The sequence below is a fragment of the Brugia malayi genome (genome assembly GCF_000002995.4).
Source record: "Brugia malayi strain FR3 genome assembly, contig: Bm_v4_Chr1_scaffold_001, whole genome shotgun sequence".
Classification (NCBI taxonomy): Eukaryota; Metazoa; Nematoda; class Chromadorea; order Rhabditida; family Onchocercidae; genus Brugia; species Brugia malayi.
The window spans coordinates 11,543,344-11,818,059 of NW_025062475.1; the positions used below are offsets into that span (position 1 = coordinate 11,543,344).

At 26.3% G+C, this 274,716-nt stretch overlaps 38 protein-coding genes and 1 non-coding gene across 52 annotated transcripts; 16 read left to right on the top strand and 23 right to left on the bottom strand.

Annotated features, from left to right (window-relative positions):
* Positions 1-4,296: 4,296 nt before the first annotated feature.
* On the top strand, positions 4,297-12,074 carry Bma-rbf-1 (C2 domain containing protein; the record flags this gene model as incomplete). 2 transcript variants are annotated; one of them, XM_043077523.1, is made up of 17 exons in its annotated part: positions 4,297-4,448; positions 4,679-4,814; positions 5,214-5,309; positions 5,807-5,994; positions 6,370-6,647; positions 7,033-7,158; positions 7,416-7,673; positions 7,754-7,965; positions 8,315-8,360; positions 8,594-8,779; positions 9,454-9,533; positions 9,740-9,814; positions 9,961-10,194; positions 10,351-10,502; positions 10,902-10,983; positions 11,303-11,399; positions 11,959-12,074. In XM_043077523.1, the coding sequence occupies 17 exons, from the start codon at positions 4,297-4,299 to the stop codon at positions 12,072-12,074; spliced, it is 2,514 nt and encodes an 837-aa protein (XP_042933457.1). The 2 variants fall into 2 exon arrangements, with proteins under 2 accessions (XP_042933457.1, XP_042933458.1); XM_043077524.1 differs by having other exon boundaries at positions 5,214-5,306.
* Positions 12,075-12,854: 780 nt separating this feature from the next.
* Positions 12,855-16,184, bottom strand: Bm10039 (Uncharacterized protein; the record flags this gene model as incomplete). Its single annotated transcript, XM_043077525.1, has 10 exons — positions 12,855-12,972; positions 13,209-13,291; positions 13,613-13,735; positions 13,992-14,051; positions 14,418-14,533; positions 14,604-14,796; positions 15,190-15,268; positions 15,599-15,684; positions 15,913-16,003; positions 16,105-16,184. The coding sequence occupies 10 exons, from the start codon at positions 16,182-16,184 to the stop codon at positions 12,855-12,857; spliced, it is 1,029 nt and encodes a 342-aa protein (XP_042933459.1).
* Positions 16,185-16,644: 460 nt separating this feature from the next.
* Bma-coq-5 (Ubiquinone biosynthesis methyltransferase ZK652.9, putative) lies at positions 16,645-19,291 on the bottom strand (the record flags this gene model as incomplete). 2 transcript variants are annotated; one of them, XM_001896689.1, is made up of 7 exons in its annotated part: positions 16,645-16,758; positions 16,960-17,157; positions 17,357-17,466; positions 17,885-17,979; positions 18,257-18,363; positions 18,663-18,745; positions 19,147-19,291. In XM_001896689.1, 7 exons carry the CDS (start codon positions 19,289-19,291, stop codon positions 16,645-16,647), a joined length of 852 nt encoding a protein of 283 aa, XP_001896724.1. The 2 variants fall into 2 exon arrangements, with proteins under 2 accessions (XP_001896724.1, XP_042933460.1); XM_043077526.1 differs by lacking the exon at positions 19,147-19,291 and having other exon boundaries at positions 18,663-18,704.
* A 512-nt stretch (positions 19,292-19,803) lies between these two features.
* Positions 19,804-22,631, top strand: Bm10038 (Uncharacterized protein; the record flags this gene model as incomplete). Its single annotated transcript, XM_001896690.2, has 7 exons — positions 19,804-19,823; positions 20,127-20,192; positions 20,391-20,501; positions 20,878-21,016; positions 21,521-21,682; positions 21,838-21,975; positions 22,461-22,631. 7 exons carry the CDS (start codon positions 19,804-19,806, stop codon positions 22,629-22,631), a joined length of 807 nt encoding a protein of 268 aa, XP_001896725.2.
* Positions 22,632-24,923: 2,292 nt separating this feature from the next.
* On the top strand, positions 24,924-32,490 carry Bma-cyld-1 (Uncharacterized protein; the record flags this gene model as incomplete). 3 transcript variants are annotated; one of them, XM_043077527.1, is made up of 16 exons in its annotated part: positions 24,924-24,965; positions 26,037-26,233; positions 26,372-26,629; positions 26,798-26,986; positions 27,237-27,375; positions 28,072-28,438; positions 28,733-28,842; positions 28,989-29,178; positions 29,285-29,459; positions 29,665-29,757; positions 29,886-30,047; positions 30,301-30,445; positions 31,073-31,178; positions 31,442-31,527; positions 31,717-31,995; positions 32,284-32,490. In XM_043077527.1, 16 exons carry the CDS (start codon positions 24,924-24,926, stop codon positions 32,488-32,490), a joined length of 2,745 nt encoding a protein of 914 aa, XP_042933461.1. The 3 variants fall into 3 exon arrangements, with proteins under 3 accessions (XP_042933461.1, XP_042933462.1, XP_042933463.1); XM_043077529.1 differs by lacking the exons at positions 24,924-24,965; positions 26,037-26,233; positions 26,372-26,629; ... (8 more) ...; positions 31,717-31,995; positions 32,284-32,490 and having other exon boundaries at positions 28,989-29,033; XM_043077528.1 differs by lacking the exons at positions 24,924-24,965; positions 26,037-26,233; positions 26,372-26,629; ... (9 more) ...; positions 31,717-31,995; positions 32,284-32,490 and having other exon boundaries at positions 27,235-27,375; positions 28,072-28,206.
* A 1,930-nt stretch (positions 32,491-34,420) lies between these two features.
* On the bottom strand, positions 34,421-36,014 carry Bm10037 (Uncharacterized protein; the record flags this gene model as incomplete). The annotated part of the gene is made up of 5 exons (XM_043077530.1): positions 34,421-34,516; positions 34,697-34,842; positions 35,097-35,157; positions 35,359-35,457; positions 35,901-36,014. The coding sequence occupies 5 exons, from the start codon at positions 36,012-36,014 to the stop codon at positions 34,421-34,423; spliced, it is 516 nt and encodes a 171-aa protein (XP_042933464.1).
* Positions 36,015-38,222: 2,208 nt separating this feature from the next.
* Bma-rom-1 (Rhomboid family protein) lies at positions 38,223-41,121 on the top strand (the record flags this gene model as incomplete). Its single annotated transcript, XM_001896693.1, has 9 exons — positions 38,223-38,273; positions 38,498-38,575; positions 38,674-38,766; positions 38,872-39,033; positions 39,317-39,474; positions 39,594-39,706; positions 39,975-40,075; positions 40,366-40,554; positions 40,933-41,121. The coding sequence occupies 9 exons, from the start codon at positions 38,223-38,225 to the stop codon at positions 41,119-41,121; spliced, it is 1,134 nt and encodes a 377-aa protein (XP_001896728.1).
* Positions 41,122-41,985: 864 nt separating this feature from the next.
* On the bottom strand, positions 41,986-42,934 carry Bm2783 (putative 13.5 kDa protein C45G9.7 in chromosome III, putative; the record flags this gene model as incomplete). Its single annotated transcript, XM_001896694.2, has 4 exons — positions 41,986-42,093; positions 42,359-42,436; positions 42,547-42,624; positions 42,836-42,934. The coding sequence occupies 4 exons, from the start codon at positions 42,932-42,934 to the stop codon at positions 41,986-41,988; spliced, it is 363 nt and encodes a 120-aa protein (XP_001896729.1).
* Positions 42,935-44,075: 1,141 nt separating this feature from the next.
* Bm10036 (Uncharacterized protein) lies at positions 44,076-44,948 on the bottom strand (the record flags this gene model as incomplete). Its single annotated transcript, XM_043077531.1, has 3 exons — positions 44,076-44,234; positions 44,416-44,541; positions 44,835-44,948. The coding sequence occupies 3 exons, from the start codon at positions 44,946-44,948 to the stop codon at positions 44,076-44,078; spliced, it is 399 nt and encodes a 132-aa protein (XP_042933465.1).
* A 1,255-nt stretch (positions 44,949-46,203) lies between these two features.
* Positions 46,204-63,250, top strand: Bma-abt-4 (Uncharacterized protein; the record flags this gene model as incomplete). Its single annotated transcript, XM_043077532.1, has 34 exons — positions 46,204-46,356; positions 46,593-46,703; positions 46,944-47,117; positions 47,734-47,860; positions 48,334-48,411; positions 48,766-48,966; positions 49,317-49,411; positions 49,697-49,843; positions 50,294-50,510; positions 50,760-50,939; positions 51,508-51,689; positions 51,997-52,191; positions 52,601-52,718; positions 52,964-53,118; positions 53,640-53,789; positions 54,214-54,294; positions 54,499-54,628; positions 54,824-54,995; positions 55,423-55,521; positions 55,631-55,716; positions 56,251-56,378; positions 56,759-56,922; positions 57,473-57,575; positions 57,936-58,017; positions 58,123-58,223; positions 58,428-58,601; positions 58,912-59,028; positions 59,101-59,254; positions 60,327-60,551; positions 61,003-61,187; positions 61,771-61,963; positions 62,333-62,445; positions 62,701-62,888; positions 63,241-63,250. The coding sequence occupies 34 exons, from the start codon at positions 46,204-46,206 to the stop codon at positions 63,248-63,250; spliced, it is 4,788 nt and encodes a 1,595-aa protein (XP_042933466.1).
* Positions 63,251-63,516: 266 nt separating this feature from the next.
* On the top strand, positions 63,517-65,992 carry Bm7089 (6-phosphofructokinase, putative; the record flags this gene model as incomplete). The annotated part of the gene is made up of 2 exons (XM_043077533.1): positions 63,517-64,224; positions 64,346-65,992. 2 exons carry the CDS (start codon positions 63,517-63,519, stop codon positions 65,990-65,992), a joined length of 2,355 nt encoding a protein of 784 aa, XP_042933467.1.
* A 1,331-nt stretch (positions 65,993-67,323) lies between these two features.
* Positions 67,324-68,735, top strand: Bm10034 (Uncharacterized protein; the record flags this gene model as incomplete). The annotated part of the gene is made up of 5 exons (XM_043077534.1): positions 67,324-67,473; positions 67,551-67,684; positions 68,014-68,116; positions 68,273-68,413; positions 68,679-68,735. 5 exons carry the CDS (start codon positions 67,324-67,326, stop codon positions 68,733-68,735), a joined length of 585 nt encoding a protein of 194 aa, XP_042933468.1.
* A 2,927-nt stretch (positions 68,736-71,662) lies between these two features.
* On the top strand, positions 71,663-74,248 carry Bm10178 (Cuticle collagen sqt-1, putative; the record flags this gene model as incomplete). Its single annotated transcript, XM_043077535.1, has 7 exons — positions 71,663-71,806; positions 72,034-72,217; positions 72,683-72,733; positions 72,931-73,025; positions 73,259-73,450; positions 73,585-73,809; positions 74,081-74,248. 7 exons carry the CDS (start codon positions 71,663-71,665, stop codon positions 74,246-74,248), a joined length of 1,059 nt encoding a protein of 352 aa, XP_042933469.1.
* Positions 74,249-74,439: 191 nt separating this feature from the next.
* Positions 74,440-77,557, bottom strand: Bm885 (conserved hypothetical protein,hypothetical protein; the record flags this gene model as incomplete). The annotated part of the gene is made up of 8 exons (XM_043077536.1): positions 74,440-74,540; positions 74,701-74,774; positions 74,919-75,103; positions 75,325-75,477; positions 75,929-76,014; positions 76,572-76,648; positions 77,060-77,160; positions 77,510-77,557. 8 exons carry the CDS (start codon positions 77,555-77,557, stop codon positions 74,440-74,442), a joined length of 825 nt encoding a protein of 274 aa, XP_042933470.1.
* Positions 77,558-78,910: 1,353 nt separating this feature from the next.
* Positions 78,911-90,512, bottom strand: Bma-chc-1 (putative clathrin heavy chain, putative; the record flags this gene model as incomplete). Its single annotated transcript, XM_001895728.2, has 30 exons — positions 78,911-79,086; positions 79,261-79,336; positions 79,675-79,896; positions 79,988-80,268; positions 80,430-80,562; positions 80,664-80,813; positions 81,001-81,168; positions 81,373-81,480; positions 81,780-82,102; positions 82,287-82,479; positions 82,760-82,943; positions 83,112-83,257; positions 83,617-83,739; positions 83,903-84,137; positions 84,261-84,403; positions 84,503-84,721; positions 84,983-85,234; positions 85,392-85,556; positions 85,698-85,835; positions 86,075-86,263; positions 86,419-86,553; positions 86,736-86,894; positions 87,024-87,221; positions 87,509-87,682; positions 88,478-88,591; positions 88,938-89,099; positions 89,340-89,458; positions 89,653-89,802; positions 89,912-90,119; positions 90,471-90,512. 30 exons carry the CDS (start codon positions 90,510-90,512, stop codon positions 78,911-78,913), a joined length of 5,085 nt encoding a protein of 1,694 aa, XP_001895763.1.
* Positions 90,513-95,283: 4,771 nt separating this feature from the next.
* On the bottom strand, positions 95,284-97,052 carry Bm6357 (flavodoxin family protein; the record flags this gene model as incomplete). 2 transcript variants are annotated; one of them, XM_001895729.1, is made up of 6 exons in its annotated part: positions 95,284-95,326; positions 95,517-95,694; positions 95,938-96,025; positions 96,124-96,309; positions 96,571-96,750; positions 96,888-97,052. In XM_001895729.1, the coding sequence occupies 6 exons, from the start codon at positions 97,050-97,052 to the stop codon at positions 95,284-95,286; spliced, it is 840 nt and encodes a 279-aa protein (XP_001895764.1). The 2 variants fall into 2 exon arrangements, with proteins under 2 accessions (XP_001895764.1, XP_042933471.1); XM_043077537.1 differs by having other exon boundaries at positions 96,888-97,010.
* Positions 97,053-97,975: 923 nt separating this feature from the next.
* Bm11278 (Uncharacterized protein) lies at positions 97,976-102,749 on the bottom strand (the record flags this gene model as incomplete). Of its 2 annotated transcripts, XM_043077538.1 has the most annotated exons (12): positions 97,976-98,158; positions 98,753-98,878; positions 99,219-99,401; positions 99,506-99,572; positions 99,669-99,787; positions 99,908-100,042; positions 100,262-100,444; positions 100,528-100,623; positions 101,030-101,173; positions 101,313-101,505; positions 102,011-102,153; positions 102,540-102,749. In XM_043077538.1, the coding sequence occupies 12 exons, from the start codon at positions 102,747-102,749 to the stop codon at positions 97,976-97,978; spliced, it is 1,782 nt and encodes a 593-aa protein (XP_042933472.1). The 2 variants fall into 2 exon arrangements, with proteins under 2 accessions (XP_042933472.1, XP_042933473.1); XM_043077539.1 differs by lacking the exon at positions 97,976-98,158 and having other exon boundaries at positions 98,705-98,878.
* A 705-nt stretch (positions 102,750-103,454) lies between these two features.
* On the bottom strand, positions 103,455-109,078 carry Bm6359 (the record flags this gene model as incomplete). 2 transcript variants are annotated; one of them, XM_043077540.1, is made up of 17 exons in its annotated part: positions 103,455-103,584; positions 103,719-103,825; positions 103,990-104,078; positions 104,410-104,512; positions 104,805-104,896; positions 105,280-105,437; positions 105,618-105,846; positions 106,019-106,182; positions 106,397-106,589; positions 106,956-107,111; positions 107,206-107,311; positions 107,426-107,536; positions 107,649-107,880; positions 108,155-108,296; positions 108,445-108,513; positions 108,703-108,825; positions 108,961-109,078. In XM_043077540.1, 17 exons carry the CDS (start codon positions 109,076-109,078, stop codon positions 103,455-103,457), a joined length of 2,322 nt encoding a protein of 773 aa, XP_042933474.1. The 2 variants fall into 2 exon arrangements, with proteins under 2 accessions (XP_042933474.1, XP_001895766.2); XM_001895731.2 differs by having other exon boundaries at positions 105,998-106,182.
* A 465-nt stretch (positions 109,079-109,543) lies between these two features.
* Positions 109,544-113,310, bottom strand: Bma-mre-11 (double-strand break repair protein mre-11, putative; the record flags this gene model as incomplete). Its single annotated transcript, XM_043077541.1, has 12 exons — positions 109,544-109,642; positions 109,800-110,012; positions 110,408-110,572; positions 110,674-110,805; positions 110,921-111,138; positions 111,214-111,255; positions 111,472-111,654; positions 111,876-112,050; positions 112,247-112,315; positions 112,522-112,685; positions 112,967-113,102; positions 113,245-113,310. The coding sequence occupies 12 exons, from the start codon at positions 113,308-113,310 to the stop codon at positions 109,544-109,546; spliced, it is 1,662 nt and encodes a 553-aa protein (XP_042933475.1).
* Positions 113,311-114,687: 1,377 nt separating this feature from the next.
* Bm7328 (putative salt tolerance protein) lies at positions 114,688-117,653 on the bottom strand (the record flags this gene model as incomplete). The annotated part of the gene is made up of 8 exons (XM_001902554.2): positions 114,688-114,693; positions 115,034-115,136; positions 115,332-115,495; positions 115,752-115,889; positions 116,100-116,276; positions 117,005-117,117; positions 117,210-117,375; positions 117,468-117,653. 8 exons carry the CDS (start codon positions 117,651-117,653, stop codon positions 114,688-114,690), a joined length of 1,053 nt encoding a protein of 350 aa, XP_001902589.2.
* Positions 117,654-119,653: 2,000 nt separating this feature from the next.
* Positions 119,654-124,988, bottom strand: Bm10177 (Conserved hypothetical protein, putative; the record flags this gene model as incomplete). Of its 2 annotated transcripts, none has more annotated exons than XM_043077543.1 (14): positions 119,654-119,892; positions 120,154-120,313; positions 120,465-120,598; positions 120,956-121,094; positions 121,218-121,304; positions 121,506-121,628; positions 121,881-122,012; positions 122,169-122,279; positions 122,682-122,780; positions 122,918-123,087; positions 123,615-123,789; positions 124,026-124,151; positions 124,341-124,466; positions 124,848-124,988. In XM_043077543.1, 14 exons carry the CDS (start codon positions 124,986-124,988, stop codon positions 119,654-119,656), a joined length of 1,962 nt encoding a protein of 653 aa, XP_042933477.1. The 2 variants fall into 2 exon arrangements, with proteins under 2 accessions (XP_042933477.1, XP_042933476.1); XM_043077542.1 differs by having other exon boundaries at positions 121,218-121,335; positions 121,456-121,628.
* An 8,245-nt stretch (positions 124,989-133,233) lies between these two features.
* On the top strand, positions 133,234-152,462 carry Bm7461 (the record flags this gene model as incomplete). 4 transcript variants are annotated; one of them, XM_043077544.1, is made up of 28 exons in its annotated part: positions 133,234-133,299; positions 138,980-139,082; positions 139,531-139,700; positions 141,265-141,392; positions 141,714-141,875; positions 142,111-142,258; positions 142,331-142,417; positions 142,565-142,626; positions 143,648-143,795; positions 143,959-144,076; positions 144,185-144,381; positions 144,590-144,756; positions 144,973-145,104; positions 145,191-145,305; positions 146,748-146,855; positions 146,934-147,062; positions 147,290-147,444; positions 147,680-147,706; positions 148,524-148,695; positions 148,836-149,015; positions 149,139-149,278; positions 149,375-149,525; positions 149,977-150,134; positions 150,226-150,384; positions 150,962-151,121; positions 151,344-151,472; positions 151,715-151,900; positions 152,013-152,462. In XM_043077544.1, the coding sequence occupies 28 exons, from the start codon at positions 133,234-133,236 to the stop codon at positions 152,460-152,462; spliced, it is 4,107 nt and encodes a 1,368-aa protein (XP_042933478.1). The 4 variants fall into 4 exon arrangements, with proteins under 4 accessions (XP_042933478.1, XP_042933479.1, XP_042933480.1 ...); XM_043077546.1 differs by lacking the exon at positions 133,234-133,299 and adding an exon at positions 138,346-138,411; XM_043077545.1 differs by lacking the exon at positions 147,680-147,706.
* Positions 139,526-139,819, bottom strand: Bm10176 (pfAARP2 protein, putative; the record flags this gene model as incomplete). The annotated part of the gene is made up of 1 exon (XM_001891668.1): positions 139,526-139,819. One exon carries the CDS (start codon positions 139,817-139,819, stop codon positions 139,526-139,528), a length of 294 nt encoding a protein of 97 aa, XP_001891703.1.
* Positions 152,463-181,093: 28,631 nt separating the features above from the next.
* Bm13196 (Uncharacterized protein) lies at positions 181,094-181,234 on the top strand (the record flags this gene model as incomplete). Its single annotated transcript, XM_043077548.1, has 1 exon — positions 181,094-181,234. The coding sequence occupies one exon, from the start codon at positions 181,094-181,096 to the stop codon at positions 181,232-181,234; it is 141 nt and encodes a 46-aa protein (XP_042933482.1).
* Positions 181,235-183,805: 2,571 nt separating this feature from the next.
* Positions 183,806-191,114, top strand: Bma-msi-1 (RNA binding protein, putative; the record flags this gene model as incomplete). The annotated part of the gene is made up of 11 exons (XM_043077549.1): positions 183,806-183,894; positions 184,628-184,668; positions 185,420-185,501; positions 185,664-185,748; positions 186,207-186,248; positions 189,075-189,167; positions 189,367-189,415; positions 189,622-189,734; positions 190,291-190,372; positions 190,495-190,557; positions 190,846-191,114. 11 exons carry the CDS (start codon positions 183,806-183,808, stop codon positions 191,112-191,114), a joined length of 1,008 nt encoding a protein of 335 aa, XP_042933483.1.
* A 6,222-nt stretch (positions 191,115-197,336) lies between these two features.
* Positions 197,337-202,166, top strand: Bm9757 (Uncharacterized protein; the record flags this gene model as incomplete). Its single annotated transcript, XM_001894623.2, has 15 exons — positions 197,337-197,403; positions 197,525-197,581; positions 197,690-197,816; positions 198,412-198,487; positions 198,552-198,662; positions 198,735-198,831; positions 199,139-199,254; positions 199,635-199,727; positions 200,106-200,234; positions 200,336-200,443; positions 200,691-200,867; positions 200,999-201,104; positions 201,390-201,472; positions 201,579-201,690; positions 201,994-202,166. 15 exons carry the CDS (start codon positions 197,337-197,339, stop codon positions 202,164-202,166), a joined length of 1,632 nt encoding a protein of 543 aa, XP_001894658.2.
* A 2,873-nt stretch (positions 202,167-205,039) lies between these two features.
* Bm9756 (Uncharacterized protein) lies at positions 205,040-205,833 on the bottom strand (the record flags this gene model as incomplete). The annotated part of the gene is made up of 3 exons (XM_001894624.2): positions 205,040-205,115; positions 205,315-205,488; positions 205,733-205,833. The coding sequence occupies 3 exons, from the start codon at positions 205,831-205,833 to the stop codon at positions 205,040-205,042; spliced, it is 351 nt and encodes a 116-aa protein (XP_001894659.2).
* A 1,114-nt stretch (positions 205,834-206,947) lies between these two features.
* Bma-oxi-1 (ubiquitin-protein ligase UBE3B, putative) lies at positions 206,948-213,881 on the bottom strand (the record flags this gene model as incomplete). Its single annotated transcript, XM_043077550.1, has 22 exons — positions 206,948-207,139; positions 207,245-207,337; positions 207,580-207,715; positions 207,892-208,050; positions 208,201-208,454; positions 208,586-208,693; positions 208,785-208,883; positions 209,005-209,164; positions 209,626-209,742; positions 209,836-209,953; positions 210,066-210,184; positions 210,458-210,629; positions 210,783-210,935; positions 211,046-211,218; positions 211,332-211,474; positions 211,603-211,749; positions 211,815-211,911; positions 212,005-212,087; positions 212,259-212,441; positions 212,781-212,942; positions 213,285-213,414; positions 213,742-213,881. 22 exons carry the CDS (start codon positions 213,879-213,881, stop codon positions 206,948-206,950), a joined length of 3,138 nt encoding a protein of 1,045 aa, XP_042933484.1.
* Bm16762 lies at positions 207,765-207,840 on the bottom strand. The gene has a single exon (XR_006228085.1). It is a non-coding gene; the product is annotated as a small nucleolar RNA Bm16762 (small nucleolar RNA).
* Positions 213,882-214,771: 890 nt separating the features above from the next.
* Positions 214,772-216,124, bottom strand: Bm6452 (uncharacterized protein; the record flags this gene model as incomplete). 2 transcript variants are annotated; one of them, XM_001894626.2, is made up of 4 exons in its annotated part: positions 214,772-214,800; positions 215,229-215,285; positions 215,620-215,736; positions 216,004-216,124. In XM_001894626.2, the coding sequence occupies 4 exons, from the start codon at positions 216,122-216,124 to the stop codon at positions 214,772-214,774; spliced, it is 324 nt and encodes a 107-aa protein (XP_001894661.2). The 2 variants fall into 2 exon arrangements, with proteins under 2 accessions (XP_001894661.2, XP_042933485.1); XM_043077551.1 differs by having other exon boundaries at positions 216,004-216,088.
* Positions 216,125-216,931: 807 nt separating this feature from the next.
* On the top strand, positions 216,932-217,757 carry Bma-snr-6 (small nuclear ribonucleoprotein E, putative; the record flags this gene model as incomplete). Its single annotated transcript, XM_001894627.1, has 2 exons — positions 216,932-217,070; positions 217,627-217,757. 2 exons carry the CDS (start codon positions 216,932-216,934, stop codon positions 217,755-217,757), a joined length of 270 nt encoding a protein of 89 aa, XP_001894662.1.
* Positions 217,758-218,796: 1,039 nt separating this feature from the next.
* Positions 218,797-221,073, top strand: Bma-hpo-4 (GPI-anchor transamidase, putative; the record flags this gene model as incomplete). Its single annotated transcript, XM_001894628.2, has 7 exons — positions 218,797-219,014; positions 219,462-219,520; positions 219,605-219,681; positions 219,779-219,987; positions 220,210-220,341; positions 220,507-220,675; positions 220,933-221,073. 7 exons carry the CDS (start codon positions 218,797-218,799, stop codon positions 221,071-221,073), a joined length of 1,005 nt encoding a protein of 334 aa, XP_001894663.1.
* Positions 221,074-221,452: 379 nt separating this feature from the next.
* Positions 221,453-223,416, bottom strand: Bm3129 (Uncharacterized protein; the record flags this gene model as incomplete). The annotated part of the gene is made up of 6 exons (XM_043077552.1): positions 221,453-221,602; positions 221,892-222,032; positions 222,145-222,283; positions 222,374-222,477; positions 222,668-222,795; positions 223,347-223,416. 6 exons carry the CDS (start codon positions 223,414-223,416, stop codon positions 221,453-221,455), a joined length of 732 nt encoding a protein of 243 aa, XP_042933486.1.
* Positions 223,417-234,690: 11,274 nt separating this feature from the next.
* Bm17409 (Uncharacterized protein) lies at positions 234,691-236,172 on the bottom strand (the record flags this gene model as incomplete). The annotated part of the gene is made up of 6 exons (XM_043077553.1): positions 234,691-234,698; positions 234,827-235,024; positions 235,124-235,201; positions 235,360-235,538; positions 235,658-235,962; positions 236,083-236,172. The coding sequence occupies 6 exons, from the start codon at positions 236,170-236,172 to the stop codon at positions 234,691-234,693; spliced, it is 858 nt and encodes a 285-aa protein (XP_042933487.1).
* A 3,180-nt stretch (positions 236,173-239,352) lies between these two features.
* Bm6400 (Uncharacterized protein) lies at positions 239,353-242,126 on the top strand (the record flags this gene model as incomplete). The annotated part of the gene is made up of 5 exons (XM_043077554.1): positions 239,353-239,393; positions 239,913-240,060; positions 240,953-241,066; positions 241,484-241,579; positions 241,941-242,126. 5 exons carry the CDS (start codon positions 239,353-239,355, stop codon positions 242,124-242,126), a joined length of 585 nt encoding a protein of 194 aa, XP_042933488.1.
* Positions 242,127-242,294: 168 nt separating this feature from the next.
* Positions 242,295-243,745, bottom strand: Bm2747 (Uncharacterized protein; the record flags this gene model as incomplete). The annotated part of the gene is made up of 4 exons (XM_043077555.1): positions 242,295-242,444; positions 242,665-242,714; positions 243,101-243,323; positions 243,626-243,745. 4 exons carry the CDS (start codon positions 243,743-243,745, stop codon positions 242,295-242,297), a joined length of 543 nt encoding a protein of 180 aa, XP_042933489.1.
* A 2,761-nt stretch (positions 243,746-246,506) lies between these two features.
* Positions 246,507-248,994, bottom strand: Bma-upp-1 (Uncharacterized protein; the record flags this gene model as incomplete). The annotated part of the gene is made up of 6 exons (XM_001893463.2): positions 246,507-246,646; positions 246,824-246,970; positions 247,267-247,384; positions 247,491-247,694; positions 248,062-248,205; positions 248,869-248,994. 6 exons carry the CDS (start codon positions 248,992-248,994, stop codon positions 246,507-246,509), a joined length of 879 nt encoding a protein of 292 aa, XP_001893498.2.
* A 3,147-nt stretch (positions 248,995-252,141) lies between these two features.
* Positions 252,142-261,742, bottom strand: Bma-sql-1 (the record flags this gene model as incomplete). Of its 2 annotated transcripts, none has more annotated exons than XM_043077556.1 (26): positions 252,142-252,237; positions 252,997-253,158; positions 253,352-253,534; positions 253,633-253,749; positions 253,898-254,110; positions 254,434-254,632; positions 254,744-254,931; positions 255,232-255,339; positions 255,411-255,479; positions 255,538-255,693; positions 255,903-256,007; positions 256,082-256,186; positions 256,336-256,491; positions 256,814-257,026; positions 257,133-257,286; positions 257,392-257,516; positions 257,739-257,899; positions 258,381-258,496; positions 258,625-258,819; positions 258,902-259,009; positions 259,315-259,481; positions 259,661-259,780; positions 260,193-260,315; positions 260,481-260,666; positions 260,927-261,115; positions 261,635-261,742. In XM_043077556.1, 26 exons carry the CDS (start codon positions 261,740-261,742, stop codon positions 252,142-252,144), a joined length of 3,822 nt encoding a protein of 1,273 aa, XP_042933490.1. The 2 variants fall into 2 exon arrangements, with proteins under 2 accessions (XP_042933490.1, XP_042933491.1); XM_043077557.1 differs by lacking the exon at positions 252,142-252,237 and adding an exon at positions 252,722-252,805.
* A 1,359-nt stretch (positions 261,743-263,101) lies between these two features.
* Bm6843 (Uncharacterized protein) lies at positions 263,102-266,123 on the top strand (the record flags this gene model as incomplete). The annotated part of the gene is made up of 9 exons (XM_043077558.1): positions 263,102-263,295; positions 263,457-263,554; positions 263,748-263,832; positions 264,026-264,167; positions 264,487-264,642; positions 264,841-264,962; positions 265,074-265,181; positions 265,369-265,464; positions 266,048-266,123. 9 exons carry the CDS (start codon positions 263,102-263,104, stop codon positions 266,121-266,123), a joined length of 1,077 nt encoding a protein of 358 aa, XP_042933492.1.
* Between the last annotated feature and the right edge of the window lie 8,593 nt (positions 266,124-274,716).

The following is a 274,716-nucleotide window of genomic DNA, read 5'->3' on the forward strand; positions in this document are numbered from 1 at the left end:
TTATTATTGTTATCGTTATTGTTATCATTATTTGCTTAAATGAATAACAATAAATTATATTTACTCTATTATCTGTCATACTAATGTTAGCACATCCTCCATGTTTGCAGCAGCAACTTATCACATTTTAAACTAAACTTTAAAATTTTTTGCATAATAATCGAGGAGAGAAAGAGAGAGAGAGTGAGTGAGAGAGAAACAGAGAGAGAGAGAGAGAGCGAAAGAATTTTAAAGTTTAGAAAGAATTGAAAGTAATTTCACTCATTTGAATTTCTTAATATCATTATTACTTCCCAATCATAATAAAAGCAAAATTTATGCATAAAAATTGCTAACATTTACATGCAATTTCGCAAAATGCTTAGAATTTTAAAATGCTAAAAATAGAAAAGAAAAAAAAAAAGAGAAAAAGCATTTATGTTTTGTTACATTTTTAGAATTAATTTTGAAAGTTTTAATGGAAATGCTAATAATGAATTAGAAATTGCAATGGATAATAATATAAAATAGAAATTGCTATGAATAATAAATCTTTTTCTCCAAATAATGCATAAATATAAATTGCTAAAAAAAAAAAAAAATTATTTCAATTATTAATGAAATTGCAATTTTATTACATATTGATAATTATAATTTAAGAAAAAAATTTTAACTCATACTTGTTCTTAAGAAGAAATAAAGAGAAAATATTCAATCCTTTTTTTTTTGTTTTTGTTTTTCCTTGAATTTTTGTTTATTTGAAGTGCAAACATTTTAAAAAAAATTTTTTTTTTTTATAAATATATGACTACTACTAATTGCTTTTTTTTTTTTTTTTTTGAATTGTTTTAAATAATAGCTATAGCATACTTTTCAAGGAAAAATCTTTAATTCTAATAAGTACACAACGATGCATAAGCATTCTAATTATTTCAGATATATGAGAAAACGAAAAATGAAAATGAAAAAATTTTTAAGTTAAAATTTAGAAGAGAGAGAGAGAGAGAGAGAGCAGAAAAAAGAAAATTTCCTTGTAAAGAATGAGGTCAATGAAAAGCAAAAATTTTTCACACTCTTTAATTTTTTTATTTTTCCTCTTAGCAAATTCTTTTCTTCGTTTTTTTTTCTTTTAAAAAAAGATTTTTTGGTAAAGAGGATTAAGGATGAAAGAGAGAAAAATGTTTTTCAATCTTTTTCCAACAAAAATTTCTCTTAAATTTCCATCATTAGTAAATGATTAGAGAAGGAAAATATCTCATTTCATAACTTTTCGCTCTTTTTCCTTATCTAATTACCATCATAAATAATAATTAAAATTGGAAATGGGATAATGATTTGTATATTTGTATTGATTATCACTAATCTAAACTCTTACAATTTCAATCTTTTTAATATTTACTATAATTATCACAAATAAACAAATACCATTTAATTGCAATCGATATATTATATTTGCTTTTATGGTTCATCAAAATTTTCACTCTTGAAATTATCATAATTGCAATTTCATCGTTCTTTTTTTTTTGCTTAATCATACTTTATATCTCTTCTCCCTCTCTCTCTCTCTCTCTTTCTTTCTTCCCTCTGGTCAAATTATGTTCCTTTTGTTAAATTGAAAAATCTTAACTTTTTGATTAAGGACTGAAAATAATTCGAAATAGACGACAATTTATGTAAACATTAGCATATCAAGAGGACATTTAAAAAAAATGTCCATATTTCAAATTTCAGAATTCCAAAAAAAAAAAACTGATTTTTCACTTTGGTACTCTATCATGATCCAACAAAATCTTTTTGGTTAATATGCAGAAAAAAAAAAATCGAATAATGAATTATTGAAATTTTAAATTTTTCAAAAAAAAAAAAAAAAATATAAAGAAAAGAATATATTTCAGTTTTATAAAAGTAATTATATCATAATTGATTAATTCAATAAATTAAAAAAAATTACGCATCTAACACACATCTATCTATCATTAAATGACTAATTATCATAACAATGATAAAAAATGATAATATCTATGATTGAAAATATGCAAAATAAAATATTAGTAAATATATTATAATCTAATTATAATAATAATTAGAGTGAATAAGAATTGATTATAAAAATAATTCATTTTACTTTTTAATTAGAATGTACAGCACTGCAAATATAAATTCAAATTAATCAAATAATTAGTGATCTTATGTAAATTTGTTTCTTATATGTAATAAAATTATTTATTTGGCAAACTTTTTTTTTTGAAATTTGTTTAAAATCTTAGTAAAAAAGAAGAAAAAATGAAATACTTATTTTTTCCTTTGTTTTTCTGTTAATTTGCATAAATACATTTAAATAAATTAAAATAAATGATAAACAATTTATGCTCTTCTCAAACAAACTTTTTTCTTCTTTCCTTTTTAATCTAATTTATAATTTCCACATCGGAATTATATAAATTGACATTTGTTTTTAAAAAAGAAAGTTTGATAATAAATAAACAATAGAAAAAAACAAAAATGAAGAAAAAAGTAAATAAAAAAGTTTGAATTTTTTAATTCAAAAATGCATTAAATGCCATCTTTTTCTAAAAATAACTTTACATTTGATTTTTTTTTTTTGTCTTTTTTCTTCAAAAATTATTAAAATTGTCAAAAGATGTTATTATTAAAAATTATTTTATTATTATTTTAATTGAAAATTATTTTTTTGTTAATATTATAATTAAAAATTATTATTTTTATTAACTAAGTTTGAATAAAATTATTAAATTAAGTAATTCAAATCATTAAAATTATCTTCTTTAAAAAAATTATTTAGCCTAATTATTGATAATAAATGCGTCACTTATGTTAACTTATTTAATCGTTTAAAAGTTTCTTTTTAATTATTTTTCTCTAAAAAATTTTTAATTATATCTTAAAAATTTAATTATATCAATTATAATACTATAAAAGAATAAAATTGAAAATAACATTCAAATTTCAAAAAAGCTACATTTTGCAAAAATTTTTCAATTTTTTTTGCATTTTTGCAACAAATATTATCAATTTTAAATCATATGGATAATTTTGAAATAAAAACAAAAATTTTTTTTATTTTTTTTTGAAGAGAAAAATAAAAAATATATAATTTTTAATAATAATAATAAAACAATTTTTAATAATAATAATAATTTTTGACAATTTTATAATTTTAATAATTTATAAACTTTTGATAAACCATAATTTTCTATAATTAGTAAACTTTCGATAGATAATAATTAATAATTTATAATAACTTTGTTGATAATTTTTAATAATAATAGTAATAATAATAAGATAATGATAATGACAATACTAGTGAAATAGTAACGATAATGATAATAATAATAATAATAAATAATAATAATACTTATCCAACTATTTCATTAAAAATTATTGGAAAACTTTCGAAAACATTACTTTTATATTTGTTTTCTTCGTTATTGTTGTTTCTCTTTCAAATTTACAAGAAACTTATCCATTAAAATTTCAAGAAGTATTTCCCGGGCAATGTTTGTAGACTTAATGAATGATTGGGAAATTGGTGGAACACAGAACAAATGGGTTTGCCCAAGTGATAGGCATCTACAGTTGAGAGCTCAGTAAGTTTAAGTTAATTTTTTTTAAACCTATATGAACGGATTTACACAAAATGCTACGATCTGTTTTTTTGGTAAGACGGATGTTTAATTATTTAAAAAATGATATTAATTTGGGTAAAAGTAATTTAGAAATAGAATTGGTAAGGAGTAAATAGAAGAGTGTTAAAAATATTTAATTTAAAAATTTAAAAATTTCTAAAAAAAAAATTTAGAAAATTAATAATATATCATTTTCTCAGAAATTTTAATTGAAAAGTTTAATTTGACAAGAATATTAATATATCACACACACACACACATTTCATTCATTTACAATTTACATTTTCTGCTATTTCATTTTTGAGTGCATTTTTTAATTTTTAATCATTTAAAAATAGGTTTCATTTTTTTTTTCCTTTCTAACATAAAAAGGATTCAATTTCATTAACAAAGATTTATTTCTTCGTGAAATCAACAAAACAATGTTATTACTTCATTTAAAATTTTCAATTCTTTCATTTTACTATCAGAATAAGCTTAAATATTTTACAACTTTTTTTTTTTTCGCATTATATAAAAAATTTTTTTTTGAAAAAAGGAACACTTGCAAATTTGTATTTTTTGAACAAAAATTTTTGTATATTATTTAAAATTTATTATATTTTTGAAATAATTTAACAGTTTGAAAGATGAAAATTTTTAAAATTGTAAATAATTAATTAAAATTTTTATGTTGAAAAGCGGTTGGAGTGTTCGTACAGCTAATGCACGATCACCAACAAATGCAAAAAAGAATGGAATAACAGATTCGGAGAAGAAGCATATCACGGACGTCTTAGCACGAGCTGAAGAAAGACGATTACGTGAACAGCAAAGGATAGGGTACGTCAAATTTATCACTTCATTTGATATTTGCATAAATTTTGAGAAATTAGAAATCAAAAATTTGAAATGTTAAAAAATTTTTTTGGTAAAATTTGAAAGAAAAAGGAAAGGAATTTTTTTTTTTTTTTTTTAATTGATTTGATTATTGTTTGAAATAATTAATATTTATTCTAATATAATAAATATTTTTTAAGAATTATATAAAAATTTATTGAATTTATTTGTAGTCGTATGATTGATAGATTAGAAAAGTTAAAAGCCCGAGCAACGGGTAATGGTATTACTCAATGTTACCTATGTTCCACAGATTTCGGTTTACTTGGACCAAGAAGTTATGCTGCTATGTGCTTGCAATGTCGACGGGTAAATCATTTTGAAAGAAAAAAATATTATCATTTTAATTTTTAAATATTTCATAGTTTATTTGTTTGTTCTATTAGTTTTGGAAGTAAAATTAAAAATTAATTCATTTTAAAAAAAAAAAGGGAAGAAAAAGTAAAATAAAAATTTTACTTTCTCTCATATTTTATTTCATTCTCCCTTTTGTCTTCTTTCTTCTATTTTTAAAAAATATTATTTATTTCATTAAATCATTTTTTTATTTTTAATTTCTTTCTTTCTTTTTCGTTTTTTCGCCATTTCAATTGACTTATTATTACTTTTAATTTTTTATTAAATTATTTTTATTTTTATTTTTTTTATTTTTTGTTTATTAGTGTTAATTAATTAATTATCTTTAAAATTTATTGAATAATTTTTCAGTATGTATGTCAAAAAAATTGTGGAGTGGATGGATATGATTACGTACGACGTGAAAATATCTTTCTATGCAAAATATGCAGCGAGTACCGTGAGGTAGTAAGTACTGCAATATACTTCGGTAAACTAATCTAGAAATCACTTTTGTTTTTTTTATTTCAATTATTTTCATTTTTAATTTATAATATTTACTGTCATTCTAATATTTTTGCTTTTTTTTTTTTTATTTTTTTTATTTGATTTTAATTTATTATTTGTTCCATAAAAATTTTATTTGGTTTATTTAATTTTCTTCTTCTTTCTTTCTCTTTTGCTTTTATTTTCTAATTTCTTTTTCAAAATTTTTCTATAATTTTATTAAAAAATTTTCATTTTCAAATAAAAATATTATGCTATCATTTCATTTCATTTTTTTTTTTGTTTGCATAAATTTGTTAAATAAAATATTTTGATATTTAAGAAAAAAAAAGTTGATTTTTTTAAATGTAATATTTATTTTAGTTAAATTTTGATAATAAATAAATGAATAAATTTAATAATAAATAATTTATTGATTAAAAAAATTTCTTTTTCTTTTTTTTCGCTTTCTCTTTAAGATGTGGAAGAAATCTGGTGCATGGTTTTATAAAGAAATACCGGAATATATTAAGCCAATAGAGGATCCGGAATTACATTCACCATTACACCATCCGAAAACTTCCTGGCAGCATTATACGAAACCGGAAACATCAAATTTAGCATTTTTATCTAAGAAACCACAACAAACACGAAAAGAACAATACAGGTGAATAAAAAAAACAAAAAAAAAAAAAATAAGAAACTTTTTTTTAATTGATTAGAATTTTCCATTTCTTTTAAAACTATTCATATGCAATTATTTTTTTTTTTTTAATTTTTGAAATTTAAAAATTATTAAATTAGAAATTATAAATTATATTTGGTCATTTTAATATTATTTATTTACAATAATGTCAATTATTCTATGCTTACTTAATCTATAAAACTTATTTTCATAATTATGCACAACTCTTTTCTCCTTTTTTTTTTTTTTTTGATTTATAAATTAATAAATTAAAATTTTTTTTTTCTAAAATTTTATTAGAAGGAAGGAAAATTAAAATATCATAAATTTTATGCTATTTGATTATTTATTTATCAGTTCAACAATATTTCATCGTAGTCGAATAAATCCATCATGGTTACTACATCGAAAAGTACGCCTATCATTGAGTAATGGTTACGGGTCGGAAGATGAAAATGCCGATAATTCAGCATCTGAAGAAACGCGAACATTCTTGAATGAAAATTTTCAAATGATACCATCAAATGTCGCCTCAAATCATCATAGCAGAATTTCAAAACGAAAAGAAGGACAAGATGTGACATCAATTATTCATAGATTTGCAACTAGTGATCGAAAAAGAATTACTAATAATGGTACAAATAATACTTTGTTTTTTTTTTTTTTTATTAGAAATTTTAATTGAAACTATTTTTATTTTTAATAATTTTGAATTTTAAAGAAATCTTTAGTGTATATATTCTCAGTATTTCAACTTTTGATTTTTTTTTTTTTTTTGAATTCTTTTTTTTTCACTTTTTTCTCTTTTTTTTCCGACAATAATTTATTTTGTTAGTTACTTTAGTTAAAAGTTTTGTTTCTAAAAATTTTAATTCTAAAATTAATAAATAAATTTCATTTGAGATTATTAATTCGCTAAGATTTTTCTCTCAAAATTGTTTGTTAACTTAACCATTATAATATATTTATCGATTGTAATATCGATTAATTTTTGAAATATTTTAATTAATTAATTTGAAGAGATAAATGAATCACATCATGCAACGCCATCAACATCACCAAGACATTCACCAGTATCATCATATGGTGATGACTTATCACAGAATCAATCATCAATTCTAGCATCAGAATCAATCGATTCTGGAGGTATCAATCAATAATAATCAACTAATTAATTAATTAACAATTTTCCAATGAAATATCTAATAATTGTTTGATTTATTTACTATAACTTATTCAGGATTGATCTATTTAGAATTAACCTGAATTATTCCTCTCTTTTTTTCTGTCCAAAGAATGAAATATTTACAAAAGTTGAATGAATCGTTTAAATTAATTGCTAAACGATTTCTCTAAAATTATTTAGCAACTGAAATTTCCCAAAAATTGGGGTCTCATTTCAGTTGTACCAAGTGATCATTCAGTGCGATTATCAAAAATTCCCGCTTCAGCTAATCTGATAAATCCGAATGGAATGCTAATAATGGATAACACTGATAAAGAAAATGGCAAACATATCAAACATTCAAGCTGTCCTCAAGCAGTAGCATCAATTGACATTCACAAAATATTTCCATCAACCGAATTGCATACAATTTTGGATCAACAATTTCCCTCACAAACATATGGAAAAAAATACTTCAATCCAACACAACAAACAAGTAAAAAATTTTAAAAAAAAATCTTTTTCTAATAAATAATTTTGTTAAATGATTCATTGATATAAAAGTATTATCAATAGGATCCGATAAATATTGTCAACCGGATCAATTTTTGGCATTTTCTTCAAGTCCGGCAAGTCCATCCGGAACAATGCTAATGACAGATTTACAATCGAAACAGCAAATTTTGAATCAAGAATTTACTGCCAGTTCTGCATCATCCATTTCATCAGCTCAAAAATCAATTATGTCACTTGAAAGTCTTCCAACAAATCTGGAACAAATTAAAACGGTTAATATTTCAATTTTTTGTTTTTTTATTTTTAATAAAATTTCAAATCATTTTGAGCAAATTTTTCATGCTTACAATTCAGAATGTAAATTTTGAAAAGGAAATGACAATAATTTGGTATTAAAAATTTCTTCAGTAAAACAAAATATAAGCTAATATCATGCATTTTTTTTTTTTAAAAAAAAAAAAACAATTTTTTAATTAAATATAAATATGCAATGAGTTAATTCAATTATTAGTCTGTTCTAATTAGCTAATTTAGAATTTGGAATTTCTTTTAAACCAAACTGTGGCCACAAATATTATTCAAAAAGTAAACGTTTAAATGCTAATCGTTGTTAAAATTTAGAAAGAAACAATAGCTTTTGGCAAATTTTCTTCGGATGATCGTAAAAGTAAGTTTATTCTTTGTTTTACTTCCTTAAATGTTATACAAATTGTTAACAAATTTATTAAATATTAATATTCACTTTGCGCTATTTCAAAAAAAAAAAAAAAAGTGAAACATTCATTTTCATTGCATTAAGAAAATTGAAAAGTTTCCAAATTTTATGCATAATTTAAAAAAAGAATTTAATTGGAAATAATTGATAAATCATTTTGTTCCATCTTATAATGTCAATTTAAGTGGATGTACAAATGTGGCAGAACAAAACTGAAATTCCAATGCAACTACCAATGAAAGGTCTGTCAACTACCAGATCAGCAATTTGTTTACAGTCGTCGGTTGCTACCGAACCGATCTTAAGGAATCAGACAGTACGTCATGCTATTTCCGGCAACGATATTATTGATTTACAGAATTCTGATTCCGGTAAATGTTATTTGCTCTTTTCTATCATTCTATTTACAATAAAATTCTTATCATTATCATCAGATATTACTATAGTTGCACATACTAGAAATTATAAGTTTGTTTTTTTTATTTTTTGAAAATTCGTTTTTTTTTTTTAATGAAAATTATTTAGAAAACATATTTCATTTCAAATACATAATTTTCTTTTTTAGTTTTGCACTTATACAATGAATTTATTGGCAAAAATATTTCACTTTTTTTTTCTTTAAATTTATTAAAAGATGAAAATAAAACTATATTTGAGTGTTTCTCTATTACTGGTAAAAAAATTTAGAGCGAGAAGAAAGCTTTAAATGAAAATTTTGAAATTTCAAGTAGTTTTATTATTTCGCAAATGAAAGTTTATTTTTGATAAACAACAATTGAGTTAATATGATGTAAAGATTTCGAAAACAAAGAAACATGTGATAGCTTTATAATCTATTGCACTAATTAATTTATTTAATTAATTAATTATGGTATTCAATTTCAAATTTACCTATAGCAAATCGTTACTTGTGTAGTTGTGCTATTAGCAAGTGGCAAATAATACAATAAGGAAGTAAACAAGTGGCTGATAATTGTAAAAATTAAATTTCAAAATTTAAATAAATTTTTATCTTACGGAAAAAAAACGTCAAAAACTTCTTTAGGTATGCGTGGAACAATTCAATTTACGCTTCGGTATTCTGCGCAACAAATGAAACTCTGTGTTCGACTTACCGGTGCTAAAGTAAAATTTATTAAATCGCTGATCATTAATTTGAAATGTCATATTATGTACACTTTCTACATACTTTCTTAATATAAAAGAATTTTTTAGAATTTTAATTTCAATTTAAAATTAAAGAACTTACATTAAATTAAAATTAAAACGATTTTATTTCTAAGTCATCTAAATTGAAGCATACAATTATTTGTGTAAATAAATTCTTGCAGAATTTGCGTGCAATGGATAAAAATGGTCTTTCTGATCCTTATGTTAAATTGTATTTAATTCCTGGAGCTTCTAAAGTAATACATTTTTATAAATAAATTTTATTAGCTTACATTTCAATTATTAATTATACTTTGCTAATTTGTTTTATATTTTTGCTTTTTTACATATAAAATTAACTATGTTTAATAAAAATTAAATTTCTTTTTTAAAATTTTTTTAGGCAACAAAAATGGTTAGTAAAACGATTGAAAAAACATTAAATCCATTTTGGAACGAAGAATTTACATATTATGGTGTTACGGATGAAGATCAATTAAATAAATCACTGCGATTATTGGTACTCGATCGTGATCGGATAGGTTCTGACTTCTTAGGAGAAGTTCATGTTCCACTGAAGAATCTCAAAAATGAGGAGGAAAAATTTTACAACTTATGCTTGGAGCATGCAATATTGGTAGTTAAAGAAAAAAAAAGATTATTTTTTATTTTTATTATTTGAAAAAATTTTTAATTTAAAAAATAAAAAAAAATTTTACAAATTTAAAATTTTAATTTAATTATTACTTAAAAAATAAATTGAACATTAATTTTAATAAAGCTTAAAAATCAGGCAAAAGATGTAAATGTTAGCAATGAACGTGGAAAAATTTGCTTAAGTTTATTGTATAACGTACAACAAGGCTCACTTCACGTCACGATTAAACGTTGCGCTGAGCTTTTAGGCATGGATAAAACTGGTTTCTCTGATCCGTACGTGAAAGTGTACGTATTCATTTGTTTCATTTATTAATAATTGTATGAATTGAATGGTTCGTTAATGAAATTTGAATTTTTTTCAATCACAAAATTTGCAAAATTCTTTTTTCTTTTTTGAGCCATTAAATTTGAATGATTTTACATTTTCATCGCATAAATAGCTATTGGTTTTATTTGCTTTTAATCCTTCTTGTTTTTTTTTTTTTTTTTCATTCTCTTCTTTTAAACAACAAAAAAAATTTTTAATTAAAAAAAAATTGATAAAAGTTTATTCTAGCTTAAATATGATAATTCAAGATTGTGAATTTAAAGACTGTAAATTAATTTATTTCTTATGTTATTTAAATTTTTAAACTTTAAACTTTAAATTTCCATTTTCTTGACTTTAAATTATTTCATTTTCAGCTCATTACTTCCTCTTACCAATAAAGCTCATAGACAAAAAACATCAACAAAAAAACGAACGTTAAATCCGGAATACAATGAGGTCAGTCATATCATACAATTAAGATTAGCTTATCATATCAATTATTTTAAGTATAATTATTCATTTGATACAAAATGAGTTATTATCGTATAGTTTTCAAACAATTTCAATTTTAGTTTCATAACAAAATTTTATAAATATTCTTCATATTCTTAATTTATTACTTACTGATTCGTTGTTTAATTATTAATTTATTTTCGAATAGTAGGTGTCATTTTTAAATTATTAGTAGCAGAATTTTTATTTTAGAAAACCGTCATTTTTCAAAAAAAGTTTTTTTTTTTTTTAGAAAAAAATGCTAATATTTTTTTTTTTCCAGAAGCTAACATTTGTGATACCTTTCAAAGATTTACCGAAAAAGACACTTCAAATTGATGTTTTTGATAAAGACGTTGGAATGCATGATGATTACATTGGTAAATATAATTCTTTTTAAAATTTAAATCTTTTTTTAAACGCTTACTTTTGAGTCATATTTCATTAGTCCTATTCTTATTAATGGCATATAATAGTAATAATATTTATATTGCAATTGAAAATGATAAATATGTTTAGCAAATTTTATTTAAGTCAAAAAAAAGAATTCCAAAAAAGAAATTCTAAAGAAATTCCAAAAAAATAAATAGAAGTTGTCGAGAGAGAGAGAGAGAGGGAGAGAGTGGAAGAGACAAAGAGAATGAAACTTTTTATTGTTATAAAATTTATTGATATCAAGACCAATTGATTTTGTTAGAAAAATGTAAACAAAATAATATCAATTCCTTTCATTGTCATTAAAAGAATATAAATTAAGTAAAAAAAAAAAGAAAATCATTAGCAGCGTTAATTAAATTTAGCAATTAGAAGTTAAATGTATTACACTTAATTTTTATTCCTTAAAATTTACAATAAAAATTAGAAAATAAACAAAACAAATACAACGCATACAACATGCAATTTCTTCATACAAATTAAACTATCATTTTTCATTCACAGGAAGTATCCTATTGTCAACATCTGCTAAAGGTGAACGTCAAAAGCAATGGAATAGTTGTATTCAAAATCCTGGCTATGAATTCGAACGATGGCATAAATTAGAAGTCATTGAATGAAAATTCAATTCTCTTTTTGGTATATAAAATTAAACAATGTAATTATCATTTTTTTTTTTTCTTTTTGTTCTGCTCAATTGGAAATTTGCGTGTATACTAATTACGCAGTCATTTTGAGATATTTTCTGCCCATTTCCGGTATATCATTTGTCTCCATATCATTTGTATCATAGAAATACGCCAATCATTATATTCATTATTATCTTGATGTGTTGCAGTGATTATGCAATACTAGAAATGATAAATTTATATTAAAATTCCCTTGAAATAATCAAATTAAATGTAAAAATCAGAAATAAATATCAAGTTTTCCTCATTATGTTTTACATAGTTCTCAATACAAGAATAGAAATTCCCTTATAGAATTATGTTGACTTTTAAAAGTAGGAAAGCCCGGATAGCAGGCCAATAATTACCAATACTGAGAAAAAAAATTTTTTTTTTCCAGCGAAACACTAATAGGACAAATAGTTAACTATAGATTTGCTAAATTTATGTGTAATACAAGTCGAATTATTAAATATTAATTATTCCCCTACCCCTCAGCGTATATATGAAAAGATAAAATATTTAACAAATATTAACATTTTCACTTTCATATAATACTTTACTGAAAATTAAAAATAGAAAAAATAGGAGAAAAAAACAAGTGACAAAATAAAACTACACCATTCTTTCAATGAAAAAAAAAAATTTTTTTAATTTGATAAAATTACCTCCTAAAAATATCAGAAACATAGCTATATATAATAAGACAAGAACAAACATTAGCAGCAATTGCTAACTCAACTGCTCAGTTTTCTCTGGTGTAGGATTGGAATCACATTCTAACCTAAATGTGGGTACTTTAACAAGGAACGATGTTCGGTCTTCTTCTCGTTCCATCGTAAAATTCCCCCTAAAACACGACAAATGTCTTGAGAATTCACACAATGCTATTTTATTTATGTTAATAGCAGTATTTTGTTAACAGATGAATCTATAATCAATTACAGATATTATTTACTCGTATGTGGTTATTCTCCATTTAGAGTTATCTCTACTGCACAGCATTCAACTTAATTAACAAACAGATTTTACTTGAATTATCACTTATGAATGATTTAACCATTCCAATATAAAAAAATAACAAACCATGCGTATGACCCTTTATCCACTACCACACCAACCATACCGCTATACTGAAATGCCGGCTCTTCTGGTGTTAATCGCGGATTCTGATAAAAAAAAAGGAAATATGCTAAATCTCAATTTATTGAATATTTGAAAAACTTAACCTTTTTTTTCCTGGCAGATAATGCCATTACTGTATCTTAAATCTGATGTTAAATTTGATAGATATCTATACATGCGGATTTCTTAATGTTAATCTCCTAACCACCAAGTCTACTATATACTTCTCAAAAGTCTCTCATTTTTAATATAAGTATCTCTATCTATACATATCAATTTCCAGACACAGATGTCACCTTTATTATTTAGACCATTTCTAAGGCTACCAATAAAACATATAATAATAATAACAAAAACAGACGTACTCCACCAGCAATGCTTGGTATTTTCTGTTGTTGCATATTACTTAAACTGTAAACTTTCATTTCTCTCGAACGAATAATTATGTGGCAAGGTTTCAGATTTTCCAGACGTATCACATAACGCCACTGAAATAGAAAAAATGTTAAGTAGAGTAAAAAGATGAATAATAACAAAGAACAAAGTAAAAATTAAACCAAAACTTAATTTTCTAAATTGTATTAGATATTAAGAATCAATCATTCATTCATTCATTCATAAAACAGTCTTTCGCAAATTAATTCATTCTTCATATACACTAAAAATTTATTCTCCAGAACATTTTGATTAAAAACGCTAAATTTTTAATCCATTGCATGATAATAGATATTAATAGAAATGAACCCAGTGCTTTTGTTGTCCGTTAACCGTATTTAATCCAAGATAAAATGTTATTACAGTCACCTGAAAAAGACAAAAAGAATTTGTGCTGAGCAATGAAAATTTCAAAATTAAAACTGATATAATTGCAACAGACATACGCAATGTTCAGTGGCAACCAACCCATCAAATTAACTTTACGATGATGATCTATAGATGAAACAATAGATTTTGAGTGAGAAAGTTTTGGAATTAATTGCAATGTTTTTAATACATATGGAACAGTCCATCTTGCAAGAAAAAATGGATGAAGAAAAAATAAAGTTAAAAATTTTCACTCAACACAATAAAATATTAAAATCTAGAAAAAGAAAAAAAAAAAAAAAAAAACAAATTTGATTGCATAAAATCTCAGTATAATTTGGAAGAAACATCAAAAAACAGTTTTACCCGTATCCCATCTGTTGTTTCACGATAAGCAGAATGAGGTTTGAGTTGATTCAATATGCAATTTGAATGTTGACCTATCAGAAAGTTTGGTTCTTTACGTATGCCAAATATGAGTTCTAAAAAAAAGAAATATAATCTACAAATGAAGATTAAAAGTAGAATTAAAAAATAATTAAAAGTGGTTACCATTATCCTCCACTGCTGTACATTCAAAAAGACCACCAAATAGGTTATGAGCGATAGGTCGTGTGATATGTGTTCTGTACGGTACAATTTCATCATGAGGAACACAATCCATTCCAAACACAACAGTCAGAACTTTCTCACCATGAATCGTGCCTGCATCTTCCAAATATGAAGTAATGTCCACTGGAAAATGCTGAAATACAAAACTAATGAAAAAAAAAAAAGTCACTAAATTTATTTCGTCAAATTGAAAATAATAAAGAAGGATCGACTTCATCTCTAAAAGTTCTCATTGTGTGGTACTATCTATTAGTATTGGTATCGGAAATGAAAAATATTCCAATTTCTAAAATGTAAATGTATGAAATGGTGAAAAGCTGAACGAAAAGTTATCAGTTTGTGAAAATATAAAATATTTAGGTCAAAAATTTCTTCAACTTTTTTCAAGTAAACAAGGACTACAAATAATATAAATTACTATTTCTCCCAATTGTTCTTAGAAGTTTTGTCATTATGCCAGCTAATACAATTAACTTGAATGAGCACACATTAAATGTACAAGTGTTAAAATAAATTTCAAACATACCATATTTTTCCAGTCACCACAGTGAATAAGCACTTGATAAAACAATGATTTGTGCGTTATTACCACAGGATCATCATTACTGAAAACAAAAATAAGCTAGATGTTGAAAAATTATTTAAAAGAAATCTGCATCAAAGGTTTTTAGTAATTTATAATTTCCAAACAAAAATTCTGTACGAATTTTAAATGTGACTAAAGTACATATAAAATGTTGATTTCAACAAAAGTTGACCTTTACAAATGGCTTATGAATTGATTGAAAAAGTAATAGAGATAATGAAAAGAACTGAAACCAGGAGAAAAAACTTGGAATGTGAGGCGAATTATATAAAATACATGAAAAAAATAAATAAATAAATAAACAATAAACTGCAAATAACCATTCGCTTGAAAAGTCGGAAAAATTTACCTTGGATTAAGCAGCTTTTCTTCGATAGGACATGGAAAGGAACATAGAACAATACCTCTATAGGGAAAGAGTTTATGAATAAACAGCTGCAAAAACACGGCTTAACAACTCATCAGAAGCATACTGTACAATAAAATTTTAAACAAAAATTAGTGCCAAATTTGTTCAAAATCATTTCAAAATATAATTTGAGATCCGGGTCTTACTTTGCATTTCATATCCTAAACGGCTCAAAGGAGTAGCACTGCACTCATATTAACGAGCCGATACACATTAGAACTAATGTCACCAAGATGAAAAACTTAAAACCCTACTTGGCCCGGCATATATGGTTCATCATGAGTTTGAACAACTGTTAACCGACCCAAATCCTTCAAGAAGACATTACCGCTTCCTTCTCGTAATCTAAAAATTGTTTCCTACTATCAATTTCACTGAAAATACATTTGAAACAAAACTTATAATCACAAATAGAGATCATCAAAATTGGGAGAAGCATACTATACCTTGCTGTGGCTGATGCAAAAAACGATCGAATTGGTGCAATCCAAAACATAAGACCCCGATGGGTCAGTAATCCAGTCATTCTACCGTATCAGTTCAGGCATGAGATTAGCGTATATGCCTTTCTCATTTTTTAGGTCTGCAATAGCTTTAAAACATTAACATTTCAATTCAAATATTAGGCTTCCCAAAACTAGCATCAGAAGAATGCATGTTTTCACTAAGCCTGCGAAAATATTCCTAATCAATATTGATATATTTAGTCAAATCCAAAATTATTCCACAAATAATGCAGCCAAATTCCCAAATTTACTTAAACAGATGATAAACTGAATCCTGAAATTCCAACCACAAAATGAAATTTGTTCAAATGAGAGCAAAAGCAAATAGCTGGAAATAAAGAGTGAAGTATACAAATATGAGCACTGCAGATCACATTTAGAATTTTCTTTTATCCATATAGAATATAGCAAAGTATACATAAGAGAAATAAAGGTGGAACAGTGAAGAATAAAGAAAGACTAAGAAATGGTAAAAGGCCGTTACTGATCGCTAGCACGCTTCACGCCGGTATGGATGGCACAAATACCGCATGAAAGATTTCTATAATTCGCATTCTTGAAACCAACCTCCTCAATCATCCGCTTATATTCATCCTAAAACTTTTTTTCTAAAGAATCAAATATTAGCAGCAGCAGTAGTGAAAAAAACAAGCATTGAAATATGTTTTGGGAGTTCACTGTAGAATGATTTTAACATACGATCTAATATCTGAAAATCAACGAGTTTTGAAAATTTTCTTTGGAAAAAACCTTTGAAAAAATTAAAAATTCTTATTTTTAATATCTGCCACTTACCTGATCCGGAAATCTTCGTATGCTTTCTACTAAATAGCGATAACTGTGAAAGTCACCAGCAATAATTTGTCCCATAATAGGAATAATTTGGAAGCTGTAAAAATCGTAGAACTGCTTTAACAACGGATTTATATGGCTGAATTCCAGACAAGCAAATTTGCCTCCAGGTCGAAGAACACGATATGCTTCCCTGAGTACCTAAAAGTTGATTAGGATTTCATTACTGAGTATGCTAACACCACCAGTATTATTTTCAGCCGTTTATATTTTACTGCACAGTACGTTTAAAGTATTTGAAATTAAGTATTGCAATGTACTTCATGCAAGCATGAATATACGATCTATTCGATTAATAAAGATTATAATTCCAATAAGAAACCGATATCTGCAAATATACCTTATCAATGTTCGTGCAGTTCCTTATCCCAAAAGCTATCGTATAGACATCGAATGAATTTTCATCAAATGGCAATGCTTCCGCATCCCCGCGTACCCATTTTAATCGAGCTGCACAATTTTACTGTGTCACAGTTTTGAACATTTTTAGACTATTGAGAATTCAAATATTTCTGGTCAACGCAATTCAAACTGAAGTCAATAAGAAGCTTTATAAAATGTGACCTTATTACAGGTACGAGCTATAAAGAAAAACAATGACAAAGTGGACAAGACATATGTTTTTGAAGCCAAAATTATAAGAAAAACTGCTTTCAAAAACTAAAACAAAAATGATTCAAAAAGAAAAAAAATTGCAATTTACTAGTCAGTGATATTCAAACAATTACAATCATTAACCGTAAAAAATCACACATATGTTTTAACAACTAATAACGACAAATCATTTAAACAGATCTAGTTACAGATTCTGTTTAAACCGGAAAAAATCCTACATTACCACTCACTCTATAAAGAAGTAATAAGAAACCTTTCAAAACTGATGGATCATCTATTGCACGTTGTTGACCAACTTTGAGCATGTTTTCATTGATGTCACAAACAGTCACTGAACCTTTGCCTTTTCTGAAATAACGGGCAAATACTTCCTGACAATGATCTGTGCATTGATCTGTTATGGGCAAAGTAAGAGTGAGAAGAAAACATTTTCCAATACATTTATATATCAAAACAATACTATATTAATGTATATATGTATATCATAACGTTGAAATGTGTAATGAAGCATCTAAAACTAAATAATCCTCTGGATGAAATGATAGAGAACAGTGAAATATATATCTGGAACTATTAAGCATCAAATTTCAAATTTATACTACAATATATGAGAAAAACGTAGTACTTGGATTGTATATCCCGTACAGCACGAAAAGCAATATCACCAGTGCCTCCTGCAACGTCTATCATAGCGGTATTTGCCGTAAGTCCTAGATATGCAACAAAATGATCCTGCAAAGTCTCTCATTTTGTAGCTAACACTGGAATGATTGTAACTCTTATAGTTAAAGTCTACATTACTATCAGAAACATTCACATAAAGTGTACTTTATAGAATTCATCTATTTCTCTTTTCTTTTCACTCTCAAATCGGACAATCAAGTAAAGTTAGAATGTGGTAGTAACTGAACACGTAATCATTGGAAAATTATCTTAAAAAATGAATAAAAATAATAATGGAATAAAAATTAACAAAAATAATAATAGAAAAGATGGAATTAGAGGAAACAAGAAATAAAAAGAAAAGCAACCTTCCATAGCCGATGAATGCCCAGCGACATCGCATCATTCATCAAATCATACTTGTCGGCAACGCTCGCGAATACAGCATGTACTGAAAAGCAGGTCATTAATAATATTCGCATTAGCATCATCAACACAGTCGAGAGTAAAAAACAAGGTTTTTAAAAGAAAGAATCAAGATTTCGTTAAGTAAAAATGAATAATATAGGCAGAAGAGAAATAAGACCCTATTTTCACGCTGTTTCTCACTGCCTATTTCATTAAATATTTCAGGCCAGATGGATTAGCTCACCATTCAATTTTTAAAATACTCAGTAAACTAAATTGTTCTATTACAAATCATCTAAAAAACCAAATGACTAAGTAAACTTCTGAAGCACGACAATCACACATACATAAATATATTACTCCATCATTAAACATATCTCCTTGTTAAAAATGAAATCAAATCACAACAATTAAGTGGACTTTAAACACTATAAAATGTCATACCTTTCTTACTTTTCTCCTTTTCATCAACTTCTTGAAAACCAAAATGTGTGGTAGCAAAACGAACAGTAATTTCGTTCGGTGATTTCAGATTATGCAGGATAGTTTTCCTAGATAAAAGACTTAACCACCAAAATCTTCCATTCATCCTGCAAATATCATTATAATATACTATATCCAATAATGAAAATTGTTTCGAAATTTCGAAAAATCAAATCCCAATCATTTAATCAAATATCAATGCTCATTCTATTCTCTCATCAAATAAGCTTTATAGTCATTCCTAATATTATCTTATCATATCAGTATCATCCTTATCATCCATCTGACATTTTCCAGGGACTATTCGAAACTATATAGTATGTCATAAATGCTACCACTCATTGCTGCTTTATTACTCTCATCATTATTTTCAAACACTACAATATTTCTCAATCTTTGAATCTCTTCAAAAAACATAATTTCTCTCACAAATACCTGAGAAAAATTGAAAAAATGAGAGCGAAATACTACAAACATTAAATTCAAAAGCAAACAACTTAAAAGTAAACAACTAAATTTGCAACCGACTGATCAATTGCGTATGTATTCCACGGGCCGTATTGGATAACCTTACGCTTCCTTTTCTTTTTTTCAGTTTTACTCAATTAATATTAATTAATGAATTGCATTTCACCTAAGTAAGCTTTTCAATGCCATTTGTATTCTTTACACTAAATTATTTATCAAATTGAGTGAATAAATAAAGCAAATAAAAATTGGATATGCTATTACAATAAAAAATGAGTAAGAAAGTAAAGAGAAGTTACAAATTTCATTTGAAACATTGAAATGAAATAAATTATCATTCAGATGTATCATTTAACTAATCACAAATATATGAATATAATTATTTTTTCATAACATATGGTAGTGCGAAATTTTACTATTTCTATGTTCAAGTGTATAAATAGTCCGAAATTTTAAAACAAAAGTATTTGCAGGTTTATGCAAGAAAGCATAAGAAGATTTTATGAGCAATTACGGAATACTGAATTATTATCACCTGGGTTAGTTTTAATTACATTAAATATTTACATTTAAAATAATCACTTTAAATGATTCAAAATAATTTATTGAAATCATCTAAATTGGTTTTTCATTTTTAATGATTGTAATTAATCAATTAATTAATTTTTAATGGTTATGATTATAGGAATATTTGTGAGTTAGTTTTTTGATTTGAATAATTTACAGTGATATTTTAGTGGTGTACTGCATCATCCTACTGGGTCTACCACTGAACCAAAGATACCATTTGGTGATTTGCTAAAGAAGCCATTATCATTATCACTCAAAGGGCAGGATGACCGTTCTAGGTTTGTAAAAAAACTTTTTTTAATTAAAAAATGTTGATATACTAATGATCGGTTTGTAAAAATTTAGAACAAAAGTTCTTTCGAGCATTTATTACGTTGATCATTGTTGCTGAGGAATATAGTGCAGCTAGTAATTGAGCATCTCCGAATCCTTTACAAAATATAGTTGGGTTTTAAAAGATGAGAAGGGCGAAAAATAAACTTAAGAATTTCTTTCTCTTAAGTATATAGTTAATAAAGTGTATATTTGTATATATTATTTTTTCAATGTTTCTTTAAAGCCTTAAAAAAGTTTTGAATCTTCAGAAAATTATTACATTTGACTTGTTAGATTAATAAATTTGATGTGACTAAATGTTACTTTGTTTCATTTGAGGATTCTTCCAAAAGTAATGACAAGCGATACTACTGATCATTATGTTTTATCTGCATCGTTAATCACGTCTTTATTGCTTGAAAATTGTGACGGTAGTATGTATGATCGAAGGAGGAAACAATTTTCTACTAAAATTAAGGTTTTTTTTTTCTTTTTTAATTGCAGTATTTGTTTAAAAATATAATAGCTTTTCTTAATATATATTGGATTGCTTATTAGTTTAGCACTTTAAATTACCCTTGATGTCCGAGTTTTTTTTTTCTGAATGAAGTTGTACAATTTTCAGAAAACTGTAGTAGTTTGTATTCCTAATTACTATTATCTAGATCCCTAATAGTGAAGTTTACTTATTTGTTCAACATATACGGACTTTGTTTTTCTAGTGTTTGACAAAAATTAATTTGGATAAATAATTTCCAATCCATATTTACTGGTAAGCAAATATAGACTGGAAAATTTTTCGATTCGTTATTAAGAATGCAGAAGTTTTGTTTGTTCTTTATACAGAAAAAATACTTTGCAATATTTCAAGTTCGTACATATTGAACAATACTGTAGAGAACACTTATAAGATATTTAAGTCAATCCTTTATTTCTTGTTTGTACTTTCTTACTTTTCACTGATTTAGATGTTTTTCTTAAGGTGGAAAGGGGCCATTTATTACGATCCGCGACAGAAAGTGATTTGGTGATGCAACGTTTCAATGATATACATAACGAAGTAAAAAATTCAACTGCTAATGATACTTTATTTATGAAGTGTCTTGAATTCGGTGATGTTTATCTACGGGTATCCACGGCAAAGGTTGTTAACTTTTCGTTAACTTTTCACTAATTTTACTTTTTCTATTTTTTATAATGGACTTCTGAACAAAGATCTTTGCTGCATTACATCACGTGAATTTAAGCTTCATATTTTGGTTGTATTTTAATACTATTACATTTTTTTATGTTTCTCAGGTTGCTTTGCTGACAGATTTTGAAACTTCATTGTTGAAAGCAGTTAATGATGTCGAAATTCGATTTCGTTTTCATCAGTATACTGATTTGTTCAATTTTGTAAGCCAGCTAAGCTTGGGAGATCGTGTATTAGTGCAGGTTTGCATTTCTAGTTGTTGAAGTACTTTTGTAATGAAGATTATTTTCATAGACTTATCTAGACAATCTATCACCTGGTATGAACAAAGACTAGACAGTAACTTACTTTTTAAAAGTTTTAATGGATGATTTGTTGTTTCTGATATCTAGAGAATAGATGACCTCAAGTATCGATAGTATGATAAGAAGGTGAATTGAATAGACTGATATGAAGACTTGTTTCGTTGATAAGGCGATGGCAAGAGAATGATCAGCTTGCTACTTTATTGCCAGAAACCTGTTATGCTAGTTAAGAGCAGGTAGTTTTATTAACTTAAGGAAAGTTTGGTTAGCTATTTTAAAGAATGTTGTATTTTAGATATAAAATGAAGTTTCTGAAATTTCTGTAAAATTAATTCCATTCTTTGAAATTATTAATTGTTAAAATTTCTGGAAGTTACGAATCCCAATTCATTTCTTTCCATTTAATAAAAAAAAATTTTCAGCTCAAACCCGAAACCGGTGAAAAACGAACCATTGAAAGATGTTTCAAGCCAGGTTGGGTAGAATGGTTTGGCGAACCTATTCCTAATAGTGGATTTCTATTTGGTATACGTCTTGATGTAAGGATGTTACTTTTTTCATTTTTATATTGGTATACGGTGTATGAAAAATGATGTTTGATATGCTGGAAACACTACCTTCTACCTAACTAAGAAAAATATATATAAGAAAAATATCATTACCTAAATGGAGCTGAGGTAGATCTGTATTCAATCTATTAGGGCAGCAGAGGAAAATTGAAATTGTGGATTGTTAACGTCGAATTATCTTTCTTTTTTTCTCATTTGATTCAAATTTTTGTGATTTAAGAGATAAGCTAGTGTTAATGGAATAATAGCGATTACTATTTTTAGGTTACATTTCTGAAAATTAAATGTGTGAATGAGAGCGTGAAAAGAAAAATTAATAGAAATAGAAATTAATAGAAGAATGATGAAAGGACGAATGAAGGTTTTACTCAACCCAAAAAATTAAAAGCAATTTCACTTAGTACCATTTTGGTCCATTAAAATGAGTTGTGTGATTATGACATATGAGATTCGCAAAAAATTATGGCTTTTAGAAAAGAAAAAAAAAAAAAAAACTTGATTTATACAGTGGAATAGATTGAGTGTTTTAAATGTGTAATGTGTTTGTATCTTTTCAACACTGTGAATATGTGCTAAATTAAGTATCGTGTTGGTAAAAACGACAATAAAGTGCTTGTTAAGTTTGAAGTTAAAATAATTTTTACAATGTTTTGCTTTTTTCTGTTTTCCTTAAAAACATAATGAACATCATACTTTTTGTGGGATTTCAAAAACCCGCTTTTCAATGCGTTTCTTACTTTCAATGATTTTATTTCATTTTTACTTTCTTTTCTATTTTTTTTTTTTGTAAAAAATCAGTGATTCATTTGCATGACGTTGATCTATACTAGTTCAGTCAGGTGTACAAGTTCAGTCTTAAACTAGTTTTTAGTTTCCTAGGGAAGCATAAAGAATTTGAAAATTTATTTCCCCGCTTCTTTTTTTCCTCTTTTTCTATGTCTGTTTCTTTTCGTAAACATTGATTCATCATTGTAATATGAGCTTGAAAAGCAGTTGGAGAATATGGAATTGTGAAATTCGGTTTTGCCTTGGTCGCGATTAGGTATTATTAATAATCATTGGCAAGTAAATTTAAGTTTAATTCTAAATCAACCATTTAATTAGTCCTTTTTATACTGTGTATTGATTTTATTGTTTTGTATAGAGATAAATAAATTCCAAATGAATCAAATTTGGATACGGTGCATTTCAGTCGTAAATTAAAATGATCATCGGGAAGAACTAGATCTAATTTTCACTCCTAAAGAAACATCAAAAATTTTTAATCAGGGTAGCTTATCTCTCATGCCAACAAGTTTTGAAAAGACTAATAATCCAAAATAGAATAATCGCCACAAACCATCTACCTACCGATTAGATACCGATGAATCGGATTGCTTGGGTTAACTTATTTAAATTTTATGGAGAATTTATTGTTTTATAATTCCTAATTTACTTTACTATACTTTATTATTTTTATTATTATATCATTTGTCATTATTACAATACAACTTATTTTATTATACTTTATTATATCTTACTCTATTGTAGCATTTTCAAATTTTGAATTAGTTCTTAACTTCCAACTTTCCAATCTTTCGATTGTCGCTGTTAAGTTTTTTAATCCAAAATTAAATTTAAAGCATATAAAAATTATTAACAAGTTTTGGTTCAATCATGATGCAGTTATTTTATCTCTGATTTATTTGCTTTCTTTTTTTCTTTTTTCAATTATCACAGGAAAATTTCTTTTTTACTCCTTTTATTCGAATTTAAAATGAAATTTTTGGGAATTTTTGCATTCTCTTTTTAAAGCTTTTTGGTAATCGTTTATATGACTGCCTTTCATACAGTGGTGCATATCTCTTTTGTATTAAAATCTTTGTACATTTTTCCCTCTTTCTTCTCATTTTATCTTTTCAACAAATGACACATGAATGCATTTTTTTTTTTTTTTCACCATTTATTTTCTACCATTTCATCTTTTTAGGAGAGAAATCATTTATAAATTTGATTTTAATATTTCCATTCCTTTTCCCATCTTTCCATATTTCTATGCTTTGATCCAATAAAAATCATTTTTTTTTTTCTAGTTTAAAAAATTTGTTTTATTTTTATTTTTGGTCATAAATGAAGAATTATCTTTTTTTTTTTTTAAAAAAAAAAAAGAAAACGCAAAAAAAGAGGATGAAAAATGAATGAATGACATTATGGAATGTGTTGTACCAATGGTGAGACATTGTGATGAAGTAATTAATTGATAATCGAAGTTACCCAAAACTCATTTCCCATCTTTTGTTTACTTCATCAAAGAAGAATCAGCTGTTGCTGCTGTTAATGGTTAATTGTGGTAGGGTGTTAAAAGTGATTGATTTAGTGGTAAATAAAAGTGAAGTGAAATGAAATGAAGTTGTGTTCGTCATATTTACACTAAAATTGAATGAACAATTAGTTTTCATATTATGAAAAATACTGCCAAGGATTAGTGATCACAATATACAGTCGATGTGAATGAAGAAAAAAAAATTTCTTTTTTTTCTCTCTCTCTCCCTCTCTTCAATTTGATATTCTCAAATATTTTTCTGTGTGTTTTTTTCCCTCATAATTTTTAAAATTTCCATAAAAAATGTAGTATTGTTTTATTCACTAAAAAAAATGAACTGTGAATCATCTGTTGTCATAAGGTTTTAGTTCATCAATTTTTTCAACTTCTCTTTTTTTCATCTGAATTTAAAAATTCTATTTCTAAATAATCCTTATTTAAAAGATCACTTTTAATGCATTTGCACTGAATCAATCATTTTTCATTGCATATGTGTTTCCTGATTGATTTTCCGATGCCAAACAGCTTGTTACCAGTTTAGTTTAGTTGAGGGCAGACCAAAGATACTAGATAACTTCCGTTCACTCTATCCCTATCATCCCAAATCCTTTTCTATGTTTACGCTGTGTTATTAGTTTTTTTTTTCCCAATTTAATGTCTTTCGTTGTTTTTCCGGAAATGATTCATTGAATTTTTTTCATACCAATGAAATCGACTAATTTTTGCTTATTTTTCATTCTCAGATAGCTTATATTTTGAAAAAATTGCTAGACTATTTTTTTTTTTTTTTGTTTTTCTTTACTATATAATCTTATCCTTCTTCATTCTCTTAACTTAAGATATCATCATAAATGCTGAATAAGTTGCATCAATTAACTTTAATTCTTTTATGCTTTAGTTATGCTTGTTGATGTAATAGAACAACAATTGCGAAAGCATTGAAAATTATAGGTTAAAAAAGAAAACTGATTATATAGGAAATAAAATGAGATTAACTTATTTGATAAGTTTCTTTGAGCTGCAATTAAGTAAAATGAAGTTTTTGATAGCTGACATGGAGGAAAAGAAATCTTGGCTCGATTTAAAAAATAAAATACATTAATTTAACTTGCAATCGTATTTTGCAGAGTGCTGTTGGAGATATGGATGGATTTTTCAATGGTCAGCGACTATTTTCTGCTCCTCATAATGGAGCTGTCCTGGTAAGTGGCGATCGTCTGAGAAATCCAAGAAATATAAGTATTTTGGATGAAGATCCAACATTCTCCGTTTATGGCTTTCCATCGCATTTGGATCGATATTCTGATGATTATTCGCCGTTACGGCAAGTTTATCGAAATTCTTTGTTACTTGATATTTTTATAAATTTTATTTGCCTAACAAGTAATTTATTTATACAAATAAGTTTGAATATTGTGGTGATATTTTTTGTATAGCAAAATAAAATTTTACTCTCATTCAGACACAGAGAACGCGAGGCTATTGGTATCCCTATGTCAACATCATCAATTCAAAATGAAGGCACTATTATTCCCATAACTCGTCTCGAAAGCAATAACAGTAGCAGTAATAATTCTTTCAATCGTCCAGTGATTCGAGAAGTTCCTATCCGAATTGTATCAGCAACAAATAGTCATAGCCAAACACCAAGACCAAGCTGTCCAGCATCGTCTACTTCATTGGCCGTTGGCAGATTTCCGGTGGATGATACGGATGATAAGTTTGTATCCTTTTCTTTCGATGAGCAATTGATTGAAACTTCAGTGGCTCGATCATTTGATCATGCAATTAAAGTGATAGTAATGACGAAAGCGATAGAAATTTCTATTGGAAAATTAGTTGTGTCTTTACTTTCTTAAAAATTCTTGAATTCATCAACCTGTTTTAGTTGTATGAGCTTGGATGTTAATCAAGGCTATCAAATGCAAGAAAGAGCTGATATCAACTCGAAAGTTTCATTATCGAAAAAGCCTGTTTATGATAATGTGTCATCAAGGCTACCATTTTTGAAGGACTCGTCTCATAGTTTATCAGTGATTAGACCAGCAAAGCTTCAGGTGGCTACGGAAACAGTAAGGTAGATTATATACTATTTTCGAAGCTATCAATGTTTTAAGTATATATTGGCCAAAAAAAGAAAAAGTTGACGAGACGAAAAACTTATACGTATTGTAATTTTCTGGAACAGTTAGAAATGTAAAGTAACTACGAATTTGTTCAGCTAAGCAACTTTTGAAATAATTTCAAGATTTTTTTTAAGTTTAGTAGGGTTACTCAAGTACTGCTCAAGTAGTCCTAAAAACAAACGAATCTAAGTTTGAATTAAGGTTAAAATTAAATGATGGAGAATTAATGGAGGGTGATCGTGTAGTCTGGTTCGATGCATTAGGTATACCACGTCGAGGGACAGCTCGATGGATTGGTTATCTTCGTGGACATACGAATGTTTACGTTGGAGTTGATTTTGTTAGTTCATTTTATTTTGTCGGTTAATTTTCCTAATATTATAACCTTCAATCATAATTTCATCTTTGCATTTTTCGAGGTGAAAAATTAACTAACAAGTTTTTTGTGCTACTCTGCCGTAATGTTTTCTAGAAAATGGAGGATATTTTCGAAAAATTCGTCCAAAGGTTATTATACAGATGAATAATTTATTTCTCTGAAATGCAAAAAAAAAAAAACTGGTGATTCTGAGAGTTGCGTCAAAAGTGCAACATATATATATATATATATAGGTTACATCTGTTTTTCTGTGTCTGTTTCTCTGCTCATTCTGTTTCATGTTTTTTTTTTTTTTTTTTTTTTTTAATTCATATTCTCGTAAACTCTTTGTGTGTATTTTTTCGTCAATTGTTTTTAGTTCAGCGCATTATCTTTTCGATGAATTTTTTCTTTATTTTTATTATCAACGAATTCTTGTTAATTCGAAATTTTTAAATTATATTTTTTTTCCCATTCGTATTTCTTTTTTTCCAAATAATATATGATAGAAAGACAATAAAGACTCTAAAAATTGACTATGTAAATTGAGGGAAATATAGCAAAAAGTATTAGTAATAGAAATAGAATAAATTACCCTAAATAACTGTTCATTCTAATGAAATAATAATAAATATTTGATTCATTTCTGAAGGACATAATGAGTTTGCGATATTATAGGATGAAGCAATAGGTGGTGGAACAGGATATTTTGAATGTGTTGAGTTGTTCCGTTCTGCACCAAATCATGCAGGTCTACTGCCAATATCGGTATGCATGAAAGAAGCAGATATGAATGATGAGGAAAATAATACTTCGGATATTGGAAACATTGGACTAAGACAATCTTTATCTGAACCACAACAACAACAACAACAGCAGCAACAGCAACAACAACCACAACAACAACAGCAACAACAACAACAACAACAATCGTCATTGTCGGCACCGGTTCGAATTTATGAGAATAAATCTTCTTCACAGCCAGAATTATTGGTTAATGAAAAACAAAACGAGGAAACATCCAAGTTACCGCAATTTACTGTAGGTAAGGTTGTTTGCGACAGGTTCTCTTCTTTATCTTTTTGCTTCCTTTTTAGATTTGTTTTTAAGTATGCTGTAATAAAATGCATAATTTGTAACTGTATTGTGTAGATATACTCAAAAGAAGTGCACATATTAATCAATTCAAATTAGTCCGATATTTCATATCTAGTTCAGCCAATTCAGTAGATAGGCAAGTCTAAAATCATTAGATTTTTACACATACCAGCTTTTACAGAACCATCAGAAGTAGTAAGAATTAGAGGATTATCATAACTTAGTAGTGTCATTTTTCTAGGATCATGCGTTGAAGTATTTTATCGGAACGAGTTGCGCTGTGGTGTTGTTAAATGGATCGATAATAATAATGAGTTAATTCAAAGCAAGCGTTTAGTTGCTGTTGAAATTGTGAGTAATTTGTACAACGTAAATTGAAATTGGGATTTTTTTAAAATTTTCAATATCCTAAGAAGTGTAAATTGCTATTTCATATTGCTCTGAAATATTACTCTCGTTTTGTTCATTGTAGTTGTGCTAATTCTTTTCTTTCGAAGGAAGGAGATTTACCATACGATTGGCGCATGGTGGATAAAATGCAACTTGAAGATGCTCGTAAAGCTGGTGTTTTTGCAAGTGCTGTTCCGGATTCAATAGCTTTAGTGCCATATTATGCACTTCGATCTGATGATCGTTTCGCTTTATCGGACATTTCTGAAGGCAATAATAACTATGAAACAAAAACAAGTAAACATAAGTTCTACAAAGTTTCATTATTTTTATAATATAAAATTTTCAAGAAATAAAGCATCCAGAAAGTTAAAATGCAGTTGATTTTTTTTTTTTTATTCAGTGGTGTCATCAAATTTCGGAAGTTTGGATAGTGGTATTGAAGTCCGACCGTGTTTACCGGTAAAAAATATCGACAATTTGCTTGGACGCATGAAAGGTATTCAAGGTTTCCGGAATAGTTGCTATCTCGACACAACGCTTTATGCTATGTTTTCGCAGTGTTCAGCATTTGATAGGTAATTTTTAATATTAATTATAAATAATATTGAAGAAATGATGCACTGCAATACCCTCGTCCATTTTCTGATTTATAAATCTTCTTAACTGCAGGAAAGTCTGAAGAAAAAGTTTTATCGCTTTCATTATATAAATGTCACTCTTTTTCTGTAATACTGTCCGTAAAGAAATTGAGTTTTTCGACAAATTTACGGATTTATTCAGCATATTGGAAAGCAGACGTGAAACTGAGGCGGATTCAGTTCATACAGAAGTCACCGATATTTTGAAAACTGAAATTGTTTATCCACTGCGAAGGTTTGTTATTTGATTAGATTACTTCTTTTTCATTCCAGTATTTCATATTTTATATTTTTAATATTTTTTTTATTTTTTTTCAAAATTAAAGTCTTTATTAAGATTATGTTATATTGAGCTTAACTTAGGTTTCATTTTGTTCGAGCCGATCATGTGTTAAAATTACGACGATTATTGGAGGTACTGTTGCCTAAAATGAAAGGTTTAACAACTGACGAAAAAGATCCTGAAGAGTTACTGAATGCCTTGTTCAATACAGTATTGCGGGTTGAACCGTTCCTTGTAATGAGGTATCACTTCTCATATTTTCGTGGACTAGAAATAATACAATTTTAAATGATTAATAGCTATTAAATTTGTTCTGAAATTTGAATTCTTTTTTTTTTTTTTTTTTAGAATTGATACTTTTGTGATATTGACAGTTTTCCTACAGAAACTTATCCACTAACCGATTTCGTTCTAGGATCTATAATTTTTTTTTAACCTAATGCAAAAATTTGTATCTCTTAAATCTTCCATCTACTGAATTGGATAATCATTTAGGAACACGACAGATGGCAAAACAAATCCGGCATATATATGTCCATTAATAACAGAAGATCTATGGAGCGAAAAACAGCGTCGATTAATTAGTGTGCAAACACTTCTCGAAAGATCACTTTTTGCATCTAATATTCAGTTTGCATGTGTAAGTTTCTTTTTAATAATTAATAATAGTAATTCGTTTCTTACTTAACTCATGATTTTTATTAGTATTGGATTTAGAGTATTACTTTCTACTTCACATGATAATAATTATTTCCTCAGAAAGAATTGCATTACTTTACTAACTTCTAAATTCTTTTCTATTTAACCCAAGCATATGATATCTGAAATTCGGTCTAGTGGCTGATGAAAGATGGTCCATACATTATTCATAATAATATTTTTCCCTTTTTGTAGCTTTTTTATTCCCTGTCCACCAAATTTTTTTTTGTTGGTATTGTAGCACATCTGAATTTCAATTTCAGTTCAGTTCAGAGCTACTTGGTAGGTCGTGCAAATGATGTTTCCATCCCCACCTTTACGAGGAAAATTTTACATTTGACATTAATAATTATTAAAATTATTGAAAACTCGGCCATTGGATGATAATACGAGAATCATTGTCTTAAATGTTTGTTTCGGTATTGATGGAGAGAGCATGTCAAATGACTGAACATTTTCGGTGATTTTGGTGACAGTGTGAGAATCACGCATTTTCTGTTGAAAATTATTGGATAATGAGCCTATTTAGATGTTTTTTTTTTCTTTTTATTGCTTGTGTTTATTTCAGGAACCGAAAATTTTGATCCTTCAGTTACCACGATATGGGCAACAGAAAGTTTTTGACAAAATATTTCCACCTCAGGAAATGGATATCACTCATCTTATTCATGAAGGTAAACTGTTTTGATGTTTGAAATGATTTTTTTTTTTGATTTAATTGATCGAAATACTGTTTTCTTAAATTTCTATCTTTTATAGTCTTCTCTTATCAAATTTTTTCTACTTTATATTTCAATATTTTCAGCTTTACAGGTATTGCTCGAAGTTACATAGATAATCAAATCAAAAAGCATCATTCTCAAACGTTTTTTTTTTTTAATGAAAATGGTACTTTTAATTAGGTAGAAGTGTAACTCATTATGAAATGCATTTATAGGTAAACGACCCTGTGTAAATTGTGGCAAACGTGCCGATATGATGTGTCCTGAATGCTTCTTGACAAGAGAGGTCTTCATTGGTGAGGTGAGCTTATTTTTCACAATTTGGAATTCTTTCGAAAATTTTTGTGTGTTATAGCCAAGATTTATCAGGATTTTGGTAGAAATGAATACTAATTTTATTTTCATGTATGTTTTATATATTTTCGAATTCTTTACACTGTTTGAAATTAATTTTATGATTTCACTTTCTATTGGATTAATTGTATTTCAGGTAACATATTGTGGTATATGTTATGAACAAACCCACAATGGTTTAGATCATCAACCACAACAGTTATCCATTAGCAGTAATTCGTTTTCGATTTCATCATCTTTGTCACTATCTCGACGAACGCAGGTACCACAAAAGAAGCTTCAACTTGCATCTGTTCTTTGCATTGAAACTTCTCATTATGTAGCGTTCGTGCATGCTCTTTACACTAACAAATGGGTATTTTTCGATTCGATGGCTGATCGAGTGGGTCTTTCGGATGGCTATAATGTCCCACAGGTTCTTTCATTTTTAATTCCTTTCACAGATGTAAGCGAAATCTCAATCGTTAACAGTTAGACAGATTAAAGTAAGTATGTGTCTTGAACGATTATATTAATCAATTTATCAAAAGTGCTTCCATCCATTATAGAGAGATTAAATTGAATTGAGTCTTATCATTGTTGTTTTATTGTTTATTAGTTATAACTTTTAAATTTTAGCGAAAATAATCACAATTATTAAACGTTTGAACACATCAAATGTTTATTTTTCGACGTATTTGGACATATTTTTTTGGGCATTCAGGTGAAATTGTGTGAAAAAATGTCAAATTGGTTGAGTGATGCTGGTTGGTGTCGAGTTCGTGATTGTGTTAACCGAGAAGGACATTTGCCGAATGATGTTGAAAACGATTCGGATTTGATGCGATTATTGAGTGACTGTTATATTTGCTTCTATACGGATGAAGAGAACAAAAATGAAGGTCTCAGTTTGTCACGTTTTTTCTCCTGAATTTCTATTGTTTTTCGTTCTAAATGAGTGTGTAATTTGTATTCAAGTTGGAAAGAACTTAAATCTTTCTCAGAAGAAGTCAGACTGAGAATTTATAATCATTATTGAGTCTGAATCTAAGACATTATAAATTCTCAAGGAAGGTTTGAAAAATCCACATTCCTTTGAAAGAATCTAGGATTGCTCATATTTAGTCCCAAAAAAATCTCCTTTCTTCTTTTTAACCTTCTGAAACTTTTACCTCGAAGGAAATTTTAGAAGCTGTATCTCATTTATAATGCCCAGTATTGCCAGGTAATGTAATTCGTATTTTATAAGTGATTGTTAATTTTTCACGCTGTAATTATTTACCAAAAAATTGTACTACTAGTTGTAAATATATTATACATATCATTTATACGTGTTTACTCTTGTAAAAATATTTTGTCAAAAAACAAACGTGAATTACGTAGGATGGCGTATCTGCTTTTGTCGTATCTCATTTATTAGTTTAACTACAAATATTTTGCTTGTCAAAACATATCATTGCTAAATGATTGCAATTGTTGACATTGCATTTGATCACCTTAATATTTTCTTCCATATCAATGTCACAGAGCGAATGGTTTTCACACAGACACTGCTTTACCTTTTCAGTATTTGACATCTAATTTTAGTTGACTCATATTATCTGATAATCATACAGTTCACTCATGACAATCGCAAACTTCTCACCCACTTTATGACTTCACAGAGACTTCCAAACATCAACAAGTTATTAGTTTTTGGTATCAAATAAGCAAATGCTATTAAAATGGACTGATTCGTTGTTTTGTGGAGTAGCATGAAAAGTGAAGAGCGATTATGAGAAGAATGAAATTCTCTTGATTGATAGTAATGACCAGAAAATAGATTCAATTTCTTTGGAAATTCATATTTACACTGGAAACATTCCGATATTGCAATGAGAATCAATCGATGAGATATGGCACTCTAGCAATGGAACAAAAGACTAATAAGTTTTGAGACAATTTAATTATATAATGCAATTTCTTTACCACAGCATTGAAGTTGTCCACTTAGGTTTCTATTTTGTCTCTTTCTGCATGAATTCGTAAAAAGAAAGCATCTCAAAGGCTAAGAAATATAAACAACGAATATTTCAATGTTTTATTACTGTGCAAATTCTACAGAAGTCTCGATATATCATTATCATTTAAATTCGCAATATTAAATCATCATTCAGCTTAATTCAAATATTACATAGTTCTAGAAATTCCGTTCAGCAATGATGCTTTTGCAAAGAATTATAGTAGTTATGCAATTGACTAAACCGCTCCTAATTAATAGTCTATCACAGAGACCATCATTCTGCAGCCCGGTGGACAAATCAATGAAGATTTCAAAAATTCTACATTTATAGAAAGCAAAAAAAGAAAGACAGATATATTGTAGTCGCAATCATTGTTCTAAGTAACAATGTATCTTCAGTAGTATTTTTAAATCAATAAGTAATCTGAAATATAAGTTAAAAGGAGTTTGAACATAATGTCCGTACTCACATATTTGAATTGAATCGTTTTTTTACAAATTTTTCCATAAAAAGCTTCGTTAGGGATATATAGACCAGAATATGGGAAAAATCTCAATTAAGCCAAAAATACATCAACCATTTTCCACTGAGTTATGCAAAATATTTTTCGAGAATATACATGCAAGTTTTTCATCAAACTGAACAAAAACAGAACTTCGCTATACAACTGTCAGTTCATTCTACATCATATTCGATTTCGAATATGATGAATGAAAAAACTACGCTATGTAGTCTCATAGCACAGATATGTGGAAACTGTTAACAGAAATTGAATAATATTTTCTTAAACAAGGGACAAAAATATAAATAGCTACGAAAGATGATCACTTATAATCTACACATAAACTATAGATTAATTTATGGTAGCGGGTGAACAGGATGGTTATAAAGTAATGCTTCTTGCATCATTGCTCGAGCTTTATCTTCAGTTTCTTTGTACATATTTCGTTTCTTCTGAAAAAAAAAAAAATGTTTGTTTAGATCAAAAAGTAGCATTACTAATTTCCACTAGTGCTATATTTTCTTTCACTTTGAATGAATCTATAAAAAAAGTGTCTAGAAATTTCAGTAACAATTTAGTTTAAAAAATATCAAATTGTTTGCAGTCCCAGCAGACCAATGTTTTTTCCAGACAAAAGCATGAGCAAATAAGATATTGCTTGCCTCAATTTCAGCTTCTAGTTTATCTCTCAAGCAAATCAAATTCTGCTCATTATTAAACATAACTGGTTGCAAATGGCCGGCAATATCATCAGATGGAATGCCACTTGGTCGCCATCCTGAAATCATGATTTTTATTTAATTCTTCATAAATGTTACAAAGAGACACGAAAGAAATAAAGAATATGCAATTCAGATAAGCTATATTCAGTTAAAATTACCGACTTATAAGCTTTTCTCTATTAATTATATTTCGGACAGGCGTCTTAATCATGTCTGAGAACAGATATCAAAACATAGATCTCAAAGAAAGCATTTATTTTCTTAAAAAAATCATCTTCACCTACTGATTAATACATATAGAAATCATTACCTATATCTTCCTTTGATGATTCTTTAATAAGATTTTTCAGTTTGATCATTCCTTCAAGGACCTAGATAACATATGTAAATTAGGTGTGAAATTACAGGAATTATAATTGTTAACATGAAATCGCAATATAAATGATAGAATTATTCGAGCATTATTTCAGAAAGAGGATCATGAATCTAGATGCTAATATTTTATAGTTTTGATAGACCTTATTCTGATTTTACTAGTATTTTGAAAAGCAAGTTTATCGTATTAGACTTACCTCATCGTTATGAATCACCTGACTAACACCATTTAACACCGATTCCTGTAGTTGATCTTTTGCAGTTGCCAAGATTTCTTCCATTTTGTCAGGAGTAATCTGCAATTGTTAAAGATAATAAAAGTATTACAAAAAGAATAAAATGAAAATTTTTTAAAATGACTTTAAAAAAAAGATAATAAATATAGCTAAAATGTGAATGCTTCAGATTAATCTAGGGCTAATTTTATCGTTTATTATTCCATGACAAAAAGAGAGAAAAATTGATTAGTAAACTGGAAATATAAACTATATAATGGCAGTACTTATAATATTTTATTTTTTATTAAAAATAGTTGAGATTAGTTCAAAACCGAAAGCAACGGTTCATGAAATTTATACAATAAACAATAAATTTTTGGCTTTAAAAGAAATACCAACATGCAACTGGGATATTTTTTAAGGGATAAAGTTATTTTTAATGGGATTTTTAAGGGGATAAAAATTAATCTTTTCTATTTTTATATCTAATATTTTTTTTTTAAAAAAAAAAAGAGAGAAACCGTTTTCTTTGTCGTCCTATGAATAACCTTTATACATTTGTCCGTTGCAATCGCTTCTGCTACTAGTTTCTTTAAAACTCCATTTACTGCAGCATATAACGATTCAGTAGACATAATAAAGAAAAAATTATCCTGAAAGAGAAAAAAATATTTTACTAGAAATTTTATAAAAATACCGCAACAAATTTAGCGTCTATCTAAAAATACATAATATCAACAAGAAATATTATGAAATAATAATTATGTGATAGCTGTAAGTGGCATCAACGTGATATACGTGAGAAATTTTTAGTAGTATGCAAGTGGCATCAACGTGATATATGTGAGAAATATTTTAGTTAGCATGTAAGTGGCATCAACGTGATATACGTGAGAAATATTTCAGTAGCATGCAAGTGGCATCAACGTGATATACGTGAGAAATGTTTCAGTAGCATGCAAGTGGCATCAACGTGATATACGTGAGAAATATTTCAGTAGCATGCAAGTGGCATCAACGTGATATACGTAAGAAATATTTCAGTAGCATGCAAGTGGCATCAACGTGATATACGTGAGAAATATTTCAGTAGCATGCAAGTGGCATCAACGTGATATACGTGAGAAATATTTCAGTAGCATGCAAGTGGCATCAACGTGATATACGTGAGAAATATTTCAGTAGCATGCAAGTGGCATCAACGTGATATACGTGAGAAACATGAAACATTTTAGTATTCATTACGTAATGTCACAGCGCGTTAAGCAAAATTTGCTGAGGAAATATATTATACATGTGACATTAACACATGAAATGGTACATGCGCATTTGGTCAATTTAGAAACAAATAAATTCAAATTATTACTAAGCGCGCTTTTTCTGATGTATTGCAGCGGAAAGGTATCAGCGGGAGAGAGGATGACAGGGAAGGACTAGTGGGTGGGTATTACTGGAAAGGTCAAAAGGTTAATGATAAATGGGTATGATATTAAGAGGTAAAGTGATTTAGTGAGTCAAAAAAAGAAGGAGCAATGCTAAAAGTGATGAAAAATGAAAGAAAGTTATTCTAAAATGAAGAGAGGGAAAAGAATGATAAGAAAGGATATTATCACAGTGAGGTGATAAGGAAGGGAAAATTTTTATAAAAGCTTACATCTAATATTGAAAACGAGTTTTTCTTTACCATTACTATCATTGTCATTATTATCATAGAAATATTATTATTGATGCTAATTCGAAGCGATGGAATAAATTATAAGAATAACAATATTAGATTTACTTCCTCAATGCTAATTTTTATGTAAATTATATAAGATAAATATCACATATTAGTTTAAAATAGTATTTTGAATTGAAATTTCAGCGAATCATTTTGATATCCTTTCTTATCTAATTACATCATCAAAATTTAATCAGAAATTCATACAAAAAAAGTATAACAACAATCTAATATTTCTATTCATTATTAGTAATAACTTCAATTTTTAATTATTTGATTGATTTGCATAATACAAATTCATTTGCATTTTTTTATTTACGTGATACTTATACATAATCTTTTATTTTGCATTTGTATAATTCCATTTAATTAACGCAATAGACGTGTATAATCCCATTTAATTGTATAATTGCATTTGTATAATTCCATTTAATTAACGCAAAACGCTTATTTACGTTTATGTTTACGTAATATTTGCTTCGTATTTATTTTTGCAATTACTTAGGCATTGTATTGGTGAGAGAATGCTGAAAATGGCATTGTGTGATGGATGGATGGATGAATGAATTTACTTAACACTCATTGATTCCATGATGAGAAGAGTAAGGACGATGAAACAATGACAGTTGTAGAATATGGAAGGATGCGACAAATAGCAGAGACGATAGAATGACAAATTGATATGGGATAAAGCATGAAGTAAGCTAAAGAGTATACATAACTGCAATTATTTCTCTTTCTTTTTTTTTCTCTCTCTCCCTCTCTTTCTCTCCTCTTTGTTTCTCTCTTAATTCTCATTTCTCTTTCTCTTTCTGTGTGCATTTTTCTCGACTGATAAAGTTAATATGAAGTTATTCTTGTCACTTGTCACTAAGCTAAAGAAAGACACAGCAAAAGAAGGAAAACGAAAAAACTTGCTTTTGTCACTTCTCTTCAACACTTTTCCTCATTATTTATTATGTGTACAACAACGAAGCATTGCTCGTTCTATCTTTACTATCACTATTATTATCATTATTAATAGTAATAATAATAATAATAATATTATTATTATTATTTTGCTGTTATTATTATCATTATTATTATAAGTTTTATCAACACTGCATACTTATGTTACATTCAAATGGCCAATAAACGATCAGCGCAAGAAGTTATTGCACAAGAATTTGATAAGGTTTGTGACTTTTTTTACTTTATTTTAATGTTTCCTGTTAATTATTTGAATGAGATTTTTTGATGAGAATTAGGCAAATTTGCGAAATAGAAGCTTCTTCATATTTTTTAAAATGAAGTTTTTTTTCTTTTAAATACTGTTAACTTTACGAAAAAAATTTTTTGTGTGAAAGTTGTGGTCAATCATAAAATGGACAGAACAAATAATTTATTTATTGATTACAGCTTGACAGTGATGGTGATGGAATGATATCGCTGAACGAGATTCATCATTTGTTAAACGATAACTTTAATAGAAATCAAGTGAGTCTATTGTTATATGTTAGGTGCTTCAGTTATTATAAATGAAGCATCTAAGATATGAAAGCAATCTTATAAAATCACTATTATCTTTTCCACAGATTGAGTTAACTGGCCAACAAATTCGTCTACTTCTAAAAGAAGCTGATAGAAATCGCGATAATGTTCTTGATTTCAGTGAATTCTCACAGTTGGTTTGTTCTTCCTTATAATTGGCATTAGAAAGAAAAAACTCAAGAGTAGATCTCAAGAATAGGGTAAAGTTTGAAATAATGTATGTATATTATGTGAAAAAACAGGTAACATCAGCAGATGCACAGAAGAAAAAACTAAAAGTATTAATGTATTCGGTAGCTGATACAATTATTGCCAAGACTGATCGACCGATTGTGCATACTTATATTGATGAATACAATTGCATGCCTCCACCAATATTTGTATTATGTATCTCGATTTTACAGGTAATAATTTTATCATTAGAAAGACCTATTTCTGGGAGGAATAATTCATTCAAAGCTAGCTTATAAGTGAATGAAAATACTAAGGACGAAACAGTGTGGGTGGGTGCAAGAAAATGATGATACTTAAAGTTTTTCAAACTGACAGTTGTCAGTGTTTAGTTAAAAATGTACTGAAATGCGACACCGGTAAACTTTTGAAAAGTGTTACATTTAATATACAAAATAGCTACTATATTGTTATTTCCTGCAAAAGGTTTTTTTCTTGTTATGGTGAAGATTGCAGGTATCTACCTTTGTATATTATATGTATGGACGACAAGAGAATCCTTTTACTTATTGCGCTGGTTGTTGGGTTGATGGAACAATTGGACCATTTTTATTTGCACCATCTCTTCGTTATCAGGCTTGGCGATTCTTTAGCTACCAATTTATGCATCAAGGGTTTCAATTTTACTTTAATTTAGTAATGTTGATGTAAATAAAGAAACAGTGATTCTGAAAACGAGGTTCAAATTTCTTCAGTCATCAAATTCTAATGTCCACAAAAATGTTGATTTCAGGATTCTTCATCTATTACCTAATGTTATTTTCCAATTAGTAATTGGTGTACCACTGGAACTGGTCCATAAAATGTGGCGGATAGCAATTATCTATTTGTTGGCTGTTTGCTTAGGTAAAGCTCATCGATTCAGTGTCCTCTAAGTGATTTGACCATATATACGCATTCGTCGAATTATTACGTTTAATTCAATTGCTAATTAAGCTGTTGGTATTTCAAAAATTTGGTATTAGTGGCTTAATTTTATAAGACCAGTAAGTGAATCTGATGGGTGTTTTTCCTTTTCACAGCTTCTTTTAAATGCATTCTACAGTGGACTTAATTGTCTTTGATTTATTTTTAAATCGAATATGTTTTCATTAAATTAATTTTAATAATATAGGGGCACTATTGCAATATGCACTTGACCCATCCGTATATTTGGTTGGTTGTTCTGCTGGTGTTTATGCTTTACTGGGTGCTCATCTTTCAAATGTTATAGTCGTAAGTTCTTTTCTTACTTATTTCTGCGATCTTTATTTTAAGAAATTTCACAAGTTTTTTTTTTTTTCTTTTTTTTTTAATGGAAATCTAGCTGCGAAAAGTAAGTCAGAAGAGTCAGAAGAGTTGTAAATATAAGACTAATAATTTAGCTTGTATTTGATATTATTTATATCTCATGTCGTAGAAATGTATGTTGTGACATCAGGTAAAGCGAGCAGAAAATCCTAGCTATTCCTAAGGACATTCACTTTCAAAGTATATTAGAAATTCTTCAGTTAATTTGATTACAGAATTGGGCCGAAATGCCATTTCGGTTGGTTAGACTATTTATCATTTCTGCATACGTTTTTACTGATACAGCATCGACTGTTTATCGTCGTTTTCAAGTGAATGAATGCGATCGCGTATCGTACACTGCTCATATTGCTGGCGTTGTTACTGGTGTACTTATGGGTGTCGTCATTTTACATAATCTTAAGGTAAATGGCATAGTTTTATAAGAACAATAATTTAAATGTTGTAAACAAAATTGATTTATCCCATATTACAGATGACTATATTTTGATTTAATGTCTTTATCATAGCATCTTTCCTTCTTCATATTTATGCTTATAATTTAATTTGTACATCGGTTTGTTCAGATACATTTATTATAGAAAGGTAGAGAAGACAGCATTTAAAAAGTTAATATTCTATTTTTTTTCTGTAAAATAATATAAGTGCTAAATAAATGACAAATAATTTATCCCTTTACCTCTACTGCTTTTAACATTTTAACCTAATTAAACCAAATATATAATATAATAGATCTATCTGGACAAGTACAACTTGCTGCCGCTAATCTTTTTTTTATTCAGGTCTTATACTGGGAGCGAATACTTATGACCGTGTCACTTATATTATTTGGTACTATCTTTTTGTTACTAACAGCAATGGTTATTTTTGTGAGTCCGTTTTCGAAACCAATTTGGGATACAATACACTGCAAAAATGAACCAAATTTACTCGACAGTGATGACTTTTATACAGATTTTAAGGATTACTGATAAACGAGACACGAGATAACAGTAATGATATATATATATATATATATATATATATATATATATATATATATACAATGAAAGATCATTATGCTACTATAATATATAAAAGGCATATAAGTATTAGCGAATTTCTGATAATCTTATCTGCACCGGTAGAATGCTTGTGTGAAGTTTTTGAACGTATCTTATCTTTATCGCATTTTTCATACTAGTGGAAAAGAAAACTGAAAGATAGGCAGTGAAGAATCTACTTAAAAAATTCATTCCAACAAACATATATTATTTGTTTGGCAAATAATGATGACCAACTAATGACCAGCCAATCGAAAAATCAGAAAGTGATAAAACGTGTGCACGAACAGTTTGTTTTCTTAAACAAATAAAAATAGCGCTATGGAATAAATTGTCCTCATCTATTTTAACAAATGAAAGTAAGAAATTTAGAAGGAATGTTAGTATATAAAGAATAGCGAAATATTTCTGCATAGATTAAAAGTCAGACAGCGCTATTAAAACATTCCAATAATTGGAATGTTTTAACGCCACATGCTGACTTTTAATTTATTTCATTTTATTTTTTTTGAGAAAGTTCAATCTGTAAACATAACTATTTATTGTTTGAAATAGTAGTAACTATTTGTCCATTATCTGGTTCTTTTTCGAATAATTTTTTATTTCGTCTTTCAACTGTCATCCTAGCAGTCACTGTTTAAATATTTTTTCTGAACTGATGAAGGGAGTGAAATTCTGAAGGAAGCTTAAAATAAAGATGAAGCATAACAGACTTTAGACTTAATGGGAACCATAAATTCCAATTGAAGAACTGAAAAAGAAAAACTACTGTGATTGTATTCCTTATAAAATTCAACCAGAAACATCTTTTCTAGCAACAAGCATATGAAGCACTGGATATTTCTTAATATATTTTACAGCTTTTTCGTGAGTTACCATTGTAAAATCGTTACCATTTACCTAAAACACGTAGTAACACGTAGTACATTCATAAAGATTGTAATAGCTAGTAGTGAAGAGTACATTTTTACATTTCAATATGAAATTGTTAGTTTACAAATGAATAATATTTGATAAATAACATTAAGAAATTTTGTTGACAGTTCGAGTTATGATATGCAATGGTAATAATGAAGGCAGTGATCTGTATAATTAAGATGAATAATTTATTAGAATATCAGAATATTTCAATTAATGCCGATATATATTATTAAAAAGTACTTACTCTAAGTATTTTGTCATGTTGACGAAGTCCAGCACGTTCTGCTGGTGAATCAGGCTCAATTTGCGTGATGTAAATTCCCTACAAAAGAATAACAATTTTAATAATAAATTAACACTTTTATATGACATGAAAAATGAATGCAAATTTTCATTAAACTATAATAACAAGTAAGTGCTGAAGATAGTTACACTATCTGGATATGGATAATGTGCTCGGCTTGGATCCTGATCGATACCGCCACCAATTTTAAAACCTACACGAAGAACCTAAAAGCGCAAATGTGCATAATTGAAGTTCAAATCAGAATCAAAAATCGTTTATCTTTGATATAATCTGGCAGGAATTTCATTTATTCATTTAATTTGTGAAAAGAAAAAAATTTTTTTCAAAGAATAAGTAAACTATATAAATTGTGAGAGTAAAAAAAATTAGCACTACAAATTATAATTACAGAAAGTAAGAATTTAAGTAACTGACCTGTTGTCCATTCTCATCCACAAATTGTTCCTTATGAAGCTCTACAGCAATACTTAAGCATTCAATTGGTAAGCCAGCTACATGTCCATATGCGCTCATCTTATCATTTACCTATATAATAATCATATCATAGATTCATTTTATATTCAAGATAATGAACGTTAATCATTACTTTTAACTTTCATATGCATTATACAGTTTACAATTGAATGTTATCATTTCTCTTTTTTTTTAAAACTTCATAACTGATTAAAATAGTACTTCAACAAAACTTTCAAATATTTCTCAATGGAATAATCAATAACTATGTCAACAAACAGCTTAAAATATCAGTAAACAATCATACAGTATGAAGTTTTAGTCTATAAACATGACAATCAGTAGCGTTCATCTCTATTGATTATGATAATAATAGTGAGGATGATGATGATGATGATAATGATGACACATAATTATCAGTTTACATCATAATAAATCAATCAATACGTAACTTGAAACATTCACCCATGCATTTGAGAATATCGTCAATATAATGTGAAGGTCACATTCGATGATTCATAATATTATCATATCTTTTCCTCTTCTCACTTAGAGCTACTGATAAATATGATAAGATTGACTGTATGTCATAAGAACTACTCTATTCTTTATCCAAATACTTATCATTTACTCAATTAACAATAAAATAAATTTCATTACATTCAAACTTTCATTACTAACAATCACTTATATTTTACGCCTTCTCAATTTCTATACCACATCTATACATTCTCTAATATCTTCACAACGCATATCTCTCTAATATCTCCCCATCAGTTATACCATTTCCTATCACTCTCAATCACTAGTTAACACATCATTATATGATCTATCCGCGTATCAGTTTACAAACTTCAACAACATTTGCCATAATGACACAATGTCTGGTCGTCTCTCACAGCAACCCTATATTTTATCTACCATCGTTTCCCATTTCTCTTCTGGCGATACAGTATCTCGTCTTATCTCATTTTCAGTAATGCGTGAAATGATAGTGATATTTTTAAGTTAACGAAAAGTTCACACGTTTACACGTAAGTCTCTTTTTTTTTTTTTTCGTCGAATTATGCAAGTTTAATTGATTATTAAAAAAGCTTAGACAATTTTTATTGTGTGAAAGAATATTTGCGAGAATAACAATAATTTGTTTAAAATAAATTTTGCTAAATGAATAAATTTGTTGTTTTATTGTCAATCAAAATTAATTTGCTTTAACAATAAGCTCTTCACCGATATATCCATAATTGATAAATTTTGATGGAAATTTCCATAGTAATTTCCATGTAAGCGAATCACTATGAAATATTTCCAAAGCGATATATCGTCGTTTAATGCTACCTTCTTTATATTCTTTCACAATCTAAAAATTTTATTTTATTTTGTTTTTTTTTTTTTTTTTTCATTTTTAAAAATAACAAAAGAAAAACAAAAAGAAGAAAAACTAAATGATTAAATAGATAGATTGATGGCAAATATAAATACATTTATTATTTTTCAAAAATTGTTCATCCATTTTATCTGAAATATTTTTGAAATATTACCTCATTTAATGGTATTTTCATACAATTAGCAATTGTTGCTACAATAGGAGCGGAAATTTCACAATAGCTAATGCTATCTAAAGCTGTGGGTAAAATTTTTGCGACATTATTTAGCTCTGTGATACCCTAAAATATTAATTTTAATTAAATATCATAAAAATATAATTTAGAACATTTTAGTGATTAAAAGAAAATTACAATATTAGTTCTCTTTTTCTTTTCTTTTCCTTGTTTTTTTTTGTTATTTAAATTTAATAATTTATTAAAAATGAAACTTCAAATTACATTATTTTGAATTATGTTAAATTTTATTAAATCGGTACTTGAATTAGAAAAACTTTTTGATAATTATTTTACAATTCAAATATCTTTTCAGACAAATTTTAAACATTGAATTAAAAACTAGTAAAATGTCTAACTTCTTTTCGAATTATTCTTATCGTTATAAGAATAACTATAATTGCAATTGTAGATAATATCATATTTGCAATTACCGCAATAATCTGAGCTCGTACAATTATTCCATCTAACATTTTCAGCAATAAAAAAAAAAAAAAAAAAAAAAACGGAAGGAAAAAAATGATGAAAAAAGCGATGAAAAAAATGCAAAAAAACCTGACAGAATATTTATAAATTACAGAATGTAAATGTAAATTAATTTCAAAAATAATCAATATAAATTAAAATTATTATGTGTAAAATTTGCATATTTTATTATTGCTGAGAGAGTTAATTTGACTCATTTAATATGCTTACATCACTTTTTCTTTTCTTTTTACTTTTTCATTTTACATACTAAAATGAACAAATTATAGCATTAAAATTATATTTCATCTTTTTTTTCTTTTTTATAAATAATTTATTTTTAGTAGAATTTTTTCACTTATATTCTTATTATTTTTTAATAGCATATTTCATTTTATATAGGACTAATCGTTTAAATTATTGCAGAAAATTTTTAAAACTTTTTAATTGCTAATTTAGTTTATAATTAAATTCTTTTATTTTGCATTATAAAGATAATAAGGAAGTATTTTTTTATTTATTTTTCCCTTTTTTTTTTTTTTTTTTGGGATGGAGAGTGGGTATAGTTCAAATTTTACAGATAACATTAATACAAGCTAACAAATCATCTTTTCGTTTTGTAATCTTTTCAAAAAAACGAAAAAAAAAAAGAAAAAAATTTTTTTAATCAGTGATAATCATTCACATACTGATAAAATTTTTATGTGATATATTATTCATTGCATTTTATTATTGTTGAATCAAAATTAACGATCCATTACTTTCATTCCTTTCTTTCATTTTCTTTTTTTTTTCTTTTCTAGACAGAAATATCATCTATAGTTATCAGTTTAACAGTTAAATGCTATCGAATCGGCGAGATGCAATAATTTTTTTTTTTTTTTTTTGTTTTTTGATTTTAGTTAAATATTTTGAAATGCTGTGAAAAAAAAAAGGAAGAAACTATTGTTAATTATTTCTAAATACTAAATTTTGTTAAATTTGAAAAGAATGCGAATTAATTAGTATAAGCTGCTGTCCATACATTGTCATTATTGTTTTTTTTTTTTTTTGTTATAATCAAAATTAATTTTAATTTAAAAGAAAGCAAGCAAAGGAAAGGACTAAAAAAGAACAAAATGAAATTTAAGCGATAGATTGTTTTTTATACTTTTGAACTTTGAAAAAAAAAAAATTTTAAAAATTTACATTCTATTTTTGCTCTTTTTGTTTTTAAGGAAAAGATTAAATTTTTGCTAACTTAACTAATATTGGACTAATTAAATGACGCTTAAAAAAGTTAATGGACGAATGTCTCAATTAAAATTACTGATGTGGAAAAATTTCCTTCAACAAATTCGATCGCCAATATTTACTACATTAGAATTTATTGTTCCACTATTATTAATTGGTATTACATTTGGCTTAATGATTGCGGTTAGTTTTGCAATTTTATTCTTTTTCATAAATTTTTTATTTTACGACAAACAAAAATTAAATAACAAAGTTGTAAATGAATTTTTTTGAAATTTTTCATCAATTTCAATTTTTTTTTTTTTTTATAAATTGTCAATTAATTAAAGTCATTCATGCATAATTTCCATTGTTATGATGACTCATTCATTTTATCATCATAATTAATAATTTTGATCGACGAAATATTTTTTTTTTAGCTACGACATAAATATGAACTTTCACATCCATCAACAACATATAAACCATGGATAATTCAGGGATCAATTATTGATTTAATTATACCACCTGATTTCTCACAAATATTTGTTGTAAGCTTGATTACAATAATAATTTTAAATTTATCTTAAAATAAACAATGTAATATCTTTTAATGCTTAATATAATTAATAAAATTAAAGAAATATGAAAGAAAAAAAAACGAAAAACAAGCGCAAAACAAAAAGGAAATTCAAAAAGGAAATTTCCAAATGAAATTTTTGAAATGCTTTATTAATTAAATTTCTTTCTTTTTTTTTTAAAAAAAAAATTTAAAAAAAAAAAAATTTCAGGATACTATTGTTGATACACAATATATAATAAGTGGTAAAACAATTAATGATGATTGTATATTTTTGAATATAACAAGACAGTCAAATGATAGTAATATTCTAGCAAATATTGATTTGGAAATTGTTTACACACCAACTAATCCTGCGATTGATGAAATTATGCAAATTATTCAGGTTAGAATGTTTTATTTTTTATCATATTCAATTGGATGAGAAATTATTTCTGTTTAACAAATCATTGAATAAATTCCATTTGCTATTAATTATAAATGGCTATATTTGGTGATAAGATCTTTAATGATAAGCTATATTTAGTGATAAAATCACTTTAGATGAGCTGTATTTAGTGATAAAATCATTTTGGATGAGCTGTATTTAGTGATAAAATCATTTTGGATGAACTGTATTTAGTGATAAAATCATTTTGGATGAACTGTATTTAGTGATAAAATCATTTTGGATGAGCTGCATTTAGTGATAAAATCATATTGGATGAGCTGTATTTAGTGATAAAATCATTTTGGATGAGCTGTATTTAGTGATAAAATCATTTTGGATGAGCTGTATTTAGTGATAAAATCATTTTGGATGAGCTGTATTTAGTGATAAAATCATTTTGGATGAGCTGTATTTAGTGATAAAATCATTTTGGATGAGCTGTATTTAGTGATAAAATCATTTTGGATGAGCTGTATTTAGTGATAAAATCATTTTGGCTTTTTTTTCTGTTAAAAAAAGAAGGAAGAAAAAAATTTATTATATTATTAAATTGAATTAATTCCTGGTGCAGGAACGATATACCACTTCGAATATAGTTGAACAATTAGAAAATGATGTATTATTTGGAGAGCTTGATATCATGAAAAAAATTGATCCAAATATGATGATTAAAATATCTTCTACAACAAAACTTACACGTAACTTTTAAAAATATTTTTAAATTAGAAATTCTATTTGTAAGATTCATTTCTAATATTTCATTTGTGTGTTATTCTTGGAAGTTTTTTTTTTAAAAAAAAAAGTAAAAACAGTTTTTGTTGTTAAATTAATTTCATTTATTGAGATAAATAAATTGAAAAATTATTTTGATTCTCTTTTATTAATTAATTAAAATTAGACAATTTACCAAATTAATAGATGGATATTTAGCAAATAGATGAAATAAAATGATTTAATGATTAATTTTATAAAAATTTAGTGTTAAAAACTTGAATTCTAAAAGTAAAACATGAAATTGAAATTAATAACATAAATTTGATTTTTTGTTTCATTTACTCTTTTTTTCTCTTTCTCTTTGTCTTCAACATTTTTTACATTAGTCATATCTAATAAAAAATTAATTAATTAATTAATTTATTTTTTGTTTTGAATTTCTTTTCTAAATTTATAGCTAAAAAAAATGAGGAAGAATTGGTAAAGTATATTATGAGTTCATTGTCAGAAGTACGATGCAACAATCCGATCATTGGTACAATCATTTCAATCATTAACAAATTACCGTATTCATCTAAATTTTTTATTTCATATTTAAAAAAAAGATTTTCTTTCTTCTTTTTCTTTCAATATTTAACATATCTTTTCAATTTAATTTTAAATAAACTTTTGTTTCACCTAAAATTTATAAATTACTAATGTTTACATTTCAAATTTATTGATATTTTTTGAATTTAAAAAAAAAAAAAAATTTAATGATCAAGATTATACTAATTTTTATTGATTAAAAGTAATTCATTTGAAAGTTTAAAAATTTTTTAAGCAAAAATCTAAAACTTTTGTCATTTGAAAAAGTTAATCAGTAAATTAAACATAAAATTTAAAACAGGTGGTATTGTTTTTGATGAAAATTTTGCTAATTCTGTCAATTCAACTGATACAATTAGTTATTCAATTCGATTATCAAATACCAAACGTCGCTATCAGCCATTATTAAGTACTTTATTACCATGGAATACTGAAATTAAATTCGCTGTACCAATTCGTATTGGACCATTGCATAAATTCAATCCAAGTGGTGGAAATCCTGGTGAATAAATTTTTATTCATGCAAATTATTGCAAAATAATTATTGTAAATAATTAAGTAATTAAAAACTATGAATTATGGTAGAAATTATAATATTTAATTAATTACTTTCATATGAGTAATACAGTAGTAGCAACTCATCGACTTCAATTTTATAAAAATTCGTTTAACTTTCTAAAGTTTTTTTTTTTTTTTTTTTTTTTAATGATTATTAAACTTTTTTGAATTTTTTTTTTAAAATTTAATAATAATTGTTTATATATTAAAAAAAAAATTATGCATAATTGACAACAAAAATGCAAACAATCACAAAATATTAGTATAATCATTAATCATTTAAAAAAGTTTTAGGTTATTGGCAAGAAGGTTTTTTAACATTACAAAAAGCAATTGATGTTGCAATTCAGCAATATTTATCAAATGCAACCAATAATTCTATCTTAATGGTAATTTATTAAATTTTTAATTATATCATTAATTATTATAATTATTAAACTCACATTATAAATTCATGAAAAAAATTTTTTTATGAAAAATAATTATTTCATTTTAAAATTTTCAAAAATTTTTCTTATCAAATTTTTGATAAATAATATTCTAAATTTATTTCATTTACATTCAATTTCAATAATTGCAATTATGATTTGCAATAATTTTCAAATTTAATTCAAACTTTTATTATTTAAAATTTTTTTAAATTAAATTTTAAAATTATTCACTGCTCTTTTTAGCTTCAACGCTTCCCTTATCCATCTTATAAAAATGTTATCATTGAACTTGGCGTCTACTTCTTATCAACTGTTGTCGTATTTTCCTTCCTAATTAATGTTGTTTATATTACACGAACAATTGTAACTGAGAAAGAAACTCAAATGAAGGTTCTTTTTTTTTTTTAATTAAAATTAAAATTAGAATTAATTCTAGTAATTTGCAAATAAAAAAGGACAAAATCTAACATCCATAATTATAATTATTATTGTTAAATTAAGCATAAATTTGCAATTATTAAACTGTCAATTTATTAAAAAGTAAATATAAATTGAAAGAATATCCTAAAATTAAATTTAATTATAAATGTAAAATGACAAAAACAGACATTCCATTATGCATTGATAATTGTAGCTAATTTGATTTTAGGATCTTTCATTAGCGTAAGTTATTTTCAGGTACTTTTCAAACCCAAATTAAATTTAATTAACTTTTATATTTTAATGAGAAGCTGAAATATATTAAAATTATTGTCATACATATTAATTTAGAGTTAAGATAGATCAACAAAAAAAAAAAAGGAAAATTTTTTGTTTTTCATTAAATTATCATTTTTACAGTCTTATATGAAAGTGATGGGCTTATCACAATGGATTCTATGGCTTTCCCATTTTATAAGTAATCTTATCAAATTATCAATAAATGTGATTATCTTATCCGCACTTTACTACGTTGTTACACCAAAAAGTGATCCTACTATAGCATTTGTCCTATTCATGCTTTACGCTTTTAACGTAATATACGTGGCATTCGCTGCTTCAGCTTTTCTTCATTCCGGTAAACCGTTTTTTTTTATTTATTTAAAAAATAACCTATTAAAAATTTTGTTTTTCAGAAAACAATAAAATTTCAGAAAAAAAAGAAAAAGTTAAAATTTAATCATTTTTTTTAAAAATGTTTATAAATATTTCACTGAATGTTTCACGTTTTTTTTTTTTTTTTTTTAATATAAAATTTTTATAACACTTCTAAATTTAATTTTTTTCCAACAATTTAACAATTAATTAATTAATTAATAATAATTAGGTGCTGCTGCAATGCAAATTATACCATTTATATGGGTTGTATTGTATGGATGGCATTTACTCTTTAATATTAAAGATTTAATTTCACCTTTCTCACCTTCTATTCGTTTACTAAATGCATTAAATCCAGATATTGCTCTTACCTATGCATTAGGTTTTATGTGTCAACATGAAACACTCGGTTTGTTCTTCTTTTTTTTTTAAATTCTTGATAATAAGAAATTAATTATTAGATTAATTAATCATAAATTTTTTCCTAGCAAACATAAATTAATTAATTGAGAATTGTTTATTGCTATTCTTTTTAAAGTATTCATTAATTAATGATAATAAATTAAACATTTTCCACTTTGTATTTCTTGCACACATTGAATTTTAATAAAATTTCATTTTATTTTAATAATTTGTCGAAGCAAAACTATTCGTTATATTGTTAATGAAAAATACATTAATCTATTGAAGTGATTACTTATTTGTTAATTATTCAAAATTGTGACAGACAAATAATATATTACTAATCAATTTTACATGACAAAATGAAATTTTAAAAATATTAATTTAAATGTTAAAGTTAAACTTTTTTCTCTCACGATTAACCTATAACAATTTACAAATGACGTGAAATTTATTATATAGAAATTTAAGAATAATTATACATCAATTTGCAAATGATACTTCTTTACACTAATTTGAAGGAATATACTTAATTTATCATTTTAAAATTTTCATAAATTTTCCTTTTCAATTAGGTTCGGGAGCATCATGGTCTCAGTTATTTGTCAATCCAACACCAGATGAACCTCTAACATTAGGCCATTTCCTTGTAATGCTTATCATTGATGCTACTATCTTTGCTATCATAACTTGGTATGTTGAAGCGGTAAATCCTGGTTTTGATGGAGTACCACAGAAACCGTATTTCTTCTTGCAAGTGAATACTTTCTCATTACTTTAAAACTATTATAAACAAATTTTAGCCACCCTTTAATAATGCTTGATAGGTATCATTTCTACCTATTGATAAGACCTAATCATTTACTGATAATAGATTTGTGGTTACATTATTATCTTTTAAAGTTTTACTTCATCCTAAAATACAAACTAGTGCAGGAGACAAAAGTAGCAAAAATTAACATTCTCATATGGTCCAATTTTTTTGCAACTTATTTTATATTTGCATTGGAAATTAAGTTAGCCTAATTTTATGAAAATAATTTAACGGATTAATTGTTATACAGCGATCTTATTGGTTCGGAAAGAATAAAATTGAAAATTTGAATACAAATATTCAAACTAACTTCAATGATTCACCAAACGTTGATTCGTCATTTATTGAAATTGCACCAAAAACTTTGCGTGCTGCTGTGGAAATTATCGATTTGTGCAAAACTTATGAAAAACCATTTTTACAACGATTACTTTATTGTAATTTTGTAAGTTTTTACTAGGCTTTTTATATAATTGCGCCCAAACTGATTAATTCATTTTGAATTTTTAAACTGAATCGTTCTAGGCGCAATTATAGCAAACTTAAAAAGTTTCAAAAAATAACAGAAAATTGTAAAAAATAAAAAAAAAAAAAACACAAATTGAAGAATTCAAAAATGAACTAATTTTGAGAATTTTTTTTTTCTAACTTTTAATTAATCATTTCATTGCTTTATTGTTTAAGCTATCAATTTTTTTCTATCCATTAAATTTTTCAAATTTAATTATAAGTTATTGGATAAAATTAAGTTGAATTTAATCTAATTAATTGCTTTTCTTATTCTAATTTTTTAATCTTTATTTGTTAATTTAAATTAACGAATTATTTTTAAATTACAATAAATTGAATTGTAGACAAAAAAGAAAACAAAAGCTGTGAATCATTTGTATACAAAAATTTATTCTGGCCAAATAACAGTTTTACTGGGACAAAATGGTGCCGGTAAAAGTACTATATTTTCAATTCTTACAGGTAAATTAATATTATTAACAAAATTTAATATTACATTTTAAGCAAATATTTTTTGAAAATTTTGAAAAATTATTTTTTAAAATTATACACAAATTAAATTTTTTTAAATGTATCAAAAATTTGGCATATTTTTTCTCTTTGAACAAATTTTTAGAAATGAATCAATCAAAATAATTTATACAATTGAAATATTTTAAATTAACTTTTTTTTTTTTTTTTTTTAAAAAAAAAATTCATTAATTTAGGTGTACGACAGCCAAGTAGTGGTACCGCTTATATTGAAGGCTATGATATTCGCAAAGAACTATCAGAAATTCAAACTCGACTTGGATTTTGTCCACAATATAATATTATTTTTGATTGTTTAACGGTTATGGAACATCTGCAATTCTTTTGCAAGGTATTTTTCAATGTAAAATTGTAGAAATTATTTTATCAATATTTGATAATGATATGATAATGATTATTTTATTATCAATATTGATTATTATATGGAATCATTTTACTAATATTTGATAATGATGACAAAGGTACTAAAATATTGAAATAACTTTAGCAGTAAGTTAATTTAATTGAAAAAAAAACAAAATGATTTGGATGAGTTTTTTTTTTTTTTTTTTTCTTTAAGCAATTTTCACGAAATAAATTTTTTTATGAAACAAGTTGAAAAAAAAAAAACTTTAATTTATACTTACTTAACAAATAGAATCCTTAATTATCGTTGAGATTGATTACATTTAATATTTTTCTTTTTTGTTTTGTTTTGAAATGAAAAAATGACACATTTATAGGAAAAAGAAATTAATTTTCACTTAGTTTTTATTTAAATACTTAAAAGTTAAGTGCATAAATTAATTGAAAATTAGTATGAAAAGATTAGCAATTAATGAATGTTATTTGTAAATTTATTGTGAATTGCAGTTGAAAGGACGTTGTTGGCAAATGAAAGAAGCAAATGACATTTTGAAAAGACTAAAGATTGATCATAAAGCAAATGTTTATGGACATTATCTATCTGGTGGCCAAAAGCGTAAATTGTCATTGGCAATTGCGCTTATTGGTTGTTCTGAGGTCAATAAACTTAAAGCACTTTCAATGTTCAAAAGCAAATAAGTTTAACGCACTTTCAAAGTCCAAAGAAAGTAAATTTAAAGCACTTTTGAAGTTCAAAGTAAAAGTTCAAAATTGAAGCACTTTCAAAGTTCAAAAAATAACGATTTTATTAATTTGATTTTTTTTTTTTTTTTTCATTAATCATAAAATGGCGATAACAAGAATATGTAAACAATATATCTTGGATGATGAAAAGAAATAATTATTTAAATTTTAGGTTAAAATAAACCTATAAAAAGTTTTAATTTAAGAGATATGAAGCGAATTTAAAATTATTAAATCTGAAATAATTAAGTACTAAAATTGCATTTCATAATGATATTAGAATAAATTCTCTGCTCTCCAAAAGTAACATTCATTCTTATTTCTTTAACATTATTAGGTTATCTTGTTAGATGAGCCAACTTCCGGAATGGATCCGGATTCACGCCGTGAAACTTGGTCATTACTTCAGGATGAAAAAGTTTGAAATTTTTTCTCATTGAAAAACTAAATAAAAATAAACTTTTCAAATATATTAATTATATTTTAAAATGTATTGAATACTAGATATGATTTTTACTTTTTTTTCTACACTAACAATAAAAATTTTTATATTTTTTTTAAAATTTTCAAAAATTATTCAAATAATTTTAAATTAATAATTTTTTCTTATTTTTAATTATAGAAGAGGCGTACAATACTACTTACAACACATTATATGGATGAAGCGGATATTTTAGGTGATCGAATAATAATAATTGCTTATGGTGAATTGCAATGCATTGGTTCAGGATTATTTTTAAAAAAAAAATTTGGTAATTTTTTTTCTATTTTTCTCAATATTTTTTTTTTTCAAATTCATAAATTAAATATAATAATACTTTCTTTTATTAATTATAAAATTAGTCAAATAAATTTTTGTAGAAAAAAAAAAATTTTTTTTCTGAATGATAATTTAAAAATAAAATTAATAATTGAATTTCAAAAAAAAAAAAAAAAAAGACATTCAGCTGGTGAATATCGATTAACAATATTATACAATGAAAATAAAAAAGTCGATGAACATGCTAAAATAGTTTTGAAAACATTAGCATTACTTCGAGAATTTATTCCCGATGTAATCATTCATTCATCAAATGGTCTTGAAGTGACATTTTTGTTGCCAGCAGATCAACGATATATGTAAATTTTTACAATTCATTCATTTGTTTAGCTTTTTTTTTCTTTTTTAAATTAAATAATAAAATTTAAATGAAAAAATAATATGAATTAATTTAATTAATATTCACTTTAATCCAAATTTTTATTGTAATTTTTATTATTCTTTTATAATTAATGCTTAAATTGATTAGAATTTTTCATTAAAGTATCATAAAAAAATTAGTTTAAAAAGAATTATTGCTACTTTATTGTCTTTGTTAATTAAATGTCTTTCAGTGCAATGAAATTTTATTAGATTACATTTGTAATTATTATTATTATTTTTTTTACATTAAAAGTATTTAATTTATATAACATGAAATTCATACAGTACTAGAATTGATTTCAAATTTAGCAATTTTTCTTTTTAATATCAAATGATAAAAATAAAAATTTAATATTTTTATAGCTTTCCAAATTTGTTTCAACAATTAGAAGAAAATACAAATTTACTTGAAATTAGTACATTTGGTGTATCGGTGGCTACAATGGAAGAAGTTTTTTTGAGGTAATTTCATTTATTAGTTGAAATAATTTATTGCAAAAAAACTTAATTCATTTTAATTTAAAGGATTTTAATTTAAAATTTTTTTTTTTTGTTCATGCGACATTTTTAGGGTATGTCAACGTGCTGCCGAAAAATTGCTATCTGTACAAGACAGCGATATTCCGGAAGATAAAAAACATCACTTTGATGTTTCAGGTACAAATTTGAATTTGAAATTTCCACTTAGATTTTTACTAATGTTTTCAATAATTTATTTATAAAATATCGTACTTTATGTATATTTTTAACAGTCACTTTGAAGTTTCCGATACCAATTTGAATTTAAAATTTTTACTTATATTTTTACTAATATTTTCAATTTTTTTTTTTTGTAAAATATCATATTTCTTTTTTATGTTTTTTTAAAAATCACTTTGAAGTTTCCGGTATCAATTTGAATATAAAATTTTCACTTATATTTTTATTAATATTTTCAATTTTTTTCTTTAATAAAAAATCAAAAATGAATTTTGTGTAATTTTAAAAAGTAATACTAAAATTTCACTGTAAAATATTATAATTATAATGATATAACAATTAGATGTATGTTTATTTCTTAGCTAATATTGATTATCAGTTGTAATTTATCACATTCAATTAAATTTATCACAAAAATGTTTCACTCAATGATTTATTACTAATTTAAAAAAGAAAAAAAAAAAACTAAACAATTAGTAATATTTGTTTTAGAGCTCAAATATGAAACTCATTTACAAGGTTATTCATATTATCGACAGCATTTTCGCGCAATGTTTCACAAACGTTTTGCATATTTCTTCCGGAAACGAACATTTTTCCTACTTGAATTATTGTTTCCCGTAAAATTTAACAGTAATTTTAACAAAATACTTCATATATTTCGAATTAAATATTATAAGTTTAAATTATATTAAAATTTCTTTTAATGATAACATAAAATTCTTTTTTTTTTTTTTTTTTTTTTTTTTAATTTTTATTTGTAAACAGACAAGGATTGTCGTATTCTATAATTATGATTTTATAAATTTTATAAACATAACTTATACTCCAAATTTTATATTCATATTCTTTAATCATGATTTTATAAAATTGAAAATTTTAATTATTAAAAAATTTTAATTATTGATAATTATTGATAAAAATGTAAACTGTTTTTCGTTTTCCAAATTTAAAAATGAAAAATATTCATTTCTCTAAAACAATAAAACCTAATTTATAGGCTATTTGTATGTTACTTATCATGGAGGCCTGTATGATGATACCAGTACCAAAAGAGCAACCTAAGCTTCCCATTAATTTTCAACCATATTATAGTGGCGCAACTGACGCTAACATCAACGTTAGAAATATAAAAGCAGCGTATTTTCAACGAAATCTTTCCGAGTAATATTAACATTTATTGTTGTCATTTAATTAATTAATTAAACATATAATAGCATTGTGTATTAATTAGTATTAGCTAATATTATAAGCCATAGATTTTTAAATTAAATAATTAAATAATTTAGCAAATGTACATACTAAACATGCATATATAAATATTAATAAATACGATCAATATGATTACTTATTATTAATAAAATCAATATGATTACTTATTATTAATAAAAAAAAAAAATTATGTATATATATATTTTGTATGATTACTTATTATTAATAAAAAAAATATATTACTTATTATTAATAAAAAAAATCAATATGATTACTTATTATTAATAAAAAAAAAAAAAAAAAAAATTATGTATATATTTTGCAATAGATTTTAAATTTTAAAAAAGTTAATAACCTTGAATCTTATCAATTAATCATTCTATCAATAATATTCAAGCATATACTTCCCTATTGTTACTATAGCTTAACCTAATTTTAATTTTTTTCAAAAAAAAAAAAAAATGAATAAATGAATAAATTGTAAAGAAAATGGAAATTTTAGAGTAATACAAGAAGCAGCCGCTCTAAATGTTATGCATAAATATCCGTTTCAATTAACTATCACTGATGATATCAACAAAGAATTGATTGAAAGTTTGGATCAAGTAATTTGCAATTCAAATATTATATAATTATTAACAAATTAAATTACTGATTAAATGATTATCTATGAATCTTTTTTTTCAGTGAATAGATTAATTATCAATGAACTTTTTTTTTTCCATTTAAATTTCAGGAATTAAACTGATAATGATTTATTCTAAGTCAAATTTATTTGAATTCAAACATATATTAATGTTTAAAATAGATTCACTACCAATACAGTAATTTTCTTTATTTTCGTCTTAAATTCATTTTTTAAAAAAAAAAAAGATAAAAAAGCGATAATATTAGATAGAATTTCTTGTCCTCTATTAATTTATCGTATTAATTATTCAAATTAATTATGTCACATTAATTAATAGCAAAAAGATCGTGGCTTTGGCTTACATAATCCAGTTGCATATAATTATTATAACAATTTATTTGCTCACGATTGGTTCATCGGTAAGTTATAATTTATTGTTTACTTTAATTATTATTTTATAATTAATGAAATTAATGAATTTATAAAATAATTCAAAAAAAAAAAATTTTTTTTTTCCTTTTCAGCAATGTTTAATAATTATGCATTACATTCTCCGCCATTAGCAGTTAATCTCGCTGATATAGCAATTTTAAGTAAAAGTATTCAACGTAATATCTCCATACAGGTAAATTTTTCTTTTCTTTTTTTTTTTTTCTAATTAATTGACAATTTTAATATGTCCGATGAAATAAATTCAATTATAATTAAAATAAATATTTTATTTTAGTCCAAAATTTTTTATTCAATAAAATGATTTAAAACTAATTTCATTACGAATTAGAAATTGCAGGAAAAATTAATTACTATTATATTTTGTTTTTTTAAACAGGTCAGCAATCATCCATTACCTCCAGCAGCTACAGATACACTCAAAAGTCAAGATGTCATCAATCAAGCAGCGTTGACAATCGGTTTTGCAGCTATTATGTCACTAAGCGCCGTGGTTGCAAGTTTTATCAACTTTATCATTTATGAGAGAACCACGAAATCCAAGCACATGCAGGTATTGCATTAATTTCTTGAAATTCACAAAAAATGAAATATTTTCAGGAATAAACATTTGCTGTGATAAGAATAGGAGAAAGTAATGAAAATTAATTTATTTGATATTATTTATTCCTTTATTTCTAAACATACTAAACAATTCCAAATAATTTTATTTAAAATTATTGTCTAATTCAATATTATATTTTCAGCTTAGAACAATTTGCTAAAAAAAAAAAAAAAAAAAAAAAAAATCAGCAATTGATATTAATTTCTGAATTTATCACAAAAAAAAAAAAAAAAAAAGAATTTAATTATTTTTTTTATAGATAATGTATGGATTACGACATTGGACATATTGGTTGACAGCATTTCTATGGGATATCACAGTTTTTCTCATACCTGCAACACTTTGCATTGCTGTCTTTTTTATAGCTGATATAAAAGTTAGTTAAATTAGTTCAATTTCATATTTTAATATTAATTCAATTTTTTAGAAATATTTTTCAAACATTTAGGAATTTACAACTCGCAGTACGGTGACACTAACAGTATATGTGATTATGTTACTATATGCCTGGGCTGAATTACCATTTATTTATTGGTGTTCAACGATGTTCAAGTCACCAACAAATGGCAATGCTACCATATGTGTTTATAATTTTGTCACAGGTTTTTGTTTATTTCTTTGAAAAAATTATCAATTTTAGTGAAATTATTCATTTTTAGTAATTTATCATTTTCCTTTTAAAAATGTATAATTTAAATTGTCTTATCTAATTTAAAATTTCTCTTTATAATTATCGATTGATTTTATCAATTAATCATTGATCGAAAAATATTCAAAGCAATTAGAAAACTTTTTTTAGCGGTATCAAATGATTATTTAGTAGTAGTAATGCTTGTCACATTAGCAATGATTACCTGTTATCAATCGTTCACATTAGCAATGATTACCTGTTATCAATCGTTCACATTAGCAATGATTACCTGTTATCAATCCTTCATATTAGCAATGACTATCTGTTATCAGTCGTTCATATTAGCAATGATTATCTGTTATCAATCGTTCACATTAGCAATGATTATCTGTTATCAATCCTTCATATTAGCAATGATTATCTGTTATCAATCGTTCATATTAGCAATGATTATCTGTTATCAATCGTTCACATTAGCAATGATTACCTGTTATCAATCGTTCACATTAGCAATGATTATCTGTTATCAATCCTTCATATTAGCAATGATTATCTGTTATCAATCGTTCATATTAGCAATGATTATCTGTTATCAATCGTTCATATTAGCAATGATTACCTGTTATCAATCGTTCACATTAGCAATGATTATCTGTTATCAATCCTTCATATTAGCAATGATTATCTGTTATCAATCGTTCACATTAGCAATGATTATCTGTTATCAATCCTTCATATTAGCAATGATTATCTGTTATCAATCGTTCATATTAGCAATGATTATCTGTTATCAATCGTTCACATTAGCAATGATTATCTGTTATCAATCGTTCATATTAGCAATGATTACCTGTTATCAATCGTTCACATTAGCAATGATTACCTGTTATCAATCGTTCATATTAGCAATGACTATCTGTTATCAGTCGTTCATATTAGCATCGTTATTTATTTAAGTAGTGTTTATCACATCAAATATGAATGATTTCTTTTAATTTTCTGTACTTAATTTCATTTCCTTATCTTATCAATCTCTCAAACAGGTATGATCGGTGCGGTTGCTGTTTCGATTGTTGAAAAAGCAAGTAGCAAAGATACGGCGAATACACTTTCAATCATTTTGTCATTATTATTTCCCACTTATAATTTAAGTCTGTGCTTTTCGAAAGCTTACACAAACGAGCATACGCATGCAGCATGCAAAATAGTGGATTGCTCAATTGATGAAATTCGTAAGATTGCAAAGGAATGTTGTGGTAATAGCGATGGTTAATTTTTTTTTCTTTTCCAAATAATAATTTTATAATTATATTAATTTACGATGGATTAAAAATTTAGAAAAAGAAAAGGAAAGAAGGAATGAAGGATTTATGGAGTGGAAAATTAAACGATATTAATTAATTAATTTATTTGTGTGGTTATGTTGGTAAGGCCTACATAATGATTAATGAGATGGCATTATTTAAATAAATCTTCAAATTATAAAAAAGAAAAGATTAAATGATAAAACTATGATATAGTGATTATCAAAAATTTATTTATGCTATTTTGACAGAGATTATTTGGAGATTATAGCACTAATTAATGATTAAACAAACAATAATATAGTAATGATCTGCAAGAGTTAACTTTATTTTTGTTTTTAAATATAAATTTCCAATTAATTAATTATTTTATAATATTTTTGAGACTAAAAAATTTGCAATTTTTTTTTTTTAGAACGACTTTATGTTGATAATATGTTGATAAGTACGGGTAAAATGGGAATGGCATTAATGATTGTTTTTTTAATTCTTCATTCAATCATTTTTTGGCTTGCCATTGCTGCATCTGAAATTAATTTTATTGGAATTATTAAACGATTGTTGTTGAACAGAGATGGTAAAATAAGTATTACTAATAAGGTTAGTGGTTAATTACCTTACTAATTGTAATTAAAAATCAGGAAAGTATATTATTTGCTTATAATATAATATGATTTTCTTTTAATTAATCTTTCTTTTTTTTAATACTACAAAATTTTGAATTTTTTTTTTATCTTTGTTTTTTTTCAAGTTAATAAATATCTCGCATACTTAATTATATTTTATTTTTCTTCAAAAAAAAAAAAAAAAAATGAAATAAAATAAAAGGATCGAAATAAATTATGAATGGAATCGATTTGTTTTTTCTCAATTAATGATTTTCTGTCGTACTAAAGAAGTGATAAAATCCCTAAACGTTTATTAGTAAATTAATAAATAAAAAATTTAGGTACGAAATATTTTATATTTAAAAATGACAAAATTATTGTGAAGAAATTTGTATAATTTCATTTAATTTTTCTTTCTTTTCAATTACAATAATTTCATTATTAATGCATTTTTTAAATTATAATGAAAATTTAGAATTTTTTTCTTGAAATAAATAAATGATAAATAAGTTATTTTCTTCAAATTTTTTTCAATTTTTTGTTTGTTTGTTTTTTTTTTTTTTTTTTTTTAACAGATAGCTAATACGGAAATTTTTCAAACGTGTAATGAAGATATGGATGTTATGATGGAAAGAGAAAAAATACGTGAAATGAAAAATAATGATGCGTCAGTGATCGTACGTAATCTTGAAAAATGGTATGGAAATGTGAACGCTGTTAATAAAATTAATTTTCATGTTGCAAAAGGAGAATGCTTCGGCTTGTTAGGTTTGCATTGTATAAATTTTATTTATTTTTTTTCAAATAAAGTTTTCAAATTAAAATATTAAATTAATAGTATTAATAAACATTGAAAGTATTTATTCAAATAAATCAATATTGATATGAAGTGTGTAATTTTGAATGAAATTTTATATTTTATATATATATTTATTCTTTCTTTCTATCTAAAAAATAAAAAAATAAAAAATAATTCAAACTTTTCTCCATTCATTTTGAATATTAAAAGCATAAATATTTGATATATATAATATTTTTTGTATAAGACTTACTACTTTGATATGAATATTAATTAAATTCAATTCAATTAAATGTTTGATACTTCAAAAAAAAAAAAAAAGAAAATTTTATTTTCAGGTATAAATGGAGCTGGTAAGACGACAACATTTCAGATGTTAACTGGTGAAAGTAAAAGTTGTGCTGGTGATGCATATATTTATGGTTTTAATATTCAAACTGAATGGAGAAAAGTTTGAATTATTATTTATTTTTTATACTAAATAATAAATTATATGAAAGTAAAATATGTATTAAATTATTTATTTCCTCATTATTAAATTCTGAAATACATCATTTAATTTAAGTTTAATCTTTTCATTGTTTTCTTACAAAGAAATAAAATTATCTTTCAGTTATAAAATTTTTTTTTTTCTCACAAAAAAATAAATAAAATTATTTTTAATTGTAATTTTTCCTTCTTTTCTTTTTTTTTTTTTTTTTTAAAGGCATATGATCACATTGGATACTGTCCACAATTTGATGCACTTATTGGTGAAATGACTGGCCAAGAAACGTTACAGATGTTTGCACGATTGCGTGGTGTCAAAGAATGTGACATCATGCGAATTACTGATACAATGATTGATGCTGTCGCACTTAACAAATACAAAAATAATTTAATTAAAACATACAGGTTAGTTTTACTTATCACTTTCTTAGTTATAATAAAATTTTAAGTATCATTCAATATAATCTTTAATTAGTACTATCATATCCTTTTCTCTTATCATCATTATCATATCCTTATTATATCGTAATAATCTTAACTTTATTCAACTTTATTGTACAATTTACAATTTCTTAATGGTTTATGCAAAATTTTTGTAATTTCCTACAATTCGACTTGACTACGAATAATAGAAAATAAACGAAATGTACAATAAGTAAATTTATTAACTTCAAAAAGAAAAATTAATAACTTCTATATTCTGATGCTGAAATTAAATTATGCATAATCGGAGGTACTGAATTAGCATACATTTTAGGATAATTTGAATAATTTTTAAAGTGTGAAAATTTGTCATTAACTATGATTTACATATTTAGTTTTGTTTTTTTAATTTTAAAAAATTAAGTTTCAAAAATTCAAAAATTACTAAAATAGCTAGATAAATAATATATATATTCTTTATTTTAGATATAAGCTATATAAAGCATTACTTTTGAATTTTTAATCTGTAGACTATTTTAACTTGTGAATTGTTGTGACACAATTATTAAGCTCTCATTTGTCATTAACGATAGGTGACAATTAGAAATTGATGAGTGAGATTGAAGAAGTGATAAACGAATTACCTGATGTTGCTGCAACTGATGTTAATTCTGAGATAGAATTTCAAATTAAAGCAATTAATGGTCATGAAGGATCAGTTATTACGAAAGGTAAATACAAAGGTCAAATTATGGGTTTGTTTACTAGCGGTGGTGATGCACCAGGTATGAATAGTGCGGTACGCGCAATCGTTCGAGTTGGTCTTTACTTGGGTGCACGAGTATTCTGCATTCATGAAGGTTATCAAGGTATGGTTGATGGTGGTAAATTTATTCGAGAAGCTAACTGGAATACAGTTTCGGATATTATTCAAAAAGGTGGTACAATAATTGGTTCAGCACGTTGCAAAGATTTTCGTGAACGAGCAGGACGTTTAAAAGCAGCGGAAAATTTAATCCGGCATGGTATCACATCATTGGTATGTATTGGTGGTGATGGTTCATTAACAGGTGCTAATACATTTCGAAATGAATGGTCTGGATTAGTTAAAGAATTATTAAATGCAAAATTAATTAGCAAAGAAGATGCTGAAAAATGTAAAGCAATTCGAATTGTTGGAATTGTTGGCTCAATTGATAATGATTTTTGTGGCACTGATATGACAATTGGAACAGATACTGCATTACATCGAATTACAGAAGCTGTTGATTCAGTTCGTTCAACTGCTCACAGTCATCAACGATGTTTTGTAATTGAGGTAATTTTTTCTAATATTTTTTTTTTTTTTTTTAGAAAGAGGAATTAACAGCAATTAGATTTTATAATTAAATAATTAAATTTTTTAAATCTAAACTTTTTTTTTTCTTTCTTTCTTTTAGGTTATGGGACGTAATTGTGGTTATTTAGCATTAGCTGCATCATTAGCATTGGATGCTGATTTTTGTTTCATTCCGGAATGGCCACCACCACCTCATTGGAAAAGTATTTTATGCAAAAAATTAAAACAAATGCGCGATGATGGCAATCGTGTTAATATTGTAATTGTTGCTGAAGGCGCAATTGATCATAATGGTACAGCAATAACATCAACAATGATTCGAGATGTAATCAAGAAGAAAATGAAATATGATACACGGATAACAATTCTTGGACATATTCAACGTGGTGGTAGTCCATCGGTATTTGATCGTTTGTTAGGTTGTCGAATGGGCGCAGAAGCGACAATAGCACTTATGGAAATGAATGCTGAATCAGAGCCATGTGTTGTCTCAATTGATGGTAATCAAATGGTACGTATACCATTGATGAAATGTGTGGAACGTACAAAAGCTGTTAAAACGGCAATGGATATAAAAGACTGGGCAATGGCATTAAAGTTACGTGGACGTAGTTTTCGACGTAACGTTGAAATGTATCGAACATTATCAAAAATTCGTAAACATGAGCCAATATCAGAGGGTTTTAATATTGCTATAATGAATGTTGGCTCACCTTGTGCTGGCTGTAATGCAGCTGTGATGAGTTGTGTACGAACAGCAATTCTACATGGTTGTACACCTTACTGTATTTATAATTCGAATGAAGGCCTAGCATCAGGACAATTTCAAAAAATGGAATGGAATGATGTGACATTATGGTCAGCTGAAGGTGGCTCATTCCTTGGCTCACAACCAATTCTTCCAACCACTGACACATTACCATTAATGGCAAAAAATTTACTACATTTTAACATTCATAGTTTAATTATAATTGGTGGTTTTAATGCATATCAAACATGCTTAATATTTGCACAAAATCGTCAACATTTTCCACCATTTCGTATTCCAATGTGTGTTTTACCAACAACAATTAATAATAATGTCCCAGGGACAGGTTTTACACTTGGCGCTGATACATCATTAAATGAAATTTGTAAAATGATTGATAAAATTAAGCAATCAGCAACTGGTACTAAACGACGAGTATTTATTATTGAAACAATGGGAAATTATTGTGGCTATTTAGCAACATTATCAGCATTAGCTAGTGGTGCTGATGCTGCATACATTTATGAAGAAGCATTTAATGTCCACGAATTAATCAATGATATTAATATTATTGCGGAAAAGATGAAAACTGGCGCACAACGTTATCTCATTGTACGTAATGAAAAAGCATCTGATAATTATACATCGGAATTTATACGACAATTATTTACCGAAGAAGGTAAAGGTATTTTTACAACACGTACAAATATATTAGGACATACACAACAAGGTGGCAATCCATCACCATTTGATCGACTTTTTGCTGCTAAAATGGGTGCACGAGCAGTGGTACATCTTCTTGGACAAATGAAAGAATATAAAAAGACAAATGTTTATCATTCGGGTACAGCAACATTACAAGGATTAATTGGTAAATATGTTTGCTTAACACCGGTGGAAGAATTAATGAATGATGTTGATTTTGCTCATCGTTTACCGATGGAACAATGGTGGATGAAATTACGACCATTACTACGTATACTAGCAAAACATGACTAGAAAAATTTAATTAATTTCAAATTTATCAAAAAAGGAAAGAAAAAAAAAATGGAAAAGAAAAAACGAAGAAGAAATGGAATATTTTAATTTATTTATGTCAAAGACAGAATGAAATAATTATGAATGATTGATTATTTTATAATAAGTCTATTTACTAAATAAAAAAAAAAAACTAATAAAATAATGGATGTATTTGAGAAATGTCAATTATAATTTAATGCGAATGAAATACATATTACTATCATCCATCTTTTTTTTCTCTATCATTTAACTTTTATTTATTTATTTTTCCTTATGAGAAAATGCCACTTCTTTTATTATTTATTATTAAAGTTGAAGCTAATATGAATATATGCATTGGAAAGTTTTTTTTTGATTTTTTTAATTATAAAAATTTTTTAAATATAGAAATTTCAAGTATTTTTGGATTAATTATGGTAAATTTTATGTGTTAGATTTGACAACTAACATAGATGACGAACGATTCGTTTTACTAATTGAAATAATGAAATATTGATAAGAGAGAAAATATTGTGTATTTTATAACTAAAAGGAAATAATACTTAAATTAGTGTATTGCTTATATTTAAATGCATGATAATGATAATCAGCAATGATTGCTAATTTTGTTTTATATGTAATTGAGGCATTCTCGCAAGATACAATGATATTTAAATATCTATATTTAAATATATATTAAATATATAATCAATGAATTTTTTTTTTAAAAAACTTCAAACATTTCTTTTCTTTTTTGAAAAATATATTTAATATTTCTTTCAACATTCGATAACATTTCAAACTCTTTTTTTTTTGTCTTAAAAAAAACGTTTTTAGTCATTTTTGACATCATTTGAGATAAATTTCATTTCTTAACATTTTCACTGTCAAAATTTTAATTAGCAAAAAAGGGAAATAAAAAAGAGACTAACAATTTGAAATTTCATTGGTGGCAATAAACGGCGCTTAAGTCTTGGTGTTGCTCTGCTAACATTACCTGATGTTCTACTATTGGATGAGCCAACAACTGGAGTTGATCCAAAAGCAAGTCGTATCATTTGGAATATTTTATCAAAAGTAAGTTCAAATGTCAACAATTGATTATGAAAAATAACGAATGTTTTGATGAAAATAATAAAATTTCATTAAATTAATTCATTCCATCTCTTTTTTCATTAAACAATTTAGTATTTATTAAATTTATTTTTGTTCTTTTTTATTTTTGATAAATAAATTTTTTATTAAACAATCTAAAATTTATTGTTACAGTATAAAAACAAGAAAAGCATGTTTTCTGTAAAATTTACTTTTTCATTTGTTATATGCATATTATGCATATATTTTATCTAAGTGAAATATTTAGTGATAGTGATAATGATAGTGTTACTGATGATGATAGCGTTAGTCACAATAACAATGGCGATAATGATAATGTTAGTCATAATGATAGTGGTAATGATGGTGATAACGATAATGATAATGTTAGTGTTAGTGATAATAATAATGATGATAATGATAGCGATAGTATTAGTGATAATGATAATGATAATTATTGAAGATCAGAGAAAGTGATACTGCCTTAGTGCTTACATCACATAGTATGGAGGAATGTGATGCGCTTTGTACACAAATTGCAATTATGACAAACGGTGAATTCCGATGTCTTGGCAGTACGCAGCATATTAAGTCAAAGTTAGCTAAAATTTATTCATTAATTAAATTAATTTAATTAATTAAACGTATGGTACATTAAGCAAATTAATTAAGTGTATAGCAAATTAATTCATTGATTAAAGTTAATTAAATTTATCACTTATAATCAACAAATTTCAACAATTACACGTTAATAACTTATTCAATTTTTATCAGTAAAATTTATCGAATGCTTGAAATTATAATTGTGGAATAACTATCAAAATAGTACTTAAATGATTCATTTTTTTTTTTAAAAAAAAAATCTAATTTTATACGATTAATAATCAGTATAGTAAAATTTATCAAATTTAATTAATTATTTACAGATATGGTAGTGGATATAGCTTAGCAATACGATTATACACAACTAATCAAATTGAATCAGCAAAAGAATTGATAACAAAAATGTTTCCTAATGCTCGATTAATGGTTATTGAAAATTTTTTTATTTCATAAGAAACAAAAATCATAATAATTTTAAGATTTTCTTTCATTTCTTTTTTTTTTTTTTTTTTTTTTTTTTCATTTGAGAAAATATCAAATAAATGTTTGCTATTGAAAAAATTATTTGATAAGTAATTTTAGGATGAGCATATATTACATTTAAATTATGAATTAATGATAGAGAAAGGACAGAAATGGTCAATGCTCTTTGAAAAAGTGGGAAAGCTAGCAGAATTAATAGATGCAGCAGATTATTCAATCAGTCAAACAACGCTTGATCAGGTAATTAGCACATTTTGCATCTTAGAAAGTTAAGTTACGAATTTATCATCCAGTTGATAATTGATAATTGAATGATAATTTCAAGTGTGTATAAAACATTTTTTGAATAAAAACTTTTTTTTTTCTGATAAATGAATCGATAATCTTTCCATAACTAATAATACTAATATTTTGTTTTGTTATATTTCGATTAATAAATGATAAAAAAAAATAAATATTTTCTATCAATATGCAAAATAAATGTAAATTATAATAATATTTTCAGATATTTCTCGATTTTTCACGAAATGCAAGAACTGATATTGTTAAATCTCATTTCTGAAAAACGATTAAATGCTAGCAAATATTAATCGGAACTGATAATCTTTTATCATTTTTGTCTTTCAAATTTGTTATAATCTTCATCTTTCATAAACTATTTCCATTTTTTTTAAACAATAAAATTAACTCAAATTTGAATTTAATTGTCAAATGCTTCTCTTTGATGAAAATCTTGCCATAAAGATGTTACAATGTATCATATTTAACAAATTAAATAAAAATTAAATCTTGATTGATCAAATTAGAAATAATTTAAACAAATTAATATAACTAAATGAAATATCATTTATAGCTCAAAAAGATTAAATGAGAGACGCAAAATTTTCCTAAAAAGTGATCATTTATCTATCGAATTGTGCAATGTCAATTGCTATAAAAGCATTTTGATAACTTTTCTAAATTTTATTTTTGTAAATAAATAAAATGTTTGATTCTTTTTTTTTTTTTTTTTTTTTTTCATCAATTCATTTTGCTAGAAAACGAGAATAAGAAAATACACTAACAATTGTATAAATAAAAAATTATTTTTGAATCATTTTAGTGCGTAAATAAAATTTTCAATTAGAATTCAAAAACAATAATAAATGTAATCCATTATTTTGTAAAATTTGATTGAAAAACTTTTAACTTGAATTACGCAAGATTTAAATGATAATTTTATATAATGTAACGATGATAATATGAATGAAATGACTAATAAACGAATTAAAATTTGATAAAGAAAAAGAAAAAAAAAAACATCAAAACTAATAGAATTCACTAGAAGAGTAAAAAATAACAAATAAAAATGAAACATTGAAATTAAAAAAAAGAAAAAAACAATAAAATTACCTGAATGACTAATTTAATGATTGCTTTATTAGTAATTGCTGTCATTCAAAAGTGTCAACTTGTCAACTCTAATATGTTGATAAATGGCAAATGACTGATTAATTAATCGGTCGATGATTATATTAATCTCTTTTTAATACTTCAAAAGTTAAAATCTATGTTTGAAATCCGTTACTATTTTTCAACAAATAAATTTAATAAAGTGAAAAAAGAAATGGAAAGGTCAAATTCTAACTCAAAAAATAAATAATTCAATTATGCGAAAATCAGCAACAATAATTAATGAATTTAAAGATTCACTGTTAACTAAAATTAATCTTTTTTTCTGATAATGAGATTTAAATCAAACTTAATTTGAAGAAAATTTGAAAAAAAATTATTTCATGTAAATTTATTATTTATTTTGATTTGTTTATTGGTATAGAAATTGGAACAAATTAAACTCACGTTACCACGTCTATTCACTTTTTTTTAGTCGTAAATTTACGTGAAACATAAATTCTATTCTATGATTGCTTTATGGAATAATCTGTTTAATCAATTCAATAATACTATCAGAGTCAAAAAAAAAAATGTTTAATTGAAATTTCACTTAATATTTTGTCACTTAATTACTAAATAATGCAATTATATGATTATATATTCAATAGTTACATTGTTTTTTTTAATCTAATTTTAACTTTCTACGAAAAAATTTATTCTAAAATATTTTTTTGCGAAAAAATTTTAGCATTCAAAATTTTTCATTCGAAATCTATCTGAAAAATCAATTCATCATATTTTTGAAAAAGATTTAAATCTCAGAATGCCTTCCTTTGAATTAATCTTAAAAAGAAATAAAATTTTCTAGTTTTTTTTTTTTTTTTTGGTAAGAATTGATTACATTGATTCTGACGTGTAATTGTAATTTGAAAATTGAGCTTTCATTTTTCTCCTACCAATTTTACAATTTTTTTTCTTCAAACAAAATTTTTATAAATTACAAAAAAAAAAAAAAAGATTAATTAACAATCTTAAAATAACATTGCTTAGATTTTATGATATATAAATTAATGCATTCAATTTATTTATTTGATCATTTTATCTCTGACTATGATAAACTGATAAGAGAGATGAATCAGTTTATCACCATGTTAAATTGTGTTAAACTAAAAGATAGAAACTACTGTTAACCTATTCATCCACCCAATGACCCATATTTATTTTATCATTGTTACATAATGCAATTATTATATATGAATGGTCAATTGACCTCACTCTATCATTTTCTGTCCTATTTCGTTTAAATTTTGAAAATCTGCCGAAATGTCCAATTATTTTTTTCTTTTTTATTATAATTATTTTAAAAATGAAATAAGAGAAATTTCTGATAAATTTTTATTTAAAAGTAGCAAATATGATTTTTTTGTATGAAAAATTATTAATTATAAAATAGGTTAATTTATACTAGCAATTGTGATAATGATAATGATAATAATAATAATAATAATAATAATAATAATAATAATAATAATTGTAACAATTTCTTTCTTTTTTCTTTTATTTTTTATTTTTACTTTCCACACTTTCTAAACTTATTATTGGATGATTAATGAAATTTATGAAATTCCAATCCAATTTTATTTTCTAATTAGCTAAACAACTGATATGTTTATTGAATTACTGATAATATTTAATACATAATGCAAAATGAAAATGTTTGATAATGTTATAAACAAAAATGATTAATAAAAAAATTTTAAAAGAAAGTAGCAACAATATCGTGTCTGAAATTTAAAAAAAAAAGTTTAAAATTCAAAATGAATATTAATCATACTTTGATTGATAATTTATTATTTTAATAATGCAATTGTTAAACATTTAAGTGGGCTGAAATTCACCTCTTCAATTTTAATTTCTTTCTTATAATTTCTCATTTTATTCTCTTCTAAAATGATTAATCTGTTATGCTTTAAAATCTATGATAAATGATTATGGTACGTATATTATTGCTAAATGTTTATGATAAGTGATTATGATATGATATGATATCATATCATATCACTTATTATTTCTTATACTATTTCATACAGTATTTCTCGCATTTACTGATATAAGATGCCAAAAACGAAAGATATTTTAATTGGAACATGCGGCATTGGTGCTGCTACATTATTTTGTCTAATTATTGCCATTGCGCATATTACCAGTGAAATACAAATGATAGAAAATGAATTTGATATCGAGATTAAAGCATTCCAGGTGATAATAATTGATAACCATCATTGTAACTTTTTAGTATAACATAAAAATATGACCTTTTTTGTCAAAAGTGAAGATGATAAGGTGATATAATTCGCAATGAATTAAATTCCATAGATAATAGATTCATTAAAATTCCTAAAATAAATTTTGCGAAAAAAAAAAATCTTTTATAATTACTTTTTAATTCATTTAAATTATTAGTTTAATTCACATTTTATTTTAAGCTAAAAGCAATTGATCTTTGGAGAGATATGATATCAATGAATATCACTCATCGTCAACGTCGTCAGTATCCTGTTCCTAAAAGTCCGGATGTTATTGATCAGTCATTAAGAAAAGGTCCAGAATTAACAAACAGAATTAACACTTATTCCGGACCACCTGCTTCTTATGGCAGAGAAGCACAAAGTAGTGATAATGATTTGTTTAAATTTAAAAAAAAAAATTTGAAGCTAACAAGAGAGAGTATTAGTAGTGTCATAAATGTATAAATGGTGTTAAAAATTAGATATGTTATACAAAATCATATATTCATAGTTTTTGCTTTCAGAAAATATAATAAATGAATTTTTATCAATTATCACATTATCATTCTGATAGCACTAAGTGAATTCCTAGGTGATCAAATTTCAAAAGTATTATTTATGAAATTTGCATTAAAAATCTAGGAAAATGACTATATCACACCTAAATATTCTTTGCACTACTATTAAATTTGATAATTCCAATTTGCAGTTTATTAACTAAATTTTTGAAAAAAAAAAAAAACTAAATTTTTTTTTTTCAACTAAATTTGAAAAAATTTCGAATGATTTCATTTATGATTTCTGAAATATTCTCTACTAATATATTATCAATGAATGAATGTTACAGGTACGAATGTATACACGGAACAATTAGGCGTAGATACGTCAGTTACTCGCGGTTACTTTTCCTTTCATAAATAAAACTGCAAGAAAATTTTAAATAAATTTGCATTCAAAAAAAAACAAAAATTGTTTTGACGAAAAGAACAATTTTTTTTTTCATTTTGTTCATTGTATAATACAAATAATTATTCATTCGCTCATTTTATTGCATTTCCATTTCAATGTTAGTAAAATTTTTTTAATATATTTTAGAAGAAAATGTTCAGAAAGAAAATTTATGTCCAGCTGGACCACCAGGACCGCCCGGTCCAAATGGTATGGATGGATTAGATGGTTTGGATGGAATGGTATTTCCTTTTTTTTTTTTTTATTTTTCAATTATTCAATTTATTTCGTCTTTTTTTTTTTCAATTCATCAAAAAGAATGACCGATTTACAAAAGTAAACACACATATATCACTAAAAAAAAAAAAAAAAAAAATAGAAAAATTTCGTAGCGGTTAAAAATTTAGACTAATTTTATAGCATTTTTAATAGATAATTTTAAAAAAAAAAGTTAAAAGTGAGATGGAAAATTTAGGATGCGCCGCATGGCGCAGATATGAAAGATGTGTATGGACAGTTGCAACAGTACGAGACATGTTTTTATTGTCCACCTGGTCCAATAGGTCAGCCAGGTCAACCAGGTCGTCCTGGACCTCGAGGAATGCGTGGATCACGTGGTCCAAGCGGTGCAAATGGTCGCGACGGTCAACCAGGTCTTCCAGGACAGGTTAAAATTAACTTTTCAATTGTCTAATATTCTTCCCTCTAAATCTCTTCCTGCCATTGCTTTTTCTAGTCTCCTAAACTTCAAAAATCTTTCAAAAATCTGCCATTGCATTTAGGTTAGATTTAAATTTATAGATGGGCGCAGATGGGGCACCTGGACCAGAAGGTGAAGAAGGACGACAAGGAGAACCAGGTACGGATGCAGAAAAAGTTGTGGGAGTTCCAGGTGCAAAAGGAATTCAGGGTCCAGAAGGTCCACCTGGTGAGGAAGGTGATATAGGTGAACCTGGTCTACCAGGTCTTGAAGGACCACCGGGAGAACGTGGAGCTGCTGGTGAAAAAGGAGATGATGGCGAGCAGGTAATGCATAATTAACCCATTAATTAATTAAACTAATTAAATAAATAAAGCATAATCAAATATCTGTCTTTTTTTATGATTATTTCAAGCATTAAAATATAGGTTTGAATTAAATTTTACTTTCATTTATACCAGATTTACATTAAATTAATGAAAGTAAAAATTCGCAAAAAAAACAAAAGTTTCAAAAAAAGAAAAAAAAACATTTAAATATCAAAATAAATGAAATTAGATATTTTAGTTAAATTTATTTAATATAATTTTTTTATAGGGTGAGCAAGGTGATCACGGTGAAGAAGGAATGCCAGGAAGTGATGCAGAATACTGTCCATGTCCAAGTAGAAGTATAGCTGTCAACAATAATCGACCAAAACAGAATGGTAGAATTAATGAAGAATTATCACCTCCGACAGAATATAAACAATTTATTACACTATGATTATATTCAAATTAATTAAATTAAATTTGAAAATAATTCAATTAAAGTCAATTTGATCCATTTTTTAATTCACAATTTTCTTCGACTATTATAAAACAAGCATACACTAAGAAAGCAAATTTTTAATGTTAACAATTAAATTAATACAAATGTAAAATTAAAAAGATTATAGCTTTGAATCATATCTGTTATCATTTATAATGATAATACCTCCAACGCTTATCTTCATTTGATAATATTCGATTATGTTCAGCCAAATGATCAGCTGTTAAATGTAGCTGTTTGCTATTTTCTAAATTTAAAATATTTCAACTAAAATCATTTGTAATAATTTATGCGAATTTTTCCAAAAAAAAAAAAAGATATCATTTGATAAAGAGATAGTTTAGATTGTTTCTGAGCAAAAATCAAACTGAAATATATTATTTTTTAATCAAAATTAAATTTTCAACCTTTCGATAACGATGAAGTACAAATATATGAATTGTGTAGCAAATGATAATTTCTATCCTTTTGTTTCATCATCCTAAAATATCAGTTCATTTATAAATAGTGCTAAATTTTATATTATTTAAATGAAATTTAAAACTGAATTTATTGCTCTTTTCTTTTTGGAAATAGAATATTTTCATAGTAATGATTAAATCATTTACATATATTTATAATACACCTTTTTTGTGAGGTAAATTCCTTGGATAATTCAACATTCCAATCATTTTTCCATGTTGGTATTTTGCTATTAGCTTTATTTATCAGCAAATTTCTGCCATAATTCACATTTTCCAAATGGTTAATTGATTCCAAACTTTTTTTAATGCGAAAGAAAAACAGCAAAACAATTACAACACATATACTCTGCAATTATTTTTCATTACTTATAAGTTTATTTGCATTTTTTATTTATTGATTACTACTGTATACTTAATTAATAATTACTAATTAATGCCTATATTTTTGCTAAATGCTAAACATTTTTCACTTTTTTGAATGATAATTATTCCTCAAATGAATGAATGAATGAATGATTGATTGATTGATTGATTGATTCTCTTTAAAGTATTACTAATACTTCTTACATTGATCGGTAAGGAAAGGATAAATTCGGTGACAGACATAATCAGTTGTGTGTCAAAGATGTCACCTGACCACCATATTATTGCATAAATTGTAGACAAAATAATTAGAGGTAATACGGTAAAGAACCATGGCAATATAAAATTAATTCGCTTCTGAAAATGATAGGCTGTTTGTTAAAATAAATTTTTTTTTATTAGTATCAGTATTTCTGCGTACTTTGCAAAATTAAAAATCTAATTATCATATCACAGTACACTGATCCTTGATTCACTAACATTCTGAATCACAACTACTCAAATATTTGATGATAATGATAATATGATTAAATTTCATTTCCTCAAAAGAAACAAATCATATCATTTTACCATATTCTTATCATTTTAATTCACTGATAAGCTAAACTATTTGTACGATGTTGCTAAATTGGAAAAAAATATTCTGCAATGATACTAGAAATTGAATGAAGTAATCGATATTCAAATTGATTTTTTTCTCAGAAAAGAAAATTTGACAAATTACCTTTAGAAATATAAACTGAAATTATTATATTAAAATTATTTTTGAAAAAAAAAATTTTAATTTTAAAATCATTAAAATGATTACCGTAGTAACTCCATAGAATAGCATAACTGAGAGAATTAAATGTAACAAAGCAGTAATTAATGATACAATTGCAAGTGCAAATAATGCTAAAATATTATAAAATAAAATAAATATTTACTTCCATTACTCTCTGTAATTTGTAATTAATTCAAAGAAATATTAATTAATTAAGTATAAATATTAATTAGTAATTTATCTTATTTGGAAGATATTATAGATAACAAATTATGATCTAATACAATAACAAAAGTAGAAATGATCCATTATCTTTTTAAGCATAAATAATTCATCATACTTAAGTCACATTGAGTTTTTCATTGAAAATTTTTAAAGGAAAAAAATAAATTAAAATAATTTTCAAATATATAAAATATTTGCAAATATTTTGACCAATGCATACAAATAATATTTTCAATTTAGACTAATTACAACAAATAATTAAATTTTATTCTAATTTATCAAATTAAATTTCACATTTAAAATAAAATATAAATGAAAATTAAAAGCGTTAATAAATAAAAATTTTTTTTTGCTTGAAAATAATTTTAAAAGATTCATTCATTAAATATTTCGGAAAAAAAAAAACAAAACAAATAAACAATATAGAATTGCTTTTATGAATTTTTAAAAAGAAGAAATTAACCATTTATACGACGTCTTTCGGGAGTTTCTGTTAAAATACCATACAATCCAGGAAAGCGAGCTTGAAAATTATCAGTGCTAAAAAAAGATGCAATTAATTTAAATTTATTTCTTTCAAAAAAATATTTTTTTCTCAAAAAAAAAAAAAAATTAAAAAATATATTAAAAAAATTAGCCAAATAGAAAGCTCAAAATGCTATATTCTTACTTAACACTGAAAAAATCTACGTACAGTATTAGTAATAATCAAAATCTTTTAAGATTAAATAAAATGAATAATTATAAATGATAATACATGTATTAATTAATTAATTAATTTAGGAAAAAAAATAAGTGTATTAATTAATTAATTTAGGAAATTATAAACAAGAAAAAAATTTCATTCTAAATAATATTTATTTATAAGTTTTCCAATTAAAAATAAAAAAACAAAACAAATGTTTGATATAAAAATAATGAAAAATAAAACTATTAGAATTAAGCATATACGTTCCATCGATGGGAATTTGTCGATTTTCAAATTCCCATTGTCGATTTTTAACATATTTCGTTTGCCATGCAAATATAACAATTTGAAGAATGGAATAAATCTGCAAATATTATTCATTTTGAAATGTAAATCATTTATTTACAAATAACTTTTCTATTTTCTTTTCATATAACTTTCTGATAATACTGATAATTTTTTTGTCTGATAATTTAATTCTGATAATTTGAAGACAATAATTTTATGTTAGTTAAATGAAATTAATTAATTATGGTAATTTTGAATAAATCTTTTCCATTACCATTTTCTAACAATAGAATATTTATTATCTTCATTATTTATTACATAAAATATATGATTTTGCTTGTTTTCTTTATCAATAAATTGATTTAGTTAGGATAAAATAGTAATTAAATAATGGAATTATTATTTGATAATGATGTAAAGCTTACAATGTTCCATAAAGCGATGAAAATTGTTGAATTATGCAAACAATCCATTTGATTAGTCAGTCGATCAATCAATCAATAGTGATTGTTGACATTAAAAATGATTTATTTATATTTATAAATAAACCTGACGAAATTATCTATCACATGCAAACTTGTACATTCAATTAATTTATTGAGTTAATTAATCATTAGGGCAAAAAGACTTCAACTTTGTAAACAAATTTGGCAGTATATACCAAACATTGGATACTCTATGTAAATATTGTATCTAATATGAAAAATTATCTAAAAAGAGAGAAAAACAGAGAGAGAGAGAGAGGGAGAGGGAGAGCAAAAAAGTAAACATATAATGAAATTTCTCAGGTGAGAATGCTTATTTTGCTTCATTTCATTTCAATATTATTATTCCTTTGCTTCAATATCTTTTACATATATTATCTATATTTCCGATTCTTTTCACTTCCACTCTTCTTATTCATAAACTATTATTTCTATTTGCGTTTTGCTAAAATAATCTCGAAAAGTTTTTCAAATGAAACAGTTATGCACAAATGCGAATAAAGTTCTAACAACAACATTCGAACTTTTTTTTTTTGAAATTTGATAGACTAACAAGATGAGTGAGGAAAAAAACCGGAGTAATTACTATGTGTTAAGAGAGTTTATAGTTGGAATAATTTTGAGATTGCTGCAATTTTACTCAAAAAATTTAATGGAAAATTTTTATTGTGAATATATAGAAGAAAGATGAATGAACAAAACAATAGATTGAATATTTGTTTTACAAAAAAGAATAGGGCACTGTGAATACATATAAAGAAAAAAAGAAAAGAAAAACCGATACTTATATACTTAAATTTTGATGTTTCACATAACACAGTGCTGCTGCTGATCACTAACTAGTACATGTGCATTATATAATACAAACAAGCATTGCAGGTAAAAAAAAAAAAAAAAGGGAGAAAAAGTAATAAATGATTACAATTTTCACATGTTATTCCTATATAGGCTCTCTATGGATAAAAATGGATAAAAATTTTGAGAAGTAATAATAATTATCCCCTCTCACTGTTCTTTTTTTATTCATTTACTCATGATATTTAAACATTTTGAAAGAATTTTCAAAATTTTCATCATTCATTTATTACAAAATTAAAAGATAAAAAAATCGAAAAGATCCATTATTTTCTTGAAGAATTCTTTCACAAGAAATTTACTCCAATATTTCCATTATTTTCTAATATCCCTTCCCAATAAATGATCATAACAAGAAATAATAAATAAAGAGTGAAATAAAATTGTCTTTTAACAACAAGAACCGATGTGTGTTACTTCTATAAAATCGATTTGAGAACAAAGAAACGAATCAATGCTTTAAATGTGAAAGAAGAATATCAGTGACTACATGGCATATGAACCACTACTTGGATACATCGGTGTTCCATAAGCATTCGTTGCTGGTACAGTAGCACCGTAAGGAGTGCTAGATACTGTTACACCACCGTATGCTGCAGACATTTGTGGTACTGAACTTATCGGTGCACCACCAGGAAATGTCAACATTAACTGTGGTTCCACTGTAACAATATTTTATTGACTAGAAATTTAGCACTTACCAATATTAATAATGACAAAATTCGATAATCGCTATAAACAAAATTCTAATAAGTTTCAGTAATAATTACAAACTCCAGTAATGACAAAATATTTCAAAAAATAAGAAGTTGGTAACTCGAATATAAAGCACTAACTCATGCTTCCATTTGGTTGCTGATTTCCTTGAATCTCTTCTTTTCTTTCTGCTTCAGCTCTTTCCAACTTTCCAATCTAAAAATACATCACTCTTTAAAAATAGTGCTCAGAAAAGTATTGAATTTTAATCAGTAAACACTCAAGTTATATGGTTATCGCTTATTAAATCGTCTTGCTAATATCTCCTATCCTATGTAAGTAGTGGTAAACAAAATAAAAGTAATTTAAACTGAAAAGAAAAAAATGAATTTCTAGTCTAGAAGGACCAAGGTCACCATTATCTCAAATTGTCCTCCAACTAACTATGAGTAAAGATATCAAGATGAGTAATGTCAATGGACAGTGATAATTAGTATCATTGACAAATATCAACACAGTAATGATATAATAAAGCATTTGTAAAGAATGCATACCCTGCTATGATAATCGCGCATTACTTGAATCATATAAGGCATCGCAAAGTCCATAATTTTATGTTTCCACGCTAATTCCAATATAACATCCGGGTGCAACAAGTCATACATTTGATAAAGTGAAGCTGCAAAACAATCGTGTAATTTATTTTCGAGAAAATATGCTAATAATTCTTCCGCTATTTCAGGTTGTCGCGATTCCGCAGCATATTCCATTGCATCCTGAAATGTTAAATTTTTAAGATGTTTTAAAAACATCAACCTAATATCATCAAGATTGAAAAGTTTAATTCAGACAGCTGAAAGCACTTACTTTGTACAATTTGTCCTTCTTGCATAGCTCAACGCTTTGTTTCCACCTATTGTTTCCCCTATATAAATACGCAGATATACGTCTAAATTCAAGCAATTCGTGTTTTTCAAGTTGTTGTGCCAAGGTAATATTATCAAAGTTGTCATAAGCATCAATAGAAGAGCGAAGACCAGTATAATCTTCTTCATCAATGAGCACTTGATTTAAAGCCTCGTTCACTGATTTGTTATTTTGTGTTTGCACTTGACGTAAATATGGTTTCACGAGAGGCAGCTGATTCACTGAAAGTAAACCAACATACAACGAATCAAAATATTAACACACGAATATTATTGATAATGCTATTTCTGATATCACTGATAGTAAAATCAGCTATTAACAAAAACAACATAATATCTAATCAATCAGAAGCCTTCAAAAAAAAAAAAAAAAGAAAACGAACACTTAGCAAAGAATGATACAGTTCGCGAATGATCAAGTCGTGGTGTTAATACAAGAAGTAGATCATTCAATAGCATAGGTTTATAATCCAAATAGAATTGCATCGCCTTATAATACAGTTCAATATTCGCCACCTATAAAAATGATTACAGTAACTTCTTTTTCTAAAAAAATAATTTAAATTTTATAAAAAAAATATAATAACAGAAATAAAAATGTATCTCGCATTAACTACCTTAGTGATCACTTCCTTGAAGTGCTGCTCTCGCCATGCTTCCACTGGATGTTGCATCATCGTTTGAGCCGCATTATCGTATTCTTCATATTTATCATAAAGAAAGACAAGCTCAGACCATAAATGAGCTTGTTCTGCAGCACGCAGAACCTGTAATACAATAAAAATTTTCCCATAGAAAAAAAAAAAACTTCGATTAACGAAGGCACATATGAAAAAAACATTGAGACTAATCAAATTCATTTGGTGACAAAAAAAACTTCATGTTTCTAATTGATCACTAAAGTAAATTGAGTTCAAAACAACAAGACCAGAAATAAGGGAAATACAAATTCACCTTCGGAATATTTACTCGACTCCAAAACAGCTCAAGATGCTCACGCATTTTCTCAGCTTTATATTTACTGTAAAGGATTGCTAATTCAGTAAACATCCCCATATGTGCTCTTTCCAAACCTAGTGCTGCCTCTAGCAGACCAATTAATTCTTCGAAGTATCCTCGATCCTGGAAAAATTTAACTTATAACACGTTTAAGAAACAAGAAAACACTTTTTAAATAACTGCTTTTCTCTTTTTCTTTTTTAATTATTCAATCCAAATGAGACAGGAAAACTTAAACAAAAGTTAAGATATACCTGAAATTCCAAAACACGTGAAATACAGTAAAAGAACTAAAAAAGGAAAAAAAAAACCTAAACAAATGCAAACCTGATAGTAATTAATTAATTCCTCGAGTTCATCTGCATGTACGACAATATGAAGACCGCACATCTGTGCCAAACGAAATTCTTCATTATCAACACAAGCAAAACAAACCTGAATAGCAATTTAATACTCCTAAATTTTATAAAACAAAGACAAGTGATCAATATTATATTCTTGTTCTGTCTTATTTTCTACATTTTTGCCAAATTCACTACATTACTATCAATTAAGCATTACCAATGTGATTTAAATTAATTTAACTGAAATGCAACCAATCTTTTCTGCCCCAAATATACATAGTTTGTTTTCTTATCATCAACAAGCACACACAGCACATGTCTTGATAGTTATCTCTAATGCCATAATTAAGAATAATGTATAAAAACACCGAACATAATATATGAACTTACTTGCTTCCATGTCTTCGTTGAATTTGCTTTTCGAGCAGCATCAACTGCACCTTGAAATTCATTAAGCCGAACAAGTGTGACTGATAATTTTGCAAAATTCGATATATTGTTATGAAGAATTTTGGCTGCTTCATACATTCCACTGTCAAAACATCGATCACCTATTTGTTGAATTTGAGCATGATTAGGTCCCGAAATGAATTCCTCCAAGTCAGCAAGACGATTTGTTTTTGCGTAAGCATAGACAAGTTCTGTTTCTATGTATGATTCTCTCGATTTTTTTCGTGCCATTTGCAAATATCGAACCAAATCCTCCCAGTTTCCTGAAACAGTACGTAAATGGTGTAACATTCATGGATTAATTGAACTATCCCATAACTAAGAGACTATCAAAAAGTGCTAATATTACATTAAAGTGATTAAATTAACAAACACAAATATTAAAGTGATAATATTAAATTAATAAATATTTAAATCAAAAATCTACATAAAGAAATGAATGCCAACCAGTTTCTGAACATTTGCTCACAACTTCCATATATGCAGTGGGATCATCGGCTTTAATGAATGAATCTACAGCTTCTTTTACTAAACCCTCTTTCAACTGCGCTTTCGCCAATGACGCCCAAACGCCAGGTTCATTACATCGTTCCGCAAATTCATAAGCACGATCCAAATTGGACACATTATCAATCAAAACCTGCATTGGAATAAATTTTTGCTATAAACCAATGCCTAGTTTGATGATTTATTTTGCATAAAAAGACACATATAATCTTCATCACGCTCACTAAAAATAATAAGCTGAAAATGCATTCTTGTTGACAATGGTTGCATAATTAGCTATATATGATTAAAATAATAACCTGCTTCAAATATACGCAAATGTCGTATTTTACATATAAATTCGAAAGAACATAAAATATGATAGAGAAGACGAATGAGTGTAAATGTTAAAACAGCGAGAAAACAAAGCTAACATTGATTGCTGCAGTATTGACATCAAATTTTTTGAAAATGGCAAATGCTTCTTCATATAACTGGTTGGAAACAGCAATATTGGCGATGTCCGGTGCATCGTAATTGTCCAACTTCTGGATGTATTCCATGACACGTGTACGGTCTGCTTTAATTGCTGTCAAAATGAGTAAATTTTGAAGGTTCCTGTAATATCATTCTAATAATTACTCAGCCAAACACATTGGAACCCATCAATCATAAATAAATTAAACAGTTCACAAATTACTAAAAAAAAAAAAAAAAAATCACATTTCAAATAGAAGTTTAAAATAGCTACTAGTTTGAACTTATCACCATTGCAACAAGAATTACCTATGCTCTGAAAAGACAGAGTTGTCAAGGACAATTTTTTCCAATAACTCAATTAGCTCATTCGGCAAATCAGCAGCCATAAAAGCTTTTACCGTTGCTGAAATATCTTCTGGATCTTGAGTTTCCGAAAGAGCCGTTTGAACTACCTGAAAAATATGTTACTAAACGTTTTCAAGCAAATCAAAACTTTTTTTTCAAATTCTTATATTAAGTAATATCTACTCTAATCTTTCCACCAATATTAGACACCTTTCTAACTTCTCGTTCTGATTCCTACATCTTCTTTTGAATAGATATTACTTAATACTTTATTAAGTAATACTTTAATACTTTATATCATGAACTCAATTTCCTTCAAATCGCATATATGTGCAATACACTCACACGCATACACACATAAACAAACTAATGTCAAGCATAAAATCAGGAGGAAATTTTTAAATTTTTATATAAAGAAGTTCCGAATCACACTAAATATATCCATATGTAAAAATAAAAACTGAACCTGATCAATTAATTGCCTTCTATGTTGATTGTCTTCAGCCAATACCTGAGCCCAAAGTGGAAAGTCACGCCGCTTAACTAGGTATCGCGCTAAATTTTTAAAAAGCGAATTTTCGTTACACACCTGAAATTAAACTCCTGATATTGCTGATGAAATTTAAAACACAACTTCGTAAATAAAGTAGAATTGTATGGTTATAAAAAACCTACATACAATAAAAGAGCTTGCTTCTCCAGCATATTGCACTAACAACCATAATATTAACTTATAAAAGATTGCAACATACATTAACAAGTTCAGCATCACATTGGCCACGTTCATATGCAAGACATGCAAAGTGTGGGTCTCTTTTTTCACAATATTTTCCAACAATTCGCGAATCATAATATGGATTTTCACGAAGAAATCGTTCAGGATTATTATTGGCATCAATATAGATTTTAGCAAGAGCATTGTGCGTTGCTGGATCAACAGTTCCCTCCTGAACACGCATCTCTAGCCATGGTGCTAATAGTTTCAATCTAAAAACTGACACCATAAACTTAATAATATAATAGTGGGTCACCGTGTGCTTTCTATCATTCTTTAATTATCACTATGATATCTCTTAAATATTTTGTTAATTAAAAAACCAAAGCAGAAACCTGTTCCTCTTTTCGACTTCGTCAACTAGTTCGTCAATATCAAATTTTCCTCTTGTATTGATGATGAGTTGTTTGATTGCATCTTCCGAGCAATCTACATCCAGCAAACCACCAACAACAATAGGTAGTCGTGCCGGATTTACCTAAATAAACAGAGATTTATACAAAAAAAATAGACAAAAAGTACAACAACCATATGTTCAACTTCTTAAATTTAATGACATGAACGAATAAAAGATAACCTTCTGTACGAACACCTCAATGTATTTCTGCAGATTGTTTCGATAAAGATAAAGGACAAGATCGTGCACCATATCATGTCGATCGCATACAATGATCAGAGGCAATTGGTCCGTTAATTTAGCCTCTTTTAAATAATTTTTAACTCGTTCTGCTTCATAGCAGTTTGATTCACGACAAATTCTTTCTACTTCTTTGATTTGTCCAGTTCTAGTAGCAGCCTGTAATAAAACTTGATATTTCCGTTCTACTTCAGATACATTTAACAATATTAGTATTAATGATGGAGAACTCTTATAATTTCATTACAATTACTTGAAAACATATTTCCTACATTTTCTAATTAATACCAACTGCATTTATGTATGTTAACCATACATGCATGTATATATGTGATCTGATCATTTTCAAGATTTGCTAATCATGCTGTGCAATCAATCATCTTAGATTGTGGAATTACTAACTTCTTGATGATAACATACCTGGATGTATTTAAAATGAACTTCAGGATCTTGCGAAAAATTGACAATAGAGCCTAAAAAGTAAAACAGTCCTTCGTAGCTTTTGAACGACTCAAATAGATCAATGAGCGCATGGGTAGTAAGCTGTTCATGGTATTTAGTAGCTATCTGAACAACAATTTGCAAGTTCTGCCGCATGTTTGTTTGTAGCATCGCTTTCAAACATTCCAGTGAATCCTCCACTGACAACTGCCCAAAGTAATTCACTAGCCACTGCAATTCGTGCACAATTTTGGAGGAGCAATGCAAAAAAGTTTAATTTTTTTAGTCATTAAAAGTATTTTTTAAGCACATATAATTGGCAACTAAGCCACTTTCCTAATCCAGCATAAAAAATTATATAATTCATGTGAAGAAATAAAAAACAAACATCAGGTTTAAGATGTTGGGTATGGACAACGGTTCTTTTGATATCGTAAAGGTCAGTGAAGTGCTCCAAAGCTCGTTGCAATAAACCTGCTTTTTCACACAACTGTCCAATCGTTGCACGATCGTAATGATGAAACATCTGATTACCTAATATTGCATCTGCTACCTGGAAATCAAATGAGTAATCTCAAAATCACATAATAATTAAATCCTTCATCATGATCCATAGTCCTTTTAGAAAGACGAAAGATTGAAATCTTGGAGATAATCAAACAATTCGTCCAGCTCTTCCAATTTATATACTAACCTGTGGAGCATAAAGAAGATTCATTTCAAGCAATTTTGTTTGAAGATGTCCCTCCGACTCCTTATCACTTTTCAGTACTTCAAGCAAGAACGATGTACATGGTTGTACTGCTTGTACTTCCTCGAAACATCCAACTATCTGTAACTCAGATTATCATCCTACCATATGTCAAAAGTCTATTAAACAACTCGTAGTTAAGTAAAACAAACTAAGACATAGGTGCAAATAAATAACATTTTTTTAACCTATTATTTTTGGGAGATAGAAATGCCAATTTCATTTCAAATTACATAACTGCACGTGATGACTTTTCGAAAATTTTTTTCATCATTGAATTTAGGAATGATTGCTTTCAAATTAAACTGTTATGAAGTTACCTGGTTAATATCAGCTAGTGGCTCATTTTCGCCTTCAGATACAAGCATTTGTGCAAATTTAGCTCCCATCTCTGGATTTGAACGTAATACTTGTCGAAGTTGGAACAAGTAGTCAGGTTCGAAGTTCACTTTTTTAGCATACAAAATAATTTTATCGAACTGTCCTGTTTCAGCGAAGCATTGTACAACCTGTTCAATAAGCTTTCATTTATTCGCTACTAATATTCTACCAAAGTATTAACAATTATTTCATTTCGAATGTAGTGAACTTTTCGTCATCACTTTCTTTAAAAACAAATATAGTTTATCAGTCAAATATAACCTATAAATATAAACAAACAAACCTTATGAGGTACGTTACCACGAAGATAAACAGACAGTGCAACGTTGACATCATGTGGACGAACCAGATCCCCCAATTCTTCAGTGCATTCCAACTTTCCCTCAGTAAGCCATTTCTCCAACAATTGCTTCCTTCCCTGTAAATTGAATTACGAAATTGATTTTCAACATTTCAACATATATATATATTTGATCAAGTAAAACTTCTATATAAATTTTTTGGGCTGTTTGCAACGCCTTTCACAAATTTCCCAGTCGAGAATAAAAAGAAATTTTTTCTTTTCTAAATTGCCTAAGTATCAAAACGAAAAAACGCAACCTGTGCTAGCACCGGTCGGCACAGCTCCAACGTTTCATACTTATTCAGTTGCCCCTGATCAAGTAATATCCCAAAATACTGGAGTAGAGGACTTGGTCCACCGCCTGTATGTGGACACTGTTGGAACTTCTGAATTGTTTGCGGTGTCCTTAAAATGCCCTGCAATAGCAATCATTTCTATTGGTTGTGAATGAATAAAATACTTTTATGGGAATGATACAGCATAACACTGACTAATCCACCTGTTATACACAGTCAAAAAAAAAAAAAAAAAAAAGGGCCAATTACTTGAGGAGCAGTTGCAGCAACTTTTGCAGCTTCAGCATAATTTCCATTACCGAAAAGTAGATTGAATTTACGAACAAATAATTCCTCAGCTCCTGGAAGATCGCAACGTACTGCTAATTTCAATGCAAGCTCCGGATTTTGCAATGTTTGTGTCACGTAAGGGATCATATTTTGCTCATCAATACTTACTGAGAGAACCTAAAAATGTACAATGTGAATCTTTGTTTCAAAATATAGAAAACTATGATAGTACAATGTTTAAAATCATCATCAATAAACGCCTCTGTAACTACGAGTATTAAATCATTAAAAAAATAGTGGTATTAGTAAGACTGTCTTGGTATAAGAGTGGGCGCTCATATATCAAGCAAAGTGTGTCTATGTCGATTCATTTCAACTACACAATTTAAATTAACCATCTGTTGATCGGTCGAGCTGACAACATTTACGGAAATAAATAACTTGGTTACAGGTAAAAATAATACCTGTCCCTTCCGATTTACGCCAATTATTCCTTCGGTAGCAGTATATTCAGCAGTGACGAAGATAGTTTCTGATGAGATTCGATTCATATAAATGCATACTGCTGTCTCGATATCATATAAATGCACATAGCCATATTTCGTCACCAAATATATGATACCATGCTTTGATGAAGCCTATAATTTCATTACCTTTTTTGAATCTTTGGGTTTACAAATTGATCAATCGCATATAATTTAATGAACGAAGCCAAATACTACCACATTTTGAAGTTAGAGATAACAAGTTTTACTCCATTGAATTTCTTTTACGAGAAAAATTCGAAGCAATGAAAAGTCTGTTCTCATCTCCACAGCGACAAAAAAGTTTCCAATTGCAATTCAATCCCAAGAAATGAGAATGTTAAATACAGAAATAGTGTTAAATATAATCTAGAAGTTAAATCGATACCTAAAACAACAGAAGATTATCTTTTTTCTTTTCCCCTCTCTCATCTATATTTTTCCCCCCTTCTCAGTCTACTTCTAATATCTTGAAACTATTCAAATTTCAACAAATGTAAAGATATTCTGAAAATTATCGGTTACCATAAATGCTGGTGATAAAATGACTATGTAATAATCAGTATTTCAAAAAAACTAAAAAAGCAAATCCAAATGTTAAAGAAATTGTATGTTTTTCTTTGCTCAATTGGTAATTTTTATGCTTAAAATATTTTTCGCCTCATTACGCATAACATAACAAAAGTGATCCGAACTTTTGTATATATTGTTGGTACATTTGGATAAAAACAGTCTAAAGCCTCATACTGAATTGCACGAAGTCATTAAAGATCAGCAAAAATCAGCGATTTTACCAAATGAATGTTTTTTTTTTTTTTCTGTAAAAGATTATAATACAATATTCGGATTCCTGTTACCAAACAAACCTATATTTTCTTTACTTCAGATTACAAAATAACTAGTACATACCTGCATTGCAACCGGGAAATCAGTAGCAGCTTCAGCTGGATAATATACTTCCACCTGTTTCTTTTGAAAGGGTTGATTACCAGCTGGTGGGCTACCTATCTCGATAACATGAAGCTGAAATAACAAACATCGATTTATAACTGAAGCATTAGAATAAGCTAATAATAGATGTTACAAGTTACTACAAGAAACCAATATATAATAAGAACACGCATTAATTACTACTGATTACGAGATGAAAAGTTTGTATATCGTGAAGTATGTCGCATTTGGCGGAAGACATACCATTAAGAAATTTGATGGCATGCACTATAAAACGCATATATAATTTACCTTCCCTTGACTGAACAACTTTTTCAAAAATAGAAAAAGCTGTGCCTACGGGAGGATTATACAATTTAAAAAGTTTTTCCAAAGTCATTTATTCCGTTAAGACTCAATAAATAACAAAAACAGTTACCTTTCCACCTTGGATAGTTCGAACAGAGAAGCAGAATAAATTACTAGGATGTGGATTTCCTTCAGTTTTAAAGCTCACAAAGCATGCTGCATGACCTTCAATTGGTTGTGATACTTTCCTCTCTGTACTATACAACTGCATTGCACCAACCACACGATTATCCTGCAATTTAATGACAATTTATATCTTACTTGAAATTTCGATAACAGTAAATCGCTCAAATTCGAAATTGCAGAGTAATTTAAAAAAAAAAATTTTTGTTTAACGATCTTATAATATCCACTTATCATTTTTCTACGAAATGAGACAGGGAGAATTATGACATACAAATTTATTTATAATATTACATTGCAACTAATACCCTTAATAATATAAATGATAATAAAGATCCAGAAGGAATACCTTAGCAGCAATTCCAATCACCAACAACCATTTACATTCTGCGTCTGCTCGATAATTAATTATTTGAAATCCACTCAATGTTGAATGTCTTTCGAACATTTTTACTGGAGGTGAATCACCTGTAAATTAAACTACACGATATACAGAATGAATTTAGGAACAAACTAATGGAAATTTGCATGCAATGACTTTCATAGTTTTTTCAAAAATCCGTACGTGATTAATTGAATATTTAGCTTGTATTAATTATCATCAGTGGAAGTATTTCCAAATGACTTTGTTGAAGGCAGGAGAAAATAAAAGTTAGAGTAACCTTGTAGTGACCAATGATATGCTGCAGTTTCTGATACTAATGCAATCGTATTAACATTGACCCATTTCCAAAAGATCACATCTTCTGGCATATTGTAGGCTTTCATTTTAGTTTTCAGTTCGATGTTGAAAATTTGAAGGGTACGGGACGCTGAACAAATATGTCGTTATTTTAATAAAAAAGATAAAAGGAGAAAAATTTCTTCCTGTAATATAAAGGATTTAAGCGATAAGAACACCTTTATCACAATAAAACTTACACTTTAAAGCTAGAACTTTTGTTGCAGGATTCATTATTACCGAATCTGCAGTGATTGGTCGACGAAGAGGATTGTTGACATCATTCATATCAACAATAACAACCTGAGCATTCTCACCAACTTTTTCTCTTACAACAATAAATTTGTCCGATTCCATTGTTAACGTTGCGAATCCGATATTTGCCGCATTTATACCCAAACTTTGTAACTGAAAAAAGTTGCCCTTAAAATCAAATAATAAAACAGTATATGAATATTTTTCACGCGTAGTATTATATCATATTAAATAATCTTACTTTATTAAATTTACAATTAAGTTTCTACATTTTTCCATTAAAAAATCTAAATTCCAAAATATAGTCATTTACACTTATCATCAAGAAAAGATGAACCAATGTATTATAAATTTCATCACAAAGAAAAACTAAATGAATCAAACATGCATATAAAAATTTCGTTCGTTTAATTTGGTAGTGGCAAATATGACATAATATTTTTTATCAAAAGGTAATGATAAGGTTGTGAAAAAAAAAAAAACTATCTGATTAGATAAACTTACCAAAATATGCTCTTGAAATTTGATCGGTAAGAGTGAAGACATTGTTGCTGACTGGAAAGTAGTGGTGAAAATAAAAGCACAAAATGTACACCAAACAAACTAAAATTTTATAAGTTTTCTTTTTTTAATCAATTAAATAATTAATAAGAAAAGAGAACGGAAAACCGTAAGGCAAATTGTTCAAAGCAAAAAGGACGAATAATAGTAATTATATGAAACGAACATATATAAATTGATGAAAATGTCATCCCAAAGTGCTAATCTTTCTTTTCGCACTCGAAAATGCATTTCCGATTTATTACTTTCTATTCATAACTTGTTCTCAATTTCAAACAGTAAAATATAAGTAAATGAAAAACTGGAAAAAGAAAAGGCCATGAAAGAGCAATATAAACATTAATTATGAATAAATCAGACAAAATTGTAATTCAATAAGATTTGTAATTAATCTATAATTCACTGATTGTTGATAATTTTATAAAGAATCTAAACATCATCAATGAATTAGATGTAAGCTACATTTTGAGATATTTATGTAATATCAATAATGATAAATAACTAATCCAACTACAAAACGCTGGACATAAATTTGTGAAACTTTACGAATTAACATTCGCAAATAATTATAAAGTAAAAAAAAAAAAAATCAATTAATTCTTAACTGGATAAGAGAAAGCTGTATGGTAAATTTTATGATTATCATATAAATCACATTCATCAAATGTATCATTTATGCTACAACATACATTCTTCACATTAACCATCATTTCTTAAGCTTATAAATTAGCTAATTTCTTAAGCTAATAAATTAGATGAAATGAATATTAAGCATATTTTGCGCCAAACACATTCATAAATCAATTCTTAATTACCAATTAAAGAAGAGATAAATTAACCCATATAATTTTCATTACTGACAATTATTCATTGATGATATACTGGGAAAGATACATTTCGAATACGAAATCATTCTAAGATTTAACGATTTCAGCAATTGTACAAACTCCTTTTTATTTTTATGCAATATTTTTTTTAACAATTATTTTGATTTGAAATTTTAACTTACATTTTATTTCAATTATCACTAGCAAATACCGTGCTTCAGCTCATATAAAACATTTTGTAAAAAAAAAAATAAAAAATATAAAATGACAGTTTGACAACAAATAGAATTTGCTGCACATTACAACTAATTATTGTTAAAAAAGGAGTAATGATAATGATAAATTAACAATCAATCATATTATCACTCAATTATATACTTTTATAGTTAGTAGTGAAAGAAGACATTAGTTAAGTTCATTGAACTCATCAATCTATCAAGTAAACTAAAATATGAATTATCATTCATTTAATGCAGCCATTTCTAAAATTTCACACACGAACTATCAAATCAAGTAAAAAGTTTAAATTGAATATTTTTGAATTCAAAAAAATCGCATTATTTTACTATTAATATTAATGAAGAAACTTCTCATTACACTATTAATCTGAAAAAAATAATAAAAAATAAAACAAAATAATTCTTGAAAAAAAAAGTGATGATAAAATATTTGTATTTAACAAAATTAGTCTCATGAATCCGAAATGGAAAAGGTTCAGAGAAGCATATCTAACAATCATAAACATCAAATAAATGTTTACTTCTGTCTGTCATAAACGTCCATCCCATAACTTATACAATCATGAATCATATTCACTTTCATTCGTTAGTTCAGTAAACAAAAAAAGAGAGAGAGAGGGAGAGAGAGGGAGAGAGTAAGCAAAAGATGAGACAATAAAATGAAATAAAAACTAAACTATGTAATGTTCGATTGCAAAACACTACTAAGCAATATATGTTAACAGTGATACTGTTTAAAATGTAACAAAAAAAAAGTGTTAAAATCATCATTTCCTATTAAGTATTATTTGTGGAATGAATCTGTTTCAAATAGAGGAACAATAATAGTATCAATAGAGACGATAATACTGATAACATATGATAATGATAAGGGAAGTGCGGACTAATATATCAATCAAAATAGCGCTTACAAAGCCAAAAAAAAAGGATAAAAAAAAACATACACAAACACACTGATCAACAATGATTACATTTTTCACATTTTTATATATCAGAAATGAAATTGAATTGGCAACCAGTTCATATGGCTGAAATAATTACCCTATAAATTGTCACCAAATGTATTCGAATTATTTAACTTATAACATGTCATCAACTAATTAACCTATTAGTTGAATATTTTAAATGTTTAATTTGCATGCAACACCGATAAATAAATTGTTTTGCATGAATAAATCTTGAAAATTTTGATCCATAAATGGATGAAAAATAATGAATTATATGAACTCAAATTTCTTCTGCTTCACATTAAATCAAATTTAGCTCACAATATGCCATCAATAAAGTGAAACGAAGAGAACAAAAAAAAAAAAAAAAAAAAAGCAAATGTTAAAATATGATGACAAGAAAGGATAAGTCCCAAACGAGAGAATCATAATGCAATAGGCATTTGCGCTCCATCTAAATATTGAATTTTCTTTATGTCATTTTTAAAAGTACTATCAATCGATTACATTCAGTAATGGTAACGGAAAATTTTTGAAATGCACTACAAAAAAAAAAAAAAAAAAAAAAGATTAGCAGAACTAATTATCACAAAAAGTTGGCACAAAAAAAACAAAATAAATAAATAAAATGCATAAAATATAACCTGCCAAAAAAAAGGGAAACATTTCCCGATAAAAAAACTAATCAATCAACAGTTGACATCAATGATTTGAAACATTTACTTATTATGACTATTAAAAGTGTCAGAAATGATCCACCTTAATGTTATAATATTGACAAGAATAAATATATGAAAGAGGTTAAAGGTCAACATGTCTATATGTATTACATCTGATATAATTTATTCATTTTTATTTATTGATAATGTAACTCCTACACGTTAAACATGATCGATATGAGAGAAAAGAAAAAAGAAAAAGAACGTAAAGCATAGAGTAAACAAAGTTCAAAGTTTTTACAAAGTTTAATGATACTAAATTAACACTTAAATAATATCAAATACTCAATGATAAAAACTAGTTATACTTTATTGATACTACTGATATCAAATCATCAATGATAAAAACTAGTTATACTTTTATCGACACTAATGATATCAAATCATCAGTGATAAAAGTTCACGTCTTATCAATAATCACGGTAACAGTACTAGCCTGAAAATTATCTCTTCAAAATAAAATAAAATTGACAAAGATACAACCAACCAATATCAACATTACTATGCATGTATGTATGTATGTACGTATGTGTGTGTGTGTGTATGTATGTGTATGTGTATGTGTATGTAACCAACGTCCTTCAAATCCATCCATATCAGTCAGTTAGTCGGTCCATAACTTGTCAACATTTTCTCTCCTTTCTCCTCTCTCTCTCTCTCCCTCTCTCCCTACATGTCCTCCAGTCTTCTCTCTCTCTCTCTGTATTTACACTTGTATCTATAGTAACGTAAACCATTGCGCCTGATTTGTCGAAATAGAGGTGACGTCAACAAATGCATGTATGTGTGTGTGTGTGTGTGTTGTATGTACGACATATGTATGTATGTATGTCGTATACATTGGTCAAATTAGGACAACATTATGTGCAAATTTAAAAATGTCTTTAGCCTAAGCATAAAGGGAATGGTCATTGTGTAATAGTCGTACATAAATTTAGTAAAATGACTTAAATACTAATAAAGACAGTAATGAATTCATTTCTTTTAAATCTTTCACAGTTTAAATTACTAATTGAAAACATTATCAAATGATAAATTAAACTAAATAATATCAATTTTGTTACTTGAATAAAAGATTAGTTGAATACATGTATTATCTTTTTCACTTGTATAATCATTGATGAACAATAAATCACTATCCTTAAATGATATTTTTGTCAACAATCACTCTGCATAGATGGATATATGTGATGACGGACAGTTGATAATATTTTTACCGTTTTTTTTTCTAAAAAAGAAAAAAACAAGAAAGAAATAATTTATGCAAAATTAATTTCAATGAGAAAAAAACCTGTTCAGTGATTTATGCAAAACTAATTTCAATGAAAAAAAGAAAAATATTTCTCATATACGAGAAAAATCAATCTGAACATATAGATACGATGAATATTTTAATTTTATACAATAACCCGTTAGCAACTCTTCTTTACGCCTCGCTGTTTTTTGTTCTTTTTGCAAAATGATGTAAAAATAAGAGGAAAAGACGAGTGAATCTTGTTATCGAGTTATTTTTTTACATGATATAGTTGAGATTGAGAAATAAGAGTACCCATTAATATAGCTTCTTCTTCCTTTCAAAATAATTTGATTTTTTTTTCCTACAAACAAAAATAATAATACAACAATTATTACATAATAATTAAAGCAATAAAGATTGTACAATGGTATTGTAATTGTCATGTGATAATAAGCTCTTCAGAAAAGAATAAAAGAGAGATCAGTAAACTTTGATTATAAAAAGGAAAAAAAAACAAAGACAAAAAAGAACAAACCAAGATAACAGATAGAAATTCTTATAAGATGTTATAAAATTGGAAAAAATGACAAACTTATAACAGAAAATACCATGACAACATGTATAAAAAGACAAATATTGAGCAAACAAAACAATGATAGAACAATATATATATATACCTATATTTGAATGCGATTGGTCATTTTACAGTTAGTAATCCTTCACGAACGAAATCACGTTCTTCTGCTTTTATTTTTAGTTACATTTCCATATTCATCGAAGATGTCCTTTAGTCATCTCCATCAGCATCATCTGATTCGTAGAGATAGTCTCTGCAAAAATTCAATTAATATCATATAAATGAAGGAACAACAGATAAGAGAGGAGAGGAGAGAAAAGAGAGAAAGGAATCTTCTATGAATAGTATTTCATAAACTTGTAGATGAGAAGATAGAATTAAACCAATATCCAGTAACTCAAGTGAATAAACAAATTAATGAAATATATATATGAAAAGCCTACACATGATTAGAAAGAAATTTCTGTCCATCAGCATCATTATCATCCGTATCACTGTTACTACTGCTACTTTCATTATTGTAGTACCAAAAACTTCGTGAACATTTCGTATTTTTTGTTTCGTACTTATCCAGTGCTTTCGCTATACGAGATGCCCAAATTGCTGCTTGCTTCTCTAATCCTAATTAAATGAACATTTTGTTGCATTAGCAAGCTTTACACATTGCATAATATTATTAATATTAATAAATGTTAGTAATAACAACAAAAATAATAGTAAAGGTAATCGTATATGTTAGAAATAATTCTAGTAGACAGCAGGATAAAATAACAATAGTAAAAATAGGAAAAAAATTATGAGCGAAGAAATTTCCTATCCTAAATTCTAATCTCACCATTTCTCGCAAGTAAAGAAATTGCTTACCTGTATTCGAGTGACTACAAATATAACACAATGGACAAAGAGCAACAGCTCCGATGGAATTTAATCGCCTTGTTAAAGCTCTCGCGACCTGCAATTTATTATAAACTAAAATACAGTTATTAATATAACGAAACTAAAAGTATATAAAATTTATAAAGTATACAAAAATAAGAAAGAATGACAAACTCGATAATATTGTTTGTGACCGCTACGTGAATCACCAATACCAAGAACAGCGAAATGCATTTGTCGGCATGGTAAATTGGTCGCTTTTTGATCGAATGCAAGATCTTCTAGAAATTCCAAAAACCATTCAGTACTCTCCGTCTCATTTCCATCAAGTGTACAGTCCATCAGGAATAAACCAACACCCTGTAGAATGATTGAACAATTTTAGTTGTTATAGATTTCATTTATAATTTTTTTTTTCTTGTCATAATGCCAATAACAACTAATTATTTAATTGTTTCGTATTGTTGAAATCGAGAATTCAAATATTTGTATAATATAGCTATGTGTTAAACAATTCTTAATTGCACTAATGCAATTATTTATAAATTAATAAGTTACCTTCAAAAGATTGCAACAGTTATAAAAAGAAAAAACGAATATAGTGAAAAACTGACAACTTACCCTGTATTTCATGAAAGCTGCCGTTTCAATATCAGCTAAATTAACCACTGGTAATCCTTCGTACTCCAAATGTGCACCAATATAATGAGCCAATTCTTCAACATTTCCTCGTCCTTCAGCATAAAATATTGTCACCACTTTACTCTCTAACTCTTCTTCTCGTTTCCGCAGTTCACGCTTCTATAAAATTTATTACAACAAAGAATTTCTAACGTAAATTTTAATTACGTATGAGAAGATAAAGAATATCCAAATAGAAAGTTTACAACTAATATAACATCAAATACAATTTCATATTTATTAATGAAAGAAGTTACCTCAACATATTCAGTGTATAATTTATGAGCATACTGATAAAGCATATATACACAACCGGGCATAAAAATACCAACCGCTGCAGTAACATATAGTAATACATCATCACGTTCAGCTGCTCGCATAAAATTAGCTAACGAAGATCCACGAGCTGAATGCGTTGACATTACTTTGCTGTAAACAAAGTAAATAACTGCTATAAATATAACAAAATTACTCGATAAAATGAAGAACGATTAAGACTACTGTATATTATTCATGATAATATTAAAGAAAAGATATTAATTTTTTTTTCGATATTATTGACAAAAGCAAAATCGATAATTATCAATCTTTATGAGCAAAAAATGAGATACCGGTAATAGTAAACAGGTTTTAAAAATAAAAAACACTCCAAAACTGAATTTGATCTTTTTATTTTATTACTGCTATTTGAAAGTAAGCACATATGTAATTATATCTCTTATTATCATACAGTAGCACCACTGATTGAAAGAGATTACGAATCATCTAAATGTAAAATAATCGAACAAACAAAGATGAAAAATGACCACAATTATTATATATAATTATATATATATATATAAATTATACATAAATAACAACTACCCTGGCTAAATTTGAGAACATGTTTGAATCATTATGCCTATCCAGAAATACAGATCTCAATATTACAAACAACAATTTAACATGAAAATAAATCTTTTAGTCATAAGATGCAGCGATCATAACATACGATACAAATCAGTTATCAGTACAAGATTTCCAATCATTACAAAGTATTATCTAATTTTGACGTAACTTCCTATGCAACTGGTACTCGTCTATCAGAATTTATAACAAAAGTCAAATAAAAATAATCAATTTGAATTAATCAAAGAATCGAAAATAATCAATAAATTGTCATGAATATCAACCAAGACAGGAAAATATAAAATAAACAAACAATAGGAATAATTTCTAATCACAGTATTAGTCATACAATTGATTCGATTCTCCTACAAATTTCCTATAACTCTCCTGTAAAATTAGACGGCAATTGTTCATTAAAACAGGAAAAGCAGAAACATTTCCAAATAATACTCACAAACTAAATCATGGAAAAAAGAAATGGTCGTGCACAATGAAAGAGATCTAAATCGGGATCTAACGAACGCCCTAAACCTTCCAAAACTATAACTGCTAGTATAACTGTCGTAAATGTTGGATCCAGTGCAACTTCATGACGACTTACGATTGAGAATAATTCATTTAACATTTCGGATATATTCAGCTATAAATCACATTTAATGAAACTTATTTTCCTTGAGCAAACTTGAACACTTTAACAAAGTTGCAAAAATTTTCTAATTTAAAACAATTAATTTTACTAAAATGCATCGTTATCAACTAGGTAAAAAAAAAGTCAATTAAAAGTTGCACATATTGACATATATATATATATATATATTATATATATATATATATATATATATATATATATATATATATATATTAAAACGATGTTTTGATTCAGAATTTCAAATAAATCAGTAACTTCGTTACTTTTTTGAAGGCTTGGAAAAAAAAAAAAAAAAACAAAAATTTTATTCTAATTCTAACTGAACTCTAAAAAGCTCACCATATGGTGAATAGTATGTCGAGAAGACATAACTGTTTATTATTAACCAGCGGACTAATCTGAGCAATCTACAGATTGACGTCTAGATGAATGAAATGTAATAATTCAATGATTTGCATAGCAAACCTTGTTTACGGAATCTATTTCATCTTTTCCAATCTTTTCCATCGTATAATCACAACACTACCTGTAGACAAGCTATACTAAGGAAATAGATGACCGTGATAGACTTAACAAATAGCATACCCTTCTCAAATTGTTTTTGGAACGTGCTATTTGAACGATTTGATCCACTTCAGCATAAAATTGTTGCGGATTTTTGCAATGCTGCTTTGGGGAATGTAGCAGTAATAATTCACCAACATCACGACCCTGCAATCCACATATCTTCTACCTTAAATTATTTCAGCTCACATACATCAAATTTTTTTTATTTCGATGCTTAGAAGTACACATAAAGTTTTCTTTATTTTATCGATAAGTTAAACAACGATTTAATGATGAACTGTTTTATTTTTATTCCAGTTCAGGTATTTTAATTAAGGTAGAGGTAGTCATCTACCAAAAAAACGAGTAAAATTTAAAGTATCATTATAAGGGAATGATTAACAGTGCCGGCAGATTTAACAATAAGAAAGATCAACATTAATAGTACTTTACCTGTGTTCTTCATAATATCAAATATAATCTAATAATTATTAGATTTACTAACTCTTTTGTCAACAACTGCTCGAAAAAGAAGGCGAAGTTTCTGCAAATTCTCTTGTGTTTCTTCAAGAGCAATGCCTGTATCTAATATAACCAACATGGGTTCGCCAGACTCATCAAGATCGCAATCGTCATATGAAATTCGGATACCATCTTTCATACTAACAAAACTGTTTAGTATTTCTTTCTGAAAATAAAATAAACATAATATGTCTGACAGATCTCAAAAGATGTCTTATTTGCTCCCAAATGCAAAACTAGATATGTGAGAACGAAATGAAACAAACAAACCAATCTGTCAATAGAAATTCGAAAAAAATTAAACCATTTGGTTGACCGATAATCATCGTTATCAAACCTAAACAGTTTTAAAGGCATGAATTTGGTAAAATGATTTAAAGTGGGTTTATTTTAATCCTTCCATACTGTTTAGAGCAAGTCTGTATAAATAAACCTTAAAAGTATATTCCCAGGATGAAGATCGCCATGCACGAAATTATCCACAAAAATCATTTTCAACAATGCTCTAACTCCAATCAGTGCAACTTTCTTCTTCAATTCATTTTGCTTCATCTGCAAATGATGACAATTTGATTTGAGCGGTTTTTTAATTCACAAAAGTACTGTTTATCTTATGCGACTAGATTCATTCTGGAAATGGGAAAAAGTAGTATATATGAGCTGTTCATTTACCATTTGTTCATCGGTAACTAATTTATTGATATACAGCCCACTTTCAAATGTTTCCATGATGACATCTTTAGAATAACATATGACTTCAGGAAATCGTACCCTTGTTTTTTTAGGATCGAAATTATCACCAAACCTCTGCAAATGAACCAAATGAAGATTTTTAATTAAGTTTGCAGAAGCAGGAAACTTTAGAAGAGTTAACTACAAATGAACTATATAACGACTATCGTATTCTTGTAGGAAACATCTCTCAAGAAATATATGATGTCAGACTAACAAAAAATATTCGAGAATATGAATTTGTTAACAAATGTTTTTACATTGACTGGTTTCAATAATAAAAAAAAAACTTGCTTTTAAAGCTCTTGCTTCGTTTCTCAAATCCACTTGTAACTCAAGCACTTCTCTGAACTGATTTAAACAAGATACCGGATTTATATATGATAGTCGAGGCATAATGATTTCTATTAAACGGACAGCACATTGCATTATTGACAGATCAATATCAATGCTTTCCCGGATTCCATCTTTTGCAGTCTAATCGAAATAATTTCAGGAATGAATAATGTGCCTGTCGCTTAAGGAAATTCAAACAGGTGTTTTCAAATTAGAATACTTACTTTTATGGCGATTTCAACATGTCGGTCCTTCGTAAACGGTAAATGAATACCTGTAGTCTCCTGGAAAGCCCATACATCAAGGATACCTTTATACACCTGAAAAAATGAAATTCAAGAGAAATGTAAATTGAAGGGCCATTAGTACAATTACTGAACTCAATGCCACTTCAATCACAATCAGAAAAAGATGTCACAAATGTCATAACGCAAAATTTTGTTTTCCAGTGTCCTAAAAGTATCTCATATGCGGTAATGCATTGATGAGAACTAGAATACTTAAACTTCCTGATGCAGTTAAATATCTGTTAGTCTTGGATACAATTAAACTATTGCATAGTAAGCGAAGTATAAGCTAACTATCTCTAAACCTAACTATCTTTAAAATTTGTCTCAAATTTAATATCAACTTTCTTTCGTTCCCGTTTTTCTTTCCTTTCTTTCTCCCTGGCGCTTAATTATGCGATTATTTTCTTAGCAAATATATAATTAATTGTTTTCATACCTCAGCAATACATCCGGAACCAATAGGATCAGTTTCTACTGATACAACGAAATCTTTCCACCGAGAATCACCAAATAACTGATCGAGTGCATGCTGAGAACGATACCATGGACGACTTGTCGTCTTTGTGTGCAGAACTGACATCTTCATAGATGAAATATTGTTACATTTTACGATGATCAAAGTAAACATTAGCAAACAGATTTATTCTGAGAACTGAGAAAGAGCTAAAATGGAAATTTATTTTCTCCTGTGATATGAAATATTTCCTATAATAACTTACTCTGTCACAAAAACTCTTTGTAAAGATATCACGCCGCGTACTTGCCCATTGACCTAATTTGATAAAAGTCGGACCACTTCGCTGCACCATCCACAACAGCCATCTCCACCACAGTTCTCCAAAACCACTCCAAAAATACGCAATTGGAGAAGTAATCAACAATGGAGTGAAGAATAATGATAAAGATACTATCCTGAAAAGACAACATCTGATAAGAAAGTAATTCCTGACAGCTATTCCTGACAGGAATAAGTGGTAAGCTTACTTCCCTTCTTCAATTAGTTCAATTAGAATATAAAGTACATATTTTTATCAACTATGAGAGATCATAACAAACTTAAAGGCGCATCACTTAATGCCTGATGCACTATAAAGACCAATAAAGATTGAACTGAACAAAATATGAGTTCAATCTTTCCAGCAGTGCTAAGCGATATTAATTCTATTAATGAATTTTCACTATTTATCATCAAAAAAATAAAAGACTTCTCGATTAATAATTATCATTTATTCTTTTTGTTATAATATGGTAAATCTAATCAAAAAACACTCCGCATTCAAGTATTCAAAACAAGTTAGAATTAAATGATAACGATAAATTAAATGAAAACGAAATGAAAACAAATATAACAGAAACTATTTTACAAATAATGAATGATTCATTTTTGAATCTTCTCATGATAAAAGATAAGCGAAACCTTAGAATTATTTTGATTACACGTAGAGTTGTTCTATACAAATATATAACCATACGTATACCAAGACAGCCATGATCGTTTGATATTGCTTCAATAGGCGATGAAGTAACCAGCCATGGATTCTCTTCCTTTACTATTTTCACCTATATTTATAAATCTAACAAATTAAATTAGATAACTGCTACTACTAATATGGTACTATATTAATCCAATTTTACGGAAAATCATTTTATACTGAATCCGCTATACACTTATAAAATTTTGCTGGAATCTGATTCATTATATAACTTTGAAATTAAAGATTAATTCCTAACAAATAGATTAACTGATCCATTAAATGGAATCATTAAGATGTTAAGAAAAAATGAATAGCAAAAAGCAACTAAAAAACTTCGACAAGCTTAAAATCATGTCATTAGGAAATTGTTGGAATAATCTAAGTGCTATAATAGTATCATCGGCCATTTATAATAATATCCCTTAATTACATTCAAAATACTACTAAAAACTTCCAATGATTAACACTCACCAGTTGATCCTTACAATGGACATTTTTTATGATCGGTTTGCTTAACAAACCACCACAAAACATTAATATAGAATGTAATTTTCGTTTTCTTCGTGTCGCTTGTACACGGAATATATTATTTCGTAGGCAAAACATCCAGAAGTGTTGTTGATACTTGATTAATGTGAAACATTTCAGAATTCGCTTTGTAGCATCCAACGATCCTAACATCTTTTTTCTTTCTTTAAATTTGTTAAAAAAAATTTCAAGAATTTTAACATTTATGAAATATACATACGACTATGTTTGTGAAGTATTTGTTACCATTGAAAATGTATTGTACTGAACAATTGAATGTTGTAATAACATTTTTAGTATATCTTCGAATTATTTATCAACTGATATTTTTTAAGTATTTTTCAACTTATTACACTGTACGAAAGTTAAATTTACTGTAATTTAATTTAACATAATTCAGTTTAATTCACCTATGGCTATACATCCAATTACAAATTATATGACAGAAATTGAATAAAAGAACAAACAATAATATATTGATAACTTTAGTCAATTATATTCCAAGCTTTCAACAGTTGTACAACAAGAAATAGAATTATGGAATCTCTGCAGAGCACCCATTAAGAATGATATTGTTTAGGAAAGTGAGCTTCATATCAATATAGATACAATATGCAAATAGATGTAGAGAGCTTTTTTTTGTCATTGTTAGAGGACACTTAGAAATGCAATGATGACGATTTAAAAAGAAAGTTAATGCCTAACCTAAACTATTGCATTATATGTGAGCTAAACATAAAAAGAAACAATATCATAATTCAATCATCATATAATATCAAGACTGATTAGGTATGAAATATATCCTTAAATTGAGCATCTTTGTTAATGTAAAAAAAGGACACTGAAAGGTGCAAGTTATTAAACACAGGAATGACCACATCCAGTTGGGCATTTTTTGTTTGAAGCAAACCATTCTGCGTAATGATGAGGATGACCACCATGTGTACATCCACGACACCAACTCCAAATGCCGTGAACTGGCAAAGAACTGAAATATGCGCTGTTAAACATAACCCATAACTTCAACTGCATTAATCGATTCTCTTTACCATCCTCATGAAAGCGAATTCCGACGGTGCTAGTTTAAATATCCTGGAAAATACGGGAAACAAAAAACAGTACCAAAGCGAACAGTTGAAATTGAATTTTTTAAGACATTTCTTGCAATACGGTGACGATGTGACAGATACTGTCTTGCATTTGGCACACAGCAACTTGATCGAAGTACTCTGAAAAACTTATTTTAAAAAAATTGGTAAGCCAGAACAAGACCAAAATCAAAAATAAATGACTTCAGTTATTTTCAATACGCACTGATTTAAGAGAAAATAATTTCTTTAATGCAGGGTGATGGGACAAGAAATTCTCTTAGCTTAAAACACTCAACAAATACCTCGTTGCTCAGATTATTAACAGCTGCAATCCAACATAATTTAATCACTTCTGCGGCTGTATTCCACAATTCATAGCATTCAAGCATATCTATAGAGTACATTTTATCATCTCAATCATAGCGCTTATTTACTTTCCCCTACTTAGATCAGGAGAAAATTATTAAAAATCTTAAACTAATCGTTCCAGAAAATACAATAATTTTGGATCTAATTATCGTTTTCTTTAATTTCGAGCAAATTCCAGAAATAAGAAGCGTACTTTCATAGCCGTCATTATTTATATACCTTCATTTCTCTCATACACAACAAAAATTTTCTCGAAACGAGTGTCTTATACCTACATTAATACTAACATAAACAACATCATACGTGTAAGTTATTAATGACAGTAAAAAAAAATTTTCAAATGCTGTACTTACCAATATAATCCAAGAACCAAAGCTTCTGGGTACCTAAATCGATGAATTCCTTCGATTTTTCCCCCAATACTAACAGTACAGATACGCATGTTTGTACATCACCCTACAATAATAATAATACAGTACATCGTTTTCGCACTGAAATTGCTTCCCATTTCACATATCGTATTAATATTACGATGTATAAATTATATTTTATAATTGTATTATATCTATTATGAAATATTAAAGTCGATTGAGAATTAGACTGACATTCTTATAACGCAACACACAAACTTAACTACGGAGCATGTCATATTCTATAACTGATGCATATAAGCTAAATGAGAGTTCAATATACTTAGATTACTGAAAGGTTAAACCAAATTTGCGATAAAATGTAATTGAGAATTTACCAAATCGGAGTAAAAATTGAACATTGAACATAATAACGGAAGTGGATCCCATGAAGGAGTACGGGCAAGTTCCGCTTTGATTCTCAAATTTCCTCAAAAAAAAAAGAAAGAAATAACACTAAAATTCATTTTAATTCGATTGTTGGAAATTTCGTAATGTTAGTATATATTATTTTCGGATGCTCCAGTTATTTCAGTAATTTCGATAGCTGATTTCTTTTTCATCTTGATAAGTAACTATATACAATTGTTATTCCCGCATAATGGTAGCAACAGTATTTTATAATAAGAAATAAGATGAGTTATTAAGTCTTACAGTTCTTATAAATAAATCTTACAAGTCAACAAGTTATAGTAAACTTTTCAGTGGAAATAAACACTTTTTCTAAACATCTATAATTCACATGTCAATCTTTTGTATCACTTTATAATTAAGAACCATGAAAGAAAAAGCATCAACGCAAATAAAAGGTACCAATCTGACATCGTTTCAGTTCGCTTGTGTGATTTGGCATTCTGTCATCAAGATGTTCCTCGGAACTCGGAGAGCAACTCGTTTCACCTGCTTCAAATTCTTCATAAGGTCGAGGTGAAAAAGCTTCCATTTTCAGATTTGTTGGAGCTTTGAAATCACTACAAAGAAATCATTTCAGAGAACTACAATTTATTCCGTAAAACTAGAAACATAACTGATAATATTTACAAGGATCTCGTTTCCTTAATGAAACATTAGATGCTTAAGATTATTTAATTACAGTTAAAAGTAAATAATAAAAAGTGTGGAGGAATTTTTTTTAAAGCTTAATTACTAACTATGAAAGTGTGCAATCGGAAAGATCAGTATTCAGTCCATCAAGATTCAGTTCATTATCACCAAAAAAGAAATCTGATGAAAAAGAGGCCATTTGTGGAACTACGCCAGAAAATATCGATTCTGTGACATCCTGGCCATCCACGTTTCGTACCACTCCACCGGATGACAAACTTGACGGAAAACGAGAACGTGCTGCCGCATCGCTCACATTAGCGCCATTATCTTTAGCTTAACAAAACTTTGCTTAAGTCTAAGATCTAATGAAATTCTTTCGTTTGCTGTCTTTTTGAAATCAAAACCCCGAAAAACAGAAAAATTGCTTTCAAAACAATAAATACATAATGCAGCTCTCATTCCCGAATATTTTATCAGCACTTACTATCTGTATTTTCATGATTACCGGAAAAAGTTTCCCCACTTGATGGTGTTTCAAAAAATGAAGTAAATGTACAGATAAGACCGACAATACGCCACGTATGAGCAATATCATATTTCTTTATATCTTCAGCTATACGACTGTTGTGAAAACATAATGATGAGGCGTCCTCACCATATAGTTTGTATCTAAACAAATGCACAAGTATGATTGCCATAGAACACAGACAGGATTAATCGCAAAGTTGCAAATTTCAAAGATCAAAAAAGAAAAATGTATGATGTGGCGAATATAATCATTACTAGCTGTGAATTGTTTAAACAAAGTAAAGAGAATTTTTTTTTTTTAAAAATGCTGGAAAGCAAAATGTACAGAAAAAACTTGACTTTGAAACCAACTAACTTTTTAGCTAAAGTAACAAAGTGCTGCGGTGAAACCTGAACATTTGTTTCAGTTGGTTCACAACAAATCAAATAACTGGGAATGCTCGATTGGAACGGATCATACTTCCGTCTCTTTGGTGCAAATGCTTCTCCTTTGCGCACCTTCTCTCGCTCAACTAGTGATTCGTTTTTTAAATTCAGTTGACTGCTTACTGAAATGTTGCGAAATTACTCAACGAATAATGCAACCTATCGTGCCACCTCAACTTCTGATTTTAAGCTTTAAAACTAGTATGAAAAACTATCTTATGAAAAAGGTAATTAAAAATGATCTGTTGGTTTTTTTTTTAATTGTTTTCTACCAATTCATTTAAGAATATTTCATTCTTTTTTCTTTTCGTTTCTATAAAACTCACTGAATTCAAATATATTGCCTACTTCTCGTCACCTCAGTCGGACAAAAGTAATATTCTAGATTTCCGGAATGTAAAATGATGCTTGCAACTCTAAAGGTATTGCTATTTTTTGTAATATTTTTGGCAAAAAAAAAAAAACATACACATTTGAGGAATTATTACCTGCAACAGCTACAGTACCAGCAGGTGATATGTCAACTGCGACGTCACTTACGTGATTCATTGGATGATGAGCATTTTCTACAAAATGCATTACCAATAAGCCATCTTTGCCGGCCGATAGAAATATTTCTGAATCATCCTCTTTCCAAGCCAAATCTAGAAAATTGCATGTCTGAATACTTCTTCATCAGCTGTAAAAAATGATGAACAAAAGCAATGTAATTCATGATGGGAAGCTTTAAAAACATACCAGAGCATATATCACGATGCTCATCAAAACTAGCAAAAGGCAAGAATGGCCTTCGTATATCCCAAACATGTATGTTTATATCGCTTACTACAGAACAGCTGGCTACCTAAAAGTTATCTGATGACCACATCTAGTATTACCAAATTAATGTTATTAATAATCTCTTAGATTTTACATAATAATCAAACGATAAAAAATATCATAAATTCTATTAAACAACCTGGTACTTATGCATTGGTCTCCAGTAGACACGAGAAACAGATGCTGTAGCTTCTACCGAATACATAGATGAATTTAATTGACTTTCAGAACGATCGAACCATTTCCAGACCTTGAATTTTATGAATAATTCTCGAAATGTATCTATCAACTTATGCAAATATATTTAGTTCAGAATTTTATTTATTCAAAAATGAACTCTTCTTCTTTATAGAAGATCATACCCTTATAAATTTATCTCTGCCGGCTGTAGCAATCAGATTCTGATCATCATAACTTGGATTCAGTGCAACACTAGATGGTCCATGATGTGCCACAAACTGATATAGTGGTCGGTCATTTTTACGCAAATCCCAAAAACGCACAGAACCGCCATCATCTGCAGCTACAAATATATCGTAATGGCTAGGGTGGATACCGAATTGCATATCACGGACAGGATCACATGAACCGCTCCTGAAAACTAATTAATTAAGATTTAATTTAAAGTGAATCATATGGCAGCGAAATCATGAATGTTCTTCCAAATCTTTTAAAACTTAACAAATTAATGTTATTAATAATCTCTTGGATTTTACATAATAATCAAACAATAAAAAATATCATAAATTCTATTAAGCAACCTGGTACTTATGCAATGGTGTCCAGTAACAAAATACCATTATGAAAGCGGGTTTATAGTAGTAAAATTAGCGCACTGTTACTAGAGAGTAACAGTTCAACGACTTACATAAATTTTTTAACTGGTTCCGGTACTCGAAAATCATACTGAATAACTGCTGCATCTTTCGCTCCACTGATCAATGTATTCTGATCAGTCTGATGAAAACATACTTTGGTCGCTGAACGAGTATGCGCCTTGTAGGTACGGTCTACAAGTATTCATCACTGAAGTTATATAAAAAGTGTCGTAACTATTTTCCAAAAAAATAATATTTAAAATTTACTCGTACTCTTCAAAATCAAGCCCTTTTACACTACTTCACTTATTAAATCAAGAAATAGGGCAAGAAATGATACGCAAAGCAGCCTTATCGACATTCCATAGGACTACAGCTCCATTGGTTGACGTTGTAGCTATCATATTATCTAAAAAAAATATCTTTAAAAAAGGACTTAATATTCTAAAATAAGTTAATTTCAAAATTGGAAAAAAGGAGGTATTTGTAATTGTTGAAATTTAAAATTAAGCAGCAGGAAGTCACCATTCACCACTTTCCCTATTCTGTTGTATAATTTAAAAAATTGTATTTTCGGCCAGAAATGAATGGGATAAACCGATTATATGACTCCATGCAACATGACTTGCTGAATACATCAAATTCAACCGCCGACTGCGCACTGAACGAAAATTAGCAACAAAATTGAATCCATTCTCTTCGATTGCAAAAATTTTCAACACTAAAATATCATAAATGTTTGGAATATTTTCTTTCTACGCTGTTATAGCAAGACATAACAGAAGTGATATTTCATCAAATATTCAATACAGTATAATCAAATGAAAATTAAACTGAAGAAGAAAAGAAAACAAACATCCTTTACTGCCAGCAGCCGCTACTCGTGTAAAATATCTGTTTGGAGCAATGGAATCAATTTGTTCTTGCAAATCGATTATTACATTTTGACGATGACTTTCCTTCCCCAAATGCATCGGTGTTTCCTGTAAATTCTCACCTATAACAAGCAACCTGCCCCTCTTGCTTGAGCGACCCCAAAATCGCAAAACTCAAGAATTCGCACCTGAATACTTCACTAATATATTTTAGCTTCCATGTTCAGTGCGTGCATAGTTTTAAATAGTTGACAAGATTGTACATAGTCAGTAAGGTGAAAAAAAAAGAGCATTCTAAAATGATTACAATAGCATTCACAATTTTTCCCTTACAAAATGACCTTCCCTTTTGTTAAAAAAGTAAAACAATATGGAACTTTTATTCTAATAAAGCAATCAATCCAATTTTTTGGGAAATCAATCAAATATTTCATCAAATATGCAACAAACTACACTGATAAATACAACACTTGAAAATTCTAAATAAAAGATTTATTACCAAATATACCCATACACATTCGGCATTAATTCTTAATAACAAAGTAATAAATACATCGTTTACTATCACTTCGTACTTCTCAGTTCTTGAATATTAACATCCCGAATCTTTTTGATATCCGAATTTATTAATTTCTCAAACTGCTCCAAAAACTGATGACTTGGCTGCAAAAATAAACGAAGGATAATAATTGCAACAATGCATAAAATAGGATCTTCGATTCACTTCAGAAATGTTAATCATTTTAAACATGAAATTCGAGCAGTTTCATTTCTGAAACGTTATTTAATTCAAAAGTAACAAATTACCGACAATACTTACAATTTTATTGAAGGAAAGAAAGTCGTCGTATGAAACTTTACAAAGAGCATCAATCAACTTCTTTTTTTTAATATGTAAATTTTCAATAAGCGGCTTATTTTTCACTCGTTTTCCATCTTCCTGTTCAACTTGAAATTTTACAATATCGTTCAATGTTTCAACATCGAGTACCATCAGTGTATCATTATCCTGTTCAGCAAGATGAGTGCTGACCTGAAATATACTTTTGCAAAAAATTTTAATGGAACATTTCTCCTTCAGAATCCATGTAAATATTCGAAGGATATAATCGCATGAAAGGACAAGCAGTTAAAACCTGTTATAAATATAACGTTGAAAGTGAGAGGTGGGAAGGATCTTATTAATAATAAAATATAATACAATTATGCTATATCCTCGAAATCAGCAAAATTATATCTCCGAAAAAACTTGGATGATAAAATCGCTTAATAATAGAAATATGCAAAGCATTCTAAAGCATATTGCTTACAGTAAAATCACCGATGTTTCATAGGCACAATAATGTTTATCAGTCTCAGGTAAAACCGAAGATTTGCAATGGGCAGTAGTCTCCATTCCTTAATTACTTATTCGAAAAGAAGCCTTACAATTTCCTCAACCGTTGCTGCTCTTTCTACATTTGTGAAAGTCTTGAAACCACCTTCTCTTTTCTTGTCTTCTTTTTTTGATTTCATTACTCTAACAGTTATCATATCTGATGGATTTGCTACTCGCTTCGCATATGCAGCACCAAACTGTCGACAATTTAATTTCTAAAGTGGTAGATCATTTCGTAAGAAAAACACGACAAATCTTTAATGTAGATAACCAACTCTTCAAAGTTATTAGATCAATAATCTTCCAAATAGCTCACCATAATATCAGCCCATGATTCTGGATAGATTACTCTAAGGCGTAATAACGGAGGATAAGCTTGCCTAGCTGTTTTTGTCTTCTCAGCTTCTGCCAACATTTTCTCAACTTCTTCCACTATCACTTTTTCGTCCTCAAAATTTCAACAGCAAATTCATTCAAAGCACAAATATCATTAGAAAAAATGAAAATACGAAGAAATGTCTTTTAAACTATACAATTTACAAATAAAAGCAAAATAAACGAACAGGCATATTTTTTGATCGGCTACTTTTTGAAGCAGTTAAGGGTGGCTTAACAGCAATTGCTAAGTCAGCAAAAAGCACTTGTCGAGGTGTTTCTAGAGCTATTTTTTGAGAAAAGAATTTACGTCCACTAATTGTTACAAGAGCAATATGCTTCGGTTTGGCTTCCTCCGGTGAAAGTGCTGTAGCCACAGTACTACCTGGCTGTATTATATAGAAACCTGGAATCATAATACTAAAGATGAAAAAACGTAATTTGAAAAACTAAAAGTCCAAACAAATTTATTAATTCTTACCATCACCGAAGACATTGACGCCACTTTCATAATACTGTGGATCTACAAAAATTATCATATTGCGTACATAGTAACCAACATTAGCGTAAAGAATTAAACGAATACAATAAGTAATTTTATGTTTCAAGTTACTATCGCCAAAAATATGACAATATTTTTGAGAACTTTAATCGCTTACATTCACAATCACCCAATGAATATGTAAAAATGATTTCACAAGACAATAGCTTGTAACTGAAATGAATTTAAACAACTTACCAATTTTACATTCATGCTCATGCCCCCAAATAATGAGATCAAAAAATGAAGGAATAAAATTTTCAGGTAAATGTCCGCCTGTTGATCGTTCACGTGTTCGCACCGGTCGATTTTGATGTAAAACAAGTATATTGAACCATGACTCTGCATCTTCTTTTGGGCGTAGAAATCGAATTTCCTCTTCTAAACAATATTCCAGAATTTACGGGATGTAATTTAATATCGAACACTAGATCGCTGTTAGTTACACTTATCTTTATTCAAAAATAGAAATACACAAAATGAACTTGATACTCCATAATCCAAATAACAACTCATCTATTTTGGAAACTGAAAATTAAGATGATTTTAAGAAAACATCTAATGAGCGTCAGAAAAATGATACATGAGATTTTAAATGAAACCTCTGAATGCTCTACACAAGCGATCATCCCGCTGACTGCCAATACCATACAGTGCTAATTTCGTTTTTCCTTTCATCAAAAGTACCGGTGAAACAACAAACTGATCAATTTCTTCAAATTTACCAAATAAGTTGAGAAGGCCTGATTCGTGTAACACGTCCAGTGCAGTTAGACCCTTTAAATTCACTTGCATTAAAATTCAAATTACTCTAAACGATTTAAATATCTCCAGACCAATTCCATATCGGTGAGTGTCATTAACAACTTAACGTTCGGTGACTAGCTCAAGATACATATGCTAGGAAATCAAGAGCATCTCGTGAGCTATTAGACAGAATAAAATAAATTAAATTATCATTTTTAATTCTAACCTTTCCAGTAAGATCATCATGGTTTCCGTGTATTGTGAATATCGGTAAACCAACGTTAATGTTCTTATCCTAAAATGCATAAAAGAAAAAAAAAAATTTCACATAACAAAATTACTACATTATTCTTACAGACATATTTTTTAGCACGTGTAATTTTCTGGTATATATCATTATAAAACAATAATAACCAGAAAATAATTAGCGTCGATAAGATGAAAACTATGAGATGTCAGTAAATATATCAGAAAATGAGCATAATTTGAAAATAGTAATACCTCGTAATTTACATTACTGAAAGCACTGTGAGCAAAATTTACAGCGGGATCACTTAGAAAGCGTAGAGCTACCGGACGATCGTTCAGGCAATATTGACGAAGTAATCGTGTTACGCGGTGTTGCATTTCACGAGATGGATTATTTTCATGGTACAGGTCACCTCCTAAAATCGACTTCATTACAGCTCAACAAAAAAGTGGTCAGTTTTAATCGTCTTTTGACTTAAATATTAGTGGATCGGAGCATCTGGTCTTAGTTCATCATAAGTCTAACATGCTGAAATTTTTGTAATATCTTAGTATTGTTTGGTCCTTACTCATCACAGTAAGATTACTTAATGGTCGTATATCACAAGATTGCTAAGTAAAACTTTACAATTTAATATCTTCTACATCTTATGCAAAGAATTTGCAAATCAAACTAAAACTAAAAGGTCAAAGATACCCAGTAAGACAAAATCAACTTCTTCTCTGCTAGCAATTTGTAGAACTTCTTCAAACGTTCTTATCGAGTCTTCATTACGACCCAAAATTTTCTCCGCAAATCCTATATGTAAATCGGTAGCAACCAATATTCGCACCTTTAAAATATAATTATATTATAGAATATAAGAGACACTTTTCTTTTTCTTTGTTTTCCTTATTAATCACCATGAGGAATTACGATAATAAACTATTTAGGATGAAAATATGATAAACAATAAAATTATGCAGCTAACTAACATGGTCACTTTGTGGTGTTTCTTCAATTTGAGACGATTCCACAAATATATCGCCAGGCTGTGTCATTATTTCAGTAGAAAAATCATTAAAAATTAATGGCGCTTTTCAACCTCAAAAGTATTAGACTGCCGGTTTCATAAATATGCAATTACTACCATCGTTCTCCAAACGCTGTAATAATACCAGCACCATCGATAACAAAAAAAGGAAATTTTTAGTTGAAACTTCAAAAGTAAAAATTTTTGAAAGTCAACTGACAGAATCAGACAACTAGTAAGGCATATGCATTAAATAATGCATGGGGCAAACACCTGAAATTCATAAAAGATAATTGCCCAATGATTAGAAGTATGATTAAATTGACAAGTATTACAACAGTAAACTCGATCATGATAAAAAAAATCCTCTTAAAATCACACAGTAATATAAGGCTTTATTAATTTTGTTTCTTCATATTTTAGTTTTTCAACTCTTATAACAAATTTCAGGTGTTTGCTCCAACATTTTCACACAACAGTATCCGCAATCTACTAATAATATGAGAAAAATCAATTCCCCTCCCAATAGAATAACCGAATTTTCCCTCGAATGATTGAAGCTGATAACAATTATCCCTTGAAAAAGGACTTCGACTGGCTTGATGAAAACCGGTGTTCAACCTGCAACACAACCACTTTTGAGAAGAAACATTTATGTAGCATGTAAACTCAATAAGAACCAGGAACAAAATCACTTTTTTTCTGCATGCAAAACATTTCAGATTATTATTCAGTACAGATAACAGAAATAATTATGCTGTCAATTTCGCAAAGGATAGTTCATATTTTAAAACGATAAATCTCATTTAATCTTTCAATAACGGCAAGTAATTGAGAGGTCATTCACTACTGAAAGAGTGAAAAGCGAAAAAGATTGAGTTAAAAAGAAATTCATTATAGATTCCCACAGACTTGACTCAAACATTAAAAAAAAATAAACAACTTCAAAGTCAACATAAATACTAATCTCAATCCATGTGTGCTTTTCCTACATGTTCTTCCGAATTACGGAAAATAATCTTTCCATTTTTATTCAGATGTACAAAAAAAAAAAAACGATAAGAGTTGACAAACATTATGTTATAGATAACAAAAAATACTTTCAATTCGTTAGAAGAAAAAAGTAACAAACGTATTTAACAGTTCGGATGATTGGAGAGAATACGGAAATACAAGTACGATCCTCCAAATCAGACAAGAACAAACGAAACATTCGCTTTGTAGATATCAAAAACAACAATTTTGTTATAGCAATTATAAAACATTGATACACGCATAGCTATAAGATGTCAGCAAGAAAGCCAAATAAGCATTTCAAATACCGAAGAGAAATAGTAGCATTGTAGTATTGTTTCATCCTTCTTATCGGATGCATCCCTCTATATCCCTCTACACGTGTCCATTTTCATCGCTGAAAATGTTTACAATTCTGAAGATTTAAGACCAATCAACTGGACGCCATACGATAGCTCAGATATTTTTCTCTGCTATAATTTTACCTACCCATACCGGGAAAATTATGAAAGCATTTCTCATTATGTACTGTTCGACTTTTGAGAAGTCCTTCCAATCTCAAAGTATTTGAGAACTTTGTAAACAGCAAAAAATTCTAGTATAATGTATTAAAAACCTCATTTTTTTTCGGATGCATATCACATATGTTCACTGCATAATATAGCGTTAAACTTAGTATTTTGAACACCAATCAAGATTTGTTATATCCTAAAATATAAAAGTTAGCAAAAGGTTACTCTATGCCGATCCCGATCGTCTCTTCTATCTCGATGTCGATCTGAATGACGGTCGTAGCGTCGATCATCATCTCGCCGTGTACGTGGGGAACGATGTCGATGCCTGTAATTATATCATTACTAGAATGGTTATTTTGATCTTTATCTAATATGATTTCGCCGTATTTTGTTATTTTAGACCTTACAAAGAAAGTTTAGTACCCTGTATATCATGCCTTTTGAAAAAAAGAAATGCATACTGTAACGGAAAAATGGAACATTTTAAATTAAAGGCACCAAAAAATGATGACAGACATACCCACGATCTCTGTCATCCCGTCTTCGATCTCGATCCTTATCTCTATCTCTCTCCCTGTCACGATCCCTCTCTCTTTCTCGATCTCTTTCATTCCGTCGTTCCCTGTCATCTCGTTCTTTCCTCTCACGATCTTTCCTTTCCTTGTCTTCACGCTCTATCTTTCCCTAAATTAGTGATAAATTACAGAAAAATTTAGCACTAACAAAATTTGCATAGTAATATAATTATAATATTATCTGATCTCAAAAGTTAAAACTAATTTTTTCAAATAGACCGTAATGGAGTTAGAAACACAAATAGGGTATCATCACAGAACCCAATTCTACATAAATACAAGCAGGAAAAATGAAGACATTAACCACCACTATTCCTACCAATCATTTCAGATAATTTCCTGCAAAATTTCCTTTTGTGGCAAACCTTTCGTTTTTCTTCCCGTTTTCGATCCATTTCTTCGATTGTCGCCCGAATCCTTGCATATGCCATATGCTGTTTACCGGCATAATGGTCATCTATTCGTTGTTGCACATCATTTACAAGCATAAAACATCCACAAACCTTGAATAAATTTTATTTTCAAAATAAATTTTGTAAAATCTTAGTTTCTGCACAACATTAGAAAGAGTGATACCACTTCTATTTCTCTCTTACTGTTCTTAATAAATTTCTCGAAAAAATTAATCTCTCCAACTTAAACATTATGACCGTAGAAAGATACGGCATCAAATGTCAAATGTAAAACAGCTTTTACGAAACAGCGGAAACAACCTGGCAAACTTCCATTGGTTTTGAAAGCTGATTAGCGAGATCTTCAATATGGCTTGTAGGATTCGCCGACTGTGCCAGCAAACGATCCAAAGCTGCACGCTCTTGCTTGAATTTATCTGCTTGTCGTACTTGCTCTTTCGCTTCATCCACTTTACCCAGTGCCCCCAAGGCTTCGGCCTTTAATATTAAAAACAAACCAGTTAGTACGTTTACTATAATGTTAAGTGGTAGCATTAGCAGTGAAGCGAACGCGTTAACACAATAAAAATGATATGATGGGAAACCTGAGGTATACACGATTTGGCGTTTTGGCTCCAAAGCACGGAATTTGCTCACAAGTGTAGGAAGCCTAAAGAAAAAATTCCTTTTTAAAGGCATTTTAAACGCTTTTTCGCACCTAGAAAGACCTCCAGTATGCAGGAAACAGCAAAAATGGACTTCCACCAGTGAGATGATCGATTAGAGGAAGGCTATGCGAGCAAACTGGTATTTAATTTTTGTAAAAAGAGGCAAAGAGCGAAAAAAAATGGAAGAAAATGATGGTTGTAAGGCAAAGAATCTACCATTCAAAAATCAGAGAATAAATTTACAAGTTTCATGCAAAGACACTTTTAAAAGAACCGAGCAATTTATTGACTAATACGAAATAATGAATGTATGGATAGAGCAAACATGAAGAATAACAAATGGCAGCCGTTTTCGATATAAAATTCTAAACAAATTTTTAGAAAAAAGAGATTTTGAAATAAACCATTGAATGTATTATTGTTGTTCATGATTATGAATGATTAAGTGTTAGCGGAAAAGTATCGATATGAAAAGTTAAGCCTGATTTTGATATATAGAGCTACTTTTACACTTTTACTGCGTCAACGGCTGCCGATAGAGAGGACGGAAAAAATTACTTTTTCCATACAGTCGTTGATTTTGGCAGACAGATTGGATTGTTGCTCAGAAATAAGTTCCTTTTGCCTGCGTTGTGCATCTGTTTCACCCTCACCGCCTTCTTTTGAAGCATCTATAACAGATAATTCGAAATATTGTCCCTTTAAAATTCAAATTTTAAAACTTGTCGCAAACTTTTAAGCTGTAAATTTTACGAAAACAAACCTTTGATAACTGGTTGTGTCATAGCAAGACGACGTTCATTCTTTTCAATTTTTCGACGTACTTCATCGTCCAGACGACGGATTTTATTCAAAAACTCTTCCTCATACCCTAATTTCTCGAAACGACTGCTTTCACGATATTTTAGTCGTAGAGCTGGATCATGAATCTATAAACGAGGATACTGGTAGTGTTGATGTTCGGATTTTTTTTTTTTTTTTGAATTGTAGAATGTTCAATGCTTGATTGATTTAGAATAACCTTTGGACAGAAACCGAGATCAGCTTTCGTATTCCTGAACATTTCATTTGGACAGAATGCAACTAAAAAATTCTTGCACACATCAGGTTCGTCGAAATCCGGCTCATCCGTATCACCAATATCCGCATTTCGTTTTACACCCATCAGTTCGTTTAGCATTTGCGCCATCTGTTCTGTGGCCGACATCTTGCTTGCAAGACTATAACAGTAACATAATTCAAATCTAGTTTATATGCGAAGTCTTGGTCAAACACAAGAAATTTTTATGCCTCTTGTCAATAAACCTTTAACCCAGTAATATGTCTTCGTACATAAATCATCTTATCGATTATCTTCACTTAAGAGCAATCGAAAACTAAAAACATGGAATTTCTTGACAATCAGAATCCATTTCACAATATTTCTTTTACGAATACCATAGAAGCTTACGTACTTCAGGTCATTAGTCAATGCGAATAGCAAATCAGAAATGTAGTAAAATACATTACCATCTTATAACAAAAAAGAAGAAATGACCATGAAATTCATACGGTTCACAGTATTTACACGATTCTTTTTAAGGTAATACATTATCCATATTACATATGTAGATAGTTGCATTACCGACATCCTTCACAGAATGCTACTACATTTCGCGGAGAATTTGATACAGAAAAATTTATTCACATCTTTTTCATTCTTGTCCTCTTTCCTGAACTCGGCAAGCATACAAAAAATAATAAAAAAGAGGAGAAAACAAACAAACACACACAAATCTACAGTTTCATTTAAATTTAATTTAAAAACGAAATAGCAATAAATTTTACATTCATTACAATATTCTTACTTGCCTCCTACATCCATAACAATCATCTACTGATGGATGAATGAAGATGAGCTTACATTAATCAAGTAGAAAAAAACTGAAATTCCAAAAATATTTCATAATTCAACCATGTAGGAAGAAGCAATCAACAAACTTTATAACAAGGGAAAAATGAGAGAGGAAGAGAGAGAGAGAGGGAATTTTCAACAAAATTGCTTCCTAATTATATTTCTATATACAATTAAAACAACTACCAAGCATTTTTTTAAAAATAGCAGTCTGTTAGAATCTTCTTATTCATTCATGCTTCCTACCACTGTCTAAATATAAGATTAATAACCATTCAGGCTATTAAAATCTACGTATAGGAATAAAACAACATACTGATCGATTCCAGTTAATGCCCAACTGTAAAGGAATGATTCCAATATTATAAAAAGCTAATTACAAAACATACCTCATCGCAAACTTTGAAAGATAAGAATAAGAAATTGGAGAAAAATAAAAATTTACAAAACAGCAAAGTCGAAATTTACAATCATTAACAGATAGATTAAATAAATAATATACAAACGATAAAGTTTACCGTTCACCGTTCTGAATCATGAGGATGATTACTTTGTAAGCAAAGACGATAGCGATATTTAGAATACCTGCTTGCGGAGTGTAATTATGTATAAAGTTTACAATATGTACACCGAATAATAACAGAAGCAAATCATATATGAACAATAAAGTTAATACAAATTTTATATTACAACTGATGATCCGTCAATTACTATATATGTGCTACTACTACCAACACAGAGTGGATTTATCCCATTTTCATCAACCATTGTCTAAATCAAATGAATTTCGAAAAGCTCAGGAAGAGAAAACTCTTACTTAATTCTTCTCATTCAAGCAACTGTTTAAGCTTCCTTACTCATTTAATTATTTTGGTATTTTCAAAGTGTCATCATCACCATAAATAAATAAATAAGTTTTCTTTTTTTTTTTAGATCATCAGATCGTTAATTTCAAAACCGTTGTAGAAGGAGAACTGCAGTTTAGCGTTGTGCTAACAAATTACAGCTGATGTTTTAGAAAGTGTCATCATCAGCAGCAAAAACAACAGATATCAACACAGATCAAATTAAATTTACATTTTTCTAACGCAAATTTATACAGCATTAAATGCTGAATTAAATATTTATATATAAATATGTTAGGGATATGAGGTATTATAATTTGCAAGCTGACAGCGACACTTTTTAGATGATTTAGAAAAAACAAAGATTAAATTCAACCACCACTCTACGCCATCTAACTCGACCACTGCAATATAAACAATAAATAGGGAAGAAAACTGTATACAATATATCCATATAGAAGCGAATCATCATGATAGCGGTAAAGTGCTATGCGTAGGAGCTTGATTTGATAAGGGAGTTATATTATCTTGAATTACTTTTTCTGTATCGAGAGTTGGAAGGTATCGAACATTTGGAGGTGCAGAACAAGCTTGTGCATATTCGTCCATTGAAGCATGGAAGCCATTAGAACCCAATGAACCATCTTTGATAAGTAGTGCTGCAGGTGCTACTCCACAATCTTGTGTATATGCGGGTACTGGAACATCTGAAAATAATACATCACACATGCTATAACTAATTATTAAACATCTTGCAATAATTGCTGTCTGAAAAATTATTGCTTAAATACATTTGGCATGAAAATAAAAAGCTGAGAAACCAGAACAGCAGAAAACTTATTTTGTCATAAAAAACCACAAAAACCAGTCACAAAAATGATCAATACGCTATAGCTGTTATATAACTCGATTTTTAGGTATCAAATAGCAAGACAACTGGAAATTCAAAGCTAAAATAAAAAACTAACTTTGCAAATTTTTTGGTTGTAGGGAACTCTCAAATTTTAGATTAGTGGCATAAGACATGAATAATGTATTGGCACGTTCGTATGCACAGCCAGAAGTGATACGACCATCCGGTTCCATATCCCACATATCTTCAGCAGTCTTCCATAAAACACCACCAATCTAAAATTGCACGAATAAAATCACCAAAGCATTTTAATCTTGGATGACCAAAATTAAGGTGAAGTTGAAAAAGCACAGATGGAAAGAAATTATATAGAGAGAATAGAATACCTGTTCTATTAGATTTATCGATAAAATTCAAAAAACAAACGTTATGTTCCATGACTGCAGCACGAATACTTGGTCGTTTTTTCTCCACAGCAACAACTCGTCTCATATCATGCAATGTTGGCTGCACTCCAGCTTCTGCTTCATACGGTCGTTCATATTCTCCAACTATGTCATCTAAAATATTATCAAAGGATCAAGCATGTACAATGATGATGTGACATACAAGAAACTCTGTGCAATTCATTTCAAACAGAAGGATTTTAGAAACAAAAGAAGCCAAAAGAATTGTCAGGTGCACGATGATGTGGTTTTTTAAATGTAATGACTAAATAAACGGAAATATACACCAGCCAATAATAAACAAAATCAATTTCATTAATTCAGTCACATGACAAATGTTCGAAAATAATTATTAGTAGAAATCAAATACCAACAAAGGCTTGAATATCTGACAGTTTTTCTTTTCACATTTTAAAGTTCAATCAGTGGTTTTAAACAAGAGCGACATAGCATAAATCTTTTAAAGCTTACCTTTATCCATTGATGTTCGCGATAAAATTTCCCATAAAACGAGAGCAGCAGCATACACATCGATCTGACGAAAAGCAAACGCTGTAAATTCGGTAGCACCTTCTAATACTTCCGGTGACATGTAACGTCGCGTTCCTACCTGCAAATTCAATAGCCAAAAGTTTCTATTTCACAAAAATATCAGTGAATCTATAAGCTAAGGAAAGAAAAACTATTACAAAATCTGTTTGCAAAACAGATCATTTATAATAATATTGCTCACTTGTCCATGATTCTCATCTGATGGCATTTGACCGTTTTCACACTTTAACGCTAGACCAAAATCAGCGATTACCGAAGTTAAGTCAAACTTCAAAAGTACATTTCGCGATTTAAAATCTCTGAAACCCAATAAATTTATAAAATCAGACGGAAAAAGAAAAAAAAAAAGATTTTTCAATGTTCTGACAGAAGCTATAATTTTTTTTAAACTTCTGGATTAAGAATCATGAAAGGCGGACAAAAAACAAATTTGACAATTTATAATGGTAACATGCAAATGAAGATAAACTTGCCGGTGCACAACACAAGGTTTTAGCTCGCCATCGATCATTTTTTCTTCATGTAGGAAAGACAACCCTCTCAACATTGAAGCTATTACTTTCAACGATTCTTGTAGGGTCAAAATGCGAAACTGGAAAATAGTGAAGTGAAAAAACGTTCACAAATTTCAAGCAATTGGATGGCAAAAATTCTTTACAAAAAAAAACAAAGATTAAAATAAGGAAGCTAAATGCTATATTAAAAAATCCAAATAACTTTTAAACAGCGACTGAAATATGACCATTAAGCATAACAAATTTATAGAAGTTATCCAACTGAGAACTAAGATAATGAAATCTAATAAAAATATAGGATTAAAGAAATATTAAAAAATTCAGCCTACATGAAGAAAGTCGAACAGTGAACCGTTATCGTGGAATTCTGTAATCAGCCAGAAATCATTTCCATGAACCTCCGCACCCAAATACCGCAATATATTTTTATGTCTTCGAAGAGAAGATATAGCGTAAATTTCCTGCAAGACAATTGGAGATGAAATTTCGGCAAAAAGATTTAAGTTAAGGTCTCTTTTTTACTTTTGTTTAGCATTAATTTCAATTTTTGAGAAGAAAAGATTTTACAGTGTTTCAAAGAATAACATAAAAAAGAAGAAAGAATAAGACACTCGAACCTGTTCAACGATCCAACTATTCACATCAACAGATGGAAAAACTTTTACTGCAACAGTTTCATTCTCTAGCACACCACGAAATACTTGACCAAATCGACCGCGAGCCACCAACTGCATACGATATACAGTTAGATTAGAACAGGAAAAACTCTTTCATACTAGCACTCAAAGTAAGAAATCCCGAAGAAACCCTTTCGTCTTATCATCTTTCTTCACTAACTACTACTGGTAGAGTTTAAGAACATCTATAGACATCTACGTAATAATCTCAATTAGCACATAAAGTATAAACAAATGACAGGATTTCTGTCCTGGAAAAGTTCTTACTTGTACTACAATATTCTAAGAAATCAAGACTTACAGATACAATGCATCTAAAATAAGATTTCTCTGCTATTATAACCTGAGATACCTTGAGTACACAAAATATTAATCACACCCATTCAGTACATCAGTCTTCATTAGACAAGAGACAATTGAAAGTGCTCAAACAAAATAAGAAAGAAAACGCACCTCAAGATTAGTAATATTTTTTAGGTTATCATCTTTTCTGGCTCCAATCAAAGGCAGTTTCGCATCACCAACGATGGGCATTGAAAATGCATCGGCAGCCTGAAGCAAAAAACAAATAATTTGAGCAAGCAATAGTTTTTGTTCAATATACTCAATACACTCCAATACAATGCTTAGTTAACATTAAAACAGAAATAAAAAAAAAAAAAAAAAAAAGAAGCATAATTAATTACAACCTTCTCTTTATAATGTCGACTGTTTCTGTATTCTCGATAACTGTAGTAGCAAAATAAAGCCAGAGCACAAATAGAAAAAAAACCAAGAATGATAATAGCAAACATTCTGCTTCCTGCACCAAAGAATGCTGGATCTTCTATTTCCATTGGCTCTACAGTAGTTGGTGGTGCTAAAACAAACTTCCTTTTTCAAATCATTTATACTTTCCTTTTTCCTCTTTTTTTATCATTTCTTATTATTTTTTATTATCTACATTTTTTTTTTTCCCAAAACTCTGATTAATAAACGGATCAATGGAAGTGGTGTTTCCTGAAAGAGAAAAATTGTTATTTCAAGATCAAATAATCGAAATCCTCCCCTCCCTCCCTTCCCCCTTCACAAGCAGTTGAACAGATCAAATATGACGAGAAAGACTAAAATATGCATTTTAAATAACATATTGAAATGATCAAATACAAATGCAATGAATTTGAATTCCCTATAACTATCCACTCCCCTGTAACATTATATCATGCATTATTTATGACAACACCGTAATTCGGAAGTGATAAACAACTTGAACAAAATATATTGCGACGGTTGTAAAATATTCATTCAAATATGAATGTAGAAAAATTGGAAATAGGTAAATCATTTGATTACCTATATAATTTAATGTCTCCACATTAAATGGTATGTAATAATATGTAAACTTACAAGTGGCTACGCGTTGTGGAGGAAATTGCACACGTCGATTACAATAGTGAGTGCTGCAACAACAGAACAATGCAGCGTTACCATGTCCAGTCGGTCGTTCGTCAGCAATACATTGGCTATTGTCGCAGTTACCCAAATTACCATCATGCATCCAACACCCTTTCAAAGTTACCTGCTATAAAAAAAAGTAATTTATATTTATTATTTATATAGCTAAAAATCTAATTAGCAATTTGAAGTTTTAAACATTTACTGTTATCATTAAATTTCTATGTTTTCATTGAAGCAATAAAAGTTCCAAAACATCAAAAAATTTCTCTTTGAATTTCAAAGATAGATGGAACAAATGTAAAATAAAAAATGTATAAGAAAATTTCCTGAGATAAGAAAAAAAATGAATACAAAAGTTACCCGTGTTAACGAGTTATTTACCAAAGCAGCCATGCAACCTAAGCGATGATCGTTTACAGAAGCATAACACATTTTCACAGTCGGACAACTCCGTTCCATTGGATCACACGAACTAACATCATAAAACTGGAAACTTCTTTGTGGAGCAATTTTTTTAAAATACATTTCTGCCAAATGGTTGTATGTAAACTACATCATAATGGACTGAAATTTCATGAAAATACCTAGACTGGAAAATAAAAAACAGAGAAACCTAACAAAATTAAATTGTTGCTATAGAATTAATAGTTGTTTTTGCACATGTTTAAAACTTACATCACAGTAAATGAATGGGCGAGATTTATTGTCTAGATTATAATTAAGGCCTTCAATGCCATGCTTCTTCAGAAAAACCGGTTTCGCTGGAAGTTTTATTCCTGCTCCACCAGATGAATCTTTCAACTGCAAATAATAAACATCATAAATAAAAATAGTCTGTGAAATAACTTATCCGATTACTGCTGGAAATAACTACCAAATAAAACATTACAATAACTTCAAATCAATTTCAACTTTAAGGACTGTATTTAGCAGCCATGATTTTGAGGAAGTCAAATGTCATAACCATAGGACAATGCCAGCATAGACGACGAAAAATATGACCTTAAGTATGCTACTCACTGATAGTGAACATACGGTCAATATATTGTTAAGAATACACGATAGTATCATGAAAGCCCATTACTTACGCAGAAGCTAGTAGTGGTTTTGATTTGAACCCAATCAATTACACCTATTAAGCAATCATTTTGCAAAATTAGAAAAAAAAAAAGCAAAACTTACATTGATTGTATCATCATTAAGAATATCACCAAGAGAATTATGTTTCAGCGCAGTAAAACAATGGGTGGAAATCAGTAAGGAGGAAGCAATAAATATGACAGTAAACATCATTTTACCATCATTTTCGTTTTTTATTGCCATCTGAAATTAGACAATACAAATTATAACTGCAAAATGAGGAAGCAATAAGCATGTCATTTCTTGACTTTTGCAAGTTTGCATCACACGACATAGGCGTGAGTCAAGAATTGAATTTGGTAAATGAATCATAAGCAATTTGGTGAATGAATCATAAGCATCCGATCATTTTGTATAATGCATTTTTTAATAATGACATGAATGTTGGAAAAAGCATTTTGCATGAACATTCTTATGGAAACTTATGATACCTCATCAAATCATACCATTAAATCCATCGAAATAAATGTGTCGCAAGAATCTAAAATATTGTACACATGAAAAAAAGCCCATAAAATAACGAAAAGTTTCGATAAAAGGAACAAAGTTTTAGGAAAAGGTAAAAATGCTAAAAGACAAGCAAAAAAGACAAGAAAATAAACATCTTTTACACGTCTAATCAAACTTTATCAAAATCAATAGCAACACTCTCCTTATCACTTTAATTCACATAAATTATGAAACTTATTTGTAACCAAACTATATTTTAATACTAGAACCAATCATAAAATATAGTTATCAATCTGAATGGTTTGTTACAAAATTAAAAATTAAGTTAGAACGAACATTTGTCTATCTCTTTCCTTTTTTGATAAATTATGTATCGATTTACCCTTAAACGCTACACTGCATATCATGTACTACGAGCAAACTATTTCAAATAAATTGATCATTTTATTTGCTTTTAGTGTGAAGAGTGAGCTGCAATTCAGCAACACTATTTTGCTCAGACCGAGAAGTATAAAAATTGAATGTTCCAATGTTTAATTTGATCCTCTAGAAGTGATTAAATATCCTACTAATAAATATAGAAAACTTTTCTTTTTAACATAAGAACGTGCTTTGTAAAAAAAAAAAAAAAAAAAAAAAAAGAAATTAACAAAAAGATAGCAAAATGAAATTATTTAAATGTTGTAAAGAAAAAAGTACAATGACTAACCTAAAAAACAAAAAGTTACAAATGATAAGTAATAAGTTACAACTTTCCATATTTACACAGGTAAATGGGCAGGCAATAGCTATAGCAAAAGTGCACATTTTATGAACTTAGACATTCCACCACTGGGTGTATATAACCGGAATTAAACACAAACGCATATATAAACATACATCAGAAATGAAAGAATGCACAACAAATAACCAGAAACTAATCCTAATACACTTTCTTTTTTCATCAAAAAATTGAGAATAGAAAGTGTAAGAAAAATTATTTGTCGTCACGAATGAGGACATTAATTCTAAAACAGTGAATGATTAATATATTACACCGGAAACACCACCTGCCTTCTCCTGTCAGCACGTTAGACAAATATCACAAAATCATTCTTTAATATAACATTTTTTTAATATTTCACTTGTCAGTTTTACATAAAATCCTAAAAGTTTCAAGACCAAAAACCAATAAATATATCATCACGCTAACAATGAAGCTATGATATCGTCTTTATCAACCATACTGCATGAATTCAATCAAAATACAGACGTACAAGCATAAATCAAAAAAAAGTGACATGCACATTTATGTATACAAAATATGATAATAAATATGCTCTCATACATAAATTAATATAGGTACATGACTTTTTTTCCAAGCAAAACTAATTTCAGGAAAGCAAAAATTATTTCAAGAAAGTTATTTAATTATCATTCTTTTTAATCCTCTCATTGCATTTAATCAGTCAAAATTATTAAATGCAAAACATTTTTATTAGGCATTTGTTTTAATAAACAAAATTGCTAACCATGAAGTTTCATTTACCGAGATATATCCTAAATTATTGGTTTAATTGTATGATAGGATATGATGGTACTGTGACTTCTATAGAAGATGAAGAGAATTTTAAAATTTAGAAAGTACAAAACGATTACTCCTGTTACATTCCCATTCAGTGATATCGTTTGCAACATCTAGAATGCGACTTCTGTATAAGGGAGGAGAAGGAAGGAAGGGAGGCGAGTAAAAACTGATACGGAATAAAATCAACCGGATAGTACCATTATTTGCTAATTATAACAAAAAAAAATAAGACAATTTTGCGGAATAGGTTGCAGCGAGTGGTATAATGAGGGCACACACAGATAGGGAGCTCCAAGCTTGTTCCTTCCCGAAAATAAAACAAATGAAGGTTACTGGAAGCTTTTTGATCAATTTCAACACATATACATACATACACACATACATACATACATATATACATACACACACATACATATATACACATACATACATACATCTAATACGTTACATGCAACTAGGCATATACTAACCGGAAACAAATCAGTTTCTGTCTTTTTCAGTACAGATAGGTAAAGCGATCATCTACTGCTATCATCTACTTAGAAAAAATCTTCATTTTAACCATTAGCTCTTCTCAAAAATACAAAAATTTAAGAGTGTAAAGAACACAAAACAAAATAAACAATAACAATATCGACATTACTAACCTGCGGAATTATTTATATCGGGATTATCTCGCCTGTTAAACACTCGTTTTAAGGCTTAATCATTCTCGTGAATTAAATATTATAAAATCGTGAATAAAATTAAATAAATCCAAAATCTTCCCATGGAATAAAAAGAATGGCATCATTCTAAAAATAGTCGAGATTAAAGATGAAATGTGAGAAAAAGGCAATAACATTGAATGTACTGCAAACGCACTGGAAAATTAGCTAAGGTTTGTTTGAAAGGCTAAATTTCGCTATTTTCACTAGTTGCAAATAAAATTATATACAAACCGTTAAATCGCATAGTTGCACAAGTGCATTCTGTAAGAAGATAAACGTAACAGTAATTACTGAAGATGATAGTACATGAAAACTTCACTTTCTCTTCTACCTCCTTGTTGTCAAGTGGCTTGAAGTAGCTTCACCAATTAAACTATTCAACAAAATGGCGGCTTACTTCACATGGATTACTTGATTTCGACTTTTTTTCATTAGTAATTAGTTGATTATTATGAATGTCTAGTGAATGTATTCAAATATAGTTTTTGTCATAATGTTATTGGCAGTACAACCATCCAACCAATTCGATACCTGAAATGAAGAAGTAAAACTAACAAATAAACATTAATTTTTCGTTCATTCCATTCCAACGATAATGTTTCATATTTCACACATTTCATGTCAAGCTATTTTAAGAAAGTTTTCGAGAAAAAAAAAAATTTCGTTTCAAAAAATTTTAACAAATGAGGAATTTAACAGAGAAAAATGTTAAAAACTGTCAATAATTCAAACTTTTCCACATGCACATCTACGTCACTTTCTTGTTATTATTTCACGTTACTTACAGCAACACTGTCAATTTAGCAACTACAAAACGAATGAATTTCTCTTCCACAAGCAAAAAGTTAACACTTTGCAGAACTATTATTGTAACATATATACTTATAGACGAAAAGATCCAAAATAATAATAATAACATAGGAAAATAAAATAAAATCTAGAAATTAGCCTATAATGAGAACAAAATTACAACCTAATCCTATCATCAGTATCATTAGTTGACATCATGATGAATGTATGTATGTGCGTATGTGTGTCTGTGTATGTCTGTGTGTTTTATGATGACATCTAATGATACAGCAACAAATAAAGATGTAATTAACATTTTTCAAAAGAGTAAACTATTAAAGGATAAAAATGAATTATTTCATTGTTTATTATTAGATCATAAAAGAAAAACGATCGATGAGGAAAAGAATTTATAGCTTATTATACCTCAATAAATTGAAGAAATGAACTGAACTGATAATGATAAACACAACTGATAAGCAAAACTAGTATTTCACAGTAGCATTTCTTCACCTTATGCAAAACAATATAATTAAATAAAGTCAAACAATTACGAGAAAAAAAAAGAAATAATTGCGAGTGCAGAAGAAGAAGAAGAAAAGTGACAGAAGTGATTAAGTATGAGAGAAGAGGATGAGATAAATGATAAGTGATGAACAAATAGTGAAGAGTTTAAATGGCAAATGATTAGAAGTGATGATAACATTAAAATAATCAAGGATTTACTGATAAGATGAAGCAAAGAAAAAAAAGAAAAGAAGGACAAAAGTAATTGTTGCAAGTGAAGCTATTGATAAAGAAGTGTTAAAGTAAGAGTGCAATAATCGAAAGTGATAAGATAATTGATAAGCAAGGGAGGGAGAAAGAAAGAGGGAACGAATGAAATGTTAGTTGAAATAGGTAAGATTGTCACAAATGCAATGACACTAATATGAATGGAGGAAGTTCAAGAATAAAAAGCTTACTAACCTCCTCTCTTTCCTCTCTTTCTCCTCCTCCCTCTCTCTCTCCTCTCTTTCCTCTCCTCCCTCTCTCTCCTCCCTTTAACTCTCCCTCAATCTCATTCATTTCATTTCACTTCACCAAAAATCAATATCTAGTTTTGTCATACACATCATATCATGTCACACACATACACATACATACATACACACACACACACACACACACACACACACACACACACACACACACACACACACACACACACACACACACACACACACACACATACACACATACACATACATACACACACATACACACACATACATACACACACACACACACACACACACACACACACACACACACACACACACACACACACACACACACACACACACACACACACACACACACACACACACATACATACATATATCATCATATCACTTCTGTCTCTCTCTCTCTTTCAAAGAGAAATTTCATTTCAACAACTGTTAAACTAACTGCTTACTAAACAATTTATCAGAATGGATGACGTCACCCACCTGAATGAATCACACTCTCATATTGCCATTATATTCCTTTCATCTAAACTAAACTCATTTAATCCATTTAACAATGATTGATAATTTGTTGACCTTTGGTCATCACAAAAACAAACAAACAAAAATCGATCGTTTATTATCGATTGATAAGGTTACATCCATTCTATTATCATAAAAAGAATGAAAAGTTTAATAATGATTTGTTATGGTCATTGGTCATTGCTGTGCTGTAGCATTGACCATTACTTTAAAATAACCATAATTAAGAAATTTTAAACTTTCATCTTTTTAAAACTATCCCTAGCATATATAATTAGCGAGATAATTAAAGTAGGAATTATTTATTAATTATTAATTCGATTTATTAACTATTAATTTCATTTATTAAGTTATTTATGTGTTAATTTTCATTATCACTTCTTATCACTGTCAAAATTTTAATCATCACTAATCTGTGCTAGTAACAGTGATAATAGCTTATCCATGTTAACAGATGTTTAATTTATTAACTAGTTTGAACAGTTGCAAATTGTAAAGAGTTTTAATAAAACAAATTGACTAACAATCCTTTTTCAATTTCATTTATCAAAAAAAAAAAAAAAAAAGTTAACTGTTAAATTTTGACTTTATTATTTCTATCAAATCTTTCTCATATATTCTTATCCAGAAATTGATTCAATTATATTCTAATTCATAAAATGAATTTCTATAAAGAAATTAAATTATTAAATTAGAAAGGAGTTAGAAGTGATGAAAATAGCTTTGGTAATAGAAATAAAAGTTTGAATGAATGAAAGTGTGTCTGATTAATTCTGATGATAAGCTGATAATAATGATTAAATGAAATACGATATATTCTATTGATCTCCTTATCAGATTACTTTTTTTTTCTAAAATATTTGTGTGGACAAATAGATAAAGTCGATCATATAATAATCATTGCTGATTGTAACTCTGAAGCAAAAGTAATAAAAAGTAATACTTACGTTTGCTTCAAAACCTTTAAAGTACAATTTATTGTCCTGGGAAAAAATTAAAATTTGAATTAAAAAAAAGAAGCATAAGATAAAATTGTTACATTTTAAAATAAACGATAAACGAAATATTTTCATAATGTTTACAGTATATCCGTGATAGATGTCCACTTATTGTTATCATTAAATGATATGATTAGTAGATGTAAATGGTACTTTGCTGATAATTTTCCTTATCAGATAACAATTAGAAGGTGAATAGATCATTTGATGAATTATTTCTTAAAAAAGAGAAAACGATCCATTCTGATGATTTTAATAAATTGATAAATACAATTATCATAAATTAATAAAATACTAAATTATAAAAATAGATGAACAAAGAGGGATTAAAGTTAAAAAGAATGATAATGATATTCAAGATATATATAATCTTACTGAGAATTTCTTTTTCTGACCTTTCTTTTTTTTTTTGCCGAATTCCAAAATAGTAATTTAAAATTAAACAATATGAATGATACAATGATAAAATTACATCAATAATTTGTCACATTTACTACTAATAAGCAAAATGACGACAATAGCGCTTCGAAATTTCCATATTCCTTCACTGATAAATAATCTCAATGAATCCAATGATATTTTCCTAAGATATTTGAATTTCATATCATAAAAAAAAAAAAAAAAAAGAAATGTAAAGAAAGTAATTAATTTGTCATCCGAAGGATTATATGCGATGATAAAATTATTTTAATTTAATTTAGCTAAAGCTGAAAATGAGAATAAAATAATTTCCACTTTTTATTGTGAAATTGTAATTAATTTTACAATTTGTGTTATTTAATGCAATCATCAAATTGCATAAATGCAATTAAATGTTTATTTTTCAAAATTCAATTTAATCTACAAACTTAATTGTATTTATGTAAAGTTTATAATTGTTGTATTTGAATTAAAACTTTAAAACACTACAAATTAATGAATAGAATGCATTTAAATGTTAATAATTAGCTTTGTTTTGTTTTTTTGTTTCATCTTATCATAAGATTAAAATTCTGTAAAATTAAAATGTTAATGATTAGCTCTGTAAAATGTAAAATTCTTTGAAATTCTATTTTCGAACACATACGGAGAATACGAGAGAGAGAGAAAAGACGAGAGAGATAGGAAAAAAGAAAGAAAGTTCCAAAGTTCATTGAAAATTTGTAAAATGTTTAAAATTTTTTAATTTCTAACTCAAATTTTAAGTTAATTTATTTTCAAATACTTTCCTTCTTGTAAAATTATTTCTGAATGATATTTTTATCATTTTCAATTGTTCAAAGTATCGCACTTATCAATTCAATGGTTATTAATCTGCAAATTTAAATGCTTACAAAAAACAAAATTTTGCATAATCCTTATTTAATTTCCAAGACTCTCTCACTATTATTATACTTATCCATAATAATGCTAAAAAATTACGATTCAAACTGAAATTCAGAAATTGCAATTAATCATTTGCAAATTAATAACCCTTGGAACTTTCATAAATTATGCCTTCCAAAAACAAAAAAAAAAAAAAAATCTTACTGTTTCAAATTAAGTAACAAGTAACAAACTATTAAAACTTTTTACAAGCATAGTTAAACATAGAAAACATTACAAACACAGAAATTTTAGACTACAAAATGAAGCATTCCAAAAGCTTTTAATTGTTTTTTTGAAAACCATTTGTTTACAAAATAATGTTGAAAAACGATAGCTAAGCAATGCGAATATTTCGAACTTTTTTTTCATTTTTTTTTAGCGAAGAAATTGTGAAAAAAATAATAAACAATAATGAGATGAACTTTTGAAAAGTCATCAATTGCAATTATTTTCTCGCTTCACTATTTCATTCTTAATTATCTGTTTTTATAATTAATTAAATGAAATTACTTTTACAATTTACATTCGTATCTAATGGATAATGAAATTACAGCAAATGTTAAATGATAAAATTTATTTAATGGTTAAATTTAAAATAAGATATGATATTACCATCACATTTGCTTAATGAATTACTTAACGTACACTTTTTTTCTTTTTCAATTTATAAATTTCTTACAATCGTTTAATTTGGATGCTTCTGAAATGTTTCCAATTAATCTGTGACAGTGATAACAAGAATGTGACACTGTCACACCCATTTCAGTGATAATTTCAGAAGATCTGAAGTTAGAGTAATAAAAAATATCAGAAGTAAAGATCTTTTATTTGAATTTGTGGCATACCAAAACATTAAAATAATCTTGCAACTCCTTTTTAACGATGTCATTCAGATGCTAATTGTAAAGTGAAGCGCATTCTGCACGGCGCTTTTTGTCTCTTTTATTATACTGTTCTATTTTCATTTCAGATATGCATTTTCAGAAGTTTCACTCCTCTGCTTTTTAATTTCCGCCAAAGAATTTCATTTTCAATATGCTTCCGACGATAGCATTTTTTATTGATTCAATTCTGCTCTCCGCTAATTTTATTACGGAGCACGTACGTTCTTTCTTATTATTTCATTTTTTAGTTCTTTTTCTTTAGACGAAGAAAGTTATTTTCATTGGAACTTAGAATTTGACTTCAGGAAAGCATACAAAATAGCCAGAAAATAGCATAATTTCCTGAAGAAAGAATTGAATGATAGCTTTACTTGACGTACGTGTACCTCGGGACTGGCATACGTCTAAATCAAATATCATTCTCGTCAAGCACTGAAAGCTGTAGATTCCGTGTGTTTCTGTTGAAATTTTACAGCGATAGCTGTTTTTCTATAAATTCCATTGAATCAGCTATGTTAATTGTTTAATAAATTATCTCTCATATAGTTATATTAATTTTGTAGAAATACAACTTTGAAAGGAAAAAATTATTTTGGAAATTTAATTTAAAAAATTCAGATTAGATTAGTGTGCACACAGATTTATTATAGGTAATTGTATAAACTGGGAGTAACCTGGGAAAAAGTGTGTGTATGGGAAATGGCCAAATCCATTCTTCAAATTATGCGACACAATTTTCAATTAATAATCGATGTATATCACAAAATAATTTACGTCACTTTTTTTTTTCAGGCACCAAAGAACTTTGGTGCAATAATCTTTGTAATATTGATTGCTTGTATGCTTAATGCCCATTTTGATATTAAAAAATTTCACAACTTATTTGCATAACATTACAATAATGCTAAAAAATTATTGATTAAAAACCATTGAAGCAATAAAATTTGGGTCAAAACTATGAAAAGAACAAATTCAAATGTAATATAAAATTTGTCAACCATTGCTTTATCACTCATTTCGATCACAATGACACTTCTCATTGCCTCCATTTAAACAACACTCAAAATAATAACATCTTTTCCTTTTCTCCTTGAATTTATTTCAATTATTCAAATCGCTAATTTAAGCTAATTTTTTAGCTTATAAGATAATATTCTTACGTATTCCTAATATTTTTATGTGTTCCTATAAAGCTTCTAAATGTGACAATATTATTGATGATATGATTCGAAATGTTTGACTTCTAAAGGTTGATAACACTGCTCTCTTACTCCTGCATATGTCCCATAGAAACGTTTACCATGACGTGTCCACGTAACATATTATTTTACCATGACGTGTCCACGTAACATATTATTTTACCATGACGTGTCCACGTAACATATTATCGGTAAAAGTTTTGCTTGACATAAAGAGATATATGACGTGATGAATTCAACTTCCGACAGCTGTTACACGCAATATCTGCGATATATCATATGAGGTGATGTTAAATGAACTTGTTTTCATAGAACAATAAGCGCTTCCTTCCTTCGATAGAGTGTTTAGCTGAGCATTCCGAAGAGATTTTAAATAATCAAATGCTTTTTCTCTCTCTCTCTCTCTTCCCCTCTCTTTTTTCTCTTTCTCACTATCACTCCATCTTTCATATGTACTGATAATAATTCTTATTTTTCCTATTAACAAATTAATAATATTAATCACTGAATGTTTTTGCTTGATAGTTACTGAAGCGTTTTTTTTTTTTTTTTCTATTTGAATTACCTAGTTTGTTCGATTTCATTTGAATTCTTTTTTGAAACATTTTTTGAAAGATGAAATTAATTAACTATGTTTAGTCTATAATTTCATTCAGTTATCTTTCTCCTTCTTCTTCTTCTTCTTCTCCTTCCTCACTCATTTCTTATTATCTGAAAAATAAATTCCATAAAGGAACACTAAGCTAAAAGAAACACGTAAGAATGATTAGGAATACAGAAATAACCTTACTTTATCATTAATCATTTATACTTTTATTATTTGAACATAATTTGAAATCTTTTTTTTTTTTGTTCCTTTTTTGAATTAGGCATAAAATGTTTGGAAATTTTTCAAAAAAATCAAACTTTCAAATATTTTAGCATTGAATATCATGAAGACATCCGTTTACCTTTTGCTTTTCCTTCATCGATTATATTATAACATTGCTGAAAAAGAATTGCCAACGAATGCAAATAATAGGCCTAGAATGGATGAAACTTTTCAAAGCCTAACAACAGTAAAAAGGGCCCATCTCATTTATATTGCCTAGTTGAATGACAAATCGAGACTAGACTAGTAGAGGATTGAATGTCTCTTCTTGCTAGCCAAAAATATACACATACGAAATATTTTTACACACTTCAATGCTCATCTCCCTTTCCTCTCTCCCTCCTTCTTCCCTCTCTCTGTCCTCTCTTTCACCGTCCAGATTTTTGCTTCATATGTCTGTTAGCTTTTCTCATTTTATTAAGATCTTTCGTTCAAATGAGGTTTTCAGGAGTACTACCATTAAGTGTAATAATCCAACATATTCAACTTGCGGTAAAAAAAGTCACTCGTTTTTTTTTCTCTCCCTCTCTCTCTCCCTCCTCTTTTCCATATTACTGAAATTTCATTAGAAATTTGATAGCACGAAAAATGTAAATTTTATGAGAATAATTCCCAATCAATTTTATTCCTTTTTTTTTTCGAAATTATTGTCATGTGAAGATTTATAATGTTGAAACTTGAAACTTTTATCAGGAAACATCATTTAGAAGTGATAAGAATTACGAGAGATGTTATTTATTACAATGATTCATATTGTACTAATATTGTAAACGAATAGATTAAATGAAAAATTACTATGTGACAGCGTTAGATCTGAAACAAATAACCGGATAACCGGATAGTGGCCGAAAACTATTCCAGAAACTGGAACAGAAATGACTATACCTCTCTCCTTCCTCCTTTTTTGGCGACATATGAGCACATCCAAGTTAATCATATTCTGTTATCATTTCAGTTGTGATTGAGAATAAGAAACGAAAGGAGTATGATAATTCGAGAGGGAACTAGTGTGTTTATAGATTGTTGAAATATTATAGTATCAGAGATTGAGAAATTATGTAGAGAATAGGTGTTATTCAAATGAACAGACAAGTGATGAAAAAAGAGTTGTGAAAGAACAGAGGAATGTATGGAGTGGTAAAGATTGAAAGTAATGAGCAGGTAAACATTTTACCGATTGATTCAATGATAGTACAAATCTTGCGGGATTACTCCAAAAAAGGTTAATCAAATTTTTTGTTTTTTTGTTTTTAAAAGCTTTACAAAAATGTATTTTCTTTTTAATTGCTGTTAATTCTTGTTTGTTTATTTATTTATTTATTTATTTATTTATTATATCCCTCATAATTCTTTAATTTATTAATTAGAGTGGCAAATTTTAAAGTTTTGTCGCAAAAACTTATTAAAAGGAAAGAAACGAGGAATTGAAATTTAACTGAGAATTCATTCATTTCTTACATTTCACTGTTTCATCAAATATTTTTATTATTAAAGCTTAAATTGAGACTGAAATTATTGAGTGGCATTTAAATAAAAATTTAATTTTTGATTGAATAATAAGACGAATAATAAGTTAGATAGAAAAAATGTGATAATATCAAAAATTCATTTCCTGATAACTTTATGAGAAATTGGCAGTTTTTTTTTTTAATTTCTTATTATTAGCTAAGTTATCAAATTCAAAGTTTAAATTTTATTCATATTGCTTATATTAGAATGGTAAGCATTTATTGCAGTATTTCTTGTAATTATAGAATTTTCCTCAAAGTTAAGTATTATTAAACTATCCGCGCCATTATTTAAATTTAAAATTATTAGAATTCGAAATTAAAAAAAAAAAAAAAATTTCAGTTTCTTCCTCAAAGAAATGTAATTAAAACTGTATGCTATGAGCAATGATCATCTCAAATATAATATTGGGATAAAATTAAATGACATTAAATTATTGGTGATATTTAGAGAATAGTGTGGAAGTGACAAAGTGACACAAATGGAATTGAATAATGCTCACATTTTATTTGGATTGATTATGTTCAAAAACGAAAAAAAAATGCTTATATTTATTAATGTAATAATGGATTACTGTTTATACATTATGTACAATTCAAAATGATTTTAAAAAAATGGAATTTGCAACAATTATTTCATTTAATATTTTGCTCTCAATTTATTACAAATTTATTAAACTATACTATAATATGTAAGTTATTTAATATTTAATGGTTATGCAATTATTAAATTGTTTGGTGAGTTAATTTCTTTATGAAATTTATCTATTTTTGCTTTTTGTTAGTACACGGTCGTTTTATTTTTGTCATTTATTGTTACATTATTATTGTTATTCATAGCTCATTGTTCATTTTAACAATGTTAAATGACATTTCTTTCTTTCCTATAATTAATTAAATATTTTTATGTTTAGTTACATTGGAGAATATGATGATAAAACTTAAATGTGCAAGAAATTATTAGTCTCATTTTTAACAAACATATTTCTTTTTCAAAAACTTAGTCAAATTAATTAAAGCATTAGATCTTCTGAGACATTTTTCTGATCCAAATTTTTTCTAAAAAATGGTTTTACCGTTTGACTGTAAGTATTTTATATTTAATCCAAAAAAAAAAAATTGAAAGTTTATTTATCTTCATCAGAGTAATACCTTGAACAATAATTTTTCAAATTTTCGAATTCGAAAATTTTCACCGTCTAGGTTTGAGATAATATATAATATAGAAATATATATTGTCTCTTATAGAAAGTTACATTAATATTAAGACCTGCTTAATGAATTACTTAACGTACACTTTTTTTCTTTTTCAATTTATAAATTTCTTACAATCGTTTAATTTGGATGCTTCTGAAATGTTTCCAATTAATCTGTGACAGTGATAACAAGAATGTGACACTGTCACACCCATTTCAGTGATAATTTCAGAAGATCTGAAGTTAGAGTAATAAAAAATATCAGAAGTAAAGATCTTTTATTTGAATTTGTGGCATACCAAAACATTAAAATAATCTTGCAACTCCTTTTTAACGATGTCATTCAGATGCTAATTGTAAAGTGAAGCGCATTCTGCACGGCGCTTTTTGTCTCTTTTATTATACTGTTCTATTTTCATTTCAGATATGCATTTTCAGAAGTTTCACTCCTCTGCTTTTTAATTTCCGCCAAAGAATTTCATTTTCAATATGCTTCCGACGATAGCATTTTTTATTGATTCAATTCTGCTCTCCGCTAATTTTATTACGGAGCACGTACGTTCTTTCTTATTATTTCATTTTTTAGTTCTTTTTCTTTAGACGAAGAAAGTTATTTTCATTGGAACTTAGAATTTGACTTCAGGAAAGCATACAAAATAGCCAGAAAATAGCATAATTTCCTGAAGAAAGAATTGAATGATAGCTTTACTTGACGTACGTGTACCTCGGGACTGGCATACGTCTAAATCAAATATCATTCTCGTCAAGCACTGAAAGCTGTAGATTCCGTGTGTTTCTGTTGAAATTTTACAGCGATAGCTGTTTTTCTATAAATTCCATTGAATCAGCTATGTTAATTGTTTAATAAATTATCTCTCATATAGTTATATTAATTTTGTAGAAATACAACTTTGAAAGGAAAAAATTATTTTGGAAATTTAATTTAAAAAATTCAGATTAGATTAGTGTGCACACAGATTTATTATAGGTAATTGTATAAACTGGGAGTAACCTGGGAAAAAGTGTGTGTATGGGAAATGGCGAAATCCATTCTTCAAATTATGCGACACAATTTTCAATTAATAATCGATGTATAACACAGAATAATTTACTTCACTTTCAGGCATTGTTCTTTGGTGCAATAATCTTTGCAATATTGATTGCTTGTAAGCTTAATGCCCACTTTGCCAAACCTGTCAGTACTGAAGATACCAGCGACAGCGAAAGTAATTTTTTAGTACTTAAACATAACTCACATCGAGTAATACATTATTAAAGTGATTCTTTATAAAAAAACGTTCCATGTTTTTTGCTTTTTTTAATTGAAATTGAATCATTTCTTTCTTTTGAACATTTAAACAATTACGCTAAAAGTTTCATTGTATATTTTTTCTATGATTTGAATTTGAAATATTTCATTTTTATCATTTTTACTAATTTTGTTGAATTGAAGAAAGGAATTATTTAATTGGCCATTAATAATTTAACTTTTTCATCTTATCAATGGAAACTTTATGACAAATATGAGAAATGAATTTGTTAGGAATGATTTGTCTAATCTCATTTAATGCTTAGAATGGTAACCTGATGCTTATTTGATTCAAGGTATACTGCTTCGAGTAGAATGTGTTAAAAGAAAGAAAAACTAGTCAGTAATGTTTATTAATTGTTAAGGTGATCGCTGTGATGTTTCACCAATTCCTGAAAAAGAAGAAGAAAATAGCGATTTAGATCGTTCAAACAATCGAACTTCCTTGGGATTAGTGCGCTGTCGACGTTTGGAAAAAGATAGGCGAACGGTGGATTGGGTTCGAGATGCTCGAAAAATTTGTCGCAAATTAATGGTAGTGTCATCATCATTATCATCACCATTATCATCAGCAGCATCGTCATCATCATTGTCATCATCGTCATCATCATCGCCATCGTCATCATTCATCATCATCATCAGTGACATCATCATGATGCTTCAACCTCAGCTAAATTCCATTTCAATTCTTCTTCCCTAGATTCAGTATCGTTCATTCGTGTGTCGTGTTTCCACTTTTCATCCTCATTTTTCACCTTCCATTTTTACATGGATCATTCACGCTGCACGAGTCAATTTCGGAAGTTGCAATCAGTTCCACGTGCGTAAAGTTCGAGAATGAGACACATTTATCCTTCTCATATTTGAAAGATGAATATGAAGTCGTTATATATTAGATCTTCATTAATTGATTGAACTGTTAGGATTTTCAATGGAATATGGATTCAACATAAAGTTTCTTCGATGAATAATTTAGAAGTCATCTGAAGCAGAACTACGTTGTAACTTTTTTACGTTGATGGACAATTTAGGCCCTAGATTAGTAACATTTAAAACGCTGAAATTATGTTGGTATCATAGTTTTACATAAAATATGTATTGACAGTATTTTTTTATGAACAGTATAAGTTTTTGCAGTTTGTACAGCGGATACCGCCCGGCTGTGCGGTTCTAAGGAAATGCGCAGTGTGGTTTTGCGGTGAGCCTGTTTTTTTTTTTTTTTTTCTTTTTTTTAAAATTTGCAATTGTTCATGGGTTCGGAGTGGTTTTTTAAAAGTTTCTCTGTTCGTAATTAACAAAGTGCGAGTGAAATCAGCGAGTTGACAAAGTGTTTTATGATTGACAACGAAGGAGGAAATCAATAGTTTGTGCCCGATAGTTGAAAAAGTAACAAGTAAATAATGCTTACTGTGTAAGGACTTTCTTGGAATGTACTGTAAGATTTTGAGAATTCCATTGGTCTTTGTTGAATTTAAACTCCGATTTTAATACTTTTGATCAAAAGGGCATCATAATATCTAATACTGTTTTTGTTTGGGTCGCTTATCTGGATATTGTTTCACCAGTAAATTTAAGTTTGATTATTTGATAATGCTGAAATAATCATAAAATGGCTTTGAGCTTAATTTCAAGAATAATCAAGGAAAACCTGCAGAATTTAGAAGAGTGCAAAGACATTACCGGGCCGGAAGGAATCTTTTGCCTACGCGATAAGTAATGATTAATAAAAGAAGCACAATTAATAAAATGCTCAAGAGTTTCAAAAAAAAAAAAATCTGCTGTTCGGTCTATTTTCCCTTCGAGAAATCTTTGGTTCTTCCCAACTATTCTTCGAAATTGCTCTTTTCCTATTTCCTTTTTTCATTATTTTTTTTTAAATAAAAAAAATGAAAAAACTAATAATAAATAAGTAAAATAAAATGACAAGAAAAAAAAAAAAATTTATCTTTTTTATAGTGTAATAATACAATAGAAACACTACATGCAAGTTGCATGCATGTAATAATTTGAATCATTTTATGTAATGCTATGTTTATATTAATTTAAAGATTAATTTAAACAGTGATTTAAAAAGTTTCTCTCCTTTTTTTTTTTTTCAGTTTCAAAAATCATATTATCTATCATTATCATCGGATAGTAGCGAACATCTTCTTTTCTCACGAAGAACACCAATAAGGCGTCGACATTCCAATGTTGGTCCATTTCAGCTTGCTCGTGCTGCCAAAGAGTTTGTTATTGTTCCATTTTCATCGTATTTGTAAATTGTAATTGAGATTATTTCTATAATTGTGTCTCCTCATCTTCCTCATTTAATTCTTATAGCTCATTATTTTTATTAAAACTTTATTATTATTATTATTTTTTAGATAATATATGGAAGAGAATTCATGTTGACCAAAGATTTTAACTGAAATTGGCAATTAAAAAAAAAAAAAAAAAAACTATGATTTTGTTCAGTAAAAATATGTTTGTTACTAATGATTAAAATTAGAAAATATATTTTTGTTTGTCAGTAATGAAATGAAATTTATGCTTTCTAACATTTTAGCTTTATTGTTCATGGTAGTAGCGCAAAATTCCAGCGACAGCTTTCGGAAATGACAAAAAGGAAATTACCTAAACCACCATCTCAATTTTTTGAGCCCTCAGAAGTTCCAATTATTCCACAAAATGAGAAACCAGAAGTATATTATATTTTACACAATATCAAGTAAATCTTGTACTTTTTTTTTTCATATCGAAAAGTCTATTATGAAAGAGTGCTTCCATATTTGATAATAATATTTGATAAATTTTAGTTACCAAATTATTAAAAAGAAATAAATAAATATTATTGTACAGTAACTGTATTGATTGAAATTGAAAGCTTTGAACTAAGAGGTTTTTTCATTTTTTTAATTCATTATTTGTGCATTAATAACTAAATATTTTTTTTATTTTTTCAGAATGTTAGAATTACCGTCGGAATGGTATGCACAATGGAAAGGTTTGATCGTAGAAGAATACAAGGAAAATGATTATCTGATCAGACCTGGCGATAAAGATAATCACATTGTTGTTGTTTTAGAAGGGGTCATTGCTGTCTTTATAACGGTACATTTCTAAAAACAATATTCGACTTTACAATTACAATTTGAATTATGAATTAAAATTCGTATTTTATAGCATACTGAAGGAAAAGAACTTATGGTTCGGAAAATTACAGTTGGTGATAGCTTCTTCAGTCTTCTATCAATTTTGGATGTTTTAATGGTATAATTTGTTAATCGTCCTTATACAAAAATTATGTTACCTTTGTCTTGTTATAGTTCGAAATGACATGAAAATTTTAATGTATTTTCTTATTATGTTAATTGTCTTTCCAGTTTTGCTAAATTTTTTTGCTAAAATTGATTTCAGAACCATGAAATAATTTTCCGGAATATATCAGTAAGAGCTTTGACGAAATGCCGAATTGCCAGGTATGTTTTTCTACTTACTATTATTGTCAGAGATTTTTTTCTGATAACTATGCAGAAAATATAATAATGGAATAAAAAATATAAGAAGAATGGAAAAAGTACTAAACTCTCTGAATTAATATAATTAATATAATCGTTATTGTTACTACATATTATATTAAATTTTAATAAAATATGTCTATACAGACAATAGCAAACTTATGTAATGGTATAAAAAGGTAAAACAAATTGCTGTTTGCTATTATATTTCTATTGCAGTTAACTCTTTTTTATTCGCATTCGTATATTAATTTTGTTTTTCATCTCTCACTGCTAAATTAATGATTTGGTTGTTGTTAATTTGTGAAATAACAAATCTCGATAGTTGTTGAACTATGATGGAATTAATAAGCTGATTAATATGTTTGAAGCAAAATTCAAAACAATATCTGCAGAAAAATCATTTCAACTAAAAATGAGGTTGGAGTGAAAACTGTTAAATTCTTTTAGTTCATTTTTTTTATAGTTACTTTTATTTAAGAAAAATATATTAAATAAGTCGTAACATAAAATTTGGCATCTTATTTTCTATTTGGATTTTATTTTTTGTTTTATTTACTTTGCTTTCCTGTTACAGCACAACTACACTAACTTTTATCGGAATTTGTCTCTCTTAAGGGTTTTACAAATTTTCAATTTTGGAATGAATAATTTTTGATTATTCTATAACTTTTCAGTGATCTCATAGATATATTTTGATTTTTCATTTTTCTATCTATCCGAAAAGAAGAGATTCAAAAAATAAGATTTCCTAGTTATAAAAGCACAAATTTCCATCCAAAATATGATTGCCATCATTGTTTTTTTTTTTTTTTTTTGTAGAACTAAAAATTCAAACTTTTCGGAAGTGCATGGAAGCACTATGTAAAACAGTGCCTGTCAATAAATTTGTTTAAATAAAGGAAAAATTCCGATGTGTCTTTTTTTTAATTTTTCGGATGAATCAGAATCGTTTGTTATAACGCATAAAAATTCATTATAGATGTAGCACGAATAGTTTTCGGGATTCATTCATTAAGAATCCTGAATTTTGGGTTCGACCAATTCAAATTGTCTTAACACGATTGCTACATGTTACTTTAACAACACTTCATCAATATCTCGGTTTAAGTATCGAATTAGTGAAAAAGGTCAACTCAATAATATCTTTTCTATTTTTTTTTTTTCTATGCTAATCCAATTAATTTGTTTAAAAAGCATTTATTTCTAAATTGTGCAAAACATTTTCATTTATTAATTATTCTGTCCATTTAATATAGTCAGAAATATTTCACGTCGTTTAACTCATTTCAGCGTCCTGATGAAAAGCGTAATATGGATGAGCGTCATCGACATCTATCTGGAATTACTTCCTCAAATCGTCTGCAAGGCAAAATACGATCACGTACTCATCGTCTAAATAGCATTGATGGTACATTGTTATTATTTTCATTCAGAATTTTATTTTAATTTTCAATTTCTTTCAAGTACATTAACATAGATTCTGCATATCAGTTACAAGATTCATTTTCTTTTGAAGATTCGAAGGAATATTTGGCGACAGCACAGCGATGGTTTGCTGAAGTACTTCATCTAGGTGTTAGTCCTGAAGCGATAGCAATTTTGGCAGGTCGTGTAACCATTGAAAATGTCCCCGAGAAACATCTTATTGTAGAGCAAAATTCTGAAGATGAATTATTAATTATGGTTCTCAGTGGTTTTCTAAGTATTTCACAGGTTTTTTTTTTTTTTAAACAGCTCAAATATGCAAATTTAGCATGTTTTGTGCTTTTTTTATGTTAAAACTTATAATCAATTTAAGTTTAATTTCTCTGAAGTTAACTGTTGGTTATTAGATAAAATGATTTTGAACAGTACTGAAATGGTTGGAAGTGAAATCAATATTTCAACCATTTCATAACTCTTAGAAAAAATTTGATTTGAGGAGCCAATTGATGGAGAAGATGAGAATATAGATGAAGAGCAGTTTTTCATATATCCACGCGAACTTATCGGCGGATTACAATTACTTACCGGTGAACCATGGTTTGTTACGGTTCGATCTCATACGTGTGCAATATACGCAACTATTTCGAAAAAAGATTTCTTTGAGTTGGTTTCTGTCCTACTCTTTTAACTTTACAAAAATAATATCTAAAAAGGTAGTTGATTTTAATTTTATCAAATCATTTTTAATTTGACTTTCTTCACTATTTCATTTTTCAAAAAAATCATTAAGAAATTAAACAACGAATCGACGAAGTAATAACATTGTCGCTTATTTTTTTTGCTAGTAATTGCTTTTTTTTTTCTATAATTAATATTAAGATTGGTTGATATCCATCCGGAAATTGTATTGCCAGTCGCACATTCAGTTATTCGACGACTAAGTTCTTTCGTTCGACATGTAGATTTTGCAGTTGATTGGGTCCTGCTTGATTCCGGACAGGCTGTATACAGGTGACTACTCTTTTCAGAACTTAATATTATTAAAAGAAATAATTCAAAAGTAATCAGTTGGTTGCATCAGAATCAATCTCTTTTAGAAGTGGTGATGTAGCTGACTCAATATTTGTCCTTTTAAGTGGACGACTTCGATCTGTAGAAAACAAAAAAGTAATCGAAGAGTTTGGACGAGGTGATGTTTTGGGAATGATTGAGGTAATATTTTCATCATTATTTTAGCATGCTTATTTCTGTTTAGGTCATATGTACTCTTATAAAACTTTTATTTACCTGTTTATTGCTCTGATAACCCTAGAATCTTTCTATAGCTATTTTCTTATCATATTTCATTGATTAAAAAGTGGTTGCCTGGATTTTTGCATCATTGAACCTTACCTTTATATTGGGGAAATATTTTGAAATTATTTTAATTTATAGTTATCCCTTGTGTTATTTTTATACTTTGGACTAAAGAAATGATGAATGATGATGATAAACAAAAAGCAAAATGGAGTCAGTTCATTTATTTATTTATTTATTTTTTTTTTTTGTATCTAAAATTGATTTGTGAAATAACAAATGCAATTTGCAATATTAATGCATTAGCTCAAGAACTGCAAAAATACATACATGTAGGGCTATAATAATTTAAGAAGTTTGGTAAAGCGAATATCTTTAAAATAAAGAGAAGTTGGGGTATTACTGAAACAGTTCTTTTTTTTCAACTGCATATGAAAATGTTGAAGAACTTCGATTCATACTACCTATGTATCGTCAGTATTTCAAGCAAATTAAAAAGATGGCAAAACTCGACAAATAAATATCTCATAAGCTAATCAATCAATAAACAAAAAAAGATGCTATTTTGAATTATCATAGTTATAACATGCTGCAAAAAGTGGAAAGGACCATCTTAGTGGTTAGACATTAGTGGCAAAAAATTTCAAAATGCTTTCTGAAGTCGAGCTTTCACAAAAAAAAGAAAAAAAAATCCTAAATCTGAAAAGGATATTAAACAAATAGATGAGATTAAATAAAAACTGTAATGTAGCTTACATTAATCAACAGAAAAAAACTCAATTTCCATTATACCTCAAACATACTTAAAAAAAATCAACACTTGAAAAATTGAATGCACTAAGTTGTGCGTTTTTACTATCCATCATTTGATGTTTTGCCGAAAATACTTTACAAAATTTTCTAAATGCGAATTTTAAATTACAATTAAATTTAAGCATAATTAAGATAGTAATGTATAGTTTATAACAATTAACATATTTTTATCAACGAGAAATGAATTCGTTTCTTCTTGTAGCACAGAAATTTATGTTTCGCAGTTCGATTTTCATTTTTTCAAGAGTTTATAAAATCTAGAACTGTACTCTTTTGTGTTATAAGAATAGAAAATTTATTTCTGGCTAACAAAAATAATATCCGTTTCAGATTAGTTATATCTGTACCCTATTATTGAAAAACCTGATTACTTTGTTCCAGCATATTATCTATACTGAAATGTAAAACGAAACTTAGAATTCTTAAAAAATTGCACTCTTCGTCATCAAGCTGTTGACTGTTACGATTTTCCGAAATCTTTTTCAAATATTGCAAGTTTTTAAGGTTTTTTTTTTTTTTTTTTTTTAAGTTTCTTTATTTTCCAGGTTCTGCAGCGAGTACCGCGAGCCACTACTGTCCTTGCAATTCGTTTTTCACAATTAGCACGACTTCCTGAAGGCCTTTTGAATTTTATTAAAATAAAGTTCCCACAGGTGATTATTCTAATTTTTCTGTATTCTATATTAGTAGTGCATAAACTAGATTAAATTTGATTAAATTCATTATTATAGGTTGGATTTCGTCTTGTCCATTTGCTGGGTCAGTATTATACTTCATCGATACAAAGTACATCTACATTTAGATGCGGGTACAAGGATGGCCTTTCAATGACAACAGGCGACCCACAGAGTCATATTAAAGTAAGCATATAACTTCTGGAACTTTGAATCAATGATTTACTTCAGTCTTTCAAGTTGGATCATTACTTACAACCTTTGAGACTAAGGTTTTTCAAGTAATAGCATGTAAAGTTTTGAATGATAAGACATAACTTAAAATAGGTGCTGACATTACGGGCTCATGTATCTAAAAGTTTACTTTACTGGTGAATTTATAAGTGAAGGCTTAAGATTTGAAACCTTTGCAGAATTTGCATACTATTGCTGTGGTAGCTGCAACACCCGACGTGCCATTAACTGCATTTACTTGTGAGCTATATCACGCCCTTACAGCAAATTTGCGAGTTCTGCGATTGAGCAGTCAGAAAATAGCCGAACTACTGGATGTTAGTGTGCTAGAAAAGTAAGCTATGATTTGGAATTTGTATTGATCGAAGAACTAAACTTAGTACTGATATTTGATGTGAGACTACTGGTAAAATAGACCATTTGTGATAATTGTTGATAGAACAGACCATTTTCAGATAATCGATTTTTTTTTTTTTTTTTTGTTCGTTCGATATATTTCCATGTTTTTCCAAATTGCATTTTTCTATACTTAAATTTATATGTAAAAAGTGATGCAAATTCTTATTTAGGATTTTAACGGATCAAACCTACGACGGGTAATTTTAATATTTTCGTTTTATTTTTTTCTGTACTGCAGATCTACTTAGATGAATTAAAGTTAGAAAAAAATTGAAGTTCATGTCCGGTTCACAAATCTGTTCCTGTCGTAACTAAATGCCACTAAATGTCGGGATAATTCTGGCGCTTCTATTCCTTTTTTCCGCTTTCATGCTTTTCTACTTTTCCGGAACAGTGGTTTCAATTCATCCTAGAACTGCCAAATTGTATTTTTGTAAATGCTGATAGAATTAATTAAGATTGTATAAGTTTTTTTCCTATCTTCTTCAAAAAGGTTGAAACTTACAGAGTGATGCATCACATTTGTGGACTTGTAGTCGTTTTATTTAATCTACTAATTATTAATTTTTTAAATAAATTGGTTTTTCAATTGCATGCACTTTCTTTTTTTTTTTCTGATGTGGTGATTTTATTTGGGGATTTTTTTTCTTTGTGTACAGCATGAAGCAATTTGTTCAAATTTAAACATTCATCAAATAAGTTGAAAATTCTTGATGTGTGTTGTGTAAACAATTAAAGTCATATAGGAAAATACTTCGGATATTGAGCTAGTGTTACATACTGTAAAATGATCTGATATAATAACTTTAGTCTTGTGTTGCCATCACTTAATCCTAAGTAGCTTTTTTATTATAAATTTTTGGATTAGCACATAATATAGTCTAGATGTTTTATTTTTTAGAAATGCACCCATCATAAGATAGTTTAGAAGTTTTATTTTCAAGAATGCATCCATTGATTAAATGGAGTTTTCATTTTTAATATTAATTTATTGATGAAATAATTTTATTACAGGCAAGCAGATTTTCGCCTTATGCATTGGCTTAATTTGCAAGAAGATACCTATCCGTTAATTATCTATGAATGTGACACAAGCGCTACAAGTTGGACACGACGTTGTCTTCGTCAAGCAGATGCAATATTATTCGTTGCTAATGGTGAACAGAAACCATTTCAACAATCATTGGTTAGTTGTTGGTTTAACTTTTGTCCATGTAGAAATTTCAAGAAAGCAGTTTTAAGATTATTCTAAATTCATCACTCATTTATTATTTGAGATAATTCTAAATAATCTTATAAGAGAATGAATATGAATTAGTATTTCAGATGGATGATTATTTGAATATGAATGAAGATGGTATTCGAACAAACAAGGAATTGATCCTTCTCTGGGATGAAAAAACTGTAGAACCACAAGGAACTATTGAATGGTTGAAAGGGAGTTGGTTTTCGGGTCATCATCATATCCGCATTCATAAACGGATGGTACAGTGGGATTTGAAGAAGGTCAGATTTAATTTCAGAAAGTACAAATTAAATATGAAAGTGAAAGCAATAGCAAATAGCAAGATTATATAGTTGCACCTACTATCATTATGTTTGTTGAAGTTTCATTTTCGCATCTTTCAGGTATCTGAATCCGACATTGTATCCTTTTATGAGCAAAACATTTATGGTGGAAAGGTTGACAGTGGGTCAGATTTTTCAAGACTAGCTCGAATACTGACTGGAAATGCAATTGGTGTTGTGCTCGGTGGAGGTGGTGCAAGGTTACCTTTTTTGTAATTAGAATATATGTTAACAACAAATAATATAATTTCATTTTCGACTAAAAAAAGATATGTATTTTTTCTAAATATCTTCAGAGGTGCATCTCATGTTGGTGTTCTGCGTGCAATACAGGAACACGGTATTCCAATTGACATGATAGGAGGAACATCAATTGGATCTATGATCGGTGGCTTATACGCTCAAGAGGTTGAAGATTTAGAACAGAGAGCAAAAAGTTGGTTCATGGTTAGTTACATTCATTTCAAAGAAAAAAAAAAAAATATCTTTGAAAAATCCATTTTTATGTAGCACAAATGTAATATTATTTATTGTTAACAGATTAGTTGAGTAAACAATTGCATACACAAATATGCAATGTAAATTTAGAATGATAACTTACTCTGTTGCAACAACATTCTTTTTTTTTTTTTTTTGATATTCGTTGTATTATTAGATCAGTTTAATATTTTATTGATTTACACATAATTTGAATTAAATTATATTTATTTATGCATGGATTAAAGTTTCATGTGAAATTTAGTGCTTCAATTTTATCATTCTTAATATTAAAATATTTGACTTATCTTCAGTTATAGTACAATGAAATTGTTTCAGTTTTGTATGTTTGAGACAAGTAAAAATGTTATGTCTCAAGAAAATTTTATCGGAAAATTGCTGCAACACTATTAATTTACAGATGATGGCTTCTATCTGGCCAAAAATATGGGATTTAACATATGCCCATTCGGCGATGTTTACTGGTGCTGGTTTTAATCATGGTCTTCAGGATTTATTCTCGGATTCATTAATTGAAGATTTGTGGATACCTTACTTTTGCATAAGCACTGACATAAGGTTAATAAAATTTTGTAATACTGTTAATAATTCCTATTTGATAGCCCAATTTCAACTTTTAGAATCCTAAAATTTAACTTATTTCTTTTAGTAATTCGGAAATGCGGATACATCGAACTGGTCCATTATGGGCTTATTGTCGAGCATCAATGTCTTTGGCAGGTTATCTTCCTCCATTGTGTGATCCAATAGATGGTCATTTGTTGTTAGATGGTGGTTATGTCAACAATTTACCAGCAGATGTTATGCAGTATGTCCAATTTTTAATTAAATGGAATTTAAATGTGTCTCTGCTTAATAAATTGAATAAGAGAACTATATAAAATGCTAGAAATCTTTAAAAAATTGACCAAAAAAAAGTTTTTCACATGATTATTGCTAATGTGTGGAGTAAAATGATTGAGTTGTCCTTTAAGTTGTGAGAAAAAAACTTATTTCCTTTCTTTAAGCAATCTTAAAAATTGGATACTTTGTATATTTACTTTTGTTCAAAAGTAAATTTCCAATAAAAAAAAAAGTGAAATGAAAACGAAATGAAAAAAATTTAGACAATTTCTTATCACTATAATTAAATGCACCACATTTTTCATATCTCATCATGACAAGATTAAATCAATTTATAGAGTGCATTTCAAAACTAAAAAGGAAAGAGAAAATGAAATGTAAAATGTATTAAGAATTTTGCTGTCGTAAAAAATTACAGAATATGAAAGTTTCAATCGGAAAATATTATCTGCTGGGTGGGAATAGGCTCCAAAATACTTATAATAAATAAATTTTTAGATTTCCAAAACTTTTTGCTAGGTTTTTTTAATAATTGAATTCAGATCTATGGGTGCTAAAATAGTAATCGCGGTAGATGTTGGTTCTGCTGCCGAAACGAATTTATACAACTACGGTGATTCATTGAGCGGATTTTGGGTATTGCTGAAAAAGTTAAATCCATTTGCTGAACCAATCAAAGTTTTGAATATGGAAGAAATACAAGTACTGCTTAGACGCTTCCAAATTTCATATTTATTTTTTTTTTTTTTAAAAGTTTTCTGTTATAAGTTCACTACTGTATTTGATTACCATACTTCTTATATGGATTTAATTTTCAAAAAGAGAACTTTTTTGAACTAAAAAAATAAAAATTATGTTATTTCTTTAAATGATATTTTAACGTATCACATTTGTCCTTAAATAACAAAAGTTCAAATCATTAAGAGTCGTCTGGCGTATGTCTCTTGTATGCAACAGCTACAGTCAGTGAAGAATGCAGGATATTGTCAGTATGTACGACCACCTATCGAAGAATTTAAAACCTTAGATTTTTATAGATACGATGAAATACGAGTAAGTCCTTCTCTTTGCATAACTATTATTTCGAGTTTCGGGTTTAACTTATTATCCAGCAAAGAGTTTTTGAGGTAATTTGACTTTACTATTATTATCAATATTATTATCATTAATTACTATTTTGTTATTATTGATTACTATTGTTGTTGTTGTTACTATTATTATCACTGTATTATTAAATTGTTATTACTATATTATTTAAGTTAAGGAAGTCTTAGTGATTCGGTAAAATTTTGTAGGATCTCGGCTATAAACATGGCGTAAAGCAGTTCGGAGAATTAGTGAAGACAAATGAAGATTTGAAAAATGTTATCGATGCTGAGAAATTACGTTCACTGAAACGACGTTATTGGCGTCGGGAACCTTCAAAATTAGCTATGTATGACCGTGGCCGTGCTTCATCATTCACTAATCTTGCCGCTCAGGTCTAAAAACTTTAAATTTTTCTAAAATTGATATTTTTTTCTTCGATTTGTAACAGTAAAGGCTAGTTTTTTTGGTTCATTTTCTACGTGATATAAAATGGCAATTCTTCAGGTGTCAAGAGTTCCAAAAGTACGCGAAAAGAATAGCTTAAATGATGATGAAGTTGCGGAAGATGAACTATCTGATGTTTGGTGGGATGAGGAGGAGGAAGAGCAAGAACCAGATGTGCACTCACAACCAGCCTATAATTCTGAGGATGTTGAATCTATTGAGGCAGGTTACATCAGTGAACCCTGCACTACTTATCAGAGTAAATACACATTCAGTAGTGAAGATGAAGTAAGCACTGATAATAATCGAAAACGAAAGACCACTTTATCTGAAGTGAATCAAAATGGTGAAGAGAAGATTGAAATGCAAAAGGTGCCATCAGAAAAAGGACCTACGGTACGATTTGGATTGTCAAAATCACTATCTGATGATAAGCTGCAAGAAAGTCAAGATATGGTGCTTAATTCTGATCGATCTGCAACGAAAATTGATAATAACGCAATGCAATAAACCAGTAAATTTTTCATTTCTTCTATTGTAACTAATTTTTTTTTTCTTTTCCTAGGGAACAAAATGTTGTTGCTTTAATATCAAAAATGCCATTTGAAGTTTTAACTTCATTTATCATATCTTTAGTTTAATCTTTTTTTTTCTTTATAATTTAACATCTTCCACAATAATTCATTTTATTAATGATTTTGCACTTTCTTCCAAAATTTAATAATATTTCTTTTTTAAAATTTTCTCTTCTTTTATTATATTTTTGTTATTTATTTACTATTTTTGATAATATTTGCTTATGTAAATTTTACATTCCTAGTAAAATAGAGTTTTTTTTGTTAGCTGTTGCATATTTTTAGGTACTAATAAGATGAAAAGCATATTTTTTTCAGTTCTGTAGCTCATAGTAGAACATTACTAAAAATTTTATTCGTTTGCTTATACTTTTAATTCGTCAGGTTCTTCCAACTGCTAATCAGTACAAAAATCAATGAACGCCGAATATGATCAGATGAATCTTGATGAAAATTTGATGCTTCTTCTTCTTCTGGATGGATTTTTTTACTTGAAATGAAATCAGTGTATTTCATAGATATTTTTATTATCATCCTATTTATTGTACAAATACACTCCATCCTTTTTTTATTCATTATTCTTAGAAATGATTTACATCTTAATTTATTTGCCATTTTAAATTTTGTTTTATTCATTCAAAAATCTATTTTATCATTTAAAAATCAATTTTTTAGTTTGCAACCCTTTTTTTCTATGTTTTTGAAAACTGATATAGAAAAAAAAAAAAAAAAAAAAAAAACGAAAGAAATGAAAATTGATTCATTTAACTGAAACTGAAAAATGATATTATTTATTGCGATATAAAATTTTGCAGTAAATATAAAATAGCAATACGGTGCAATATCACTTTTGAGAGTAAGTATAGGTTTAAATGTATTAAACACTTTATCATTTATCTTTCTAGGAAATAGCATATGTTAATTGTAAAGCAATGAATTAGCCTATCGTTCTGATATATACTTTATAAGTTCATTCATCAATTGGATTAGTTAAGATAATTTGTGAGCAGTTTTCCAAATAGTTTATCATTGATATGAATTAAAAGAGATTCATCAAAATCTGAAATAAAAAAAGAAATTTTTTTTTTTTTTTTAGAAGTTCCAATTTACTATAAAAACAGTTTTCCCATTTATATTTGGACAAAACATAGCTAATTTGAGTTTCTATTTATTGCTAGTTTTAATTGTAGCAATGAGTTTTTTGCTATTATAATATTGTTCAATTTTATGATCTTAGCAAATTATTTATTTCCACTTTTTCTTTTTTTTTTTTTTTTTTTTTTTTTTTTTTTTGTTGTTTTATTTTATTACCTTACAAAACAATCTTACTAGATCTCTAAACATATACATATATTATTTATGTTTTATTACATATCCGATAACAAATTGTATAATTAAATTAAATTCAAGGTAAGCCCTGTTTGCAGCTATTTTAAAATTATATTTCAAATATTAGCATAAAATTGCAATGGTCAACTTTATAGCATATTCTATCCCTTGAAACATTGTGCTTTTTCTTTTTTTAATTTAGCAAATTTTATTAGCTCTTATATTGGTTTATTTATATTTATGAATAAGATTATATCTTCCTTATTTGAATCTTATAACTTATCTAACTAAAGTACGGGTAGTAATATAGTGTTGAATTAATGAATGTTGTTAACATTTTTATTTATTGACATTTAATGAAGGAAAATAAAATGATTACTCTACTTTACTCTCTACTCTACATGCTATGCTACTATTTACATTATGCATCATTAAAATTTCACATCCTATTTAAAAATGAAAGATAATATTTTAGCAAAATTACTTTAATGAAATATGATTAAATTATTTTATTAGAATCATTGAAATAAGTTAGCATCAATGTTGTATTAAAATATCTAATCTTTTTTTTTTTTCTTTGTTTTCAATATAATAATTGATATTCTTATCAAAATGAAGAAAAAAATTATCAAATTAAATTTTTGGATAAATGATTAAATGATGAAGAAATTAGTGATTGCTAGTTAAATCATACATTCGAATTGAATTTTTTAAAATATTCCAAAAAAAAAAAATGTCTTTTTTTTTTGCCTTTCTTTCTTTGCATTCCTCTCAATCATTTGTATATTTTTTGATTTTCATGAGAAATTTCCATTTTAAATTTCCAGAACACTTTTCAATTGATTTTATTACAATGAAATCAATTTGATGAAATATTTGAAGCGAACTAAAATTAAATTTACTTTGATAAATTACCGTAATCTTTTCCTCCTATATTAAATAATTTAATAGCAATAAAAATTAGTCAGTCATTGATAAGTGGCAAGGAATTTACCATTTAAATATTTACTATTTTATTAGAATGAAAAAAAAATAAAAAAATAAAAAAAGATTGCATATTCATAAGTTTTACATCTGAAATGCTATTAGTTCTTTCTTCCTTTTTTTTTTTTATTTCGCATGAGAGAGCAATTTTACACTTTTTATTCATTTATTTTTGTTCATTTATTCCTTTTATTTATTTATTTAGTCCTTTTATTTATTTATTTGTTTATTTATTTATTCAGTCCTTTTATTTATTTATTTATTTGTTTATTTATTTGTCTGTCTGTTGCTATTTGCTTATTCGTTTGCCTTTTTAATTAATTAAAAAAAAAGAAAAGAAAGAAAAAGATTGATCAAAAAATTTCATTGCAAATGAATACAAATAATGATGAAAAACAATTTAAATGAAATTTCTTTTAAAAATGATTTCGTTTTTTTTTTTTTTTTTTTTTTTTTTTTTTTTTTTTTTGTTAAATTTATTTGCGTCATTATTGCTATCAATTCAATCGCGGAGAACGATGGAAATATAAAAAAGGTAAGGTTAAAATATCATCGCTTTTAAATATTTTATTTATGATTTATTTTTAACTACTTATAATCAATTTATTTTTTAAACATTTCATTTATAATTGTTTTTTTTTTTTTAATTATTTCATTTATAATTTTTTTTTTAAAATTATTTCATTTACAATCTATTTTTAAAACATTTCATTTTATAATTGTTTTTTTGAATATTTCATTTATGACTTATTTTTTGATTATTTCATTTACAATTTATTTTTAACTTTTTTTATTTATTATCTATTAGGATTTGCTTATCTCTTAAAAGAAAAAAATAATAAAAATATATTTGTGTTCGTAAATAAATTTTGTTAAGCAATGGATGATAATAAATCATTTCTCCTAGGCTATCATTAATGTCGTTGCTAGGCTATTTCATTACTTATATTTATTGCTAGCCATATAATCATGGCTAATCGACGACTGTTATTACGTACGTACGTACGTGTGCAGTAAAATGTTACTACTTATCAATAATTTGGTTTTTTTTTTTTTTAGTCTGAATAAAAGATAATTTGATAATTACCATATAGATTAAATAAAGTATTATTAATAATGCAAACATTTTTATAAACTTTTTTTTTTTTTCAAATTCATTTAATTTCATTAATTAATTCGAATTTTACTAAAATTGTAATTTTTACGATCAATTGATTATTTTCTATAATGTTTTGTTAATTTTATCTTCTAATTTCTAAATGTTATTGCGTTTTCGATCTAAATTTCAAAATTTTTCAAAATTAATTTAAAAATTGCTCGAAATTTAACATTTACAGTTTAATTAATTGATTGCGTAAATTTAAATATTCCAAATTATACTAAAATTTTCTTAGATAATTTATACACTTTTATTGAAAGCGTTGTAACATTGTCTTCCTTTGTTTTTTCTATGATAATCTGCATAAATTTAATATTTCATTATTATTAATTTGTAACAAAACGATGAATAAAAATTAAAGACAAAAAAAAAAAAAAGAGTAAACATGAATAGTATTCATTTTAATATATAATAAGAAATTAATTAAAACAAAATTTGATTCATTTCTAGGGTAAAAACGAAAATAAAATTAAAAGACATAACTTTTTTTTTTTTTAAAAAAAAAAAACAAAAATGAGCAATAATTTTAGAATTAATTTAAAATGTTCAAAGTTCTTTTCTATTCGTTTTTTTTTTTTTCTTTGTTGTAATCATTAAATGACAAAAGTGATAAAATTTACTGTTTATTTGTTTGTTTTTGTTTTTGTTTTTCTTTTTTTTTAACAGATTTGAATTATAAATTTGTAAATGACTTTGATAAATTTAAATTGTAAATCGTTTTTTTTCTCTTTTTCTTTCCTTCATTTTCTTTCTTTTTTTTTTTTTTTTCATTCCTTTTTGCTTGAATAAAATAGCTTAAACAAATTGAATGCAAAATATAATAATTTTTATTTCCTAAATATTCTGCGCTTTTACTAAATTCAATTGCTAAATTTCATTTTAATCATTTCATCCACTCTTCGTTATATTCTATTCATTTCAGTAAAAAAAAAAAAAAAAAAAAAAAAATGAGAAAAAAGGAAAAAAAAAAGTGAAATGGCTAAAAATTATTTTAAAATTAAAAAATAAGTTTGATTCAGGCAAATGAAAAAAAAAAAAGAAGAAATGAATATAAAAAAGTTAGAAATTAAATTAAGCAGGAAAAAAAAAGAATATTATTTAACAGGTATTTCAGAATTTTGAATAATTTTATGATTGTTGCAAAATGAAAAAAAAAAAAATACTTAAAAAAAGTTAAAAAGTTATTATCAATTGAAATTTGATAATTTGTTTTTATTTTTCTTTTTACCAACTAAAAAAAAAAAAAGAAAAAACCAAAATAATATATTTATAATAATCAAATAATATTACATAATTAACAAATTTTCTCATTTTTTGTAAAATAATTTTAATTGAAATATTCTTATCATTGCGGTAAATATCGTATTGAAATTGAATAATTACCTAAATAAAGAAGTGAAAATTTTGATTAAATAAATTTTATTGCATATATTAGTTGAATTTGAACATTTTGATCGACGGATCAATGAACCAATCAATCAATCAATCAATCAATCAATTAGTCAACGATTTTGAAATCATCCACAAATTTTAGTTTTACTTTTTGATGAATAATCAATCGATATAATTGATACAAAAGATTGAAATTGGGAAGATGAAAATGAAATGTACTTTTTAATAAAATACTTCACAAAAAAAAAAAGATTTTTTTGCCCTACTAAACATTTTTCTTAAAAATTTATATTGCAATATTAGTTGAATTTGAACATATCAATCAGTCAACCAATCGATCAACCAACCAATCAATCAATCAATCAATTAATCAACTAATTAATCAATCAATCAATTAATCAACTCAACGTTTTTGTCAGATAATCCCTTCGTTTTTAGTTTTCTTTTTTTAATAAGACAAAAAGTTTGAATAGTTTATTTTCACTTAAAATTAGAGAAATATCATTCTAAAAATTAGCACATACGATAATTTAATGGTGAACTTGAATAATTTTACAGAAATATTTGAAAAAAAAAAAGTTTATTAAATAATTTTTTATTCCTTTTCTTTTTAGCTAATTTTTTTATTGAATAATTTTTTTTTTCTTTTTCTTATAGCTAATTTTATCCATTAATACATTTTTTTTTTTGAAAGAAAATCTAATTGTTTTAAAGCAATTAAATTATATTTAATGGAAAATTATTCAATTTATTTACAAACATATGAAAATTGAATAAATTTTGATCATTTTACTTTCTTATATAACTCAAAATATTTTTGTCTTAAAGAATAAACAAACAATATTTCAACTATTAGTAAAGTTGAACAGTTAAATCGTTTTTTCTCATTTTTTTTTTTTAAAAAGAATTTCAAAAATTTGAAATATGTCAAAATTCATTAAGCAATAACCAAGACAATAACTGAATGAATATTATCTGTTTTTTCTTTCTTTAAAGAAAGAAAAAACATCTTGTAAATGCGATATGAGATGAGAAAAAGCATGACGACATTTGCGCCAGTGCTCAATAATCATTTATAAGCTATGGAAAATTTATAATATAAATAATATATATGCTTATTTCATTTCAAAATGATAATTTAAATTTGAAAATGTTATCATTAAATTTATAATTTACTCAATTTGTAAGATTTTTTCGACAAATTGATAAGATGCATTTATGGGATGAATTGATATCATTTAGTGGAAACATTTTATGAAAGAAGCAATGATGTGAGGAAGGAAGAAGAAAAGTGCGCCACGTTCTTTCCACGTGTCCAACTCACTTACAGACGTGACACGTTTTATGGGAGAAAGTAAGGCTAAGGATGGATGACGTCTCCATCTTATCCTATCCTTTCCTTAAGACATATTTCACATCCAACTACGTGTATGTGTGTATGTGTGTGCGTGTGTGTGTGTGTATGTGTATGTGTGTGCGTGTGTGTATGTGTATGTGTGTATGTGTGTGCGTGTGTGTGTGTGTGTGTGTGTGTGTATGTGTGTATGTGTGTACATATAAATGAATGAATGAAACGGAACAAATGAATCGAGTGACTGAGTGAATAAGTAAATGAATGAGTTAGAGATTCTTCTCCTATTGCAGTATACTCTTTGCCTTTTTGGTTATATTTCAAAATGCTTAGCTACCCTGAATCACACATACATACATACACGTACATGCATGTATGTATGTGCACACATACATACACACATACATACATACACATACTTCGAGATTTTCTATCTAAGCTTTACAATTTTCTCATTTATAAGCTAAATTCTTCCCTTTCAATCTTTCATTCTAACCCTAAGCCTAAACTTTTTCTTTATTTTCTTCCTTTTAGATTATGCAAAATTCTTCATTCATTCCTCTTTCTCTAACTGTCAACTTGTCAACTTGTCAACTTATCCTTATCAGATAATTTCTCTTCACTTACCACTTACCTCTATTTCAAAAATCTATCAATGTTGTTTTGATGTTTTTAAAATGAAGAAATTCTTTCTTGCAACTAATTCAAGAATAACAATCTTATCCTATCATCATTACCATTACCGCCATCATTACCATTACCGCCATCTATCTCTCATAAATATACTCAAGGGTATATGCTTTCATATGTTTACGTTTCTTTCTTCTATCCTTCTTACTTTAGCTTCTTTAATATTTTCAAATTATTTCATTCTATTTTTTCTTTCTTTCTTTCTTTCTCTCTTTCTTTTCTTTCTTTTTTCTCATTCAATCATTTATTTATCCATAAAATTTTAATCGAAGAAATACATTCTCTTCCTTTTTATTTCTAGAAATTTATACTTGCAAATTCTTAACATTTGTTTAGAAAGATAGGAAAGTAAAAAATTAATTTTAATTTTTATGTGAAACAATAATATGGCGCAAATGGTTACTCTTTCTCGTAGTGAAATGTATGTATGTTCGATAATAGATATTTATATTAATTAAATCTTATTTTTCTTTCTAATATTCATTCGATTTGTTTGTAAATAATAAACAGTACAATGCATTTGTGACTTGATAAGCGCTTTTGTTATTTGATGACAAAAGCGCTTATCAATCGTATCAATTTAAAGAAAAAAAAAAAAGAGAAAAAAGTTATTTTGATTATAAATCTAATCAGGCGAAATAAATACTGGAATAGTTCACATAAATTAGAACTAAAAATTTTTCATCAAAAACAAATATTAGCGCTGAATAAAACCCAAAATAAAATAATGAGGGATACTAGATAATTACACTATTAAAGCTAATAATAATTGCTACTACAACAATTGCTGCTACAATAATTTGTAGCGAAAATAACGAATTTTCTTTTAAGTGTAAGTATTAATTGCTGATTAAAAATAAAAAATTGCTCATAATCTGATCAATTTTGTAATTGTTTAAGTATTTATTATTTTGTAGATTATAAATCGAACAAATAATTCATTTGAAATTATCATTTTTTAAAACATTTCACCGATAGCAGTAAGTATAAATTTATTTCTTATAATATCTTATGGATGAAACCATTCATTTGCATAATTGAATTTTAAATTTCATCAAATTTGTTTCAATGAAGTACGATTGGTTAACTGATAAAGAGAAAGATAAGATAAGATAAATGTTCCCGCTCTTATTTATTTATATCACCAATGATAATAATGATAAACAATTATCATATTTTATTTCTTGTGACACAAAATTGAAATTAATCTTTTTCGAAAAAAAAAAAAGAAGAAATAATAATAAAAAAAAGGAAGCGATTTAGAAATATATTAATTTCAATAAAAATTATTTCGTTTTAATTTAATTTAATTTTTTTTTCTTTGTTTATTAGATTAATAATAAATTAATTTGATTATTTATTTGTAAGCTAATTAATACATTACAAATGATATAATTTAGCTAATTTTTTTCTCTCTTTTTTTTTTTCTTTTCTATTTTTCTTTCCAATATTTAACTTTGAAATATCTATCATTCATTATTTGATCATATATTCATTTCTATTATTGTAAATCATTTGACAAATATGTATTTAAATATTTTTGAAATGTATTTATTCTTTCAAATAATTTTTATTCCATTAAATGTATAATACTATTATTTTTCTTTTCTAACTAAAAATATCCATCAAATTAAAATTTTTTCATTCAATATTGCATCATTTTCTTTTCCTAACTTTTTGAATTGATAGAAATAAAAATTTTTCTATTCTAACTTTTTCGTTTTTTTTTTTTAATTTTAATTTTTTTTTTTTAAAAATGTCACACACATATACATAATATATATATATATATATTATTTATTTTTTCTATAATTTTTTATGTTTTCTTTCTTCAACGAATTTTTTTAAATTTATCTTTTGTGTTTCACTTTTTCATTAAAATTTTAATCTTTGTTAAAAATTTCCTCACAAGGTATTAACCTTTTTATCATTTTTCATCCATTTATCTTTCTTTTTTTTTTTTTAAAAAAAAAAAATAAATCACAAAATGTCTTATTTACTTAATAATAATACTTTGTTTCCTTTTTTCATCAATTTTTTTTCTTTTTTTTTTTGCAATTTTATTTTTCAAATAATTATGTATAATTATCGGTTCAAAGCTTAAAGCTTTCAATCTTTTACCCTCTCTCTCTCTCTCTCTCTCTCTTTCTCCTTTATTTCATTCTCTGATTATAATTCTAATCTTTTTCATATAATAATTGTAAATTTGATTAACTAAGAAAGAGAGAGAGAGAGAAGGAAAGAGGAAAAAGAGAGAGAGAGAGAGAGAAAGGTACACTAAGTTTTTCATAAATATAAAATTTAAGTTAAACCAATTTTTTTTTTTTTTTGTTGTTAGTTTATTTATTCAATGAAAAAAAAAAGTTTTTTTTTTTTTTTGAATGAAATATGAATGCATAAAGTATATTTATTATAAATATTCACAACTTTAATTTTCTTTTTCTCTTTCTTTTCATTTTTATTTTGCGTAAACAACCATTCAACAACATTTTGTCAAAAAAAAAGAGAGAAATAATAAGATTCCATTTACTAACTCTTTTATCAACATATTGACATACTTTTTCTTTAGAACTTTATACTTTATCTTTTACCTTACTTTTACTTACTTTCTTTTTAGTAAAGTAAAGGTGAAAAAAAAAAAAAAAGAGAAAAAAACAGAACAAAATTGTTTACATTTATTAAATCTTAAAAAATATCGCTTTCATTGCTTTATTTATTATTAAAAATCAAAATTTTTGTAGTAATTCTTTCCAAAATATCTTTAATTTGATTTTGAATTTTTAAAATTAAGCATTTAATAGAAATGATATTTTATGATTGAATGAAGTATGATGCCTGAAGTTGACTATTTCATTTCCATTTTGTTTTTACACTTTTTTTTAAAAAAAAAAAAAAAAAAAACTGAAAATTAAATGTTTAACTGAAATTGAATATTTAACTAATGAAACTCAGAAAGTTAAATATTTTAACAATGAAATTTGAAAACGAATTGAAATTGAAAATATGCTTTAAAAAAAATACAAAATTTGAAATTGAAAATATGCTTTAAAAAAAAAAAAAAATAGAAAAACAATAATGCATTCATATTTACTACTGCCAATAGGATAGTAAAACTTTTGAAAAATATAAGATATGAAAAGAATAAAAATAAAACTTAGACATTATACTTGGCCCTAATAATTTATAGAATAAGCCTATTTCCTTATTATTATTATTATTATTTTATAAGATTAAATAACAAATTTTATTCAAAAATATGGCAAAAAAAAAAAAAAAAACTTTGCTTTAACATTAAAAAATATTGATAAAACATTATTTGCTTGGGTCGAATAAGCAACTAATTTTGGCCAAATAATCTATAATTTTTCCTTTTCTTCCATCTTTCAACAATATTTTTTTGCTGTATTAGACTTAAAGTATAAATGTAATTTGTATAGATCCTATTTCTAATATAATTCTAAATTTAAAATTGCTAAACTAAAATCGAACAGAAAGTGTACTAAATTTAATTCTTTAAAAAAAATTAAAAAAAAAGCAAAAATTTTGCTCATTATATTTGCTTTTAGTAATTATTCTTTAATTTTCTATATGATAACAAAAATAAAATGAAAAAATATAGAATTTGAGAATTAGAAAAGTTTGTTTGTACTTTTAACTTTTTACAGTTTAAAATTTTTGTTTTCCCTTTTTTTTTGCACTGCCATTCTTATTAACTCTTTTTAAAATATGCCGCATTATTCTTACACGAAATTGTTATCACTTCAATTGTTATCATTAATTGACAATAATGAATCAATGATAATAATAATAATAATAAAATATCAATTGAGAGTTATAATTATTATGATAGCCATTTATAATGTTGTAAAAAAAAAAAAAAATGATGCTAAATATCAGTGATAGTAGCAATGATAATAAATAACACTGATAATGACGAGAATGATGACGTTAATTTGATCGAGAATTGATCGAGATACTTTTGAATTTGAAAATGTTTAAAGAAATGAAGGAAACAAGAAGAAAAAAAAAAAGTAACACCTGTTATCTATTCGGTTAAATTTCACTTTTCTTCAATAATTTTAAACTTTTAACATAATCTTCACATCCTTTCTTATTCTAACATTACTCTGTTTTATCACTGATAATTTTTTTGTTTTTGTTTTAAACAAAACGAAATAAAATATACATATATGTCAGTGAAAAAAAAAAAAAAAAAAAAGGAAAACTATGTTATCAGTATTTCATTGCTTATCATTTCTTTACAATATTATCACTTCAGATAAACTGATAATCTATCTTTTTCTTTTTATGCATATCTTTTATCAAATATTTGCTAAGCAATAATTGTATTCCATTCATTAATATTATTTGTCATTTCAATTTTTAAATTTTTTTGTTGCTTAAAATTTGATTTATACCTAAAATTTCACATCAATAAGATTTACCTTATGAAGTATTTAATTAATTTCCAGCATATTTCTTTAGTTTTTGTTATTAAATTACTTTTTTGATCTTTTTTTATAAAATTTCTTATGCTCCTTGACTTACTAACTTTACTACCTGTGATAATCATATTTCTCTCTCTCTCTCTCTCTCTCTCGTTTTTTTGCTTTTTTGTTCGACTTTTTAAACTGTTCAATTTATAATTTTGTGGTTTTATTTGATTTTATTTCAGTCATTGATTGCTATTCAAACAACGTAATTTTTTCTCAATGCAAAAATTTTAAACATTTACCCTTTGACCCCGCATAAACCATGTTGATTTACCCTTTGACCCTGTGTAAGCCATGTTAGAAATAGAAAAACATGTTAGCATTTAATGTTTACTCATATAAAATTAAAGTAAAGTTTATTAGCTTTTCTTAAAACTTTCTCGCATTGCTTGAAGAATTTATCGAAACATTTATGAAAACTAATTTATTTACGAAAACTTTTATTGAAGTTTACATTTAATTACCACTAAAACTAACTAATTTTTCCTAATTAAAGTTTTAAATGATAAGCAATAAATTTTGTTTTCTTTCTTTTTTAAAAACACATTTCTTTTTTTTTTTTTGGAATAAATTTTGATATTTATTAGTTTATTTAATTGATTTATTAATTAGTAATAATAGCAATAATAATGATAATAATGATAATAATAATAATAATAATAATAATAGCTAATGTTTGATAAAGTACAGCAATGTGAATTGATAAATTTGATGAAAATTTCAATGCTTCTTTTTAAAGTATTTTTTAAAAGGTAACAAAAGAGGAAAGATGGAAATGAAAAAGAAAGAAAAGGAGAGAAAAGGAAGGAAAGAGAGAGAGAAACGAGTTTGTGGTGTACCACAAATCATTCTCGAATATGAGTGCCTCAATAATGATTGATTATCGTTCGTTATTGTTAGTGTGAGAAAAGTTAATAAAATACAATGAAATAGAAATTGAAAAAGAATGAAAAAATGATTAATTTCAAAAAAAAAAAAAAAAAACAATTCATTAAGTGTATAAATTAATTATTAAATACATTTTAAATTCCATTTTTAATTCAATTCAAAATTTTCATCATTATTTTCCTCTCTTCTCGTCTTTTTTCTCTTCAATTTCTCTCTCTCTCTCTCTCACTTATTCATTTCTTTTTTTTTTTTAATTTTATTTTATTATTATTTCATAAATTTAGCTATTTTTAAACTATGTATATGTTTAGGAAATGTATAAAATAAGCATTTTTATGTGTTAAATTTTAAATTGAAAGATGAAAAAATTTTAGTGAAAATGAAATAGCAACAAAGAAAATAAGAGAGAATAAATAAATTTCCATAGATTAATTAATTAATATTTGCTAACAATAATTGATAGATAAGTAATAGTAATAATATAATAAGCAAAATTAATTACAACTATAATATTATTATAATGTATTAATTTCTTGCAAACAATTTGAATAGATACTTTCAGTGATAAAAGCAATCTCAGATTGATATATAAATGTATTTATTTATGATTAACAGAGAGAAATATTATTCAATGATATTATTTCAAAGTAATATATTTTTCCTTTTTTTTTTAAATATTTTTCTTTTTTTCATTAAAATAATTAAACGCAAATTTTTTGTTATTGAATGGAAAAAATTTAAATATTTCAAGCTTCTTATATTTGCTTACCCTTTCAATCCAACCATATTTAAAACATTTCGTGAAAACACTTCCGGTAATTACATTCTCACTTTTTTTTATTTTCATTCATCTCTCTCTCTCCCTCTCTCTCTCTCTTCCTTCTCCCTCTCTTTCCCTCTCTCTCTCTCTCTCTCTTCCTTCTTATCATTTCATCCTACATATTAGCATTACGGAAAATTGTCCATATCATTTATATTGATGATTTAGAGATGTTATTTCCATATTTATGTTTCTTCGGAAATGAATTTTCTTCGCTTTTAACTTTTTCTTTTTTTTTTAAAAAAAAAATTTCAATAAGTAAACTTATACCAATCAATCAAAAATTTTAATTTAATTAAAAATTCATTTATATGAATAAATAAATAAAATATACATTAATTGATATAAATGCATAGATGATATTGTTATCAAATTGAAATAATTTTATCAATCAATCAATCGTTTATTATTTTAAATTCTTTTTGAGATTTTTTTGAAAAATAATTGTAAAATTATTTTTAAAAAATTAGAAAAAACAAAGTTATTCAACTATCATCCCAATAATTATATCCTTATCATATCAATACTTTATCATACAGCTTTAGCTCTTTTCTTATCACATATCATTGGTCTTCGAAACATTTATAATTATTATTGATTAATTAATTAATTATTGCTGTTGGTGTTATCACTAATAATAGTAATAATTTGTTAAAGGAATCATATAATAATACTAATTATTGTTATCACTGTGACATTACATTGCTGATTATTTGCTATCGATAGCGTACATTTGTAATTGTTGCATTTTAATAAGTAATATAATTACTTACTTTTACTTTCCAGTAACACATTTATTTCATTTACTATTTATTATTATTATTAATGATTATTACTGATTAATTAATTATTATTATTATTGTTGCTGGTGTTATCACTAATAATGATAATGATAATAATAATAATAAATGATAATAAGTGATAGTCATTCATTTTCACGGTTAAATTTCATTATCAAATGAGAATATTGATGGGAAAAAAAAAAAAAAATGAAAACTTTAAGCAAATATTACTAATTATTGATTGTTAGCACATTTCACTATTTCTGTATTTCTATTTGAAATGAAAAATTTTTGTTTTTGTTAGTAATTGCAACCTTTTAAAATTTTCCATCATTTTCATTTCTTTTTTTTTTTTTTTCACCAAATCATTATTTCATTTCAAATCATTTCCAAAATTTAATTTTAGTCATATTTTTAATTAGTTACATTAAAAAAAAAAAATAATAAATAAATTGATGGTTAGTTTTTTATTAAAAAAAAAAAAAAAGCATTTTTATTTTCATCAGTTTATTATTCGCTGCTTTTTTTTTTTTTTTTTTTTTAAAAAAAAAATTTTTTTATCCGATAATTATTTTGATCATAATTATCAGTTGGTAGTAATGGTAGTAGGTGATAGTTTACTCAGATAATTCGTAATATTTTGCTAAAACTTTATTGAGAATTAGCCAAGTAATTAATGGCCAATAATATGGCCATTAAATGTTAGCCAAGTAATATACAATATTTTATCATTATGTTAATAAAATTTTAATACTTATTAATTCATTTTCGTTTTCTTTTTTTTTTTAACAAAATAATTATTTTTTTTTTATTTTGTTAACTAAATTTCAATTTCAATTTTTTTTTTTGCTTTAAAAAATTTTTTGTTGACAACAATTAAACCAAAACATTGTTAACATGAATATATCATGCAAATTGTGGAAAAGTTCTCTTTCCATTTTCTTTCATTTTTCATTTTTTATTTTTTTTTTTTTACTTTTATTTTCTTCTGTTTGTCAAATCATTTCAAAAGAAAATAATATGGTACAGCTGTTTGGAGCAAACATTTCTTCAAATTCTATCGAAGCAAAGAGGTAATTGATTTAGAAAGCAAAAATCATTAAAACTATTAAATATCATAAAGTAGAATTGTTTGTTAAATATCTTTTTTCTTTCTTTTTTTTTTTTTTGTTTTTGTTAAAATTTTATAAAAATTTTAACTCAAATATATAAATGAATAATAATTTATGTTGTTTGTATGTGAAATGTTTACTTTATGGTCTAATTTGATTAAGTTAAATCTAAGTTTACATTTCTCTAACAAATCCATTTTAATTTATTTTTTCTTTTTTCAATGAATATAACAAAGAAAGAGAAACAAACAAAGAGAGAGAGAGAGGAGAGAGAGAGAGGAAGAGAGAGAAAAAAATCAGTTAATTAATTTCAATAGTTAATTAATAAATTCTTCAAGCAAATCATATTATTAATATAATTAAATAAAGTTCTCTGTGTCATAGTTAGTAATGAATTTGAATTAATTTTTTAACATTTATCGATTAATAGCAATAGTAAAAGTTATGTGAAAGAATAAATGAAATTCAAAATAACATAATTAAATTTCAAGTTTTATGAGCAAATTACTCATTAATAGTTTTTCTTTTTTTTTTAATGTTTCACATTTCAAAACATAAAAAATTACATCGTTAATGATTAAAATTTGAATATATTTTGAAGTTTACAATTACACTAATAATTATTATTTACTAATTGATATAAATTTATGTTTTGTATTTTTTTTTTCAAAATAAAATTTCAAAAAAAAAAAAAAATTATTAAAAAATTATCAATAAAATTTCAAAATATTTTTTCAACTTGCGCCTTTTTTTCTTTTTCCCACTCTTTTTTTGCTTTTTTCTTCATTGTAAACTAAAAATTAAGATAAAATTTATTTTAGAAATAATTAGTTGAGAATACTTGCCATACATATGTCTAAATAAATAAATAAATATATATAGGGTAGGGTAGGTTAGGGTAGGATAGGGTAGGGTAGGGTAGGGTAGGCTTTCAGGATATTTTCTAAAAAGTTTAATTAACATTTTCTCTGAAGCACTTTTTAAGAAATGATTGATTTGACTTGACTAAATGCGTTTGTTTGTTTGTATTATTATGTTATCATATATATAAATATTTAGCTTTAAAGCTTAACTGAAAAGAATTCAAATGTTAAAATTAAATTATTTTTTGAAGCGTAAATTTGGGCAAATTTTTAAACTAATCACTCAACAAATTGATTAGTGATAAATCTTATCAGTTATGCTATTATATTCAATAAAAATGGTTATTATTATTATTATTATTATATAATATTTATTTAATAAGTGAAGTTTATTTTGTTAAAATACCATAAATATATGATAACGAAATAAAAAAAAAAAAACTGTTATATTTATTTATTTTTTACTAATTCATTTTCAATTTTGTTTTTTTTTTGTTTCTAAAAAATTTGCTAATTAATTTTCGGTTTGTTTTTAAAAAATTTATTAATTAATTTTCAGTTTGTTTTTAAAAAAGATGAGAAAACAAAATGGAAATGAAATAATCAACTTCAAGTACCATAATTCTTTCACTCAATCACAAATAATATTCAACTTCGAGTTCCATTATCTTTATTACTAAAGATTATAATCTATTTTCTTATTTATTTTGATCACAAAATTAAAAGATTAGAAATTGAAATCGAAATATAAAAATTTTTACAATCAGTTGAAAAAACAAGTGCTACAATATAATAATACTTTAATTCAAGCTTATTTCTTCTGTCTGAAACTGTTTATAATTTAATTAATTAATTAGTTACACAAATGTATAAATTAATTTGCAATTAATTTTCATCTACTATTTAGATGTTCAATTTTTATAATTCAATGATCGATCAATTCGTTACAACTAAATATTAATTAGTTACATACTGAAAGAGAAGAAGAGAGCTATAGTTAATAGATGTGATAAAAAGATAAGAAGAATGATAAAATCTTTTTTACAAAAAATTTCTTATCATCAAATAAATTGATGCAACAAAATGAGGAGTCATTTTTTACTTTTCAAATTTAATCATATTCTAAATTAATAATTGCTATTTTAATTAAGTATTAATTACTCTTTGAAAAACAAAAAATAAAAAACAGCCAAACAAACAAAGCAAACCAATGTAATCATTCGATAATACAACAATTAAATAATAATATAATTGAATAAAATTAAAATAAAATATAGAAAATGTCATAAATTAGTTAAACTAATTGTTAATCTACCATTTTTTATTTGTATGTTTACTATTATTTATTTGTATATATATATTTACTATTTATTTTCAATACAAATTTAATAATTTCTTTATGTTGAAATTTTATCGCTTATTATTACAATCGGTGTTTGAAATAAATTTTTTTGAAATTATTTGAAATTATTTTTACTTAACTATCTTTTTCTGCTGTTCTTTTTTTAATTTTTTTCATTCTTTCACTTTCACTTTCATTTTTATTCTATTTTCATAAATTTTTTATACAATTTTGTTTACATTTCCTTTTGTTTTGTTTCCTTATCATTTAAAAATATTAATGTTTGCATGAATTTTGTTAATTGCTCTTTTCTCATTGAAACATTTTTGTGTCAACATAATAAAATTTGAGGTGACAATCAAATTTCAACATTTATTTCATATCAAATTTATGCTGTGGTACAATTATAAAATTTAATTTAATGTTTATTAGCATTTTTATTTTTTGTCCATCGTATGAGTTTTAATTAAAGATTGAAATTACTTAAGGCTTTATCCTTGATTTGATTTGATTTAATTTAATTTGAAATTTAAATAATTTATTTGCCATACATTTTTAAATGATTGTATCATTTTTAAATATTATTTCTTTTTTTCTTTCTTATTTTCTCTCTCAGTTTCCGAAGTATTTTTTTTTTCTTAAAAAAAAAAAACTTAAATTGTCCATAATTTCTCTCTGCAATTGCTATAATTTAATTTAACAAAAGATTAAAAATTTGCATAACACATCGAAAAAAAAAAAAAAGTAAATGCAATTTAGTTTTTTCGTCAGATTCTCTCCCACAAAAGAACGAAAAAATCCCAATAAAAAATATATATTTAAAAATTTAATCTTTTTTAAAATGATAAACTAATTTATATAAAATGACTAAAACTTTTCGTATAGTATTAAAATTATTTAATAATTCATAAATTAATATGAATGCATAATTTGGAAGCACAATTATCATTCTTATCTTATCTATTGATAATGAAATTTCCATTACTGTCATTTTAGTAAGTTTATTTTATTTTGTCAATAAAAAAAAATTGATAAAACTTTTTTTTGCTTTCATTTTTACAAATGACAGTAATTTTTTCTTTTTGCATTAAACAAAATGACATAATTTTATGTAACAGAAAAAAAAAAAATGAAAAAAATTGAAAGAAGAAAATGAATTTCTATTAATACTTTTTATTAATTAATTAATTTCATTTCCTATTACTCTTACACTTTTATTTTTTTTTTATTTTTAAATCTGTTTTTACCTTAATTATTCACTACATATTCTATCATTTATTGCTATTATCAATTTTTTTTTTTCAAATATTTTTAAATTAAAAATTTTTAAAAACCAAAATTTATTGGTTAATAAATAAATTATAACAAATATTTCTGTATTATAAAATTTAGCTTTGTCAATTAAATTTTGCAATTTTTAATCCAAATTTTGATTTATTTTTTTTTTTAAAATTTATTCCTACACATTTTATCTCATACAAAATACTTTTAATTAACAAATTGTATTAATTAAATCTTTAGTATTTTATGATGATTAAAAAGTAAATTCTATTTATTATTTATTTTGCGAAAAATCTTTTTTTCCTTTTTTTTTTTTTTTTTGCATTTGAAATTCATTTTAAAATTTTCAAGAATTGTTGAAATCTGTTGCAATGAATCATATAATAGTTGCCTTTTTCGAAAAAATGTCAACAAGGTAAATTAAATGTGAAATATAATTGTTCCAGGTTGTATCAAACATAGAGAAAGAGAGAGAGAGAGAGAGAGAGAGGGAATAAAGGAAAAAAAAGAAAAGGTATAAAAAAAAAAAGGTAATTTGATAAAAAAAAAAAAAAAAAAAAAACTAGAAATTGAAATAGGAAGGAAAAAAGTTGAAATTTTCGCTTTCTTTTTTTTGTCTTAAATTTAGCTTTAAAATGGAATAATTTAGTTAAATTTCATTTTAAAAATTTTCTTCCTTATCATTTTGTTAAGTTAATGCAGAAATGTCATTTTTAACAAATGTAAAAATGAAATTTCTCAGAAAAAAAAAAAAAAGTATTTATATCTTTTACTGTGTGATAAACATTTTCTTTCTATCAAATTTAATTTATTACCAAAAAAAAGAGAAAAAAAAAAGCAAAAAAATGAAAAAAAAAAAATAAAATTTCATCATTTCTTTTAAGAAAAAAATAAATGATTAAAGTACGATTAAAAGTTAAAAGAATATTTTACTGAAACAAAAAAAAGTGAAAAAATATGATTGTCAAATTTTTTTTTTTTTACTTAGAAAAAATTTATCTGAAATAAAAAATACCTACAAACATTTGCAAAAGTGATGAGAGTTAGTTAAATGAAGTGAGAAGAAAATTAAAAAGGAGGGAGAGAGAGAGAGAGAGAAGAAAGGTAAAATCAGCTGTGTCAGCTGATTAGTTAAAATAAAAAAGAAAAGGACAGGTAGAGGTAGAGGAAATGATTAAAATGTAAATGCAAATATTAAATTAGAAGGTGAAAAGAGAAAATTTTCTTTTTTCTTTCTTGATAAGAACTGTTTAAAATAGAAAAGCGAAGAGAGATGAAGTTGACTAAAATTAAAGTAGAGTGAGAGAGAGAGAGAGGGAGAGAAAGAGAGAGAGAGAGGGAGAGACGGTTCATATGTTGAATACAGTTTGAAGTGAAAAATTCATTTCATTTTAGTGCTGATTATCTTACCTGTCATATGAGTTGTTGGTTATGCTGTTATCATCAACCTTTCATTTCATATATTTACAAATTCAATAATTCTTTAAATGATTGACTGATTTAATGTTCATAAATAAATGTTGAAATGAGTGATGAAAATTTTTTTGAAATGCTAAAAAACAGTTTTACTGAAAGAAATGAAATATGTTTTGTTTAAAATTTACATTTTATTTATTCGTTTTTATTTTTTTTTTTTTTTAATTTTATCAAACAATATTTAATTTTAATTTATAAATGAAGAATTAATATTATATTTGATAGTGCTAAGATTGATTAAAGAATTAATGTTATTTAGTATTTATAGTATATTTTGCTGCATTATTTAGTTAGATATCTTTTTTTTGTTTATCTTCCGTTCTTCTTTTTTTTTTTTTAAATATTTTATGAAACTTTCAAATATTTCCAAATCTTCGCTTCCCTTCCATCAATTGTTGAGTTGATTGAAAAGCGCATGTATGTGTTATGTATGCATTTGACATTTATTTCTCCTTCAAGTGAATGCGCAGTTGACTGTTTCTTCTGATACCGCATGATCCATCAATTTTATTTTTGCACAAAGTAAGAAATAAGAGGTCATTTGAAAAAAATTGCTTACTAGTGGCTAAATCAGACATTTTTGTTAAGAATTATCACAGAAATTCTTTTTCTAAGTGTTTTCTTTTGAATTAATTGTTTATTGTTATTCAATTATTTACTTATAAGGAAAGTAGGTAAATAATTCAGAAGATTACTAGTACAATTAAGGAGATTATAAGTACAACCACCAACGATTACAAAGTAATTGCTGTTATTAGTCTCATATTAGCGCTATCATTAGTATCATTACCATCATCATCATTATCATTATTATTATCCAACATTATCACCAGTGTTAGATCATCATTGTTATTATATCATCCATCATTGTCATCATCATCATCATTATCATCAACCATCATCATCATCATTATCATCGCCAATCTCCACACCATCATCCATTTTCATCATCATTACGATCACCTGTCATTGTATCATCCAACATTATCATCATCATCCATCAGCATAATCGCCATCACCATTATCATCATCATCTATTCCTTCACCATCATCCATCATCACCATCATCATCAACAACAACAACAACGATAACAAACATTGATAATGACTCAAAAGTTTTCCATTTAAGAATGAATATTAACGGCAATAGTATTGTGCCGTTAACGATAATTTGATTCGATTGATACTTGTAGTCGTTCACATTATTGATGCTATTATAATGGGTTGAATAATTTTGAAAACATGTTTATTATGTGTATTGGCATCATGTCATGTCATCTCTCTCTCGAAATGTCACCATTCCGCTTTCATTACCATTTTCTCCTCTTTCATCCTTTTTCCAGGTAGGTATATCTTTGTCATTACCATTGCTTAGCACTTCATTGCTATCCGCGTTACGCACTACCAACTATTCACTCCTCTGCTCTTTAAACTTTTATAAACAACAAAGCTGCTTCTGCTCATCCTCATTTATTCTCGACCTCTCCTCATCATGGCTAATTCTTCACTACACCATTTCTCTTTTCACTCATGTCAAATGTCACCATATAAGCATATACTCACATACATGCACACACACATACACATACACACACACACACATACACACACACATACACATACACACACACACACACACACACACACACACACACACACACACACACACACACACACACACATACACACACACACACACACACACACACGTCCACAGTTCAATCACCCATTTATGCTACTTATCATAATTATTAACAATTTAGTATTATGTTTGCTAGGCATTTAGCATTTTTTCCACTTGCCTTAATTAATTTGTACTAATTATTCTAATTTTAATTTTATGATTTTGACAACAGCTATTATAATCATATTGTAGCTTAGATAGAATTGTTTACTGGTTAATACTTCAATAGAGCAGTAATGGATTAAAGATATTTCTCTGAATTTTTTTGTTTACGGAATTGTTTTCTTTTTAATGCTTAAATTATAAAGTCATCAGTTAACTTCCGATAATTTTGTTAATTAAAAAGCTAAGAGTATTTTTAAACAATTTGTGATGAAATTATTTTCATTATTATTATTATTAGAAACTAAATATTATTATTTTACATAAACCGAATATTGAATTAGAATAATTATCAGTGTAAAATTAATTTGAGAATTCAATAATAATAGTAATTAAGTATTGAAATTTTCATAGCAAAAATGATATATAATTAAGCATTGTGCATCAAATCAGATATGTAAATGAAATTATCTGAGAAGTAAACAATAACAGATAACTAAATGATTAGCATTGTAAGTGGAATTATGTGATAAGCTATTTTGCATAATAATCATTGTTTGATCATTAATGCTTGATTAAATGTTCATTTCATTTCATTTCAACCATAACTGTTCGTAATTTAATAATAAAACTTTCCATCCATTCTTGTTTTCTATCAAATCTGAGAGATTTATCCCATAACTTTCTTATATGTTTCATTTAGATTAAAAGGAAATCATTTAGAAGTTTATAATTATATTAACATATCATTTGATTTAATAATTAGATTTTATTTAATTTAATAATTAGGTTTGAAAATTTCCCTTTTGTTTATCTTTTCTTTTTTATTTGATTATCCTTCAAACTAATATTTTATTTCTACTGCAACAGATTTCATTCATAACTTGTTATTTCCATTAAATTTCGCATCATTTAAAAGAAAATACACCTTACATAACATCAATCATTCGCATTTGTTAAAAGAATTCAAAGAATAAGCTTTACTCAAAATTGATCATTCACATTTGTTCAAATCATTTGAGAATAAATTTTATTCGAGATCAATCATTCACATTACTTTGAAGTATTCGAGAATAAGCTTTATCCATGATTAATTATTCCTATTTCAATATAGAAATAAAATTTCTTCAAAAAAATAAAAATAAATTTTGCTATTGAGAAAAAGGAAAAAAGGCATTGAATATGAGTGACCATTTGTCCTTCATTATTATTTTTATTTTTATGAAAAATAAGTGTTAACATTTTGCATTAACTAAATTAACTGAAATGAACAAAATTTCAATTTATTACATCAATTATTACTGTAAATATGCTAATTAGACATTCCACCAATTAATTAATTAGTTAATAAAACAAAGAAATTGTAACATGATAATGTCGATTTCTTCTCATCAAAAATTATAATTGATTAACTTATCATTTCTTGTCTAAGTTAGATTCACGATTCAACAGGTTATTAAAACTCAAAAATATATCAAATAATTATAGAAAGTATAGAATTTTCCCACATTTATAATTCACTGTTTGCTTCATTTTTTTTCTTGCAAAAAAAAAAAAAAAAAAAAAAAAAAAAATGAAAAAATGAAAGGAAAAAAAGAAACTCATTAAAAGGAAATATTAATTAGAAAAAAATTTTTGCAGAAAATAAAAGTTTCCCAATACAATATTAATAATATTTGCACTGATAACGTTTGTTTAGTAGCACTGATAACAAATTTACATTGATTAAATCATAATTAAGAATGAATATGGAGGGGGGGGCACTGCTAGTTGATAACACACTGTAAGTAAGTATCAAAGACCCTTTGAACTTTGACCTGTTGCTGTCTCTATCGATAAGCTTAAGATATCATCTATTTGGAGAAACTATAAAAATGCAATGGAATAATAACAACTGCCATCCGTATCTCTCGAATTCAATGTCAATTTGCTCAAGGTCACAACATACACACACACACACACACACATACTTACATACACATACACACACACACACACATACATACACATACATACATACACTACCTGCTGGCTGTCCCTCTACTTATCCATCAAGCAAACAAACGAGCAAACATACTCGTCTCTAGTGGACTGTCACCATGCATCACTATGATCGAATGTTAATTTTCGAGACACTCTTTAAATCAATAATGATTAGATGAATGTTACATTGCTATTAATTTCAATAAATTACTCTTTTTTGTTGCTTTTTTAAGTTCAAGGAGATATATAAAATTATTAGTAATTGTTATTTCATACTTTAAAACTTACTACATTAATAGGTAAGTAAATGTAAGTAGGTAAGTAAACTATTTGCAACATTAAATATTAATTTCCTTCTTCTTCTTCTTCTATATCTCAACCATCTTTCAATTATCTACTCATTTTACTTTTTTTTTTTTTTTTTTTAAATTACTTTTATTTAAAGTTTTATTTCAGACTTTTCCCTCATATTTCAATCTCAACGATAAATTAATTGCAAAAAAAAAAAAAAAATTAATTAACTCAATCAGAACTCTAATAGATACAATTTTATTATTAAGCATTAGTGAAACAACTATTACATGAATACTTTTTATTAACACATTATTTTAAAATTAGAAAAGAAGGTGTTAATAAATCAATAATAGCTAGCTTAAATTAATTAAAATCATTTTAATTTCAACAAAGAAAAAAAAAAAAGATTTTTTTCATTTTTTTTTTTTTTATTTTAATGAATTTAAAAAGTTATATTACAATTTGCAAACATTATAATAAGTATGTGACGTAGGAAATAAATTGCGATCGATTTGTATTTCAAAAGAATGAGAGAGCAATTGAGGAAGAGGAGGAGGCGGAAAAGGAGGAAGTAAGTACCCGCATCAGTCGACAACCCCGCCCGCAACTAATTTCATCCACCACGTATTTTCATCCCCTTTTACCCTCCCTCGTCTCTTACCATCTGAACCACCAGCAGATGTTTCTCTTTGATGACAATTAAAAGGGGCCTATCTCTTAAGGTCTTTTTTTTCATTTCATTTTAAATGTGACAAATAGCAATATATGTTTAGTAATTGAATATATGTATATCTATATATTTTCTTTTAAATTATAAAATTTAATAAAAATTATTTTCCATAAAAATATCAATAAAAAATATTTTAGTTGAAAAATATTGAAAAATTATTTGCAATTCATTTTCCTTTTCCTTATTTATTTGTTACATATAAGAGTTTATATTATTTCATAAAATTTCATTCTTTTTTTTTTTTTTTTTAAAATTTACAACAAAAAATTTTCAAATGTATTTTATATATCACTACTGATCATATTAATTAAAATTGGAATTTTTTATAATTTTATTTAATAATTAATATTATTTTTTAAATATAATTGTAATGACAAAGAAATGTTTTTTCATTTTTTACGGAAGTTAAAAAAAAAAAAAAACTTTGGTATACTGCTGCACGCGTGTCGAGTGTATAAGTAAGCCATCCGCATGGGAATTTCATCCGTGTGATTTCATTTCTTAAAAGAAACGGAAAAAAAAAAAAAAAAAAACAGAAAAAGCTGAAACTAACGATTGCATATTTGTTTGCCTCTAAAGCAAATGAATGATTTAAGCCTGTAATTGACATTTTGTTCATTTTTTATTGTCAGCTATGTTCTACGTCAATCTTTGCTCATATTTATGCATATTTTAGTATAATATCATTGAAAGAAAAGAAAACTTTTTTTTTGTTTTTTTAAATAAGAGTGAATTTTTTTTTTTTTTTTTTGTTGTTGTTGCATTTATTACTTTAAATATAATAATTATTAACATTTTTTTTATTATTATAAAAAAAAAAAATTGAAAATTTAGCTTACACATACATACATATGTGGGCGTCCTTCTTTTTTTTTTAAAAAAAAATGTCAAATAAATAAAATTTTTAGTTAGAAATGTTAAGTTGAACTTAAATTTGATTGTGTCATTGCATGTTGAAGTCATCGTTTTGTTTCGAAAATCAAAAGTACCTTTCTGTTAAACTCACCAAAAGTTATTCATCAAATGAACTTTTTTTTTTTTTTCATTTTCTATCACATCTTAAACATTTATTTAATTCTTGCCTTTTTTTATCACTCAATTATTTTAATTTCAAATGATGATGGCTATTAGTGAAAATAAATTTATCATTGATTACATTTCCTCTTTTTTTTTTTCAGAAAAAAGAAACTATATTTCGAAATGATAAGATAAAAAAAAAAATAAAAAATTGAAAATATTTTCGTAATGTGACGTAACAAATTAAATTAATAGTTGTTAAATTTTAAAATTATATCAATGCGAAATGAATATTATCCGTTTTATTGTCATTATTTAGATAAAATTTATTAAAACAAAACAAAATAAAACCAAAGATGACAACGATGATGACATTTCTATCTATTTTTTTTCTTTCCTTTTTTTTTTTTTTTTTTTTTTTTTTGAAGGTTTTCTTTTCGTTTTAATCATTAATTAATCATTAACCTAAAATATATGATAAAAAGCTTTCTTATGTATAACATCAGTTTACATATGAATAAGTGATCGTACACGTATTTATTATGAATCATCAAAGTATTGTATTGAAAGTGAGTAAATTATTCAATATCATTATTATATGCATACGTACGTTAAAGTGATACATATAGACAAATTATTAATGATACCGATCAAAAACTGGAAGGATCGTACATAATGCAAATAATTATCAATTGACTGATTGATTGAGGTGATTGAAAAAGCAAAAAATTGTTGATAATGATAGAAACGGATAGCAATGTTAACAACTTTGTCATAAATAAATAAGTAAATAAATAAATAAACAAACAAATGTATGGATAGGTTTGTCTCATTTCTGTGCTTTTTCCGTTTAAGCATTCCGAAACTTTTACCGTTTACATACATTTTTACATAATACCTTTCCTGCTGTAATCATACACACATATATATATATGTGAAGCTGATGTATTCTTTTGACATCTAGCAGACCGGTTTTTATAAAGTTTTTTTTTTTTTTTCCCTATTGAACGGAACTATTTGTTCTGATTACTGTTTACTAGCACACCTGAAATAATATCATTCCATTTCTATCGAATTGATCGTATGTCAAATATCTGTTTATCCTCTAAACATTATAATTTGTGCTTTTTTTTAAATCAATTAAAGTTTAATTAATTCAATTCAATATTATTATATTAATCATTTGTAAATGATAAAGCAAAAATATTTTTAGCTTTTATTAATATTTTAAATTTCAATAAATAAATTTATGTATGATATGAAGTCATTGAACTATATACCTGTTTTGATATATACCTTTGTATGATGTTAAAAACATGGGAAGCATATTTGCCCGTATAACTCTTTTCATTCTTTCTAAGTGGGTAGAGTTCCCCTTTCCTTCCCTTACATACGCTATTCCCATCTTTCGTCTAAATCATGTTCAGAAATGCCCGCAACAGCAGATAGTAGCACACGATGACCTTCAGCATAGTTCATCACTTCCATCTGCTTTAAATTTTATCTATTACTATTCACCTCATTGTCACATTGAACAGAAGGCACAAACAATATCATCTATCTTATCAAGTAAACACTATTCTCCGTAATTCCCAAATATATATATAAATTATATTAAAATCAAATAATAATAATAATAAAATGATAATAACAATAATAATAATTTATAATAAGAATGATAGTTGATAATTATGATAATAATAATAATAATAATAATAATAATAATAATAATAATAATAATAATAATAATGCCACCTTACACTTACACAATTCTTTCTTTTTCTGTTTGTGTTTAAATATAAATGTCAAAATGTGATTAATCTTTTTTTTTTCTTTTGTGTAAAGTTTTAAATAATAAAAATTACAAAACTATTCAATTATATCATGAAATCTTTGAACTATAACAATACTAATATAATATTAATGTTATCGATTAATTTATATTTAAGAATGATATCATTATTTCTTAGCCAATTTTTTTTTTTATTTTTTGTAATTTCAGCAGTTAATTAATCATTTAAGTTTATCATATTATTATCATATGGAAATATCATCATTATCAGCATTATCATTATCATTATTATCAATCTCTCTCTTTTCTTTTCCTTTTTTAAAATATATTTTCGATGATTTGAATGAAATGTCAGAGATAAATTAGTATAGTTTAACTCTTTTCTAAATGTATCATTTTGTCATGCTCTAATGATATATAGCAACTAAAATGTGTACATTCAATTCATCGAGTTTTTTTTCCCTTTCTTTTCATTTCTTTTTTTTTTTTTAAAAAAAATGATAATTTGAAGCAAAGAGAGAGAGAGAAAGAGAGAAAAAAAGATTGGAATTAATTATTTTCTAACAAATTGTATGAATTATAAAATTTAAAAATTTTTTTGCTCGTAATCAAATTAACATATACATACTTTGATTATTATCAGTTTCTCTAGCAATTTAACGATATCATATATCTATTTCTGTTTATCTTATCTATATGGATAGATAAGATGTGATATGATATGATAAATAACAAGAGTACGAGGTTGAAATCTTGAAAGAGAAATTTTAACAACTAAAATATCTGATGTTAAACTTGTGAATGATGTATTATTATACATAAAAGTATAAGAGAATAGTCTATAACAGAGACATGAAATGGTAAGAAAGAAAGAAAGAGAGAGAGAGAGAGATGGAGGGAGAGAGAGAGAGAGGGAGAGAGAGAAACAGCTACGTCAATCAATTTTAGCTTCAAGAATTTTGCTAAAAAAAAATTTTTTTTTTTAAATTTTCAAAAACATAAATGCATACTCGGACGTACATAGAAATACATACACACACACACACACACACACACACACACATACATACATACATACACATACACACACACACACACGCTCATTTATACATTCACCACATATCAACCACAGCTATTTATTAGTTAACTTTCAACTTTTCAAAACACTTCCTTTACTTATCCATAATTTTCACTTTATATAATTTGAATATTTTAGGTCGAATAATTAATTACATATGTCTTAGGTCAAATTTCATTTTCACATTTACAATTAATTACTTAAATCCATATAAATCTGAATATTTTAAATTCAAACTAAACATTCTTACTTAAAATTGACTAATTCTTTTTAGTGGATCTTTTTTTTTTTTTTTTTTTTTTTCAAGGAAATAAAAAATTGAAAAAGTATAATCAAAAAAGAAGAAAATCATATATATGTTCAAAAATTCAGAAATTAAATATGAAAGAAATAAATGCTTTATTTATAGAAAGACTATAAATAAATCAATAAGAAAATTAATAATTTAGTAATTTATGCTATGGTTAAATATTTTCATCAACTAATCAATTATAATATGAAATTATTTTTAATCAGTGATATTCGAATAATAAATTGAGATGAGAGAATTCAGCTGACTGATTAATTAGTTAAGTAATTGATTGATGTAAGCTTACTTATAATTAGCTAGAATATATAACTAAAGTATTATTTAAGTGATACAACAAATTATTTCTTTTTCTTCTTATTCAAGTTGATATTAATTTTTCTAATCCTTTCCATTTATCCATTTCAGTTAATATTAACTTTTTTTTCAAATTAATTATAGCAGTTTATTTCAATTTTAATCCGTAATATTTAAATATTCAAAAAAAGAAGGAAAGAAACCTTTTACAGTGTGACTTAAATATAATCGTATATTTGATTTTGTTATTATCCATCTTTACAATCTGTCATTATGCTTTTTTAAAAGTTTATTTTTTTTTTTTTTTTTTTTTTTTGTTGAGAATTATCGAAATTAATGAGGATTGATCTTATATTTTACTGTGTTATTTGTCATTTGTTGTTGTTATTGTTGTTGTTGTTGTTGTTTTTGATATTGTTGTTGTTATTGCAGTTGTTGTTATTGTTGTCGCTGCTGTTATTGAAAAGTGCTATCATTCATAGAGAAGAGAAGAATATAATTTTTGTCAATATTAATATTTGTTATCTTCCTAAATGTTGACTTCCTCTTTTCTCATCTTTTTAGCCCGTTTATTTCTTCACATTATTTTATCCTTCTAAACAAATTTATATTCCCAAGCTCTTAAAATAAATTAAATATTTCCAGAGCTAAAACACAATCTTTTGTTATCATTTTTTCCTTTTTTTTTCTTTTTTTTTTGTTACTAATTATTTCAATTTTTAAAGAAGAAAATTTAATTGAATTTCTTTTTTACGCTTTGTTTCAAAAGTATGATTTATATTTGATACGTGGAAGACAAGTGTTGTTTGATTTTTTTCATTAAAAAGTTAACAATTGACAAACAAACAAAAATGTCTGCTCATATTTATTATCATAATCATTTACATATCAGTATATCATTAATTGTTTGTTAATTTTATGATAAAAAAAAATGCTTTTTTCATTAAACATTTCTTTCCACACTTTTTTTAAATTCATTTCACAGGTTTTTTTTTTTTTTTTTTATGACTTTTTAAATTTAACATTTATATTAATAATGTAAATAAAACTGCATGAAATTAATTTTTGCAGAGAATAAGTAAGTGCGGTAAATATTTAAATGAAAAGAGTAATAATTTATGTGAAGGATGAAGAAAATAAGTGGAAAATGTCATTCATAAAAATTATACGGGCGGAAATTTGATGAAAGATAAAAGAGCTTGCAATGACGTTTTATTTACAATTTAGCGATGTTTTGAAATTTCATCAAATTTCAATGTTTTAATGTTTCAATGAAAATAAATGGCTTTTTTTTCTCTTTTTTTTCTTTGTTCTTTTGTTTTTATTTTTATTTTAAAAGGGAATTAGCGAATTAGAAAAAAAAAAAAAAAAAAAAAGAAAGTTGTAATTTGTTATTACGTATTTGCACATAAAACTCTTCTAAATAATGAATTATTAAATTAAATAAGTTATGCTATGCGTAATATTATTATGTTATTAATGAAAGTGAAAAGCTTCTAAAAACTTCGCTCAATTTTTCAATTTCTCACTTTCTCATTATTCTCTGTGTTTCAGATATCAACACAAAAAAAAAAAATAAAAAGAGAAAAATTTTTTTTTCTTTGCAATTTCATTTGGAACTGCAAAAAGAATTTCGTGTAATTTGTGAAGACAAAAAAAAAAAAAAAAGAGGTAAAAAAAAAGAGAGAGAGGGACAGAGAGAGAAATACTGAAGAAAAAAAAAAAGAAGGACGAAAAACTGAATTGTCAATTAAATCGATTATTGATTTGCTAATTCTAATTCTATTTTACTGTATTGGAATTAATACAATCGTATTCAACATTTCAACAATAATTCATATTTTTATCACTTATTCAATCTATTAATTTCATTACTGCAATAATTATTCATTTTTGCTTAGCTTAGCAGGCCTTAAAAGGGCAAATTACGGCCAGTGCTTAGTAATAAAGTAGTATATTTGAAATATAATTTTACTAAAAGAGAGAAAGAGAGAGAATAGCTCAAAGTAAAGTAGAAAGAAAAACGATAGTGATGGATGCATCTGATAGTAATGTAAATGATAATGAAGTGACGCAACAAAGTCCAAGTTCAGAGGATGGTACCAGTTCGAATGATCCCGGGTAAGTAATATTTTTATCTTTTAGCATTTGCTTTTCTTTTTTTTTTTTTTTTTCATTTGATTAAATTTTTCTTGAAAAAAAAAAAAAAAAAAAAGAAACTATTACTTTTTTCTATCATTTTTTTTTTAAAAATTTTTACAATTTTGTAAATAAATGAACGACAAAAGCGCCTTTTTAATATATTTCTAACAAATCATTTTATAAATTTGAAGAATAAAACTTTTATTTCCCATTCGTTTATATGATTATCTCTTTGGACAAAGGATTAGTTTATTATAGAATGAAATAGAGCATATTTAGAGTAAATTTTTCTCGTCGGGTTTTTTTTTTTTTATTTTTTAAAAATTTTTAATTGAATGGAAAGATGTATTTTAGAATGTTGATATTAGTGCTAGAATAAATAGGAAAGATGATATTTGAAAACCGGAATAAGTATCAATCATTCACTAGTCTAATACTTTTTAGTGTGAAATTCTAACAGTTATTCATATTTGTTTGTTTTTTTTTTTTTTTTTTTTTTTTTTTTATAAATTATTTGGTTTGTGTCAGATAAGAAAGACAGTGTTAGCTTTGTTAATTAACTTTTTTTTTTTTTTGTTGTTACTATTATAAATATTGCATACATTTTATGTTAACAATTTGTCCTTCGAACTTAGCAAAATTTGGAATGTTTATTCTGAAAAAGAAAAATGATAATTAAAAAAAATATGATTTTATTTTTACTTTATTTTAGTAAAATGTTTATTGGCGGTCTTAGTTGGCAAACAACAGCTGGTAAGTAATAGTATTTTTTAATTGTTGTCACTTTTTTTTTTAACTAATATATTCATATGTAATTGATGAGTTAAATTAACGGCTGGAAATAATTAAGTGATAGATAGTTGTAAAGGAACAATCACTTTTTATAGATACTAAAAGAATTTCACTTATATAATTAATTACTGCTAAATATTTAATTACGTTGAAATTGCAGGGTTGTAGTTATATAATTACATTCAAATCCAAATAAGCGATGGGATTTGAATGCTTGAATGTAATTATATAATTAGAACGTTCGATGAAGAATGTTATAATTTGAGCTATGGTCCAAAGCACTAGGTTATTTCTCTTTAATAATAATAGTTAGATTGTGGGTATTTAATTGAGAAGTAATAGTAGTAGTAGAAGTATTGGTAGTATTAGTATTAGTAGTAATAGTAATTGTAGTAGTAGTAGTAGTAGTGGTAGTAGGAGTAATAATAATTAATAAAAGTATTATAGATGTAAAAATATGTGAAGAAATAATTATAATAAATTTTGGAGTAATTTTGAAAAATTAAAATCTTCTAAAAATTATAATAAATATCTAAAGTTAAACTTTTTGATTCTTTCTCTAAAATATATTATAAATACTTTTTCACATATAAATGCTATAGTATAATAATTGATGCTGCGCTATTTTCAAATAATAAAATTAGTTTAAATTTCTTTATAAAATTTTAATTCATATATTTAAGAAAAAAGGAAGAAAAAATTGCTTTTATAGAAGGATTACGAGATTATTTTGGTAAATTTGGTGAAGTAAATGAATGTATGGTAATGAGGGATCCAGCAACAAAAAGGGCCAGGCAATTATTATTTCAATTTTTTTAATTAACTTTTTTTTCAATTTTTATTTTTTTCTATTGCTATTTTCCTTTTTTTTTTTTTTTTTCTGCTACATTTATTATAAGATTATTTAAAATCCTTCTCGTATAAATTTCATTTTTTGAATTATCTTATAATTGCAGAGGTTTTGGATTTATAACATTTACTGATCCGGCAAGTGTTGATAAAGTGTTAGCTCAAGAGCAACATGAACTTGATGGCAAAAAAGTTAGCAATTTCGTTTTTCTCTTTTTTTTTTCTTTATTTTTACATAAATCAAATTTTAAACTTACAACTATAATATTTATGAATAGATATATGCATACAAAAAAAAAAAAAAGATATTATATAAACGGTAATAAAAGTTATAATTTGAGCAATAAACTAAATTTCTTCCTTCGTTTTTTCTTTTTCTTTCCTAAATTATAAAAACCATTTCCATTTGGACAAAATACTGCACATTTCAGAATAAGATTAAGCTAATGATAAAAGTAATTTTGATGAGTAATATTTGAGAAATAAAAAAAATAAAAATGAAAAGTATATTATTATTATATTCTTTCTTTATTGGAACTTTTCTCTTTTTCTTTTCAATATTTTTTCTTAAGAATTATCTATTTTCTGAAATAGTACTTTTAATCTTATACCTTCCAATGAAAATCTTCCTTAACACTTTTTTTTTTCAGATCGATCCAAAAGTTGCATTTCCTAAGAAAGCACAACCAAAAGTTAGTGTAAATTTATCCAATTTATTTTTCTTTTTTTGTTAAAAGAAAGAAAGAAAGAAAAAGACATAAATTTTATAATTTTCCCTAAAACTTATGTTTTCCTAATAAAAAAAAAGCTGAAAAAAAAGAATTCTGGAATGCTTTAAGATTACGAATTTGTTTATTAGTTTTTGGAAGTTTAAAGCAATTCAAAAACAAACTTGTCATTGCAAGTTATACTTTTATGATAAAATCAAAATTTAAATCTCATCTTATATGCATCAATCATTCCATAAAATAATCTAAACAATCACATTCAATCATCTGTAAATTTTTTTTTTCAAAATCTTTTTTTATTAGTCTTATCAGATCGAACTTTGAGCTTTTCGTATTTTAATTATTGATTTCTTCGAGAAATCATTTATCAAAATATTTCTGTGCTTTTTTTTTTCACTTTTAAATGTCCATTAATAACCATAAAACACATTACAATAGTTGTTAATCCTTTAATTGTTATCTCTTTCCCTCTAGTTCTCTGCTCACTTACCGTAACACCTTATGCCATAGTTATGGTATACGATAATTTTACAGTAATCTCTTATACAGTAATTTTTTATAAAATTCTTTTATAAAATTTTTTTTTAAAATAAAGTTTTACTTCTACGCTGTCAGTTTACTATCACTTTCATTGCTTTCCTTTTTTTTTCAACTTAACACATATCAGAATCTAATTTTTATTAAAATTTTATTAAAATTCTTTTTGGATGATTTATTTTTATTTTTACTGTTTTAGTGGAACTAATTTTTTTTTTTTTTATTATAATGTATAAATCAATACTACAATTCAAATAATTACGATTGTTATAGATTAATTCAAATTTAACTAAAAATCTAATCCAGCATAGTATATTCAAGAGATAGAAAGGCTGAAAATGAAAGTAACTATTTTATTTTAAAAGTTTTAAATTCCAAAAAAATGGAAAAATAAAATTAAACCAGATAAAAATTTTTTATTTTCTATTTTTTTAATTTTTTTTTTTAACTTTTTGAAAGGTAAAAGAAGAAAAGATATAAAATGGTTGATGACATGTTTTTCTCATCTTTACTTCCTCTAAAACGTCATAAAAAAGTGAGTGGCAAGAGAAAATGGAAAAGATAGGAGAAAGAAAGAAAGTTAAAAAATTTAAAAAAAAAAAAAAAAAAAAAAAGAAGCAATAAGTAAACTTTCTATTACAAACTTAAGAAGCTTTCAAAAAATTTCTCTCGTTTTCCAACAATAAAATGAGGGATTAAAAATGATGGAAATTTTAAGAATTTTATTTGAGAAAGGAAAAAATGAAACGAAGACATTTTAAAATATGATTAATTATAAAGGCTTTCTTTTTACCATCTCTTTCCTTCTCTCTCTCTCTTCCTGTCCCTATCTTTTCTCTTTCCCTCTCCCTCTCCTTTTTATCCTCTCTCTCTCTCTTTCCTTTTTTATTGCTTTGCAATGACAATGACAATAACAAATTCAAAAATCATTTCTTATCTGGGATTATTAGTTTGAATTGCAAAATTTTGATCCTATCAAATCCTCAAAAGAATGCTACTACTGCACAATTTTCTTCTAACATTTTCCATTGCTGAAATCGTCTTTGCTTCTTTCTTTTTAAAATTCAAAAATTTTCTTATAGTCAGCTATAAGTAAGTAAAATTGACTTTATCAAAGTATGATTTAATAAATTTTAAAACTTTCAATTATTTATGCATTTTTATTTTTCAACCAAATACATAACTTTTCATATATCTTTAATAAATATATATTATGATACATTTAAAAGTATATCTTCTAGAGTTGCTATTAAAATTAAAATGAATTGTGTAAAATAGTTCAAGTATAAAATGTCATAAAATCAAAAATGTTTTTTTTTTTTCTTCGTTTAAAATTATTTTAAAATTCTAATCCGTCATTGTTTTATGATTGTTTCCTTTTGCACATAAAATTTTTCTCTAAAATTTGAATTCGTTCATTTCCTTTGATATTCATTTTTTTTTTTTTTCTCCTTTTTTATTTAATATCATTTATGAATTCATTTCAATTCATAGAATTTTTCAATTTTTTTCTCTCAAATTCATCGCTTTGAAGTGTTTCATAGAAATTCATAAATTCTCCTATCGATCTTATTATCATTCAATTATGCAATAGTAATCGTTGTGAAGGTCAACAAATATGTTGTAAGTAGTAATTTTGATTGTAAAATTTGCAGTGTTGCATTGATCTCGTCGTTTAATTGTTGATCAAAAATCAAATTATAATCAATGTGCGATAAATATTTGTCATATTGAGAATAATTAGCATTAACAACAAATAAATTAATTTAAAAAAATTTGCATTTATCAGATTTAGTATTTTAAAACTATTAAGTGAAAGTATATTTGACATTGTAATTAAAACTGTATAATCTTCCCATACATTTCAATAAAGTAAGAAATGTAAAATAGTCTGACAATTGATAATGTCGGAATTTAATCGAACATTTTTCTCTAAAATTTCAAGTAAGTTTAGAAAATGATGCAACTTATTAGCCAATTAAGACAATGCAGTTTGAAGCTTTAATTAACTTCATTGATTAAGTATTTCTTATCATCCATGGTTAAAATTGTTGCTCATAAATATTTGTCAAATAAGCCATTATCATTAATTGGGTCAATGATGATGAGAAAAGTTTTGAATCATTAAATGTAAGATTTTGTTAAAAACTAAAAAAAATTGAGAATTTTCTGCTTGCTTTTTTTCTATTTTTGAAATTAATTAAAAACAAAATTAAAAATCGAAATGCAAATTAACGTTAAATTTTTTTGTAGATGATAATTAAAACGAAAAAAGTGTTTATTGGTGGCTTATCAGCAACCTCAACTTTGGAAGATATGAAGAATTATTTTGAACAATATGGGAAGGTAAGTAATATCTTGTCTATGTTGAAAATATATATTAAAATTCTACTATAGGAAAATTGAATTAAAAATTGAAAGAGTTTCATTCTGGTAGTAATCAATAATGATATGATATATTTATCAGTGATTATTTCTTCTATTTAGCTTCGTATATTATAAAAAATGCTCTCTTACTTAATTCAAGTTAACTTTAATTTTTAAGGTCGAAGATGCAATGCTAATGTTTGATAAAACAACTCAACGCCATCGAGGTTAAACTTCTCCATTATTATTTTTATTCAAAATATTATATCACAAAAGAGCAAAAGATGTTAATGTATAATAATACTTTTTTTTTTATAATTGTAGGTTTTGAAATTTTAGTGCAATTTATTTAAAATGATAAAAAATGGAAATCAAATTAAACATGTTTTCTTTTTTTTTTTCATCAGAAAATGAATTTAACTTTTTTCTGTAGGATTTGGTTTTATAACGTTTGATAATGACGATGTCAGTGATAAGGTGTGTGAAATTCATTTTCATGAAATTAACGGTAAAATGGTGGAATGCAAGAAAGCTCAGCCCAAAGAAGTAAGCATAATCGAATTTTTGCTTTCAATTCCAAATTCCTATTATTTCGCTATTGTTGTGAATTTAATAATAATAATAATAATAATAATAATAATATTGTAATAGTAAATAATAATAATAATAGTGACAATGATGGTAATAAATAAGTTAAATAAATAAATGAGGAAATAAAGAAATAAATAAACAGTAGTTATATGAAGAGAAGCTTACCATTTTAATTCCATTTCAAAAGCTAAGTGAGAGTTAAGCAGTAATTATTTATTTTTTAAATTAGAAAAATGCGAAAGAAGAAAAATGAGAAGAAGTATGGGATAAATCTTTTTATTTTTGCTAATTTGAAACAAATATTTTTTTGCTAAGTTAATCAAATATTCTAAGTTATGAATCATCTGGCATACATCACTATTGTTTAAGTTATAAATTTAAATTAGAATTGAAATTCTTAATTATTTATATCAGTTCTCAATAACTTTTTTCCTGTCTTAAATTAATTATTTTCCTCCAATTTCTATAACATTAACTGATATCATGAAGCCAATATATTTTATAATTTCAGGTGATGCTACCGGTTCAACTGAATAAAAGTAGAGCAGCTGCAGCTCGTAGTTTATATGGTCTCGGACCGGAGCAATTACTTGGTACTTTAATAAAGTTACTTCAAATTATATTACTTTTTAATAAAAGTATAAAAATTTTAATGATTTATGTTTGATTTTATTTTAGCTTGAAATTTTTTAGTAAATTAGTGATTTCATTTTAGCCTATGCTTCTTGTCTGCCTCGACTTGGTACATATGGTACAAGTATGTTTTATAGCGGTGGAAGTATGTTTTTTATTAATTGTATATAATTAATTTTTCGTAATAATATCTTAGGTTTTATAAAGCAATAATAAAAATTATATAATATTAGAGCAATGAAATATATTTTATGAATTAACAATTTATTAGATTCAAATTTTTATTAAAGAAATGAAATTCAAAGAAAAAAATTTTTTTTTTTTTTGAATATTTTGGGAAATAATACATTAAAAAAATTTAGAAAGAAAAATGAAATTATAATAAAACATAAATTTAAATGATTCATTATTATTATTATTTTTTGTATTGCAGTTTTCAACGGGTTTCAATCATACGCTCCGCTTGCGCCTACATCACCACCTGGTAACGTAACAAATGGCGCTGCAGCTGCTGTAGCAGCTAATGCCGGCGTAACACGTGGATTTAATTTAGCCGCAGCTCAAGCAGCTGCGGCTCAACAAGCGGTCGCATTTGAAGCGGCGGCATTGTACGCTATCGGTGGTGAACCATTTGCGGGCATATATCCGAGTGCTATGCACCACCAAACACCTCAATTACCCCATGCCTTCCACAAAGTCTGATGACTTTTCGGCGTTAATTTTCCATGGTAAATTATGCTGTATCAAAAATTATATTCTCAATGAATTCCAAAATTGAATTATTCAATTGAAATTTGTGTTAATTATCATCTAGCAGTTTATAACAATTACTAACATAATATATGCAATCAATAAGAATAAGATAATAATCGAAGAGAAATAATTAAGTAGGATAAAATAAAAATAATAAATGAAAGAAGTATTTATAGTTGAAATTTTTAAGCTTACAAAAAAAAAAAAAAGCAAATTTTCACACTCTCATATGAAAATTCAATTCATTCATTTAGCAATTTTTCTTTTTTTTTTTTTTTTTTTTGCTTAATTTTTATAGATTAATAATTACAAAGTAATAACATATTCATCAAAAATTTATTAAAATTTTTTTTTTTATTTTTTTCATTTTTTTTTTTTTTTTTTTTTTTTTTCAGAAATATATACGCTGAATGCTGCTGCATATAAAATGGAGTGACAAATTTTATTTCTTATTTTTTATTTTTATTTTTTTTTTTTTTTGTCTTTTCCATTCGTAATCGATTCGTCTTTTTATTTCCTGTGACAACTGAAAAAAAGAAAAAAACGAATACGAGAAAAGTGATATTTCTATTTGATGAAAATATATGAGCCAAAACAATAATAACAGAAGTAAACAATACAGTATCAATTGATTTTTACAATGTCAACGAATAAATTTATAAAAACAATATGCGACAAATGCAAATAATAAATTTACAAATGATTTTTTCATCATAATAATTTCACTTTTTTTTTTTTTTTTTTCTTATAGAAAATGAATGAAAATAAATAATTTTTTAACAATAAAATAAAAAAAAATTTTTTTTTTCCTTTTCTTTTTTACTGCAATTTTTTTTATTTTTCTTTTAAATATTATCTTTTTTCCTTATTATTTATTTTTGCTATATTTCTTTTTCTCCTTTCTTTCATTCTTTTTTTTTTTTTTTTTTGCTTTTTATTCCCTAATTTCATTACTTTTTTCTTTATAATTATATATAATTTCATATCTTTATCGTTTCCTTTTTTCATTTTTCTTTTTAAAAAAAATTATATTTTCTAATTTTTCTTCAACTAATTTTTCTCTTTTCCTCTTTCTTTTCTTTCTTTCTTTCTTTTTTTTTTAAAAAAAAGAAAAAGTATACACTTATGAAAATTTTTGATTAGTGAAATTTAACTGTAGTTTAAGTGTAGTGAAATTTATGTGAAATATTTTGCAGCAACACAATTTGATTCATTTAAAATGGTATTTCCATATCTTAAAAAATGCATTTATATCTCTGATATAATTGGGATAAAAAATGTCTAAAAACTTTTCAAAATTTAACTCTTAAAAGTTCTATTTGAAAGTGATAATATGATAAATCTATACAATTTGAAATGTCTTTTTTTTTATAACTTTTCTCCTTTTTCCTTTTCCTTTTTTTTTCTAAAATATTAGTGTATATATAAAACTTTCATATGCTATGTTTTCTTTTTTTTTTTTTATTTCTATTTCTTTAAAATTTCTTTTTCCTTATTCTGATATGACATATAAAAAGCCCAGCAATAATTGATATTTGTTCAGGTTTTCCACAATATATCCCCACTTCTTCAAATCTACTTTATATTATTATTTATTTATTCATTATTATTATTAATTATTATTATTATTTTGTTTCTTAACTTTAAATTTTCATAATTTAAAAGAAAAAAATTTTTTCAAAGTTAAAATGTTAGGGAAGTGTATCATAACAGTAAGAGAGGAAACTGAAATCATCGATTCCAAACTACAAAATGTTGCTCTGATCTCTACTTGAAATAATATTCACATGTCAAATTAAATGAAGAAATTACATCTTTTCACGAGAATTATGCGAAAAAAAAAAGATTTCCAAATTAAGTTAAACTTATTTATTGCCATTATTCGGATATTTAAATAGAAAAAAAAAAATTCAATAATAAATTTCTGAATTAGAAAAATAGATAGTTGGAGCAAAAGAAAAAAATGAAAGGAAACCGATCCTTAACTTAGTCGAAAAATGTCCAAAATAACTTTTCCAAAAGATTTTGGTTTTATAATTTTTTTTTTTTTTTTTCATTTCTAGTTGAACAAATGGCAGACAAAATTTCTTTTTCAAGCAAAAAACAGTTTTACTCAGTATGAAATTATTTATTCGATTTGCACTAATTTTCATCGTTGTATTTACTTCTATATTCCTTCTTATCACATTAGCAAACATTGTTAATGTTAATGATAACGAATGATAATCAAATGGGATTAACCATTCTTAGCTAATAGTTTTGTAGTGTTATCTTTTCTTATATATCATTTAGTATACAATTGCATAGTGCTTTTTTTAGTACCAAAAATGTATGATTAGTGATTAGGATAGCATTTTATCAGTCTTGTAAGTGAATTAATAATGATAGTAATAAAATAATAATAATAATATTAATAAAAAACAGAATTAACAATAATAATAGTAATAAACTCTGACTAATTATTGCACCCTACAACAATATTATTAGTTTTATTTTTTATAAATTTTGGGATGAAAGAAGCACCAACTTGTAACAATTTTAGATTACTATAGCGATAGAATTTATATATTTTAACTATGTTAGTAAGGTAATACCTAACTAAGGTAGAAAAAACAAATAAATGGGTGTCTTAGACTTCGATACTGCCATATACTTCAATTTTACTTTTTTTTTAAAATAGTATTAGCTGAACATTAGAATATTTTCACTCTTAATCACTCATTACTTCTTCTTTATTTATTCTTTATTCATAATACTGTAAATAACTAATGAATCATTATCAAGCTCTTCCTTCCATGATTCCACATCATGAATTATTGCAGCTTATCAAATCTAAAATTTTTATTTTTACTTCAAATGCACAATATCTGTTTGCGATATTATTTATTATACATTTCCATCGGTCATTCATATGAATTATTATGTAAAATCGACTACAACTTTATCATTATCATATAATCACATTATTCTTCCTTTTTTCATCTTATTATTACTAATTATTATTATTGCCATTATCATGATTGCTATAATAATAATTATTATTATTTTAACAATATTTTTTTGTTTGAAAATTTAAGCATTTGCACTTTTTGTCAGCAGCAATAATCATATGTAATCATTTTTTTATTGCAGCAAACTTTTTTGAAGTAACACATTTTATTTCTATCTTTTTCGTTTTGAAAAAAATTTGCACTTTTTCATATTTATATAAGTTTTTTGGAATATTTTTGAAACTGTAAATTATGCGAAAATTGTTGAATTTTTAAATAATAATAATAATTGAAATTTTGTTTCAATTTTTTTTCCTTCCAAATTTCATTCGTTTATTCTCATTTTTTTTTCTATTTATTTTCTAATAGTCGTGTATTTTTATAACAGCGGGTATGTATAAATCAATAATATGACAAACAAACAAAAAAAAAAGTTTGGTTTTTGGATATGATATATACATATAAATATATATTTATATATATACACTTATCATAACAATTGCTATTAATCTTTTGTAAGTTTTAATAATTTCTTCTATCTCTTTATCATCTAACTTTCTATCAATCGCTTCATCTTTTAATTCTCATTATCTTGTACTGTATTCTCGAAGAGCTTTTATCAATGATAAGACATCATCTAACTATTACATTAAAACAATAATCTAATTTTAATTATTAATCATGGCATTAAATTTTTGCTGATATATTATAAGGCTAATTACAGTGATAAACAAATGAGTTATCGTATTTGAAACGAATAATTAGTAATTTGAACTAATTAATCTGATAACTCACTGATAGACATTTTCTTAGGAAGAAGTTTTACAATTGAATAGAAGCTATTCCACTATTCTTCTCTCTACAAGATTTATCAATATTTGGCGGTTAAATGATTAGGAAAGTTAGTAAATTGAACTAATCATTTTTAAATTTTGCAATTTTCTAAATAGATATGACATATTGTGCTATATTTATTTTTAATGTCACATAACATAATAATAATTTGTGATTTGTTTTAAAACTTTTCCACCCTTTTTCCTAAATTTTTTAAAGAATTTGTCAAAAAATTTCATTCATAAAAAATTGAATCTATGGAAAAAAAAAAAAAAAAAAACAAAGAAATTTCTAACATAGAATAACTTTCTTCACTATACCATTACAAATAACTAATTGCTTGCTTCCATAAATAAATCACAAATGATTTCAGATTTCGAAGATTTACTTTGTTTCAATTGGATGAAAAATATATGCATAATCGAATGTATACATATACTAATTCTCCTCCTCATTGTGCTGCTGTTAATAATGATAATTGATAAATGTGAATTTATGTCTGTTTGTGTTCATGTATATTTGTGGATGTTTTTTCTTTTCTTTTTTTTTTTCATTTCATTCATTTTTTTTTCTATCATTAATCAATTAACTAATTTATTATTATTACTATCATTATTGCCATTTTATAATAATATTATTATTAATGATAACAATTTCTTGTAATTTATTTCACATAATTCCGACAAAAAAAAAAAAAAAAAAAAAACTTTCATTTAATTAAATGCAATGATAGTAGACAAGAAAAAGAATAAAAGGAAGGAACGATTAAGCCGGAAGGATGCAAGGACACATTTTCTGAATGTATAATTTAATTTGAAAAAGAATTGTCAATCACATATATCCGAGATTACACTTTTACACTCATTTCAATACGACTAAAAAGATTAACGGAACCAGCTAAGCACCCAATTGAATTAATCAATCTGCCGTCATGAAGTAAAGAGATTTATTATTTTCATATTTCCCCAAATCCTAACGAAACAGCACCATCATTGTCACAAATCGAAGCTACAATCGTAGTAAAACCAATACTTTCGGAGCGTATCTGGTTACGTTATGCAACTGGTGCATCCACATTTTTTTTACCCACAATGAAAATTGATGGTTCGCCCAGGAAGAGATGATTTGTGGTAAAGATTGCAACAGTACGGTTAATCGTTACACAATATATTGTGTTATCAGCTGGAGAGGTTGTGATGAGAGTGTTGGGAGTAGATTCCCGCGATCTCGCGATGAGATGAAGATATAAGTAGAAGATATGTGCAAACATGAAAATAAAACGAAAATAAATTGAAAATAAGTTGGTACGATTGTGCATTTCATCCATACTATGAGTTATTTTGAAGGGAATAAAGCGCTATTGTATATATTTGTACTCACATCCAACAAAAGGTCATACATATAATGACCTCAAATAGAACTGTATGGGAATATTATGGGAAAAAGAATATATATGAGTAATTGTCTAGAAAGTGAAAATCCGGTACACGTCTTTCAAATAAGTAGTAAGCGTTCATTTGAAAGTATATACATGTGAACATCTGTAGATGGATGATATGATTAAATATTATTATAATTTAAATTGGATACTTCCATATGTAATTAATGAATGATTATTGAGTTACATTTCCAAATATATTTATCTTTTTCACTTCAAACATCAAAGTCTTTGCTCATATAAGTAGTACTACTAAAAACTATATTTAAAGAAAGAGGTTCTGATAGTCAATACTATTATCATTCAAATTGAATTCTTTAATATTATATTAATGAAGATACAAATTGATACTACTTAATTGGGAAAAAAGTCTATGAAAAATAACGTGTAATACGTACTGTTCATTATAAGCTGTTAATGAGTTTTTCTTTTTCTTTCGCTCATCATAAGCTTATGTCTACGTAAGTCTACAATGAGTTTTTTTTCTCAACGTGATGCATACTTTCGTGATATTTCACGTAAATGGTTTAATAGAAGCAAAAAATGATTAATCTGTCAATGTGGTTATTTGCAGTGAGTTAACACATACAGTGGTACTATTAACGTTCGCATTCTTTGCTATTTTAGGATTTTTCTTTTGTAGATTGCGTGGGAAATTATGTGATAGCTCTAATAAGTATGATGGAATGTTTCTAGTAAGATAGATTTTAGAATGATATTAATATTTTGGAAGTTTTATTTTTGGAAAGAAAAAGAATTTGATATGATTAGCATAATGTGTTATTTGAAGAGCAAATATATGTTGAATAATGGCTTACCTTAAACTGTGAAGTTTTAAAACAACATTTCATAACATTTATGGATAACAATTCATTACATAAAAATGTTTTATAATCAATTCTAATCACAATGAATTCTGATGGAAACAATGAAGAGTGTTTGGTGGAACAACTTCGCAAAGAATTGCGTGACTTGAGTAAGAACAAACATGCTTTTTTCTTTTATTGGTAATTGTTGAAGTATTGTAATCAACTGTCATATAAAGTTTAAAATAATCAGCATATTTCAATGATAATTATTGTATCATCAATTTCTAGCATGGGAAGAGGAAGAGACAAAGCAGATGTTAAAAAAGCAGCGATACAAAAATGAAGGTTTGCTCTGAGAATAGTCATCTATCTGTAATCTATATATACTTTTGTCTGATTGGATGTTTCTTTATTTTACAATCCTATTTCCTTACCTTTTTTTTTCTTTTTTAGAAGCCAAAAAGGAAAGAAATGAAATTAAATTAATCTTGGAAAAGGAGGAGATGAAAATTGCAATGAAGGAAGAAGAATTAAAACATTTTCGAGCTCGGGTACAGTTACGATGTGAAAAGGTTGAGAAGTATGCAATACAATTTTTTTATGATTTTTATAATTGGATCTATTTGTTATCATTTTCTGTTACTGTCAACAATATTAACTTTTTATAATGACAAATATTGATATATGGTAGTCGCATTATTTATGACTTTTTGGCAATCACTTTTTGAGCATAGTAATAGATAGAAGTTATCAAAAGAATTCTTGTTGAAGACATTCTCGGTTCCTGATTTCTATCTTTAAGATGAGTAAACGAGCTAATCTGTTCCTAGTTATAATCATACTAATTTACCAAAAAACGAATCATCGCTGAAGATATTAATACTTTCTGATTTCCATATTCTGTTTTTAAAATTAAAAAGAAAGAAAAATTGGAACACTTAATTATTTTTATCTCTAAAATATAAAAGGGCTAGTTTTTTCACTATCATTATTTACTTGAGATTCGAGATTCGTCCAGTGCATTTTTTACTTTGTTTTGTAACGTTATGTATACAAGATGTTTATATATATATATATTAATTACTAATTGTCGGCCAAAAAACATTCATCGGTGATGACATTGGTATTTAACTCTTTACCAGTAAAGTTGTGAAATAAATATTTCTAATTTACAGCATGCGCCAACAAATCATTGTAAAGCAGATGAGAAAAGCAGAAGCTGAAGAACAGATTGAAGAATTGAAAAAGACTGTATGTTAATTTCTGCAACACTTTACTATTTTAGCTTATTATGATAAATTAATGTATGTTTTAGCTGGAAGAAGTAAAGGTGAAAGTAAAGGTCGATCAGCAACTTCTCATAGATCGTTTGAAAGCTGTTCAAAACAAATTACTAAATGCTTCTTGGGTTATTTCACGTCGTAAGGTTGCATTGTTTCTATTAATGGAATATTTTGCCGTGAATGAAATCATGTAAATTCAAATTAATTTATTGTAGGAAGAAGAAGAATTGGCTGGTCTTCATAAACAAATTGAAGAGGCTCGTGTGAAGAAAGAGAGACTTTTACAATCCATTCAAGAGAAAGAAGCCATTTGTTTGTGTTTAGTTTATACTTGTATCTTGTATCGAGTTATACTGAAGTTATAGTAATTCAGAGCACATTCTTTTTTAAAGTTTTGAAAAAATACTAGTTCATAAAAAGACATTGTTGACTTTCTGTCGACTTAGTTAAATGAGTTAAATAAAATCAATTTTGTTGGAATAATCTGTTACACCAATTTTTCCATTACTACCATTGCAATATTTTTTAATTTTCCTTTCTTTTAAACCAAGAAGCAATGTTCATATCTTCTTTATCGCTGTTTGAATTTTATTACTTTCTCTCAAATTTGGATTTTTAGTTGCAGAAAGCCGTGAGCTACCATTCACAAATTTCTGTGTAGCGGTCGCTGCTATAGCACTGAAAAATCATGCCCTTTTGAAAAAGTTGGCACAAGAATATGTCATTATTGCACAGGTGTGATTCTTTTCAAATATTCAAATACCAATTAAGCTATCAAAAATTAAAACAAATTTAGTAGTTATTATGGAAATATCGCAAGGATTGCTCTAATCCTAAAAAAGGAATAATTTCCGTGTTAACACGATCAAGCAGTACAATTCTTAACAATATTACAAATGAGGATTCTTTCTAATGGATCTTTCTTCAATTGGAATTCATTCTTTCAAAGTCACATGTCAAGAAAAAGTTTGATATTTTCATGTGATCGAAATAAAATTTAATTAAAAAGCGATTGTTTTAGAAAATAAGTTTTTTTTCCTACCTTAGCTAAAACATATGGAAACATTCAGCTGTTCACCTTTTGTCGTTATCCAGAAAATCTCGTTAACTTTCAGCTTACACAAGAATTGTCAGACCAGGGAATTTTGGATACTTCGATACTGTCACAATACAGTCAATCGCAGACTAGTCAGATTCAACCATCCGAAGTAAACTGAAATTTTTTTGATAAAAATTCTTCAAAAAATTTAATAAGCTTTAGAGTTGTAAATTTATTTTGATTATATTAAATTCATTACATGAAGAAATAAAATATATGGAGGAATAAAATATTTTTCAAAGTGATTGAGGATGTTTCAGTATTGTTTTGAATAGTTGCTATGATACTACTTAGCTTTTTCATGGTATCTCAGCGATAAAAAGTGTAGGGATAATTCTTCAAAAATAATATAGAATGTTATGCATCCACATCACTCAAGCATTTGATATATTTTCTTCTTCTCTTATTAATACAAACACCACGTTAAAAATGCAATAAGGTAGATATGTCTATGCATGTTTTTGAGAATTAATTTTGATGATTTTAGGAGAAAAAAACAAAAGAATCTCCGCTATGTATAAACGGTATTGCTGATGGTGATGTAAGTGAGGAAGCGATATCATTTGATTGCATGCGAGAAAAAAATACTGGTGAAGCTATTGGAACGAATTTCCAGGTGTTTTTTAAATCCTTTGTATGTATGACTTCATTCTATTTATTTCCTTTGTATTTACTACGTTGCAGTAAAATACTTACTTAAACTAGGATTAAATTTAGGCGGACAATGAACTTCATTTTGATTTTCAAAAAGAAGTCGACTCAACTATAACCATGCCAGACGATGGCAAATTGAAGGAGGATATTAAAATTATTGTTATAAATGAGGTTTGTCCAGTGCAAAAAAGTGTTTGTGCAAAAATATACTCCATACTTTTAGTCCAAATCAGCATTGAATTCTTAAATTCCAAAGACTAAATTTAAGATCTTTGTTTAAAAACTATGGTATTTAAAAATTTTTCAGAACTAATGCCTAATCGGCTAACACTTTCATAAGTCTACTGTCTTCTGCTCATCCTTTTAACAATTAGTGACAGATTATTCCAGTAATTAACTGAGAACTTTCTTATCTCAGGAAACCGAAGAAAATCTGACAAATACAGCAATGGAAGTGGATAAGCACCAGGAAGTTCTTCAGATGTCCGATGAACTAAACGAGAGAGTTACAGAATTTGAAGAAAGCATATTCGATATGAATGAAAAAAATGTTTCTGTTGATGAAAAAACTGGCCTAAATTTGACTTCTGATAAGGTTTTATTATGAACGCGTTAATTGTATGAGCAGGTAGAAAGATATCATCACGCTAATTTATTAGAATGAGTTTTTTTTTTTTGATATAATTTTTTACACACGGATTTATTTTCTTCTCTATCAATTTTCAGGACAGTAGTACTAACTTCATTTCAAATTTTACTAATAATTCGGAAGAAGTGGAAACTGCAATATCTGGAAGAAGTGAGGGAGAGAATATTGTTGATTATAATGACGGTTAGTTGAACAGATGCATTACCAAAACTTCTGAGTAATACAGCAATAAAATCGTCGTATATCGGCTGAATCACATATCAATTTATCGGAAAGACATCATTAAGCAATCTGTCTAGTAAAATATTAACCATACTAGCTTATTATATACACAAAAATAATTATCACATTGTATTATTTATTTTCAGTTATTTACTTTGGCTTTATATTCGGACATATCACCGAAGACTTGCTTCTAGGTTCCTCAAGGCAGTTAAGGCGGCGAACTTGTTGAACTTTTATTTTTAGATGATTGTAAGGCTGCAAGTATCAATCTGCAACCAGTGGAGAATGCTGAATCTGATCTAGATCCTACTAATTTCTTTGAAACCGTGAGTTCGTTGTTAATTTTCTTCCAAATCATTTTAGCTTTACAACTCTAACTTTACTGTAAGTGTGGCAATTATTTTTAAAATAAAAACAACGATTTTTTTAAAGTTTACAAATTTCGCTCCCAGCATATCAGCGGTGAATTTATCGAATACTTACCTTGGCATGGAGACAGAATTTGATGCATCTGCAATTTTCAATCTGTCTTCCATAATGCAAAGTCAGTAACCTTTTAATGATGAATTAAAATCTAACTTTTAACGCAAAAGTACTATTTAAATACTTATTCTTTTATCTTTCAAACGAATTTGAATCAGTCTTCAGTTTTTGATCTACAGCAAGTTCATACTATTTCATTTGATTCTGATTCTAATTTCATTCCCGGTTGACATGAAATTTACTGTCTATCAGAAATCTACAGATTTCCGCTAAACTAAAATGCATCTGCTTAATTGTTCTCACATCAAAAGTAATAAGCTCCCATTTTTCAAATGAACAAAAAGATATATCTATTTCGTTGAAGACCAGTCTGGACCTATTGCTGGTGCTAACGACTACATGGCACTTTTCGGTAATACCGAAACAAATGCATCGTCTCGTGATGATGATGGTTTCGAATTGGATTTTGGCAACTCACCCGGTAGAAATGAAGTCAAAGATAAGATAAACAAAGATAACAATTTTTTTGATTTTTAGATGGAAGGACAGTATGATCAGTTTGATATTAATTTGTAATATTTAACATAATGTTTAACTGTTTATTGTTGTTATGTTTGTTGTTCCTGTAAACAACAAAAATCCTGTTACCTTTTTTTTTTGTCTTTAAAATATTAAATTATTAGAATTAAATTAATAAGACTGATAACCATATCTAAAAATAAATTTTTTTTATCTGGGAGTTTGATCCATGGTTTTTCGGATAGAAATTCATTTGAGAAAGATTGCTCAAAAATGTTATCTTGCAAATGTAAAGTGGTGAGATTAAATTACTGATTTTTGTTTACGCTATTGTTTTTCTTTGATAATAAAATTTTTTGAAATGCTGTTGCACTTTTTTTCACTAAAACTCAGGATGTGGTTAGCCTGAGAATCTCAATTTCATCTATACAAGGACATATGCAAAGTATATTTTCCACTGTTGACATCAAGTCGAGAAAAAAATATAAATATAAGAATACATAAAATCGGGAATGATAGAAATTTATGGGCAAAATGAAATTCAGGTTGATAATAACTGTAGCAATTCTTAATCTTTGTTGCGTTAAATTTCTAAATTCTGCTTGATTTAAAGGTAATTATTTCACAAAAATTGAAAACAACGGTACTAAAATGGAAAAAAGTCTCGAATAATGAGATGATGGATGTTTTAATAAGTTGTTTACTTTCTAGCATGAAGCAGTACATTTAAGCAATAGTTAAATATTATTCAAAAATATACGACCTGAAATTTTCGAATAACATAACATTTTGATATAATTTCATAAACAATCCATCAGTATTGATCACATCAAAGCAAAAAAAGAAGCAATCCGAAAATGCAAGAAATTAAACTTTCTAATAAATAATTTTTGTATAACACAAACATAATTACTTGAACTAAATATCATAAAGAGAAGTGAAAAACTTTGCATCTAGTAAAATATTACACACAATTTGATAAATCTGATGATTTTAATAAAAATGATAAATGTAAGGATATATAAATATATAAAAGAATATACAAAAACATTAAAAATAAAAATAGAAAAAAGAATATATAAAATTTAAATATAAACGATTAATTGGTAAATTCAGTTAATCCAATTATGCTTATGTTATAATTCAATTCAGTTGTATTGAATTATAGTTCAATTTGTTTATGTTAACAATTCTATCCTATTATAATTCATAAAATTTCCACAATAAATTTATCAATTTTGATATTTTGGTGATATACATTTACTCTTGATATACATATGCTAAATTGTTTATTCACACATTCTTCTTTATTTATCTCATTATCATTCATTTAATTTGGTAGCAATAGCCTAATAAAAAAAAAAAAGAAACATTCAATGTTTGTTTCATAATTTCCATCAATTGAAAACTTTTAGATTAGAATGAAAATTCTACATTCATACATAATTGTTTTATTCTAACGATTAAATTCCTTCACTTCCAATAATTCGATTTAACCAAAAAATACTAAATTTAATTGCTCAGGTTTAATTACTTTACTAGAAATTCAAATTACTTATATCAATTATTGCAATATCTTAATAGTATTTTAACATTTATATTGTCTACTTTTTGCTACACAAATTTCTCGCAATTAAAGAATATTATTTAGTAAATAGATATCCCTGATACTGTTATCCAGAATTTGAAACATAAATTATAGTTAAGTTACCTTCAATAAGCAATCAGCATTGGTTTTTTTTTTTTTTTTTATTCACTATTTACTATGAAATTTCAGCACAACAATCACAGATAATAATTTCCCTTCAATCTTTCAACCTACTTTTCATTCAGTCATTTTCGTTCCTCAGTTTTAATATGTCACACAAATTTGAGTATATATATATACATACAGTAAACTATATTTAGTATTTATTTGTACAATAAAACAGTAACAAAAGTTAATAGAAATTAAGGAATAATTCCCTGAATACATAACCTTGACATTATGTTTACGAATGAATTTTGGCATATCAGTAACAATCATTACAATCTTTCATGACCGAGAAAAATTTTCAAAAGAAAACTCGAGAAACATGCAACTTCCCAAATATAAAATTAAAGTATTCACATATTTTAGGGAATGCAAAAAGTTACAATTTCCAAAAATTAATTAAAATCAATACTTTCCATGTATGCCAAAATCATCTTAAATTCACCTGAAATTGTAAATTTCTGGATTTCACGAATTACGAGCCGAAAAAAAATCTCTTAGATTTCATTTAAGCATATAAAATTTGCAGTGAATGTTGTAATTCATTCGATGATATGGAAGAAATTTCTAGAGATGTATGAGGAAAATGTGATTTCAAAAGAAAAAAAAAATGTCACTAGAATAAAAACACATCTTATCCATAAAATCCAATCTACTTCTTTTCAAATCCGACCAGTTGACAAAACAAAACAACTAAATAGGTCACTGCTAACTATCAGGCAATCACGTAAATATTTTTGCATTTTGGATATATTTTAATTAAACTAATTTAAAATATATTAATAGTTTTTAAAATAAGAACACTATTTTCAAATTCTGAAACTTTAATGTAATTTTGCTGAAAGATATTGCCATATGCTATTGCAGAGTAAAAAAGAATTATTTAAAATTTAGTTGCTGAAAAATATTCCATGAAAAATTACATACAATGTGTTTGAATAGATTTACATATGAAAATATTTTTTTCTACTTGTAATTCTAAAAAAAAAAAAAAAAAAAATATCACACAAATTTTTGTACGCGAAGACTTTCAAATATAAAATATATTTCTTTAAACTAAATCTTTCACTTATCCAATGAGAAGCCACAAAAAATTGACACCATCTATAAATTGACAATACACAGCAACTTGAATAAATTAACTGAATTTTTGAATAAAATCAGCATCAACAGCAACAGCTCGTATTTTTGCACGTTCATCATTCCAATCAGAACTACAAATATTTAAAGGATTTTAAAAATTCTTAACAATGCAAAGTATTAATTACGTACAGATAATCTTTTTTTCTTTTTTTTCGCATTTTATTAAACGATCCTTTTTAATCAAATAGTTGCCCAAAAATTGATATTTACTAAGAATTTTAATTGAAGAGGGAGACAGAGAGAGAATGTAGAAATAGAACATCGACTAACTTTGCATCAGAAGCATCTTTTCTTCGCTTCTTTGGTGGACCTTCTACGAATTCACTGATTTCACCATCAAAAATGCGAAATGTACTGTTGCTCAGTAATTTTATACCCGTTTCCTTCCAGCATTCAGAATTGGAAATACAAACAAGGTCATGTTGACAGACCACTTTCAAACGGCTGGAAAAACTAATTAGTATGTCAGAAATTTTGAAAATAATAAACACAAAAGAAGAATCTAAAAATTCATAGAAAGTTTAAAGATTTCAATATTTTTCTTAAACAGAGGGAGAAAAAAAATTAGCAACATTCTCAAGGATGGAACTATAGGAAATGTTACAATACTTTACGAGTAATCATTGTTAAATGGAAAACTTTAGAATCATTTCTAAAATATTTTAAATAAAAGTAAAAAAGAGGAAACCTTTCAATCATTTCATCCAAAACGCGTCGGATCACTTCCACATCATTATTATCACAAACATCCTTTTCATCATTTGCGTTGATTGGTTCTTCCAATTCCATCGATACTGTTAATAAAATTTCAACATCAATTCTTATTTGAATCCTCCATCCAAACATATATTAAAGAGAAGAAAAGAAAAAAGGCTAGAGGATGTAGACAATTTTATCAAAATTACGGATATAAAAGAATAACTTGAATTTTTGTAAAATACAGTGAATATTACTTTGTAGAAACATACTTTTTTTTTTTTTTTTTTTAGGAACAGCTATTCATTTTTGTCTTACTTATTGCTCATTTTGTAATACTGATTTTCTCTTTTTCTTTTTAAACCGAATTAAGATATGTATAAAGTTTGGTAATACCAACAATTCATAGATATAACACAAAAACGAAATAATCGATATGTAATATTTATTGCTTTTTGTACAAACCGGTGAACTATGAACTCTTCACTTAAGATATATTCGAATCTTTACATTATTATTACCACAAATGATTTCGAGAAGACAAGAGAAAGCAGTGCTACAAAGCTATATAATACAACGAAAAGACATGGAAATGTATCACAATGCTATGAATGATAAAATGATAATTAGACAGAATATGCACAAACAAATAGTCACAAGAATAGTTTCCAATTCTTTCGTTTTTCTTTTTCTCGCCTTTTTTTAATTTCAATGCAATATATTAAAATCGTAATGTACCGCATATACAGTAGGACGTTTGCAATGACAGAAGAAAAGAGTAGTTGTAAAATATTTAAAATATAAAAGATAGAAAAATAACAAATCAATTTGATATGTTCAAGAAAAAAGACTATCAAGTTATTTACATTTTTATATGTAATGATAAAGAAATTTGTAGCCTCTGCTAATTATTCCAAAAGTTGATATCATTATTCAATAGATGCTTAATAATAATGCAAAAATTATGAATTTAAGTAATAACACCCCACTAAACTTCAAAAACTGTTTATTTGAAACACAAATTATTAAACAGAGAGTAAATTAAACTTTACAATGAAAATCTACAAAACTTCATTTTCCTCGAAAGGAAGTGACCAGGTCTATTACCGAGCACGAATCCCCAAAAAATCAAGGAATCGTATAGTAGAAAAGACTAATGAAAACTAAAATGGTGAAAGTCAGAAAGCCAAAATGAATTTATTCAAATTTAACTAAGCTCAAAGCCAGTTTCTGAGTGCACAGCATATCTTAATTTTTGTAACAGAACCGACTTTTTGCCATAATTTGGCAATTTCAAAAGGTTAAAACAGGTAGAGGCTGTGGGTAGCCGTGAAGGTGACTGACGTCGCTTAATAGCCAAAAAGCCACGAACAACACTAGCTAAAGTATCACCTTGGTCCTAAAAAATTGGCATAAGGTTTAAAAATATTAATCAAATGAGATTAAATCAACGGATAGTTCCATTAAATAATAGTCAAATTATTGATAAAAAGTAAAACTTTACCTGATCATCAGATACTTCAACACAACGAATCGAGAAAGGAGGCTCAAGATATGCAAAACCCAAAAGCGGAGCACGCGAACAGCTCGTTACAAACTTTAATAACTGATTTAAATACCACATGCGATAAAATAATCACTGATTGAAAGTTTCATAAACTAACAATTCTCAATTCCTTTCGTTACAATTAATTATACTGATAAGGTTCAATTTACGGATATAAAAATTCCATAAGCGGAATACATCAAGAGAGTTATATAAAGCATACTTGTACAAGTTTTAAAATTTGCCAATATTCATATAACAAAATTGTGAAAGGAAATTTAATACAAACAAACTTTTAAAAACAGACGACGTTCTTCAGCAGTAAAATCATTTTCCAATATTTGCCAAAGCCATTTAATGACTCGATGATTATTGTGAAAACCTCCATAATATTGTACATGTTTACGAAGATCATGTAAATCGATATCACTGAATGAAAAAAGAAGCATTTAGATAAACTATACCCATTTTTAAGAAAAACGTCTATTAGAATGGTACACTTTCAGCAGTAAAATCATTTCGTAACATTTGTCAAAGCCATTTTATGACTCGATATTACTGTAACGTCAAATTATTCCTTCTCTACTTTAGTAGCAAGCACTTACGTTGATTGCCCTGAAATCAGATATTGAAGTTCATGTGGAGCAAATAAAGAAAGCCAATTGCTGTTCAAAACCGATAGAAATCCTGACACAAAAGCACGACATTGCTCTTTCGTTTGATTAAAAACGCGATACTGTGCCATTTTGTGAACATAAGCTATTCTAGAAAAAAGAAAATAAAAAGCTAGAGGGATTGATGAAATTAACAAAAGATAGATGCCAATGTTTCATAATATGAAAGCTATATATTAAGGAACTGTAAGAGATTGAAAACCGCATATGAAAAGTTGAAAATGAAGAATGAAAACCTACTTGTTTTCATTTGTAACATGCATTGCATGACCACCTGGTATTAAATCAGTGGTTCGTACATGTCCCAATATATCTTCATCAATCGAGAAAGTTAGTGATAAATCAGCAACATCCGAATCCGAATAATGTTTCACGTAAATAAGACTTTTGTAAAGATCTGGATCAAGCTGTGATAACTCATCAAATGCACACAATTTACGACCCAATACAGCTGCTAACAGTACGGGCGCAAGATGTACTTCAGTAACAATACCCTCAAAAATAACTTCTTTATAAGATTTAAATTCATAGAAGAGAGAGAGAGAGAAAAAAAAAAAAAAACTATTTTTAATATACAACTGTTACTACTTTAAATATATTATTTTTGCAATGTATAACAGCAAACCTCATAGACAGCTTTAGCTAGCATACGACCAACAAACTGAAAAAGATCGAGATGATTCTCATGCAAATCTGATGTTGGCGAAGGATAGAGTTGTCGATTTGGTGAGCACTGGAAAAATTAAGAATTAAAATTTAAAGACAAAACATACAACAACAATATTACAGTAATTACATAAGAAGTATGAAGGCTGAGAAGTAACCTTGAAAAGATTGAGGTCAGGATTGAAAACATGTTTCAACGTTAATTCTAAGAATTCCTTAAATACTCCGTCCTGATCAATACCCGCCTCATCTAATCCCTGAAAATACATAAAATAATGAAAAAAAAAATATATATATATATATATATATATATAAACGAATATTATGAAAGAAAAAGAAAGCTGAAAAGTTATTATCATTATAAAATTTGTAACAAACCTGCTGGTTAATGAACTTTACACGAATGGTTGCTTTAAGTGCAGTAGGCGACAGCAATGATAGTTGACGATAACCATCTGCAAGTAGTCTATTTCTTTCTACTGTTATCATCGTACTAGGAGTACCTTCCATACTTTCTTTTTCTGATGCAATATACTTCCTAAAACAAATAAAATTCATATATTTTTACTTTGAAAAAAAAAATTGTATTTCTAATTTACTTTAAAATTATTCATTTACTTTATAAAAATTATTCAATTTAAAAATGTAAAATTATTCAACAACACCCGAAGATTCTGTGCGTTAAATTTTGCGATGATAATTCAACATTAAACTTTTGAAAGATATGTTTATAATGCAAAATATTGGAAACGTTCAAACTTTTCAACATTTACTTAACCTATTGATTAGGCTGTCAATATTTGCTTATGAACTACCACTACTCATAGATATTTATTCCCTACAGGTATATATTTTCTTTCTCGCTATGACTCATGAAATTTTATGAAATAAAATGTAATTCTTCAAATGCTTGGTTTCAAGAATCAAAATTAATTTTATAAAGCAAAATCAATACAGGACTAAAATGAAAAAAAAAAGAAAAAAAAAAAGACACTATACCTGAACAAAACTATCCGATCATATAAAGTTACTAAATGGCTCATATGCGACATCAGAAAAAGAGCACGTTCACTCTTCTTTTCAAATTCATTCATTATGACTGAACTTTTAACATCTCTGAAAGGAAATAATTATATTAAAAAAAAAAAAAAATCATACGACAAAAATAAATTGTTTCTGATATCAGTAGTTTTTATAGGAAACTCTTACGGTGCAATCCAGAATTTATGATCTTTTGAGAAAGCTCTTCGACAATCACGATTATATAGTAACATACAGAGTTGATAAATAGAGGAAAATAATGGGCAAGATGAAATTTGCTGCAAATCTGGAAAGCTTTTATGAAACTTTAATATTAATTTAAATTTTCGCATATATCATAAAAGTGGTTTATAGCTATTGATAAATATGAATATATAAGGAAAAAAAAATGTACTAACCAATATAAGAGTTCCAAATCACACGAAAACAAAACAAATTACAAAATTTGGCAATAGCACATAATTGATCAAGAGTGAATGGCCCGCCTTCCTCATACATTTCTTCTTCGTCAAGAATCCTGAAATGAGAGTTGGGATCATTGTCTGACAAGTTTCATAATTTCTGTCTGTTTAGAAAATTAAAAAATAAAAATATAGCACTGTTGAATCTTCAGTCGTTTTCTCGATGCTGTTAAGAACTACCAAAAGTTAACATAGCTATAATTCATTATCACAGTAAAACTTTATTGCAGTACAATTTTCCCATATCAATATATTACATATGAAATATCAAAAATTATATGAAACATTCCTTTGACACTTTTATTTCAGCAGATGGAAAAAAAACTTACGAAATGACAGAAGCAGCACAATTAGCAAATAGAACAATTGGAGCAAAGTGCGTAATTTTTGGTGAATGTGAAGCAATCAGTGCAATTACGTGAGAGAGTCCATTATCAGTTGGTGATAAGCTAACAATATGTTCCCATAAAAGTGGAAGAAGAAAGTCTTCACGACACAAACCTAAACTTCATTAAATCAAATTGTGCCTCTGAATCACGCATATAGAATCCTTCTCTATTCATAATTGGCTTATGCTACATTATGCATTTTTTTTGTGACCAATGTTTGCCACATTTTTGCATAAATTTTTACTGAACTCAATCAAACTTTTACCAGAGAGTATATCGGTATGCAGTGAATTTAACGTAAATAAAGCATTTTGATAAAGCTGGCATACAACCGCAGTCATTGATAGTGTCGGCAGCTGCTGAGCAATGTCATTTGCTTGCGCTTCTGCACGAATTATATTCAGTTTTTTCCACAGTTCTAAACGATTAGAATTTTTAAATTGAAACAAAATCACATGCTATAAGTAGCTATAAGTAACCATTTCAATAAACTGAATCGAATATGACTTTCTCACAATAAAACATTACTTTGAATTGATGTCGCAAGATCATTTTGCATAATAGCTGATGATTGAGATGTACGATATAACGACTGTTTTTCCGGATCACAATGTAATAACTGACCAAACAAGCATGTCACTATTTGTTTTGACCATAGGTACTGTAACTGACGTACAACAAGAGAGAGAGAACCTTCCGTGCTGCAATTCAATTCATTTACTAAGCTTTCAATTCAATAACCAAATCATGGGAATTTATGAAAATTTCATCCATAAATTAAATAAATCAACAATTCGAATTGGAAAAAAAAAACCTGCGGTCAAGTGGTTCGGAATACCATCCAAAAATAGGATGCCAATGGCTACGATTACTTTTTTTCTTTGCAACAAGCCGATCACATCTTGTCAACATTCTGTTCATAACATCTGCCCAATCAATCAAAAACTCCACTAAGCTCTGAAAATTATTAAGTAGAGAATAACCAAAAGCAATGTAAAAAAAGCAAAAAAAAAACCATCAATAAAACTATTAAAAAAAATTGTTCTACCGCAAATATTATTAACGATTATTAAGAAAAAACATACATGCTGGTCCAGATAGCTCAAATGGATTAGATTAGCAAGTAGAAATAAGCTTTTGTTACCACTCAAATTATTAAGCACTACAGGATTCGTCGTTAGAATAGTTATCGATTTTTCAAACATTTTATTCTCCACCAGTAAATTAATGTTCTGAAAGAGCTTTTTTAAATCATTTAAAAAACAATTAGGTGTTTTACATAGTAAGGCAAACATACAGCTGCAGAGAGATGAATGAGTAAAGCCGGAGAAGTAAGGCAGTATTCCACAAATAAAGTGAACACATGAAAGTCGAAATTACTGTTTTTCAGTATTCTGAAACTTCATTTGAAGTGAGATTTTTTTTATTTACCTATAATGATGGCATATAAGCAATGCATAATGAAAGAAAATGAAATAATATTCCACCTGAATAATATATTGAACAGCCCATTGAAGGCACTAGCACCAAGCGCAAGTCTTCCACTCGATACTATTCTGTTTAGCAGTTGCTTAAAAATAATTTACGGTAATATTTGATTAATAAGAAAGAATTTATATCAAATAAAGGTTTGTGATAACGAAGAAGGATATAAAATTTAAATTTTGGTTTTTCCACAGCTAAATTGATCAGTAAAATATTTTGGGTATCAAATTTTCTATCACACAAAAATTGGACGAACCGAAAATTGGATGTATCGCAACTCTTCACCAATTGTTGTAGTGAGAGCTTTATTACCTAACTGATTTAAAGCGCAGCAAATTTCGGCATTGTTTCGCACAAAAGCCCAACTATTAGCACTTGAAAATGTGATTAAAAAATGGATAAACAGTGATATCATTTTTCCATCCGACACTTTTTCAACCTAAAATTGTAGTGAATTAAATCCTTAACTTTTTGATCTTTAATTGCTTTCGTTAAAAAATAAAACAATAAATAAGGATCCTTCATGTTAGGAAAAAAAAGTACTGCATGCGATTCACAGTTTGAAAATTACACTAGAAAGTACTACTAATCACTAATTATTCTTTAAAATGAAAGACTTAATAGATTGAAGCGGTGAAAGAATATACTCAAGTACTTAAAACTTAAAACTTTCTCACATACTTAAAAACTACATCAAAGGTCATCATCCTGTCAGTATATAACAATGTCGTCAAAAAATATAATCATATCAGAAATTCTGAAGATCCTCAAACCTGACCTGAAGGTTATGAATGACCGAAATGATCAACGAATATATAGAGATGATAAAACGATTGGCTGCTTGAAGATAATTTTTGGACAACAAAAGCGAAGCAAATGATTTATGAACATTACATGATGACATGCTCAATATCATATAACGACACAACTGACAAAGCCTCTAAAATAAGTTTAATTTTAAAACACTAATTTAAGAATGTATATTCGACTAATAAAAAGAAAAAATAATAAGTTTAATTTTTTTTTAAAACATAATTTAATAAATAATAAATAGGATGCAGTAGAAAGTGACAAATTGGAACGAATTTCCCTCCCAGTAGAGAGATAATTTCCTCGGTTTAAATAAACCAATATCATAGCAAGTGAAAGAAACTTTACAGCTAAAGAATGGAATGCTACCAATAAATAATTATATGAAATTTTATTAATTTGTCGGAAGTTGAATATAAAAATGTCAAAGTTAAACATAAAATTAAATTTTAACAAATGATAGAAAGTTTGCCTGATTATCGCATGGTTGTTCAAAAATTTGGATGAAAAGACGACCTAGTCGTAACACATCCTTACAACCAGCTAGCTCTTTCTCTTTCTCCATATTCACAAAAGCACCCAACAAATGATCAAAATCTTTCCTAAAAAAATATAATCACACATTTACAATTACTTTCAAACATCATGTTCTCAAATCAATGATCAACAATGAAAATCCAAAAGTTCCAAAAGTTTACAGCAGATTTGCCGTATGCATATTACCATGTTTAGTTTAAGTTACATTTAAATTAAAAACAGTTACAGAAAAACACGAAGATAATTCAAATAAATCAGATTTGGAAATTATAACAAGTGGGGAAGTCAGTGGTGCTTTACGACCACAACCTAATGTCACAGGGGCGGATAAAGTTATTAATAATAGAGTACTTAAAAAAAACAATACTAAAATTGTTACTACTAGATATTACCTTATTGAATTAGCAAATCTTTTTCTTGCCAATACACCCTTCGCCGCAGCCTGCAATAAGATTACATTTTTCGCCTGTGCTTCTCCATTTGATACGGTTTCGATGAAACACTCTCGTTTATCAGTTTCCATTCCGCTCATGCAGTTAGCATTTTAACCCTACAATTAAATTCATGAAACACAAAAAATCTCACCAGATTTCTTCTACTGATCCGCTCGTATTGTCCCAGAATGCAGCACTTTATCTGATCTAACCAAACTTGATGGAATTATAAATGACTCCTCTGTACCCTCCTAGCACAAAAGATGAAGGTTACTCATAAATTCCTGTTCAATCACAAACATTTCAGATCCAAAGGTTAAAGAAAGTCTTTATTTGAACTTATAACATCATCATTCAAATTAAATAGAAATTCAAATGTATGCTCACCAACCGATACATGGCGTGCCTCAATTTTTGAAATGTATGAAATATGTGGTAACATATGACATGCTAACGGCGAGAAAATACTCGGAAAATAATTTATTAGTTTAAAAATAACATTTAAAAGATTGAACTAAATGCTCTATACAGTAAATGTGTAATTCTTGTAAAACGAAATGAGACTAGCTGCATAAATGCTGAACAGACATGATAATGACTAGATGACAATTGAATGAAAGCAGAAAAAGGCTTTAAAGCTTATCAACAACAAACAATAAACAACAATCACAACAAACAAAGGCAACAGATTTGGAATTCAAACTGAAAATTAAAAAAAGGCAAGAAATTATATGAAGAAAGAAAAGAAAAAAGCAGCACTTATAAAGAATGAATATAAAAAGCAACACAGCACATGAAACAAAATTTTGGCTTCAAAATTTGCTCCAAAACTTCAATGCCACATGGAACAAAGAAATCACATACAAAATAGATGCAAAGCTATTAAGAATATCATAACATGGGATTGTTCCAAACTACATCAATAATAGTGTTAAACATAGCGTGTTACAATAACTTCATCAGTTTAATAAGAGATGCCAACGTTATTTTACTGTAAAGCCCCGTCAATTGCAATGGCTGAAATTACAAGATATTCTCAAAATGTACAATGAAATATGCCATAATTTAATGTAAGAGAATTCAAATAGCAGTTTAAAAAAAAGGCAATTAAATTACGCATTTTTTGGAATGGAATAACGAATAGAAATATCTGGTATGCATGCGCTAGGATATATTGCATTGAAAAATTTTGAATGCAATAAATATACTCTTGCATATAACTTTCGATTATTTCCCTTTAACCAATTCTGATAGTGACATATAAATTATTCTGGAATTGAGTAAATCTAGTCCGCACAGAAATAGTGAAAGAACTTGATTCTATAAGCTAAAAAAAAGATAAAGAAAGCACGAAATTTAAACGGTAGTGGTAGCGTGGGTTGAAACCTTATTCATAAAAGGTGTGGATTCAGATGTATTATCTTCATGTTCTCGACGATTACTACCTTTTTGATGAGTCGACTGTTTAACTGTATTCATTACGATTGGCTGTGCTCTGTCGTCTGAAAATAGAAGATATTTTCGAAATATACAAGGAGCGATGAATGCCAATATTGAGCAACTGAATGTCAATCTATGTTTCTAAATGAAATCAATAACTGTCCAATAAACATGATGTTGATTAAAAGAGGCCAGGTCAATGTTACTGTGTGCCCTGCCACATTTACTCAAAAGAGTATTTTATTGTCGTCAAAAGATCGATACAACATTGGTTTTTAATAAAAACCAATAACTACATAAGTCCGACACTTGCAAAGATCATAAGAAGATTTGAAACAAAAAGCAATTCAGCTGCAAAAAGTAATATTCTTGGATATGATAATATTAATAAATGACCTGGTGAATGTTCAGCAGATAGAATTGATTTTCGCATTTTCCTCCTTGCAGCAATTAAATCAATTTGTCGCTTAGTGCGTGGTATTCGGATTCGCATGAAGCAACAAACGATCACTACTAAAATTCAGATAATAGAATGTAAGGAATCTACAGTACAGATCAAACTTTAACGAAATTTCATTTAAAACTTAAATTGACAATAGCATTTGTTTCAAGTGCATCTCCCAGTAATAATATTTTTAAAAAATGTACACACATATTGTTTAAGGTAACTATTCATAATGTCATTTTTTATCTCTTTCACCTCCAGATAACAAAATATAAAACTTTGATCGCTTCGGATACACCAATAAGTAAAACAAGTATGCATAAATAAAAACATACCCATAATTAGTAATATTCCCGATACCAAAGCAATAAGCATCCAAAGCCGCAAACCAGGGGCAACATAACGATCTAGCGCAGCCATACTTCCATCCTGATTGTTATTTTCATTAATCGTCATCCTTGAAGTTTTCACAATAACAAATCTTTGTCAACGAAATTCAAAAATAAAAACAAGTGAATGGATTACATTATATTCTGAAGCGGATGCATGAAAAGAAAAAAAAAAAAAAAAAACAACGATGGCAATTTCTCTCACAAGAGCAAAAGTATATATCACTTACTAAATCAAAGAGCTAATTCTTTTTAATCTATCCAATTAACATCATTACTTGAATGGAACTTTACTAAAAATTACGAACTAAACAATCAAATCTGTCAAAAATTAGTCTTAATTCACAAACATTATGAAAGAACTAAATAAAAATAATTACTCCAGTGCAAAATTAATTCCCTACAGCTTATAACCAATAATAAGAATATAAACAAAAATATATTAGCTCTCATTTTTTTTCTTAAATGCTATCTCTTCTCACTAAGTTCTTTTCATTGTTTACTTTCTATATCATACTTTTAAGTACATCAAACATTTCTTTAAAGCATTATTTATCAATCAAAAAATTCTATTGATTGTTCAAATCCACACAACTAATACACTCTCCTTCTTCTTCTCTCTGTTCTTCAACCGATCTCTAATCTACTATTACTAATAAATTAGCACCCATTTCCTCATTCTCCTACTAATGAATTCATTGAATCGGATGAAAAATTTTCATTGGAAGCGTTAAAATTTGACTCGTTAATAAGAGACATCATTTGAAAGTTGAGTATTATCTCAGGGCTAAAACTTCTTATTGACTTTGCAGTGACTATTTCGTCTTGCACTCCTTAACCTTTAACCTTTAGCTAAGATATTTTTGCTACAAAAATGGCAGCAAGAAGTGGTAAAGTTCAGAAGGTGATGGTACAGCCTATTAATTTGATTTTTCGATATTTGCAAAATCGATCACGCATACAGATATGGCTGTATGAGGATATCACTCATAGGATCGAAGGATATATCATTGGTATTATGTTTATTAATTGGTTTTTTTTTTCTTTTTCGTTAGAATATTTTAATTGTTTGTATTGTTGTTTCATCACCTTTTTCCAAGATGCTTGAGGGATATTTAACATTGCTTCTTATTTAAGCTTCAGATTAATTTCCTCTTTGAACATGTAATATCAGTCATAAGATTATACCTGTTTTTTAAATGGGCGCAGTAGGAGAAGTTTGAAAAATTTTTGCAACAGTTAATATGCTAGTTGCTTAGGTGATAGCGATTTCAAAACATCCTTTCATATCAAACTGCAAAACTTATGCATGTTTTACACATATTAATATTACACATACATATTACATTTAGCATTATGTTTACGAGCTGGTATGCAGTAATAGTTCTATTGTGGACAAAGTTTAACAAAAATAGAGTTATGTTAGATATATGTTTTTTGGTGATCGGATGGTCTTTGTCTGCTAAAGTTAGTATTTTATCTTTCGCAGATTTGAGACTTGAAAATTTATTTTTTAAAAAGAGAAGCATATGACCTTCATTGTAGTACTGTTTTGTTTTGTTTTTTCAGGTTTTGACGAATATATGAACGTTGTGCTTGATGAAGCAGAAGAAGTGAATATGAAGACAAAAAATCGCAATAAAGTTGGTCGAATCATGTTAAAAGGTGATAACATTACATTGATCCAAAGTATTGGTTGAATGGTTTGATTGTTACTTTTGTAATTCATAATTTTTATTCTCGTTCTGTTTTCTTTTTTCATTGTTTGTTTGCTTAACTGTTTATATGTTCTCTTAAACTTAAAACAGAGTGTTATTGTAGAAGACTTTCCAAATTTTGAGTGTTACCAAGTTAAGCGAATTTTTTTTCTTTAAATTCAAAAACATGGCGAACAACAAAGAGGATTTTTCTGCAGCTCTGTTGGAATTTTGCATGTTCGTAGCCTTGAGGTACAATGTTTCCCATCAGTGTGACGTTTATGAAAATTGTTGTGTGCAAATTAAATATTAATCAGCATTGATAAAATTTGATACATTTTGAATTAGAAACTTCGTATCGTGATTTAACCCGCGCTGACCGGAAAATTCTTACACCTAAGTAACAGATGAAATGTTCTTCAGTAATATTCATCGTAAAAAGTTATAAAGCAGTTATGGATGGATTGTATTAGTTTGTGAAGTAAAAAAGGAAAATTTATAACTTAATATACCAGCAAGAAAGATCTATTATATATTCATGACTTCATGTGTGCTTGATTTCTTTTGATCAGCGTTTTCATCTCTACTGAACATACTGGTTTACGGAAAATACCCGTCCAATTTTATAAGCAGCCAGTAAGGGAGTTCTATTATATATTCAAGATGAATTTGGAATTCTAATGATACGAATGTTTTTGTAGTTGGAATTCACTACATTATGTAGGGTGAAAGCTTTTCAAGTTTTTTCTTTCCTAGCTGAAAAATGATAAGGAAATGAATAACTTTCTATTTGGGATCGACATTGCTTCCGTTTTATTGGTGGCAACACTAGTCTAATTTACAAAATACTTTTGTTGCAAAGTTTATTTGCAAACTGAATTCATTATTATTCACAGTTGGTTCAATCGTCACAGTGGATTCGAGTGAACTTACATTCGGTGTTAGATTTTAGATTTTTTTTAAATTCAGTTGATTTCGAATTATTCAAGTTTAAAGTTCTAATAAGTTTTTTTTTTTTTTTTTTTTTTTGGTTCTTTTTCAGATGTTACCCTTGATAATTATTCTTATTCTTTCGGCAGTTGTTGCAGTAGAACAGCAAACGGCCTTGCAGAGGCATATGCAGTCATTCTTCGAAACTCCGGGACATACCAATAACTGGGCAGTATTGGTCTGCACATCACGGTTTTGGTTTAATTACCGTCATGTTGCTAATGTTCTGTCGTTATATCATTCCGTAAAAAGGCTTGGAATTCCCGATAGGTTAGTATCTTCTAAACACGTGAAAATTTTCGAAGAATTCGGAATGATGTAAAGGCACAAAACGAATGGTTAAAAAATTATCCGTTTCTTTGCGTGTCATTTCTTCCTTATTGTTAACGAGATGTTGTATTTACACTATATGTATTTTTGCGACAAAATTGAATTATAATAAAAGAGTAAAAAGTCTTTTTCGATTCATTTTAACATCTTTATAGTCTCACTTTGAATGCAGTGCTCAGAGTCCTACCGATCGTCCTGAGTATAAATATACATACTAAAATGTTAAGTAGGATTTGCACTTTCTTTGAATTTAGATTTGAACCCGTGAGATAAAGAACTAGAAAAGAAGAGAGAATGCTGAGAATGTATGATACAGTGAGCTAGAAATTTGGTTCATGTAAATAGACCATTTTTAAAGGGTAATTTCAAATATATTTTACATTCCAGCAATATCATACTTATGCTAGCTGATGATATGCCATGCAATGCTAGGAATCCGAAACCTGGTTAGCATCTTTAATTTAATGTTTCATTCGTTTTGATTTTAGGCAGTAAGTCATTTCTTCGAGATATCAGACTAATGTTTTAAGGTACGGTATACAACAGTAAATATGAACGTATCAATCTGTATGGTGTTGAGGTTGAAGTGGACTATCGTGGATATGAGGTATCAAACAGAGTTTCACTTGCATTTTCCGTTTTATTCTTTCAACTGGGATAAAATCTGTGATTTGTGTATCTTAAAATTCTGTCTACTATTTCAGGTATCAGTTGAAAATTTCGTGCGTCTTATGACAGGAAGAGTTCATCCAGCTACACCGCGCTCTAAGCGCCTTCTTTCAGACCATCAAAGTAACATTCTGATTTACCTTACTGGACATGGTGGTGATGGCTTTTTGAAGTTCCAGGATTCCGAAGAATTAACAAACGTTGATTTAGCGGACGCCATTGAAACTATGTATCAAGGCAATAGGTAATAAATCCACTTTTAAGAACATTTTTTTTTTACTAAAATTTGCTTAAAATATTTGTTTAAAAGTGCTAAAAACAAATAACATCAAGAATGTTTTAACAATAGATCAGGTTCCTTGTGTAATAGTTTTGGTAGGAAAAATGTTCACTTTTAATTTCAGTTTTAAATTATGTCAAATAAATATTAATAACTACCTGCAGGCCCTTCTTATTATTATTGCAGATATAATGAAATGCTTGTGATAGCAGACACATGTCAAAGTGAATCCATGTACCAGAAAATATATAGTCCAAATGTGCTTGCAACAAGTAGTTCTCTAATAGGCGAAGATTCTCTTTCGTATGATGTTGACCAGTAAGTTCGATTTTTCATCCTCAAGTTATATATATATATAACTTGTCAATATATATATTGATTTCTCTTCTTATTTCTGTAAAGAAAAAAAAATTGTTCTCTGTAAGCAAGATCTATAAAGAAATTTTTTCCAAATAAATCGAAGGTATTCCACTGATATTTCAGATCCATTGGTGTATATATTATAGATCGATATACACAATTCACGCTTGAATTTCTTGAAAATGAGGTCAAATCATTACTGACAAACAAATCTATGTCTGATTACTTTAATTCTTGTCCAAAGTCGAAATGTCTTTCAACAGTTGGCGTTCGTACGGATTTGTATCCGAAAGTATGTACTTTACTTATCCCGTTTCATTTATTACATTTAATGACTCCTAACATAAGGAATATTGTAGTCACTAATCTAGAGTACTAGTCTAAGCACTAGTCTGAGTTTCTCATTTTTATTTTTATCCAAGGTAAGTTTACTTAAAACATGTGTCTTGCATATACTTACATTTGTAATTTTGTTAATCCATTTCTGCTTTTTATACTTCTATTAAGCTTAATTAATTTATAAATATTACTTGGAAATATATAATTTAGGATCCTAAGAGAGTTCGAGTAACTGATTTCTTCGGCTCATCAAGGATACTACGTACAATCACGGAAAAAATTGAGTTTGACGACGAATGGCTGAATGTACCCCCATACTATGGAAAATCTACGGACAATGATGTAACTTGATTGATGTAGTTTATTAATTATTTGGTTATGATCGTCTATGTAACTTCATGGCCTCAAAACTAGTCTCAAACTTATGAATTTTTCTATTTCAAAACGCTCCTTACATATTTACTTTTAAATATATTTTTCGAATGCTTAGGTCATTTTTATCTTAGAGCTTTGTAATTATGAAAGTAGACCAGCAGCAAAAATTTCGATAATGTCAGGGAACTTTTTAAATGCCTGGAGCTTCTTCAAAGTTTGTCAAAAGTTTTATTATGGCTTATTATTCGCATACATAGTTGAAGAAATAGTATGTGCTTAAGGAATTAATGACCGATGAATTATCTGAAATTTGAATCTTATATTATGAGGTCTTATTTTCTACAATAATGTGTAATTATACAAAACTTTCTTTTCTTCTGCTTTCTGATGGCATTCTTGATGTTTGTTTAAGATTTTTGATGAACTCTATGGATGGTTCATAGAATTGTTTGATACAGAAAGGCATTATTTCACTGTCCCATCTATAAGTCCAGAAATCAATGGCCTGAAAAGCTAATGTAATGTAAATTTTTATTTCAGTTTATTGTCAAATTATTTATTGAAATTAGGGCATATATTTCATAAATATATTTGATGCGGGCATTTTAATCAAATTTTAATCAAACATTGTTTAAAACTTTTGTTTCCTGTAATATATTTTTATAGAAATTTAAGAAAAATCCGTTACTGTGAAAAGTGCAATAACAATAATGTGCAGTTTTTTTTTTTTTTGACAATTCATTCACAAAACTGTCTCCTCTTTATTCTTATTATATGTAATACATTATACAAACCTGTAATATCAGTCGTCGAGTTACAGGTTTGAAATCACCTTCACAAAGGTGTATTCGTAATGCCACTATAAAACTGTCACATTTACCAGGTCTAATCTTTAATAATGTTTTGCCGTGATCTATGATCAATTCTGCAGCAGTCTAAAATTTAGCGAATTTTTGATAAAAGTAAAAAGACAATGTTTTTTTCTTTTTTTAATTTACAGCAGCAAGTTTCATTTCTTTCTTAATTATAAAGTAAAACAATATATACTTTAATATCTTTTTCATCAGAATCATCATTGATTAGATCTTCAAATGAAGTAAACATCGGTTCGATCAAACATTCGCTTACTGCTGCATCAGTTTCTTTATAAACAGGATAGAAGTCTAGTATTGCTCGAACAATATTCCTACAATTAACTTTTGCTTAGGAAAAAAAAAAAAAATGAAAGTAAGTTGCTGCATTAATTAGTGATTAGGTAATAATATTAACAGAATACCTAAAAACAAGTTTATTTCCTTCCCTGATTTGATGTCTGGATCGAAAATCCGATAAAATATGTGCCAAGCAACAGGAGAATAAGCCAAAATCTTTCTCATGCATCTAAAAATAAATATTTTTTCAAAATTTGATAATAAATTTTTAATAAAAAAAAATCAACAATGTTATGATTGTAACACTTCTTCTACCTACCAATTTTTTCTGCTTCATGATAGTTTTTTTTTTCTGATATTTTTAATTTAAAACACAAAATAATTTCAAATTATGTTTTATGATTAAACAAATATATTACACGATAATGCTGCAAAATGATATGTGCAGCAATTTTTGTGAAATTTTCCTCCGATAGCCAACGTTGATGTAAATAATAAGCCAATTTTTCGAATGGTGCTGAACTAACTAATACACTGATCGTATTCACTGCAATAATTTTCTTCTCTCTTTTTTTTTTTTTTAAAGATTTTCATTTAAATTTTATAAATTATCAAAAAAATATTTTCATTTAAAATTTAATAAATTATCAAAATCTGACAAAAAATCAGTGCTTATATCTTAGAAATTAAAAAAAAATTATCATTTGCTAACATCAATGTAAAAAATTTCTAATTTCTAACTCTTATTTTATAATTTCAAAAATGCAAATATACATCTATTTATTATACACATATGTAATTTTAAAACTCATTATAAATTTGATTTTTAATATTTTAATCTGATCAGGCATTTGTGATTATACATCAAAAACTAATTTGCTTATTTATTCTATAAGCATTAAAAATCGAACTCATTAATTATAAGCGAAAATTATTTCAAAACTTTATCTATTAATCTTTAATTTTTTATTTTGTTTTTCTGTTGTTAAAACATCTATATGTTATGTGATAAATTATTCATTAATTAATGAGAGAATAGAAATTGAAAAAGAAATAAATTATAATTAATGATTTTGAAATATCAATCAAAAATTTTACATGGAATAGATCCTTCTTTTGATAAAATACATAGAGAAGCAATAAGTTGGCGCAGCTGTTCATCATCCATTTGATCTTTAAAAATATTTTCATTCAATATGTTTTTCTTTCATTTCTTCACTTCCTCTCTTTCACACTCCCTCTCTCTCCCTCTCTCTCTCTTTCATTTTTCTCTTTTCCTATCTTATCATTTCTTTGTTTTGTAAAATAATTAAAATGTCAAATAATGAGTATATTTTAGTATTAAACAACAATAACAGCACATATTTAACAAAAAAAAAAATAAATAAATAATAATTTTAGTAACACTTATTCCAACCACTAATTCATTATTGATAAACACACACATACATTTCAATAATGTTTAAATTTCAAAAATTTTGAACACTTATTATCCATCTGTCAGAAGTGAACATTTTTCTCACTTTGATTTTCTTAAACAAATAAAAAATTTTAACTAAAAAATATTAGAATGAAAAAATTCGTAGGAATGAGAACAACACGAATACTTTAATTTCTTCACATTTATAAAAGTGAAAAAGGAAAATGAAACTTCAACTTAAATTATAGAAAAAGTCTAAGAAAATAAATGTTTATCAAATTAAGTTAGCTAATATTACTTATCATTCCAGGATGACACATTTTCTTAACTCATAAACAAAAAACGTTTATTTGAGAGGCAAAAAAAAAAAAAAAAAAAGAAAGTTACGGATAATGAATGATAACAATTCAAAACTGATAATTAAAATGAGTTGCAAAAACAATTTTCTACTGAGAATTTTTATATCTTCTACAAAAAAACTTTATCATCCTACTGTTAACATATGAAACCTTATCATTCATATATCGGTGATATGGATAACTCGAAATAAATTACACAAATAATCAATTACTTGCTGATTGAAAAGAATAGTTGATAAATTGATAAATAAATATAAACATTGACTAATATGAAAACGTAGCATAGACATAAGGATTTAAATTTGAATTTATTTGAATTCTAATAGAAGATATTCCTTGATAAAAGCTTATCCTAATATTTTTTTAAATTTGTCATTTGTAAATTACAAGTTTTGCGAAAAAAAATTTTCTTCTAAATACTGAACACTTTAATGCAAGCGGAATTAATTAATTTAATTACTACAATTTGTGTAGTTTAACTAATCTAATTATAATTAGATTTCATAATTTCTTCTCTTCTAATTACTAGAAATTGTTGAATTAATGAATTTAAATATTTTAAAGTTGTTTTTGTTTTTCAATTAAAAAGAATTTTCTTTTTGCTTGTTTGATTTATTGCATTAACAAAATAAATGATAAATTTGATATATTGAAAAAATCAAATTCAATTATTAAATGTAAATGAAAGCTATCAATTATTAGCTAATCAAAAATAACTTAATAAATATTACATTACTGCAAATTATGTATAAGTAAGTGAAAAAAAAAATAATGAAAAATAAAAAATTAAAATAAATTAATTAACTATATAAATTCATCTTAATACTAACAAATAAGGTATAACATTTAATTACAGATTTTAGCAAAGTTTTTTCTTTTCTTTTTAGAGTACTTTTATTACTTTTTTTTCAAATTCTCACTTCTGACAAAAATTGTAGTAAGTAAATTATATGAACAAAGAAAATTGCTATCGATAAGAAATGATCTACGAATGATTCAGTTTGTGGAAATATTTATTAAATGAACTGAAACAGTTGTTACTCAAATATGAGAAAGACCACAATGAACAAACTGAAACATAAACTTAACAAAAAAATGTATTTCCTTTTTTTTTTTTTTTTTTTAATCGCTTTCAAAGTTACTTATCTAAATGTATCATTTTTACTTAGAAGATTTAAGTTGAAACAAAAAATCTTACTTAAAATTTACAAAATATTAAAATTGACAAGCATATATATAAAATCAATTATAATTACTACATCAATTATAATGTAATATTGTAATTTTAGAAATTAAAAAATAAACAACTAATAAAAGCAAAATAGTTAATATTAATCTATGCAATATGATTAAATATTATTGTTAAAAAAAGTATTTCTTTGTAATTTTGCTTTGTAAATTTTTTATTTCATTAATTTGACAATTTTAAAAATTTTTTCCGTGAATTACTTTTTTTTTTGTTTTCTATCATGTTTTAAATTTAAAAAAAATTGAAATTGTCCATGTTTTTTTTTTTTTTTTTCAATTTTATATTTTTACAATTTTTAGTATCATTTCTTATTATCACTTATTTTTAACTTCTTTTTTACCAGTTTTTTTAAGTTATTTAGTCAAAAAAGAAAAAAAAAATGTTTTTTAATGATAGCTTTAAAGTTTTAGTAATAACGTATGACGTATTTTTACGTATTAATAAACGTTGAATTGTAACAATTGAATTGTAAACAAAGATTGTAACAAATCTTTGTTGGTGTTTAGTGATACAAACAGATTTATGCTACATTGTCGGAATTCTCTTTTATTAAAAAATATATATATATATTTTGTTATCACTATCTCTCTTATAAATGAGTAACATTAATTACTTTTGATTAGTAATTAAAAAAATTTTTATGAACTTCCAATGATTTTGTTATAAATACTTCATTCTTATATCACTGTCTTCAACGTATCCCTTTTCCAACTTATTAAATTTAGTTAAATTCAACATAAAATATAACTAATTCCAAAGCTTACTTAATTTGATAATAATCAAATAAACTTTTTTGCATATTTAAATTACACCTTTAGGTTTAAAGCAAACCAAATGCTTAGTCTAAAGAATTTATCTTCGATCATGCAAGATGTCGAATTGTCACATTCAATACTTTAGCGCTTATTTTAGAGCGGAAAATGACAGACAGGCGGAAAAAGAATAGATTGGTTGTTGCTGAAGCTATACAGAGGAATGACAAAAATTCACTATCAAACACTAATATTTAGTATTTGAGTATTTTTTTGAAAATGAATGTAAAGCAGTTTTGGACGATGGAAATTTGTAAATCTCTAATTCATCTATTATTAAATATATTACAATGTGTGAAATTAATTAACTAAAAATTGGTGAAAAGTTTGAAATACGAGAATTAATTTAATATGTATAATCACTAATAAACGTTTTATTATTTAACATATCAATTTGCATGTGTTTTACTGCTATCAGTGTTAATTAACCTTATGTTTTCTGATAAAAAATATAAAAAATCTGAAATAAAAAGAAAAAATGAAAAAAAAAAAAGTATAAATAAAAATATTTTTATTTCATTTTCATTTCTAAATTTGTATTATTACTTATTCTTTGCAAATGATATTAATAAAAAATGATAGGCGCAAATGTTAATCTATTCATCACTGATAGATGGTGCAAATGCTAGATTCATCTACAGCAGGTCATTTATTATCAAAAAAAAACGTTTTTTTCTTGCTCTTTTTGAAGCTTCTTTTTTAATATAACTCATTTCTCATAACATTGCTCCATAACATCATAAATTAAACTGTAAACATTTTTTTTTTTTTTTTTTTGAAAAGGAAAATAAATTTCTTTTTTAAACAAGTTATTAAATTAGGAAAATAAAATGGATTCATGTATTGTTAATTTATATTTGGTATTGCAATCAAAGCATTTTTAACGATTGGCGCAAATGGTACACTTCGATAGACATAATGATATATAAATCAAATCATTTACAATATTATAAATACCACAAAAAAAGTTTGTTCAAGAATTAAGGAAGAAATAAATTGAAATATTTGTTACTAATTAAAAATTAAATTAAATACTATTTAACAAAATTCAGTTAAAAAAAAAAGAATTCACTTAATAATGCTAGCGTATAGTTTTTTTTCTCTCTTTTTTCAAAAATTGAGAAAATTTCTCGTATTAACATTTTGTTAATTTGCTTTTGAATTCTAAGAAAAAAATTGATGAGAAAAATGTGAAAAAAAAAAAAAAGAGAAACGATGAAAAGTTGAAGAAAAATTAGGAAGAATTTCTGTTAATTTATATTCATTTATCTTTTTTTTCGTTTTCAATCTTTTTAAACTTTGTGAAATTTTTCGTTAAAAAAATTGAAGCACAAAAATTAGAGAATTTAAAAAATATATAAATTATTTGCTGAATTTTTTTCATTTTTTCTGTTTACTATGTTTAAATTTAATTTTTTTTTTTTTGAACATAGAATGTTAGGCTTTTTATTTATAACTTAGGGCTACGATATAACATCTTGAATCTATTAAATTTCTGCTTAAAAAAAAAATAAAAAAGAAAACAAATAAACTCATTATTATTTTTTAATTGAATTAAAAATCAGTTTTGCTTTCATTAAAGCATGCTAAGTTTATCAAATACACCGTCAAAAATAATGGAAAATGATATCAACTGACAATTTTAAAACCGAAAAAATTAAAAATATTAATTTTTTGTAGTTGAAATATACTTAATTTGATCAATTTATCACTTATTTCATTTAAATAATTTTTTAGTTCATCAATTTCCCATTATTTTTATCATCTGAAATTTAAATTTTATAAAATTAATTTGAATTTAATTGGGATTTTTCTTAATGCTATATTTTCAGTCGATATCTTGGGGCAAATCTCTCTTTTTGTCATAATGTTATCAATTATTTGAAATATTAATTTTAAAATGATGAACTGATACCAAAATGACGAATTTCAAATTTTTTAACACAAATCTAGCAATAAATCAGAAAAATCCTTATATCCCTAGTACAGAATTGATTTTTTTCATTAATTATGGCTTCAGAACTTTAAAAAATGTTCATTTGATGTTATATACAATTAATTTGACTTTGAAGCTATTAAAAATGCGAAATTTCAAAATTTTAGAAAGTTACAAAATTGGAGTTTTAAAGAATTATAAAACAAATTTGAATTTATCTGGAATTTTTCTTGACGCTATATCTTCAGTCCAAGTCTTGGTAAATTTCTTTTCATATTAATATTATTAATTATTTAAAAAATTAATTATAAAATGACTAATTGATATGCTAAAGTTGAAATTGTTTTAGCACAAATCCAGCTGAAAATCAATAAAATTCACTAATACAGAATTGAATTTTCCTATCAAATTTAGCTTTTGAACACAGAAGAAGAAATGCATCCTTACTGCATGGGAAGAAGTTTGGAGTGTGTCAATTAAAGTTGTACAGTTGTTAAAAGTTCATTTATGGAATTTGTATAGGAAGAATTAAAGTGCTATATCTCTTTACACTAGCTGATAGTAAAGAAGTAGTAAAATAGTAAAAAATTAATGAAGGTGTCTTTTTTTCATTAATGAAATTAATAAAGTAAAAAATAAAATAAAATACAAAATTAATAAAAAGTCCAAAAGTTCTTTAAAATATCGAAATTAGTGCACGTATAAGAAAAAAAAAAGAGTAGTATTTTTCTTCTTTACAACTATCAAAATACTTTTAAATTGTTAAATATCCTTTATACTAAATTACTTTTATTCGAACCATTAAACTGGTTAAATTTTACTTTCAATAAACTTTTTTTTTTATAGAACAGTACGTACAACTTGACTGAATACGTATTACTTACCATTCTTTCGTATTAAATAAAATTAAGAAGTTAAAAAAAGAAAAAGTACTGCAAGTGATAAATGAATGAGATTGTGTTAGGAGAGATGAACACATCACTCTTAAAAATGTTTGTTCATAATTGTATTTTATTTTTTGCCTTAGAACATAATGAATTTGGAATTGTATAGATTTATATATAACATTATTTTATGATGCTAAGAATTTAATTGCTTCTGAAATAAACTGACCATCAAAGAGCACAAAAGAAATTTGATCGTCTCTGGAATAAACTGACCACCAAATTCATTTTTGTAAACTTAGGTTTATACAAATGAAAACATTTTACGGCCAGTTCGATCGGCTCTTTTAGCACGCTGATTGCCAAAAATCTAAAATATTATTTTTCTTTACGAGAACTTTCAACTTAGTCCATAAACAAAATTTTTTATATGGTTGTCGTCATATCGCCAAAGAAATACAATAAATACTTTCTGAGATTTCAGTTTGTTAGTTTAAAATTGTTCAGCGACTAGTTTTTCATTTTCCAGAAGCATTTCAACCAGCTCTTCAAGCATGTTGATTATCAGAAGCCTGAAATATTATTTTTCTTCACAGTTATTCATGACAAGTTTTAAAGAAGTAAGAATAATAAAACAAACGAACGATAGAATGAAACAATAAGGAAATTTTCCTATATTAAATGTAAAGAAATTAAATATAAAGATTAGAAAATCTAAAATCATTACATCTGAAAGCTTTCTTATTCTCAGCTATTTTCGTAGTCAAAGCAAACTGCAACTTAAACAGCTATAAAACTAAGATTTCATGTGCAGAATTTGAAAATGTTTACCTTTCTTTTTTTGCTATCAAATTTTAGCCTGCAAATTAAATGGTATCAACAAGTAAAGACAAAATATGAAAAATTACGAAAAACGGAAAAACTAACAAGAAACATGCAATGATTAGAAATAAAACTGAACAGCGTGCATGACTTGCTGCAAGCAGATAATATAACTATTTCATGAATGAGATAGCGCAATAACATGCAGTATGTCAGCGAAAAACACTTCATGAACTCAATACAAATTACAATGAGACTATACATTATTAAGTTAAGTCAGCAAAAAGCATGCAGCAAATGCAATTAACAAAAAGAGCATGCAGAAAATAAAGCAAGAAAAAAGCATGCAGTGATTTGGAAATAACGTAAATGACCACGTAACGAACACAATTAATGAAACCATGCAGTTAATAATAGAAAGAAACATGCATACAGTAGCAGAAGCAGTAGAAAAAAAAATTATGAATTAATTATGATGAACATAAAGGCATGCAAAAGTAAGATAATAAAAAACGATTCAAAATTACAAGAAATTTAAAATTTTATCAAATAGCAATAATAAGTTAAACCAACGATAGAAAAATACAATTAATAAAAGTGGAAAGAAAAGCATACATTAACAATATAAATTAGTGTTGTTGGTTTGTTGGTGGAAGAAGCAAAAGTTAACAAATGACGTGCAAATAAGATCATAAGAAAGAAAAAAATACATGCAAAAACAAATTTAAAAAAATTTCGAAAATAACTAAATAACAGAAACAGACTATAAACTGTTATTAATATAAATTATTATCCAATAACAACGAGTAAAAACTATAAAAGAAGAAAAACATAACATTATAAGAAAAAGTGAAAATGCATATAAAAGCAAAAGTAGCAAGAAAAGATTTGAAATTGTCTTAAAAAAAATTTGATGTAAAATATTAACCAATAATAGTAATAGGTAAAGTAAACAAAAAAACGTGCAATTAGTAAACAGTGGTCAGATAGAGCAAAGTAAGCAAAAAGCATGCAGTAATTATAAGTAACCAGAAATGCATGCAGAAATGAAAGGAACAAAAAAATTTGTGAAAAAACTAAAACAGATATGCATGCAAAAACAAAATCCAGAAATATTGAAAAACAACTAAATAAGGGAAAAAGGTTCGTAACTACAATTAATATCAGTTGTTATCCATAATAACTAATAACAGGTTGCAAAATGCTAGCTAACACTAATAGGTTAACAGAAAAAAGCATGCAATTAGTAAACATGCAAAAAAGCAGACAGAGTGGGCAAGAAAAGCATGCAGTAAATTATAAAAATTAAAAATGAATATAGAAAAACAAGGAATGGTATAAACTGCAAGCATATAAAATATTATCCAATACCAAGAGCAAGTGAACTAAACAAAAAAGTCGTGCAAAAAGTTAATCAAAAATGCATGCAAAACAAAATCAAGAAATAATGAAAACAACTAAATGAGGAAAAAATCATAACTACAAGTAATATAAATTAATATCCAAAATAACAAGTTAGATCCAAGAAGGCATGCAATTAGCAAAACAACAAAAATGACATGCATCAACAATTAATAAAAAGCATGCATTTAAAGGGAATAATTAAAAATATGTAAGAAACTAAATTAACGAAAAATATTGGAAACTGTAAGTAATAAAATAAGCTAACAAAAAAGCAAGCACTAAGTTATAAGTAACCAAAAATGCATGCAGAAACAAAGGCAACGAAAAATCCTTCAGACTGTATATAATATAAAGCATGGCTCATTTTTAAAAAATAACTAAAAAAAAAAAAAAAAATGATGCAAAAAATGAATCAAAAATAAATATAAAAATAAAAAAGAAATAATAAAAGTAGGTAAAAAATTGATTTTAATATATACAAATTAACAAAAATAATATATGGAAAAAATATTAAAAAAATATAAATACACATAAATATGCAAAAAAGAAAAAAAATACAAAAAATACACAAAAATATACATAAAGTAATAAAAAAATAAAATATATATTAAAAAACCGCATGCAATTAGTTAAACAACAAAACAACATGCAAACCATTAATAAAAAACATGCATTTAACAAGATATAAAAATGTAGCACAATACAAAAATAATATAAATATCGCTGAATACGAAAAGCAAATTAATTAAACAAAAAAATCATCAACAAATTAATTAAACAAAAAAATCAAGAAATAATAAAAACAACTAAATAAGGAAAAAAGTTATAACTGAAAGTAATATAAATTATTATTCAAAAATAACAAGTTAGATCTAAAAAAGCGTGCAGTTAGCAAAACAACAAAAATTACATGCATCAACAATTAATAAAAAGCATGCATTTAGAGTGAATAACTAAAAATATGTGTGGGAAAGAAAAGTAGCGGAAGAAATTCGAAAAGCAACTATTAAAAAATTATTAGCAAATAACAATAAGAAGTAAAATAAACAAAAAGGTATGCAATTAGTAAACATACAAAAAACATGCATCAATAGCAGAAAGAAAATAATTAAAAACGAAGGCAAAAATAAAGAACAAAGAATGATGTAAATATAAAAGTAAAGTAATATAAAATATTGTCCAGCACCAAAAGTAAGTGAAATAAATAAATAAATAATGCAAAAAGTTAATCAAAAATATATGAAAAACAAAAAAAGAAAAAATAAATGCAGATAAACAAAAGAAAATTGTTTCAAATACATATAAATGAGCAAAAATAATAAAAAAGATATAAAAAATTTTTTTCAAAATCGAAGAAATGCAAAAAAAAAAATACATAAAAATAAATATATTAAAAAATGTGATGAAAAAGATATTAAACAAAACATAAAAAAATATTTTAAAAAAATTCAAGAATATATTAGAAAATATTAAGGAATATAAAAAAAAAACACGAGAACATTATAAAAGAAATCTGCAAAAAATAAAAAAAATAAATAAATACATAAAAAAAACTTCGAAAATATATTAAAAAAATAGAAAAAGTTATATAAAAGCATATAAAAATTAGTGAAAAATATATATAGGAAAAACATGTTAAAGAAATATTAAAAAAATGTTCAAAAATATAAAAAATAAAAAGACTAAAAAATACATTAAAAAATACATATATATAATATCTAAAAAATATATTAAATATTAAAAGAATTAAAAAAAAATTGAAAAATATGTTTAAAAAAATTAAAAATATCAAAAACATAATATATGTGAAAAAAATAATTAAAAAAAAGAATATATTAAAAACTAATGAAATTAAAAAAACACTAAAAAAATGTATGCAGCTTTTAAAACTTGTAAAATATCAAAAACATAATATATGTGAAAAAAATTAAAAGATGTAACTTGTAAAACAACAAAAGGATATGCATCACAATCAATCAATAAAAACATGCATTCAATAAAAATATTGCTGAATACAAAAATAATATAAAATATTGTCCAGTACAAAAATTAGGTAAACTAGACAAAATCATGCAAAAAGTTTGTCAAAAATACAAAAAAAAAAAAAAAAATTGAAAAAAAATGCAGAAATTTGGAAGGGCGGCAAAAAATTAGAGATATCCAAAAGTTTGAAGCAATTTCTAAATGCCTTAAAAACTCCAAGAAAACCGGAAAAACATCAAAGTTTAAAATGGTCCAAAAAATTTAAAAACATCAAAGATTAAAATAGTCCAAAAAAATTTGATGAATTCTAAAAAAGAATTCGAGAAATTACCAAAACTTCCCTCAGTATTCTGCTAATTCAAAGAAAATCTTTGAAAAAATAAGAAAATCAGAAAATACAGTTGTATACAAATAATGTCGAAGGTGTATGTAAACTCTACACAATGATACTTAAAAGAACAGGTACCAATTCTTGATTTTTTTCACTTAAAAAATAAAAGTAGAAAATATAATATTATCAAATTAATCAGTGGTGGCAAGAGAAGCTTAAATGTTTGTAGAAACCTCCAAAAATTACTCAGCGCTATTAAAACATGCCTAATATAGAAATTAGCCAGAAAAAAAAAAAAAAAAAAAAAAAAACTATTTTAAGAGACATATATAAACAAATGCAACTTAAAAAATTCAGGGACCTACTATAACTTAAAAAATTGGTACCCGGCATATACGTCATTACAAGCACCAAATTAGAAAATTTAACAAGATTAAGCAACGATTAAAAGAAAAATGATAATTGTCAACAAAAAAATCAAAATCAACAAATAGGTAACATAAACTGTAAAAAATAAATAACAAACAACTGTTACGAGTAATTCAAAAAGCAATAAATTAAAGGCATTAGAAATAAATAAAAAAGAAAGCATTAGAAACATTAAATTATTATAAATAATTCTTGAACGAAAAAAAATACAACACTAAACAATTAATAAAAGTTAGCCGTCCACAAAGAGCTAGCAACGAAAACAAAAGGAAAAACTAAAGAAAACAACTGAATTCGATGCAATAGGCTATCAAATAAGGTTAATTCGAAATTCTTAATCACAAAAAAAAATAATTTGGTTTCACAATCTTTTCAATTTTTAGCTCGCTAGAAACAATAAATGATATCTGCAAATGTAAAATAGCTATAAAATTCTCCATCAATTGGTTTATTTCCTTTTCTCATACATTTTTGAATTCAGTTGCTTTCATATTTAAAATTTCGAATAAAAATTTTTTTTTTATTTTCTATTTTTTTTTGGTTTTTTATTTTTTGATTTTTTTTTTTTGATAATTTTTTATTATTAGTATTTTTTTGACTTTTTTTTTCATTTATTTTATTTTTTTGGGTTTTTTATTTTATGTTTTTTTTTTCTTTTTTGATCATTTTTTTATTTTTTATTTTATGATTTTTTTATTTTTTCTTTTTTTCTTTATTTTCTGGAAATACTAACCCTCTTGGACATGCTTCATCGAGGATGGAGAACTGGAATAGGCAGCGACAGGTTGGCCGTGTGGGGATGGCCCGATGATGTCATTGGCCTGAAAGAAAAATTTATTGATGAGGAAAACTACGAGTTCCATTTTATGATTTTTTCCACAATAATTGAATTTTTTGCCATTTTTAAATTATATATATATATATATATATATATATATTAATTTCTCACCTGGAACGAAGAGGTGATGCGTATCCTCTTGTCTCCCCACAAGATCTAGTCTACGGCGCTTTACCTGCCTTTCGCTCATTACGGCCGCACATGCCCTCGGGCACCAATCGAGGGCATGAAGTTCTACGGCAGCTTTTCGCTGTGCGGCCGTATATTCGGGTGGCAGCAGAAGATTATGGCCACACCGGGCGCAAAAACCTAGAATATATGTATATTGAGTTTGCTAACATTCAGATGAGTCAAACGTACCAACATTTTCAAAAACTAATTGGAAATTTTGCTTTCAAATATACTTACCGTCCTGCTTGTGTATCCTCGAAGCATGGATACGCCACCCTTTTAACGTGTCGAACTGCCTATTGCAGATACCGCACACTGGAAATAGAAATGATAAAAAATGCTGATGCACAATTATTTATTAAAGCACCGATATAGAAATTTCGTGATCATTTTGATTTATTACAAGGAATAAAATTTTATGACTTAATTCATAAATATGATTTGATCACTAAAGAATTAAAACTATAAATTACCGATGCGATTGATTTCGCCTTCTTGATGCACCGTGTATGGCACTGCCTGCGGCACTTGCAACTCCCTTCGGAGCTGTTCCGGTAAGTCCCCTAGGTCAGCGGGACGGTATTGTTCCGGTGGTGCCGCAGCCAATACATGCTGAGTGGCGAGGACCGGGATTTTGATCGTCCTTGTTCTCCTGAAACAGACTTACATTTAATGTAAATTACTTAATTAATAGTATTGCTTTTCTATATACATACTACCTTCTTCTAATTATAGATTTGCTATACAATTGTTGCAAAAATCAAAACTTACAGGACGAGTTCACGGACCGATTCAATCCGTTCCTCAATTCCACTCGTCTCCATTGATGCCGCGTGTACCTCAGGCTCTTCGTTTTCATTGTCTTCTTCTGGCAGAGGGGCCCACTCTGCTTCGTATGACCAATTCTCGGTCTCATTATCATTTTCCGGCAGAGGGGCCGACTCTGCTTCATTTTCATCAAATGTCGGCTCCTGAGATACCGCATCCTCTTCCATTTCTTCTTGAGCACTAAGCTCTTTCATTTCGTCCAATTTCGTTTGAACTGTGTCCAAGAGGTTTATGAGCGATCGCTCAAACTGAAAAGTTATCTTTGCAGTCATATTTTAAATTTGTGGCAGAAGGTTTTGCAAATCTTTCTTCGCCATCAATTTAGAGCAAAAAAAAATGTTGAAAAGAAAAAAAAAAGTAAAAATTACTTGAATAGTTTCCTTTACAAATTCGTGTAATGCATTAAACATTACAGGTTCCCTTTTCAAGTAATTAAAAACAGCTTGGATACCTTCCATATTGGAACAGTCACTCTGAAAAATAACAAAATTACCAAATTTTCAACAAATAGAAAAAAAAAAGAAAAACAAAGATTTCGTACATTTCAATTTACTTTAAATCTAATATAACTTATACCAATAACAAAATTACTAACATTTTCAACAAAAAATTTTCAGTAAATACAAAAAAAGAAAACAAAGGTTTTCGTACATTTCAATTTACTTAAAATCTAATATAACTCATACCAATAACAAAATTACTAACATTTTCAACAAAAAATTTTCAGTAAATACAAAAAAAGAAAAACAAAAGTTTTCGTACATTTCAATTTATTTAAAATGTAACATTACTTATATCAAGTATTAATACCTTTTACTAATCTAATCCCACTATAAAAAAAAAGTATCGAGAATGAGCGAGCATTCATGGAAGTATATTCCTATTGCTTTGCAGACATCTTACTTTATGCGCCGATCCTTTTGCCTTTACAGAAAATATCGTTCGCTCTCTCTTTCTAATCTCTGATCCATCTCAATTTGATCTGACATCCTCATAACATCTTTTTATACGAAAAAAAAAGTTGATAAGATTGAGATTTGAACTATTCATTATTACTTCCAGAAATTAAGGTTTGCAAAATATGAAATGGAATCGAAAAGTTTTTCTGGAAAAAGAACTGAATTATCGGTTTGTTTTAACAAAAAAAGTTTTTGTTTTTATGCCATTCCAAATGAGATCAAAATAAGTTTGTCTTCTTAATTTCTTTTCTTTAGTCTTTTTCATCAATAAAAAAAAAAAAAAAAAATTATGCTCCGATCAATATAGATTAAATAGTATAGAGAATTCACTTTATGACTTTTATTCATTATTTCACTAATTCACAAATTATAAAAGAAATAATCATTTCGACATGCCGTATCATACTTAGGGAACGGTTATAGATTTATTCAACCAATTATTTTAGTTTTACCATTGCTATTAAATCGTTCTCGACCGAATTTTTGATAATAGTTTTGTTTCCTTTACAGATGAAATAAAATGACTCAGATAGTTTTTTTTTTCATAGTTTTATATCGTTTTTTTCTTAGTTTTTATATTTTATTTCAATTTTTAATTCTACTTCTATTACTAGACATAAATGCAACAATTTTTTGCTTTATTTCTCTTAATTTTAGACTTTTGGCAAAGTCCAAAAAACATAACAATTATCAATATTAAATAAAAATTGAAAAGCAAAAAATTTTAGACTTTTTAAAATATAATTTTTTTACCTCACTTTTTTTCTAAAATTTGTAATGCAAACTTTTCAATTGATAATATTCAACGAATAAGCAAAAAAATTTTTCCTATCAAATTTATCTTTTGAACTTTGAAAAATATTTTGTTGATTTCAGATTCAATTAATTTTGGCAGTAAATTTGTTAAAAGGGTGAATTTCAAAATGTTGAAAGCTAGCAATACTGTTAAAATTTCAGTATTGCTAGCTTTCAAAATTTTAAAGAATTATAAAATTAATTCGAATTTATTTTGTAATTAATATTACAAATTATTTAAAATATTAATTTTAAAGTGACAAACTGGTATTGAAATGTTGAATTTAAATTTTTCGGCACAAATCCAGCTGTAAATGAATAAAATTTACTAACACAGAACTGAATTTTCTTATCAAATTTAGCTTTTGAACTTTGTAAAATATTTTGTCGACTTCATATTGTTAGCAATGTGAAGCAAAATACTAAATAAATTCATCATTTTTTTCTAATTCAATTAAAAATTAGTTTTGCCACCATTGAAGCATGTTAAAATTATCAAATACAACGTCAAAAATAATAAAAACGATATCAACTGATAATTTTAAAATCCGAGAAGATTAAGTTTATTAGGCAAATTCACTTTTTGTGCTAGAAATATGCTTAACTTGATCAATTTATGACTTATTTCAGTTTAAAAAATTTTTTAGTTCATCAATTCCCTATCATTTTATCACTTAAAATTAAAATTTCAAGTGATTTATAATAATATTGTGAAGAAATGTTTGCCAGAAATTAGATGATCACATTGATTGTCAAACAAAATACTAAATAAATTGCTTGGAAAATGTTTCATTAATAGATATCTTAAACAAACTTCACTTAATATAAATCAAGTTCATCTATTTAAAGCATTACTTACAGCTTTTTTAAACTTTAAGTATCTGAAAAGAATGAAAAATTTTTGAGGTTGAAGGTTAAAAGTTTCTTTTTTTTTAATAATCTTTACTTCTGTATTCACTTTTGGTTTTAAATCAAATGAAAAGATATTTCAAAATGAAATCGAAATTTGCTGTAATATTTTTTTGTAACTTTTATCACACAAATCTTTAATGAATGATTATTAAAATTTTACAGAAAAGAAAAAAAAAACAAGTAAGTTTATATTTGTTCAATGTTAAATTAGTAATTTATGTCATTTAAATGATTTTAAATGGAGTAAATGATTTTTAATTATGACTTTTCCAAGAAAAAGTTTTCAAAAAGCTCTAATTTTATCAGCTTTATCTTAAGCTGATTTGTCTTTCATTTTTTTTTTTTTTGTAATTTTTACTCTATTCTAATTAATTAATAAATCTTATACATCCCTCAAAAAATCTCTTAAATAATTAATTAGCTAGTCACTAATCACTCCTTTTTGCTTCTTTAAAAACTATTTTTTTTTTCTTTTGTAATGTAAACGTTCATAAATTACATTAGCAACTGTTATTTACTATTGTTTATATTTTTCAATTGTTGTTTATGTTTTTTTTTTTCATATAATTTATGCATGTAAACAAGTTAATAATTATTAATTAGAGCAATTTACGTCTTTCCCTTTTATTCTTTATCATTCATTGCATTGATCCTTATCACTAAAAATTATTTCTCGTAGCAGTATGTTCGATTATTTTCTTTCTTTGAAAAAAGTAATTAATATCTGAATAAAAAAATGAATTAGATTATCGTTATATATTTTTTTGTACATTCGTATTGTTCACTGAGAGAAAAGCAAATTCTTTTTATTTGTCAATTTTGAATTTAGATTGTATTAGGATTCGAATTTAATTTAAATATTTGATAATCAAGATGATATTCATTATAAAGTAATAAAAATTTAGTAATTTCATTTCATTTCTATTGTTTACAACAATTTCAACTAGTGCTAGGTTTTCTACAATAAAAAAGATGACAATCATAGAATTTATGAAAGGAAATTATTCGCCAAGGTTTATTTTATCATTTACAGTTATGATTAAAATGATTAAATTTTGATGTAAGTAGTAATATTTTTCCATTATGAGTAATATAGATGATACTATTATTATTTTAATGCAATACTTATCATATGTTTTTTTTTTTTTTGAAATTTAAAATGAAGTTATAAAAAAACTTAATTGAATTGATTTTTTCCTCATCTTATTAAAGTTTGCTCCTTATGAAACTAAAAAATTCAAAATTTATCCATTATTATTCTTCTATCACATTTTTTAGTTTACTAACTTAATAATACTAATTTTATAATGATTCTAAAAAAATTTTTTTTAAAAAATTTGAAATCATTTACTAAAATGTTTATTTATATTAAAATAGATTTGTCTAGAATTAAAAATAAAAATTTTCTAAGGTATTGTAATTAACTAAAAATAGATAATTGTTAACAATTTATATATGTTATGCTTCTTTTATTCTGTATAATTTTAATATTTTGAATGATAATATTAATTAAAGTAATTATTATTTCAAAGTATACGCTATTATGTTTGTCTATCAATATTGATCAGTCAAGGAATTGGCCAAATTATCATAGCTAATTGGTGTAACAATCAACATTCTTCATTGATATGCTTTATTGCCAAATTGTTTATCGTATTTCTTGCTGCCTTTACAATACAAGTTAGTACATGATATGATGCAATATATGATATGGTGTGGTATGATATGATATGATATGGTATGATATGGTATGACAATGATATGTATATGATATGATATGGTATGATATGATATGGTATGATATGATATGGTATGATATGATATGGTATGATATGATATGGTGTGATATGATATGGTATGATATGATATGGTATGATATGATATGATATGATATGATATGGTATGATATGATATGGTATGATATGATATGGTATGATATGATATGATAAGATATGGTATGATATGATATGGTATGATATGATATGGTGTGACAATGATATGTATATGATATGATATGATATGGTATGATATGTACATGATGAGGCATGATATGATATGTATAGTACAGTATATGATTATGATATGATACAATCAATACTTAAACTTTACATTTCTAATTTGACTTTTAGTATGCACAATGATACGATTAAATGAATAATTTAATTAAGCTTAAATTTTAATATTAAAATTAAGAAATTTTATTTACATTTCATATTTCATTTTATTACAATTATACTTCAAAAAAAAAAAAAAAGATTCCATTATTAACAGTTTTACTCACAATTACTCTTTTTTTCCTGGTGAAAGAAAATATATGATTTTAATGTTACATCAAATGAATGATAGCAAATTTATAGTAATAAACTATTTCTTTTTTCTTTCTTTCTTTTTTTATAATTTTCTACTACAATATGACAATAATGTGACAATTATCATTTTAATATATATTTTTTTCTTAAATGTATTTAGGGAGAATTTGAAAAAAAGATCCATATTATTACTTTTCTTTTTTATTTTCCTCTTTTCTTAACTTTTCTAAAAGTTTATTATTGAGCAAATATATTTCTTTCAGTGGTGTCAGATTTATTCATCGGGATTAACTCGAGCAAAACACGCATTCTTTGATGAATTTAATGTCCTTGAAACTTATCAACCAAGAGCTCGTACAATGGGACATTTATTTTTGGTAATTTCTATCATAAATAATGGTTCAAAAAAAAAGAGAAGCATTTTTTAACATAAAATTTTATTTATATAAATAAAAGTGACTTAAATAGATATTTATTAGTGAACAGTGAAATAACATTTTAAAAATGAATAATTTTTAATTTTTTTTTAATTTAATTTTAACTTTTTAATAATTTTTAAGTTTGATCATTTGAATTTTAGTCATTTTAATAATGCACTAATATTTTATTTAATTTTTATTAATAGGTATTTTATAACTTTTTTTTTGCAAGATATTACCAAAATTTTGATTTTAAAATGTTATAATTATTTGTGATCAGCAATTAATTTACTCATTTGTACAAATAAATTAATGAAAAGAAAAAAGAAAGATTTGAAAATTATTATATTTTCAAAAATTAATTGTAAAATTAAGCCTGAGCCACCAACGCCAGTACCAAATGCGCAACGTTATCAATATGATGCGGCAAAGGAAGCGGAGCGAACTGCCTTTCTACAGATGAGAGATGCGGTTTGTTAGTAAAAATTTTTTGCTAATTTTTGAACTGTTATTATTATAATTTGATTATTTTGAAATTTGGATAACTTACAATATTTTTCACTCTTAATAAGAAAAATGAAATTGAGCAAAAGGTTATTATTACTATTATTTATTATCATTATTACCATTAATTATTACGTTACAAATAAAATAATAATTATTTCCTTTAGATAATGATTATGTGAAGTAAATAAAGTGAAAATAATATTTAACTTAGTCAAAGTTTTTTTGAAGTCGAGTATTATTTAACCAATATAATTAAAAAAGTCTTCAATTTAAAAAAAGAAAAAGTAAAGCAACAATAGCTATTTTTTTATGCAAAATTTTTTAGCATTATGAAAATGAATATACATACCTAGAAAAATTGAATCGTGAATTAGGAGAAAATGGAAATATTACTAAACAATCACAAAATGAAAATCAAAATGATTTATCAAATATGCCAAAAATTGAAGGACCAGTTTTAATCGAATTTCATGCTGATTCAGAAACAGATGATGATGACTATTCTATATAATAATACTATTAAAATTTTTAATTTCTTATTTTATTTCGAATAATTTAATTAATTTATTGCACAATGCATGATATTTTTTGCAATTAATTATTATATAAATTTCAAAATGAAAGGAAAATTATATATTTTAAATGATTTGTATAGTATATTATTGATAATTCATCGGTATCATTTATCACTAGTGATTATTTCATTGTTGTTAATGTAAAGTTGATATATAAATCCTAATTTCTTATTACCACTACTTGTTGCTTTCACATAACAAACATTACGACCAATTTCAAAATGTGTCTTTGTACCGTCCTCCAAAAATTCACCCTGAAAATTTCATTCAAAATTTAACTTACATATTTAAAATGCCAAATACTAATTTTTTGATTACTTATACACTTCAATCTTATTTTTATTAATCTTAGATTATCAAATTTTTTGCAATTTTATTAGTGTCAATAAATTTTCATTCGATTTCTAATTTCTCATCTAACTATTTTATAATTTCTTTTATCTACCTCCAATATTAGAGTAAAAATTTTCTTACCGCAGTATTCATTTTTTGACCATTCACCCAAATATCCATTGTTCCTTTATCTAAAAAAAAAGAAAAGAAAATATTATCTTTATTTGGAAAAAATATATTTAAGTATTACTTTATTTATCTTTATTTGGAAAAAATATGCTTAATTATTATTTTATTGTTATTATTTTAAGCTAATTTTTTTTTCTTTTGATATTATAATTATAATAATTAATATCATCATTATTATTATTTTAGGGTGATTTTTAAAAATAACACTATTTTATGCTAAATCTTTTGTGAAATGGCATTTAGTACTTTTTATTTTATGAATATACGCAAGCAAAAGCTATTTCAAACTTTTCATCATTTTGTTAAATTTCTATTATAATTCATTTTTGATTTTGTAAAAATGTTTCAAAATTAGAAATTGAAGTTAGAAAAAAAAGGTATGACAAGCCTAAGCAAATGCGTGTCTCTTGACCATCCAAAATTGTTGTCCAACTTTTTAACTTTTTTGCAACTTCTTCTCGAAATTTTTCATATGATTTACCATTTACTTCCAATGTATATTCATATAAAAATGTTCCCAATGCTTCCACATTAATCACACATTTAAATTTGCCAATATCAAAAATTTCTTTACCAACAAGACTAAACATCCAATTTCTTCTCAAAATTTCCTAAAATATTATTCGATAAATGATATAAAATTTTGAACAAACAGAAAAATACAATGTATTAATTATTACTAACTTAATTTTAAAAATGAAAAAAAAAAAATTTCTCTAATATCATGCAATTAATTTAAACTTTTGATAATTTTCATTAGTGCTAAAATGTTTTATGCTGAAATAAAATCAAATTCAAACAATCTTTTTTTCAGACATATTTCTATTTTAATTAAAAATCAAGCAAACAGAAAAAGAATTTATGAAGTTAAAAACGAAAAAATGAAAAGAAGAAAATTTTTCAGTAAACAAACTTTTCCATCAACTCGTATAACTCGTTTACCACTTGCAGTACCATGCTCAAATTCAATTTCATATATTCGATCATGTACAGGTACCGACCAATGTGCTACAATATCTTGCTTATCTGTCATCCTACCAAAAAAAAAATAAACAAATTATTTTCATTTAAATAAAATTAAACAAACCAAAATAAAAGAAAAAAAAAAGAACAAACAAATAAGAAGAAAGAGGAAGATTCTAAAACAGGTCACGTAAGTGTCCTAATATGCTATAGTCAAATTTAATAATAAACAAGTTAAATTTATTTTATGATATTAGCTGAAAATAAAACGAATAAAATGCAAAATGTGCTAATCATTCTCGTTTTGATGTTTCTATAGCAACGTGAACATTTCATTTCCAACTGGTAACTGAAAGATAAATGTAAAATGCAAATAGCTATAGCAAGTACAGCACATGGAATGAACTGATACTGCTAGCTGGTATCAGCCATTTCCGGATAATCGTATCGATCATTGCTAACTGACGGTATCAGCCATTTCCGGACAATCATATCGATCATTGCTAGAGGACAGTATCAGCCATTTCCAGACAATCATATCGATCATTGCTAGATGACGGTATCAGCCATTTCCAGACAATCATATCGATCATTGCTAGATGACGGTATCAGCCATTTCCGGATAATCATATCGATCATTGCTAGATGACGGTATCAGCCATTTCCGGATAATCATATCGATCATTGCTAGATGACGGTATCAGCCATTTCCGGATAATCATATCGATCATTGCTAACTGACGGTATCAGCCATTTCCGCATAGTCATGTCTATCATTGCTGGGTAACCTTATCAGCCACTGCCAGATAATCACATTGATTATTGCAGGATTATCATATCGATCATTGCTGGATGGCCATATCGATTACTGTTAAGCAATTATTTCAGAAAGCATTCCCATCAGGAATGCAGTGATAAAGTTAGCTAATTTCAGGTAGAATAGTTCGCCTTATAGCCTTTTTGAGATATTTAAGATTCGTTATGATAAAATTATTTTTATTGACTAAATATTAAATTTCCGAACTTTCTTTTACTTTAAATCTAATTTAACATCAAATGAATGAGTTGTTATTTTTGCTTAAATGCAACACTATTTATTATACTCGCAAATCTGTGAATTTATTTTTTTTTTTTTAAAAAATTTACAATTAAACAAGTTAATTTCAATTTAATGAATTTTGATTACATATAACATTTCTGGCACCAAACTATATCATCCTGAAATGTTTACTGAAATGAATGTCCTAATCAAATGTACATTGTCATTATGTCATCATTTTTCATAACTAAAAAATTCATATAACTTTAAGCAATTACATAATTTTTCTCTTAACTTTAACTTTAGCATTATTTTTGAACAAAATTATTGCTACACAATTATACAATTAAATTTAAATTATTGTTATAATTTCTTCATATGGTTATGTAACTTAATTTCAAATTTATTGAAAAAGAAAGAATTCATTTCTTTTTTTGAAATTGCATTGTTTAAAGCATTTTTTTATATATTTGTACAAAAATTAGGTTTTAAAATTTTTTTAAAAAAATGTTAAATCAAAGTTGATCTTTGGTTATTAAGAATAGTAAATAAATAAATTTGCGTATAATATTTGCTAGAAATGCTTTATCTAATGAAAATGTTGAATTAATAAATGTAACTTTTGATTGATTAGAGTTTTAAAAAGTTAATTTATTAAAAATTGTTAAAATTCTGCATCATTATTAACGTTTAAAAATAAATTTATTATCATTAAATTTTACTCTGTTAAAAAAGAAATTAAATATTGATAAAAATTGGAAAACATTTATTTGCCAAATTTGCTTATTGTTTATTGTTTCTTTTTTCTTCAAAAGAATTAACTAATTTTATTGAATTATATTTATTTATGTGTTAAGTGTGTAGTAAAAAAATGATTATTTCAAAAAAAAAAAAAAAAATTAATTTTGCAAATAAAAAATAATAATACAATAAATAAACACTAAAGTAGCATAGAATATAAAATATTCTAGATGGAACATACAAAAAAAATTAGAAATAATAATAAAGGAATGAATAATTATTTGATTTTCTAGACGTAAAAAAATTTCATCCGTTCCGCTACGTTATATTTTTTTTTTTGATGTAAATAATTGATATGATAAGAAGAAATTATCATTTTATAGACGCATTGCTAGCAATAAATTATTTTATTACTTATATTTACTTTCAAAAAAACTTTTTTACTTTTTCTTTTATTAATAATTCGCGAATATTTTTCTTAACAATACTTTAATTTCTGATTCAATTTTTTTAGAAAAAAAAGGAATAAACTAATGCAGATTATTTGACCTTTATCAGACTTAATGATGAATTATTTATTCGATCGCTACTTGTTTCAATGATAGATTTAATTGATTGTTATTTGATTCAGTGGTAGATTGATTGATTTTTTTTTTTTTTTTTTGACCCCAACTGCTAATTTTAATGATGTAAATTTGTCTAAATCATCTAAATTGCAAATTTAAATTACGAAAACCATTCAAAAATGAAAAGGAATAAAGTTGAAATCATCATTTTTATCAATTTTAAAAATCAATATAGTTCATTTCATTTTTTTTTTTTTTTTCAGATTCTTTTTTTAAAAATAGGAAAATAAAGTGCATGAAGTAAGTAATGCTCATTTGTAAAATGTATTATTTCATCTTTCAAAATCTGAACCCACCTTTTTTTTCTCAAGATTTCTATTTTTAATTTTATTGAAAAAATCATTTACTTATCTATTTAACCTTCAATTGATAAATATTACGTTTTGAAAAAACAAAGAAAAAAAAACAATGAAATAAAATAAAATTTAGTATAATTTCAATTGTTGTTTAATATATGCACTGATTACTTTGAAAATACGCATTTCAAATTCATTTAAATCATTATGTCCCAATAATACTTGATCATTCTTCAATCGATCCAATAAAGCAACACAAATTACTGCTGCTAAAAGAATAAAAAATTTAATTATTTTAGCATTTTTTAAATAAAAGAACAATATTCATTGTTCAATAATAAAATTAGTAAAATTTAAAACAAAGTTTAAAAATGTTTTTTTTTTTTAAAAAAAAAGTTATTATATTATTTTAGAGATAAATTATTATTTAATAAAATTTACTTCACCTTTTATATTGGCACGATTAAATAATGCTGCAAAACCTAATGATTCCATTTCTATATTTCGTACACCCAATTTATGCAAATGATTGAGAAATGCAAATTTTTCCTCTTCTGTATACTCACAAAATGCACCATCCATTCTTGTTTGCTCTAAAAATTTTTCCATTTTTTTTTTTTAAATTATTATTTTATTATTTCTAAAATTTTAACAAAAAAAAATTAAATTCGAAAAAAAAAAAAAAAAAAAAATTTAAAATTTTTTTTTTTTTTTGTAAGAAAAAATTTATCCTGTTACAAATATCATTCAAGAAAAAAAGATTTAGTTAGAATAATTTTTTCTGGAAAAAAATTTTTTTTTTTTTTTGGAATTATTTTTTTCATATCAAATTATTAAAATGAGAATAATTGAAATTAAAGAAAAAAAAAAGCTGTAGACATGATATTACCTTCATAAAAATCATTAGCACTTAAGGTTTTTCCAATTTGAACAGGTAGTTGTAATTGATGTGCTACATTATATAATTGATGATACACTTCTGCATCGAAGACACTTGCTCGTAAAATCTGCAATTAATTAATAAAATGTACAATTATTTCAAAATATAATTTATTTATAATTTTTAAAAAGTATAAAAAGAATTTTAATGTAATATATATAAAAACATCAAACCTTTTTACCCATAATACATTGAACATATTTGTCATGTAGTTCACCATTTAATGCTCCATTTGTAAGTACCAATGTACCAGGTGGTACACCAATACCACCTGAGGTACCCAATCGTATTGCCACTACATCTTTTGCATTTGCATAATGGAGTAATTTGATTAGTTCAATGATAACAATACTTGCTGATGGTGCACCAATGCCATGCTATATTTAATATTTTAAATGCAAATATTATTTACATTTTATTAATGACTGCACTTGTTTTTTCTTAATTAGTTTTAAACATAATCGATAAAAAAAAAAAAAAAAAAAAAAAAAAAAAAAAAGAAAAAGAAAACCACAATACATTCTTATTTTTTAGAAATATAATTTTTTTTTTCTAATATTTAAACATATTTTAATTGAAAAACAAATATTTAATAAAATATGAAAACAATTAAATTGTAATTTAACAAATTAATTTTTTTTTAAATATCTTTTTTTATATATTATCTATTCGTTGCTTGCTTGATGGAAAAAAAAGAAATATAAATAAATATAAGTAAAGATATTGTAATAAACAAAAACTAACATTAACCCAAAGTACTTGACCTGTTTTATACATTGAATAACGATCAGTTGTACTTAAATTATCAGACATACTTATACCCAATTCTTTAGCGAACATTTCCGCATAATTCTTCATTCGTTGCATGCTTCCACCCATGCAGAGAAACTGTAAAACTTGCAAGTTTGCATGCAAGTTATTACATGAAATGCTTGCAAGTCTATGTAAAACCATCTACTATCATTTATCAGTACCCACAGTAAATGATTATGTACCCATTTTTACATAATGATAAAAAAAAAGCAAATTGCCTACATTTAAATATCTAAATGATTACAATGACTAAAAATATCTCAGCTGCAAATTTGCAATTTTTTTTTTTAAATGTGTACTTTTTAAAAATATGTCTTAAAGGATAATTTAAGAAGATGAATAAATTAATTAAAAATATTTTTTTAAAAATGTAGGCTGAATACTTTTAATAATTATATAATATGATTTATTTAAGAGTTAAATATTATATTTGATTGATATATATGTCTTATAGATAACATTTAATCAGTAATAGCATTTTGATAAAAAATGAATATTTAAATAAATAAATAAATCTATCGCATATTCAGTTGGACTATGGACGAGTAATTTGACTTATGTAAACTTAAAATGTAAATTAAAATACTTTTAGTAATAATCAATAAATTCAGTATTTCAATTTTTAGTGTTCCCCTTAATTAAGTCTTAATTTCCTCTAATCTTAGTAAATTTATTTGTAATAAAATAAGATAGTTTAGTTTTAAAGACTAAAATTGTATAAGCTCCAAGGTGTATAACCTTAACATCGCCAAACATCTTCGGGAGATCAGTTGAATTTTTCGTAATTCCAAGATGATGAAAATGATCATCGGATTGCTTTTCCAGTGCTGTGTTATGAATATGAACCATTTTGTCATTCATCATTTTCTTTTAATTTTAATTTTTATTTTTTCTTTCTTTAAAACGTTTTTGCAAAAGGTTAGCACTCTAAAATAAAAGATTTTAGCAGAATTATTCATAATTATATAATTAATTTCGTATTTTTTAAAATTATTTACGTTTGTTATATCATTGATAAAAATTAAATAAAATAGCAAAAAATTTAATGATATAATTGAAAACAGTGTTACATTAGCATAACAATAATATTAATATTATCAATAATATCAATTACTCAAATTCAAAAAATTTATTCAAACAATAAAAATGTAATATGTAATCGTTTGAATTCTTATTATTAAAAAATTCAAGGAAATGCTAACTCCATATTTTTATTAGAAATTTTTTTTACATTTTTAACAAAACTATCAAATATTTCTAAAATTTAAAAAGTAACAAAATAGAATATAATAATAAAAATGAAACAAAAAAAAAAAAAGAATTTAAAAAACGAAAAAAAAAATTCTCAAACTATATAGTCTAATATGAATTTAATACCATTTTTATTTTTCTTATTATTACTTCTCTTTTTCTTTTTTTCTTTTGTTTTTTTTTTTTTTTTTTTTTTTTTGTATGTGTTCTTGAAATATTAAAATTTTGCAATAAATAAGAATTAAAAAATGTGCAATGTTTAGAAAACATAAAAATTTTTTGCTGCATAAATCTAAACTAAATTAACTTTCTGTTATAACCAACATTAGTAATTTTTCCTCCTTTTTTTTAAACATTCAACTTATCCTAGCAAAAATAAAACAATAAAAAAAAAAAAAAGTGTAGAAGAGAAAAATATTTTACAAGACTAATCGAAATATAAAAACGTAAAAAATTTTCACTTACTCATCATCATTAAACAAAATATTATTAAATTATGATTCATAAACAGTAATATATTTTCTATTTGATATATTCACAAAACAAAATATTCCATTTCACTAGATAATACTTCTTCATTTGTTTGTTATTCATTTATTTATTTGTTTAGCAACAGTAATATTTTTTTTTTTTGTTTAAATAATACCTATCCTATCTTCTTTCCCTAAATTTAAAACTTATACTGCTAACTAATATTGTGTGTTTTGTTGATAACATTCACCTATTTATATTTTTTCAGATAAACAGATTATACTATACTACATTTAACTGTAACAACAAAAAAAAAAAAATTAAAGTAGAAAAAAAAAAATTAAGAAAAAAATTTAACAAACAGGTTATTACAGTGATTAAGAATTCACTTATCTTTTGTCTTTTTTTTTTTTTCTTCGTCTTCTTTTTTTTTTTTTTTTTTTTTAAATAGATGAACAAATGAGCTATCATTGAAATTAATTTCAATGGTACAGTTGATAGATATGAAATATTTTTTTTTTAAAAAAAAAAAAACTGAAAGTTAAATATGTATGCTGTAAAGAAATCTTTCCTCTTCATTTTGTTACAAATTTTAAATTTCTACTACAAAAGTTAAATTAATCTCTGTATGAACGAGTAAATGCACTAAGAATACTTTTTTCTTCTTTGTTACAACATTATGAGAAATACTATTAATAATTTTTTTACTCAACAAATTTATCACAATGACTAATTTACTTATCAGATTAAGTGATAAGAGAAGAATTTATCAGATTAAATGATAAGAGAAGAATAAATGATACTAGAGGATGAAAATTTCTACGAGAAGCTATGTCTTTTAATTGAAATATCGATGAAATTGTTCTGGACATTTAGACATTTTGTTGATTCTCCCGCTTCTTTTTTTTCTCTTCCTTTATTGACCTTTCAAAGATTCACAGTCATTTTTTGCAGGTCAACATTCCTCTTGTTTATGAGTGGTTAACTCATGATCGATATTATTTTGACGATGAAAACTATCATTCAACTTGTTTGTCATCATTCTTTTGTATTTTATTGCTATACTTTTGATAAAATCTTAATAGACAAATAATTTGAGGGAAAAACGATGGCTTTCAATAAATGGAAACAATTATTTCTTAGAGTCAAAATTCATATGGATTATTCCACACTGATAAATAGACAAAATCCATTATTAAATTCAATCTGTCGTTTGGCTAACAAGCAAAAACTGCCATTAATGATAAATCTTTAATCTTCTAACTCCTTCCCTTCTCTAAGGTTAAAGAAAAAAAAAAGAAAGAGACACCTACAGCTTTGCTAGAGCATATCAAAAGTCAGACCTTTCTGTACTGAAAGAAAAAGAATAAACCGTAAAAGTTTTATAAGTAAAGAAGTGAAAAGTCATTCATTAGATATCAACACAGTACATTTAATATTAATATCAATCACACAACTATGAATTCGTACAAAATATTGAAATTGTATACAAACCGTTAAACCAATATATTTCGTACCTGAATTACAAACTTCAAACACAACGTATGTCAAAATTTTAACTGATAACTCATGATGTAATACTAGAAAGGAGATGCGGGTTAATAGTTGTAATAAAATAACTGATGATAGCTAATGTGAATGCTTACATCTGAGAAATGTGATTAAAATGAGATTAAATTTTTCTTTCCTCAATTATTCATAGTTAGTGAAAAGAAATATGAAACCATACAAAACTAGATAGATTACAGGGGTAATTCATCACGGTCTAAAATTTTGTACATAAAGCAAAAAGATTTAGGTGAAGAGAATTTCGAGGCATGAAACAATAACAACCGAATATAATACAGAGAGATATCTTCAAAAATTTCAAATCCATTATTATCACAACTAGAAGTGTCAACCCGTTAAGGCTAAAAAAAAAAAAAAGTTAATATTTATAAATAAAACGCTTCGACTATGAGCTTAATGCACAAGCAAACAAATGAAGCCAATGAAAGAATGAAAGACACTGGCAATATTCGATAGATACCACTATGATAAAGCCTGATAGAATTATTCGTAAATGATAAGAAAGAAAACACACAGAATCAAAATCTGTACAAAATGTGAATTCCATAAGTTATCATTCTGTGCATTCGTTCTTGAAATTAAGCATATTCTGAATTAGTTTTAATAATGCTGTTTATGTGAATTGCTAGCTTATTGTTCGTTTGACCTGAAAAGCACAATAAATGATCACTTCTATGCGGCAAATTATTGCATGTTGCACAAGCTCTCTACAACCAAATTTCATGTATTCAATATTGAGTTTAAATCAGCTGCAGATGATGTCCTTGAACATTTTAGTGGAATACTGGAACGTATTGTCTCTTTTTCTTCAGATGGCTGAAAAACAGAAACTTTTTAATCACTAATATTCTTTAATTTGGCAATAAGTAAAAGAAGGAAGCAAAAAAGTCAAAAACCTGTTTTTTCTTTTTAAAAAATTGCTTTACCGAAAAAAATAATCTTACCCGACTCATCAATCTTTATGAAAAATTAATTTTCCTCCACATTTCGTAATGAAAACGTCTCTCTAGTGTTGGCCTTGTTTTAAAAATTTTATATTCATGTTATGAATATAAATATTTCACGTTTCTCCTATATTTCTCCCATATTTCACATTTCCTAACCTACTTTGCATGTAATGTCATCAGAAATGTTTGCATCAGTCACAGCACATAAGATATCCAATAGGATGATAGAACTTAAAGGTAGACCTATATATAAGTTATTTGGAGTTGATCATGGATTCACTGCTTAGAGAACAAAACAGTTTATTAAATTCAGAAATCGATTTTGTTTTAAAAAAAATTGCAATCACTCAAATTCACGAATTTTGTTTCAAAATTTTCCTTGATTTAGCAGGAGTAAATATTCTGTCACCAGTTCCATAAATTGTTATTTTGGATGCCTGGAATTTCATGCATTCTAATACTGAAATGAAAAAAGCGCTTCCTCTCAGTTTGTTCTTCCATATTTTACGCCATCAACATATTTTTGCATAATAAATATTGTGGCCTTTTTGTTTTGCCAGACTACCAATGAAAAGGTGAAATTTCTATTAACTTTACACAAACATCTGAAGTTTTTTTTGACACTAACCTGAACCGGAAGAGAGTGAGGTGTTATTAAGGATTCTTTCTCCAGGAATCGAACAAATTGCTCTGCCAAAGAAATATTCTGCTGAGGGAGCTTCGATGAACCACCAAAACCAAACCACCCCCTCGACGAGGAATGATTAGCAGCGTTAATTTTGGCAATTTCCTGAAAACAAAAGAAAAAAAGGTCAAAAAATATAGTAAAGAAGTCAACACAGTAAGAATTGGATTTCAAAAAATAGTCTAGCGATCATATTTCTCATTCTAGTCGCTTTTTCATCAGCCAAATTTAAAATTGCCAACATATTCCTCTTTCATATTCAGATAGAATAGGTAGCTAAATTATTCCAAAAAATTACCTCTTGTGAATAACCTAGAACAGAAGCCAACAAGACAGCAATCTCTGGTTGTTTGTCTTTATCAGCAGTAAAATAAGACATAAACAGTTGACGAAGCACTTGATCATCAATAGTATACGATGATACTGAAGCTACTGCTACTTGTGCATGTTCCTCAAGACTTGCTTCAAGTTCCTCAATCATCTACAAAAAGATAATAGCTAGATTTACAAGGGCATTTTATCATTATAAAGGTCCAAATTTTTGCTAAATTTTAATGCAATAAATACAATCCAACATACCGCATTTTTTTTAATAATTTCTTCTTTGAGATACACAGTTCTATTTTCCAACAGTTGTTTTTCAGCTTCAATAGTTTCCTGTGTGCGTTTAAATTGAACTATCTCCAGATTTAAATTCTGGAATAAAAACAATTGAGAAAATGAACGTTCAACAGAGGGAAAAATTTTTGCTTCTCAAAGGGAAATTTATAACAGTAAACATTGTACAAAACAACTAGAATGAGAAATAAGAAATTGGAGTTTTATTCAACAAGAAAATACATACCTCCATACTTTTTTTCAATTCAGCAATAGTATTTTCGTATTGCAACACCTGCGCTTCATGATCTACACCGATATCACGCAAAACATTTTGTAAATTTGAGAGTGCTACTTTCGTATCAGCTAATGTTTTCTCGCGCTCTCGTAACCTATCGACAATGGATATTTTCTCATTCCTCATCAAATCCAACTCATCGGTCAGTTCGGTAATTTGTCGCTGTAAAATCTCGCAATATATATATATATATAGAACACAAATTTGTTAACTAGAAGTCACACAAAACCTCTTGTAACGAAAGCTTCCGGTCACTTTCTCTGAAGAAAAGACTACGCAGACAACTGCACAGAGAAGCCATCGTTTCTAAAATGAAAATATAAAATTCTGTTTGCTACACCACATCATATTTTTTATATATTTAAATTTTTGTACTTTCTGCTTCCGTTGTTGAGTCAAAAAACGTTATTTTCAATAAAAACGAAATTACGCCAATCTAATTTTTAGTTCGTATACGTAGAATTAATTGACAGAGATACAGTTACCTCATAAGCATTAGCAGATTCTATAACACTATCTGCTGATTCTTCTGTTTTCTGTTCGAGTATTCTGATTCGTTGTCTCAATTCAGTTTCTCGTTCTTCTCCAGCTAGGGCTTCCTTAGTCGATGTTTCTTCCATAACCAATAAATGATTACGTAGTCGTTCACATTCTCTTAACGCTTTGTCCCGTGTCTCCATGCAACTTAAAATTACCAAAATTAGAAAAAATCAACAAAAAATTTTCGGAAAACTTTATTAATAATGATAATGAATATAACTGCATCGTAAAATTCATCTTTTGAGTTAATCGCACTTTTTCAATTCGTTTTTCAGGATAGATAAATTATCGGTGTATGTTGCAAAAGTGGCGCTTTGACTTTTTTTTTCAGCGAGTGCAGCCTGCAACTGTGTATGGTATTTAAGACTTTCGTTATGCTTCTGTTCTACGAGTGCAATTAATTCAATTCGAAGTTTTTCAGCTTCTGTCACTTGCACCGATGTCTGAAAAAAGTGCAAAGATAATCATAACAAAAATTAAAAAACAAATGAAAATTCAGAGTTTGAACAGAAATTTTTTTCCTCTTGCCTTTTCTATAACCTTACCTAAAAAAAAAAAATAGTCCCCATTAAAGCAAATAAAAAAAGTTGATTCATGACAGGTGTTATTCAGCGACAGAATAAATAAAAATTCAATTATAGGCATGTATTTCCAAAGAAACAGCACTAGTTCAGGGCAGTAAGTAATGCGAATACAATATATCATGAATATAAAATGCTTAAAAAAATTTTGTTAAAAAAAACCTCATCCAGTTTATGCTGTAGTTCACTGTTTGTTTTCTCTAACTCATTTCGCTTTTGCACTGCTTCCATCAGTTCTGTCTTCAAACGCAAAAACTTTTCTTCTGCTTCCTGAAATTATTAAGCATCACCAAATATATGTAACAGATATATGTGAACTTTTGAATGGTATGTAAACTAACAGGTTCGTATCTTTCTTCAGCTTTGTTTTGTTGCTGCAGCTGCTTTATCTCATCTTGAGCTGCTTTCAACTGAAACAAAGTAATCAGATCACTTACTATAAAGGTAAAACGAAAATTATGTCCTTACTTTATTCGTCAATTCCTCAAGGTCATTTCTGTGTTCTGCTTTAGTATTACGCAAAGTCTCTTCATGGATGGCATTCTGATTTCTCATTTTCTGTTCATATTCATTTACCATTTGTTGTACCAAATCGACTTGCTTGACAATTACTAATTCTTCCCCCTTAAAAAATCAAGAATTTGTTTTAATCATTACTGAAAATATTATTAATACAAGAGCCAAACTGTAGCACCATCAATCAACATCAATCATATTTACAATACAGGGAAGATGAAACTTTTAAAGGGATCTAATAATGGAAATTGGATATAGTTTGAAAACAAATCTGACTATTAAAATCTACACAGTGCGATTATATTTTTTTCACTCACCTTAACTGCATCTAACTGCTGCTGCTTTTGCACTTCGTCCAATTTTTCTTTTGTATGAACAAGACTTCGTTCCAATTCTAGTTTGTCCCGTTCTAGTTCATTTGCCTAAAATTAACCTAAATAACATTTAATTCTTATTATATATGGACTTTAAGATTTAAAAAAGAATAAAAACAAACCCAACTACGAAGTTCAGCAAAAGTTTCTGCATGTGTAGTTTGTTGAGACTGTAGAACGTTCAGCTGTACCATTAACTCATCGATACGTGTTTGCCGTAGATCCAGCTGTAAAATTCCAATTTGCAGATAAATGGAACAAAGTTTAAATAAGATCACAAGTAATTTTAATTCAAAATGACTTAAAAAATCAAATTTATTAGATGGATTCCTCTCAACAAAGCCATGAATCTTTTTCCACAACTAACAGAACCAACTTCTTTATTGAGCTCATGTTTTTGTCGGCGCAATTCCTCACATTCTTCTGTTTTTTCCGTCACAACTGCTAGAGCTTCACGCAATTCATTCATAACTGTACAATTATTTGCTAATGATGATCCATTTGTTGACGCTATCGCATCCCAATCTGCCATCTAATATGCACGATTAAAATTCAGTTTTTTGTTCTTCATACTTTTTATACCAAAAGTTCATCCTTATTCACTTAGTCATTCAATGATTAAACAAATTTATTAAACCGGTAAGATTTTTTACTGCCCAAAAACGAGTGAAAAACGTAACAAAATTTCTGTAATTAATTTTATTTCTTCAAAAAGTGTTTTGATAACCACTAATTAACATCAAGTAAAATCATGAATCATGTAACTCTTTTTTGATAAAAACTTTATTGAGAATGTATAGGGCAACTAAATTAAAGTTAAAAATAATCAAAGAATCCAGAATAAAAACAAGCACCTTTTCCCATCCGTTATTTGAGTCCACAGTACCTTCGCTACTTGTTGTAACTTTGCCTTCGTCATTTTTTAACTCAACAATTTCGGCAGATAAAGCAATATCAGACGAACGTGATTGCTGCATTGCTGTTTCCCGTTGGTATGCCTCCAGTCGACGTTTGGCATCATCGCGCGCTTCGCATAATTCTAACTGCTGTTCTCGCCATTGTTTTTCCTGAAGATATTATTTTCCTAAACAAAATTCTTTTTTAAAACATCCTGTAATTTCATAGATCTACCTTATATTTAAATTATTGTAATAACATATTTTGAACAGAAACCTTCAATTCATACTCGTTTTGAAGCTGGATGAATTTCTCGCGGAGATTTTTTAATTCACTGTTACTGTTTTCTAGCATATTTTGAATTTCAGAAAATTTATCTAGACTATCGCCCATTGCTTTATTCTCTTGGATTAATCTGTCATTTGATTCCCTGTAAAAATTTCAAAAAGTAATTACGAGTAGCAGAAAAAGAAATGCCAAAATAACGAAATCAAATCACTGGAGAAACAAAGCAGAATCCGATAAATCAGGTCACCTCAATCTGGTTAGCTCTTTATCAATAATAGCGATGGCCGAACGAAAGCGTTCAACTTCAGTGCGTAACTTTTCACCATCATCTTTAGAGGCATCCAGTTCTGTACGAAGTCTTTCAACTTCATCCTGAATTATTTCACAAAGTATCCAGTGAATTACTTATCAGTAATAGCATCTACGAAAAACAAATCAGAATTTTCAAACAAATATTCTTGAGAACTGAAAATTACTATGCAAAAAGCAAACCGAGACTGAAATAAGATCGAAATGAAATTTTAAGTCAACAATGATAAGAGTAATGAAGTTTTTTATTAGTTGGAAACCAACTGAAAGTAAAAATCAACATACCACAGTATCCGAAGTATTTTTTGTTTTTGGACTTTCAAATGATAGACGTAATCGTTCAAAATCATTCGAAAGTCTTTGAAGCTGTCGAATAGTCTCATCATTTTCATTTTTACACATCTCATAACGCTCTTCATATTCAATGAGACTCGCTCTCAAGCAATCTGCATAAATTTGAAATCTAGATGAAGTTAGAAGGTTTCAGAAAACACAATATACTTATTATAACATATACATTATTTTCAGGCTTCAAGATCTCTACCTCAATCCTAAAAGATGGTTCACACATCTTATATAAATTAAATAATCGGATCCGCTACGTCTTATATAATCAGATCTGTTAAAATATCTAAATTTGTACTATAGATTAAATCTAGTTAGATCACCTTGTTCCTAGGTTCGTTAATAAATCACGTTCTAACTTACTGACTAACTAGCCCAATCTATAACACAAAGCAATATATCTCGCCATACAGCTCATAAGTTTTAGAAAATGAATCTGTTCATGCATTAATATTAAGACCAGATGTAAACAGAAAGGAATTCAAGGAATTTCTAAAAAATTTAGTTCATTAGTACGAAGTAGTTTTGCAATTTGAATCTTAAGTGGATTAAAGAAAATTGTAGAAGAAAATCAAAACAAACCGATACGAGCAGTCAAATCCCGATTTGAACTAACGACAGAACCATGTTTTGCTTTGTGATTTTCAAAGTCTTCATTCAAATCGTTATAAGCTGCTGCAAGTTCGTCATTTTCTCGCCTGAAATGTTACTCCTTTTTCCTAAAAAGAATATAATTTTGATGTTGATGGTTCAAAAGCAGACCTCGTCAAGCAAAACTATAAAAAGGAGTGTCCTTATAGACCAAGAAATTTTCATAGCAATCAACCTGAGCTTTTCTAATTCTCGATCTAATTCTGCTTGATCTTTTGATGTGCTCTCCGAAACTTCGGCTCCCATCACTTCGTCGAGCTTTTCAATGTTTTCTACCGTCTTTGATTCCTCACTGTTTTTGTTTTCTTCATAAGAATTCAACAGTAATTGTAAATTCGCCACTTCATTTTGTAGTTCTTCAATTTCTGCTCTAAGAAAAATTACATTAGTTAAAACATTATGCAACTAGCTGAACTACAAGATGTCTTCCTAATCTGTAAGTTTAATTTTACCTGCTCTGTTCTCTCTCGCCACTAATTTCATTTTCAAACTTTTCACGCTGCGTATCAACGAGATGGTGCACTTCTCTCACTTCAGTTTGCAACTGAGAAATATAAGAACTACAAAAAGAGATTATGAAATTAGTGAACTATTTTCACAAAATTGCAATGTTAAATGTCAAAAATCAATTGCAGTAAAAAACTTTACCTGACTACAAAACGCACCAATACAACTCAATAATAATTATACTAGCTATCTAGCAAAATTCTTTTAATCGAAGAGAATAATAATTATACTAACAATCTAGCAAAATCCTTTTAATGGAAGAGAATTCCAGGGCACTAAAATTGAAATAAGCTTTGACATTATATCATCACCAACAAATTCGTTTTTACTGCTATATCTAACTAAAAAAAATACTAACCTTTTTTCAATAATTTCTCCCTGCGCTGCGTGCAATTGCTTCTCCAAGCTTTCACGTTGTTGTTCTAATTCATTTAACCGTTCACTAAGCACTATATCAACTGCTTGAAATGTCAACTTGTCTACCTGATCCTCTTGTATTTCATTTTCTTCTTCAATGGACTTGATCTGCAGCTTCCTTTCATTTCTTCTTGATTGACAAACAAAGACAACATAACCACTAGTGTAATTCATCACAGATTTTCGTCGAAAATCTTGTAAAGTGCTTCGAAATTTAAAGAATCAACACTGGTAAATGACTGCCCAATAAAAATGAATTAAAAATATCAAACCACTGAAGATCTTACTTTTGCCAACAATAGATCTCGTTCTTCTGTCAACAAATGTATTTGTTCTTTCCAGGTATCATTCTCCGAAATATATTGTTCAGTGTAGCATCCGGAACTTTCGTCTTTTTTATTGGGATTCTAGAACTTTATTGCAAATTCAGTATTGGTCTTAAAAATAAATAAATTCACATGTTTCTGATTTATTATATAAAGCTATCAGTGTCTAATTATGTCTTTTATAAAGAACGAGTTTGAAAAAAAAAATTTCATTTTTAAAATTTCCTTATAAAATTTCCATTATTCAACGATAAATTTCGGCACGCTTAACTGACGAAATAGCAGAAAACGTTTGGTATTCCGATTCATAAATTTGTGCATGAATAGTTAGATTGATAAATATAACGAATTTGAAAATATCATAGAACAAAAAGTCAGAATACAATAACTAAATTGAGCCATCGTATCATAATGATATCAAAATGTTCAAAACAATATCAAATTGATTATAAACTAAATATTCACGATAAAAAAGACTTCTAAGTATAATAACCCTGTCTTCTTGATTCAGAGACTTCAGCTCAGCAACCGTTTCATTATGAGCCATAATTAATGCCGCAACTTCATTTTCAAACTTCGTTTTTTGTTCAGCCAAAATACGTTCCAATTCTGACACCTATAAAGATAAGAACCTCAAGTAATTTTCTTAAATTGTCATATAAAATAGCAAAGATACCAGAGTAGAAATCCATCCCTAACAATACTTAATAATGCAATAGTTTTGTAATAATTAAATCATAGTTCTAAATTTAAGAATAATTCAGACACTGAACAAGGAAACCTTCAGAGCTTCACTTTTTTCTGATTGCTCGTTAACAAGACGCTTCCAGTGAGCGGCTTCCTTACGAAGCTGATCGATTTCATCCCTCATGCGTGCAACACGAGCATTATTAGCTGGGAAAAACCCGTCCTCATCTCCATCACTTAATGATTCTTGAACTACATGATGTGTTCTTTCTAATTCTGCCTGCAGTTTAATTTTTCATAAAAAAGGGAAAAACCCTATAAAAATGACATTTTTGCTATAAAATGTACACTTTAAAAGTAATATTGTAAAAACGATTACTTCAGAAATAAAACCTTAATTAAGATAGCTCTTTCAACCAATGAAACGTTAAATTTCAAATAAAAATACAGTATTCAAAAATATTCAAGTGAGACTTGAAAAAAGAATACAGGATGATACTAAATTTGATAAAAAAAGCGATGCTGACACAAAAATCATACCTGTAACGCACGGATCTGAGTGTCGCGACTTTCAATCACACTAGTGTATTTGCCATTTATATTATCTAATTCGAGATTTTTCGCATAAAGCTCTTCCTCGAGATTATCAATTTTCTTTTTTAACCTTTGCACGTTCTCTTTTTCAGTACTAAGTTCTTTCTCTGTTTCCAAGAGTTTTTTTCTGGCAACCTTAAAGCAGCATTGAAATGAACATTGAAATCTAGAAGACTTGCTTAAAAAGCAGCGATAATAATAAATAAATGAATAAACAATAATAATAAACAAATAAATAAGTAAAATAATAAAAAAATAAATAACAATGACAATGAATAATAATAATGCTAATAATTATAATAAATAAACAATAATAACACAAATAATTAATAATAATGACAACAACAATAATGAATAATAATAATAATATGATGCTGATAAATATGAAAATTCAAATAACAGCAATAATTAAAGAGCAACTAATCTCACCAAAAAAATTTTTTTTTCCAAAAAATATTGTAAAATGTACGATGGCTTTCATATTAATAATAAATAATAATAATATTAATAATCAAATAATAAACAAACAATAAGAATAATATTAGTAAGAAACAAACTGCTAGAAAAAAAAAAAAAAAACATTTAAAAAAGGAAAAATATAAAATATTAGATAGATTTTTTGGCTAATACATATAGCAGAAATTATTACAATACCTGCAATTCACTTTCCGGATCAGACACCTCTTCCGTAGCCTCATTTAGTACTTCAGATGCAAATTCTGACAATTGTCCCTGAATATTGCGTAGCCAAGAGCCCATCATTTACTCATTTTCTCTTCTTAATGACACAAACTTGAATTTAATCCCTGAAAAATGTACCACATGACACGTACTTACTCACTTACTTACTTACTGACAAGTACTTACTTATTTTCTCACTGCATTGGGAAAAATCCGAGCAGAGAAGGAAACTACCGAGAACACCAGTCGAGAGTACAGATTATCACTTCAAGACCAGTTTTGCTTAATTAAGCTCTCAATTAATCACAAAATTATTTTTGCATTTAATCCTTTCCTCTCTGCTCATACAAGCAAATTCATTGTCTTCTTTTTCTCTTTTTTCATCTTTTCTTTTCGTACTTTTTCTTTCTTTTTTGTTTTTGTTTTTTTTAGGGAAAAAAAATTTGAGAAAAAAAATCTTTGATCTTTTTTTTGTTTCACAAAAAGTTATGCTTAAAAATGCGGGAAAGGATATAAAAAAGCATAAATTATTAGTCAGAAATAAATATCAATATTATTGCAAATTGAAAATCAATCCAATTCCTTGTTTTTCCAATTAAATTTTTATCTCTTTTTGAACTAAATTTTATTTGTACTACTAATCGATTCAGAGTTTCTGATAAATTCCATATATTATTATGCTTAATTCTTATCATAATTCTTGTCATACATTAATTTTTTTAAATTTTTTTTTGCATTTTCAAAATAATCGCAGAATTCGTTTCAAAAATATGCAAACTGTTAGAATTATTCCAGGAACAATAATTTATGGTTATCTAACAAACAATGTTATGGTTAAAATGCTAATAAGTTTTGTTTCATTTTTCAACATAGTTTTAATTAAAGTAAATGATAAAGTGTTATGTCAGAAAGTATTAGTGAAACTAAGAAAATGAAATTTCCGTTGTACGATTTATCAGCGAAATGATAATTCGAAATCGAAATTAAAATCAATTTTTTCTTTCTATTACAAATTTTCTAATTTAAATATTGCTACGAGATAATGTGATTCTTTGTGTATCAGTAATAAAAATCTATCGATTAAACGATTCTCCAATAACCAAACCAACATCACTTATTGACGTCATCAATTTTTAAAGAATAGAAAATGCCTTTGTTAAAAGTATTTTGCAAAAATTTTTTATGTATAATTAAAAGATGAGATTTTGTTAGGAATAATATTTTTTCGAAAATTTTCACTAATTTAAATGACACATTTATAAAATTTAATATGATTAAAAAAATTTTCACTAACTTTTCACTTTACTTATAAATTGGAATAAACTGTAATAAAGTATTTGAAAATAAAGTGATCGAATTAATTGACGCAGTATTTTTAATGTTTACAAGATTTTTGCTTTTTTTTTTTTTTAATCAGTTAATTTGTTATTAGTTGAAAATATGCTTATCATATCAACAGTAGCATCAGTATTCATTGCTTTTTGGTCTTTTATAATTTGTACTGTAAATTTGGCCGATGGTGATCGTCTTCCACAACGTTATGTAATAAATTTGGATTTGGCTCCAGAAAATCGTTGGGATAGAATTATCGATGATCATAAAAAATTTATTCCGACAATTATTGAGGAAATCAAGTAATTACTATAAAAGTTTATGAAATTTGAAAGATTTTACAAATGGATATTTAAAACGATAATTACTTTCTTTTTTCTTTTGAGCAACTAATTTAGCAATTAACAAAAATTAGGAAACTTTTTTTTCTCTTATTTCTTAATAATAATTTATACAATTTTAGCCACTATGTGCCAAAGTTGCTACGTCCAATTGTATGGTGGATTGATGAAAATATTTTGCTCAAAAATTTCCCAAACGAATATACCCAAGAAATACGCGGTTCTCTCTTATTTCGAACTTATTATATGTGGAATATAAGATTGTTATGATAAAAGTAGCATCTATTTATATAAAACAAAAACAAAAACAAAAAAAAAAAAATGAACAAGCAACTTTTACAATTTGAAAATTATATATGTAAGGTACTCTTTTTTTTTTGGTTAAATGAAGAAAGCTATCAATTTATTTTTAGGCATTGCAAAACGAAGTGGCCTTAGTATTGGTGAAATAGTTGGTATAAACATTCTGTACGACATTTCCGCTTTTAATCGTAAACAGTTTAGTGTTAATTGTGTAAATTGTTAATTATATATTTCAATATTGCAATAGTTTTTAATTTTGGATTTTCCAAAGTGTTTTTTTTTTTTTAATTCTTTATAATTGTTAAATTACTCTAAAATCTTTCACATTATTTTACTTTAATGAAATACGATTAGGCCAAATTCTAAATTGAAACAAAATATATTTTAGCATATTAGCAAATATTGGTTGTACGTCTATTGTTGCACAAGATTATAGAGGGCGAATAATTCATGGCAGAAATTTGGACTATTTAATGACATCACTTCTTCGAAATTTAACAATTATTGTTGACTTCACGAGAGGAGGAAATGTAATATTACATTTATATATATATATATATATTTTTTTCAATTCAATTTAAACTTTTTTCTTTTTGGTACTCTAAGAAAAAAATTCATCTAAAAATATTATTTTGAGATTATTTTTAGGATAATTAATCATTTGAAATTAACTAAATGTGCAATGTTTGGAGAAAAGTAGAAAATATATTTAGGTACTTTATACTGCAGTAACTTTTGCATTAAGTGTTGGCATATATACTGGACAAAGGCATGGCTCATTCTCGATCAGTGTTAATGAGCGCTGTTAGTTAATTAATTAAATTATTATTTAAATTTTATACTCTCTAGTATTACTTTAATTATCTTTTTTTTTTTGCAATTTTTAAATTTTACAAATTTTTGAAAAAAATTTTTTTTTCTACAGATTCTGGAGCTTACATTGATACAATTTTAATGGAATTTTATACGCATTTTACAAAGCTAGTAACATTTACTGTTCGAATGGTATACATAAAGTTTGAATATTTATTAGCAAATATGAATGATATCATGGAATTTAAGAAATTCCGATCAGTTTAAATCAAATTTGTGAATTTTAATGTTAAAATTTAAATCTAAATTTAAAATTTTAATGTTATAAGTTAGCAGAAATTGATAGAATATCGTAATTTAATCAATGATATTAATTCTTATATGCAATAGGCACTTGAAAAGAAAAGTACATTTGAAGAAGCACGTGAAATGCTAATGAAAGAACATTTTATTGCTCCATCATATTTGATTATAGCTGGTACTGAAGTAGGACAAGCTTGCATCATAACAAGGTTTCATCATCATTTTATGCTAATTTTATTTCAAATCATATTTCATTTACTTTTTTCTTTTTGTTTTAATTCATTTACTTTTATCATCCTTTTAAAAATTTCTTCCTTTAGAGATCGTTGGAAGGCTGCAGATCTGAAATGTATTGATTCACAAAGTGATCATTGGTTTTTGGTGGAAACTAATTTTGATCATTGGAAAGTCGATAAGGATAAACGTCGGTTTGTTCTAAATAATAAATTACATTTAAAGATTTGAAAGAAAAGAAGAAAAAATCAAAGTAAATATTAAATGAAGTGCTATTATGCATTTACAAATAAATCTTAGTAACATTTAAAACTTTTCAAGAAATAACAATAATAACAAAATTGTTAATTTCTTTTTCTTTTTTTTTTTTTTTTTTTTTAGGAGAATAGCAGAAAAAGCCCTTCGGCAAATTGGCAAACATTTTCTATCATATGGGGAAATGCTTCAAATTCTTTCGCTTTATCCAATTAAAAATAAGTGAATTTTTTTTCTTTTTTTTTTTTTTTAATAACAAGAAGAAAGGTTTTTTCCGAGATAGAAAAAAAAAAAAAAAAAAAAAAAAAACGTATTTTTGTTCGATAATAAAAAAGAAACGATGATTTGTTTTTTATTTAAAAAAAAAAAAATTGAATAATGATATTTTTATTTTTCTGAAAAAGCGATTTTTTTTTTAAAAAAAAAAAATTGTGCCATGAAAAGTTTTTTAGTTTTTTCTACTATTTATGTTATAAAGTAGACTTTTTCTTTTTTTTCCTTTTTAGCCAAATAGTAATTAGTTTTAACCAAATAATAATTAAATAAGTTTATTATTCCCTAAAATGATTTATTCATTTACAATGATTATACTTTTTTTATGGTGATAACTACTTTAACAATATATTGTAATCATTGATGAGATAAGTAAAATTCAAAAATGACTTCTATGATACAATTATTATTTTTAAATAAAGATTGAAAACCTTAACGGTTCATTTTATTATCATATTTCATTTTTAAAATTTAATCATGATTAAATGATAAGAAAAAAAAATTCTTTAAACTAAAATATCATATGTTACAGCAATACAGTTTTTTCAACAGTGATGTCACCATTGGATGAGAATGTTTTGTATGGTTATACTATTGTTTGGGAATAAAATATCACTGATAATACTTTCCCACATTTATTGCTACTTCTTCTTATAAATTCATCGTTTATTTCTTCCATAATATTTTCTATTAATTTTTTATTAGCAACATTTCATCTTTTATATTGTTTTATATTGATTATTGTAAAAGTTTGTCTTTTTTTAATCAGTAAACGAAAGATTGAAATATTTAAGAAATATCTGTGAGTTATTAATTGAGTTCTATTGTGTTTACATTGCCATTTCCGCATGTTTCAGCAATACAATAAACAATATTATGAATGGAAATAGAAAACTTTCTTTTTCTTTTTTTAATCTGATTGTAATAGTATTAGCATATTTGATAAAATAACTTATAGTAAATAATTTGCATAATCATTTTGATGATGACGATTTTTTCATTTAGACAATAAAATCTTTTCTTTTGTGCCATAATAGAACTTAAACATTTAAAAACTATGAATGTATAAATGTATAATTTAAATTAATGAATCTATGAAAATTATTGATTCATTAAATAAGTAAGAAATGTGTGGAATTAAATTGGCAACATGAGAAAGAAACTGTTTATTTTATAGCAAAAACATTTCAATTTTATTAGTGATGATTGTTTTTTTATTTATAAAACTTTTGCACTGTTCCAATTTTACATTAACTTATAATTATCATTGAAGAAAGTAGTAATGAAGGAAGAACAAAGAGTGATTTCAAATTGAATAAAAAGGAAATTATTTGTGGATATTGGTCATTTAATTAAACTATATCATCGCTATTAGCAGATTAATTAAACCCCTTTCCAAATACTCTCCAATAATCTCAGACAACTGTTGAAATCCCTTTTATTATAATGTATTAAGCAGAATAGAATGAAACAATTAAAAAAAAAAATTAACATTTTTTTTATATTTAACTATTTGGTAGTAGTTATCACTTAATTTACTAATTAATTAACATCATAAAAATTTTTTTTTTTCATACCTAATTTACAATTCTGTTAATTTATTCATTATTGGAATATTTTATCATTAAAAAAAAAAAACAAAAAATGCTTAACAGTTATAATGAAATTTGTTATAATACAGTAAGAAGAGAGGGAATAAAACGAATAAAAATGTTTGAAAATATATTACCGTGAAGTGAAAAGATTATGCTAAATAGAACAAAAATGAATTAATTAATATTATTCCATAAAAATAAAATTATCAGCTAAAAGATTAATTGATAAGGTTATCATCTTAACTTTATTGATAATATCAGTGAATTGGTTTACGATCGATGTGAGTGACCGACCAGAAGTACAACATATGCAAGCAACAGCTGCATTAAAGCATTTATTTCCCTGGTTTAGATAGCATCTCACCCTTTATATGTAGATAGATGTGTATGTCTGTGTATGTGTGTGTATGTGTATGCGTGTATGTATGTATGTGGTGTATATGTACATGTCTGTGTGCTTATATGATTTTGTTATGCTTACTTGATTAGCATTCGAAATGCTTACTTGATTAGCATTCGCTATTTATAATATTTTTTCAACTCTATCATTCATCTATTTCTTCATGCAATATTATTATTATTATTATTATTATTATTATTATTATTATTATTTATTATTATTGTTATTTATTATTATTATTATTATTATTATTATTATTATTATTATTATTATTATTATTATTATTATTATTATTATTATTATTATTATTACTATTATTATTATTTACTGTTATTAGTACTCTTATTAATTATAATTAAAATTAAAGAATTATTGTTGAATGACATAGGAGTAAATGAATAATTTTAGTTCTTAATTTGCTTAAGTGAAAACTTTTATGAAATAAACATGAAATATTGTTAAGGAACAAAATTTACTCAAACATTAGCAAAACAAATTTTGAGTGAATGGTAAAATCTTTTGAATGAAATAGGTAAAATGTAACTTTTGGTAAATGTTGTAAATATTATAATTGTAAATGATTATTTCATTGTTGAATTAGTATAGAAGTAAACTCTCGAAATTTCATAATTTATAAATTTTAAATTTATAATCAGTATAGTATGTGTTATGTTATTTACTGTGCACTTTACAAGTTTTTTTTTTAAATGAAATGAAATAGCAATAGTAATACATCATTAATTTAAAGTCCGTTTGATAACAATGTGATAAACATTGTTAGTGATAATTGATAAAGTTAACTAATTATACATTGCTTTATAACTAAGCATTTTATTAGGGAAGAAAGCTATTTAGATATTAATTTAAACAAATAGTTTTTGTTATTGTGTAGTAATTTAATTCGTAATAAGTTTACTTCTTAAATAGTTAAATAATGTATGAATAATTTTGATATGCAAATGAATTAATTAAATTTTGAGTGCTAAAAGTTAGAAAATTAATCGATGAAATCGTTAAAATTGTTTTTTTTTTTTTTTTTCATTATTATATGAGCAAATTTTTGTAAAAATTTTGATTTAAAAAAGAAATAATATAGTAAAATGATAATATTAATCTAAATTAATTGAGTATAATTGAATAGTTTAGAAAAATTATTTGATAAATCTTAGGGATTAAGTGCTAGAAGATAGAATCAATGGAATCTATAAACAAATAATTCAATTGGATATAGCTGAGTGATTTTTAGAAATTAATCTCTTCTAAAGATTAATTCGACTAATTTTAATTAATCTTTGCTTACTTCTCTTACTTCTTCATATTAATCTTTATTTATCATATTTGCTTAGCATAACAAATTTATTAAAATTTAAGCTAATATTTCTCTCACTTTTATCACTTTTTACTTGTTCAAAAGTAAAAGATTAATCGATAAAATGTTTATAAATTTAATTCATATCTTATAGTTTCTTTTGAGAATAACAAAAATAATTCTTTTTTTGTATTGGCACAAAGAGAATTCAAATGATTAAAATTTGTTGAAATTCAATTGTTATGATAGCATTATCAAATTGTTTACTTTTGAAAATTGGTTTACAAATATAATAACCAAAAGAGATTTCATATTTTCTTTAAAAAATAATAATAAATTCATTTTTGCTTACGTTACTATTAAACAATCAAATTTAAAAATCTTAAATCAGTGTTATGTATTAGTAATAAAAAAAATCAATTTTAGCTAAGTCAAATTTAACATTATTCCATCTGTTCGATAATTTAATTATCATTTAAAGTTTTAAATTTCATTAAAAATATGTTTAAGCTTAAAAGTTTGAATATTTGTCAAAATAAAAGAAAGAAAAACGGAAAAAAATAAAAATAAAAAAAGGAACGAAGAAATGACTGTCACTTCATTTGTCACATTATAACCTTTCAATCATTTCCCACTTTATTTTCAATCACTTATTTCACTTTTTATTTCATTTCAACTTCCACTTTCAGATGCATTCATCTTTTATTTAAAAACAAATACATTGCTTATTTTACAAATATGAAAAAAAATAAAATAAAATAAAAAAATCCCTTTTTCGACACAAATAGGTAATTTTTTTTTTTAAAAAAAAAGTGTAATTCGCATTTATCATTTCAAATAATAGTTGAAGGAAAAAAAAAAAAAAGAAAAATAAAAAACAAAACTATCAGTCATAAAAGATTTGTTATTTTGATGAAAACACAAATATTTAATGAAAAAAATTTTTTATTTAAGTTTTTCTAAAAAAACAAATATTATTTTGACAAATCAGCAATTTTAAATTAACAAATAATTATAATTAAATTCTAAAATTGAAAAATGAACAGACAAATGTAAATATTAATTAATAATTGAAATGTTTAAATATATATATGAATAATAAATTGTGCAATTATATGTTTGAAATTTGTTTTTAAAAAAAAAAAAAAAAAAAAAAGAAAGAAATTTCATTTTTCTCATTACTAAATTATTTGTTTATATTCTAATACATATAAATGCTGTAATGGTTTATCTGACTAATAAATAAATTTGAAATTGAATTTTATTTGTTATTTGTTGAGAAAAGCTTTTTCATCAAAATTTCATCGAATTTTAAGTAAAAAAAGTAATCAATTGTTTTTTTCTTTTTTTCTTTTTTTTGCATTTTTTTTCTTTACTTTTCAAACTTTTAATTTTAGCTTTTTTCAGATTTTTATCAAAAAATTGAACGAAAGAAAGTTACATTTATTTAAAAAATTTAAAATTTCAAGCAATAAATATAAGTTTTTTCCATTCATTTAATTTTTAACATAAAATAAATAAGCAAATTTCCAAACATATTTTATTAGTTTTTCCTTTTTTTTTTTCTTTTTGAAGAATATTCTTTAAAATTGATGAAGAAATTCATCAAAAAAAAAAAAGACGGAAATAGATATATTTCGATTAGATAAAAATAGATATATTTCTATTAGTAAAAAAAAAAAATTCGAAATTTATTTCTTATTTATCAAAGAATTTTTGAAATATATTCATAATATGAAAAAATAAGTTAAAAATTTTAATTGAAAGATGACAAATTTTATATTTTATCAGAAATTTTATAAAAGAAGAAAGACTACACAAATTATATTTATTCGAAAATTTTAAATTTAAAGCAATAAATATTTTTTTTTTTTTTTCATTTATTTAATTTTCAACATAAAATAAATAAGCAAATTTTCAAACTCATTTTGTTATTACTATTATTTTGTTTTTTTTTTTTTTCAAAAATATTCCCTAAAATTAATGAAGAAAATCATTTAAAAAGGAAAGAAATAGGTATATTTTCATTAGATAAATAAATAAATTCCAAAATATTACTTATTTAATTATATCGAATATAGCATTTATTGATTAAATAATTAATTAATTATTTACTGCTATTTGAATTCCAACTTTAGTACATATTTGAAATAAGATTTTATGCATAAAATTTTTTAGAAATTATCGCTAACAATGCTTAATCTAAAAGCATCTGCCGTTTATGAAAATTATTCATATGAGATGCATTTATATTTTCTATTTATTGTAAGTTAAAATGGTCATTAATTAATTACAAACAGATAAAACAATATCACTATTATTGTATAATTTTTCAAAACAAATTAACCAATTAATTAATTAATTAATTAACTAACTAATTAATTATTGTTATATGATTACAATGCATTTACTCATTATACTACTAATATCGTAATAAATTAAAAATGTTGAAAAATCAAACTTTTAAATATTAGAAGAAGAAGGTATATTGTTTATTCAATCTATAAAAACAAATTATTTTATCACTAAAAATTTAATAAAATTTGATGAAAAATAAAACATAATTTGACATTTCAATATTTCATTTCAAATTCATACCTTTATCACTTATATATGTGTATGTATACGTTAACTGATATATTCTTATCAATTAATCATTACATAAAATTGAATAAAATTATTACATAAACCAATTATATTTTAATTATACAAAGCATTCACGGTATTCCCTTTTTAATTCCATTATTAGTATTCAAATTAATTAAACTTATCAACTCAACTTAATTAAATCTATCATTTTTTTTACAATTAATTAGTGACAAAAAATTGAGTCAGCGAATTAGTACAAAGCAAAATATAGAAGAAAATCATTTTCATTTAAAACTTACATATAATATCTTTTCGAAATTAATTAAACTTCGTAAATTACAATTAAAAAAAAGAAAATTAATATTTGTTTGTTTTCAGTAAGGGAAATTTTTTTTTTGGATAATTTTTGTAAAAATTTATTTACTTTATCATTGAAAATTTTGTTCTCAATAAGAGAAATATAAAAATAATTTTTATCAAATCGAACATTTTATTATAAATGTTTGTTAAATCTCAAACTGATTTATATATTTTAATAAAAAAGAAAAAATAAAAAAAGGAAAAAAAAAAAAACTATTCAATAAAAATAATTGCGAAGAAAAACGCTTTCTTTTCATCATTTTAATTCGTTTCATTATTGCTATAGCTAGTAAAAATAATTTATTTTCATCTTTTTAAAAATTTAAAAATATTTTATTAAAATTAAAAATAAGCATAAAATTGTTCGTTTATTTATCAAATTTTATGTTTATAATTTTTTCATTTTCTTTCGCTTTTTTTTTTTTTTGACAAAAAAAAGAAAAAAAAAATTATGTTTGATGAGAAAAAAAAAAAAGAAAACGAAATAATAAGAATTATTATTTTATTTTTTAAAATTTCAAATTAAACAAACAAATTTCATTCACTTTTTTTTTTTCTTTCTCACTTGTACCACTGATAATTTTCTGATAAATTTCTCAGCAAAATTTGTTATCTGTTAACTAAAAATGATATGATTTGATGTATTGATAACAAAATTGCTTTAGCTATGAGCTTTAGCTAGCAGCGCAAATGTGATGGAATGTTTTGATGATGACAAAGCTAACATAATTATACTTCAAAAATGCTTGTTGCTGGATGAAGAATTCTTGAATAATTGAAAAAGCCTAAAAATACCTTCTTGTGTGCCTTTTCTTATCATTCTAATATCCATTAATTGCTTCCTTTAAAAATTTCAAAAAAAAAAAAAAAAAAAAAAAAAGATCGAGCTAACATTTCATTATTATTATTTTTAGTCAGAGAATATTTTAGATTATCATTCATTATGAATCTTTTTTATAAAGTTCAAATTCTTTTTGATTATTTTCTTTTTTTTTTTTTTTTTTTAAAATAAAGTTTAACCTCGTCTTTATTAATTATTTATTTTTTTTTAATAAAGTTCAAATTCTCTTCAATCATTTCTTTTTTTTTTAAATAAAGTTCAACTTAGAAAGATACATTTAAACATTTGGTTCACTGATTATCAGTAATGTGTAAAACATTCATTTATTCATTAATTCAAAATTTGTTTTTCACTTTTTTTTTCATATTTTTAAAATTTTTTGTCTTAATTGCTAGTAGAATTATTGTAATAATTCACATTAATTTCTATTCATTTTTTCTTATCAAAGTATTTTTTGAAAAATTATTTTTTCTTTTTTATTTAAATTATTTTTTGAATTTAAATTTAATACTGAGATATTTTTCTTTTTGAATTTAAAATTTATTCACTTTAACAATATTTAAAAATTTCAAATTAAATTTATTTAGTCACTTTTTTATCAATTTTGTTGAAAATTATTTACATGCGAAAATAATATTAAATCAGCGGACTAAAATGATAATTATCACATTTTCATAGGTTTGAAAATAAAATTTTGATACCCATTTTTGAGAGTTGAGTAAAAAGTTGAATTGTATAGCTAAATTTAATTAATGAAATTAATTAATTGTTTATGAAACAAATATTAGTTCACAATTTTTTTATTTGTTTTATTCACTAAATATATTTTTAAATCTTACAAATTAGTTTAACAATTAATGATTGAAGGAAAAGAAATGAGTTAAAAACTGAAGGATATATTGAAATAATTTCTTTTTTTTTATTGAGCAATTCTGTTTAGTAATTAAATAGTTGTAATAATTCAAAGATTAAAAATTAAAAATCAAAATTTAGAATTATTACTGTAATTTTGTTTTTGAAACTTTTACGAAAACGATTATATATGAAAATTTTTAAAATTTTTATATTTTAAAATTTCTTTCACAGTTTAATTTGGCTAATTTGTTTTTTATATCTGAAAGTCATTTCATAGCTCTAAATGAAGTATGTGAATAAGCGATAGATAATGACAAATGTTATAATAATAGCAATGAATTGAACATTTTAATATTAAAATTACAAATAATATAATCAAGATATTGAATGAATTTGTTGATTTCAACTGAAATATATAATAATAATAATAATAATAATATGTAATAAATAGTAGTAATTCAGTAAATCGAGTAACTTTGTTTTGTTTATTTTTCTCTTTTTTAATTCACTTTATTTTATTTTTTTTTTTAATCACTAAAATTTGATTTATATGAAAACAACATAAAATTTTTTTTTTTTTAAATACCAATAATGGAAAAAAAAACTTTTATAACTGATATTAAATGTTTAATAAAGGCTTTTTAAATTATTCTGAAATTTGTCGATTTTAATATGTTATGAGTAAAACGAATGATAAATTTTATTCTATTAAAATTTTATTTAAAAAGAATTTTTTTTCTTCTAAAAACTATTTCCTCACATATATTTATATTTACATTTATGTCCTTTGCTTTATATTTATTCCTAGCAATTACTTATTAAACAGTTAAACAAAATTTCAATGATTAATCCTAATCAATTATCATTCATTCAAATTACTTTCATTTTTATTTAGCAAAATTCATTTTCAATTTCCTTTGCATCAACAATCATTCATTTTTCTCTCACTTTTTTATTGTCAATTTTTTTTATTTTTTATTTTAAAGTGACAAATAGATGGGCAATGAACATTTTTTAGCTTTTTGTAATCAGTAAAATGTCGTCGAAATCTTAATTCCATATGAAAAAAAAAAAAAAAAGAGTAAAGCAAAAGTTTTTTTTTAATAATTCAAAAAATAATATTAATAACAAATAATAGTAATAATAACAATGACAACAATAATAGTCTTATTATGTTATCCTTAATAACAATAATAAAGATAGTGATAATAATAGTAGTATTAATTAATAATAACAATAATAATAGAATTAG